At 37.5% G+C, this 282743-nt stretch overlaps 12 protein-coding genes and 11 long non-coding RNA genes across 33 annotated transcripts; 11 read left to right on the top strand and 12 right to left on the bottom strand.

Moving 5' to 3' along the window:
* Positions 1 to 5783: 5783 nt before the first annotated feature.
* Positions 5784 to 16308, top strand: LOC139971720 (enoyl-CoA delta isomerase 1, mitochondrial-like). Of its 2 annotated transcripts, none has more exons than XM_071978437.1 (8): positions 5784 to 6038; positions 7891 to 8027; positions 10371 to 10501; positions 11106 to 11252; positions 13513 to 13608; positions 14030 to 14111; positions 14450 to 14566; positions 15337 to 16308. In XM_071978437.1, the coding sequence occupies exons 2-8, from the start codon at positions 7895 to 7897 to the stop codon at positions 15501 to 15503; spliced, it is 873 nt and encodes a 290-aa protein (XP_071834538.1). In that variant the 5' UTR covers positions 5784 to 6038; positions 7891 to 7894; the 3' UTR covers positions 15504 to 16308. The 2 variants fall into 2 exon arrangements, with proteins under 2 accessions (XP_071834538.1, XP_071834539.1); XM_071978438.1 differs by lacking the exon at positions 5784 to 6038 and adding an exon at positions 6989 to 7300.
* A 1655-nt stretch (positions 16309 to 17963) lies between these two features.
* Positions 17964 to 26037, bottom strand: LOC139971721 (uncharacterized). The gene is made up of 7 exons (XM_071978439.1): positions 25882 to 26037; positions 24958 to 25030; positions 23835 to 23928; positions 22533 to 22661; positions 21749 to 21809; positions 20716 to 20843; positions 17964 to 19471 (listed from the first exon to the last, which is right to left on the bottom strand). Exons 1-7 carry the CDS (start codon positions 25921 to 25923, stop codon positions 19282 to 19284), a joined length of 717 nt encoding a protein of 238 aa, XP_071834540.1. The 5' UTR covers positions 25924 to 26037; the 3' UTR covers positions 17964 to 19281.
* Positions 26038 to 30563: 4526 nt separating this feature from the next.
* Positions 30564 to 59716, top strand: LOC139971723 (arginine kinase). Its single transcript, XM_071978440.1, has 8 exons — positions 30564 to 30722; positions 50413 to 50619; positions 52422 to 52526; positions 54250 to 54417; positions 54945 to 55116; positions 56270 to 56393; positions 57380 to 57572; positions 58444 to 59716. The coding sequence occupies exons 1-8, from the start codon at positions 30623 to 30625 to the stop codon at positions 58614 to 58616; spliced, it is 1242 nt and encodes a 413-aa protein (XP_071834541.1). The 5' UTR covers positions 30564 to 30622; the 3' UTR covers positions 58617 to 59716.
* LOC139971722 (uncharacterized) lies at positions 32939 to 35252 on the bottom strand. The gene is made up of 2 exons (XR_011794455.1): positions 34925 to 35252; positions 32939 to 34460 (listed from the first exon to the last, which is right to left on the bottom strand). It is a non-coding gene; the product is annotated as an uncharacterized lncRNA (long non-coding RNA).
* LOC139971724 (uncharacterized) lies at positions 59328 to 62499 on the bottom strand. The gene is made up of 2 exons (XR_011794456.1): positions 62167 to 62499; positions 59328 to 60979 (listed from the first exon to the last, which is right to left on the bottom strand). It is a non-coding gene; the product is annotated as an uncharacterized lncRNA (long non-coding RNA).
* A 2554-nt stretch (positions 62500 to 65053) lies between these two features.
* On the bottom strand, positions 65054 to 73415 carry LOC139970802 (uncharacterized). The gene is made up of 3 exons (XM_071976811.1): positions 73251 to 73415; positions 68171 to 68269; positions 65054 to 66625 (listed from the first exon to the last, which is right to left on the bottom strand). Exons 2-3 carry the CDS (start codon positions 68221 to 68223, stop codon positions 66091 to 66093), a joined length of 588 nt encoding a protein of 195 aa, XP_071832912.1. The 5' UTR covers positions 68224 to 68269; positions 73251 to 73415; the 3' UTR covers positions 65054 to 66090.
* Positions 73416 to 74728: 1313 nt separating this feature from the next.
* Positions 74729 to 76700, top strand: LOC139971734 (uncharacterized). The gene is made up of 3 exons (XR_011794465.1): positions 74729 to 74860; positions 75036 to 75315; positions 76569 to 76700. It is a non-coding gene; the product is annotated as an uncharacterized lncRNA (long non-coding RNA).
* A 634-nt stretch (positions 76701 to 77334) lies between these two features.
* LOC139971726 (uncharacterized) lies at positions 77335 to 86344 on the top strand. 4 transcript variants are annotated; one of them, XM_071978447.1, is made up of 9 exons: positions 77335 to 77812; positions 79259 to 79547; positions 80100 to 80327; positions 81194 to 81749; positions 82356 to 82572; positions 82899 to 83140; positions 83888 to 83949; positions 84701 to 84849; positions 85204 to 86344. In XM_071978447.1, the coding sequence occupies exons 4-9, from the start codon at positions 81261 to 81263 to the stop codon at positions 85356 to 85358; spliced, it is 1314 nt and encodes a 437-aa protein (XP_071834548.1). In that variant the 5' UTR covers positions 77335 to 77812; positions 79259 to 79547; positions 80100 to 80327; positions 81194 to 81260; the 3' UTR covers positions 85359 to 86344. The 4 variants fall into 4 exon arrangements, with proteins under 4 accessions (XP_071834548.1, XP_071834546.1, XP_071834545.1 ...); XM_071978445.1 differs by having other exon boundaries at positions 77336 to 77812; positions 82899 to 83156; positions 83778 to 83949; positions 85204 to 86340; XM_071978444.1 differs by having other exon boundaries at positions 77336 to 77812; positions 82899 to 83156; positions 83772 to 83949; positions 85204 to 86339.
* A 190-nt stretch (positions 86345 to 86534) lies between these two features.
* Positions 86535 to 87997, bottom strand: LOC139971727 (uncharacterized). 2 transcript variants are annotated; one of them, XM_071978448.1, is made up of 2 exons: positions 87683 to 87997; positions 86535 to 86827 (listed from the first exon to the last, which is right to left on the bottom strand). In XM_071978448.1, the coding sequence occupies exons 1-2, from the start codon at positions 87985 to 87987 to the stop codon at positions 86599 to 86601; spliced, it is 534 nt and encodes a 177-aa protein (XP_071834549.1). In that variant the 5' UTR covers positions 87988 to 87997; the 3' UTR covers positions 86535 to 86598. The 2 variants fall into 2 exon arrangements, with proteins under 2 accessions (XP_071834549.1, XP_071834550.1); XM_071978449.1 differs by having other exon boundaries at positions 87484 to 87997.
* A 1345-nt stretch (positions 87998 to 89342) lies between these two features.
* Positions 89343 to 101816, top strand: LOC139971725 (uncharacterized). 2 transcript variants are annotated; one of them, XM_071978443.1, is made up of 9 exons: positions 89343 to 89504; positions 93831 to 93910; positions 94550 to 94751; positions 94978 to 95089; positions 95711 to 95955; positions 96498 to 96674; positions 97766 to 97980; positions 100154 to 100313; positions 100696 to 101816. In XM_071978443.1, the coding sequence occupies exons 1-9, from the start codon at positions 89387 to 89389 to the stop codon at positions 100833 to 100835; spliced, it is 1449 nt and encodes a 482-aa protein (XP_071834544.1). In that variant the 5' UTR covers positions 89343 to 89386; the 3' UTR covers positions 100836 to 101816. The 2 variants fall into 2 exon arrangements, with proteins under 2 accessions (XP_071834544.1, XP_071834543.1); XM_071978442.1 differs by having other exon boundaries at positions 89376 to 89504; positions 92275 to 93910.
* Positions 101817 to 114101: 12285 nt separating this feature from the next.
* LOC139971728 (uncharacterized) lies at positions 114102 to 126305 on the bottom strand. The gene is made up of 4 exons (XR_011794457.1): positions 126216 to 126305; positions 119151 to 119217; positions 117838 to 118006; positions 114102 to 116434 (listed from the first exon to the last, which is right to left on the bottom strand). It is a non-coding gene; the product is annotated as an uncharacterized lncRNA (long non-coding RNA).
* LOC139970411 (uncharacterized) lies at positions 119998 to 122242 on the bottom strand. Its single transcript, XM_071976060.1, has 2 exons — positions 121770 to 122242; positions 119998 to 121031 (listed from the first exon to the last, which is right to left on the bottom strand). Exon 2 carries the CDS (start codon positions 120988 to 120990, stop codon positions 119998 to 120000), a length of 993 nt encoding a protein of 330 aa, XP_071832161.1. The 5' UTR covers positions 120991 to 121031; positions 121770 to 122242.
* Positions 126306 to 149026: 22721 nt separating the features above from the next.
* On the top strand, positions 149027 to 162054 carry LOC139971733 (uncharacterized). Of its 2 annotated transcripts, none has more exons than XR_011794463.1 (4): positions 149027 to 149127; positions 160520 to 160690; positions 161517 to 161588; positions 161959 to 162054. It is a non-coding gene; the product is annotated as an uncharacterized lncRNA (long non-coding RNA). The 2 variants fall into 2 exon arrangements; XR_011794464.1 differs by having other exon boundaries at positions 149027 to 149110.
* Positions 154068 to 156285, top strand: LOC139971731 (uncharacterized). Its single transcript, XR_011794461.1, has 2 exons — positions 154068 to 154709; positions 155572 to 156285. It is a non-coding gene; the product is annotated as an uncharacterized lncRNA (long non-coding RNA).
* LOC139971735 (uncharacterized) lies at positions 156462 to 157834 on the bottom strand. Its single transcript, XR_011794466.1, has 2 exons — positions 157726 to 157834; positions 156462 to 157298 (listed from the first exon to the last, which is right to left on the bottom strand). It is a non-coding gene; the product is annotated as an uncharacterized lncRNA (long non-coding RNA).
* Positions 162055 to 167567: 5513 nt separating the features above from the next.
* LOC139971730 (uncharacterized) lies at positions 167568 to 172382 on the top strand. The gene is made up of 3 exons (XR_011794460.1): positions 167568 to 167949; positions 170374 to 170445; positions 170814 to 172382. It is a non-coding gene; the product is annotated as an uncharacterized lncRNA (long non-coding RNA).
* A 1802-nt stretch (positions 172383 to 174184) lies between these two features.
* On the top strand, positions 174185 to 180180 carry LOC139971732 (uncharacterized). Its single transcript, XR_011794462.1, has 4 exons — positions 174185 to 174856; positions 175532 to 175622; positions 178125 to 178196; positions 178583 to 180180. It is a non-coding gene; the product is annotated as an uncharacterized lncRNA (long non-coding RNA).
* A 5605-nt stretch (positions 180181 to 185785) lies between these two features.
* Positions 185786 to 191944, top strand: LOC139972092 (uncharacterized). Its single transcript, XR_011794581.1, has 4 exons — positions 185786 to 185967; positions 188907 to 189028; positions 190318 to 190389; positions 190688 to 191944. It is a non-coding gene; the product is annotated as an uncharacterized lncRNA (long non-coding RNA).
* Positions 191945 to 193153: 1209 nt separating this feature from the next.
* LOC139971736 (serine/threonine-protein phosphatase 2A regulatory subunit B'' subunit gamma-like) lies at positions 193154 to 211360 on the bottom strand. Its single transcript, XM_071978451.1, has 11 exons — positions 211191 to 211360; positions 209034 to 209170; positions 205288 to 205337; positions 204590 to 204757; positions 201305 to 201473; positions 200546 to 200678; positions 199634 to 199765; positions 198268 to 198404; positions 196818 to 196955; positions 196220 to 196347; positions 193154 to 194416 (listed from the first exon to the last, which is right to left on the bottom strand). The coding sequence occupies exons 1-11, from the start codon at positions 211258 to 211260 to the stop codon at positions 194287 to 194289; spliced, it is 1392 nt and encodes a 463-aa protein (XP_071834552.1). The 5' UTR covers positions 211261 to 211360; the 3' UTR covers positions 193154 to 194286.
* Positions 211361 to 217079: 5719 nt separating this feature from the next.
* Positions 217080 to 219856, bottom strand: LOC139970591 (zinc finger MYM-type protein 1-like). The gene is made up of 2 exons (XM_071976397.1): positions 219803 to 219856; positions 217080 to 218624 (listed from the first exon to the last, which is right to left on the bottom strand). Exons 1-2 carry the CDS (start codon positions 219854 to 219856, stop codon positions 217080 to 217082), a joined length of 1599 nt encoding a protein of 532 aa, XP_071832498.1.
* A 12830-nt stretch (positions 219857 to 232686) lies between these two features.
* LOC139971742 (protein O-linked-mannose beta-1,4-N-acetylglucosaminyltransferase 2-like) lies at positions 232687 to 262420 on the bottom strand. The gene is made up of 2 exons (XM_071978462.1): positions 261684 to 262420; positions 232687 to 234221 (listed from the first exon to the last, which is right to left on the bottom strand). Exon 2 carries the CDS (start codon positions 234209 to 234211, stop codon positions 233261 to 233263), a length of 951 nt encoding a protein of 316 aa, XP_071834563.1. The 5' UTR covers positions 234212 to 234221; positions 261684 to 262420; the 3' UTR covers positions 232687 to 233260.
* LOC139971745 (uncharacterized) lies at positions 237616 to 249324 on the top strand. The gene is made up of 4 exons (XR_011794469.1): positions 237616 to 238055; positions 238881 to 239050; positions 239717 to 239874; positions 241203 to 249324. It is a non-coding gene; the product is annotated as an uncharacterized lncRNA (long non-coding RNA).
* Positions 246115 to 260099, bottom strand: LOC139971744 (uncharacterized). Of its 4 annotated transcripts, XM_071978469.1 has the most exons (4): positions 256938 to 257225; positions 253642 to 253731; positions 252415 to 252498; positions 246115 to 251753 (listed from the first exon to the last, which is right to left on the bottom strand). In XM_071978469.1, exons 3-4 carry the CDS (start codon positions 252496 to 252498, stop codon positions 251502 to 251504), a joined length of 336 nt encoding a protein of 111 aa, XP_071834570.1. In that variant the 5' UTR covers positions 253642 to 253731; positions 256938 to 257225; the 3' UTR covers positions 246115 to 251501. The 4 variants fall into 4 exon arrangements, 3 of the variants coding, with proteins under 3 accessions (XP_071834570.1, XP_071834571.1, XP_071834569.1); XR_011794468.1 differs by lacking the exons at positions 253642 to 253731; positions 256938 to 257225 and adding an exon at positions 260076 to 260099; XM_071978470.1 differs by lacking the exon at positions 253642 to 253731 and having other exon boundaries at positions 256913 to 257225.
* Positions 262421 to 282743: the final 20323 nt, after the last annotated feature.

Here is a 282743-nt window from a genome sequence, read left to right on the forward strand (position 1 = left end):
AATTATGTTAACGGCATGATTATGGATTGATGCATGGAAATGACTTTATGAATTAGTCAATTAGCAATAGTCAATTAGATGGAAACCAAATTCATCTTTTGAGTGTTCGTGCATATTGCCATGTCATAGTACCTGGAGATTATTTGATAAACATACAGGATGGGAAAGTATTCCTTTGTATTTAGAAAGTGAACTTTTACATTGCTTTGGATGCAACCAATGAAGGGGGTGACACATAAAAAATCTCCATCCCTCTTCTCCCTTCCCATAATTAACCCATGCAGAATATGACCGGAGCCATGCCGCCAGGAATGTTCAAATACTGTTTTTTCACACTGGTGTGATACACCGATGAACATTGTTTTTATCCTCCCCCGTCCCTTCGTCATCCGCTTGCAACCTACCTTATCAATCGATCGATCAATCATTCATAAATGCCTATACCAACTTTCTGTATACTGGACCAGTCTCGAATGCGATTCGAGACTGGTCGAGTGTATAGAGAGGAGAATTGCTTCAGGATCGAAATGTTAGACAAACACTGGTTTGTTGCCGTGGCAATCATGAAGTCATAATTAAAAGAAATGAAGACATGGTGTGCATTACCATGAGTATATGCAAATATGTTTATGGGGAAAGAAATGTTTCAAATTGCAAAAGAATACTGTACAGTATATATATAGCCTACTTGCAATTAGTTACAGCAGTAGTACTGTATATGTTTTCACATACACCGAGTCTCAATACACACTGTACGTTCTTCTTAAATCATCCAGCTAAATACTTCGAGTAACATGAATGACTTAGGGATTAATTTTGAGCTAGAGTCAATGTCAGCAACCTTATCGAGGTGCTTCAACGAAGAACCGAAGCGTAAAGCGTCCAATGTTGACACTATATAACAAAAGAAACCTTGTCGCTAAGCTTAGCGGACCTCGGCTATCGCCTCGGTCCGCTCAGCCTCCTCGATGACGTCATCATCGGTCTCAAATCAAATTTAAGACCGGTTCCCCTCGTATTTATCCCCTAATAAATGATAACTGATGACAGACAAATTAAAATAACTTGAACTGGATACAATCATCATGGCACTCATGTGACTTTCTGAGAGGTAAAATGGATAGATATAGATTTTGGTGGCACATGATACAATGCATGCCTGTAGCCAGCGTTCAAAGGGAGGGGGGGGGGGTGGGGACCAATAGTTGACTGAAAACCGTCTTGGAGATGGGTCTCCTTTGTGAAATGTACGTTTTGGTATGTGGACTTATAACATGGTGCTATCATTTCCGTCCTTTAACTACATTTGTGCAGTACTATGGTTTTCATTTTGTAGAGTGTGTTATTAAATGTAGGCCATATATGGAAGAAACTTATCCCCCTCCCCCCCCATATCCCCTTCCCGGAACAGCTTATCAATCCAGTATTACGACTGTTCACGATCACCGTTATCGTTGCAAAAGTTACTTGAGTCCAGCCTGCAGGTACAATCAGGAGAAATAGGTTCAAAGAAAACACTTAAAGGCATTGAAGACTCGCCCCAAACCGAGTGCGGCCATCTGAAAAAAAAGTTAACTTTCTGTTGCTTACAAGTGACGTTTTGTTCGCGTCGCTACATAATGCAGACATTAATGAAACGTGATACCTTGTTATATTTAGCTGGACCTGAGATGTCCATCGCTGTATCGTTTGTATACTGTGCTGTGGGTATTGACCGCAGCTGTAAGTACTGACTGTACACCAGTGTCTAATTACCGACGGTAGCAAGCTGTGTGTGTATTTTCTGGGATTGATGGTGGTGTTTATCACTTCTGTTACACCTCATTCGAAACTAGGTCAAATTACCTGCATTAGACGTTTCTTTTTGCGTGAGTCTTCACACCCTTTAAGCATAGAGCAATGCACGTTCAATGAATGATTCTAAGACCTAAACAATGTTAAGGGTATTAATCCTTCTCAATAGATACATCTATATATATATATATATATATATATATATATATATATATATATATATATATATATATATATATATATATATATATATAATATATATATATATTTATATATATATATATATATATATATATATATATATATTTATATATATATATATATATATATATATATATATATATATATATATATATATATATATATATATATACATACATACATAAAGATGTATCTGGTTATATGGCATGTCCTCAGCACTCTGCACATGAGTTTAGTATATATATATATATATATATATATATATATATATATATAAATATATATATATATATATATTTATATATATATATATATATATATTTATATATATATATATATATATATATATATATATATATACATACATACATACATACATACATACATACATACATACATACATACATACATACATAAAGATGTATCTGGTTATATGGCATGTCCTCAGCACTCTGCACATGAGTTTAGTATTAAGTTTTCCATAAGTAGGGCTATTAGGCCTACTTAAAAGTGCTAATAAAAGTCACTGCTGTTACTTAAAGGAGCAACAATTCATGCATAAATAATTAGGCTAGGTTATCGAAGTAACCAGTTCACTGCCGTTCACCTTAGAACCATGAAAATATTACACCATAGTCAGGCGCGTATCCAGGATTTTCTAACCCGGGGGGCGCGAATTACTATCTAAGCGGAGCGCCACCATCGGTTGGCGCGGAGCGTACAAGAAAATTTCTGGTTTTGATACCCCCCAGATCACCGGAAATGGCACTTCTCGGGCTTGAAAATGAGCAACCAGATGTACACTTTTGCCTGAGAACCAAGTATTTCCCATTTTTCCCTTCCATCCATAACCTTTTTGAAGATTGTCAACAGTCACACATCATGTTCGACCTGATTGCATGTCCTATGGATCATTGCTTTTGTAGGTGATTCTATACGTCACGGCCCACAATATCCGAAAGCCCCACTTTTGAAGGTTTTAAGCCCATTATTTGTTGAGAATTTGAAAATTCACATTTCTCGTGAACAAAATCACTTGAAAACATACCCATAATGTTGCACAAAATTCAATCTATGGACAACCAATATAGAAAAACCTCCTTGAACCCCTAACAGACAGGTCAAAATTGCACGAGTAGAGGAAAGTATGATGAAGAATGTTGGTGAGGAAAATTCAGACAGAGTTAATTTATTGGTGTAGAAATATTAAAACCTCTTTATAATGGCTTTTATAAAACTTGGTTGAAGGAAATGAAAAATAGCAGATATTTCCGAAACCGAACACTACACACATAGGCGTAGGTCCCGCAGGAGGCGGGGGCTCCCCCCCCCCCCCCGCAACCAAATTTTTCCCATTTTTTCGGGCACCTACTGAAAGAAAAATAAATAGCAATGAATAGCTTAAAAATGATCTCCTTGGTAATTAAAATAAAGTTGTAAGCTTGGCCGACAGTACTATACTGTAAAAGAGAGTTTTGACATAAATGGATCTGTATGCTTTTTCTCCATCTACAAACTACATAAAACATTTGGTTGTTTACATTAGCATCCGGCGGTATACTGCGCAACTTTCACGGACCGTAAGGTACACGATACCATGCAATGTAATGACCGATGCTTGCTGATATGATATTGGCATCTATATGTTGAACGCGCGCTTCGCGCGCGAAAAATTTTGGTTATATTTTACGGGCAAGTCATTACAGCCCCCAAATCCAATTGGGCTCCTACGCCTTTGACTACACACATAGACAGTTTTTGAGGCTGTTAATCGTGGAACATGCATTTCAATGCTCACTGATATGATATTATATCTGCTCTTTGCTTTACAAATTCGAACAGGCGTGTAGCGAGTAATTGCCAAGGGAGGGGCGAAGCCTGTAGGCAAACTATCTAAGCGAAGCGCCACCATAAGTTGGCGCGAAGCGTACAATAAAAATTTTGGCCGACAATGCCTCCCAGATCGCTGGAAATGACACTTCCCAGGCCTTGTAAGTTGCATCTAAGCATTGTCTATTTTGAAATTACTAGCTATGTCATAAAGAAAATTTGCTCGGGGGGGGGGGGCGGTCACCCCCTTCCCGAAATGCGTCATGTTCCCCGACGACTCGGTCGAGTTCAAGACCAGTGCACAGTTGGTTCCATATAGCACAATTGTACAATTGTTTTAGCCGTCCATACACACACACGCGTTATGATAGACCATATATAGTACTTATATAGATACATTAGTGAGAGAGGAAAAATGGAAACGTCAAAAATGGAGTTGTCGATGTAAGGGGTAGGGTGAGGCGCACACCCCCTCCGTAATCCTTGATCTGTCACTGGCTACCCTGTGTATATAATAGGGATCAGCGCTTTAACTATGACTGTTCCTCTTTCTCTTCCCGAGGTCTTGGCTTTCTTCTACTCCCTCCTTTTCTCCTTTTTCTCTCTTTTTTCTTTTTCTTTTCCCTTCCTTCCTTTCCTCCTTTTCTTTTTCCCCCCTCCCTTTCCCTTTTTTCTTCTCTTTTTTTCTCTCCTCTTTTCCTTACCCGGGGGGCGCGCGCCCCCAACGCCCCCCCCCCTGGATACGCACCTGATAGTAAGTACATCATTTTGAAGTGACGTTATTTCTTTATCGGAAATACATAATCAGATATCAGATAGTTCGATATTCAAGTTCAAGATCTTATAATAAATAAATATATCTCACCTTAAGTTGTCCACAAATCCAGATAGGGCCTATACTAGCTAGATCATATATACATATATAATATCCTACAATATCATTTATATATAAATATCTAACTGTCACGTTATATAGAGACATATATCCCAGGATCTCAAAGGCATCAAAAGGTCGTCAGTATTGCGTGCGGTTTTAGAAAGTCAAAAATTGTTGATTCAAGTCAAACTTCAACAAGCATTTTAATGCCACTCTTTTCTAATTGAACCCTGCTCGATGTCTGAAAATCATTCGGAGAGCAAGAACTTCCATGAGAGTACTTTAGAAAGCTCTTAGCAAATTTCAGCTTTCTAATAGCAAATTTGTTACAAAACCGTTATGACCTTTTAATGGTCAGTTCTGATTCTTGAATAGTCATCGTCTGATGAGAACAATAATTTGTCGCGTCGTGACTTCAGTCAAAAACAGCGTATGGAAACTGTTAAATATATCCCTCTACAATTTTGAGGTTACAGTTCTTTCCCTCTTTTACTTTTGTGTTTTCTCTTTTTTGTCGGAAATGCTTTCACACATATGAATTGACATACACGGATCAATCACAGAATGTATAAATATCTGTGAGATCAATCTACTGATTCCAGGTCACAGAATGTATTTTTGTGTTCCAGGACAGCATATAGACTCCTATAAGAGTCTATATCAGTCCGCCCGAATGTTCGGGAAAAGTCCCAAAGCAGTAGGAGAACATCACTTTTGATATGTTATCAATCAGGATCTCTTTTTTGTGTGGCTTGCATGTTGAAGAGCATGAATAGAATTAGTAAATGAATAGAAGTACATGTCGTGCAAAACTTGGGTCCATTGAGGGCGTTAAGACCACTTCAGGCCTCCCAGGAGCGGCGTACGGTTTCCTACTGAGTAAAGAGGTCTATTTACAAATAACGAAACTTCAGGCTCTGATAGAAAAGAAATCTACATGGATATGATACGGAAAATTAATGATGCTATGAACTTGTCAGCTATCCAGTGATAGGTAGTGGTTATAAGCTTTAAGTCTTAACTACTTTTGTGTTTTAGTGTGTAAGTCAATGGGGCTTTTAACAGGCGTATGCTACCAGCAATCAGTAGCAGACGATTCCCGACCACTGATCTACACAGTGTTCCCGACCCTTCCAAGTCAGTAACCGGTAATTGTTTATGACAACCTGGTAACCGTGTTCAAATTTTCGATTTGCTGACTCGAGTGTTGTTAGGAATTCAATTTTTCATCTGTGTTGCCTTTGAAGAAATATTCATAAATAGAAAGGCACAAGCGAGTTGACTTCGACATAACCATACAAGAGCTCTATCGTGACTACGTTAGAAGTCAACACTGGTAAGGCTCTCAGTAGGCAGTATAATGTAGGCTAGGCCTAAGTTAACTTCAGAAATTGAGGTTCACACACTGTCTACTAGTACTATAACTAGTAGTAGTATCACATTGCTTCTGGAGGCGCAGTCGTAATCACTTGTCAACCCTCACGGCGACTGAGCATTCGCCCCAGAATGGAACTAGTAAATTTTGTCATTTTTATGATAACTCCAACATCACTTCAACTGCACATTGTTCTGAATTGAAACTTTCTTCTGTAACCGCAATTGAGCCCCCATCCCAAAGCAATATTTTCATGAAATGATGGCTGTTGATAGGCTCTACCCATAGGCGTAGGAGCCTAATTTGATTTGGGGGGGCTGTAACGACTTGCCTGAAAAAATATAACCAAATTTTTCGCGCGCTCCGCGGGTTCAACATGTTAATGTGCATATCATATAGGCATTCATCGGTTATTACATCACATGCCACTAACCGATGAATACTATATGATATGCACATTATGATGTTGAATGCGTGGGAGCTCGCGAAAAATTTTGGTTATATTTTCCGTGTTATTACCCTTCCATATTGGTTTTAATTATTGGGGAAGTCGTTACAATAGTAACGATAATAACAATATCAGTTTAACTATTGAAAAACACATTGCAAATTACTTTTCTTTCAGTAGGTGCCGGAAAAATTCTCAGCATATTGCCCGAATTTTCACACAAAAAATTGAAAACACACTGCAAATTTTTCTTCTTTCAGTAGGTGCCCGAAAATTTCTCAGCATATTGCCCGAATTTTCACCAAAAAAATTGAAAAACACAACTGCAAATTTTTCTTCTTTCAGTAGGTGCCCGAAAAATTCTCAGCATATTGCTCGAATTTTCACCAAAAATTTTGGTTGGGGGGCTGCAGCCCCCCCAGCCCCCCCGCCTCCTACGCCTATGGCTCTACCACCTCTGACACTACGCCTACAGAACACTTAACATTGTGTCGTTCTCATAATTAAAGCAAGGATTAATGTACTCGGTTCACCGTGACTAAGCTGCCACATTTCCAGAAAGGTGTTTTCCCACAGTGGCGGGTGGGATTGTGAGTTAACCCATATTGAATAAGCCTACTCCAAGTTATACTGGAATGTAACACTGGGATTCAATTTATTATGCTAACTCTGTGATGTGAAGGAGGCCAGCTTGACTTCTAGGCAAGAGGCATACAGTAGTTAGGGAAGTAACCGCAGAATCCCCCACAGCCATAAAGCATTACGTTGTAGCAAGGTAAGCAGTCGCTGAAAATAAGGCACACTTTCACAGTGACATTAATTGCTAATGTGTCAATCTGAACATGTATAAAATCGCAATATATACAAGTATTTTTTGCATTAACATAAGGTTAGTATTATAAAATAAAATTTCGGTCCAGACTCCAAGCGGAATTTAGAAAAAAGAAGCGAGGGAGTCCTCTTTCAAAGGTAGTTCCTTGTGTGGCAAAATTGGTTCAGTGATGGTGGTGATGAGCAACACTATATCAGAATCTAACACAGTATTTACTTCAAAAACATGCAAGTCCAAAGGGATATCTAGTGTTGCTTAGCCGGCTCCATGGTCTGAAAGTGTGCAACAAGTTTGCCCCATTTTCTAGTTGCTGGGTATTCTGCAATTGTTCTGGTAATAGACTAGGCCTTCTTGTACAAATGGTACAATATTAATGCCACAATTGCCTTGCAATAAGCCATAGCACTACCCACAATCTGACAAGTTGTGGGTGATAATGGTGATTTATCAATAAAACCTTTCATTATACACCAAGAATACTAAAACAGCTATTGATGACATATTGTGTACTTTCATATAATTTTATTTCAAAGCAAAATGTCTGGCATTCTGGGTAGACTGAGGTTACTAAGGACTTCATCAGGAAGTATCTGGCCTGCACAGACTTGTCGATATCTCGCAGCAGAGAGAACCAACCATGTTTCAGTTACAATGGACCCAGACTTTGATGGTAATTAATATTCATGCTTATAAATTACAAAGTCTTTTGCATATTGTGGAGCTGTGAGTTTCAAGTTGTTAAGTCAGGCATGAATGTCAGATTGTGTGTCTACTCGTTTAATAATTCTAAGCTTATGTGAGCGATAAAGCAAGAATAATGTAGCCCTTCATTGTTTAACATTCCTTTTCATCAGCAGCATACATGTGCTTAACTGATATAGATCAATTAACATAATAATAATAATAAAGGCTTAAATAAGCACAACTACTACAGAAAACTGTGTGCACTGCTGTGCTGGAAAACAACTAAATAAATCTCAAAGTAACGATACAAAAGTTAAACCTGGTCGAGATTCTGGCTGAAATCAGAACCATTGACAAATAGGTAGTGTTTTAATTGCCTCTTAAAAGTAGCAGCATTTTGGATTTCTTTAAGGCTGTCAGGAAGCTTATTCCACAATTTAGGTCCAGCCTTGGCAAACGAGCGATACCCATACGAGGATTTAACTCGAGGCTCTATCAATAATGTATTTCTGCTACGGTCAGAGGTTACCAATATATCATGGATATATTTAGGACCCAGTCCTCTAACAGGCTTAAACACAATCAAAATTATTTTAAAGTACACCCTCTCCTTGATTTTAAGCCAATGAAGATCATGGAATAGATCAGTCACATGATCATATCTACTTTTAACATATATTAATCTTGCAGCAAAATTTTGAACAGATTGGAGTTGATCATATAAATGTTGGCTGATACCAAAATAAAGTGAGTTACAATAATCAATATGCGAAATAACCATGGATTGGACAATAATGCTTAACTCAGACTTAGTAAGATAAAACCGCATTTTAGAAATATTTCTTAGATTCTTAAAGCACCTGGTTTTAAGTGAACATATTTGATGCCGAAATGACATGGTATCGTCAAAATGAACACCAAGGTTACAAACAATTTGGTCAAAACGTACACAATCAACAGAGTTAAGAATAACACCCTTGATGTGAATCAGTTTTAGTATAGGAGGGGGACCAAATACAATTAGTTGGGTCTTGCCAGGGTTGAGTTGCAAATAATATTTGCGCATCCAACGTTGGATACAACGATTGCAGAGAGTCAACCAGAACTGATCCTTGATTATGGTGCCTGAAGTGTTTATAAACCTGGTGATCATCTGCAAAACCATGAATATTAAAACCCATTCTAGAAACTTCAGCGTAAATTGAAAGAATATAGATTTTAAATAAATCCAAACCCAAAGCAGATCCCTGTGGCACACCAAACTTAATAGTAATCTGATCAGAAGTACAGCCCCCTATTCTAACTCTTTGAGATCTGCACACAATAAAACTTTTAAACCAGTTAAGGACAATACCAGTAATATCAATATCATTAGATTATACAGACAAAGGTACATTTTGGTCAATGGTGTCAAAAGCCGAGCTTAAGTCAAGGAGTACCAGCACAGTGGCATGTCCACTGTCACTGGCAACTAATATGTCATGAGTTACTCTCAAAGGGAGGGTTTCGGAACTGTGGTATTTTTTGTAAGCAGATTGCCTGGAAATATTGAGGCTTTTAGAATGCATGTGAGTATTCAATCGTTTAAGGACAACTCTTTCAATCAATTTACCCAAAAAAGATAGATTGGAGATCGGTCTATAATTTTTTAAATTGTTATGATCTAAGCCATTCCCTTTGATGACAGGAGAAATATCTGCAAGTTTTAGACCATCCATGCTGCCAGTGATGAGAGACAAATTAACGAGATGACATATGCAAGGAAGAAGAAAATCAATATTACTTTGTAGGAGATCTCTCGGAAGTATGTCACTAGGGGAGCATTTAATTCCAGTATCATTAATTATCTCCCTTAACTCATCAATACTGGTAGGTTCAAACTGAGATAAGACAACTCCACGATAAGCAGTAGCAAGCTGTTCAGAATCTCTATCAATGTCCTGAAAATTGGAACGTATTTGTGCTATTTTTTCGTTAAAATACTTATTAAAGTCATTTGTAAGAGTTTGTAGAGAAACAGTAGGTGGAAGGATATTGGTTTGATTTTTATCAAGGAAATTATGCACAAATTTGTAAAGGGCTGTTAATATATAAAGTTAAAAAAATTAAGATGCTCCTTACAAAACTGTTTTAAGATTTTATTTTCATTTTTAAATACTTCTTACTGAATGTTTGAATATGACTATTGCAAGTGTGAAGCAAAACTTAATTAGAAAATTCATCACAACATAGTGTACAAGTTTAGCAATCTTTTGATATTAACCATTGTATAGATATTATTGCTGTTTTTTTTCTTCCTTTTTTCTTTTCTTTACAACTAATTGTATAGGATCAGTTGCAATTGTCAAATTGCAGAAGAAACCAGTCAACTCTTTATGCTCAAATCATCTGCAAGAAATCACCAAAACCATCACTGGCTTAGAGAACAATGAGAGAGTTAGAGCAATGATAATCACATCTGTGAGTATATCAAATTCTGTGCCCCAAGGACAGCTTCAGGACTGTTAATTCATTCAATGCATGGTGTTCAGAAAAGACCTGACTACACTGGAATGTAACTGAAAATACTCTCATCCAGTCCCCCCATCCAGGCGCATAGCCAAGGGGGGGGGCCAAAGGGGCAGCCGCCCCCCCATGAGCATATTTTTTTTGTATGTTTTGTCGATGTCGCTAGTAATTTCAAAAGAGAAAATGCTAAGATGCAACTTACAAGGCCTAGGAAGTGCCATTTCCAGCGATCTGGGAGGCATTTTCAGCCAAAATGTTCTTGTACGTTTCGCGCCAACTCATGGTGGCGCTACGCAGATAGTTTGCAATGCCGTATCTACGGCTCTGATAGTTTGCATACAGTTTCACCCCTCCCTTGGCAAATTCCTCGCTACGCGCCTGCCCCCATCCCATCTGCATGGGCCTCTCCCCTCCCTCTCCATTAATAAATGTTTTTATGCAAAAGGATCCTGAGCTCAAATGTGATTGAGGTTTGAGACCTTCCAAAGTCACTACTGTGGAAGTAAATGTATTAAATGCTTGCGTATGAAGAACATTTTTTCTTTATTCTTTTCAGGCTTTTCCTGGCGTCTTTTGTGCAGGTTTGGACTTGATGTCAATGTACCAAAGAACTGACGATGAAATATACACATTCTGGCATCATTTCCAAGATATGGTTCTAAAGAACTATACTACACCCCTTATCACTATTGCTGCCATTAATGTAAGTCAATGTGTATCTGTATTATTTTACCAAATTTATATAGCGCTCTCTTCATGCTTAAGCATGTTCAAGAGCGCTTTATAATGACAACAAAATAACAAAACCCTTAAAATATGAATATGATGAATAAATTTGACACAGCTTAAATATTAATATAAAAAATATAGAGGTTTTTTGTACAGTTTGTACAATATAGAGTCTGTACAGTTTCAATAATAAGTGGTGTCTAAGTGCATAGTCATTAACCCTCTCATTCATGCTAGTTCAAAATCAAAATGAATATGTGGTGATTGAACAAGAAATAATGGGAACGGTCATTGATAATAATGTAGTATCAGCAACATATAGACAAAAAGTAACTCTTCCCTTATATAAACTAAATCAAATAGTATACTGCTTGAGAAGCAACGCTGTTATTTCACAGCAGTCAGTTTTCTGATTGTTTTTTTACTTAAATACATTACATAAACTTTTTTCTGCTGCTGTCAAGGATGTGTATCAAATGAAAACTGGTGTGTGATCCCTGATTACAGGGTACACATGTTACCTTGGCTTTGTGAGAAACCTACGTTGTAAGAGAATATACAAGCTGAAAACATAACATAAACGATGAAATATGAATAACTTTTTTAATGTGCCTTATCTTTTCCATAACCTTCCAATACATAAAAGCACAGGTAAACAACAAGAACAACCCAAATACCCAATGTAATGAACGGATAACCATAGTCTCATAATCTGAAAACCAACAAACTTTCACCAGACAAAGACACGCTACTATGGTGACCGTGTGAAAGGTCACCATAAGGGTGAATGCTAAAAATCAGTAACCTATACAGCTTGTCAATTTCTACTACAACTACTGTTGGGACTGTGTGTCACCCAAGGAAAGAAATGGTTATAAAGATCGCTACCAATTAAAGACTGGATATCCCTGTTGGAAACACAGGACTAAGTCTTGTAATCCTGAGGCCACTGGTTATACAATCCTGTTCGAATATGAAAATGTTTAGCTTTCTTCAAATTGTATCTATTAGTAAAATTGGAAAACCTTAGATGTGATTGCTGTAATAAATGCTAATTAAATGCAAGCCTTCATAAAGTCTGCTGTGGTAAACAGCTTGAAGTCCTTTTGATCCTGTCGATCCTGAAGTCCTTGAAATTCTGTTGACATGCTTTATGTTTGGCACTTTAAAGTTCTGAATTGCTCTGCTTTTCTAAATTATTTTCTTGTCTCAATATTAGTTAAATGTAAATTGCAATGTGAAGCTAACCATTTTAATCAGTTTGTTGGTGTTCAATGTTTAATTAGTAGAGCCATGCCTTTGTACAATTATTTTAAATGTCTCTGATATTTGTTTTTAGTCAATGTCAACTCAAACCTTTATTAGTAATATATGTTGGAGCTCTCAGGTTTAATCCCTTCAGGCAAGCGCAAATTGCACTGACCCGACTGCAACCTGACGGGACTCTCCCCGACTACTCATCGGGAATTAGTTGGAGAGAATCAGTGTCACTTAGTAGTATCGACGTCTGATCGTAGGTAAGCCGCACATTAGCCTGACCCGACGGACCAGTTTAATCTCCTGTCCATCAGTCCATATATGGGGGCCACCATTTTGAATTTCTGCAGCCGTCATCTGATTTCACGAAACTTACTCATTGGCCATCCATTAGAATCAGATAGGAGTCGCGTTGGTGACAGCCACAAAATGCCACAACCCAACTAAACTGTGACACGACAGCCCCTGATGTCACAACGAATATCAAACATACTTGATATGCCCGATATGCAAACTGCACCAACTCGACAGATTTTTTGCTGTGGTCGTGTTGCAGTCGGGGCTGCAATTTGCATCTGCCTTTAGCTCATCCAAATATTCTCTGGTTGATCTTCAGAAATCTAGATTGCTCTACTTTGGTAATTGTTTATTAATTTTTTTCTCTGAGAATAATTTATTTAAATGGCCGTAGCAAAAGAACTAGTACGTCAGTTTCTTTGTGATTTTCTTAGTAAGCTATTTTCATTTTTTGGAACTGTTCAAGTATTTCTTCCTGTACATTCTTTAGAAAGAAAATGTTGTAATCAAATGTAAATTAATTATTAAGATTGTTAATTTGAATAACAAAGTTTGAGGAGGTATCAAAAAAGTAACATCCATTTTGGGACACCATTAGTGTTTGTGTGTGAACTTGGTCCTGAAAATGTTGGTATAAATCTGTAATATTTCTAATGCATTGTTAATGTAATTTTCTGCAGGGTCACTGTGTGGCTGGAGGATGTACCATTGCATTTGGAACCGACTATCGGGTAATGTGCGAGGATCATCTCACAGGATTAAATGAAGCTAGATTGGTGAGAAATCATTAATCAACTGCCAAGAAATAACAAGTTGTGGAACTTTCTCTGTGATTATTGCATTGTTTGTAACATATATACTTTCCACAATGAGTATCTTACAAACATTTTCTTATATCAAGGTTTTGTGGTCCACATACAGAAAGTGATGTATCCTTATATATAGTTATATGATATTAAAGGTCTTGTGGTCCACATATAGCAAGTGATGTATCCTTATATAGTTATATGATAGTTAAGGTCTTGTGGGCCACACACAACAAGTGATGTATCCTTATATATAGTTCCCATCCATCAACATTGTTAGATGCATTTGCCTATTATCTTATTCATTGACATTCAGAGCTAATGTTATCTTTTTTAAATAGGACACTATACTGTGCAATAAGTGTGTAACGTAAACCTTCTTTGTTTTCAGGGCTTACCCATCCCATTTTATTTGAAGAACATGACACAGAATTTAATTGGCAAGAGACAAGCAGAGAAGATGTTTCTGTTAGGTACGCTTAAAAGAGTTTTTGCTTCTTGTTATGTCAAAACTGGGGCATTGATTTCAGTCCATTAACGTTGTGTTTAACAAATTAAGATTACAATGCAGGTTTGTACCTCGATTATAAAACAATTTTTTTGTCACCAGCTGTTAGTTTAGCTTTGTTCAGATTTAGTTTAGATAATATTGCATTGAGGACTCAATTATGTGCAAGTCTGTATTGATGTAAAGGTTCATATAAAGCAGGAAAAGAAAACAAAGATGTTTTGGTTTTAAAAGAGTCTGGAATCGTTACAATCATGTATAGTAAAGACATATAAATCTTGAACTTTACCTTTCCAACTCCAGCACAGTTTGTCAAATCTGACAAAGCACTGAAACTTGGATTAGTTGATGAGGTTGTTCCAATGGACCAAGTTATGACAGCAGCCAAGAAGCAAGTCACCAAATTTCTAGAAATACCAGGTAACTGAATAATTTACTTTCCTTGAATAAAAGGAATGTTTATCTCCCAAAAATATTTGTGAAACATATTTGTGAATGTCAGATGATCTCTCCTGTTAAGCTTTTCCACTGGTCAGAGCGTTGTTGCTGTGCAAAGATATCTGCTTTTTCCTGCCATGTAATCTGCAGAGGGAAAGGACGTCTAACTTTCCCCTCACCCCTCAAAGTTATTCTTTTTCTCGTTGAAAATTTTCTATATATTTGTAGCCTATGGTGTGTTAGCTCAGTGGAGTGTTAGCTCAGTGTTTAACGCCGGTGCCTTTCAATCATAAGGTCCCCGGTTCGAGTCACTCCCAGATTAATGTATGTCGTCCAGTTACAGAGTTGTTGACAATTAACGTTAAATATGAATGTAAGAGACTGACCTCGGTCAGCTTGCGGCTTTGATAAGCCAATGAGGCTTCTTCGCGAGTTCCTGCTTGCAGGAGGATCTAATATACATACATACATACATAGATATGGTCTCATTTTTGCACATAACTGACTGAGCATCCAGAAACCCTCAAAGGGAGAGAAGACCACCTTCAAATGGTTTCCTTCCTACACAGTACATATCTTAGCCCCTTTCTTAAACCCTGTGGATACTACTTCCCAAACCCCCTCCCCCAGAAGACAAGTGAGGCAGTGATCAATTAGATACAATTTACATATGATATTTTTTACTTAAAAGTTACTGAAAATAACCATAATAAATAACACTGTATGGATTTGTTTTTCTGTTGATCATTCAGATGTTGGACGGTCAATAGTTAAGGAAGGATTACGAAAAGCGGATATCGAAGAATTCAACGAGAAGAGAGAAAGCGATGCTCGATTCTATGCCAGCTTAAATAGCAGCCGTAAAATCCAGGCACTTTTCAAGGAAAATTTAGAAAACCTCAAGAAGAAAAAGAAGTAATATGTAGCGCTCTATTGTATAACTGTGATCAGAAATCAACTATTTGCCAAGAAATTTAGATAAAGAATATATTATGTATTTATAAAGATAACTCGCAGAGATTAAGATCATGTCACTAAAGTTGTATACAATTGAGAAGTTTGTTAGAACAGCAAAGTGAATGCTGATATTATACCACACTTTTAAACTGTATTTTCCATGATGGCCTACACCCAAGATCCACCAGCACCCTTTCACTCCTTTGAGGTACCGTGTTAAGGTGGGAAGGGGTTAGAGTAATGCGAACAAAGCTGAAGAAGTGAAACTGAGATAGGTAACCTGGTGGCTTCCAAACTGAGACAAAATGAATCAGAATGAGTATTGTTTAAGTCATTAACCTACTAGACTCACCATTCCCTCCCCTCCCTTCAAATCTCATTCTCACTTGGTAATATTTGTTTGGTTGGGGGAGGGGTATGTGGAGAGGGGTGAGCGGATGGTTGGGCAGTACATAGACAGGCTCTTTGTACCCTGCTTCAAAATTTGTAGATATTACATTAATTAGGTCTTATGGTAATATTCACTCAAAGTTACCATTTCCATGAGTTTGAAATTCCAACGCAGCATTACAGAACTTATCTATACAGTAATCAAATAGTCATCGTGGTAATATTATAATGATCATGTTTTATGTAATAGTTGTAAAATGATATAAAAAAATGTAAACGGGTGAATGTTTATATCAAGATTGATTCATACAGTTCAACTACATATCACTGCAACTTTACTGAAATACACAATGTGGAAGTTTTTGACCAAATATTGATCCAATGTTTTGCTGTTTCTCTCCTTGTAGTGATGGTTTCTTACCTAAGTCAGTCACAAACATTGTGAGCATCAACTCAGTATCTTTAACATAACTTTGAGAAAGGTAAAGTGATTTACTAAATTAACAGACATTTTCATGAAAATATAGGTAATATCAATCCTCCTACTTCATATCTCCCTATTGTGAATATTCTTGGTATGCACCTGCAATCGCCTAAATTTGTTGAATATTTCTGCCAGAAAGTTATGAATGAGTGAGTGAGAATCTGTACATGACTCTGTAGTCCACATGTGCTGGTACATCAATGCCTTACAATTGATAGATATTAGCAGTATGTAATGCACACACAAGCTGACTGGTTGAAGTATTCTGCAAAATTGAATATACATAATTTTAATTCATATTCCTAACATGCCTCATTTCTCTTCACAACAACATATTCAAGGGTGGACAATTTTGTTTGCAAAGTATGAAACAAATGTCGTGGTACTAATAAGAAGAAAAAAATGAAGAAAATGTTGACATTTCTTTCATTAAGTCTCTCTGAGTAGGGGACAAAAAATGTTTATGTTATTCTTACACCTGCTATTTGTCTCTCACTAACCATTGAACTATGAACAACAAGTCAAAACTGAGTAGTAAAGTGATTAATTTAAAATCGTATTCCTGACTTTAAAAAATTTGGGGATTTTTTTTTACAATATCTTTGCAGCATGCATCCTACACTCCTTCACATCCTACCTCCAAATAGATAGAGCACCTTTAAGCAAAATATGAACTCATCTTGATTGCACTCGGATTGAAAATATTTATGGTGGATTTGATAATGGACCAAAAGCAATCACAAAGAAAACTTGAAATTCTAGATTTTAGGTCCTTCTAGATCAAGACCGTTCCTTAATGAAAATATTATGTAACCCACCAAGGAAAAGCTTACTTTTGTAAAGTCACACTTTTGTTTAAGAGACATATAAATCCAGAATACTCTCTTCAACCTGTTTTGACAATCTCCATTATTTTGAGTGTGTAAGGTGTTGCTTGGTATCTTTGAAGACTGGTTCCAAATGTAAACATTACCTATAACTTTTAAAGAGACTTTTCTGTAGTGACAATATATTTAGGGCATATCCCAGTAGCAGATGTTGATTAGGCAAAAGTTGTTGCTAACTTTTCTGCATGAACAAGTTCAGATAGCAACATTTTCATTCCTAAAATATCAGGGTAAAATTGATGAATGTAGTCTGGTAACAGCAGAGCAAGTGATATTATCATGACTATTGAACTTATAAATGTCTGTGTGTTTCTTAATAAGGTGTAAATTCTATTTCAAGAGGGATCATGGCAATATTCTACTTGGTAGCAAACTGAAGTCATTTAGCCAGTTCAGAGAAAACTTTCACATTAAATGCATCACATTATTTAACAAAAGATGGTGCTCTTTGAAGAAAACTTTGTCCCGATAGCATCACAGACTATCAATGTTCAGAGGCAAACTGATTGACTTGGGGCACAGAGGCCAAGGATTAGTTGGGCCCCCATAGGAATACCCCTTTAATACCCCTCTACATATTCATTTTGACCAGACTTCAGAGTTTAACAGTTTTTTTTATATCATATGTGCGAACAACGGTAAAGCAAAAAAGACATAAAACTTTGCTTGAAATTATTAATTTGTTCAGAATATGAATGAGAAAGTTTGTAATCCAGAAAAGTGATTAAACAAGTTAAGAATATTTAAAATTAAAAAGTTGATGAGCAGCTATCCCTCCAAACCAAAATACATAATACAAAATATAAATGCTAACTCTAGTCATATCTTCAACTGTCTCCTTTCAATTGTGAAGTATGTTCTTTTCACAAACATTGCACTTCCTGCTTTATGATTTTTTTCTTCTTCAAAACTAAATCATTCAGAGAATAATGTGGTGAGGTGTTCAATACAACATAACAAAAGCAAATGTCAGTGCAGATAAACTGAAATCGGTTTGTAGTCATGGTACCGAGGTCTGAGTCAACGAGTTTACTTTCACACTAATGACATTTCTAGGATTCCTACACTCATAACAAATAAGTAATCCTATCAACATGATAATAGCAATTCCAGTAATCCCTGTGCTTCTGAACCTTTGTAATTATGATAATCCTTAATGAAAGGTGGCTTAATAATTCAAAATTCACTCACAGATAAAACTATGCTAAATTGCTCACAGAATCATCTTTCAAATTGGAATATTCAAATGAGTGATCATTACATTCATTCAATAAATAACTCCTGCCTCTGTAATTCTCCAAACATAAGCAAACTTGAAGTAAAGTGATCTACAGAATCTGCGTATCGATAGTACTTCCATATCAGCTACCGCGTAACAACTTCCCAACTGGGTAACCACCGCTGGGTTCAATAAATGTAACAATAAACATGTTTCTATTTACAGTGTTCAGGTATAAAGATTGAGATCAGAAATTACATTTTATATCATTGCTGTTTCCTTAGGCTCCCTTTTAATTCCAAAAAAAATGTATTACTTTCCTTAAAAACAGGTACTCTGTTTATTTGAACCCTACATATTTTTGTTCTTAAGTGGCTCTGTATAAAATCCATGTTAAGAAGCTGGTCAAACACCAGGAAGACACTGTCCAATGTGATTTGCAAAAGGTACAAAATGCAAGCTATGCCATGTTTCATATCCTCATTTACCCAATTGACTATCCTTCATTCCGACATTCTTCAATTCTTGATTGAATTTTGTGCATCAGGTGGTTTACTTTACTCTCCAAAGTTTTTTGGAAGTAAACTTGCAAATCAATGTTGTCTTATCATTCTCTTCAGCTAAAAATCAAATAACTATACACTTGTTTGATTTCGGAAATGGATTGGGGAGAAGGTGGGGGGGGGGGGAGTAGTGGTGTCAATTCCTTACTCCACCGGTTACTTGATGTGCTGATCCCATTTCAAACAGCAGATCAAAGTCATGTGTCATAATCTTCATCATCTTCCAGTGTTTGTTCTGTAGATACTTTTCTCGGTGTGTACTGGCCCATTGGTACGGGGCAGCTGAAATTCATATGTGCACTTTTTGAGGGATTCATTGTCTTGAGGTCAACATATGAGGGTCCTGGTTGGTCAGCTTCATGTGTCTGTTCTTCTCTTGATGAAGACCTGGTCAAGAAAGAAATAAATGAATCATAAAATCTCTTATCTTCTATAATTAACAGAGCCTTGTTAAAAAGTCTTGGAGAAAAATCCACTACTGTTTACTGGAATGTCAGCAAATTATGCAAATACTTTTGCTCTCTGGATCACCCTCAACCCATCATTAATATTCACATTAAAGGGTGTGAAGACTCTCGCAAAAAGAAACGTCTAATGCCGGTAATCTGACCTAGTTTCGAATGAGGTGTAACAGAAGTAAACACCACCATCGATCCCAGAAAATACACACACAGCTATACCGTCGGTAATAAGACAGCTTCAGCTACGGTCATTACCCACAGCACAGTACACAAACGATACAGCAATGGACATCTCAGGTCCAGCTAAAGATAACAAGGTATCACGTTTCATTACTGTCTGCATTTTGTAGCGACACGAACAAAACGTCACTTGCATGCAACAGAAAGTTAACAGTTTTCAGATGGCTGCAGGCGGTTTGGGGCGAGTCTTCAATGGCTTTAACTATATAGCCCTCAATCTTACTAGTAGTCTAGAGATATAGGTGACATTATAAGGTTTCAATTCAATTAAAGGCGATACCGTAGATTGCATGAATTGAACCACTAATAATACAGAGTGACACAACTGTTCCCAGACTACTAAGGACTATATGCCATTACCTTTCAACACAACAAAAAAGTTCTGAAAATTTCCAGTTTCTTTGGAAATGCACGATCTCAAAAATAAGCATGATCTTTGGTTTTTTGTTATTTCCATACGAAATAATTCAACTGGAATGATCTGGATCAAACTTCCCTTGAACCTAGAAATGGTGTCATCATGATCCTATCTTGCCCCCAAAATAATTAAATCTAGCCCATTTGGGACAAACCTACCTACACCCTGTTTAATAGTCCTGTAACCTCCACAATTAGAATTCTAATCAAACATATTTTAAATACTAAAAACAAAATAAAAATACTCTAAGCCATTTCAAGGCATATTTAATCATATGTTCTACCCTGTTTTTATAATTTTTGAGGTCACAGAATGATTTGAATCAAACACCTACACAACTGGATTAAAACTCCTGCTCTATTGAATTAAAGATTTTACATCTTTTCGAAGGTTTATATGTAAAAACATTCTTCGCTCTGATTATGCTTTGTCTTTAGACAAATAAAATAATTGCTAATAATTCTTTTTTTCGAATACCATTTTACATTTGGTTTTCAATTTCATATGCTCACCCTTCAGTAAAATTGCTGTTATACGACTGACTTCCAGAAGGACTGACTGTTGTGCGACTCCCTGAACTATTTTCATCATACAAATCTTCCTCCTCCTCATCTCCATCCTCCTCATTCTCAGAAGATTCCTGAAAATACAGAGAAAAATCACTTAATATCACATATAGACAGGAATTTTTTTGTACTTTTATCACCAAATAGCAAATACCTACGGAAGACTAATGCAGCCATGGCCCAAAAAAAAAAACACAGATAAATATTGAAGGAAAAAAATGAAAACGAAAAAAAAAAATGTTAAACGAAAAAAAAAAATTTTACTACGAAAAACAACATTTTTACAACGAAAAAAAAAAAATTGTTTTTCGTTTTAAACGTTTTGTTTTTCATAGTAAAAATTTTGTTTTTCGTAGTAAAAATTTTGTTTTTCGTAGTAAAAATTTTGTTTTCATTTTAAAAATTTTGTTTTCATTTTAAAAATTTTGTTTTTCGTAGTAAAAATTTTGTTTTTCGTAGTTAAAATTTTGTCTTGTATATATATCTGTGTTTTTCGTTTTGTTTTTGTCATGGCCGCATTAGTCTTCCGTAAATACCTTCGGATGGAGTTGTAAACTTGTTTCATTGAAACTTATTGGGAAAGGATGTACTTTAGAAGGAGATATTGAGTTGGATCTGATATTTAAACAAGTGCTATTCACTACATAAATCCTTTTAAAATATAAGAAAAAGAAATTGGAATTTTTTAATTTTCCAATCTGCTTTGTATGTGTCATTAATACTGATTTAACAACTATCTGGGTGATGAAATGTTGTGACTAAAAAAAGAAAAGAATAAAAAATAATTCACTAGTTAACTTCCACTTGGTCACAAATCTAGGACGGTGGGTTTGAGCTTGATAAATTGTCAAGTTTTAGTAAATGCTTGGTTAGGTTTGCTAAAGTTTTTTGACAAACAAATTCATTGACAAACAAATTCAAGGAACAGTTTCAAGCTTCTTCGTATCTGTGAGTAATAAAAGAAGGCAGCCCATCTTACCTCGTCTGAAAATGAATTTGAATGCGATGCTTTCGTTTTCCTCTTCTTTCCTCTGCCTGCTCTGTGTTTGTTTGTTTGTTGACAAAAGAATATGAGACCATCATTAGTTTAAAATATGGTAGGAGATAATCAACATTTACAAATTACAACCAACTCTCGCATCATCTGTAAATGAAATAGACTTTTTCAAAAAGACAGTTTTCCAGTCTTATGTCCCACTTCATTTTGGTGAGAAATCTCTGATGCATATATCAGACCTCCCAGCTGCTCTTCGACATAAAAAAAATCTTTTTTAGGGTTTTAAAGGTTTCCCTGTGAGGTCTGATATGTTTATGAGAAGTTTGTTATGTAGAGATGGTAAGATGAAAACAAAAACAACCCCACAGATAATATCTTAAAGATGACAGCACTTGTTCTCTTTCCGAAATTAGAGAGATGAAATATGGGTAATTCACTAAGTACCTTATAATATATATAGGACGGAATACATTCCTTTCTGACAAATTGTAAGACAATTTTTATCTTAGAACAAACATCATCATGTGACAAGAATGATTACAGTACTATTGACAAAAAATGAGCAATGAAACAATTATTGGATGGTTTCGAAACAGTTTTCTGCAGTGGTGATATTGATGAATTCTGGAGGGTTAAAGCAACAGTCTTTGTTTTCCAATACTATTTGTTAACCTATAAACCAGTCTAGTATGGGTGCAATGCAAAATGGAGGCAAACTTTCTAGTGGATTCGAATAGGATATAACAAAATACCAGATAAACCATACTTTTTTTGTCGTGTACTCTGTCCTGAGTTAGATGAAGTGCTGTTGTCTTTTGTATTCTGTAAGTCTGGAATATCTACAACCAGGTCTTTCAGAAAGTCAAATACTTTCTCTCTGTGAATGCATTGCTTTCTGTAGGAAAGTAAAATGAAGAAAGAATTGAAGATCAGAATTGAACGCCAGGAAACGATAAATAAAAGCAAATGAGATATTAATAACAAAAATCACTTCTTATAACGTTCTTTTAAAGGGTAAGAAGGAAAACCAGGGCAGTGCTTTGGAAAAGCCTAATTGAAAAGGAACTGTGTGACATCACCTTTATACAACTACAAAAAAAGTAGTATTGGTTAGAACTCAAAACGATTAAAACTATGAGAAAGTTAAAAGCATAGATCAACCCTCTCAATGTAATTTCTACATTTAACCAGGACTCAGGACAAGCAGTAATGTTTACAAGGTCTTGTTTGATTTTCAATTCTTTGCACATGGCCTCCAGTGTGATATTCATCGGTTGAATAAAATTTCAGTATCAATTGTACCTTCAAACAAAGTACAAAAGAGGTTATCATAAAAACCAAATCCTGTCAGAATTATTTTCAATAATGCATACTAAATTTAGATGAAATTCTGATTCAAAACAACCAGTATATTCATCAAATTTTCAGTTATACTTTGTCAACATGGGATCAAGAAAGAGGTGTTTGGTCCTGTTTGAAGCATGTGCAAATGAATAAAACAATTGAATGGAACATAAAAGTAAAACTATTTCTATGTAAAAGTCTGGAATGATTGATGACACTGCACTCCTGTTCAGAAAGGGGGGGGGAGTTAAAGAAGAGCTTGAAATCAGTTCTAACATGTGCAATATTGTCATAAAGGGGGAGTGAAGGAAGAGCTTGAAATCAGTTCTAATGTGTGCGACATTGTCAGAAAGGGGAAGTGAAGGAAGAGCTTGAAATCAGTTCTAACATGTGCCACATTGTCAGAAAGGGGGAGTGAAGGAAGAGCTTGAAATCAGTTCTAACATGTGCCACATTGTCAGAAAGGGGAAGTGAAGGAAGAGCTTGAAATCAGTTCTAACATGTGCCACATTGTCAGAAAGGGGAAGTGAAGGAAGAGCTTGAAATCAGTTCTAACATGTGCCACATTGTCAGAAAGGGGAAGTGAAGGAAGAGCTTGAAATCAGTTCTAACATGTGCCACATTGTCAGAAAGGGGAAGTGAAGGAAGAGCTTGAAATCAGTTCTAACATGTGCCACATTGTCAGAAAGGGGGAGTGAAGGAAGAGCTTGAAATCAGTTCTTACATGTGCGACGTTGTTAGGGTCTTTGCATTCTTCTCCAAGGTCTGTCGAGAGGCTTTGACTAATAAATCCTGAATAAAGTGCTCCAGAGCTTTCGCTGTAATATAATTTAGGAAATATGTGTGATGCTGCAAATGACTTGTATTAGTAAAAGAAAGAAACGAAAGGAAAAATATACACTGTAATACCTAAGCTACAAAGCAAATGGTTTACATTTAATTCATATCATTATATCATATATTTCACTTTAGTAAATAGTACAATGCACTATGCTGTGAAGTGTGGTCACCTGACCTGAAAATAATTCAGTTTACAGCAGCTGGTTCTATAAATGGCATCACCCATCAATGACTACATTCGCTACCCCAAATAGTACATAAAGTAGCCTGGCCATGGTAGCATCTGCTATGAGAATGTTATTGGCCTAGAGTATGCTAAGTATTAGTGGTTGTCTTGAACAGCAGAGGGATGGATACAGTATGTTGTGACACTATCTTTTACTCAAGTGCATTGGAATGCAAAGTCAGAGATGAACATTATGCTACAAACTTGAATTAATGCTGAATGGCAAATCAAACCACAGGCAACATTGGTTTCTCAGTGCCCAAAATATTTTACATTTTGAATATTGGTGTCTTTTACTTGATATTACAATCCTATATAACAATGCAGTCAAGTAAAAAATGTTTGTTTTGACTAATAAAAGAACCATGACATAAGGTTTAGACAACAACACTTTCAACAATACATTCATATGGATCCATAATGTACAGTAGTTGTGATAGTGTTACGTTCTTTTGGCAAACCCAGCTAATGCCACAAGGGCTGGACATCTTAAGTTGAGCAATTGCAAATTGTTTGATTTGCAACTATTACACAGATAAGGGTACATAAAAAACTGTGCATTTGCCACCGAATGCAAAACACTGAAATAAATCCATTCATTTCATTAATGCTGCTCTTTTAAATGTGCATGTATTATGATGTTTATAATATTTTGAATCTATATGGCATCCATTCATTAGCTGTCAAGTTTATTTTGATCCTGTATGATACATCTGAGAAAATCCTTGAGGTACAAATTTATCCTTTTTGGATACATTTGTTGATTCAAAATAGAGGATACAAATTAAAACTGGGACAGCTGCAGCAACTTTCCCAACTTCTTCATCGGTCTGCATAATCTTTTTTATACGTGCCTGTTGAGAAACAAAAGACAAGACAGCGGATGTAATGATAGCAATGGTCAAGAGACCTGTAAATTGTGAAGTCTTCTTTTAAAAATGGGTGTTCACACTGGACTGCTTCTGAAGTCATGTGGGCAGCCACTCCAGAGGTGCTGTCAAATGAACCATGCCAAATTAGGTTTCACAATAGGCCTGTATCATGATCAAGGGTATCCATTGTTTGACAATTCAAGCATTTTCTTAGTTTTTTTCTAACATGGATATGGTCTCAAATAAGCTTCTGTAAGGCTTCCTGATCCTTAGGTCTCTAAAACTAAAAACTGATGTACCGAAATGCTGTAGTATAGCATACAGTAGGAACTTCATGAAAACAGTAGCCACAACAGTAGGACTTGACGTTTTAATGGTGCCTACCTACCCTGCAGCTGGAGGGATAAGGTGGTGGGCCCACAGTATTTGCCCAGCTATGGAATTTATATAGGTGATGTGCCCTCAGCCACACGAATAAGGTACGTACGCCTAGCCTAGGCCTATTAAAATAGTAGTAAGTATTAGTAATTTGCAGTCACTGTTTCAAGGAAGCCGAACGAATAAGGCATTTTCTCTCTCTAATCGCCTGGCTACCTGATGGATGATTACGTATGTTATGCTATCCGCCTGGCAGACGATATATATCAATGGCGTTTTTTTTTAGTACACATTGTGCTAACAATAATATGAAACTTGAATCAATATAACTTTGTGAAACTAGACCACATGATGTAGGTGGCCAACCAGGAACATGAACAGTTATACGGATGGGTTTTGGAAAGTATATATGCATGTCTATTTAAAACAACGAACTGCAAGAAAATCCAACTAACCGGAGGGAAACGAGCATTAAATTTCTTTTTCTTATTCGGCATGGTAGGTTTGGGAAGGATTAAAATCACATAAAAGTTGCTTTTACAAACGGTAGTACTTGCGTGACGTCCGTTATCAATAGAAATGGTAGTACAAAACTAAGATTGCTCCCTTATCAACTGGATACTCCAAATTCTGGGACTGAGTAGCTGTGTAGATCTGTTGTGAGGCAACATATTTTATCGTCCCGGTTATGCCAACAATTTTTAAAATCTATAAGCCTACTTTATGGACCATTAAATAACTATCCGACATCTCAGAACGTTAACAGATAGATTGTCTTACACTTTTTCTTGGTGTTGGATTACGTATTGTTCAATGACGTTCGTAGTGTTTAAATATTCATATTATGGGCGAGGTTAATTGGAATCCCAACGGAAAATATCTTGAAGAAAAACAAAGTTGAAAGTTGCAATTTTTTCGACTTTTATGCCACCATTTGAAGTAAGATTTAAATAGAAAATCTAGTTATGTATGTCGTAATAGCATAGTGGAGTCAGTGAGGTTGAGAAATATCATACAAAAGGACGCAAAATGCTGCTTTAAACATTTGTCTATAAAAATCCAGAAAACTATCAAACTACAAGGCTAAAAACATACGTGCCACCATAATGTGTACACAAGCTTCACAAGAAAGCCACATGTAGGCCATCGAGTAGGTTGCTCTTCATAAACTTGTCGGTGCCCCTCCAACTCAGAATTTCTGGGCCCGGCCTGGTTACACCATCGACAATGTCGCCAGCCATCCAAATGTCACCACAAAACGTTATACAAGCAGGGAAAGAATCAACACATGTAAATACCTATCGGAATATGCAGCTTATACTTGCAAGATTACAAAGGCTTTGCCAAAATGACTGACAATTGTCAATCCATGACAAACCTCAAGCCAAATAACCCTTTCTGTCAAGAGCCGTTAATTGATCAAATGAAAACAAGTAAAAACTCTCTTTGAAAAACCTTGACATTAGCCATATACAGAAGGGGAAAAAAGCATATACTTCCTGGTAAATAAACCCATTGGTTCTGACATAACCTTCACACCATAAACACCCATTGAATTTTAATCAAATGCAAGAATACTTTGGAATCTCAAATCCTTAGGAACACATTCGATTATGACATTGAAAGGGACAAGTTAATCTCCCTATAGTTACAAGAGGTTTTAGCTTTTGATCCTGGTTTTGACCTTAAGTACGTAAGTCCTGTGTTGGAGTAAACAAAAAACAATCAAAACAATCGGAAATCTCATAATCAAGTTAATAGGAATCTAAATATTCCCATTACTGGTAAAAAATAAAAGATGAAAAAATTATAGAAACTAGGTAAATAAGAATTCACAATATCACCCAAATGTTACAACTTAACTAGTAGAGGGCGTTAACCTGAAATATACACATAACATTGTTGTGCAACCAATAGGTGTCATGCCGCTATTAATTGCTCCATTAACTTCCTCACTTTCAGAGACTCAGTAGAGCATAAATAGAAGTTTCAACTGACATGTCCTATCCACCATATATATGATACCTAATCGCTTGAATTATCATTACACTTACAATTTTAACCACAATGATTGCTTAGATTCTTAACTAAAAAGAGGTGAAAGTTAAGCACAGTAATTCCAAACCCGTGTGTCATCTCAACAGTTGCGGAATCTCTCTGAGCATCGAAAATAATAATGATATCTGTAAAAGGGTAATTCATATAAAGTCATCTATTAAAGGACTTTTCCAGACAATGGTTAACCTTGCGGGCGTTTAAACACTATACTCTAAATGTGGTACAACAATAGTTGAGAAATCCCAACCGCGAGGTTATCGGGACGTGAACTGGGTGCATTATGTTCAATGTTATCAAGATATGAGTGAAGATACTGTATCTCTCAAACCAAACTGATGTATTTACTCATATTACACTTTGTCTATAGACACATACAGTCTTTGTTTATCGCCGGTATATATAGGCATTGTTTTATCCAGTTAAGTTTCCTTCAATTATACACCATAAAAACATCATACATATCTATTTTTAGAGGTCACGTAGGCAATCAAACGAGTTTCTATTCGTGTTTAACGCCGTCTAGTGACTTTTTAAGCAGCTGTTTGCATCCCACTATGGTAGTTGGCTTAGTAACGTTATGACAAAGACGTCGTATAACCGGATTGTGACTGATCAAAGGAACGGGAAAATCCAATATATATATATATATATATATATATATATATTTACCAAACTAACGTTAGTTCATTAACTTTCAGTTTTCATATAAAGCGAGAGGCCCGGGTTCGAATCCCGGTGGAGGCTGAAAGTTTTTTCACTGTTCCGGATTTTTCAACTCACTACGATTTCTTTAAACACATCAATCATAGAAGGCCTGCACAGTGAACTTGTGTAAAGACTTCGAACTAGCATTCACTGGAGAAATAGCGCTTATATAAGTTTGTCAAATATATTGTTTATTTACCGACAGCCCGTTGTATATTTGCTTGACTTTGCACAAGGAAATCTAATTATCGTAGACTGTGAATGTTCATTCACATCCTGTTTTGTCAAAAGTTTCTCAGTTTTTAGTCAGATTAATGAAATATCTTTAGGGGATGATGAAAATGAAAAGTTCAATTTCTGTCTAGAAAAGAATCGTCTTTGGCATGTACTGTTGAGATTCATACAAAATGAAATGATACGAAAGTAAATGAAAGAATACGTTCTTTAGACGTTTTGAACCATGATGTGACATGTTTTTTTTTTTGAATAGCCTACAGTACAAGAAAATGAAAATATGTAAGTTGACAATCCGTTCAACTTTAATGGCAGCACTGTTAAAAAGCAGCAGATTATGCGAAAGGTATGTAGACCGACAGTGCTGTCCAAGCAGTCATATGAAATTATATGATGAATAGACTTATACCCCCCCCCCCCCCAATCCTACCTATTTCCCGGGCACGCTCGGCCTCCTTTTCAATTGTACACAGAAACATGATGTTATGCTATTTATCACAAACATGTTATAACTCCCTCCTTTCATTCCCAACCACCTACCCCTCGACCCCCTACCCCTCGACCCCATACCCCTCAACCCCTACCCCTCAACCCCCTACCCCTCAACCCCTCTACCCCCTACCACTCAACCCCTACCCCTCGACAGAAACAAGCCACTGCGCCCCTTAACAATGTCGCTATAATTCAAGAGGAGGCAAGTATTACAATGCCTCTGTCCCCTTTGCTAATGATATGTGCTTGCGTAGAGGTATACGACCCTCGCCCAATTGATACATATGTGTTTTTACCAACCGAGGCGTATTCAACTTGGCTTGTAATTACCGAAGAGGTGTATCGTGACTGAGATCCTAACCGGCCCTGCAAGCTACAAGGTAACCGTAACAAGCCTTAAGCCCGCGCATCATTTACAAAGGAGGACTAATGACATATGTTACAGTGAGAGTAGTGAGCCTAATTGATGAGATTCCCACCCCCCCCCCACACACCCACCTCAATCCCCACGCATCCAACCTTTAGAAAAAGCAGGTCGAGGCGAAGGACGGGACCAAGGATGAGGTGCAATTATGTGAATTAAGGAACTCCTTAAACTTCAATAATTCATATTCGTATGTAACAGAAGAAACATGTTGCTCTCCTTCGACTTTGAGACTCGCCCCCGCATAAACTTCAAGACATGCATTGGATGATGTTATCAGACAATAATTAATACGATCCTCGAATCTATCGTGCAGTGGTGGTAATTTAAAATTAATTGGTATTTGACCCAACATAGATAGGTGATCTAGGTCGTGGTATGTTTGAAAGTTTATAAAACTAGATTCATGGAGGTTGATATAAGATTGCAGGTGGAAAACAGTCAGGATGCTCAATTATATGATGCAGAAATAATGTATTCATTGTTTTAGCATCATGTATATGTGTGTTGTCCTTAAGCCGTGTGCAATGTTTTTTAAACTATGGGAATTGAAAAACGAAACAACTATAGGCTATACATGAATCGAATTGAAGTAAAACTGAAGCATATTGTGGTAATTTTAACTTTTTAAACATCGTTTTCCCAAACGGGAGACTTACAGCTGACCATTTCACACTACCTGCAGACCTAGCATTACAACTGGAGAATGTCGTTTAGGTCGTTTCTGCATAGGCTATAGACTACAAAATATATATTTATTTATGTAGCGCCCCAGTGACTGCATCAACAACCGTGCGCTATGAAAGCTGTACCGCAGTAGACTACTGAAGTGTTAGCATGCCGTGATATACTAAGATCGCTGTTGATTCGTTGAATGAAAGCAGGTTCATTAACTTCAAAAGTTTCATCGTACAGCCAGAAGAGTAAACTGTACGGTATCAGGCTATGTCTGTGCGCTACAGAGAATCTGTGAGACAGATGTCGCATAGCAGAAGAACTGCAGTCGGTGTTAAATTTCCTTTCTCTCTCGAACGAAGACAATGACGATGTCTATGCAATAAACATGAACGAACATAAATGTCAGGCCACGGTAGGCTCTACTGGAGGATGGAAAGACAAGATAAAAATTCTAGCTATTCTTAACTGGCTTTGCCTAGCAAGATGAATAGACAGCTAATCAATGATGACTGATTACGTCACTCAAGCGAGACATCGTTATTGGATGACAAAATGTCACGTGATCAGGCGTTACCTGGGAAAGCTAAGTAAGGTTTTGTGTTGGGATGATTGGCATTCTTCACTGCTGCAGTGGTGCTTCACTCGAGATCGCGTCCGGAACAATTCTACTCTCCCTTATTTTCAAACATTTCAGGGCACTTTCAGGTATGTGAAATCAAGTTTTTTTTTATATTTGTAAATTGTTTAAGAGTATACTGCTACTATATTTAAAACAACGATTGTGTTTTATTTATATCTTTTCTTTTCATGTATGATTTGCTTTACTAATATATGTTTCGTCGAGGCCGTCGCCCCATATATGTTGTTCTAAAATTCATTATATATCACAGGTTAGATTAACATCGTTTCTTGAAGTAATTATATACCACTTAATATACTGAAGGTTCTCCCACGCTTAAGTAACCTGGCCTGGGAAATACTTTGAATAATTTTTCAAGAGGTGTATTTTTAAAGCCAAATGTATATTAACCAGGCGTGTTAGCTAACATACTGGGGCCTGTAATAAATACAATCGCTTCGCTAAGTCTAGTTTATTTCTGCGATTTACTATGCTTCAGTCGTTTCTATGGACAGGCGTCTATACTTATGTAATACTACTAACTTTACTATCGCAAACGGTCTATAGGTTTCCGCGTACATCAATCATATAGAAATATGGTTAGTATACAGAAGGAAAAACCATTTTTATATCATTTTTTCTTTGGAAAGTTGATTTCTTTTGGTGTTTACTACACGCAACCTACCCTCGGACTACAGTATAGCAACAGCTGTATAGACCATTATTTAAGGTTATAGTTAAGTCTCAAGTAGACTGAGAACACGCTACAACTTCTTGTATCGAAGAGTTGTTAATGAACGGAAAGGAAATACCTGTGTCCATTGTGCTAAATTGCAAATGGATTAAGAATGCACTAGAAAACTATATGAAGGATTCGAACAGCCATTCAGGTTTCTGTGCTAAGCTTCTAGTTTTCTCGTGGTAATTACTGAGAAGCAGAATCCTGATCCTCGTATTTCTAATGAAATCAAGACTAAACTAACGCGGTAATTAAAAAAAAAATCCCTATCGTAGAAGAGGTTAACCATAAGGCAGTGGCGTAACCAGACTTTTTTTATCGGGAGGGGGGGGAGAGAAAGAGTTCGAGTGGGGTGGGGAAATATAACCACATGTGCTCTGTTCTCATACTGTTGACAGAACACATACATCGTTCACATTTTGTCTACAAAAGCCTATGTATTTCTTTATAATTGGATGATTCATTTTTCAGTAAACTTTCTCATTTGGCAAATCAAGTTTAGAATTTGGATAACTTAAAAAAATCAATAGAGAATTCCCGTCAATCACGGATTTTGTAAGTTTCGTCAAAATTGTTGTTCTCCAAATAATGTCATTTTTTGGGTGTGGGGGGGGGGTATGGGGGAAGACATTTGACCGAGGGCTCCTGACCCCTGACACCGCTGGTTACGCCACTGCCATAATGGGTGGTGCCTCTAGGGGATAGGACAAGTGGAATATTTTGTCCACCGCTTCCCCCACCCACCCCTTTAAATGAAATTTCCACGTTCCAATATAGAAGCAGGAAGATTTACAAATCGTTGACATATACTGACAATAATTTACTAGTCTATCTCAAAATTTGTACTGATTTGCAGTTAATATAAGTTCTGGAAATAATAGAAATTGAACAGCTTCAGATTCCGATTCCCCCTCCCCCTTGACCCCCAGCAGGGGTCCTATGGCACGACCACTGATCTGTACACTAACTGGATTGGAGCAACAGGCCTACTCTGTGAAGTCACCGGAAGTTACTGTCCGCCATGTTTGTTCACCCAAGAAGAGCGATACGGTTCACTGATTTTGTATGCTAGCGATATTTGAACGTTGATTTAATGAGTGTTTTCTTGTAGACAGAAAGTATCCAAGACAAGAGAAGGGGCGCTGATATTAGGTGTGTGTCACTGAGGTGGTGGGGGGGGGGAGGTGGTCGGGAGACGTGCCCCCGTACTCAATATTAGATTGATTTTTTTATTGCGGTTAATTGACTAAGTAAAATGAGGGTTGCAAAAGCAGATCAATATGGACAACTCAAAAGCCTTTCCGAATATATTCTTGGTCGAAAGCAACATTGAGGGGTTGGTGTGGCGGGAGGGGGGAGGTGGGGGGACTCAAAAATTCGAAGTTTTCAAACAGTTGTAGTCTAAGAGCAATCTCGTGAGTCATAAACTGTGGTATTTCATGTTTATGCTGTAATGCTATTGTCTTTACTGGTTGGGTGCTTGCAGTTTCAGCTTCACCCTTAAATGATTACAAATAGAGAACCGACAAGGTAAACTATGAAAGCACATAATGGAAACAAATATCCTTTTCTTTAAATATATTCAGTTAAAGTGACACAGTTGTAAGAATATTGATTGTAGTGACTTGTTAGCACTTACAAAGTCCAACAAGAACTTCATTTCCAGAAAATTTAAAATCATTACACTCGGGACCCTGGAAGTCAATGCAATGTTTCTGGTGGTTAAAATTTATAAAAAGAAATATAAGTAAATCAGCAAGAACTTCACATATAAAAGAATATTATAAAAATATTGTTAAGAAATGTATAATGGTAAGAACTCCACATTTCATAATCTGAAAACATTACAGTATGGGCAGAGGAAGTCAGTGCAATGCTTCTGGTGGTTAAAATTTATAAAAATAAATAAAAGTAAATCAGCAAGAACTTCACATATAAAAGAATATTATAAAAATATTGTTAAGAAATGTATAATGGTAAGAACTCCACATTTCATAATCTGAAAACATTACAGTATGGGCAGAGGAAGTCAGTGCAATGCTTCTGGTGGTTAAAATTTATAAAAAGAAATAAAAGTAAATCAGCAAGAACTTCACATATAAAAGAATATTATAAAAATATTGTTAAGAAATGTATAATGGTAAGAACTCCACATTTCATAATCTGAAAACATTACAGTATGGGCAGAGGAAGTCAGTGCAATGCTTCTGGTGGTTAAAATTTATAAAAATAAATAAAAGTAAATCAGCAAGAACTTCACATATAAAAGAATATTATAAAAATATTGTTAAGAAATGTATAATGGTAAGAACTTCACATTTCATAATCTTAAAACATTACAGTATGGGCAGAGGAAGTCAGTGCAATGCTTCTGGTGGTTAAAAATGTCATGAAACTTTCCAAAAAGACTATAAAGGTAAGGTCCTTATGTATAAAAAGTAAAACGATACATAGGGTGGAACCTGCAAATCCATGAAATGCTTCTAGTGCTTGCAAATTATCATTTAACCTATACAAAAACAAATTCCGGCAAGAACTTAACACCAAACAATATGAAATCACGAGATGTTTTGCCACTAGAGGTCAGAGAAATGTTTCCATATTGTTTAAAAACATAATGAAACTTAAACTTCTTCTTCATTAACTGTATGATTGGATGGCAGAACTGTGATAATTATGATGGCAACAGAGCCTAAAAAGTACTGACAAATCTTTACTATAAGTTCTATCATTTTTACACTTGGAATGTTCAGCCACATCCCCCATGTTCCCCCATGTGTGATTACTGCCATGTCTTTCTGCTTATATTGCTCTCATGAAACTTTCTCTATGGTCTCTTATGCCCTTGAACATGTCTCTTGACATAAAAAGAATGAAAAGATAAATAGTTTCAACCCAGTATGCATGAAAATGTATGTGATGTCGGGTATTTTGCACTTTAGCTTTCTAGGAGACTCCATTATAGCATATGTAGGATCTCCAGGGGTACTCCATGTTCACTGCACTCCGCATTTGGTAATTCATGTTTTGTACATGGGATTGGGCTGGATCGTCTTGCAGATGGTGGTTTACGAGTTGGAGTAATCTGCAAATTACATAAACAAAACATCGAAATTTTTAATATAAATATAAAATTCATCTGTAGAAACGAAATAATTTCACCTGTAGGCAGCAGATCAATTGAATTGTAACCTGTCCTTAGTAATACTCATTCATAAAAGGAGAGGCTTCAAATTTCCAAATAAGTCAAGCTTAGGCTTGTGCCTTGAGTTAGGCAACAACTCTCTGTTTTCAAAACTGAGTTAGGTGGTAAGCCTATGTATACCCTTTCAATTATTAAGCTACACATAACTCCTTATGTATTCAGTACGTCACGCAGTGTACTGAAAACTGTACTTTGATGCAAGTAGACCCAAATATGTCGAAAAGCTAATGTTACTTATCATGTAACTTATTTCTTTCGCGAAACACGTCCATATTCTCGCCAGTGCATACAACGTAGTACAAAAGACTAACTAGAATTCATCCCAAGTAATCGGCATAGCCTACCTGTGAAAGGTTAACCCCTTTTCTCGTTTTCCACGAACATCCCGGTTTGTGCATCCATAGGCTGAACAGGCATTCTTTTCAAAACATCAGATATTAAACGAGTGAGGTAAAGTTACTAAACGAGTGAGGTAAAGTTATTTCTTTTAGGATAATGCGAAGTGCTGACTGCCGATTCCGTACCTAGCTACAACAGAACAAGAAATGTTTGGCGTCTTTTTGGGTGATTCAAGATGGCCGCAAACCCACTTCCGGTAGCTTCACAGGGAATAGACCAGCTAGCGCTCAGAAGCGGCGAGCCGCCAATCCAGTTAGTGTACAGATCAGTGGGCACGACTCTGGAATGAATCCCCTAAAGTCTCATTTGCTGTACCCCTCCCCTTCCACTTCAAAATGTCTTGTGATGCAAATGCCCATCGAAGGATCATGACAATGCTTTGTTCACGGCAACCGGTGAGGGGAGGGTTCGTCTGAAAGTCGAATATATTGTCTATTTATAGTCTGTGCGTGATATTTCACATGTGAAACACATATACATGTGTGCACCCGTTGCTCGTTGCTAACAACGAGGTAAATGAATCTGGAGAAACTATCACACAGTAAATACGGGCGTACGCGCGTACCATGTATGGAGGGTCATGTGATGTGTTCCAGGGTGGTACTAATATACTACTCTCCCTATTACGCATGATTATTTCACCCAACTAGTACGTAAATGTGTTTGCGTGCTTAGAGCAGCAGACGACACCCGTTACCTAGCAATAACCGTGCCTGTAGCCTAACGTGATAGCTATATTCCCGTCGAGCAGCATTAGGCTCTGTTCCATGGAGAATTCCGTGGTTGCACTGAACTAAACATTTCCCATTTCTACATTAACTTATAGCGTGTATTAAAACGTTAGGCCATATGAGACAAAGCGTGCCCTAGAGCTGTATTAATAAGTAAGATTATGTAGAAAGCCTGCCTTCATTCAAGAGAATAAGGTTGAACGTTAGCATATTAGCACTATTTCGTAGGCCTGAAGTACCAGTACCTTCTTATGCCGTTATTTCCCATGTCCGAACCGACCAATCTTTCACGAAGTCACTAACACTGTTCTCGAACTGCTACAGAGAAATATCAGTATAGTACCACCCTGGAACACATCACATGACCCTCCATACATGGTACGCGCGCACGCAATTGACATGAATCCTCCAGATTCATTTACCTCGTTGGTTGCTAAGCGATTTATGGGACGCCGCCTACATTGTATATTCTATCCTAAAATTGTTTTCGGTAATCTAACATTTTCAAAGAAAAAATATGTATATTTCGAGATCAATAAGTACCCTTCTTCATGCTGGTCCTACATTTTTTTCTTTGAGCTTTAGAAATATGTGTTGTAAAAGGAACACGACTTTTCATTGCTTCCACCTTTAACACACTATCACACACTAGTTTCGTGTTGCTGTTTGTAGTTGTGACACTGACACGTATCTCTTATCTATGAAAATAGCATTGAGAGTGACGTCATCCCCACCTTCTCATACCTACCTATCTAAGTTCACTTATACTCATATGAAAAAAAACCTGAACACGTTATGCCCATCACTACAGTACCTTTCTGTGCTCTTATCATTATTTTAAGTGTGTACTATGTAGGCTTATAACGCAACTTTAAAGATCTTCTTCAGTAAAGTTTATCCAAAATGTTAAGCTGAAATGATAGTTTATGGCCCCCATAATGAACTTTTGACAAACAAATATCCATGACACCATCAAAGTCTGGGTAACATGGTTGATTATCTGAGAATATTTCTGAAAAGTTGGAGCAATATTATAACATGATGAATTGTAGGCACAATACTGATAGAATTTATATAATTTACTAGCTCTCAACGAGCAAACATACTGCATGCTTGCTGTGGTTTTGTGTATCGTAGCTACCAAAGAGACCTGTACAAACAAGATTTGAAAAAGTAAATACTTTTATTGAAAATTGCGGTTCCAAGGTGTACTCATTGTCTATATATAGCAACTAGTGATGTAAAGGCACCATCTTCTCCATCTTTGTATATATATTTGCGTAAAGCTTTGACTATAATTGGTTTAATTTTTATTATTATTATTTTTTGGGAAGATATTGAAATTGGTCGGTTGATTTTGATTGGTTGTAATTCAAATGACGATTTGCTATTCCTTTAGGAGATGCTTATCCTCCCTTTTTATGGGGTTCATACTTCAATGATAGAAAAGAAAGGGCTTCCCATTGTTTTACAGGATTACTGAACACATTAGCCATCTTCATGGTACTCATGATAATATTTCACATATGCTGTAGCGGGGTAGATAGACATGACAAATTTCGCGGAACTGGATAAAGCACCTTAATTGCACTTTAGGAGGTTTGAGACTTACAGACCAGCCATTTGTCATTTGCCACAAAATTCCGGTGTATTTTTAAATGATATCATTTGTCTTATTCATATTGGCGAAGTGCAGGTAAATGGCGGAACCCAAGTCATATTTGAAATCAATGGTCTGTGGGATCATTTGAATGTAACTATAGGCAACCGGGTAAACAATAGAAGTCTCGTCTTTTGCTCGGGATCCAGTATCAAGTGTGCTACCAGTGGCTTTAACCCATAGCTTATCATGCAGTTAGGCCTACATATATGTGCAACCATGGAGGTAAAACATTGACAAATCCATGGCTGGAGGGGAAGGGGAGTGGCGATAGCACTAATAGCTATAAACCCGTAGGACCAACCATAGAGGTAAATTGGACCAACTTACATCAGTGAAAGATATATATTATATTGTACTCTTAAATACCCTGAGCTCTCTGAGACGAATCTTCTACTTTCCCCTACACAGTAGGCCTACCACACTGTCCTCCTTCAGTGTTTCCACTTTAAATATTAAAAGCACTCTTGACGTTTAACTAGACTGCCAAACAGAAACAAAGGCGTTGCTAACATGTCACAACGATCATATATCTGGAAGGTTGCTATTATACTACTTAGGTTTGTATAAATTGTATATGTTTTTCATAAACACGAACTATTGACTTTTATGGTGCCGTTTTCGTAATTGTAGACTAACCATCCGGCATCTTCCATGATATAGCGGCTTATATGTCAAGACCTCATACAAATTGGCGCCAATGATATGCCTATATACTAGTATAGTAGGTGGCGAATGAATCCTTGGAAGCCGTATCTGAGATATGTTTGTGTGAGAGATGTGGTATAGAGACATGATTGTGTTTGATACCTACATTTCGATCTACATCATTAGAATTTCGATGAGAAGCATACCCCTTCCCCATGCACGTAGGCTCAGAAATTTAGCTATATAGCGTTGTTGTTTTGTTTTTGCCGTGTATATACAGTTTGTACCTTTTGAAATATTTCCACACTAAAGTACATCTTTGCCATGTGAATATACCTCAATTATATCGCTGTTATTTTAAATACACTATAGAGAAGAGGAATAGTCTGGTGTTTGGAGGGGGAGGAGGTTGGGGAGGGGTCCGGTCCATTGATTACGTGACGACAGTTCTGAACACCAAACTTGTCAGGTTCCAAATCAAATCGGTTGCAAGTGTGTATATACCAAGATATGAACGTGCATACGAGACGCAACAGTACACGAACTGACCAAGCGTCATCGGGGTTATAGGAGTCACTGGTTGCTACAACAATCCTTGGTAACAAAGGTTTGGATAAGCTCTTCAAATTTCAGATCAATAATGTCCAGCTCACAGAATGGACGCACCGATACGTTAGGTTGTATCCATCTTGAATAGACATGGTGACTTGTATAAGAACCTATTGTTTGGTTTCTCTGTCTTATTGTTTACAAAGAACATCCATTCTTCAATGACCAGTTTACCAAGGGTTAATTGAAGTCTGATGGTGTAACATATAGAACCAACTATAAGGTAAATTTTATGTGCAGCGATGAACGGTACTACAGAGATTGCTTATCGGTCCTTTAGCAAGTGCAGTCAGGTTTATTAACAATGTGCCGATATTAAGACGGTAGGAAGCACAAACCTAAAAGGATTACATATGTATGTTGCCGTTAGGGATTCAAAGTCATCTCACATGATGGTTTCAAGATTAATTTGACAGCATCATTTAGCCAAGCATACTAAGTGCTAAGTGATTAAAATCGTTGTAAGGACAATCGTTATTTTTCTTTAAAATACATGAGATCAAGTTATTCATGTGTATATAGGGAGAGAGCGACTGTTCATGAGATAATGGCCTGGAATTCACATGACTTTAATATGAACAATGAAAAATGTTGAATAATGTATTAATACATATGTATACGCAACACATGCCACTGATAGACTACCAAGCCATTTGGAAACTGACAATCAAAGCCGGGAATGGGATTGCAATTGCTGATATATAGTTTACCGTTTCATGGCTCAAGGGGTCGGGATTCACCTTCCTCCACACTCCACAGTAGTTTGATCATATATGCTTAATGCTTTAGCTACTGTAGATGGATTATGGGATCCTCTCTGGACAGTTTAGCCTACACAGGATTATTGATCAAGGTCTGTATCGGAGCGCGCTCATTTTGAATATCTAGCCTTTTTGGTGAACAAAAATATCAATTTTTCTGCCCAAAGGTTCATTATAGGGTCAATATATACTATCACAGAATACATTTTTTGGCGTTTCCTCCTTCTGCCTACAAGTAAAGCGAAGCAAAACCTATACTGTTGTGTATACATATGTTGGCGTCATGGCAAAATTTGAGTAAGCAAGGCATATACAATCAGATAATAGTCATGTTAAGAGAGAACTCTCTTGAAACAGACAACTCAAACAAATGAGAAATTAATTAATAATTACTGCATTATGCATAAAACTGTTAATAGAAACCCTAGTGTTTATATGCATTCTCGTATGTATACATGTTTAAAACAAAAAACGTAATTTGAAATTTCTATCCCTGTGAAAATTAACATAACGGAGATGAAGCCTTTCCCGTTCCCTGTCATTCAGTCGTGAATGAAGTCAGCTCAAATATCCAAAGGGAAGCGTATAACGACTCGGTCGTGCCTTTGCCGAGGTAATGAAACTCAACCTATAGACGAACTCGCAGAAAGACAAAACTGGGGGAAATGGAGATACACCGTAGTAGTAAGACTATAATACGAAGAATTTTGATTTATACATCCTAAACCTCGGTTTTTTTTTATGAGACGCTGCAGAGCGTACTGGGAGATGCGCTCATCTTACGAATGATAAGATGAAGTACAGCCAACAGATACTGCCTACACCGCTATAGTAATTAAAGGAGCAGAGATGTAAATATTTAAACTGATACAAGCGAAGCTGACTTTTTTAATTTTCTTGAAAGCATAACATTTTCTAAGACTTGAAACGGGACTGTGAACTGGATTTATATTATCGCCGAAGGAATGACATCTCAAGGTGTTTAATTCTCAAGACAGGGAGAGGGAGGAAGAGAGTAAGACGTGGAGAGAGAAAAAAAAAGGAGAGAGTGTGTGTTTCAGTGTAAGGAAATAACTATAGAGGCACACAGGGAGGTTCAAAACAGCAGTCTATTATACTACTCTAGCATAAACCGTATTTGCCCGTACTCATAACTGGCCTTGATGTTGTATTCGGAGAGGAGGGGGAGGGGCATTTTGGAAATGTTGAAAAACTACCGTACTATGTATTGTGCAAGGTATAGTACTCTTGTGTAGAGCTTTATAACTGTTTGAGTATTGTTCATATATATATTACTGTTGGGCTCTTACTATATATATATACAAGTCTTCCTGATAAACACATGCTCATGTGCTATTGTATATAGGACTGTCTAATAGTTAGACAGTTTCTTTCATTTGGCAAACCTGTTGACATTTAAACTATATGAAATTACTTGGTTGCCCTTTTATCCAATTTGACCCTAAAACTATAACCTATTCTGAATCAGAACAATGACCAGGAAACATGTTTGATTAACCAGATTAATGAACTACTAGGCGGAACTTGACTCAACACGAAGAAAAAGTTGTTAAAGGGGTCAAATATGTCTGTTGAACCATATGTGTGTGTGTCTGCCTGTCTCTCTGTCACAACAAGGAACTGTTTGTGAAGAAACCTTTTACAGCAATTTTAAAAACATAATAAAAATACTTTACTTGCATTAAATTCACATAAATTGGAAATATTTAGACATGTACCCTTTACACACACACATGCACACACAAACAAGAAACCGACAACTTTTGCCAGTACTATTGTCAAAGGCGAAAAGCCCCTTTAAGAGTAATTAACTTTCGCGCGAACCTTGACAAGCGAGAGCGGAAAGCAGAGGTGATGGACTTGGGGGGGAAATATTCACATTTTGTTTTTGTGCCGCAATGATGAGAATTGGAAATCATAAGATTTCGTTTCCTCGACGTACAGTCTTTCATGTTCAAGTACACCGTTGAGTACACCGTAATCATAATAACAGCTTGTGAACTTCTGCCCAAAGCTGTCCCTCGTCTTAATAAGATGAACTATCTTCATTCCATAGTCATCCGGTGACGGAAATTACCATTCGTGAAATATTTTACGTCTTTTACAACAACGATAACTCCGAGCTTTGTTTGGATTTTTCCACTTAGGATCGAGAAAAATGGCGCAAAATTTGTTGATTTAAAATAGCCGGAGGTTGAAATTTGGTTTAATGATGGCAAATGATGGACAGTTGTTGACGGATTCGTATATTGCTGAAATTGCATTAATTTCGCTCGCTATGAGATGGCAGTTCATAGTTTGTGTAGTGCGTATAGCTAGCCTATTTACTGTAGGCCCACAGTATATATTGAATCTTCACTCATAACAACGCGACATATACATGTAGTATCATTTAGTCTACAAGCCATGTAGGCTTAAAATATGACAAAGGTACAAATAAATTTTGATATGTTGCAGAATGTTAAAACCCAGTTGTATATATGAGCTTAGGTTGTATTTCTATAAACCTGTTTTAATTTCTTTTTTTCTTCTGAGAAGGGGCCCTTTAAACAACCTATGTACACCAGTTAAAGTGATTGGACTCTATAGTGTTATAAACAAACCATTAGATCAGTTCCTCAGATGCAACACAAAACTAAATGAAACGCATAACAATCTATGGCCTCAAATGACATATCAGTTTACAACACTTCACGAATTGGGTAAGGAAAAATAGTGTTGAATGTCATGCAAATGTATCCTGTTGTTTATATAAAGTTCAAAGAATATGTTTTGGTTGAGTTATAAGAACTTACGGCTGATTGACATTAAAATTTAGGCCTTCACGAGACATGCTGGTAGCACTTTTCTTTGTTTCCTTTTTCGCTTTTATTTACATGGTTGCAAAATTTCTACCTCGTCATAAAAACAAATACTTGTACGATACGCTGAAGTTTAAACACGAAACTTGAATCTCGGCATAACATTTGATCAGTAGGCCTACCAACTGTATGCTTTGCTTTCAATGGCAGACTGCAACTCGTTAGCTATGGGCTTACACTGTATCCTTAATCTTATCCAAACTATGGGTTATCAGTATACATATTTCTCTATCTATATAGAAACACTCAGTAATATCTCTTACTGTCATTTATCATTTAATGAACACAGATATTTGGAACGAACATACGTTCTATAAGCAGAATGGAAATAGGTGTTCTTTGGGGGAAATGTAATCTTACTGCTGTACAAAGACTATTATGGAACTGAACAATGTGACCAGACTTAGGCAACACTCTCCGGCCGAATGCAACCTTGCCACAAGATGATCTTCACGCAATATCCTGAAATGAAATGAGGAAGTACTTTTTATGGGGGTTTTACAATGGATGCGGTACGATATAGTTTACAGTGAAACCTCACCTCTGCTAAACTATACGGTAACATACATAACAGTGTATCTATAAAAAGATACACTACTAGTATAGCTACAAAAGGAGTTACACTGAAGCTACTAACAATGTCTCTTGTATATATCATACCTTCTAATTAGAACCGATACATTATAGAATGTTTACGTTCGATCAGTCAAATCTTTATAAAATCAGGAGAAACCTTAGACTGTGAAGATAAAGAAATTGAGGCCATTCAATATTCTTATGTTTTGCAACCTTCAACGAAATTTTCATAGTTATTCTATATAGTTATAAATAAGATGCTGCGTTTCATTGAATGCGTTGAATTAAACACATGTAAGGCAACAAGGTTAGATCCTTTAAAAACCAATGAATGGAGACGCCATTCAAACGACTTTGGGGGGGGGGGGGAGTGGGGGGAGGGTGAGGGGCAGACGCAATGGGAGCACGGAGATTTATTTGGGTGTGGGTTTGGATTGGGTAATACTATTACCCGTGGATACCGATGTTCCAGACAGCAAATCAAGTACGATAGAGGATAGAGCGCGTGTCGTGTTTGAATAATGCTCCATCTACTAGCATCAACACTACAACAAAAAGAAAATATTTTCGTGAGACACAGGCTTGTTTAAAGTTTATTTCAGTTTACCGTAATACGACTCCTATACCGGATGCATAAACGCTGTAGTCCGTCGACATATCGTGTAGCCGCGCCGAGCATAATGAGCATTTTGATTTCTCGCAAACACAGACGGTATATAGAGCATGTAATCCGCCGCATCGCGATAAGCCGTTAACGTATACAAATATGACGTCATGCTATCAGTCTCCAAACTATAGGCCTACCACAATATGTTCCATTCAGTTCCCTCACATATGTGTGTATGTCACTAAAAGAAACCGGCAAATTCATAGACGTAAAACTACTTTGGGGTTTGGGTGGGTGGGAGATTGCAATTCTGTTATAAAAAAATGACACTCCTCATAATTAAGGAATGAATCCCTCCCCTTTTCCGCCCCCCCCCCCTAAACCCTCCAAACATCACCAAATACCCATCTTACTCTCAATTTTAAAAGTAACTGTGTCGATATAGTATTTTAGATCCTCTCTCCATAGAAGTTATTGCGCAAATTTCATAGTTGTAGCGGTTAGCAGGCTGCCGCGTACAAGAAAAAAAGGGGTTCTTAAGTTGTTAAAAAATAGGACTTTGGCTTTGTCTGATATATTAAACAGTGGATTTATAACACATCTCAAATAAAATTATGAAAGCATATTAGCATATATATCCTTTGCTCAAAACAATTGCATAGGCCTAATTGATGTGCAGAATATTTATTATGGGAATCAAACCAGACGATAATCACTTGAACAACGTATCCCAGGTTGCTGTTGACTTTTGATTACATTGTCAAGTGACTGAGCGTGACATTCTGCACGTAGACCACGAAACTATATCTTAATGAATGGAAAGTCACTGCTCATTGTATGTATGCTTAGTTATACCTGTTTCTAAGAAGATCGGTTAATGATTAAGTCAACTCTTTTATGTTTTGTTGGTTTATGATAACCATAGTGTCCGGGGTGAAAAGTCTACAGGCCTACATATCACGTAGGCTACACAATTTCACAACTCAGACACAGACAACACCTTCTCAGTATTCGCGAAATTCACTCTTGCTACGTTCGAACTTTACTCCATAAATTTACCCAATGATCGTGTGTCAATAGGTCACGCCGAGTACAGTGAGGAAGTGACGGTTGCTAGGAGATGCTAAACAAGTTGCTATGGTACCCGTCGTGCAATGGGTCCTGTATAAATATTAGGATAGAATACCACTGTGTTCGTATTCGATGGTAGAAAAAAACTGGAATGATTGCTGAAGTAGTAAATAGCAAGATCTCCAATTGCCGAAATGTAGCCTATACGTAAGCAAACTGAATGACAGAGGTAAATGTCAAGCTGGAGCACACTTGCAAGCAAAGATAATTGTGCTAAGGCAACCTCCCGAATGCATGGTGTAAACTGCTTAATAGGCCACACATAAATAATGCGCTGAATGCATGGGAGTGAAGGTCTCCATGTATCGGTTCACAATAATTAATACTATAATACCAGTGATGTTTAGCGAGTCGAATTGCGTGAATTTTCTATAAATTGTACCCCATCAAAGTCATAGTCCATCCCTAAGATATACGTAGCCTTATAGCTTTCGCTGTGGCTATATAAAAAACATGCATTGTTGAATAACTAGTCCGACATTCACTTCCATTTTTGATAAGGAAGCTTTTTCATTTTGGAACAAACGAATAGCCTCGTACATAAACTTATCAGGAGTATAATAACGTAACGACATTCTGATTGGAATAAAAAAATATAAACAATTGTATCTGCCAGAAAATGCGGACTTATAGAAAGTTATAGTATGTGGATATTAATTTGTCATAGCCTGGTCGACTCATATTTTGAAAGCTCTAGTCTCTTCATTATGTTTGATATTTATATATTCAAAGCTGGTCGCTTGAAGTAACTTGCAGTGATAACGATATGCCCCCCCAAAAAAACAATACCCCCCCAAAAAAGGTCTCTTGTCAATGAACTGGTGTAAAGCGTTTGAAGTTCCTTTCGAAATAAATTTTCGCCTAGAAGGAAACTTGCTCTTACTCTATATTGCTGGAGCTATCTATATCAAGTTAATGTGTTATTTTTATATTCTTTACAGTTCGAGAATAAATGTAAAGAAAAACCCACCGTCACCATAAATGAGCGTACCACGTTCAAAAGTGGTTCGTGTTGTAACCATGGAGACCACTTGCCACAAATTTCTATGCATTACCCGATTCTCAGTAATTCCACCACATATACAAAAAGGAAGTAATAAGCAGGCCTAATAAACATATCACGCGGATTATTGTCCCTATCTATTATTCCATAAAAAAAGCGGGGAGCCCCCGTATGCAGCTTACCGTACTGACGACACTTAAACAGTGATTTTGCTTCGACGCGAAATGAATTTATTTTTTCAATTAAATTATGTCATAAATTATCGTAGGATTTTGTTGATTTTATGTTCAGAACTGTATGCTCATCAAACTGCTACAGGCATATCTAATCGCGATCCATATACAATGATGTGTTGAAAGAAACTCTGTCTAGCTAAAGAGTATAAGATGGCTTACACTTTGATGTCATATATATTTAGGCTGTTTAGTGTCTTCTAGGTTTTACAGTGATGTTCGAATTCACACGGAGTCCCCATATTATAGCCCATCCATACTTTATAATATACTGTGGTAAATAAATAATTAAACAAAATTAAATAAAAAATAAAAAAAACGATTTTATTGCAAAATTTGTCGCAAAAAATACGAAGCATCATTACGACCATATATATAGATCATCGACATAGCGTTCTTATACCTGGCCCATGTGTCGCCATAGTTGACCCTGTGTATCGCCATACGTGGCCCTATTGAGTCGCCATTCTTGACCCTATGTGTCACCATACTTTGCAGATGTTAACTCTTAGACTTAGTCTTTGTATTTAGAATTGTCATTGCCACTATAACATGTTTCGCTGTAAGTTATAAACGTTGGATCATGCTGTTCCAACTTTCCCGCATTGAAACTATACCGCATATCAAATTGACTTCGTTGCCTCGGCAACCACACATCTGCAATCATGTGACGTCACAGTTCGATACCCAATCGTTACGTGGTGAGTTATTTAGTGGTCAACGACCTGTTCGAAACGCTCATATCCGTCAAGAGAGCAGAGGAGATGAGGCCGCTTAAAACCCGCTGAAATATCTTCAAACATGCACACCGTATTTCAATTCCTACTTATTTCATCTTGAATGAGGGAAGGATTCCTTCAGGCAACAAATTATACATTTTACTTTTCAAAAACCCAGTGGCGCTATGGGATCGAGGATGATGTGTATCTACACTGGATAAATTATTTTTAAGGATTTGAAGACACATTCGAAAATGTGCAAATGGGGGTGCCTGGAATGTACTGTTATACCGACAAATCTCCCTCAGTCGTACAACGACGAGAGCACCTGCGTCTCTCATCAGTAATTTATTCAACTTTGCAGTTTCCAGTTTAGATAACAGGAGTTTTAACAATTGCATGAAGTTGTTCAAATTAAATACATCCATTAGCTAACCATGATAAGTAGCGTTAAATCTTGTACGAAACAACTAATTCGTGGAAACGGCTTAGTATATAATTATATCAAATGAGAGTCAGTTTATAGAGAATGAGGTGAGTAGGGGAATATAATATCTGTTGATAGCATTGGGTATACTAAATCATTGAATCTAACCAATTCTTAGGGAACGCCAAAAAGGCTCACCGTATATGTCAATGTTCTAATTGATGTCAATGTGAATTGATTTATGGCTGATGTAATCGTGTACATTTCTGCTGTGAAATGACATGTGCATGATGTTCATTAAAATGTATCAGTTTGCATAATAAATAAACGTCAGATGCTCAGAGCACATTCGCACTTGGTGAACCTCGCTTTGGCACGCATTCGAAAGGTTCCACAAATGCGAGGATACCCTACAAGGTTTGTACAGGTGCACATTAATAACACTATATATGCTTAATTTGTTCCCGTCTGTTGCGAACGTGACACCTTACCAAACAGCAACATCTGGTTAAATCTGGTGACCCTTTTGGCGTTCCATGAACTGAAACCCGATCGACGTCTGATTTATTCCAGCAAGAGTCTAAGTGTGCAAGGTCATACGTAGGTCAACTTAGGCGTACCACTTACTGAAAATTCTGACATACCATTCTATATTCGTATTTGCTAATGCTGAAGTATATAATGGAGATGATTAGGCCAGACGAATGTTAGAAAGAGAATCACTTGAATTCATGTTGATTAAATTGTCATTGGGATGGATTTAGTACGGTACGTCAGGGAAAAAGATGAATATGAAGTCAGCATTTTCGTCAGTGCCATAAACGATTTTACCTTTGCACATGCGCAGTCATTATATAAATGGCATACCAAACAAATATTTTTTGTTTTCACCTGTAAATACCACTCTCGACCCCGTCATCTTTTCTAAAGTACTGTTAATTCCTTCTCCTCCAAATAAGCTCTATTGTCCCATTTTTGTTCTTTGCGCCATACTCCCCACGTTATACCGATGATAATGATAGCAACTTAGATCAAGTTTCTCCGAAATCGGTCCGTTTTATTTCTCTGAACTTCCTTTTCATTCCTATAAAATTTACTATACGATGGATGTGGTGAAGTAATATTCACCAGGACCATATTATATAGCCTATACCTGCATCACAATGGCCCAAATCAAACAATTGTGCCATTGTAACAAATATACCATTTAAATTTCGCATATTATAGGAACTGAAGATTCGAATATGGATGAGTATTTTAGAACAACATTAACTATGCTGTAAACCTCTTCTATTCTTGTCTGAAGAGGGGGAGAGGAGCTTAGGAGTTAAAAAATATGTTTGAAATAAAGGGAGGAAACATTAGAACCATTCTCGAAGAATCCTCCCTATTTCTTCACACCCATTCTCCGTTATACCTATTAATAAAACAATCCAGAACTCCACAGTGTGGACCATGCATATTGGCTCATATGTAACTGTTTCATTCATAAGTATCATATGTAGTCTGAACCAGAGATGAACTTTGTATGCCCATTTTCGTACATACTGTTTAGGCTATACTGTATCTAGAGTGCACATTTGTTATGCAGCAAATTTAGATAGAGGTGTAGGCAGGCCTACTACATATTATTCCGTCGTCTAGCATTTAGGCGACGGGATGTTTTCATATAGTTCATTACCTTGCATTCCCATGATACCAGCGTATTTATTGGCTTACAGTTTCTTATCTCGTCCTTGGCATTTCAGCTCCTCTCTATATTGGATGAGAGAAAATTGTTAAGCGGCTTTTAACCAAAGCTTATATAACCTATTGAATTCGCGTGCAGGATTTAGCAATTCGATTTCTTTCAAGCAGAAACTAAACGCATGCATACCTTATAAGGATATACTGGATGAATAAAGAAGAAAGTAAACTGTATAAGCTTCTATATACATTTATGTATGAGGGTATTATGTTTCATACTTCAGTCTGTATCAAACAGTTACGAGGGCCTGACGCTTTGATCTCATAGCAGAATTGAAAGACGAACTAAGTGTATATATAAAATCATAAATAATATAATTATGTACACACTTTTAAAGCGTACGACTGTTATATTTTATAAGTTAGGCAGAAGCAGATCTGTTAGTGCACGATGTATGTACGTATGTCTGAGTATATGGGGAAACTGCAGCATTGTGTATGGTTGAACGAGAGAGAACTGTAATGGAAAAGACTGCAGTCAAATGATAGGCTATAAGGATAGCCACCCCGTCTAATTAATCCAACTGTCATGAGATAACGAAAGCGCGCCAGGAATGTCTATCGTCATATCTGCTGGCCAAAAATGGATGTGACTTCTCCTACACTGCACTTTGATGACTGTGCGTCGCCTAGACGATATGAATGATGATAGATTACTTTGTAGTACTATGGTTATCTTGCCACACGGGACTTCTATGATCACGTGACCCACGGGGATAACATTATCATTTATAGACCTAGTTCGATGCTTCCCTGCTGTTGCCTGAGGGTCACGGCGATGATAGATAAACAAAGTGAGGGACATCATCCATCATAAAGGTTCATCAAAAAATAAATTATATTATGATGAAATGCTCTAGAAGTCATGACAATAACTAAAGATGAATCTAACATAATATTCCATAGCTTGTTTAGACATGTATGCCACAATGTTGACTATTTCTTACATGCTTTATGCATATTTCGCACGTTCTATACATTTTTTCGTTAAAACTGAGCTATCTTCATAAGATAAGACTGGTTTTTTGTAGACTAGAATATGAATTCAGTGTCAAATGCAATAGCGATTGGCCCCTCAATCTGGATGCAGATTTGCTGAAGTGTAAAGGAAACGCCTGACTTGTCGCTGTCACAGAAATTGGAAATTACAAAGCTATATATATCTAACTAATCAGGAAAAAGAAAAGTGAATTCATATATAAAAGGCTAACTTTTTATAGACTTTATGTCTGTTGAAACTTGTTCCGATAGACAACGAATTGTTACATCAATTAACGGTTAACATGGTAATGACACATGTATATATTCTAGGTATAGGTCATTGGGCTCCTGTGACTGATGACGTAATATGTCAGAGGTCATTAATGAAAACGATCTTCTGTTACTATAATATGCACATGACAAAACATAAAATACAATAAACTAGGCCATGTGAACAATGACTTCAATGGTTATATATTATTAATTTACCTAAAATGTCAAATGTCATTGAAGTTTAAAGTTTATAGAAGACGTTTATCCACCTATAAGCCTGTACTTCAAACTCGGTAGGTGTATAAGACAATGTGGCTACAGGTTGGTGAGATTTTTGTATGAGATCTGCAACAGCATGGATTGCCTATATCTTGCTAACATTTTTAACCACTTGTTATCGTCATTATTGTTATTAATAATTTTCGTTTGTAAATTTTCTTTTGCAGCCATTTATCCAAAATATCCGGTGTTAATCATGGCAAACTTAAACCAGAAGAAATACCCTGCCAAGGATGACTTTCCAAATTTTGAAGGGCATAAGAGTTTGCTCTCAAAGTACCTGACAGCAGACATGTATGCAAAGCTTCGAGATGTTGCAACCCCGAGTGGCTACACTCTGGACAGAGCCATACAGAACGGTGTCGATAACCCCGGTACGTAACTACGTATATACAGACATTACATGATGGTTAAATTGTAAGTTCTCACACGTACACGTGGGTTGTGTGTGACAATATCAATACTATAGATTCACGATATTGGCCACCTTGATTCATACTGTTAGACGTGAAGGTTAAGGTTAACGGAATATCTATACATCTCCCCTGTACTTGTCAAAGAGAAAACATCAGAAGAAAGCATGAGATGCTTCTTTCAAAAACAACATCTTCTTTGTTTTCTGTTTGTGACATGTATTTTTGTGCTTGGAAGTCGCTATACGGGAGAACAAGAAATGTTGCAGCTGCTGGCTATTATTCCCGATAGGGCGTTCCTTGGGCGTTCCTTGCATGTAGTTATATGAAACACAAAACGGGCAATAATCTCTTGATATAAAATAAATGTAACCTACCAATCCCTCGATCTATTAATCCTTTTAACACCCCATATATATAGGGTTGTAGCCTTGATTAAAATATGTAACTAATTCCCGTATATAACGATGTTTTACTTGCTGCACCATAAACGATAGTGTACCAGTATGTTGCGATCAAATGGGACACATGAATAAGTAGGCCTATATACATTACAGTTGTAACGATGTAAACCGATGTAATGTTACAGCCCCATAATGTATTATTGTACAGCGGAAGTTGACAGGGCAGCCTTATTGTATACTAGACTCGTCTCGAACTGAATGACTTAAACTCCAATTCACCGTATCTTGTTACAATCTTCTTTATATACTGAAATATTTCACTAAAGATTTCTTCAGTTCGATAGTTAACTTCAAATCTCGTGGCTAGAACGATGACGTGTGTTGACATGTCGTATGTTGTATTTTCCGGCTATGGTGACTGACCTATACACAAAACTTGTCAGCAATAGTGGCTTAGTACAAACAGTTTGAACCACCGTGATACGTCCAGGATGGTAGAATGCAATTACATTGGGCAATTAAGTACTCTATTAATGATGATATGATGGGTACCAGCCTGAAATTACACATGGGATGCCATGTCACAATATAATTAATTAACCCGTAGATACAAATATTTTTTGCGCTATATCTCAGCAACATTTACGTTGTTATCCAACCGGTGAAAATAATGAACGTCCCGCAACACGTCATATATTGATTGCATTAGTTGTCAGTTCTTTTCGGAATCCTTGAACGTATATTACACTCTGATGTAGCCAAAACTATAGGACTTGACTCGGACTCGCGGTGAGTGTACACTAACTATAGCTCGACTATATACCTCCCTGAAAATGCCATATTCAATGTAGTAAAGGTCATTGTGTTATTTGTGTATTATTTATTCCCTATTTATACGAAACATGTTATGTGTAATAATTATGGCACAAAGATAAACTTCCATTCAACAAAGTATTTTCCATATATTGTTATAAAATAGAAGATTTTTATGAAAGGAATACCACCCCTCCCACCCTGGTGTTGTTTATTATATAGTTATAGTGTTGTTGTGTAAAGTTTTGTTCAATCTTCTCTGATCGCTGATGGAGTTGATGATATAGCGAAAGCAAACTTGGCGTACTTTTTCTGTTTTGAATAATTCAAACATATCCTAATGTATATAGATGCAGGCTGTAAGTACATACATGCATATATGCATAAATCTGTAAACCAAAAGACTTATTAGCTGATGATATAGAGGTTTACATGGCGAATTTGAGATATCTATACTAATTTACATGACACAACGTACGTATAATCGAATGACTATTTTCAAATTTGATAGTTATTTTACCAACTTATATTTTTTCTTCTTCTAAGATTTCCATTTGGGTCTTCTTGCCGGCGATGAAGAAACTTACACTGTGTTTGCTGATCTATTTGATCCGGTCATCGAAGAATACCATAATGGCTTCAAGAAAACAGGTATTTATTACATGTTTGGTCAGTCATTGAATATATATATAGAAAATATCAAAAATGCGAGAAATTTAAATATAGAAATTACGACTTATGTTTATATGTTTTATAGACCTAATAAGTTTTCGTCTAAATATGATGCATCAAAATGCACCAGTTGACGTTGTAAAATGTCTGACCACCCTATCCCATGGCCACACCCCTTGTATCTAAACTTGTTGACCCGCCCTGGACATGTGTTTTGTAGTGTTACTTTATATACGAATTCATAATAGGCGAAAGAAACACAACTCATATACATTATCTATTTACATATTGAATGTGGTAATCATTTGACAATCTCTGAGGTGTTCAAGTGACAACATGATCGCACGCAGACACACAGACACACGCAGAACGAGGTATAGTTGTCACATAAATCTTGTAACTTTACAACCAAGAGATCTTTGCTTTGTTTCACTATTTAAATAATCTATAAATGACATGGCATATATTAAAGTTTCGTGATATTAAATGGGTTCGGTGTACGCGTCCATTGCTTGTTGCCTTCATTGTTGATAACATGGATGACAACACTTTACTTGACATACACTTTTGTAAGTCCGCATTGACTCGCGGTAAACAACTGAAAGAAATGTCTTTTACAATGATAGTATTGTCTCAACAACCCCCGGTCCACAATGCCGACGGCAATATACAACCTGCATAAATATTTCGAAATCATATATGGTTAATTAGTCAGTATTGTACTGGTTCCATACTTAAACCTCTATTAAATCAATAAGTTAATTGCATCAGCAATCAAAACACAATGAGCTCTCACGAATGCAGAATGTACATTACGAATATTAAGAATCGTAGCTGAAAGATGCTTTGAGGTAGTTAATTGGTTTCTCAATAAGAACCCTATAACTGTGGAAGCGTTAAGGTGTCGTCCAAATATTCAGATCTTGTTTAATAATATTTTATTATATATATTATATATAGGCCTATTATATATATATATATATTAAATATTTGAATATATATATTATATTTGAATATTATAGTAGCAATTTTTCTACAACATGATTAATTGTTTAGTTAATATATTAACAGTTTGCTATAAAATGACAGATTCCTTTAATCTAATACGTGATGAATTGCCAAAAAACAGCTGTAGAAACAGATCTTATACAGAAACAGATAATAATTTCTAGGCTAATAAGATTGCCTGAATGAGAGAAGTACGGCATAACTTTGATTACAATATATACATTTTGACAATTCACGACATAAGTAGTTGTCAATAGTGAATAAATATATATTAGGAAAAAATTGTAGCTAAATTTAGACATGCTTACGTATATAAAACATGTTGCAGGCATGAAAACCATTTAAAACAAGATAATAAACTATGTAATGTAATGCAATGTCGACGAACTGCACGAACACAGTAAAACGTGATTTTTTAATCGTTTATTTTCAAATAAACATCTTACCCAAATGGATTGACATGAGATGCTATGTATTGGTTTATTCTTAAGCTGAAAAAGGAAAATATATTAGTGATTGAGCAATGAAACCTAAGATCCATTGAAGGAGACGTGGAGGAGGGGGGGGGGGGGGTGCCGAGTTTCATTACGTATTTTTTTGTTGGTTAGGGTGAAAATATGCATGAATAATTAATACGATGTATATTCAATACTTAAAACTGTCGTTTTCTTCTTTTCCTCGCTTATTTTCATAGATAACCATAAGACCGACTTGGATGCTTCTAAGATCCTTGATGATGTCCTCGATCCTGCTTACGTCATCAGCTCCAGGGTACGAACGGGACGTAACATCCGGGGTATGGCTCTCTCCCCTCACGTGTGTAGAAGTGAGAGAAGGGCAATCGAAAAGATGGTCTCCGAAGGTAAGGCATGATGCCTTTCTCGTGTGTATAGTTACAGTCTCTCTAATGTCGTTGTTGTTGCTGTGGTTACACCAGCTATAGTGTGGATGCCCTATATAAAAGGATAATATCTCCCTCAAATGTAGAAGGATGATATGTCCCTCATATATGATGCTATGTCCCTCATATATGATGCTATGTCCCTCATATATAGAAGGATGATATGTCCCTCATATATAGAAGGATGATATGTCCCTCATATATGATGATATGTCCCTCATATATGATGCTATGTCCCTCATATATAGAAGGATGATATGTCCCTCATATATAGAAGGATGATATGTCCCTCATATATAGAAGGATGATATGTCCCTCATATATGATGCTATGTCCCTCATATATGATGCTATGTCCCTCATATATAGAAGGATGATATGTCCCTCATATATAGAAGGATGATATATCCCTCATATATGATACTACGTTCAATACATGGAACTATATGATAATGATTCTATTTCTCTACTATTGTTAATCCTCACCAGCTCTGAATTCTCTCGCTGCTGATCTCAAGGGTAAATATTACTCCCTGATGAAGATGGACGAGAAGACGCAGCAGCAATTAATTGATGACCATTTCCTCTTCGATCGACCTGTGTCCCGTCACTTTACTAGCGGTGGTATGGCTAGGGACTTCCCCGATGGTAGAGGTATCTGGTAAGTTTACCAATCCCATCATTCACCTTACATCAATGTCTGTAATAGTTTCTTTTGTTTTCTAGGGGTCCAGTTCCCCTGCAGTAGGTGTTGCTCTCTTGACCACCATGGGTTCTGCATATCCATTGAGCTTTCATCACCTTGCTAACAGATGAAAACTGACTCATTTCTTTAAAAGACATGTCACCGAAGATAAAGTATGTGCCAGTATGATGAAAACCAAACATTTCCATCCACATTCAACCACATAGCATGCAGGCCCGTATATACACTGTAAAATCCAATGTGTTCATTCAATTCAATCTGATTTCCAAGTTATTTTAATTTAATTTAGATAATTTTTCCCAACTAGCAAATTGTATGTATGGGTTGCAAGAAATTATTGCAAAGAACTACTAGACGTGACAGGTTATGACAATAGATTAAGACTTGTTGAATAAACAAAAACTTTGAAGTCTGCCACACACATTCTTTCATTTCATTTCATTTATTTGTTTTTTCTCAATATACGGTACATTGTATGTCATACAAACGTTTACAGATATGAAATTGAGTATAAAGAGAAAGGAAGTGATCTAAAAACCTGAAAGGCTTATCGAGTAGAGCCACTCCCTAAAGAAGGAAAATAATTAAGTTATCAGAGTTAACGATATAAACAAACAAAGATTTCTAAAAAGTAATATGGATCAATAATCACTTATGTAAACCTCGCTTAATTGACTTTTAAAGGAACGTGGTGACTGAGAATCGTTTTGTATATGATCATGATGATTAAGTAGATAATTCCAGCAAGTGTTTGCCCGATAACGTATACTCTGTTTACCCAGGTTACTATGGGGAAAAAGTCTATGTATGTGACCAGCCTGTCTTGTATTATAATCATGGATTTCCCTATTAACAGTGAATACATTTTTACATGTGGGCGGATTATACCCATTAATAGAGCGATAAGCGAATGTAGCAAGATGAACTTTCACAAGGTCCGGTAATTTCAGTAGCTTAAGTGAGGCAAATAATTTACTAGTATGATCGTTATAGTCGGCAGAAGATATATGTCGAATAGCCCTTTTCTTCTTCAGTTTTAATTACCCAAACGGTTCTAGTATGAGTAACTAACCGGTGACTATTTATTTTCGGGCTGCTTATTTCACAGGCATAATGACAAGAAGAACTTCCTTGTATGGATTAATGAAGAGGACCACACTCGTATCATTTCTATGCAGATGGGAGGAAACATGAAGGAAGTCTTCGAACGGTTCACTCGTGGCCTTACAGAGGTACCTCTTCCAGTCCTCTCCCTCAATTATTGCGCTTCTTTCCCACCCCCGCTGCTCCATCTTTCCTTTCAATACGTAATGCCATGTCTATACACCTCTTTCTGATTGACGTGTTTTAATTATTCAAAAAGAACTATTAACCTTATTCTGCTCTAACCTGTCTCCTAAACGTACGCGCTCCGAACGGGACTAGCATGAGAACTGTTGACATTCTTGCACTGCGCCCCCTTTATGGACTCTCTTAGTTTAACGCCCTCTTTTTCTTTCGAAGCTACCATTAAGAAGGACTTACACGCATGTGTGACAGAGAGAGAGAGTTATAAAATAAATTGGATGTTTCTACATAAATTGTCAATGGCTGTGCTTTGAATTTACTGGCAATATCAAGTTTAAATTGGTTATGGTTAATGCTTATGGCATGTACACAAAAATTACGTATGTATAGTTAATAATGTAAGGGTAACTGTTCGCAGCACTACAGATACCAAATGTGCAGTAAGGTACCTGTTAACAGATATAACAATCGATCCGTGCGAATAGTATACTTGTGTTACAATCTAAGTTAATGTGTTCAATGATAAGCTGTGGCGACGAACTACCTCTCAGCAGTCTGTCATCCTCTTTGCTTCGGTTGTCCTTTTTTTCTTCTTCTTTTCTTTTCTCGTTATGTCTTTCTCTATTGTGATACCATCAGTTCTGCTTACATGAGGATGATTGGTTCCACGACAGCTGGCAAAATTGTGCATTAGTCCTACATTGTATATGTTTTATCATTAATGGAATGTCTTTGGAGATTTTCTAGATTACTATCCCTCTGTTTGCAAAGGAACATTGTCCGTTATACGAAGAAAGGATACCCCCTTCCCTCCCCCACCTACAATGTCTTATGTTGAAATTTCTTTACCAGAGTTGTGTAAAATTACCATGGGATTCTCTCTCTTTGTTTTTAGTATTGATTGTTTATGATTATTTTTTTTTATTTTCAGGTCGAGAAACATATTAAAGATAAAACCGGCAAAGAGTTTATGAAGAACGATCATCTTGGATTTGTTCTGACTTGCCCATCCAACCTAGGTACCGGAGTAAGGTGTAGTGTACACGCCAAGCTACCACACATGGCCAAGGACAAGAGATTTGAAGAAATTTGCACCAAGATGCGACTGCAGAAGAGAGGAACAAGTATGAACATTTTCTAATTTTCTGGAAAAATCGTTCCAAAGAACGATTTAGAATTGATAATTAGAAAGATACAAAAATATTGGTTACGGCCCTGATTGTGATAACGGAAAGCAAAACTCCTTTTTTTTTTTGGCGCTTCGGCGTCTCATAATGTTTGATTTACATGAGAAAACCGCACAATCCCCGACAGAAGGATATAATAAAGAGCTAGACCGCGCATAAAGCACAGTTCGTTTTCTTACGTTAGCCCCGAAGAAACATGCCGATTTAATTAACTCAAAGGTAGAGTTCGGTTTCGCATTTGAAGGAAGAATACCGCATCAGTAAAGTTTTACGACCTAAATCGAGCATAATTTGAGCTCTTGAGATACTGAAAAATCAGTAATTAGGAATTGGAATCATTTTAAATGTTCGTGAACCTAGGTTTGATGTAATCAGCAGACCACTACAGAGTGAGAACTAAATGTCATATAACAGGTGCAGTGGGAATGCGTGAACGATTAGTATGCGAAATATATATATACTTTTTTCCATTACTTCCAATAGATTGTTTCAAAGACTAATAACATTTGATAGACCGAGATTTCAAAATGAGTTTTCTTTTAAGATCTATCATTTGGCAATGATTTTTCTAAATGAAAAACAAGACAAAACAGAAGATTTTTTTGGTAGAAGAAATAAGGTCACAGAGCATCACGTAAGAATTTAGTCATGAAAGCATTGCGTTACATAAACATCTGACCTATTGTTTGATTTATTAAAAGTGATCGTTACAAAATAAACAGGTAAAATCTCAACGTCCATGAATGTATCTTCAAATGTTGAAAAACCACCTCCTCACATATTGCTCTCATCTTCCTTTCTCTCACAGGCGGTGAATTCACCGAGAGTGTCGGCGGTGTCTACGATATCTCAAACTTGGATCGTCTCGGAAGTTCAGAGGTCGAACAGGTCAATTGCGTCATCAAGGGTGTCAAGGTTCTCATCGAAATGGAGAAGAAACTTGAAAAGGGAGAATCCATCGATGACCTTGTCCCCAAGTAAACGGCTTGAGACAAGTCTAAACTTGATCAAGTCATTTAACTTGCCTTTTGATACTTCCATGAGGACTCTTTTACCTACATTGTGAAAGCTGTAAACCCATGGAATGTACCGTAGCTAATTGGTGACTTGTTTATCTTTGTCATAGCTGTCTCAGCTATGTGAAACGCTAGTATTTATGTTTAATCATATCTTTGTGGGTGTGTCTTAGCTTGAAGTGATGTCCTTATCCTGCACCGTCAATGTGATGTGAAACGACCCGTCCCATTGTACTCAATTAATATCAATTAATATCAGATTATATTTAAGTCAAATTGAGAGACACAAATCCCTTCATTATACAGTAATTTAATAAAACACTATATAGGCCAACTAAACTTTCAACTATATGGTATCAAAGCGCGTGCATTTGTCATTCACATTATTACTGAGAAAAATTCTAAGGAAGGCCAATCAAAACCAGCGATACCTTTCTAAAAGATTCATATAGATAGAGTATGGGGTACCCTTTTCCAGTAAACTCATATATAACAACAACAAAATATATGATATAAAAACATAGCGATTATGGTGTTTACAAGGTTTATGAATACTTTACCTCAGTATTCCAGATGTTATTAAAGATATTTGTCTCTATAAAATGCAAAAAACAAAATATTATTGACTGTATAGATAGTAACATTTTATGAAATTAATAGACATTATTTAAATGGATGAATTGTATAGAGTACTCAGATATCTTTCATTATTCAATTGCGTTTACTTTCAAAATTCTTGTCTTCGGTGATAAATTTAACGAATCTAAAATCATTAGTCAGTGAATAATACATATCTGAATATGTAAACATAAATCAATCCAGTCTCCCGTTACCAATCACAGCACCAAAAATGTAATTGCCCACCAAATTTTGATGTGCCTTTTAGTTTTAATTACATATTTAACCTTCCATAATAGTTTAATGTCTATTGTTTGGCCATCTAATAATACTGAATGAATATATTTGTGTGGATTTTTTTTTCTCGTTTTCCAAGCAATAGTAGTTTTCTATGACATTGAAACAGTGTATAACAAAGAGAGTACAAATAAACCAAGTGCAAACATACCGTTATATTTCTCCCCGTTTGTAGAATTTTTCGTTACTTTGTACTTTATACATTTTCGTTTGATAATAGAAAGAAGAACAACGCCTGATCGAGAAGTGACAATTATTTTTAAATTTCATTCAGGCTATACAAACTCTTCAGTCTTCACCAAACGAAATTCTTATCGTTACTCTGACAAACCGTCCCTCGTTATGTCAAATCTCAGTGTATATGGAGCGCCATCTATCTCAACGATTCTCATCCCGCCCATTGATCCAATATATCCAGTGTATGAAGCGAAATTTACTTCAACAATTATCATCCCGTGCCTTAATCCAATATAGACAGTCAGTATATGGAGTGCAATCTATTACGACAATTCTCATCACGCGTGCTTTGATGACACACACTCTTTCTCTCGCTATCAAACACGAAATAAACAGCCTCTATTGCTAGATCAATGGCATATCAAAGGGGTAGCCTGCCTGTGTGAGAATGGTTGAAATTGTTTTAAAGATGAATCTTACTTCTCCCCCAGCAGCGCCCTCCCCGCTCCACCTCGTGTGCTCCTCTCTGGATTCACTACTGTACTTTGTTTTCATTAAGGTCAGAAGTGTTGAAAAATAAACATCGCTACGTAAACTAGAACGACCTACCACACTTTCATAGCAGACTTACCAATATAGTCTAGCCTATTTTATTATATATAAGGAATCTGGACTGATTCCTTGTTAACCAGAGTTTCGTGCTGGTATTATTCCACAAACAGGTCAAATTAAGAAGGTTGACATTGTATATGTATATCAATATGTATATTAACCAGTTGAGTACTGAACTTATAAAATATGAAATAAGAGGAACTTATTGTTTCGAAGAAAGAGTTTACCACGTAAAATTAAGCTGTGCAGCAAAGAGTGTTTCATTGGTAAACTCAGAGTAGTTTGCTTCCCCAATGTTAGAAGGAGAGTCACCATGCCTTATCCCCATGGAAACATGGATTCATTCGAACAGCTTATTGCGTAACGATCCGTTCAAGTGACGCTCCCCTCATGTTGAAAGTGACCGTTTGCTTCAGCAATTAAGGCAAATTTCCTTGTGCGGCTTTTTATTGTCTCCTATCGATCTATATTAAACGTGCTCTATACACTTAATACTCCGTCATCACACTTGATGTTCCTTCCCATCTGCTGTCGTCAGCAAGAGGAGAGTGGTCTTATTGTGATGGTCATTTGCGTATGATGGCTGGAGCGTCAGCCAGGCTAGAACACTATAGTGTTTCTTACCTGATCGCTTGCGAGTCACTTCGCCCAACAACCATTTCGCCCAACTGCCATTTCGCCCAACCAGCCTGGTCATTTCGCCCAACCGCGTTGGTCATTTCGCCCAACCAGCATGGTCAGTTCGCCCAACCGTGTTGGTCATTTCGCCCAACCGTGTTGGTCATTTCGCCCAACCTTATTTTTACTAATATTCAGTCAGAATAATATTACTTTTTCTATTCCACCAGTTCAATTTGATTTATTTTGGGTAAGGTTACTTCGTAATAGGTAAATAAAGTGAGGTCCGCTCGATATCGATCGGAGTCTGAGCAGTTATTTCGGGTATAATGGGAGGATTACACTACTTTAGGCGTTTACGCATACAATGGAAGTTATATTATTATACAAAGGGGAATCGGTGTGGAATAATATAACCGTTTCTATTTCACTAGTTCAATTTGATTTATTTTGGGTTATATTATTGGTAGTTATATTATCTAGTTTTACATAGTGTTAATCTAATGTTATACAAACACAGGGGAATCGGTCTTCATAAAAACCTATCAAACCTAACCCCTAAAATACTGGTCCATTCTACTGACTAACAATTCCGGAACGTTAAGTGAAAAACAATATATATATATAAAACCCGTCCGTAATATTTATCAATGTAACCACATATGTAATCACATATGTAGGCCTAATCAATTTACACGACTTCAAGTTTCCTTAATACTCGGTTCGTATCCCGTAACGTTAACAATTCCCGACCGTTTACTATCAAACCTATCAAACCTAACCCCTAAAACACTGATCCATCCTCAAGATTCCTTAATATTCGGTTCGTATTCTGTAACGTTTCCTTACTAAAGTTATACAAAGAAAAGGACTTCAAGTTTCCTTAATATTCCTTAATATTCGAACGTTTACTATCAAACCTAACCCCCAACACACTGATCGGTCCTCAAGTTTCCTTAATATTCGGTTCGTATCCTGTAACTTTAACAATTCCCGAACGTTTACTTTTCAAGTATCATATTTAATCAAGGTTGGGCGAAATGACCAGGCTGGTTGGGCGAAATGACCAGGCTGGTTGGGCGAAATGACCAGGCTGGTTGGGCGAAATGACCAGGCTGGTTGGGCGAAATGGTAAGGTTGGGCGAAATGGCAGTTGGGCGAAATGGTTGTTGGGCGAAGTGTCCTGCTTCCACCTGATCCACCCACGGAACAAAACAGAACACAGCCCTCCCCCCCCCCCCCTCCAAAAAAGAAGAAAAATGGAAAATACGGCACTCCTTACACATAACGTTAACATACTGTAACGGATGAAAGCTCGGTGACTGTGGGAACCATTGCAACTTTCCCGCGATTTCTTAGCAGTATTCAAATGAGCTACCTGATGGACTCACAGCCGACACGGGGAAGGAACATATTAATTTTACATCATGTTGTAAGCTCAATAAGTGGAGATTCACTGAATGGACTCTTAAGAGTCCCTTTCCTATCGTGCTTTATAATTGATGATTAATTACAACTAAATTACAACTAAATCAGATGTTGCATTACAGCTTTCCCATCATGCATCATTTCCAATTATATATAATGGCATCACGTGACTGAGAGTTCACGTGTTATATAAAGATCCAAGACAGGCTTGTTCTGGGTTTCTTCCTCGAGTCGATCAGTTAAACTAATCGCCTCCTATAATATCAGATTGACATTAAAAGTTTCAAGATTTTTTTTATATAGCTTCAAGCATCCTGGTGAAAATTGCGAGCGAATTCCATCATAGCGTAATCGAATTATTGATAATTGTAGCATAAGTGTCCTGAATAAAGCAAACAATGTTAGGTACATTGTTATAGTTACACACTGGCAGTAAAATGATTTGGTTTTCTTTATTTTTAACTAGTCTTGTTTTGACCTATAATTGGATAGGGGTCGAACGTTACCTCAGGGATATAAAATTAACAATCTACAAATGACTGCAGTGTGGTTATACTGAGATATATCCTTAGTTATGAAGTCGAAGATTGCATGTAAATTTTATAGAAAAACATAAAACAAATTTGAAATATAATTAGTATCATTCTATGACATCACACCTGTTTGCTTCAAGTTCATTTCGGTACAAAACGTGTCAACTTTAAATGTTGTTATCTCGAAAAAGGTACGTAGGCAAAAGAAACTTCACGAGGATGCTTGGATTATGTTCCTCTGTCATCAATCAGAAATGTTACCTGGACTATCCCTTAATTAAACAAATTAATACTCACCTACGTGAGGTGCTTTTTATGGTGGCGGTAGTCATAAACTGAATTCATGCTGGCACCATACCTGTTTAAGCAGACTTCTCCTCATCACGTATTGCATGAGAGATGCAACAAAGCATGGACAACTGATCTCTACACTAACTTCTAGTTTCTAGATGGAAATAAACTCAATTTTTGTAACCCTGCGAGCCACCTACAATTTTAATATTTGCCCTTCCCAATACTAGATACCGGTACATGTAGTTTGTGCATGGATGGTGTAGCCTCGTCCAGTTATGAAATTCTTTCCCCCAATTTGAAGTGAATTTAGAAGAAATGCTTAACATTTTTCTTGAAATTAAAAGGCCCTATCCATGGAGGAAGGGATGCCCCTCAAGTTCCTAGGCCGACATATCCCATAGACTTTGTATTGCATTGCACTTGCAGCGTCTGTCGCTGTACAGACGACCCATTCCATATCTTTTCCTGCACGGAAAATAGGCATATTTACCATTTTAGTCTGGCAAAACACATATTTCACAGGGGTTCAAATGTTCAACTTCACTTCCTTGATCAATAAGAATTGTTTTTGCGACATTCACTTCCCTTCCTTGGCCTCTCTTCGCATCACCTTCTCGGCCACCGACCGACATAGCAACGTATGAACTGTATGTGCGCGGTGATGTTTTGAATATCCCAACATGGCCGCTGAGTCACTTCCGGCTGCTTCACACACGGAGCCGCGCAGCCTATCCAGTTAGTGTAGAGATCAGTGGCATGGACAGCCTATTCTATAAATTGGACAGCCTTTCAGAAGTTTTTGTTACAGGTGGCATACTCCTATTAGAGTCTATATCAATCCGCTCGATTGTTCTCCTTCAGGAAAAGTGCCAAAAAGCAGCGGGAGAACATCTTTTGTGACCTGTTTTCAATCATAATCTAGTTTTTTTGTGGCTTGCATGTTGAAGAGCATGAATGGGATTATATGTGGTGAGAAAATTGGGTCAATTGAGGCAATTTTAGATCCCTTTAGGCCTCCCAGGAGCAGCGTAGGAAATTTGTTTAACACTGAGTGAAGAGGTTTGTTTACAAGTGACGAAAACTTCCAGACCACATTACTTTTGTGATTTAGTGTGTAAGTCAATGGGGCTTTTAATGGGCGTATGCTACCTACAGGCAACTCGTCTTTGTCTTAATGAAACATTCCATGTTACTTTGGAATATATCAAATATGAACATGTTCAAGATATTAAGGATCCAAATGGTCTTTCTGATTCCACCAAACAATTACCTTTTTAATTTCAATCAAGTATCCGACTATGTACTATTTTTTTTTTATAAATCCATTTGTTTTACTAGAAGCAGAAAAATTTAGTTTTTAACAAAATTGAAACGATGTTGCACGTTCTTTGCTATTAAAGGTTTAATACATTAAGTTCCTATTGTTTATTTGTATATTTATTGATAATCGTTAAGCAGGGAATAGTAACTGATTCGTGTTTTGTTTAACGTTTTCAATATGTCAATTATTGTATATTTCTGTTAGTGTTTAACTACATCAACATTGCAAATATAGAGATGGATCACAAATCTCTTTAATTGTGCCTTACAGTGATCGACGGATAAGTAATTAATTTCATCTCGTAAGCAATTAAACTTACAACAAGCGATACAGATAAGTTGGCATTCCATTGTCGGATAAGTCTTTCAATAAAATGACACGCAACACAGAAAGAAAAAAAAAATTTTTCAGCAATTTTTTCTCAGTTTTTTACTACATCATCTGACACAGTATGAAGGAGAAGAAAAAAAAAATTGTAACACTTTAAGAATGTCACGCTTGATAAAGCATGGGCTACAAAAAAACCCAAAACAACTTGATTCCCTCTCACACCTTACATCAAGGTTGTAACCATGTGATCATGACGGGTGAAACATAAACGTATATAGACTTCGTGAACAAGGGCGTAGGAACCGGAGGGCTGGGGCGCCAGCCCCCCAGTGAAAAATATGGGGGGGGGGAAGTATCATTCCGCCCCCGCGATCCGCAAGTCAGAAAACCCCTTTTTCATTTCCAAATGAGAAAAAAATCTCATTTGGAGCACCAAATTGCATCTAAGGCCACGTGAAAATGCAAAATTATTTACAAAATGGAGTGGTTGTTGAAGTGTGCTATATTGCACCACATTGCATCTGAGGCCACCTGGAAATGCAAAAAATTCCAAAGGAGGGGCACCCCCTCCCCTTAGACCCCTCCCCCAGGCCGGCCTTCAGTCCCCACTCAAAAGTACCTTCCTACGCCACTGTTCGAGAAGTATACCGAGTCTCATCACAAGGGAAGAGATAGTGTACATGATCTTGGTAAAAGGTTGGTGCAGCGATCTAGTTTGTTTCTTAATTGTTACTGTCTACAACCGTTAACGTCAATAATCATGTATCTAGATATATCTAGAGCATATATATATGGTCAATTATTAGTGTTTATTATTGTAACACGGCTGATCATGATTGCTCGTAACATTTAATTTACTGGAAGATGAAGTACATGTTCGTATTGGCTATCTGAGCTTGGCTCAATGGTTATACAGGACTCCATTGCATTATCACGATGTCTAATGTATACAAAATGGTCAGTAATACAGAGAACTATTTTCAGTGAAAGGACATTGGAACTTGAAATCAATACACCACTATACAGACGGTATGAATTGTATTAACTTACACTTGTGTAAGTAAAACCTCTAATATTATGTGACCTTAATTTTACACCTAAGAAAGTTACAATTGTAATCTATTTTTGTATAAGAGTTTTAAACTTGAATTTCTACATTACAACCAATCTAGTGAAATGCAGACGATCTTTTTTTTTAAAGGTTTGAACTATTAACAAAAATGAGCTAATAAGATGAGAGTAAGACACATTTGTACAGCCCAGAAGTAGGTTTTCACAAACCGATTTGAGGTTCCTGAAGAACTTGTCTTTGCTTCTTGTGCAATTGCTGCTTGATCTACTTCTGTCTGTGAAGGCTTAATGTCATTCCCATTTTCATCATTCCAGATGCTACCGTACTTAGCTCTCATTACACCACCATTGATATTGACAATGAAACTGATATCCCCCTTTTGTTGGATATTTTGCCATATGTACCCCTGAGAGAGACACCAGATGGAGACATAAACATCACTGCCATCAGGGGAAATTCCAACAAAGTCCAATGGTAAGACTTTGGCAAACCCTGCTGTTATAAAGTTCCCGTACGTCGACTTAATCGTGGCACTAGCAGACACGTATCCGACCCCGACACCGATGGACATCTCCTGAGATGTTAGTTCCTTCACATCTACCTTCACGTATATGGGTTCGAAGTAACCATTAGCCACATGAGTTGTAGAATATCCCATTGCCGATATTACGGCTCTGAGTAGAATAGAAGAATTATGATATTGAAAATTAGAATATAAAGATCGTGAATAACACTCTTTTTGACAGCTTCAGGTTACTAATGGAAGTGTTAAAGATAGAACAAGCCACTACAAAGTTCGCCTTAAACATATAGAACGATACACTTTAGAGGACTAAAGTTTCGATCCTAGCAGGATCTATACTAATAATGAAGAAACAAATTATGAGTTACGGCACAACAATTAAAGAGAAATGACCTTCTTACGGACCTTCTTCTCGGAGTGTTGCATTCGTGGAGCGTGACCTCAAAGTCTGATTACGTATTAAATTGTGATGGTTTAAACCAGGGTTTCCCTAACTTTATCCCCCACGAACCCCCTGTGGATGTCAGAGTTTTCCAAGAACCCCCAACTTTTCGAGACACGATCTGAGTCATTATTATACTATAATACGCATAACAGTGCTTCCTAAAAGATCAAGTTCATAGTCTAATATTGTGGAGTTTGTCGATAGGTACGACTTGTGTACATTACTAAATGACATGATATATCAGATTTGAGTTCAATAAAAAGTATTCTAGTTTTGACTTTCAGAAACGTCTCACGTACCCCCTGGGATGGATTCACGCACCCCCTGGGGATTGATGCACCAGTTAGGGATCCCCTGGTTAAACTATTGGGAGGGAGCGGGGGTTGTGTAGCACACTGGCGTGTTATAAATAGTCACGCAATAATGACGATGTACTTTTCTGTCAACATTTTGCAACAATACGCAATGATCGAGCTAATGAAAATTCAAACAAAAATATTGCATGTCTCGTCTGTGTTTACAAAAAAAGTCAAAACTTAACCTTTTTTTCGGACGCATGCACCGGAAGATGTATTTTTGCCAAAGCACATGCCCAAAGATTCGACATGATGCATTCTTTGCCAGTGCGACTATCACTACAATTCCCAAGTACCGATAGGACTGTGAGGTTTGGTACGGTATCGTGACGGTAAAAGACTATAACTTATGGGAAGTTCGTTACAGAGAGATAATTTGAACAATTTGAAGAATAAAAAAGTGACTAAAGTGGTCAATTTTGAAACATAGCTTTAATGCACATGGGATGATCATTAAGAGATATGGCAACTGATTTTTTGGGCTAATATACATTCACATGACGCTAAATAATCAGAAAGTTGCACCACATCAGAGGTAACTAGCAGCGTGGGTATTCATGGTGTGGTTACATGTGGTATGGTGCTAAGCCCATTATTGCCTCTTCTGGATATAAATATATATATATATGTATGTATATATATATATGTATGTATATATATATATATATGTATGTATGTATATATATATATACATATATATATATATATATATATATATATATATATATATATATATATATATATATATATATATATATATATATATATATATATATATATATATATATATGGTATAGGAATGCCTTGCGCTGTGGCTTTATTGCGGTAGTCGTCAATAAAGCTCTTACATACGTTTGAACACTGCGTATTGCAGATTGATTTACCTCATACTTACCCGCATAATATTATAACATGAATAACATGCATGATGCAAACGTCGGTGGACATGCAGATTACTGGAACCAATAATACGTCAACCAGTGGGAGGTTTTATCTAAAGAAAGAGATATATAACAGACTGTATAGTTGCATTGAGAGAGACTATAAAACAGTGGCGTAGGAAGGTACTTTTGAGTGGGGGGCTGAAGACTGATAGCCGGCCTGGGGGAGGGGTCTAAGGGGAGGGGGTGTCCCCCTCCTCTTTGGAATTTTTTGCATTTCCAGGTGGCCTCAGATGCAAGTTGGTGCAATATAGCACACTTCAACACCCACTCCATTTTGTAAACTTAATTTTGTATTTTCACCTGGCCTTAGATGCAATTTGGTGCTCCAAATGAGATTTTTTTTCTCATTTGGAAATGAAAAAGGGGTTTTCTGACTTGCGAAGCGGGGGGGCGGAATGATACTTCCGCCCCTCCACTTTTTTCACTGGGGGGCTGGCGCCCCCCAGCCCCCCGGTTCCTACGCCCTTGCTATAAAACGTAGCCTGCCTAAATATCCTAGAGTGGTCCTAAAGGGACATGCGAGGTATAGACGAAGCATGTCGATGTAACTTGATAACACGTTCAAGATGCGATATTCGTCAAGTTGACAAGTTATGTTAAGCGATAAATTCTTTGTTGAGATCCTGAGATGCGCGGGACTTGACAACACGCCAAAAATATGTTTCTTGTCGAGTTAACGAATTTGTCATGTTGTGGTGTTATACTAACATGCTAAGTCTATATAACACGACTGCCCCTATACAGAACCACGGCACTATATAGAGTAACCAACCGACTGTATAAGAGTAACTGTCATGTCATATAATGTTTTCAATTTACCGATTACAAAGAAAACATGCCAATTCCTGGTGATTGTTTCTTTTTATTGTTGTTATTGTTGTTGTTATGTCCTTCATACAGTATGGAAATATATCGTTTAACCTGTGACCTGAACGCGTGGAGTCGCACACCAAGGTCCAAGTATGCAAGTATAGTGGACAGATGTTTTAAATGTATGGCAAAGCTATTGTTGTCACAAACAATATATCATAATATTCATGTCACAGTTGGGACAATGCTTGTAAAGCGCACGTTTATGCCAAGCTTCAAAGCACTCGTACTAACAGTATGAACAGTTCCTCAGATAAAGGTTAGGAAATGCATGTCCATTCTCAAATCGGTGGCAAGTTGGTCTCAGAATAGGAGCCAATTTGGACATAAGAGTACTAAAATCCCTCCCTCCCTCTGAATTTCCCAAGTTTGGGTAATATCAGGTAAGCAAAATTCTAAAGCTTCCGGTTGCTCCGCTATCTCTAATTTCTATTTCAGGCTGTTGATTTCCTTTAAAGTCGCAACAAGAGAACACGGAATTTCTCCAAATTCAGATATACATACCCAAAAAAAATTGAGCTCCTCAGTCGCACATATAATGTTTTTGCTTAACCTCTTTATGCATGACCAAGAATTTTTGTTAAATACTTCCTGGAGTTTGCCCTCTGAATCCTCATTAGGGCCCCGAGAGGCACTCCAATCTCCAGAGAAGTTTTTAGAATAATTCCTCTTTCCGATTTGTAATATGCTGCAACGACTTTAACCTACCCGATGTACTCCTAATGAAGGTGTACAAGTGTAAATAAGAGACAAATTGACACTTTCCTTAATACATTTTTTCAAGCTAGTATCGAAATTGATCTAGACCCCTCTCTTAAAAAAAAACGGATTTATGCTCCTGCAGGGTACTATCCATATTCCCAAAAATTACAAAACGTCCATAATCATTACCTAAAAGCTTTATACAACACCTAATTATATTCGGCCATTTGATTAGTCAATTGCTCGTCGATTGCATGCAAAATCCGCTCTATTGCACGCTATGATGATAGAACCATGCGTTATACTTTTTTTGATAGCACTTTGAGAGCAGAGAAGCCTGTCTGTTCAAAACAATCTGTTGCATGAGTGCATTTTACATCCAATTATATCCAAATTTGAAGGTGCTGTATAAAACAAATAATGAATGGTTTCCATTCGTGCAATAGTGCAAATATTTCATTCGTTGAAAGATGTAATTTGTTCCATTCAACGAGGCGCAGCCAAGTTGAATGGAACATTCCATCTTTCAACTCATGAAATATTTGCACTATTGCACTCATAACCATTTATTATTTGTATAATAGTACTGAAACTTTAAGGGAATTGAAGTCAGACAAAAATTGTAAAAGGTGTTCTTTCTCCCTAACTGCAGTATACCATTTTTAAGTTAGCCTAATATGAGAATATTGAAATCATGAAATGTGGACTCAATTCATTCTTTAAAAAAGAAAGTTTAGTTTTCATTGTCTATAGAATGCGATGCTACTGATACAAAGCGTTATTAACATTTCAATTTCGAATGTTTAATTATATAAAATGATATACATTACATGCATGTACCTCGCTTAGTGCGCCACTACTTGGAAGGGTGTTCCTCATTCGGAAATAAATTTTCCACAAAATATTATAATTACTAATAGGCCCACCTCTGTATGACTGCTGTCATAAATGGTAGGGGAGATGGAGACGGCAGCTATCAGTATTTTATAAGATGGGCAGTCATGACAAGGAGGCCTTAAAACAATGCTGTTTGAAGAAAATATTGCAGTCAAAAAGTAAGTTTCCTGAGGCTGCCGGAATCATGGGATATATAGAGAATGTTGGCAACCTTTCTCGCGACGTTATCATAATGTGTCGAAATATTCAGGCAAGAGTCAGAAACGATTCTGGCTTGAATCGGAAACGATTTAGGCAAGAACCGGGAATGATTCGGGTGAGAATCTGGAACTTATTTCGGGCAAGAATCGAAGATAATTCTGGGAAGCGACCGTGATTTGAAACCTTCTGAATATATTTTTTTAAATTTTAAATTGAATTTAACATTTTGTCACGAGGATGCCCAAATCTTTCAACAACTTTGGCCCGAATTTTAGTCCCCTGAAATTTTGTAGGCACAGTCTGCCCATGCGACCCCCCTCCCCCACCGCCTCGTAAGGCTTACTTAGGGGGAACTCACACTGATGATTGGATGTTTTGAGCAGCTTGCTTAATTTGAATTTACTGTTTGATTTCACCATCGAAGGTCAGAACTCATTGGGTTTACATAAGATGGCTACTTTCACAATGAATGACAACATCAATTTAAGACGCCCATTTGAAATGAAAGAGAAATGACATACGAGTATGTCATAATCATCATGTTACATTTTCGTTCATTTATTTTCTATATAATACTATAGAGAAATTATTCCTTTCTAGAATGTCGATGGGAGATGACGACATAGATATTGCATATATGCAGTAAACATGAAAAGTTGAAATGGACATGCGAGGTCAGCGCAATTATTCCGTATAACTCTTGTCCTGCTATTTGTTCATGCTATCATATTAACATCATTTAAAAGCCGTGCTCGAAAAACGAGAGTGCTATTGGAAATATAAGCTGTCTTTATAGTCAAACTTACGATCTAAAAATGTAATACGTAACACCATTCCTGAACTGAATCCATAAAGCTTTCTAAAATGTTTAAGGCCAAAAGTTGAGCAAAATGTGAAGAGAAGGTTTATAAAACTTTTGATCGGGTGTTAGCTTTACTATTATATTAGTATGAATTATCGCCAATATAAGTTTACAACTTCACGTGGTTTACCGATTTCTTCATGTTGCTAAGTTCTTAATGGTAATTCTACCTTACTTGAGAATGGATGCATCCCATTTATACACGTTTGCGTGACAGGCTGTTCTTCCTTGCAACTTTCTGCTCTTTCTTTATAAAACACTTATTGCATTACCATGGTTTAGTTATTTTGCGTAGCACTTTGCTGTTCAATAATAGGATTCAAATTTGATTCATTCCTTTCATTTTGATAAAAATCGGTTTATCTCGAGCAAGCATTCGTAGTCGGGCCCAAACCCTAAAATTATCTTCCTGGTAACATTTAGTACACTAGGGCACTTTTTTGAGTTGATTTTGATCAAGTTTTTGATGTTGGTTATTAACACCAAATCGCTCATTAGCACGACTACCCACCCAACTTTCTTTTTGAAAAAGTGAAGTAAAAGTCCAAACGTTTGAAAAGTTCTGAAAAATATTAACTGTGGTAGTTTTCCTTAATTAAGAAGTGATGACAAGTGGAACAATCACAGACGAGTGTCTTATTGTGACTAAGTGAAATCTTAATTTTAGTAATGTTTGGAAAAATTACAAACCGAACTCTATATTGCTTTAAAGCTTTAGTATTAACCTTAAGCAATGTTGTTTATTAATAACCGTCTAACAATGACATGATGCCTTCCCTTTTCACTTGTACTTTAACTATAATAATTATTGTTGTTAATAATGTTTCAGTTGTATTTCAACATGCTCAGACCCCCTGCCATGTAATTGGATAAACTAATGAGCTAACTCCTGCAGCAAGTGATCATTTTGACTTTATTTATTATTTTAGTTTCAGGACGCCGTCCTATTTTTCTCTCTTTTATTAGTGTTATTGTTTCTCATTTTTCACCATCTTTCTGTTTACTCCTGTGATTCTTTGGAAGGTAAGATTCATGCTAGCAAGCTAATATGAGCCTCTTTTTGAGTTCCTTCTTTCTCTATATTTATAAACATCTCTTGAATCGAATTGAATACCGGTGGTTGAAACGAAACGAGAATTTCGTTTGGATTCTCTGTCCATAATTTTTACATCTACCTGCAGCATATTGGCCAACATCAAAACCACTTGAATGAATGAATTTCTGTTATATATTTTTTTATTATCAAGATGACTTATCTCGGAAAACTTTTTGCGTTGCATTATCGTATTTAAAAGTATTTGCAATAAAAATGTTTGTTATCATTCCGTACAAATGTTCTATGTGAGACATTCACTAACAAACTTCAGTTTTTCGTACTTATATACCATTCTATGTCCCCTCTTTGAACGTTAAAACAAAGTTTTCCCTGTCTGCGCTACTATTACCACAGGGAATTGGTAAAGATTGTGGTAAAAGGTAACTTCAATGTAACTACTTACCCAAGCGATGGTTTTGTGCTGGAATACGAATTCACCTCTGTATCTTGGTCTGCCTATACACGTCTACTCTGCGATAAGGCTAATCTCGATCTGTTCGTAGCAAAGGTCCTGCTTGATTTAAACTTCCTGTCAATTCCTAAACGAAACTCGCCTTCAAATGCAAACATACAATGAGTACACAATCGCTAGAGAAAAGAGAAATGCATGTATACATGCATTTCTACTTTTGCACAATTACCACTAAACATTAGTATTACAGTGTGCATTTGGTAAGCTTATTAATATTCATTAGTTTGATTATATTTTGCCGCACAGTAAATGCTGCGTACTAAGTTTATCCCTAATAGAAATCATAAGACACACCCTAAATCAACGAGGGGCGTTGTCATATCGGTTCTATCTAGTTCCGTGAAACTTGACATGTTGCTGTCTCTGAAATCACTGAGAATTCCTTTGAGAAATCAGGCTGACGGAAATGTCTAGGAAAACTATACAAGAATATTCCCTTTACACATAGCTAGTGTGACATATTCGAGCTAACATATGGTTTTACCACACGTAGATACTATATTGTACCAACTAAATGTCGCACAGCGTTTGTTGGACAACATAACACATGTCTATAGTGATCAACCAATCAGAGAGTTTCATTGACGTATTTAAATAACACGAGTAAGTTTTGAGCGTCAGTAAAACCAGACATGGAATATACTGGACGTATACCTGAAATTCCTAGTTGTATTTACAATTTTCTAGTGGTATAACGGTTTATTTTTGAAAGTATCGAACATATTTTCACAACTAGCAAATAGATTGAGATATCTTACAGCCCTTTAAAAAGTCTTGGAGATCTGTAAGCAGTATAGATCACGCGCATTAGGACCCAGAGCCATATTTAGAAATACGGCTTTGCTAGGACACAGCACAGTAGATAGAGAAACGGCTCTGCTAGGACCCAGATGTGTAGATAGAGAGAGATGCTGTAGGAACTACAAGAGCAGAAGAATTGTAAATATGCATTGCACCTTATCTCACTAGATAGTCCTTTATACAAATTTGCAAGTTTACATATTCTCTCCTGTCCGGGTCATTCGGTGAAATTATGTAGCCTATCAGTTGATTTATAGTTGGATAAAAACATTGCTGATGCAGATACTATAAGGTTGCGTGGGCTGGATTTATTGGGGGTGGGGGTGGGGAGAGGGGGTTGCAGACCTCCTCGAGAGCTGCAAGTAATTCCTGCACTGACCGTATGCGATCCACGGACCGCACTTGGCCCAGCTGTGTACTAGAGGGATTTGGTGATCTGATTTAGAACTGATCCACTCCCTCTGATATGTGGTCAATACTGGTCTACTGCCCTCTCTTTTCGTGCCATCTCCCAGAGCCAAGTATCAACTGATTAGGCCAGGATCGTTGCCCGTAAATAGTGGGTTGTACTGATGCTCTCACGTATTTTTATTTTAACAACTAGTTAGCAATGGTCCTTAACAGTTAATGACTATGACAGTTTCAGTTGTGATTATGATAAGCTAGGAAGGTATATAGGTAACAGATAAGCAATGCAGTTTATGCTTTTATAGTGTAAAACACTAATGGAAAAGAAAGAGGTGATGCTTTGAAATGCAACCAGCTTCTTTAAAAAAAAAAACATTCGTTTCTAATACAGAAGTTTTGCCTAACTTCCTCAAACAATGGAGGCAAATGACACCATTTAAAGTGAATTCATTATACACCAAGCAAAGCTTTATATTTATTTGAAGTCCTTTTGTTTCTCCGGAACAGGCAACAAAGAGGGAATTAAGTCCAAGTACTCTCTTTCCCCGATTGGTTCCCTCGGACATGGGCAAGAGTACGCTACTTTGCCGTCTCCCCGGACAGCGAAATCATCAACAGTTCCAAGTCTCAGTCCCTGACGCCTCCATCCAGTCCTGCCACTCTGACTAGCGTCGCCGTTTCAGGCCCTCGGCCCCCATCCACCCCACCGTTGTGTGGTCCATGAAAGGGGGAGACCAGAGAAATCCTCCCAGCAAAGAGAAACCATTTCAATCCACGAAGAGAAAAGGTGAGCCCTGATTTATCTGGTGATGTAGTTAACGGGGAGGGAGAGTCAATGGGGTGGGGGAAGGGGCTGGGGGTTATGTAGAAGGTGTGGGGAGGAGTGGGGGGGCTATGTAGAAGGTGTGGGGGAGGAGTTGGGGGGCTATGTAGAAGGTGTGGGGGAGGAGTTTGGGGCTTTTTAGAAGGTGTGGGGGAGGAGTTGGGGGCTTTGTAGAAGGTGTGGGGGAGGAGTTGGGGCTATGTAGAAGGTGTGGGAGGAGTTCGGGGGCTTTGTAGAAGTTTTGATGGCTAGGCAATATATTGCAGGTTTGGATTTTTGTGCTGGACAGTCGTAGTATATGCCATGTCATGGCTGTTGCCGAATGTAGCTCAGCGTATGATAGTTGCAATATCACATTATGTTTAATATGCATGGTAGGATATGCTACCTATGGTTTCATATCATATCACATCATGTCATATCATATGCAGGTACATAGCCAGGTTTTGTAGATATTTGCCTCTCCTCAGCTCATGCTGGAAGCCCCTTAGCAACAGCGGGCCTGGGCACTCTGTCGGAAGGGTGGGAGGAGAGGGGAGGGGAGGTGGAGCATTTGTCTAGCCCTGCAGATTACAGACAATTTTTTGGGGGTGTTTGAAGGTTATTCCATCCAAAATAACCAGAACAAAGCTCACTTACGTGCCTGTCATATATTATGAATATTTAAGTTACTGGCAGGATTGCATGGTTGTCTTTGGCATATGATTGGTTTTGCTCTGTATTGTACGATTCAATGTATATTCCATCTTGTTATGGGCATTACTGTACAATGTAAGATCGGAGGGGTGTTACATATTGTTATTCAACATTAGTATATGTAGTGCGATATCTTATTTCAATCTGGTTTAGCAAAAGATTGAAAAGAGAAAGAAAAAATGGGCCCGCATTTTGTGTTAACTGGGTATTGCAAGCTGACGTTAAAGACCCACATTACACACTACTCAATCTAGGGACAGTGACACCTTGGTTGTGTCAGGCCCTTTGCATCCCCCAATGTTTCTCTCCGGCCCATGTAGAAAATTAATCTGCAAATCCCGTGCTTCAGAGGGAATGAAGTAATAATCGATAGCATGTCAGAGTAATTGTGCTCGAGTTGATCGATTGGGAAGTGCACGAATATAAAATATTTAAAAAAAAAATTATACATAAAAATAACCTTAAAACCAAGCTGAATGAAGTATCATTTTTCATTTTCTTTGAATGATTCCTTTCTGAAGATAAGCCCAAGGCTGCTGAAACTCCATCCTTCCTCAGGCCAGAGCGTCGTCAAGAGGAGGATAACCAGATACCTCAGGTCATCGAGGCCTATTGCTTCAGCAACGGCAAGAGAAATACCATAATACACAATGCAAGTAAGTCGGTTCAAAAAATAACATTCAAACTGCTCAGCAAAAGTATATCTCAAATACCGCAGCAGCGCTATGGCAAGTTTTGAAAATATTCGGGAAAATCATTTATTAAAAAGTAGTCTGACACATTTGGACCATACGTTGAAATTTTTGCAGTGCAGAAGACTTACAGGTTCTTAAATCTGTGGGAACGGCAAGTCTTGTGCAGCAGCCCCCCCCCCCCCCCCCGTAAAAAACTATTTCCCTGTACGATGATTTTGCAGAAAATGTTCATATAATAATAAATAATAATAATAAATACTACTTATAAAGCGCCTCCCAAAAATCTCGAAGCGCTGTACAGTGAAAAGAAAGTCAAAAACAGATAAACCAGGCTAAGAAACCAAAAGATGCAAACTCAAAAAGATGAATGATAGTGATTTTTCAGCATCGACGAAAAAATACGATTTTATTCAAGAGTATTCAAGAGTATTCTAGTTGGTTTCCATTTTACACATGTGAAAATTCAAGTCAATCCGATGTTGGGAAAGGCTTAAAAAAAATTCCTAAACTCGTTGATTTTTTAAACAAAAATTGGGCTTTTCGCGAGAAGCGATTTGATGATCACGTGATCTACAGTGACATGTGACGTCATTTTGATGATAACAAAGTGAAGTGTACTTCAGCAGTGTGCACTTTGTGCGTAAGTTTAGTTGCAACCTACTCTATATTGGACTCGACAAACAACCTAAACCACCAGCAAAATGCCAAGAAATTGCGTTGTAGGGGGATGCAACAGAACGAATGTGGACTCCACAATAAGTTTTTTCAATTTTCCAAGCGGAAAAAGTAGAGAGAGATATCGGAAACTCTGGATACGATTTGTGCGGAGCACCAGGAAAGACTTCATCGCACCAGGAGTTTCTCATGGCAAGAATGTGAAAGTTTGTTCTGCCCACTTCACAGAAGATGATTGGGACCCTAAATATTTGATGCAGAAAAAGTTAAATGTGTCAGGAAAATTCAGACCGCTGTTAAAGAGCACTGCAGTGCCAACAAAGCTGGCGAAGAAAAACACGGGTTCGCCTATGAAGAAAAGACGTCGTTTTTCCATCATGAGAGCTCGCCACAAGGTAGGTTGAACTGCGTGTAGCCTAGAACGTTATGCCGTTTGTACAACCGTGGCATACTTTCCTTTGCAGCAGCCAATGTTGAGAAACTGTCGCTTTTCACGACTCGATTATCAGCCTAGGCTAGCCCAGGCCTATACTTAGACCACTAATACTGCCACAGCTAGTAGTTGGCCTATAGTAGTAATAGTACAGCGGTGCAGTGTATTTTGAGTTTGGTAGAGTTCCCGTTAGTTCTCGGAACCGTTAGCTTCCTCCACTGGAAAACGTTTCCTCCCCTAGAAACGTTACTTTCCCTAAATCATTTTTAGTAAACTTACGATTTTCAAGGGAGGAAAGTTTCGTTTTTTTCAGGGGAGGAAGCTGATGAGGGCATATTGGCTAGGCTATGTGGAAAGAATAAATGTAGAAGGCCTAAATGAAATGACCGTAGGCCTAGTGTAGGAAGTTAGTGTTCATTCAGGTCACAATAAGTAAGGCCTTCCTAGCTGGTTTTTAAAAGAATTGACTGAACCGACTGAACTACCCAGGCTAATCCATAATACCTGCAACTACTGTATGATTTCTATCATTACCAACTACTACCCTTTCCACATAGCCTAGCATACTGTAGATGCCTTCCTTGGTTCCTCCCCTAAATATGTTACTTTCTTTCCTAAATCTTTCACAATAAATACTACAGTTTCTTCATTTAGTTCTAGCCTACTAAAAGTACAAAATAAAAAAGGTGTGCCAAGGACAAAGTACTGTAACACTGACATTGTGTGTTACAGTTAAATCCTGACACTGTGTTTGTTGTTGTCTTGAGTTGTCGTGAAATCGGCTAAGTATCATCCGGATGCTGGGAAGAGTTAATGAATGGCCCTGTATTCTATAATTGTACCAATTAGTGTGACCGTGTTTGTTGCAGATATATAAGGAATGGTGACGGCATGATCATACAGTTTCAGTTTGCTCTAAGTATTCTTCACTTTGTGTTAGAATGAATGATAACAAATTGTTTGCCTTCATTTTACAATGAATGATGTCAGTATACATACAAAAACAATATATTCTGATATAAAAACCTCCAAACTAGGTCCATGCAATACCTCAATGGCTAGGCATGCAAATCCCCAAATATGAAACAAAATGAAAATAGCAAAGTGGTTTTTGAAAAAAAAAAAATTGTATACCAAATTGAAATTTTGAAGAGGGTGTAATTTTGACTGAAAAACTTTTTCAAAACAAGATTCATAGTGTGCCGTAGTTGAAAAAAAGCATAAACAGGCCTTTGGCAGTATTATTTGCTAATTTGGAGCAGAAAACTACATGCATAGATTATAACACATCATCATACACTAACTACTGTGAGAGAAAAATGCTTGAGATTTTAGTTTCACAAAAAGCAATATTGCTGTTAATAAATTGTTTTAATAGACATATTTGTCTTCTTCTTCTGGGATGCAGGAAGTGTCTGGTATAATAGACAAGCAGTCAAACCCGACACCATCTCAATTGTCAACAGTGGCAAATGCTGCAGAAGTGCTGAGGAGTTTTGCACAGAAGATCAAAGTGTTAGAGGAAGGGGAGAGAGTGCAAGCTTCTGATCTTCTCAGCAAGGCTGGGTTTTCCTCGACTGTGAAGGTCAATGATGAAAAAACCAACCAGGGTACACAAGTGATGATGGAACCTGTAAGGAAGCACCACAGGTCCAAGGGTGTTGCTGCTAAAAGCACTTACTGGGGAACAAATAAAGGTACAGTATAAGTCATAAGCATAATAAACATTGCGAGTTAAATAATTTTCATTGAAATTTCTTTCTCTAACCAGCTGTTTTCTTCACCTTAACCAACATGATATGTTTATTTGTTGGAACAACAAACAGACTGGGTAATCAAAGACTGTGTTATCACCTATCCTTAGATAAACTATGTCAGACTGAGCAAACAATTGCACTCTCCAATTATCAAAGACTTACATTGCTATACAGTAAGCTCTGCATGCTTTTGTTGTCACCTCACAGAGATGTGGTTTATACTTCAATGTTTGCTTTGTGTGGTAAATTAAATGAAGTAACACAGACTATTACAATAAGCTTTGCTTGCCCTTCCTATTTCCAGGAGAAGAAAAATCCTCACTTTCTCTAAGTAAACAAAAGAAAATGTGACTGATTCCATTGTTCAAATGTCTTGCATATCAAAACAAGTAGCAAAATGGCTTGCTTGCTTGCAAGTAGCTTGCTGGTCCAGTGTGCATAAAAAAAATCTGTAAAATAAAGTAATGAGTGCATTTATAATTTTATCTACAGGCACTCAAACTAGGAGATGCCACACCATCTCAATGAAGGAGGCATGGACCCAATGTGGTACGGATTGGGAAGCCACAGAAGCCAACCTTCCAGACAAGGGACTCTCGCCAAGACTGTCTGATGAGTCTGCAGTGGACATGTGTGATGACCCAACCAATGACCCAGATTACCAGCCTACAGAGCAAGGTGATGGCATTTGCAGCACATGACATGAACCTATACCACCATGTAAGATTTATTATATTGCATTCTGGGAATGTGAAATTTAAAAAAAAATCTTTTTCTTCTAAAATTTCATTGAACTATGAAAAATGTTCTATGTGTCAACATATTGCTATTTGAGGCCCCTAAACTCTGGAACACTCTCCCCAGTCACATTAGGAATGTTCCTACGGTACCATAGACAATTTTAAAAGTATCTTAAAAACTCACCTATTCACGTGCTACTCTCAGTGGGCCATGTAATTTTTTTTTCGTGTGTGTGTGACGCCTTGGCTTGTAAACACGATATTTCAAGAGGTGAAAGTTGGTTGCACTTCAAACTTGGTATGTGGGTAGCTCTTAGTAAGTAGATGATCCTTAATTTTTTCATGGAGGTCATTGGAGGTCAAAGTCTGAAAACCTTGTAAACACGATATATAGAGGAATGAAATCTGGTTGAACTTCAAACTTGGTACATGGGTAGCCCTTAGTAGATAGTCCCTAATGGTTTTCATGGAGGTAAAGGTCATTTGAGGTCAACAGAGGTCAAAGTCTGAAAACCTCGCTAAAAATGTGCTAATTGTGTTTCTTCTTGAAAAAGGTTATTGTGAATGAGGTGATATCCACATAGGGGAGTGTATATTTCTTAATCATAAGGATAGTTGGCCACCAAGGATTAAGTGAACTTCATGCAGGCCTGATCTGATCTGCTATAAATTGACTTTGCTCTCAAAGTGAGCAATGTTTTGTTAGTGAAATTTCTCACGTTTCTCAGATTCATGAAAGTGATTTTATCAAATTGGCAGGCAAAACATCACTTACTATTTAATTCAGTAATCTTTATAAATTTACGTTAATGATAAATATGCCATTTTTCTTCATTTTCCCATCAGAGACGATGTTGATGAACTCACCCCACCGCATATTGAAGCAAAATATCTTGTGTTCGAGTCGTCCCTGATGGGTTTATTTAACTTATGCCCAGAGTGCCAAGGGGGAATCCCAAGGGAGGATCAGCCACATCAGAGAAGCTTAATAGTAATTAATCATGTTTGCCAGAACTACCCACAGCCTTGTGGATTCAGTAGAAAATGGTATAGCCAACCATTCATTGGCAACATACCTGCTGGTAATATTTTGTTGTCAGCTTCCATTCTTTTTTCTGGTGCATCCCCAAAGAAGGTTATTCAGGTTATGAAAGGAGTAAATGTTGCTACAATTGCATATTCCTCCTTCATTGTCCACCAACGCCTCTACCTTCAACCTGCAATTGTCAACACATGGGAGCGTATGCAGTTAAAAATGGTTGAAGACTTGAAGGAGAGTGAGGAGAAGCTGGTCATAGGAGGGGATGCACGGAATGACAGCCCGGGGCATACCGCCAAGTATGGATCATATACTTTCTTGGAGCAGAATCTCAACAAAGTCATCCATGTTGAACTAGTCCAGGTGAATTTCAGAAATTTGTGTGTATTTTTCCTTGCCTCATACCAATGATATTTAAACTTGTACAACTTGCATGAACTTCATCCTTAATAGGTAGATACCCTTTGCTTAATTCTTGGCTGGCATTTCTTTTAGAGAGGTCAAAGGTTATTTTAGTTCACCTGTGATGAAAAACTGAAAACCCTAAAAAGTGAGCTAACGCAAGAATTAAATAAATGTCATGCAGTGTTTTATGCAGCCAGACCCCACCCCCCTTATTGAGTGTTTGTCTCCTATTGTTTGTGGTAGATGTCAAGTCATTTAGGGTCAGCTGAAATTGCTATATGAAACCAGCATGCTCACCTTCAATGAACGGTTTGGTTGATATGCATTTCATTGTAAACCCTCAATAAGAAAGGCAACATGGTCAGATCTTTAAATTTTGCACGAATAGGCCTTTACAGATCAAATCTAGTAAAGGGTGTATCATCTCCACACTCTCCAATGCTCTTAAGTAGGCAAGGAATCACTAACCCCCATGGCTTTCTGGTCTATCATACAGTCTGTTTTAATGATGGTAAAATGTTTTTCATTGACTTATTTATTTGTTTGTTTATTTATTTATTAAAGGAAATATGTTATATTTTGCAGAAAAACGAGGTTGCTAATAGCTACCAAATGGAGCTAGAAGCTTTAAAGAGAGGGATTGCCTGGCTACAGACGATGGAGTTGGAGATGGGAACCATCATCACAGATTGTCATATGCAAGTGACTGCATGGATCAGAGAAGAACTGACCAAAAAGGAAGACATCAAACATTACTTTGATGTATGGCACATTTCCAAAGGTACATCATTTCACATAAGTATTCTTTGATGACTTGTTCACATTTTCATATCCTATACAGAAATCATAAGTAATGTACCTTTGTTACACTGGTACATCAATATCCAGTCAAGCATATTGACTGTGGATATGTTTCATGAACTTGCATATTTTTTTTTTTGGGGGGGGGGAGGATTTTTAATATTGAACTTAAGCCTTACTGAAATCATGACAGTTTTAAATGTCTTTTTATGTCTATATTGTATTTTTTTAATGTAATTTTTTTCAGCTGTTTTGTAAAGCATATGTACAATAGTGATTACATATATCTTTTACAAACAATTACAGGTATAAAAAAGAAACTCAGAGCGGCTGCAGCTAAGAAGGACTGTGGACTCATCAACGATTGGACCAAAAGCATAACCAATCATCTGTATTGGTGTGCCAGTTCCTCCCCGGATGGAGATGGAGGTGTTATGGCCGCAAAGTGGGCTTCTGTAGTGAACCACATTATGAACATCCATGTCCATGAGAACCCACTGTTTCCTGTTTGTAGCCATCCTCGCCTTGATGCAGAGGGAAGATTAAAGGTATGGGTTCAGAATGGTAAGTTCTGTTAATGTCAGTGAGCAATATGATCCTCTACATGTTGAATGAATACATCAAATGCTATTTATTTAAAATTTGTCAGAGGGAGTTGGTGTGGAGGAGTGGAACAAGCCTTCATGAATTAAATATAAAGCACTTTCAATTCAGTTGATCTGTAAATTGATTAGTTGTTGGGCTACATTCTATATTCTATATCCTTCATATGGCTATTGTTACTGTTTGAATACATGTTTGGTACATATTTTCAATATTTTTGTGCATTGCCTTTGTTATGTAAAATTTATGTCTGCATTATGCTGGGAAATTAATTGATTTGTAAAATTATGACACTGATCTGGCATGAAATATTTTGTTTAAAACGTTTTGATCTTTGACCCCAACAAAAACAGTGGGCTGTAGAAGCTTGGAGAGATTTCTTGTTGAGTTTACTGATGTTTTACATTGCTTACAAAAAGTCTATTAGTGTGCATTTTATATTACTGTTCAGAACGTCAGAATCATACCCCAAAAAATGCTGATGGTAGATTATTGAAGCAGCTATGTCATTATTTCATTCTTATCGATAAAGGCAGTAAGAGGTTATGTACTTTAAATCATCTTTTGTTTACCCAGTTTTAGACTCTAAGGTTGCAGAAGAATTAATAAGAATTCTGCAGTCTGCGTCTGTGATGCGAGGGGTGAAGAAGATGTCACCAATTCATCAAACTTCTTCTGTTGAAAATTTTCACATGGTTATTAACCACTTTTCACCAAAGATGATGGCTTACAGTTATCAAAGTATGCTGTGTAGGTATGTACATTTTCCAATAACAGCTTTTGAAAACATCAGTCTGCCAAATGTATGGAAAAAGTCTGAAAGTAGTTTTGTTCATCAGCATCAGCATATGTACTTTTATGAGTTCATTGATGTTTGCTATACAGCTTCATTTACACTAATAGTATTTGAAAAATTCATAACATTGCTTAAATATTCACTTGACATGGAACCATGTGCATTATTATGTCAGCATTAACAGTATAACCAGTCGTTAGATTTTTTGCTTATTGATTCCTTGCAAAAGGCAACAGGAATCAATGCAGTCAAGTCCTGTGTGTGTGTTTGTGACCCTTGTAAACACAATATCTTTAAAAGTAGAAATAGCCCTAATTTCAAACTTGGTATTTCGGTAGCCATAGTTAAGTAAATGTTCCCCATTTTTTTCCTGAAGGGAACAGGTCATTTTATGTCAACAGAGATCAAATATTGATAACTTACTAAACATGATATCTCAAGTTGAAAAAGTTGCCTGAACTTCAAATTTCATCGATACCCTTGATGAGTTGATGATCCCTATTGTTTTTTGTAAAGGTCAAAGGTTAATTTAAGTCAATAGAGGACAAAGTTGGATAACCTTGTAAACACAATATTTCAAGAAGGGAAAGTTGCTTGCACATCAAATATAATATTTGACCCTTAATGAGTAAATGATTTTTTTGCTGGCAAGGAATGGCAACACAGATGTGTTTTCTTCTTTCATTAAGTGTTTTATGTTCTCTTGCAGATTCTATCTAGAATCCATGTATTATAATGAGAATGCTGGACGGGACCAAAGGACAAAGACGAATGGAACGAAGCGATGGAAAATAAGTTTCCCAAAAAGCAAAGGTGGAGATTATGTACTCCAGAAAGTGTTGGATAATCCGACTCATGGTAAGTTTCCACTCAAACTAAATCATATTAAATGGGAGTGCCATGGTAAATTAAAACCAATCTCACTGTTGTTTTTGTTGTTGTCGTTGTTAACTGTGCCATCGATAGCAATGAAGCTTACTAGGTACTATATGCTAGTATGTATCGGGGTTACTGCATTTTTACACGGTAGTTTTTGAAATTGTAACATACATAATCCTACTTCTGCAGCTGGTGTTTGCTTTTATCTTGATGAAATTTAAAGGAGATGGCACAAAAGTGTGCTGTTCTATCTAAATTGAATATTTATTTTAATATTATCATATAAGAGAAATGACTTTTTATCTCACTTGCTTTACCTCTCTCTTCACACAGAATATGTTAACAATCTTCTCATGACAAAGTTGGCCTTGGCAGGGAACAAAGACCAAAGACAGATGACACCTGCATTATGCATTGCACCTCCACCTCTGGCAGTGTCAGCATCTCCTTTCAGCAATAGAGGAAGCGCTTCAACGACAGCAGACTAGATTTGCTTCTACTTAATGTATTGTTCAACCAATAACCAGGGTGGTTTGAGGCATGAGAATAAGCCATTGTCATTTGTTTCCCTTAGTAGTTATGGTTGAAATCCTCTGTGAATCTTTCACACTATAGATCACTCTATTTGCAAGATATTAGATCCTAAATAATTGTAAGATTATAGCATTTTGTCACCAATTTTTCTACAGTTTTTTTTTTTTTTAAATATTGGCTAGTTCTGTTGCAACTTATGATTCTATCACATGGTATATGTATTTGAATGTGGTATAATGCTGACAAAATCATTAGAAGTAAACCCTTAGTAGTGCTTTAAAGAACTGGGTCAGTCACTGTTGCACAATCAATGAAAACTTAGAAAACTAGTTGATATAAAAGAATTTTATTTTTGATCTCATACATACAACAGTCCAAGTTAAAAGATCAAATATATAAGTTTTGCCTGTATGAAAAAGTTTGGTAGCAATGAACATATGTTTTTCCTAACAATTATTTTGAAATCAAAACTTAAATCAATCCAAAAGTGGAAGATGGAATCCTCTTCTCTCTTGTCCTTGTTGTGGAGGATAAGCCCGAACAATTGCGCCAACCACGCATCAAGGTAGTGGACTTCTGTTGTTATGGCCAAGGATCCCCCAATTCCACCTGACTACCTGGCGATATGCAGTATATCTGTAGCGGCTGGAAAAAAATTGGCTTTATATCGCCATTACAGTTTTAAGTTCAGAAATGCTACACAACAGACAAATTTATTGGCATAGACTCCTAAAAACCTATGTTACAATGTATTAGCCTAGACAACTATGTATACAATATTTTGGCTGGAATCTTTATTGGAAAAAATTTCAAGGTAGTTTCAGTAGTTTTGGAGATTAGAGAAAATGCAAAAGGAGAGTTGGGATGTATCGCCCCTCTGAAACACGAAGCAAAGATTGGAGTCTGAGGCTACAAACAAAGTAGCAATGATATATTCCTTTTTTTGGGTGAGGGGGGGGGGGTATCCATCTGTGTCTGATGGCTGAACCTAATAAAATATAGCCAAAGAATGTGTTTTTAAGTTAAGCATTTTGTTTTGAACTATCTTGGAAAGAGATGAATAGATTACCTTTTTATGTTTTTCTTTTCATATCAACAATTAACTTGTTTTTGTTGCAGAATATTTATTTATTTGTCCATGTTTTCATTGATTTCAGTTTTAATCTTTAATATAAAAAAAAGCCAGAGCATCCCTTACCCCTGCTGATCTCTTGTCATCTGTCTCCTATCTCTATTGCAATAGCCAATGTAGGCAACTCTCAACACAAAAGGGCAAAGTACAATCCTGTCAAATGCTTCGTGCTGTGTGATACAAGCATCAGGGGTATCTGTCTGTTGCATGGTATCCAAAATTGGTTGATATTCTCGACAGCAAATGCTTTCTGTCACTGTTTGCATCAAAGTACAGTTACCGCATTGGCACCTAAGAAAGACATAAATGATTTACTTCTTGTGTTGGACGAGAGGTCCATAGTGCTCACACATTGCTACCCCCAAAAATGATGTAAATAAAAAACTATTTATTTAGGCAGTCACTTGTTAGTATGTGATTAATCACCCCTTTTACAGAAGCATACCTTTTAATTGAAGAGTAATTATCATCAAATTATACAACAATTTAATGCAAAAGTAACACTTTTAATACAAGACATGGAAACTTAAGCTGCACAACCAAGAAATGCCTGCGGGGGTGGGGGTGGTGGAGGGGTGAAAGAAGAGATGGGTTTTTAATATATTAACTAAAATATGTTGTGTTTGCGTTGAAAATTGCCCGGAGGGGGGGGGGGGGTCCCCGACAGGCCACTTTCATAGTATGTTACCTTTGATGTGTTAACTATTTTAATGATGTGGAGTAAATTTAGAACAAAGATCTGAACCATTTTTACAATGAAAGCAATCGTCAATAAACATCAACATTTGTAAACTTATATCCAGGAAACTCCGCGAATCCCTTTTCGAAACCAAGTTTAGGCTTATGGTCATATAATTTAGCAGTACTTTCAGGTGAACTTCGATAACGAGGAATGTTCTGAAATACATACAGTAGGCCTATTAAAGTTGTGTTTTACATGTACTTACCAATCGTTGAGTTGAAAAAGGATTGCAGTTAGGATAGCACCTATAGTAACTATGTTCAAACGTATTGTTTGCATACGGTCTTGAATACCATTTTGAAAGGCAATTCAGAGTAGTGCAGCAAAAATGATAAGCCACTGAATTCATTAAAGCCATTCTAAAATTGTTATATACGACCCGGAAGTATAAAATTGAAACGAACCAATCAAGAACTTGGAGACGTTCCTGGATTGCCGGATTAACTGCAGCTGGTTCGTCTCTGGGAGGAGCTCCTTCTGGAAGAAGTGGCTCAAATAAATATGGATTTGCTCCCTTTTGAGGCACATGAGCTTCGTCTGCATCGTCTCCAACTCCGTCAAGTTCAATGTCATCATTTTCGTTTTCTGATTCATGCTCCGAAGATGATGAAGAATCGCTGAAGGGTGAATCTACGCATTCCAATTCAATGTAGCCACCAGCTGGTTCTTCTTCGACTTCAACCTCGGATTCGGATATGTTGGAGGCCATGTTTAGCGCAGTAGGCAGGGACGTAGCTAAGGCCTGATGATTGGGGGGGGGGGGGTGTAGTGGCTGAAATTCCAACTGGATGGGTTTTGGAGCCAGAAAATTCCGACTGCTGCCTTGTACCCCCCCCCCCCCCCCACCACCGCACTAATCGTCAACGATACGGTCAGTGTCAGTCAGACACCCCATCTTTCGCGACTGCACTTATGTTCCGATTTTTTCGATACATTTGTACCTTATGGGGCAAAGTTTTTGCTTATGTTGATGGCACTTTTAAGCTTCCATAGATTAGCATTGGCGTTTTAATTGTATACCATAGAGACAATATATATCCTAACGACGTAGCCTGAAAGAGGGAACACATTTTGCGATTGTTACGGGGGAGGGGTCTAAGAGGAGGGGTGTCCCCCCCCTCTTTGAGATATTTTTGAACAATTGAAGGTCCTTAGATGCGATCTGGTGCAATTTGTTGCCAGTTTCATCGTTATCATATGATATCATATTATCAGCAGATTTTGTTTTCCTGCATATCTGGCTATATTACAAAATATGAAAGTTTATATTGTCCATCAGTTAAGTTCGTCAAATGTATTAAAGTCCAGACATTGGACTATAAACAAGAATCATCCTACTGGAAAAATTGTAAAAGAGTACTATGTTTGTCTTTCTGATATATTATGTAAAAGAACATGTAAAAGAATTCAAACAGGAAACAAAATCTGCTGATAATATGATATCCGTGATCAGGGGCGTAGCCAGTATGTAGCACTGTAGGCCCGGGCCTAGACTTTTTTTGGCCAAGTTATCTTTTTTAAAAACACCCATACTTCAAATCCATAAGCTTGCTGGACGAGTTTAAGAGTCCAGACAGGAATAACTATTGAAATGAACGTAGCAAAGAATATGGCTAAATTAGGTGACCTAGTCTTCTAATTTAGGCTGTCATCTATCGCATGCCGTTTCATTCAACACTCTACCCGCCGAAAAAGTCTAGAATCCGATCTTGTCAGTTTTTTTAACATCTAGTTAAGAACCCGTTCACGCAGATAATATTTCAGTTGAGAAAACAGTTGAGAAATTTGCATCAGATGGCAATCGTCGGATAGCTCTCGCCTTCTCTAATATTAGGCTAACTTAAACATTTACAGTTGTATCAAAGACAATTACTGGCTATAGTTGTATCAAAGACATTTCTGGCCTATCTATACCCAGTAAGCAAAATCCCGCGGGCCGCCGGTGGCCATAGGCGGCTCATTAGCGGCCATAGCGGCCGCGGCCAGCCGGCAGAGGACCACTGATGGACCGCTGAGGGTTGTATACATCGGGGCAATGCTTTGAAAATTGCATCATGGGTAACTGCCATGATTGGCGCCAAGATTGTACTTTTTAGTTTTTCGTTGTAATGCGCAGACAGACTGGCAGATATAGGCGCTACCGTACTGTTGTACGTGAAGGCAGTGAAGAATCGCTCGTATTTCGCGTTCACGTAAAAAGCACTCTCCGTCTTGACAAAACAAAAGGTATATGTGACCAAATAAACGTAATTATAGTAGTCTAAAAACTATTTTTGTCAACATTTATTAGTTGCTAGAAACGTAAGCTGGCATTTAGAAGAAATAAATAATGTCATTCGCTTTGAGCCTTGGTAAGCGTAACGTTAGGCTAGGTTAGGCCCCTACTCCATAGGTTGCACATAACGTAGGCTATGCACATCCAGTGCACTATTTTGGCTAAAGTCAACAGGCCTAGCATTTAGTGTGCGGTGACGGTTTACGTAGCCTATGTGTTAGTCGCCAAGTGTATGTAGTTTGTAGCCTAGTATAGGCCTAACATGTTTTGTTTTTTTAAGGTTTAAATTATAAGGCGTAGGCCTACCTACTATATTATGTTTCGTTGTGACTATTCCTACGAAAATTTTAGCATGAATAGGCCTAGGCCCAAAGTGTTATTTCAAAAACCTGAGACCTAGCCTATGTTTAATTTTGTATTGCACACAATGACACAAACGTATATATATAAATTGCATGTGCACTAAAGTTTGTTCTTACACTGTCAGAAAACTCCTGACAAAATAGAGCATGCAATTTAAATTTATATGATTTAACTAGCCTAGAGCCAAAAATTTAGACAACGTCAAAAGCGAATGTTGCCAATTTGATTGCAAATGCTTCTTGGATAAAATAGTAATATTAATAATGGATGGTTTTAGCAAGGGAAAAAACTTTTCATGGAATAAGCAAGGATTAGATAAAGCTACAGTACATAATCTGTCCAGCTCTCCTTACTAATGAGCACATGCTAGTATGCAGCTGGGCTCGAAATTAACGGTCGTCTGCTGGTCCCTGACAAGTGATTTTGGCTGGGACAATCATTATTTATTTTCTGGTTGTCAGCGGCACAACCACTTGCCTACCTACGCACTTACGCTAACAAACAACAAGCCTAAAAAACATACACAGGGCTCGACATTAACGATTGCCCGGGGCAAGTAAAACACACGACTGAGCAAGCTCTCTCTTATTCTCAATTGCCCGAATGGGCAAGTGGTAACTCCGTTTGAAAAAAGGAACGATACATTACGAAACATTGAATCAACATCGACAGCAATCAAAAATATTCACACTGCATATATAGCAGCGCCCCTCGAATGTACATTAATTTTATTCTTATAAATGCAAGTGGTAGTGATATGTGTTGTAACGATTTGTGAACCACTTAACGCATGCTTTATCACAAATTATGTATAACAACAAACAATGGCTGTTAACGCTTAGCGAGACCAAATATCATCATTCGCGAAATTGTGTATAGCATCCGTATATTTTGCAATAATAAAATTTTAGCACAATACTTTCGGATGTGATAGAGAATCGCGGTAAGTAACGAATCAGAATCAGTGGCAGAGCGTCCATACAGTCGGGGGGGGCGGGGCGGATGCCCCCCCTGACGGACTCAAATGGACTGCTGGCGCCCTTTTCAGCTTTTTACTACTTTTCACTTATTCGCGATCGATTATTGACTTTTTTATTGCGCTCTCATCTACCTATTGACATTTGTCACATTTTGTTGGTGTAATTTTCTGACAAAATGGCGATGACACCTATTTATTCTTCATTTATCTGCAAATTAGCAAGGCCCGGGAAGGGTCATTTCCTGCTATCTAGGGAGTATCTTTACTCAAAAAATGTGTGTACGCTCTGCGTCAACCTGTGGTGGCGCTCCGCTTAGTGCCAAAAGCGACCATTCTCGCCCCCTCTGACCAATACCCCTAGCTCCGCCACTGATCAGAATGGTCGATCTATATCTAACATGGGCACACACACATGTTTGCAACACTTGATTATGCTACAAAATCTGTGATTGGCTGGTGAAAACAGATATATTTTGTAGGCCCAGCAAATAATATTGACACATAAACTGGCAATTTTTGGTGCTTAAAAAAAAATATACCAAAATGCTAAACATATATTGTTGGTTGTACACAAAACTTGGTACATTTAGTGGCAACAATTTTGAAGGTCATATGGAGGTCATTTAAGGTCAAATTTATAAACATTGTTGGATCTACATGAAACTTGGTACATATAGGTAACATTTAGTGGCAAAAATTTTGATGGTCATATGGAGGTCATTTGAGGTCAAATTTCTAAAAATTATTGGATCTACATGAAACTTGGTATATATAAGTAACATTTAGTGGCAAAAATTGTGATGGTCATATGGAGGTCATTTGAGGTCAAATTTCTAAACATTGTTGGATCTACATGAAACTTGGTACATATATGGTAACATTTAGTGGCGAAAATTTGGATGGTCATATGGAGGTCAAATTACTGAACATTGTTGGATGTGTCATAATCAGGGATGTATTAGTCTTACGTATTTATACGGAAATCCATTTTTTTTTAATTCCAATAAAGTTCCACAAAATTGAACGAATATCAAATACACAACGTGGCAAAACATGCCTGGCCCGTTGCAGCAAGCTAACTTCAATTTTCACTCATCGATCAACCAAAATACCATTTCCTGTTACACATCGCATTGCACTGTACAACATTGTGCCATGTGAACATCGTTGCGTACGTGCGAACTTCAAATCGCCATAGCTCATTTCTGTCCTTGAAAAACCTTGCCTAATTCACGTTGATTGGACTGCTAATTAATATCTTCGTAACTGCTGGTGCTCGACATAAGTTTCAAATTAACGCTTGTGATATTTTGAATAGTTTTCCGGGTTTTTTTTGGGGCTGCACTTACATCCCTGCATAATCTATTTTTTACTTATAGATTGTCTAACATGGATATCTGTCTAAGCAATCGACAAAAGCGCAGACGGATTGTAGCCGAAGTTAATCGCCACATCAATAGCTTGACAGAGTCAGTTCATATTGATGTGGAAACAGATGTACCCATTGAACCAGATATATATCAACAGCATAACTTGGAATATGATTCATGTGCCGCCCACCCCAGTCCAGTGTCTGAGCAAGCGCACCTACCACCTGTTGCTCATAACTTGCATGGGGAACAGGAACATGTTCAATGTAATGATTCAGGATCAGACGTTGAGCATGAAGTACATGTACCAGCATCGGACCAGAGTTCCGATCATTCTGATGATCACTTGGCACCACCATTTCATTCTTCATCAGCATCTAGTGACTCCAACAATGAAACCGATTTGAAGGAGGAGTTAGTTCAGTGGGCAAACAATCATAACATTACACACACTGCAATAACTGATTTATTAAAGGTCCTTAAAAAATACCACCCAGAGTTACCTAAGCAGCCCAGAACACTCTTAGACACAAGTACCACTTATACAACTGTGTCTCTTTCTGGAGGACAATATTATCACTTTGGGGTGAAAGCAGGAGTAGTGGCCAAGCTACCTCAAATGGCCAATGTTGCAGAGTATCAGGAACTAACGATTCAGGTTAATATTGATGGTCTTCCTCTATTCAAGAGCTCGAATGCTCAATTCTGGCCAATATTGGGCATGCTAACAAATTGTGACTTGAAAAAACCCTTTCTTATCGGCCTTTTTTATGGTCTAACAAAACCAGACGACCTTCATTTTCTGGATGAGTTTGTTGCAGAAGCAAAGAAATTACAAAGTGATGGGTTCATGTATAATGAACAACACCTAACTATCAAAATATCAGCAATAGTTTGTGATACTCCGGCCCGTGCACTCATCAAAAATATAAAGGGACACAGTGGGTATTATGGCTGTGATAAATGTATCCAACGTGGACTTTGGCTAGAGAAAGTCACATTTCCTCAAACCAATGCAAATCTGCGGACCAATGCTTCTTTCATTGCCATGACGAATAAAGAACATCACCTGGGTCCAACCCCACTCTCTGAATTAAACATTGGAATGATTACTGCATTTCCTGCAGATTATATGCATCTTGTTTGTTTGGGTGTTATGAGACGTTTATTAAAATTTTGGACAAAGGGTCCACTGAGAACAAGGTTAGGACCAAGAGTTGTTAAGGCAATATCAGTCAAATGTCTAGGGCTCCGCACCTACATCCCTTCTGAATTTGCACGGAAACCAAGAGATTTAAAAGACATTGATCGATGGAAGGCCACTGAATTTAGAGAGTTTCTACTGTATACTGGCCCAGTTGCTTTGCTTGGTAGTTTATGTGATGAGTTGTACCACAATTTCATGCTTCTCTCCATAGCTATGCTCCTTTTACTCAATCCAAGGTATTGCTTACATTATTGTCAGTATGCTCATGAACTATTGGTTTTATTTGTGCAACATTATGGACAGTTATACGGTCAAGATATGATCACATATAATGTACATGGACTGGTCCATCTTTCAGATGAGGTAAAGCGGTTTGGTTCACTGGATAACATCTCATGTTTTCCATTTGAGAACTACTTAGGACAACTGAAGAGAAAGGTGAGAAAGCCGTCATCACCATTAGAGCAAGTAATTCGCCGTATCTCTGAGCAAAGCCAGTCACATGAAACATCTGTCAAACCATTTGCACTAAGAAAGCCACATTGTGGAGGCCCTATACCAAGGGAAGTCTTAGTGTCTAGCGAATACAAGGAACTTCAGACAAATAAATATACATTGAACATTGCAGCAGGTAACAACTGTGTACAAATTGGTAGCCACATTGCACTTGTTCGTAACTTTTGCACAATAGACCAGAATGACTATGTTGTGTATGAGCGATTTGCACGTAGGGAGGATTTCTTCCAGTATCCATTGCCATCAAGCCATATTGGAGTTTACAAAGTGTCACACTTGTGCAGTATACTTGAACATACACTTGTAAGAGACATACTGAAAAAGTATGTCATGCTTCCTCATGGAAATGCATATATAGCTATTCCTCTTCTTCATTGTTGAACATTAGATGACGGTTCTCTACTGTGAATGCTGTGCACCTACTGCAGGATGTTTGAATAAAAACTAATTAGCACAGTACTGTAAAGGGCAGGAATTGTAACTTCATATACACTCTGAAAGTTTCCATTGGATTTGTAATGGACCTTTACCATACTATGGTTTTTTGTTGATCCCTTCTAGTACAGTATGACGTCATATGCAATTGTAATCTTTACTGGACAAGGTGAAGTGGCATTAGTACCAGAAGTATGGTGTATTGGGACAGACCTCTGCTATTGGCCACCATATAAGACGATGCTTAGATTCGAAAAGGCAGTTCACTCTTGTCAGCCACCTTCCGAACAGTGGAGCAAGCATAAGATCCGGATTTTGTCAACTACCGGTGAGTAAACCTTAACGACAATACTATATGAACTTCATTTAAGCAAGTTGTCAAGCATGTTAAAGTAACCAACTCATCGTATCATCTGGGTGCTAAGTTGCTAACTATCCTCATAAGAGTGTACACGCCGCCCCCCCCCCCCCTAAAAAAATGATGATAATAATAAATTGTAAGTAGTTTGATCTAGTATCTTAAAAGTGTGGCTCTTTTGATTATCATGTTACAGATTCCTACGAGAAGGCATGCAGGCTGGTTAGAAAAGCAGAAGACACCTCAGATATACAAACAGATGCCAATGATAACCCAGCAAACCCACCATGCAGAAAGCGGAAAAGAAGGTATTGGAATTTTTTATTCCAATCCAAAGGGAAATGTAATACATGCATTCATACCAGTGTGCATGTGTATATATGTGTGATGCTTTGGTTGTGACATGATAGCTCAACCGTGCCTGATCAGGTCAAGATCATAAAAAGGCAGGCTAGTTACCTTTTTGCAATTTACAGCCAATTAAGTAGCTTGGGGCTCCTTACAGTGTGTACAGAACATTTTGATATGTTTGCCCGCTTCGTGTGTAGTGCTGTTTCTTTCTGGTGGTATTGTCGTCAGATGTCATTTGTGCCAAATGTTACATAGTTCACTTTGTAATGATGAATGAAGCTCAAAGAATATATTGTTAAGATATGATTTTACAGAATAAAAATCATAATTTATCAAACTAAACTATGAATATATTTTTAAACTTTGAATCACTCAAAATATAGGTTTAGAAGCAGCTTGAAAGGACTGGAAATTATCATGCACAGTATAGTGCGCAAAATGTTCCTCACTCAATATGCACCTACTATTAGTGGCACTTTGTTAGATAATGTCAAGTTACCTTTAAGAAAAGCATTGGCCTATTGGAACAGCATATATGTAATGTACATGTATACATTTTCGGAATTTATATTTTTCAGGAGCCGGTACATTTCAGACTCGGATGAATCTGACGACACTGTCCCAAATGAATTTGCTGAACCATCTTCACCACCACCTTGCCCAAGTCCATCGTTGCTTTCTCTACCATTACTACCTATAGTTCCACCCGCCTTGCCTCCTACCTCAGACACCAGATCTGTTTCACTGCCATTACCAAGCCACACACCATCTGGGACGACTATCTCCAGTCCAGATAATGACCGGGTACCATCAACTGTAGCTGGTATGTGTGATGATTATTGGTTCCTTGCTTTAGCAAAAGGAACCTATGTAGTCAAGTTGGCGTGTGTGTGTATGTGTGTGTCTGTGATTCCTGACCTTAGGTATGCTCTAACTCAATATGGGAAAGGTGCATGAAAGCCATACTTTTTCCTATAGATCCGCCATAGTAAGAAGGTGTGCCCTGTTGTTTTTGGTGCTCGCAAGGTTCACCTAAGGTCAGGTATCATGAGTTATGGTCAAGAAACCAAAAACGTGAACAATACACTAAGTCCCAGTGCCAAACATGGTTGATGCTTTTGGACAAGTTGTGAACCGGGTATTGGAATATTTTCAAACTTAACGGTCATGTGAACCAAGGTTACCAAAGTTCAATTAATGGTAAAAAACTAGTATTTTTTATTTTTACAATTTCTACACCATTTTAAGATCTCAAAGATACCTTCCGATCAAATATGTCACAGTGTTTAATTTTATTAAACCCCAAAAATAATTGCTTTTTCAATACTTAAAATAGGTTATGCATGATTTGCATTCAATCCATAGGTTCAACCCTGCCTCCAGCCATCTCATATTCTGTGGCAAGAAGATGGCCAGTAAACAGCACACCATCTAGGACAACTATCTCCAGACCATCAAACTCCTCTAACATTGATGCGGTACAATCCACCTCTAATTTATCTCCAGTTGGGCATATGTCTACATCAGGCACCAATGTATCTGGTAGGTGTGATTACTGTATATAGCTCAAGGAAACAAATTTTTCAAACACTCATGAAGCTCAACAGTGCAATTGTTTGCTGTTGGACTGGTGCTATTAATGTTTTCATACCAAATAAAGGCCTAGAAAACAGATCCTCCTAATGTGCATAAAGAGGCAAAAAATTATGTCTGGGTGGTACTGCACTTCTCATTCCTATATGTTCAAAGTGCAAGGCTAGGCAATCTGTTCTTCCGAAAAAGTACATGTACAGGTTAAAAAAAATCGACTTCATGCACAGTGAAGTCTGAATTCTGCTGTACTGCTGGTAGTACCATAATGTTTTCATACAAAATATAGGTTAATCAACGGTCAGCGTGGGTTTATCTTTAGGCAATGCCCAATTCAGGGGTAAGTGGATCGCTTGCATTAACCCCCGATCGTTCGTTTTCCTATAGATAAACCCACTTTGACCGTTGATTAACCCCTAATTATACAATGTTAATGACAAAACAAGCTCTGTATATGTGTAAGGCAGTATATATCCCTCCCTGATCAACCCTCTTGCTTTGAATTTAATCAAACTGACACAAAAATAAATATTAATAATATAACAAAATGCTTACTCAAATCAATAAATATAAGTGCCACATATAAATTTCCCCAAATATTTGGTTGATATGTAGACTATATTATATGGTATTTTATGTACTTCAAATAAAAATTATGCTCTCCAAATAAAACTTCACTGGAGTATTTTTTGTTGGCTTGATTAAACTCAAAGCAATAGGCAGGGAGGCATGTATATTATATATGTATAGTGAAATAGATTGTTTAGTATGGTTTAGGTATATTCTTCGAAGAAAATTTTAAGTTAGTCCGTTCCATATATATATATATATATATATGTATATATATATATATATGTCTGTATATATATGTATGGGTGTATGAATGTATGTATATATATATTTTATATATTATATACAGTATATCATGGACTACCCTTTTAACAATCACATTAAATGCAGTATGTCATGTCAATTCCAAACATGTCAGTATCATGGATTACTCAGCAAATTTGAATTATATTACATATTTAATTCATTTCCAGTTGCAGAAAGATCTATTATTAGGTTGTTGATAGAACTAAAGGCTGAAATGAAGGAGCTGAAGACAAAAGTAAATCACATCCTTCAATCTCATCAAACAGAGCAGCAAGACGCTGAATCGATTGCAGAAGATTTGTCACTGCCATTGACCACTCGTGAAGAACTACAGTGCCTGGAAGAACGTTTAAAGACTGATAAATCTGTCCAGAAACAGTTGGTATGTTAAAAAAAAAAAATTGGTTGTGAAGGCGGCCGTTTGTATGTGTGGATCATGGGTAGTAGATGTTGTTTTTGGTGTGGATTGCATAAGTGTTATTGAGGGTGCGGGCCTAATATAAGCAAGAGCCCCAGGACACTGTGGTTCCTTGCGTAAGGGTATATGACAATACACATAATATTATCATAGTAAAATTGGGCTCAAATAGTCCCAAGTAATTGTGGCCCCACATGTACCCATAAAGTAGCCAACACTATAGCCAACACTTTTGTGATCACAAATTGTCATCGGATTTTTGATCGGAAGGCACTTTTGAGAGCTGAATATGGCGTCGAAAATGTAAGAAATATAAGGTCACCTACAAGCGGGTCAACAGATATGATAACATTGGTGACATCAGATCACATGACCGTTAAGTTTGAAAATGTTCCACCATCCCATACACAACTTGTCCCAAAATATCAATCGTGTCAGACCTTGGCACTGGGAGTTAGTGCTTAATGTCTAAAAATTAACCTTGAAATTGTATAAATTCACACACAAAGGTCACCCGGGGGTCAACCAAATGACATTTTTGATTGGTGAGACCTGAATATAGCATAAAAACTGTAAAAATTCAAACATTTTTTTCTTCACCCATTTTCTCCCCCCAAAAATACTAGTTTCTTAACATTAATTGACCTTTGGTGACCTCGGAGCACATGACCGTTAGGTGTGAAAATATTCCCCTATACCCTTTGCAACTTGTCCCAATATATCAATTGTGTCGCACAATGGCACTGGGAGTTACTACAGTTTTAATATTTTGGGTTTTTGGACCATAACTGACCTTTGGTGACTATTGTGGGCACCAAAAACAATAGGGCACACCTTCTCCATATGGCAGATCTATAGTCATAGTTTGGCCTCAATCCAACTTTCCCTTATTGAGATACCCAAGCAAGTGTCACAGACGCACCCACACACACACAGACACACACGCCAAGTTGATCGCATAGGTTCCTTTTGCTAAAGCAAGGAACCAAAAATGTTACTTTGCTTCATATTTGGAACAAAGGTGTATATTGGTAGCATGTATCATCATTTACTCATTATTTGTGAGTGGGATGTTGCCAGATAGAAATAGGGTCTATCTTCCCAATCTTTGCCAATCCTTCTGCCAAAACAAATATCACTATTCCCCTTATATAATATCAATATTTTCCAGCAAAATGTACACAAAGTTTGTAATTTTAGAGCATCATGGCTGTATTGTTATCTGATCACACACCTTTTCGAAATGTTGGACTCTGTCCATGATATTTGCAAAGTGGTGCAAATATTGGTGCATTGTATAAATATCAGTAATGAAGGTCTCCAGACCGGTCTTGACACCTTGGTTTCAGACCCGGAGTTCTGGAAAACTTTGTCGGTCTCTGTAGCAATGCTTACCCCTTGTGAAATCCAAATTAGGGGAAGTTAGTAAAAACAGTTACTAAATATTTTTTCATATTAAATTTGTTCAGTTATTATTGGTTACATTTTTCACTCTATGCATTGATAAAACAATAGGCAAGTGGCATTTGACAACATTGTCATCAATGATAGAGTTTGAGTGACATTGGCTGTTACAAAACTGTAAACTGGGAGGATACTGAAATTGTCACCAGTCAACACTATGAAAGCCATCTTAAGTAGTTTTGGACTTCACGGACTGGACTGTTGATACTCAATGGTTGCAAAATATACTGGTCACAGGAATTGTCCAAAAACTTATTTATATTTAGTTAATTGTATAACTGATGGCTGATGCTAAAGAAGTTGTTTTGTGGAGCATGAAGTAATAAAGTAAGGTGTAACCAAAGTCATTTTGAATTTTGTTTCATTTTCTACATACAATGTGTATGTAAGCCTAAGGTCTAGTCCTCTGTCTAGGAACTTGTCGGTCTTGGTCTTGAATTTCCAGTCCTGGTTTCGGTCTTGGTCTCGCTACCCTCTGACATCGGTCTCGGGCTTGTCTCTGATCTGCTGGTCTTAACTACAGCAATGAAAGATATATGTGCTAGGAATGATTTCATTCAGATCTGAACCATTGCTTGTTTTCGCATAGAAGTACCCTTTCAGAAAAATACTTTATGGTAAAGTACCTTGATCTACATGTATATAGTCAATTATAATTTATCTCTTATTTCAGCTTTGCATACTGTCAACTGTAGGTGGGCGGAACCTAAGAGAAGTCATCAAGAGGATGCTGCATGAACTCATGTCTAATGATGTCGCCATCAACTTGAATTGGACTGGACAGGGGGAAAAAATGGCTTTTAAAGAACTGGCACTGCGACCCATTCTAGAAAGTAAGTTAGTAATTTCCGATACCATCATTGTTGAAAATCAGATGCTGTCATTTGCCTGGCTACATGGTAATATTTGAGATCAACAACCCCCCCCCCCTCCCCACACGTTAACTGACATAACCATTACACAATATAACTGCCCCAGAAACATGTTTAATTAGAACACACAATGATTGTTGTGTTTATACCTAATAACCATTTTGGTGGGGTCTCAGTAACACATACTGTGATCTGTATATATTTGCATAGGTGATATTACATGTTTTTGGCATGGTTATTACATGTTTTTGCATGAATGGTGCAGTGGGGCTTGTCATATTTGTATGTTTTAAACATGGTTAGCATATAAAGATATAGTACTACGTATTATTCTCATGTACAGAGGCTGTTCGGCGAAATAATTCAACTTTGACCTGCACAGGATGTGAAATTAAGAGGGAGATCTGCCACTACTTAAAAGGAGCTCCAGATCGTGATGGAGGCCGACAGGCAAGGAGGAACCTAAATCATGCTGAGCAGTAGGGAAATTGTGAGGAAAAATTGTAGGAAAAAGTAGGGTTAACACAAGATAAATTGGATGTCGGGTGGTGAAATGCCTATAGTCAATTATATCACTTTCTTTAACTTTATATGTACATCAATTGAGGCAATCATATTTGGTTTTGTTTATGATGGCCAGGTAACCTACAGGTTAGCATGTTTGCAACAGTGCTGGATTCGAGTCCCCTCCTTCCGAGTCCGAGTCACTGGTGACTGAGTCCGAGTTACGTTATGTGAAAAACATAAATTACGAATGAAAAAAATCACATGCGAAGTACTATCGTTTTTACCCTATTTTATTGAAGTGTGGTTGTAAGGAAAAAAAAATACAATACATGCTCATTGCATTTAAGTGTTTCCATCATTATTGAAGATAGACTGGCTCGATGCAGCCTCATAATTATTCCTCCGTGACTCGAGCCGGTCTCGTGCGATTATCGAGCCGAGTCCGAGACGGAGTCCGAGTCATTGCTTCTCGAAATCCGAGTCGCGAGTCTGGCAAAGCGTGACTCAAGACCGGTCGAGTCGTCCAGCACATATTTAATTACTGTAAATATATTGAACAACTGGTAGATATGCTCCATGATTATTACATGGACCTCATTGTTTTTGTTGTCCATGTGGGCGGAGCTTGTAATCATATAATATTCTTAAAATGTCAACATTTTGTTCAAATTTATGTCTGATCACCTTCATACTTGGTAGGTTGGTATTGCCACATGAAAATGAAATTTCATTTATATTCATGTATGTCTGATCAGCTTCAGTTTGGGTTTAGTTGTCTGGCAATAAGTACAATACAGGTATATTAAAATAAAAAATTCTGACTTTAATTATTTCATAAATTCTCATCAGCATCGGAACCACTAAACCTTTGGGTTTTCTGGTTCTTGAAATGTATCATCAATAAAAACAGATTCTTCGAGGACAAAATATTTTTCAAAAATATTACTGGTATGAAAAGCATGAAAAAAAAAGCATTTTCAAGCACACAGAAGAATTGCACCTGTTTCCAGATGCTTCAAAAGTTCTCAACAATGTGCATTGGGACTTTCACCATTAAGTGTAGTTTTCCTCTTCCTTTATCAGAAAATATGTTAATTGGACTATTCTTCTAAGGCAATATGTAATTGTAGTTTAACATGAAAAGACGTGGTGGTCGAGTATTTCTGAACATGCTGTATGCCACTGATCAGACCATGTGATAATTATTCACATTTAACTGTTCACTTTGACTGATTGAATTGTTCACCTCGAAATGGTAGTTTTACTGATGCTTCTAATAAATTTCATGAAAATATTTTCCTTTTTTTTATCATTTTATTACCTGATTAATAGTATAATTATGATTTCATCAATGATAACCCCATAACTTAAAGCCCCAAACTCAGTGTTGCTGTGACAATTTAGTGCATGGTCGCATGAGCGAACCAGCAGTAGAAAATCAGCAAGCTAGCTACCCCAAGGACACAATATAGTGGCTGGCCACCATCGGACTACCTCCGAAGGACCATCAGCAAATGGCCACCGGCGGACCGCTGGGTAGCCTTCAATGGACCATCAGCGGATGGCCGCCGGCGGACCGCCAGTGGGCCGCCTACGGACCATCAGCTGAAGGCCGCCAGCGGACCGTCGGCGAGCCACCGGACATTTCGCCGGGGGTCCGCCGACGGCTAGCCGCCGGTGGCCCGCCGATGTGGCCGGCGGCGGACCGCTGAAGGACCGACCAAAATTTCCTGACTGGGTATATGTATCTACAAGTATCAGCAGTTGAAAAGTAAGACTACTCTGTACATGTACTTTGCTAATTTTAAATACCGAACGATTATGTAGTATTGAATTACGTACTATTTTAACTCGTTTGTTTTTTTTGGGTTTAAAAGTGATATTGAATGAGGTGTCTCAAGTTAGCAAGAGGCCATGGAACCAGAATGAACAATCGGGAAGGGCCGTTTCCGGCCATCTGGGGGGTTTGTAAAACCAAAAATTTTCTTGTACGCTCCGCGCCAACCGATGGTGGCGCTCCGCTCAGATAGTCGTCAGAGCCGTATATAGAGAGAGTTTGGCCAACCATGTAACCGATTTGGATTGGTCGAGAGGGAAAACGCCCACACAGGGAGGTAAAATAGGTCCACTTGAAAACTTTATAGCAGGCGACACGCATACTCACAGTGTATAGACTATCGTTTGTGTACACGAAAAAAGTACGAAATTATGAAAGAAATGGTGCTGGGGATGCTGCAATCGGTCAGAACATGGATATTGTTGTTTGATTTTCCGACTGACCATAAAAGAAGAGGATTTTATTGGAAGTAGAAAGAACAAGATGCAGATCTAATGAAAAAAAGTCTGTGTAGCCTAGGCCGATACTATAGGCCCTAGTGTAATACGAGTAATGTACAAGCAATGCGAGAATTTTACGTCCAGACTGGTTTTTGTAATTACATTCATGGCTATTCTCTGTCGTTTTACGATCCACAAATTCGATTTCATTATGCCAGCTCTCCTAATCATAGGCATGGCAGTTTCAGTCGCACATATAGTTATCCTAATTCCTAGTTATTGTATGCCTAGGCTATGCCTAGCCTAAAAAAGTATCACTTTTAGTTTAATGTAAAAGGGTGGGCTAGCCTCAAGGCATCACGTAAAGCCCTAATCCTTAGTTAAGCCCGAAGCATAAGTTAAGCCTGGGCTTATTTAGACCTGGACCATTCTTGCTATTACTACAACTGTTATAGCACATTACATAATATAGCACAGTATAAGGCCCAATTAAACTAGGCCTAAGGAAAACAAAGTAGCCTAGGTAGCCTAAACTAGTTAGGCTAGGTCTATACTCATTGGCAACTTGTGGGTTGTGTACACAATCAGGCCTAATTATATAGACCCTTATAGTATGCCATAAACAAGTGCCCAAATGGTTAAATGATCTTGGTTTGTGTTAATTGTCAGCATTGGCCTAGCCTTTTTAGGCTAACATGAATTCAGCCTAATTTTTTCTTCTTCAAAAGTATAGCCTAGGCCTTGGTTTAATTTGGATGCAGTCAACTATCATTTATCAAAGTAGCAGGGGCCTAGGCTACATTTCAAAGACCACTAGGCCAAGGCTAATTATGGTACTGGTAGCCTAGCCTTAGTCATGCTTATTGCAAAGACTACCCTACACTCTTGTCTTGGTCACTGAATTATCTTAAGAGCCCTGTCACCACATGTTGATAAAGAAATGTTCAAACTATTGCGTAGGCCTAGCTTAGGCAATGCACGGTTTCGTTTGACTGTTTTAAAGGAAGCCTTGAAAATTTAGTGTTAACTGGTATTTCATTAATAAGCAAAACTGTCTGTGCATTCCAACGGAGTGCAAATTAAGAGGGGGGGGGGGGATGCAGTATGATACACCTTTCAAGTTTTAACACATTATAAATGCACTTATGCCAGAAAGTCATTGCATCAGTAACTCCTTATTCCCTTAATTGACACCCACATTGACGATTGAAGTTAAAAAAAATCTTTTTAAATTATCTTTAGACAGTAAATTTTAACTCCCTGAATTTCAGGACTTTTTTTACAAATCAAAGGTGGCATGTGCTCTGAAGAAAAACTCCTAACATAAAAAGCCACAGTTAGCAGACTGTGATAAAGACGAACCTGGTGAGTGACTACTAGACTGAAATCCAGTTCCTGCAACCACAGCAATAAAGTCTTTGTTTTAATCAATGCACTTGTGTGTTTGAAACTTTCAAATGGACACTCAATGGCAGTTGGTTAAGATATAAGGTTTTACCTTCATCATGGAGAGTTGAAGGGAATCTGCCTCATCATCTGAATAATGGACTCAAGGATAGCAACAAATCATGATGGGATAATGATTTTGAGCAAGTAAATATCTGGCAATTTGAAAGTTTGTATTATTTTTTTACATATTATTTAAGCTGTTTAGCTCACACACAAGCAAATGATCAAGTGACAACAACCGATGCAGTATATTTAAAGGTATTGAAGACTTGCCCTAAACCGCATGCCACGCTCTGAAAAAGTTTACTTTCCGTTGCTTGCAAGTGAAGTTTTTTTGTGTCGCTACAAAATGCAGACAGTAATGAACCTGATACCTTGTTATCTTTTATCTAGACCTGAGATGTCCACGCTGCTATGTGCACTGTGTTGTGGTCATTGACCGTGATGTTTGTATTGACTGTACACTAATGTCTATTTACAGATGGTAGCAAGCTGTGTGTGTATTTTCTGGGATCAATGGTGGTGTCTAACACTTCTGTTACACCGCATTCGAAACTAGGTCAGATAACCGGCATGAGATGTTTCTTTGTGCGGGAGTCTTCACACCCTTTAAGGAGAAGTATTTATATCCCATTAATAGAGAAAGAATTATGTTTCAATTGGTAGCATGCAACTTAAAATTTTGCAAACATTAGATACAATCAAACAATAACAAGGTTCATTTACAAGGTAATCTACTGCCCTTTATTTCACATTAGTCTGTCACATCAGAAGGTCACAGCTTTCAATAATTATACAAACTCCCTTGATGGGTGCTTCGTTAGATTCCTGCAATTTTCAAGTTTATCAATGTAATAAGTTCTGAATGTGGCAATGTGGAGAAGCTTTGGGATAATCTGTGGATAAGACTGCCAGACTATCAACAAGATTCCACATCCATGCAACTCCAACTGCTTCCTTCACCTCCTTGCAGATGTACCACATGTCCAAAAAAAAGTCAGCATTGGTTAATGTAATTAAAATCTGGCTTCCTCCTGAGCTGGCAAATACACATGAATTGTCAAGTACAGAGGTCAATGTGAAACCACTGAAAGATCTTCTCAGCTTTTAAGAAAACAAAGACTTGAAGCCAAATTGACAGAGGCCACACTGATACCATTCCACTCTCATAAGATGAAGGTATCACACACACTTCATTTTGCTTCTGCGATGCAGTGCCTGGTAGACTGTGAGGGTCACCCAATGGATGTTTTAACAACTGCCTGGTTTATAGAGCTCTGCAACAGATAATTCATCCTGATGTCTAGTCGTCATCCTGTCATGGCCTTGAGCAAGTTGAACCCACTTCAACACAAAGCAGCTATTGAATTCTTGTCTAGGTACTGTCAAATCCACATCACCATCATTGCTGGTTCCAGCTACGCCGACCATAATAAAAGAGTACAATGAGGGTTTTTTAATTCACCCAACAGAGCTTGCATTCCAGTACCTTTGGGCAGCTGAAAAGATATTCAGAAATTGTTATATGAGTGTGTTTGTATGCATGCATATGTGTGATTTTCTTGCTTTACAGAACAGCTCCATTTTGATAAGCTATGTAACGTGGAAACCTGCCAATCATATGTTTGAAATAGGACAGGCTGAAACGATTCTTAAATGAAAAGCTTAACAACTTCTTGCACTTTTATACATCACCGTTCAGGTAAGGCCAGTAAGGGCAGTATGAAGAATAAGTAACAATTAATAATTATCATTATGGCCATTTGCTGTCTGCATAATAACAAACTGAATGATGTCATCAGCCCTGTGCTCAGTTGACAACACTGACAAGTAGGCACACTATGTCAATGTGATCCATGAAACCTTATTAAGGACATGACCGTATAGTATATATGTTAATGGAAAATACATAAGCTACAACATACACCAGTATTCAGCTGTTGCAGGTTTTTTTTTTCTCGACAGACCCATTCAATCTGTTGCACCTACTATAGCCTAGTACTACATTCCTGAGAAATTAACACCACAATATCAGTCTTAGGTTTGCCCACAGACTCCCAACTATTGCTAACTCCTACACTCAAGCATATAGTTTAGTAGAAAAAAAAAACCAGGAGAGACATTCAAGTCCCCATTAAGGACCCTAAGGCTATATGAGAGGAATAAAACCGAGGACATCAAATGTCATACCCAATTACAATGCTTAATGTACTCATCCAAAGTATTCTTAAACCCATTCACACTACTTGCAATTCAACCTCAGGCAAACCATTCCATCCATTCACAACCCTTGTATAAGTTGTATTAGACTTTAGAGAAAAAGTTATGCCGAATATTAATCCTAATACAATGACCTCTGGTACAACTACTTTTGGCAAACCTGAAAAGATCAATGAAGCATAAATTGTCATTTTATGTGTAGGCCTACTTTATTTAATTGAAGGATCTATTAATGTAGGCCTGATGCTATAGTTGTGCGTCTGTAATCTAGCCTAGCCAGGACTGTGATCTGTGCTTTTCGTTTGTATGACTAAAGAAGGACTAGTAGTATGAGGCGTAAAATAAAACAAGTGTAATGACAGGTTTTCAGCTAGTTTTCTATGCATTTCAGGTGTGAAGATAAACGTAAATGTCATTAACTAACGCATACTCTAATTCATTACCTGATATCCATTTTGTTCCTCGTATGCCTGTCAAAATCTGACATTCTGAGTCGCTTCGTTTGTTCGCAACGAGCACAGTGTGCAAAGCTGCTATATATTGTGTGTGGTGTTTTTCGTGTTTCGCGCAACTGGTAACGACAACTGGACCTATTTTGATGCCCATGGTTTGCGTGTGACGTCACAAATCGCCAGTTGGCCAAACTCTCTCTATATACGGCTCTGATAGTCGTCAGAGCCGTATATAGAGAGAGTTTGGCCAACCATGTAACCGATTTGGATTGGTCGAGAGGGAAAACGCCCACACAGGGTGGTAAAATAGGTCCACTTGAAAACTTTTTAGCAGGCGACACGCATACTCACAGTGTATAGACTATCGTTTGTGTACACGAAAAAAGTACGAAATTATGAAAGAAATGGTGCTGGGGATGCTGCAATCGGTCAGAACATGGATATTGTTGTTTGATTTTCCGACTGACCATAAAAGAAGAGGAATTTTTTGGAATTAGAAAGAACAAGATGGATATCTAATGAAAAAAAGTCTGTGTAGCCTAGGCCCATACTAGCCATAGGCCCTAGTGTAATACGAGTAATGTACAAGCAATGCGAGAATTTTACGTTCAGACTGGTTTCTGTAATTACATGCATGGCTATTCTCTCTCGTTTTACGATCCACAAATTCGATTTCATTATGCCAGCTCTTCTAATCATAGGCATGGCAGTTTCAGTCGCACATATAGTTATCCTAATTCCTAGTTATTGTATGCCTAGGCTATGCCTAGCCTAAAAAAGTATCACTTTTAGTTTAATGTAAAAGGGTGCGCTAGCCTCTAGGCATCACGTAAAGCCCTAATCCTTAGTTAAGCCCGAAGCATAAGTTAAGCCTGGGCTTAGTTAGACCTGGACCATTCTTGCTATTACTACAACTGTTATAGCACATTACATAATATGGCACAGTATAAGGCCCAATTAAACTAGGTCTATGGAAAACAAAGTAGCCTAGGCCTAAACTAGTTAGGCTAGGTCTATACTCATTGGCAACTTGTGGGTTGTGTACACATACAGGCCTAATTATATAGACCCTTTTAGTATGCCATAAACAAGTGCCCAAATGGTTAAATGATCTTGGTTTGTGTTAATTGTCAGCATTGGCCTAGCCTTTTTAGGATAACATGAATTCAGCCTAATTTTTTCTTCTTCAAAAGTATAGCCTAGGCCTTGGTTTAATTTGGATGCAGTCAACTATCATTTATCAAAGTTGCATCAGTACCTCCTTATTCCCTTAATTGACACCCACATTGACGATTGAAGTTAAAAAAAAATCTTTTTAAATTATCTTTAGACAGTAAATTTTAACTCCCTGAATTCAGGACTTTTTTTACAAATCAAAGGTGACATGTGCTCTGAAGAAAAACTCCTAACATAAAAAGCCACAGTTTGCAGACTGATAAAGACAAACCTGGTGAGTGACTACTAGACTGAAATCCAGTTCCTGCAACCACAGCAATAAAGTCTTTGTTTTAATCAATGCACTTGTGTGTTTGAAACTTTCAAATGGACACTCAATGGCAGTTGGTTAAGATATAAGGTTTTACCTTCATCATGGAGAGTTGAAGGGAATCTGCCTCATCATCTGAATAATGGACTCAAGGATAGCAACACATCATGATTGGATAATGATTTTGAGCAAGTAAATATCTGGCAATTTGAAAGTTTGTATTATTTTTTTACATATTATTTAAGCTGTTTAGCTCACATCCAAGCAAATGATCAAGTGACAACAACCGATGCAGTATATTTAAAGGTATTGAAGACTTGCCCTAAACCGCATGCCGCACTCTGAAAAAGTTTACTTTCCGTTGCTTGCAAGTGAAGTTTTTTTTGTGTCGCTACAAAGTGCAGACTGTAATGAAACCTGATACCTTGTTATCTTTTATCTAGACCTGAGATGTCCACGCTGCTATGTGCACTGTGTTGTGGGTATTGACTGTGATGTTTGTATTGACTGTACACTAATGTCTATTTACAGATGGTAGCAAGCTGTGTGTGTATTTTCTGGGATCAATGGTGGTGTCTAACACTTCTGTTACACCGCATTCGAAACTAGGTCAGATAACCGGCATGAGACGTTTCTTTGTGCGCGAGTCTTCACACCCTTTAAGGAGAAGTATTTATATCCCATTAATAGAGAAAGAATTATGTTTCAATTGGTAGCATGCAACTTAAAATTTTGCAAACATTAGATACAATCAAACAATAACAAGGTTCATTTACAAGGTAATCTACTGCCCTTTATTTCACATTAGTCTGTCACATCAGAAGGTCACAGCTTTCAATAATTATTCAAACAAATTCCCTTGATGGGTGCTTCGTTAGATTGCTGCAATTTTCAAGTTTATCAATGTAATAAGTTCTGAATGTGGCAATGTGGAGAAGCTTTGGGATAATCTGTGAATAAGACTGCCAGACTATCAACAAGATTCCACATCCATGCAACTCCAACTGCTTCCTTCACCTCCTTGCAGATGTACCACATGTCCAAAAAAAAGTCAGCATTGGTTAATGTAATTAAAATCTGGCTTCCTCCTGAGCTGGCAAATACACATGAATTGTCAAGTACAGAGGTCAGTGTGAAACCACTGAAAGATCTTCTCAGCTTTCAAGAAAACAAAGACTTGAAGCCAAATTGACAGAGGCCACACTGATACCATTCCACTCTCATAAGATGAAGGTATCACACACACTTCATTTTGCTTCTGCGATGCAGTGCCTGGTAGACTGTGAGGGTCACCCAATGGATGTTTTAACAACTGCCTGGTTTATAGAGCTCTGCAACAGATAATTCATCCTAATGTCTAGTCGTCATCCTGTCATGGCCTTGAGCAAGTTGAACCCACTTCAACACAAAGCAGCTATTGAATTCTTGTCTAGGTACTGTCAAATCCACATCACCATCATTGCTGGTTCCAGCTACGCTGACCATGATAAAAGAGTACAATGAGGGTTTTTTAATTCACCCAACAGAGCTTGCATTCCAGTACCTTTGGGCAGCTGAAAAGATATTCAGAAATTGTTATATATGAGTGTGTTTGTATGCATGGCATGCATATGTGTGATTTTCTTGCTTTACAGAACAGCTCCATTTTGATAAGCTATGTAACGTGGAAACCTGCCAATCATATGTTTGAAATAGGACAGGCTGAAACGATTCTTAAATGGAAAGCTTAACGACTTCTTGCATTTTTATACATCACTGTTTAGGTAAGGCCAGTAAGGGCAGTATGAAGAATAAGTAACAATTAATAATTATCATTATGGCCATTTGCTGTCTGCATAATAACAAACTGAATGATGTCATCAGCCCTGTGCTCAGTTGACAACACTGACAAGTACAGTAGGCACACTACAGTATGTCAGTGTGATCCATGAAACCTTATTAAGGACATGACCTTATAGTATATATGTTAATGGAAAATACATAAGCTACAACATACACCAGTCTTCAGTTGTTGCAGGTTTTTTTTTTCTCGACAGACCCATTCAATCTGTTGCACCTACTATAGCCTAGTACTACATTCCTGAGAAATTAACACCACAATATCAGTCTTAGGTTTGCCCACAGACTCCCGAGTCCCAACAATTGCTAACTCCTACACTCAAGTATATAGTTTAGTTTAGTAGAAAAAAAGACCAGGAGAGACATTCAAGTCCCCATTAAGGACCCTAAGGCTATATGAGAGGAATAAAACCGAGGCCATCAAATGTCATACCCAATTACAATGCTTAATGTACTCATCCAAAGTATTCTTAAACCCATTCACACTACTTGCAATTCAACCTTCTCAGGCAAACCATTCCATCCATTCACAACCCTTGTATAAGTTGTATTAGACTTTAGAGAAAAAGTTATGCCGAATATTAATCCTACTATGTAACTTCTGGAGTTTAATACAATGACCTCTGGTACAACTACTTTTTGGCAAACCTGAAAAGATCAGTGAAGCATAAATTGTCATTTTATGTGTAGGCCTACTTAATTTAATTGAAGGATCTATTAATGTAGGCCTGATGCTATAGTTGTGCGTCTGTAATCTAGCCTAGCCAGGACTGTGATGTGTGCTTTTCGTTTGTGTGACTAAAGTAGGACTACTGTAGTAGTATGAGGCGTAAAATAAAACAAGTGTAATGACAGGTTTTCAGCTAGTTTTCTATGCATTTCAGGTGTGAAGATAAACGTAAATGTCATTAACTAACGCATACTCTAATTCATTACCTGATATCCATTTTGTTCCTCGTATGCCTGTCAAAATCTGACATTCTGAGTCGCTTCGTTTGTTCGCAACGAGCACAGTGTGCAAAGCTGCTATATATTGTGTGTGGTGTTTTTCGTGTTTCGCGCAACTGGTAACGACAACTGGACCTATTTTGATGCCCATGGTTTGCGTGTGACGTCACAAATCGCCAGTTGGCCAAACTCTCTCTATATACGGCTCTGATAGTCGTGCCTACAATTTTGAAAATCCATATCAGTCGCAAAAAGTGCTCCCCCCCTTTCAAATTCCTGGCTACGTCGCTGTTATCGCAGTGTATTAGCAGTATAATAACAACAGTTTTTAAACATATTTTTCGACACTGAAAGGGGGGAGCAGTCGCTCCCCTGCTCCCCCTGGCTACGTCCCTGTATATCCTGAACTTACTTGAAGCAAGCGAACAGGGTCGACCCACCCAATAGCAAAATTAATACATAAATTATCCGAATTGAAGCTGGCGAACGTTGTATTTTTTTTTAGAGTATTCAAAATCATACGAAGTTTTGTATGGTAGAGTATAAGGATCGCGAGATACAATTTCTCAATGTGACGAGGAAAACGTGGTAAATATGACTGATTAAAGGTCAATTTTGATCGAAAATTTTATGTCACTCACAAATTACAAGAACATATGAAAATAAAAGTGCGACAGTCAGAAAAATTAGAGTGCGACAGTCGGAAATTCCGAATTGAAGCTGGCGACAGTCGGAAATTCCGACAGTCGGAAATTCCGACTGTCGCACTCAAATTTTCCAACTATCGTAATTTTTACCAAGATTGGGGGGGGGGTGAGACACCCCCCACACCCCCCCTCTAGCGACGTCCCTGGCAGTAGGCCTACCTCAATGTGCGTCAATGAATCAACGAATTTTAAGGCCGACTTTGAAACTCATGCGATAAAGTCAGCACTAACGCTGTAATAAACATGGGCCTAAGCCGGAAATGGGACAATAGCCCCTCATCGAATTTTTAACTTAAACATAAACGTAACATTGAAAGGGAAGAGAGGAGATTTGATACACTGCTTGAAACATTTAAAAAGGTGTTATTGTTCCTGCTTTTTCTTGTCGTTTTAGTGAAGCCGACTGCCCCAATGTAAATTACGGAATAATCGGTCATAGAGCCATCTCGGGCCCAATTGAAATTTGCGTGTGGCAAGGTCACTAAAGTAAAAAAAGTTTGAAAGATTGATGATTTTATGCCGCATTATTTATATATATCCCGATAAATGCAACAGTAAGTGTTGGAACTGGAAGACATGTCAGACGTGAACAACCTAATGACTCTATGTGAGGAGAGAATCAACGTGCAAACTTCAATTGGGGCATGGACGTCGCTTAGGCAGTTTTTTGGGGCAGAGATGTGTTCATACCCTCCAAACCACTTTAAATGTAATACGAATAGGAAATGTGTGTATGCTCGAGCGAAACAAAACATCGTGTGAGTATTACTTACGGTACACTGTTAAAAAAATTTCTGTAAATTAACAGAAAACGATTGGAAAAAAAGTTTCCAATCGTTTCCTGTTATTTTTACAGACAATCTGTAAAAAGGAATTAACTGGAAAATAATGTTTTCTTTTTACATAGTTTTCCAGTTAAAATTTTTACAAGAATAATCTGTTAAATAGAATAACATAAAAATTATGTTTTATTTAGCATTTTTCTCATGTATATTTAACTGAATTCTTCTGATAAAATTACAATTTATTCCTGTTTGTTTACAGACAGTTTTATTGTGTTTTACTACCAAATTCTGTCTTTTTACAAGTTTTCGATGTTAATTTACCAAATCGTCTGATAAAATTACAATTTTTGTCTGTTTTTTTACAGACGGTTTTACTTCCAAATTCTGTCTTTTTACAAGTTTTCGATGTTAATTTACCAAATCGTCTGATAAAATTACAATTTTTGTCTGTTTTTTTACAGACGGTTTTACTTCCAAATTCTGTCTTTTTACAAGTTTTCGATGTTAATTTACCAAATCGTCTGATAAAATTACAATTTTTGTCTGTTTTTTTACAGACGGTTTTACTTCCAAATTCTGTCTTTTTACAAGTTTTCGATGTTAATTTACCAAATCGTCTGATAAAATTACAATTTTTGTCTGTTTTTTTACAGACGATTTTACTTCTAAATTCTGTCTTTTTACAAGTTTTCGATGTTAATTTACCAAATCGTCTGATAAAATTACAATTTTTGTCTGTTTTTTTACAGACGGTTTTACTCCTAAATTCTGTCTTTTTTACAGGATTTTGATGTTAATCGTTCAGTCAATTTGCTTAAATCTTCTGATAAAATTCAAATTTATGTTTTTTTTACAGACGCTTTTAACGTGTTTGTCTACCAAATCTGTCCTTTAACAATTTTTTTATGTGAATTATTAATGGTTTATCAATTCCATAAAAAAGAAACATAAGTGTGAAAATTTGATATTGACAATTAAAATAAATTGATGGGTTTTATCTGTCTTAGTTTACGGCAAGGTTTCTTCAAAAAGAAAGTACATACTTAAGGAATACGCCAAAAATATCCGGTAGAAGTACGTTGAAATGCTCATGTTTATTTTCACCCTTTATTTACACAACTTCTTCATTCATCTTGGAGTGAGGTCTTCCCCAAAAACATGCACATACAAAGGTGCTTTTAACCTATCACTTTTCACCACTTTACTAAAACTAAAAGCTTCTTAAGTAGATACTAGAAACACAAAAACTCAATTATAAAACAACAAGTAGAGAACTTAAACTTCAACACTGAAACAATAATTCTACTTTTCAAGATTTGAGAAAAGACTGGTGACTGATATCACAAACTTCAGGCCAAGGCAATTACAAACCAGTTACAAAAGTCTGTATAGGAACAATAAGAGATACAGGTTTTGCAACTGTTCTCAAGAGGTGGTAAGATCACCTTACACCAAAAGCAATACATTGAAAGCTATTTCATTTGTTGCTATCTTTGGTTAGGGCCAATTAAGTTGCCCAAAAAAACCACAAACTATGTGACCCTTAATTTTACAAACTGACTGCAATTATATACTTTCTAAATGGCATATACTGCAAAAAGCTCTTCACCGAATATTAAGCTAAAGTAAGATTTTTCATACAATAATATCCTTGTAATGTATTTATAATCATATACTATATTATGTCAGCCTCCTCACAGTATTAAAAATTCTCCATAGAGTTGGTCAAGGCATGTGGCTTATGACCAACTATTCAAGAACAAGTATATGATCATCTTCTGTAAATCAGTTTCAAACATTATTTTTCAACCCATGGACGACAAACACCCTGGACAAACACCCTGAAACTATCCCAAAGTGGGCATTTCAAATGGAAAACAATCATTAGCCAAAACCTTATTACATGGTAGGCTTAAGGGTTAATTGAGCTTCAAACTTTCTAATTATTATTACACAACTTTCAAACATTTTCATATAAAGCTGAGCCATGATATCATGAACATGCAATCATTTCTGCAATGCAAATGTCAAAATGGAAACTAAAAACACAGAACTTAGTAAATCAACAAGGAAGTAACTTAAAGTCCAAAACTGAAACAGTAAACCTCTTTTTCAATGTTGAAAAAATTGGTGCATGCCAATATAAACTTCAGGCCCTGTCAATTCCAAACCAGATGTCTATGAATACCAAGACTAAAATATAAATTCCAGCCAGAAATGGATATTCTCACAAGTACATTAATAATTATTTGATGGAGTATTTCACTGGGGTAGGGGATGTAGAAAGGGAAAACTTGGTCTTAATGCATAGGCAGTGCAATTCCTATAGACCCTACACTACACACAGTAATAGACAAGCATACGTTAGTATAGTTTTGTGGCACTACACACTGTAATCACACTTTTTTTTAAATGAAGTAGTTTAAATAATATCACATAGTATAAACTCACCACTGAAAACGAAAAATGGCAAACATTTCACCATTTAAGGAATGGTTCAATGTGCATGAGCACTGGTATTAAAATGAACCCATTGTCCTTGTAAACATTTATACTTATTAGAAAGTTTCCTTTCGTGGCTACTGCCTTAATGCATGCTATGATCAGGAAATCCACTGGATGAAATTTTTCTTCAATTGAATAGCACTCTAGGAAGAGGATAGAAGGGGGCACAAATTTGCAGTCAATTCTTTGGGCAATTTGAAATGTAAGGTCATAGAAGGTGTCACATTTACTATCAAAAGTGAACTTTTAGCAGGTAGGTGTAACAATATAGTGTTAGTAATAGAACCTCATATTAATCAATACTTTATATGTCTGAATAACATGCCAACATGAATGAATAGAATTCCATAAACAAACTCTACAGTCTCATCTCCTGCTTGCTTCAAGTCCACCTTAGGTAGAAAATGTGATGCAAAGCCCATGAAAATGCATATTTTCAGTTCTCTTTAATTATCTAAAACAAAATTTCATCTGAAACCATTCTGCTTTAGAGGCACAGAATATGGAGATTGGTGTGCAGATTATTTCATGTCTGTGTACTCAGTACTGATCGTAGTTCATAAAAACATCATCCACCTGAACGTTCCTTACATATAAGCTGAATGTCTATATATATGAAGGAAACACTAAGAGTGGCTAAAGGCGACATTGAGGTTCCAGCCAGAAGTAACCATCTTAACTTGATTTTGAATGAGTTGAATAAAAACAAAAAACAAACGTTTCTAAATGGTTCCTGTAGTAACTAAACTCGAAATAAGTCCACTGATCACCATACTACACTGTTTGATGTTTTTATTGCTTTGTTGACTCATCCTTGATATGTCCCAAAAGAGACAACACTTTGGGATTTATGGCTGAGGATTTCCTACTTTTTCCTGATGTGGGTGGGTTGATTCCAACAAAGCACCTGCCAAAAAAAAAATGAGTTGATTTTTGTTACTTTTGGTGGGAATTAATATTTTCATCGTTGACCTTGACACTTGACCAGTAGAAAACCATGTCTTTAAAACATGATACTTCTGAAAATTTGTTGCACATTAATTATTCACTTCACTGTTTCAGGTATAAATTAAATGGCTACTCACACTGCTTTCATATTAGTTTGTATTTATAATTATGAAAGTCATAATGATTGTGGTCAAAACATTTTGAAGCATATTTCCTTATTCACAATTCTTTTATTACTTTTTTTTTGAGAACAGTTGTTGTTTATAACAGTCAATTCCACAAGAACACTGTCCATGAAATCAATTTGGAATGTACAGTTTGAAGGATTAAAGCCTGGGTCCCATCTATACAATTCTACAAGCAGTAAATTTTAAACAAAGTCCGACGATGAAACACACAGGGATGAGACTGAGCCGGGGAAAAAAATCTGAAATTTATCTATCGCCGCCCTGGAGGAGGGGTTTAAGGGGAGGGGGTGTCCCCCTCCCCTTTAGAAATTTTTTGTCAGGTAAGGAGGGCTTAGATGCAAAATGGTGGACTCTAGATGGAATCTATCACATCACGTAACTCGCCAAAAAAAGTGTGGAATTTCTGCTTGTATAATTTATCCATTAGCTTTTTTGAACCAAAAAAAGGCTTTTTTGCTTGCTTTGTGCTACTTGATTCCACCACTGGTCAAATTCGGTGTTCCTTCCCTTCACAGTCCAGCATGTCGGCAAAAAAATAAATAAATAAATAAAATAAAAAAATAATAAAAAACGCGAATTACGAGAAAAAACGCGAAAATGAAAGAAAAAAAAAACCGGAAATCCGCGTTTCCGCGGAAGAGTCTCATGCCTGAACACAAGAATCAACTTCAAAATCGACAAAATGCAGGTGGATTGTAGTTGAAAGGAAATAGGACACTGATCTTCTTGGAGCAACGATCAGGATCGACTTTTTCAACCGTGCATTTTGTTGCAAGTTTAATCCCAATGTTGATGGGACTAGGGCTCTACAAATAATGTCACTGCATAAATATTCTACGATCTTCAAATTAATGATGCTGTTACTATTTAACACTAAACACCTACTGCAGCAGTTCATCTAAACTGAGGTAAATAATTGTTAAGTTAGACTATGACCAAATTTCATGTAACAGTACCTTCAATGGTATTCTAAGTTGGGATCATGATCTCTCTAGACAGACAAATTATGACTTACTTGTGTAACTACTCAACTGAATTTTACACTGGTTCAAGTCTTTCCCAAGTGTTGGTAGAAAACACACTATACAAGGAAAACACTACCATGAGTTACAACTCCAATCCCAGCTATAACCACTACTGTACAAATATTCATTCATATTCTATTAACACTTACCTCTGGATGAACTCCAATGTCACACAGCTGTCTGCAGGATACTGAATGTTTAAAACATAGTATGTGGCAAAGAGGTAGGCAAGGGCACTCTGAAAATCAGCAATAAGATGATTGACAACTACCTTGTCAACTGCGATCATATACTTCCGCCCGGCCAACAGTTTGGTTCCTGTGATATCAATATTCAAACAAAGATAAAAATGTCAATCCGAGTTTCACTTTGTCATTATTTTCCGAAATTGAATTTTTTTAGTGCTGTTACGGACTAAGAATATGTTTCCATTCTTTTACTGAAGGATTATCATGTAACATTCTCAAGAGTAGTAACTTTTTTAGGGACCTTAAAAAAGGTATGTCCATTAAACACTTAACTTAGAAACTGCAATGACAAGATCAAAAGTGAATTGCAAGCAGAACCCACTGATTTTTCACTGAATGATGCAAAGCCTAAATCAGTGGACAACCCCTCCCCCACATTGGAAGAAAAAAATTCTCTGCCCTGCCTCTGTAAGAATAGGTATCACACCAAACAAGAGCATTGGTCATCTATCTATTGCCTTGCATCTTGGATTCTATGCAAACCTTATGCATAACTTGAAAGGCCAAATGCAATTACCCCATTCTGACTACAAACCCTCTATACTAATTCATAAATATGTACACGTCATTCTTTTAATCTCAAAACAATGTTTCTGTTACATTTTTACCTTTACTACTGGACATTAACGTTCTGAACCAACCTGAATGAGAGATTTGAAGGATTTAGCTGATGCTTCCAAGTAAGAGTTGGATGATTGCTTATGCCATTACACCAAACTGAGTCAAAATTACTGCCGCCAGACTGATCCCTAAATTTTGACAATGGTTTGTGGCATATTTAGAGCCACTTCCCATCATAGCCAGAAGATGTAACTTCAATAATTGAATCTTCTCTTTCATCTAAATATCACATTATACTAAATCTTGGCAAACTGCTTCTCAGTATCTAACAAGTATCTACCACACTGAAAGCTAGTACATTTGTTCCCATGTCACATTTAGAACACTTTTGATAAGTATATACCTCTATTGCACAATTTGGAAAGGAAGACTTTGCATTTGAATTAAGAAACAGGAATTCCTACTATAGTCTGAGCCTAGCAAGGGATCAATGGTAGGAAAAGACAGGCTTGGTAAAACAATCAGTAGTATTCAAACAAAATGTTGAGCAGGATCCAAGGGATACTTTAAATCTGATGTGCTTAAATATTGTTGATGAAAATAACAAAGCTCTGTAAACAGAAACACCCGAAATGTACATTCAAGAAGCTTACCCGAAACAACAATACAGGGTGATGGAGAGTTCAAGCCAGAAACAGCCTCCTGATCACTGCTTGTCTCCTGGGAAAGTAAAATATGTGCAACTTGTATTTTAAAACCTGAAACTTATACAAAGTTGTCTGGTGGCAGAAATTGGATAACAATTTGATCTGGGCCCCATTCTACAAAGAGTAACCCACAATCTTAGATTTGATTCATAGTCTGTGTTTAACTTTAAATCACACTCAAGACAAAGAAAAACTCTGTATGGAACAGGGCCCTAGTTAGGATATTATATAGCAGTTATATATATATATATATATATATATATATAGCAGTTAATTGTCACCTTAGTGTAGGTCAAAGTTCACTTCAGTAGCCATCATGATGGCAGTCTACATGACTACTCATTACTAAATAATGTTTAATTATTGGCCATATACAGCACACAATTTGACCAAGTCTGTATAAACACACTTAAAAGAACACATGTGGCATTACACCTCGAGTACACACATTGCTTTTGGCATGATCTAAGAACATATTCTGCACCTGTGGCATAGTCAGGTTGTTGTCATTGGGCTGATCTGCAACTCTATGTAAGGTGTCCTGAAAGGCTGATCAACATAACACTACAGAGACTATAACAATGTGACACTGAAATTGTACTTAAAATCCCAACTTTGCCATCCCTTGCTTAAAATTAGGCTTTCAACTAATCTATGGTTAGTTCAACTTTACCAGGGTGAAATTGCAACTTTTTACTGTAGTCTTCAACCTTATCTTGCTATAATATTTGCCAAGTAATTTACCAGCATGACAACCTTTGCAAATAAATGAAATAGAAAAAAAAATATCAGTTCACTTTATAGAAATACTCACCTTTGAGAGGTACAACAGGGTATCTACTTTCTCCCCAAAGTAGCAAGTAAGTAGCCAGATTAATCCAGGCATATCAGGAGTAAGATCGTTTGTTTCTGCTCTGGCAACTTCTATGGCATCAAAAACATCTTTTAAAGCTGGCTTTTTGGTAGCAACTTTCCTCAAATAGTGCATAACAGACTGACCTTTGGTATCTAAAGATTTAGAAAGAGTAGGCATCAGTTCAATACCAACCAATTCATGAAAGTGGCTCATCATACCAATGCTTTCCAGGAGAAATGGGTATTCTTCTATTATCCCTATGAGGGTTATGCTGTTTGTATTGATCATTGTGCGGATAGTGAAATACAACAGTTTCATGTTCATCTGAATGATGTCTTCATCCCACTTATCTTCATTTTCATACATTTCCTTTAGTTCAAGGGTTCTCCTTTTTTGAGATGTTTCGTCTTCCCTCTCTGGCAACCCTTTTGGTTGCCAGTTCTGACAACCATAAGAGTCTCGTTTTTTTGCTCGCTTAGGCTTCTGTTCTGAAGACTCATCATCTGATGTGCTGGTCAATGAAGACGTTCCTGGCAGATATGTTTCAGTCCGCCTAAGGTTGTTGATTCTGTTTTCCATTTGCTTAAGTACAGATTCAAAGCCATCTCCAATAACTTCACCGCCTATGTCATCTCTAAAGCTTGCTGGGTAAGAATCAACAATTGTTTTTGAAATAATGGCAAGATTCTTACGGCCCGGATTGCGATTTTTCTTCATGATGTCATCACATATTATTCGTATCATTTCCCTTCTGTCTCTTGGTGATGGCCTTGTACATTTCTTTAATGAATCACTTAAGTTCTTAGGCATTTTGTTCCACTGGACTGTAAAAGTTTCCACCCAGTGCTTCTTTAGTGAGGTAGGAGTTCCTGGACTTGAGCTGGATGACTCTGAAGAAGCAACTGATCCGACTAGTTGAAAATCTTCCATTCCCAACTCCAGTTGGTGATTTAGTTCACTTGGGGTAGTATCTGGCGAAAAAAGGAAAAATTGAACATCAGGGCCTTGTTTCACAAAGAGTTATGCTCAGTCAAGTTTGATATGTAGAACATAAGTTAGCAATAAATCAAACTAAGACTGAGCGTAACTCTTCATGAAATGGGGCGAGGACTACCTCTAAAACTAACAGAAATGTTTTCAATGAATAAAAACATTAAATTTCCAAGAAATATGTAAGAACTAGTGTAGCCTCTTGTTGCCACATGTGTACATAACCAGTCTTACAATGATATGAAAGCATTAGCTACAAGCCAACAAACTTGCATTTCCTCATTTCTCTAAACAACTGCAATTGAAATCGATACAGAATACAAGTGTACAGTATGCCATTGGCAAAACGAAAACACTGTCTATCTGAAAACAGGGATGAGAATGTGTGGACATAAAAGCACTGGAATGTTTAGTAATTACAAATTTAGAGTCTTGTACATATTTACACTGCAAAGTTTCTGTTAAGCAACTGTCCATGAATGATTACCTCAACTAAGCAGATAAACTTGCAAGATTACATGTAGGCTGTTCAAGCATGATCTAGTCACAAACTCTTATTTCAGAACTGTAATGACTTTTTGTACTGATTTTTTTGTCCTTTTGGTAAACACGATAGTTTCCAGGTCACATATTGCCTCCTCACTCTGCAAGTACTGTGCTGTGCACACTAAATTGGCCTACTACAAGTAATGTACAAAATACTGGAGTCTGGACGATACAGTACCTTCAACCCTTGTAGACCAAGCTTTCAAAAGCTTTCTCCGCTGAATTGGTTTCAAATTGTGGAGATCCTCTTCTGTAACATACTTTAAATCTGCAACACTTTCAACTCCTGCTCTTATGAGCAGTTCTAGCACCTCCTTAATCTTGTAGGTGGGCAGTAGTGGAAAGACATCACTCACAGCACTCTCAATTGGACCAAGAAGAACAGTATCATCTGAAGATGTATCTGACAGTTCCAGTTTGAATCAACACAAACCACTCTGCCAACAGCAAGAAACATATAGCTGACTGATTTTGTTAATGTGAACGTCTGTCACTATTGAGTTGACACCTCAAACTGACAAATACTACTATACTATTTTTACACAATGGCTCAAGCAATAAATAATGACCACTGCATTGACCATTCCTTTACTATAGCTCAGATTACTTTGTTTTCCTGCACTATCAAGAATGTAGATCTTTGTTCAAGGAAAGATATCTACTCAGTACATTATAAAGCCTGAATAAATATGTATTAAATAGCAAATGCAGTCCCAAAATTTGAATTTGTGGACTATGACAGGCCAAGTGAGGAGTGAGTGTTCACTCACATGAAAACAGAACTAAATGAATAAATTGTTGAATTGAGGCTAGGTGCAACATTTCTGTTGTGAATCATCCAAATGCTCTAAAATTTCTCAGAGAAGCACCAGCATTGATATTTGATAGGTTTATTTGATGTTTGAAGCATTGTTGGGGAAACTGCATATATGCCTTACATGCAATAAACATACACAACTTAAAACGATATATGCTGAATGTACGGTATTAGACCCTGTGTAAACATGTGACATATTGAACACATGAGGCAAGGTAAATGCATGCACATACATCCATAACATGGCCAAGTACCATCATCATTGTTGAGAAAGTCATGAGTGGAAACAATTATGCTTCAGTGGAAGCAGGAGTCTTCCTTGAACTGGATAAGCTGACAATGGATAATAGTCACAAAGTTCTGAAACCTTCAGACAGTCTATATCATTTGATGGTTGCAGCAAGTACACACCTAGTTCCTCAAGAAGGGTAGCATTATGCAGTTTAACAACAAGAAATGCATCATTGTTACATAAAAGAGTCAACAGAATACAGCCAAATTGCAAGACTGAATCTGTACATTTGCATGCCACAAACAAACCTGCACTGTACTGAGTACCATAGACCTTTAATTTGTTACTCACTGTGGCTGAATCAACCTGTAACTTTTTTGAATGCAGGGAAGCCCTAATTTCAGGACTAAAAATCTCAGGATTTAGTTGCTCACCTTTTTCAATGAAATTTTTTTCAGGAAACATACTCCCTGCACTATTATATGCCTGCAGCTGCTGATGTCTTTCTGACAACGTATGTGTTACATTAACAAAGTTATGGCAATTCCTAGCACACCGTTTGAAGTAAGAGTGTTTGCTTTCAAACCTCAGTGTCCACACTCTGATTAAAGGGCCAAACTTAACTGTCAACTCTGGATAATGACAAAGAAAGTGATGTTTTGGTCTAAGCTTCACCTCAGGAAAGATTTGTTTTCTTTCCTCATGGTACTCTTCTATTAACACCTTCAGATAAACAATTTCATCCCATGATATTTGAGGAGCACAAACAAGCTGAACAATCTCTCTTAAACGCAGAAATTGTTTCCAAACATTGTCAGATTTATCCAAAATTTGCTGGCCCACCAAAATTGGGAGAAGTTTAAGCAAACACCAGTTCTCAACTGCATTTCCACCAAGTCTGCTTTTATTTGAATTTATCTGAGCAGGCTTGTTATTGATGTCACTACCAGTGAACTTAAACAGTTCTAACTTTCTGTTTAAGTCTTGGTACGTAAACCAATGTCTCTGATTAACCCAGTAATCGATATAGAGTTTCAAATCATAATCCACTACCCCTTCAAAAAGGTCATGGCCCAAGCAAGGTGGCAGGCCAGGATTACAGACATGGAAATAATTTAAATTATTGAAGAGGGAGTTAAATTTAATACCCTCAAAGCTATCTTCACCAGACTGTTGGAGATGTTCTACACATCTGTCATATTCGGTGGGACTTCTGCACTTTCCCAGAGCATATGGCTCACCTGACTGAAATTCAGCTGAACTCAGTAAGCAATACCTACAATAATGTTTAGATGAAAAGCTTTCAACAAATCCGCCAATAGTGTGTGAGCCTAAATTATCTCCTAGTATGCATGCCAATGAACCTTTCCGAATTTGCCCACCTTTGACCTGTACACCAGTTTCTTCTAGTAATTTCAAGTCTCTTAATAGCCTTTTAAATACTTTTTCTTGTCCATACTTCTTGAAATCAACCTCTCTACAAAGAAGTGCAAGTTGCAATGACTCTACCTGGGACCTATACTGAGGAGGAATGTTTCCCAGAGTGAAATACACAGCCAATATTTTATGTTTCTTTTTGGCAGATCCAAGTGGATTCACTACTTCAAAGGCATCTTGGAATAAAATAACCGACAATGCACTTTCCTCACTTCCAAGAAGTGTATTTTCTTTGAAAATTTTCCCATCTGTTATATCTGTAAACACTGGTAGCTGCATGTTGTTGGCTCTCCTGTCTGATTTTATTGGAATCAAGTCATTATCAATGAGAACTTTAATTGTCTGCAAGATGGGAACATAATGACAGTAATGCATTTTTCCTGAAATATCCCTCCCAAGGGGAACAGCTTCTGGGGAAACAAAATTCAGTGACTTAAAGTACTCTTTTCTACTATGTTTTGAGCGCAGTTCTCCCTTCTTACTGTCCAAAGCAACATCCCACTCATTTCCCAAGTTAAGGTCATCTAATAATGAATGAATACGGTCATTACAAATGTTTTCGGCCCTTAATTTTGCTGTAAGCCTAACTTTAAGAGATTCTAGGCAAATGTCATGTATGTTTCTTAGTTCCTCTACAATAATTTGTACGGTTGATTCTGGGACTAATTGTTTCCCTTGCAGCTTAAGTAGAAATAATGCAAAACTTTTCAAAAATTCCCCTTTTGACTGATCAGAATTACTCTCAACTTCTATGACATTGTCATGTTCAGTTTCCCCAAATTCCATATCCAAACTTTCTTCTGCAGTAGTGGGCTTATTAGCATTGCCAGTTTCTACATCACAAATATTTGCTGTTTCTGAAATTACAGCATCAAATCTGAAACTTTTGTGAGCATTTTTCACACGTTTTGCACACCAATTTCTGTGGCAACGAGACAAATGAACACAAAATGTTGCCTTTTTGTGGTACCTTCTCTTGCATGAAACATACGGGCATTCAACTGTCTGACCATTATTCATGTGACTTTTGAGATGACTTAAAAATGCATGCAAATCAGAGCATTCTTTCTTACAGTATGCAATAGCACACTTCAGTGGTACATTAACTGAATGAAATCTGTTTGACTGCTCTACATGTCTCTGGTTACGATGCTTCCTTGTTATATGAACTTTCAGTGCTGTAAAAGTTGAAAATATGTATCTGCATCCTTGAAAACAGCACCGAAATTGAGAATTGGCTTGATTTCTATGGCGCCGTCCATGAGCCACATACTCACTCACTGAACGTGTTGTTACCTTGCAAATGTTGCAAAGTCCAACAAACATTTTTAGTCTCACGACGTACAGAACTATGAGAATACGAGTAGGAAAACGCTGCCAATTTGGAAAAGTTTGAATAACCTACTTATAAACCCACACCAATTTCATTTGCACTAATTTCGGTTGTTAAAGCTACAGTGAATTTACACAATTTTTATATGTTTGAAGTTGAACATGTACTGAGTACAGCTACAGTACAAGATATAGGAAAGCTCTTGCCTACTTGCTTCTTTTTGTACACATGATTTTGTCTAGATGCATAATCAATGCAAATGGTTGTATCAAAATGATTGACAGACTGTGGTACTGGTAGTGTGGACAGGTTCAGTCCAACTCATACTGGTTCTCACACAGTAAAACTACTGTAGCATTACTGTTAGGCCCTAAGCTTTGTTGGGTATCATAAGTTTTCAAAGCTAATGAGTAATGTTGGCTTAAACTTAATCAACAATTCGGTTAAAAGTAGCCTATTAATATTAATAGCCTAGGCTACAGCCGCACAGGCAATAGCAAAACCTAAGTTTTTAAATTGTATATGGGCCAAGCCTATAGGCCTAGGCCTAGGCTATTATTTTATTTCATCAATATCGCTCCGGACTAAGACCACAGTTAGCCACTGATGCCTAACGTTATGCTAGGCCCTTCGCTATTCGGCCTAGCCTATAACTATAAAGCATCCGTTATACAAAAACATTTAACAGATTTTCCGAAACGGCAAGAAAAAGCCTTCTAAGAATTTGTTATTGATGAATAGTCAATGTTTCTACCAACTTATTTGCTAACAAAACTTGAATGAATTTCCACTACACCCACCTCAGTCGAATATTGAAAAATTCTCCTGCGTCATCAGTGAAAAGGCAGCAAGTGTTGTGTACTGCATGCTGGACGCAAGCAGTAGTAGTATGTACGTACGTACGTGGTCGGAGTTCGGTGCGCTGTTGTATTGTACGTATAACTGAAAAAGTTTCTTGTGCACTGATACGTCAGGCCGTGGACTGTTATTTTGGCGGGAAACGTTAATATGCATATGTTACACTCGTGAACCCAGGTGGAAACCGTGACCTTAGGTCACCGAGCCATTGCGAAATCACTGGACTGCATTAGGTGTGCCATACACGCTGTACGTTGTTTTCCACTCCAATGCAACCCTTAACAACATCAATCTGTCTCACCCACATGCTCGCTGTATCACGAAATCGATCGGCATTTACTCAAATTTAAATTATTTGAAATAAAAATGCCCAAATTAAATAGATTTTTTTCCGTCTATTTAGTGCGCATTCAATGCCAATTGAAGACAGTTAATAATGATCACAATTTTATTAAACCCCAGAGCTTCCGTGCATGGGCATCGCCCAAAGGTCCCGAAAACACATTGACTAACCTAGGGCCCGAAGCGGGTCCCTGGACCACACACCCGAGATGAGCGCATCCCATATATTGTTCAGTCAGATTGTGCTTGAAGAAACATACGATGAATTGGTCTATAAAAGGACCCTATAGTGTTGCTAATTGAAACACTAGATATTTGTTTATTCCGTAAAAATGAAAAGTTTCTGTTTAAAAACATTTTTTTGTCGTAGTAAATACAAATTGATGGTAAAAAAAACAGTGCGATCATGTTATTGCAATAAAACAGATATAAGTTGTAAAATAACAGGATTTTTCAACTGTTACTTTAATTTACAGTTACTTCTGTAAAAATATTAATGATTGCAGTCAAATTTTGTTAAAAAAATAGAAAATAATTGTTTTCTAAATAAACAGAAAATATATGTTATATTACATTTTGTTTTTGTAGCAATACAAACTGTTTGTAAAAATACAGTAATTTTTGGTTAATGGGAAAAAACCGGAAATTTATGTTAAAAAAGTCTGTAAACTGACAGATATTTTTAACAGTGTAGCGCACACTGTCACTTACGTTTGCACAGTGTGAAAGTACCGTTTGCGGACCTACGTGAAGTTGGGCTAGAATACGATTCCTCCTGAAGCCCAAACCACGAGGCATGCATGTGAATAAACGCAATAGGCATTGCATGTAGTGAGAAAATTTTTCGAGCTAGACTAACTACTCGATTGAGTTCAAATGCGGTTGTATTTCAAGCTCAATGAAACCTTTCTGTTGGATTTAATGACGCACGGAACAAGGAACGTTTACGTTTTACAGTAGGCCTAGGTGCATACAAGGGAATCTACTTTGTTTAGAACTTGGATTTTCTTTCGGATGTTATACTAATCTACGTTTGAGACTATCATCACTATTGTTATTGTGCCAGTTTGACTGGTAAGTGAGCACATTCATACATCACTCTGTATAAAACCCGCCAAAAACGTGATCTTGAGATTTACGTTACTTTGGGTCAGCTTGCGAGTAACCTCTTCAGATACTGGGAAATCGTTGCGAAATCGCCGCAAATTTCGTAAAAAAAACAACTTGTAAACACGTGGTGAAGGAATCAAGAAACACCATGATATTCATTATCTATTTATGTCTTGAACATTACGCCGGAAAATAACAGTTATGCTGACACGAAATGCACGCACAGCACCGTACTGAACAGTTCACAACAGAAAAGATAATCACAGTGACGTCATTCACTGACCTGAGGGCTGTTCAAGGTCGTTGCAGTGTTTGCAAATTCCTAAATTACGGAGACGAAAAAACGACGTTATAATTCCCTTTTTTATAACTTTCCGGTGTGCTATTTGGAAAATTAAAAAAATGTGTTGCTTGGTAACATATGAACTACATTATATATGAAAATGAGAGATTTTTTTTCTGTCACTATCGTTCTATTTTAACCTTGTGGTAGTTTAATCCTCCATAGATCTAACAGGGCAAAGTCAAACTAACTGCCTATTTTATCCAACTTTCTCTTCTTGTTAAAAACAGATTTTAATATTACTCTTAGTTGAACCAGTTAAATATAATAATTGAAATCGTAATGAGTTGAAAAATCCAGAACAGTGAATAAACCTTCCAGCCTCCACCGGGATTCGAACCCGGGCCTCACACTTTATATGCGGACACCCTAACCACTAGGCTATGGACGCTGATTGTAGAGGTTCGAAACCGGTAAGGAAGGTCGTAATGCCCCTGTGGGCATTTGTCACCTGTATCGAACAATACTTGTTCTGTTTTGGTGACATATTTGCCTTACTCTACAGATCAAACATGATTCTAACCAACTCTAAGTCATTTGTGATTCCTAAAGCCGGATCTCGAAAAAGATACTTGAAACAGAATTGGACAGTGAAATGGTGGTAAGCGACAAAGGCAAAATGAATATATATATAATTGGAAATATATATATATATATATTCTCATCAAACATAACCTGTCCTTAGAACTGTTGGACTTTTAGAGACTACAAATTTACAGCAGCCTTTGAAGTCTTTCCATCATCTTTTAACCTTCATAACAATGTGATAGGACAATTTGGTATTTATTTCATTCTCTTTGAGCTTGAGTCTAGGGAGACTTCCAAAACTTGTGTGTCTAAACTGAGCAGTCAATGCCGACTAAAGATATTGTAATAGATTGTGAAAGTAATCAAATACTAAACATGACAAAAGCAACTTTCAATATTAAATTACGTATATCTGCAAAGAGCTGTTTACAGTTTGCTTAGATTAAAGTTAAACATGTAAGAGCAGTGCCTACTTTCCATCCCCTAAACCTTTCACTTCCCATTAACCCTTCCCTTCCCCTAAACCCTCCCCCTTCGCCTTCCCCTAAACCCTCGCCTTCCCCTAAACCCTTCCCCTAATCCCTTCCCCTAATCCCTTCCCTAAACCCTTCCCCTAAACCCTTCCCCTTAAATTCTTCCCCTAAACCCTTCCCCTAAACCCTTCCCCTAAACCCTTCCCCTAAACCCTTCCCCTAAATCTTTCCCCTAATCCCTTCCCCTAATCCCTTCCCCTAAATCCTTCCCCTAATCCCTTCTCCTAATCCCTTCCCCTAAACCCTTCCCTAAACCCATAAACCCTTCTCCTAAATCCTTCCCCTAATCCCTTCCCCTAATCCCTTCCCCTAAACCCTTCCCTAAACCCCTAAACCCTTCTCCTAAACCCTTCCCTTAAACCCTTCCCCTAAACCCTTCCCCTAAACTCTTCCCCTAATCCCTTCCCCTAATCACTTCCCCTAAACCCTTCCCCTAAAGTTAACCCTTCCCCTAAACCCTTCCTCTAAACCCTTTCCCTAAACCCTTCCCCTTAACCCTGCCCCTAAACCCTTCCCCTTAACCCTTCCCCTAATCCCTTCCCCTAATCCCTTCCCCAAACTCTTTCCCCTGATCCCTCCTCTTTCCCCTAATCCATTCCCTCTCCCTACCAGTGGCGGAACGTCCATACAGTCGGGGGGTGGCGTATCCCCCCCCCCCCTGACGGACTCAAATGGACTGCTGGCGCCCTTTTCAGCTCTTTACCCCTTTTTACTTATTCGCGATTATTGACTTTGTATTGCGCTCTCATCTACCTATTGACATTTGTCACATTTTGTTGGTGTAATTTGGCGATGACACCTATTTATTTATTTATCTGCAAATTAGCCAGGCCCGGAAAGGGTCATTTCCGGCGATCTAGGGAGTATCTTTACTCAAAAAATTTGTGTACGCTACGCGTCAACCTGTGGTGGCGCTCCGCTTAGATAGTGTCGAAAGTGCCCCTACAGACCATTCTCGCCCCTTCTGACCAATACCCCTAGCTCTGCCACTGCTTCCTGCCTTTTTTTCTTGAGGGGTGGTTTTGCTAAGAAAAGAAGGAAAAACAAATGAATCAAAAAGAAACTTCAAGGACCTATATTGCTGACCTGAGACTTACCAAACATGAACAGATATGCTACTTCGCATACTATCCATTGTATAAAACAAAATCCCATTTGATGTCAGGTTTAATTGGATAATATCAGTAAACTTCTGGTTTATCATCAGATAACAGGTTTTCAGGACCAAAGTGGAGTATGTCACTTCATGTTAGTTTACATTTCAAGTCTTAGATTTTCAAGGCTGCTCTGTTGTTTTACTCGGGCAAATTTAATTAAGGAAATTAACTTGATTGGTTCTCGAAGTTCTCTATTGCTCAAAATCAGAAGCCGTCAGTCCCCCTTAAAATTCCCACCAGAGTCCATGTTGAGAGTTATGCATGGTACATTTTTTGTGCCTTCAGCCTGTTTTAGATTCAGCTGTTTCATTGTCCTTTTTGCAACCTTGTTATTTAACCCTGTCCTATGTTTTCTGTTTCGATGGCGTGACAATAGAAAAGGAAAATAAATCTAGTGGGTGTCATTGTTTGCCTAAATGTTCTGCATAATTAAAGAGTAGTTATAAACAACAGCAGGCAGCAATGATTATATCACTTTCGATGTCAGATTGCAAACTAATCTCATGCAGTCGCCAAGAGACAACGATACAGTGCTTGATAAAGCTTGGATCAGGAGTTTATATGTTACTTCCGTCGAAATGTTTATTTGTGTTATTTCAATCCCGTTAAAATTATAGCACTTGTTAGTGTTCCTTTATCTTACCCTTTAGATCAAGTTTGATGGAGCTAAATTTCATCCTACCACCCTGTTTGATGTTAATGGGTGGGTGTTGGAGGCGTGAGAGGGAGAGAGGGGGGGGGGAGGAATCTAAAGTCAAACCTGTGACCACGTGACTGCAGAATTGTGAACTTTGACATTTGTTTTGGAAAATCACATATATTCCTATATATACCCAGGTAACATTATGACAATGTCTTTAGTTAGGTATGGATGTTGGCCTGAACATCATTCAGCCTGAAAATATGTTACATTGGAACCTTGACACCGTTTAAATCATTTTGTGGACAAAGAAAACGTTGGATCAGTTTAGACCATGCACATACAACATTTTCACAAGCTAACACTTTGTCAGATTGCCATGTTTTAGCCACCAGTGATATACTTCATGAAGGTGTGTAGGGCTCACTATACTCATGAAAATGTGTCCTATTCTCTGACTCACACAAACACACACAGACAGCCCCCAAATTTATTCAAACTCCATTTAGCATTGACTGATGCTGCATTCTGGTGTAATCACTACAGAGTGGTTACATGACAAATGATGTGACTGTTACGGAATACCTGTTAATATGGTACACCCATGCACATAGCAATGGGAATGTTGAAACCAGGCAGAAGAAACTTCAGAGGGTTGCCTTATGAAAATATTTATAACACGAACAATGACAATATTCCTTTTTTTGTATCAGATGAAACTGTTAAACAGCATGTAAAGTGCACTCTTCTCGTTGTAACCACAACGATCTCTTAGTTGGATTGAGAGCTATTTACTATTTTTAAACATTACGTGTAATTATTAATTGGTTTGGCCTGAATGACACAAAATTACAACCCATCACAAAAAATACAGCTTTACCTGAAATCCACTTCTGTGGGTTCTGTTTTAGTACTATTTCTCTCCCATGTTACACTCTGTGTTTGATATGATCGCGACCTATGGATCCATTTGCCCCTCATTTCATTCATGTATCACATGCCCAGCAGCCCAGGTTGCTTTAAAAGTGCAAAAGACTCTCATTCATTCCAGTGCTCGAGGAAGGTACATTTTCATAGCCTAATCTATCCAAACGAAAAATGGCAATTGATTGCTTTTTGCGTGTATATCAGCCAGCTCTTGTGAATGTCAAAAGATATTATACTCCTACTTCTTTCCATTGTGGTGAGCTTTTGTTCTGCGACATCATGCAATTTTTATCAATTTCATTTGCTACTTTTGCAAGCTCGATAGTCGGCATTGACGTTGGCTGAACATTAAAAGAGTTCTTTTTCATTTCCTTTCGTGTATCAATGCTTTCTTTTCAGGCATTAGAAAGTGATAATGCTTTTGTTTATCGCAGATCTAGTGTTGCGGCTAATGTTTATTTATACTTTTATTGAGACACTCCTTGTGAATATCATAAAAAATAAATAATAAACTAACATAAAAAAGGCAGAGCTTTTGAGAGCAAGACTTCAGGAGATGGTTGCTACCTATTTTTAAAATTTTTTTTTATGTTAAGTTCAAACCTATTACAGCCATAAATATACAAGGAAGGAACATGGTTATCTATACGCTTTGTTTTTACGTGATGAATAGTTTTTGACGAATCATACTTAATGGCTTGAACGAAAGGGTTTTGGTCATGAATTCAAAGATATGAATAATCATAATTTCAAAGATATGAATAATCATGGTTGGGTGGCATTGATGAAATCATTAAGTTGGGATGTTTGGATTGAAAGAAAGTTGAGGAATGGCAATAAACGACAATGTTAATAGAGTTTCTAGAACTCTGACCTTTCTGATAAAATGGGTAACTGCATTGTTTGGTACGAAAATTTGTATTAATTTATTTCTTACTAATGTCGGGGGAAGCGGACCCGATGGGGAGGGGGAGGACCACTATATAGAGGGGAGGAGGGTGCATGTCCATGTTGAAACTTGTCTCAATTTAAAACATACTTACAATTAAAAGACATCACAGACGTCCTGAGAAGTTTGTCATGTTCAGTTTTCTTGAAAATCAACTTCTTAGAAAGTAATACCACAGAAAAGGAAAAGAATAAGTTCCCCATGTTGGGGTTTATAGTTGCACTCTCAATACTTTTATAGGTTTGGTAGTACCCAAGTAGAGTGCAGTATTCAATAAAGGAAGCAGATATGAAATAGTGTCTTATACAAAGTCATCGGTACATAACCTAAAAATATGTTGGAAAGCAAACCCAACGGCTTTAGCCACACTGAGGCATTGTAATTTTTCTTATTGAACGACCCTTAAAAGGATTGTCTGGTGGCCCAAAGAAGTTACCTTAAAAAATAGTAAATAATTTTCCAAACATGTTGTAAAAGTATGAGAACGCTAATGTTGCGTTTGACAGAGAAACGATTTTTTAATCGTTATGGATAGACATTTCAAATATGATTTGAACAGTACAATACGTGACGTCAGCTCTGCCATAGCAGATTGCGTCATAACCCACCCTCCGCACGCGTAATTTTTTTTCCTAGGAGGGTTAGGGGTAATTATCATATATAGGCGTATCCAAACCCTCGCGCATGCGTGTTACCCATAGACACGCGTTACTCATCGCTCGCTGTAATACACATGTGTGGGCCGGGTGTACGTGGGCATTATGTACGCTGTACAACGCAATAGATCTCCGCTGTACAGTTTTACAATGCAGTTTGCCTTTTTGGCCAAGGATTACCAAGTGAGAATTGAATAAAATAAGTGAAAGAAATACAAATTAAAGCGCGATCAAATCGTCACCCTCAATATCATCACATAATTATTTTTCATTTGTACAATTAAACAATGATGCAAAGCAGATAAAGTACCGAATGACTGATAGTTCATAAAAGCAGGCTTAAGTTTGTATGTAGGCCTACTATATCAGTATCATGTACATGTTACACTTTACCGTAACATTAAAGTTTACCGTGAAGCTAGAAATACATGTAATGTAGGCTAGCAGATTAACATTAACCAAATCATTAAATTAATGTCAGTCGCGCACAATGATGACGACAGATGAAATCCGTACATTGTGTCTAAAATCTGGGTGAGAGAATTACTTTAGTAAATGCAATTGTATCGAGTAACTTTACATCTAGGGCGAGATTCCAGCTGAAGATTGGCGCAAGGATTGTCAGTCGAACAGGTCTCCATTGTTGCACGAACACATATACGTATATATGTGTGCAAAACGTGAATCGCGTCGCACACACTGTATGCACGACTACTACTACTAGCTATAAACTTTGTACGAGTAACACGCAAGCGCGAGGGTTTGGATACGCCTATATATGATAATTACCCCTAACCCTCCTAGGAAAAAAAAATTACGCCCTCCGCACAGTACCTATAGGGTAATCACAACAAAAACAGCGTTTGTATACAGATAAATTTCTTCCTTAATTTCCGGTGAAATTTCTTAAAAATTAGATATGTTTTCAAAAACTCCTTAAGCCGCCATGTACTTGAGCGGTGGTTCCGTGGTCTTTGAGTAACAGAAGGTAAATTTTAACAGCAGACTCTGAGTTGTTCAGGCTATACATCGCGCTATCCAGCTCTAACGCGAAAAATGTTCGCATGTAGGCTGTACTCAAACGTTGACAATCGGACAGTTCTGCGAAGCCTAAGCTTCTCAGTGCTATATTCTGCTCTGACAACGATTCGATCAATTTCTTCAATAATTTCCGGTGAAATTTCTTATAAATTAGATATGATTTAAAAAACTCCTTAAGCCGCGATATATGTAGTAGATCGGTGGTTTCGTGGTCTTTGTGGAACACAAGATAAGTTTTAACAGCAGGCTCTTCGTTGTTTATACATCGCGGTATCCAGCTCCAGCGCGAAGAATGTTCGCGTGTATAGGCTACTCCTAACGTTTACAATCGGACAGTTCTGCGATGACATCGATCCCGCCAAGTTTCATCTTTCGGTTTAACGAATACTTTACAAGGTTCCTTTTACTGTTAATTTGATCCGTGAATTTTATTTCAGCGAGTTCGAAGAACAGTTAATGAACTGTGGTTTGAGTGTGAGTGTACTATGTGTAACGCTATACCAGTACACCAACCGAGCATCGTAGTATATACGTTCGCGAGTATGTACGTTATATATATGAGGCAATTCAATGTGCTTACACGTGAGTTAATTTGCTGCGGAATTGGGAGTGCTAACTTCAAGTCGCCTGTTTTGCCTATCTGCAAGCACTACGTCAAACACCATATTGAAGCGTTCGAACAAACGGTACTTTTGGTGAGAAACTGGTGAATTTGAAAACCAGATTTCTACAAGAAGAAAATGTCGAATGGGGACAATTTTTACATGGTTAGAAAGAGAAAAATGATAACTACAAGGACAATGTATCAAAATCTTCCACCAGACAATTCCTTTAATATTTGAACTAAAAAGTACTGTTGAAGATTGTTAAATTATAAAATCATGCTGGTTACCTTCAAATTCTAATTAGCCACAGGTAACGAGAATTTCATAAATGTTGCAGAGACAGGTAAGTTTGCTGCAAATAAATCTCAAAGGCAGCTAATATTTGTTTTTTTCATTTCTCTTAAATTTCTTGAAGGAATTCAATAATTGTTTTCTCCGTGGAAGCAGTGAGAATCTCTCTGATAATTAGAAAATTCAATTGCTATCAGTTTTTTTTTGGGGGGGGGGGGGAGGGGGGACATTACAGAGACGAACTATAGAGTACCATATCCGGTGGTGGACAGTGGATATTTTAATTTAGCAAGAAAGGAATACATTTTAATGAAAAATGATGTTTACTTATAGGTTACTGGGGTCTAAAAAGTAACAGACTTTGATTCCTTGCCAGAGGCAGAAGGGATCTATGTAGCGGTAATGGCGTGCATGCGTGTGTGTATGTGACACTTGCTTGTTAACACGGCAACTCAAAAATTTCATGGGAGATTAACTTCATAATTGGTATGTGGATCCTTCGTATTGAGTACAAGAACTCTATTGTTGTTTTGTGAAATTCAATGTTCATTTGGGGTCAATAGAGGTCAAAGTCTGAAAACTTTGTAAATGATAACTCAAAGAGTCCATCTTTGTCGAACTTATGATCGATCCACATATCCGGCTTGGTCAAATGTCAAACGAGATCAACAGGTGTCAAAGTCTGAAAACCTTTTATACATGATAACTCCAAAATTAAAGCTACAATTAATCTGTGAAATCTCTCAAGGCTATAATTTTCTTTCGTTGAACATAGTTCGGTCAAATTCAGTTCAGTTTAGTTTTGTAAAGGGGCTCTTTAGATCTTCAACAAAACATGCAGTCTTCCAGGAATGAAATCTGCTTCAAAGAGTTGATAGTCTTGTTTTAAGCACACTCAAGCAGGCCCTAATCATGTGTCACCCTCTGAGCATCAAGGGGTCAACAGTTACGTCATATGGGGGGGGGGGAGGGGCATTGGCTCAAGAGGTCAACAAGTTATCTGAAATAGTGTCAAAATTGGCCATATGCTCTGTGACGTATACTAGATGACTTTTGCTTTGGCAGTATTAGTTGTGAAAATATTTCAAAGTGTTTAAATCTTGTCATGTAGAGCTCTCATTCAACAATTATTAAAGGGATGGCTGTAGGAGAGCAGCTCAAAAATTGTGTAAAAAAAAGGTCCTTTTATTGATACATCTATGTGTCTATATATCACATAGGAAGACTGTTTGATCTAAACATTTGGAATAAAAATTCTATACTTTAAAATTCTTACCAGTGGATTTATAAATGGTTGATGCCCACAAGGGAAATGTTACAAATGAAGAGCTGGAAATTTCTGATCTTTTTCTGGTTCTCACTTAAGTCTTGGACAAATTTAACTTACTTATTATTCAGATAGTTATGTGGAATTTTGAGCAAATTGTACGGCAAGGAATCACAAAACCAACTGGCTTTCTGCTTGTGGAAAAGTTTATGATACTTCCTTTCAGTTAGCTTGCTTTCATATCTTGGAAATGCTGCTAATTTACAACGAATCATCTAATTAACTCTACTGCAAATTCTCTCTATTTTTAATTCATGTTTGTTTTCTTACATGGACAGATATTTTATGCTTGGTACATAGGACAAGAGGGTGTCAAAGCCCTTGAACTATCTTGTGTGAAGCAAATATTAAAAGGCCTCTGTTCTTTCGAAAGGCATTGCAGCCATCTAAATCAGCATGAAAGGGTGGGTGGGCGTGGGGAGTGGTGGCAAGATGGGGGGGGGAGGACGGGAGGGGGTTTGATAAATGGGCAATGATTATAACAGATAATAAATAAACTCTGTTACGATGTAATGTGAAGCAAAAAAGGACAAATTAAACATTTGTGTCACTTGGAAACTGGATCTCTTTCACTGAATATTCAAATGATGGCAAATTTTACCGGACAAGAAACAAGACTTCTCCTTAAACCTACAATAACAAAAACAACATTAACAACAACAGTAAACAATAAAAATATTATTTCCCACATAATGCTGAAGGAGGTTAGAATTGGGAGAAAAAAAACTTTATTATTCATGCCCTACCCTTTGGGAGCCCCAGTATCTCTGCAGATTTCAATCTTTCAGTATTTTAAGTTTTAATATAAATGTTATAGAAGACAAAGTCATGGCTTGATATCCAGTTTAGCCATATCTTGAACCAAATGATCTTCGAGTTTGTTTAGGTTTCATCGTTCTGTACGTAAAATTGTACAAAAACAAAATGGTTGTTGATTGATTGACGTCTGTGAAATTTCATTTTATTCATTCGTTCAGGTTTGCAGAAACAAAAATCGTTCTGATTTTTTGTATGTAGAAAAATAACAGAAATTTATGGGAATTAACTTGAAACTTAAGATACGTTCTTGTTTTACTAAAAAAGAAAAACATAATTCTATTCAAAGCTTTCAAGTTGTTTTGTATCATATGGCTCCCCATATCTGCTGAACCGGGCATATTAAAAAAGCCCCAGCCCAAATATTCAGTTCGATTCGATAAGGTCAAGGTTAGGTTGCGTTCTCAGTACATCGTGGGTTGGAAATTGTAAATTGGTATGTTTGTCTGTTTTACTCATGGGTAGCGCATGCTGTTTCTATACATTCTTTTCTGTTCATTACTTTTTCCCCCTTTTTTCTGTTTTTGTTCCTCTCTTGTGGCGCAGCTAACCCCCCTGACACCGGGCCGCGATTTTTTTCCCAAACAGGTTTGCAATTACGGAGTTTTCCGCCAATCAGATTGCTCGTGACGTCAGAATCAATAATGGGCATCGCTTCAAAGTTCGAAGACATGCACTGAGTTACACACTGACACTTAATTAAGTCTAGTTACGGGGTTTCCCATCAAACGCCCTAACTTTAATTTTAATGCTTGAATCACATGTTGACCTTACTCATGATACATACGCTACATTCTATTGGGTTCGTGTTTACGTTATTCAAGATTTGTGAGCCGTTCTACTGCAATCGGAATTCGTTTCGTGGACTGGGTAGGCCTACACTAAAATCAACTTCACTTGTCTTGAATGAATATACGCAAACAGTTTAGTGTACAGTATGATATTTTCGCGTCACTGCACTGTGTACACAGTTATAATACATATAGGCCACCAGCGCATGTGTGATGTACCCTGCACGAACATTTCACTGTGCGTTGTTATCGATTAATGCCTTCACAGAAAACTTCAATCAAAGTAGATGATCATACCATACTAGTGTGCGCATTATGTCTAAACCAATTCCAAACACATCTACAACGAAAAGCTTCGGGTAATTTTGAACGGGCATATCTTCGTTGCGACGAATGGATGCAGACACTTTGGTTACCTGGAAGTGAAGGTTTCTATCGTGATGACGTAACTTTTCCGACCAATCACGAGCGCCTATTTACACGCAATTGCAAACCTGTTTGGGAAAAAAAAATCGCCACCGGGCCTCATGTATACCTTGCCGAGGAAGAGAAGATTATTGTGGAAGAAACTAGGGGCAATCAAACTGTTGTAGAAGAGTTCCACTCAAATCCCAATTCTGGCTTATGTGTGCCTTTTTTTTGCTTTCCTTTTTGTTTACCACTCTCTTAGTCTGGGGTTGCAAAAGAGAAACGAAAAAAAAGTGGGAATTATTAACTCAGTTTTTTTTAACCCACTCTCTCGCATGGACTACATCTGTGTGCAAAGTTTGCTCAATGGGAAATGTAAAGCAAACATTAATGCTCCAATTTGTGGTGACGCTTTTCTTTAACATTGAAAGAACATTTTTTTTTTGTCGTGACATTGCTCTCTCTCACCCATTAAAAGAACTTCCCTCACTCGCCATGACGTCAGTTTAATATGCACGATGTTTAGAATTGTTACGATTTATTCAGAGGTTAATAACGATTGCATTATATTCTGACTTCAGCAAACCCTTATACTCTTTTGCTTTATTCATTTCGAGTAACATATCTACGATATTAAAATGCTATTCGACAGGATATACTATAAGTGTAATCCCAATACAATGTATTTTCACAATCATGTTACGCTTCAAATTATGAACTTTATTTGGTAGACTCTCATGTTGAGTTTAAATCTCTGGAGGGTATAAAAAAAGTCTGATCAGTAACTGTATTTCTACTTTTGGTTGGTGGCATGGGGAGCATTATTACTGGGGTTACTACTGTTGCTGTTTAATCACTACATAAATATCTAGTGGTGCATTAGAAAATGACAGGCAGGCAAGGGGTTGGATGTTTATAGCAGATGTGCACCCTTCAATGGAATAAATTCAATCGACACTTGATCAATCAACTATGCCATAATATATTCAATAGGTATGATGACCAAAAATTCCAGCTGTATATGGTCAGGGGTGGGAAGCACTGGCGTAGGAAGGTATTTTTTCAGGGGGCTGATGCATGATGGATTGTAATAAAATGAATTTGTAATAAAATGTTCTCATATTTCCTGATTTACTTTACTCATCTTGCGTGCAGTTGCCAGGCGTGTACGTGCTATGCGTGATATGCATGAACTTACGGAGTAGCGGCGATGGTGTATGTACTAGGTCAGTATGTATGCCTGACCTACCGTACATGAACTAAACGAAGGAGTTCTGTACACACTGTAGCGTATAAGCTAGCACAACCTAAACATGCAGCACATTGGTCTGGACGAGGTTCGATCCTGACTTATTTTGACGGTATGCTCGAACGCTAGCGAATTTCCGGCGGAGATAGTGATTCCCAATAATCGCAGTACTAAACAGTCTGAACAATGGTGAAAGACTACGTTCTGAATTACAGTAAATAGTTCAAAAATGAAAGGGCTTTTAACCCTTGACGACTGGGGGTGGGGGAAGCTTCCTACGCCATTGGGGGAAAGGTGTGGAATGGTGTAGAAGGAAGGAAGGGGTAGGAGGGTTGGAAGAAATATTGTTGGTGGGGGAGGAAATGTATATACACGAACATCAAAACTGCTTTACACTCTTAAACTGTCTGTTCAAATATGATCAGAAACTTGTCAAATGTGAACAGTTTGCCTGATCATAGTGGTACCGAACAGATTCGGTTCAAACTGATCAGAATATTTTATTAAAAAACAATGACCAGGAATCTGATCAAGTAATGCAAATAACCAGTTTCTGTGAAACATGGGATCTGATCAGATTCTATTCAAATTTATAAGAATCTGATCAAATAGTGGATGCAATGAATTTGATAAAACAAATTATTTAATCCTCAAAACAAGACATATGACTGTATTTATGTTGAGAAAGGAGTAATTCATGACTCAACAAAACAAATTCAAAACAGGGAAACAATTCTTTTTCTTCTTGGTTTATTTTCTCTCCATTAATGTTGCAAGAAACAAACGTTAAAAGAAATGAAATACATTAACTACATACCCCACAGAAAAAGTTAAACAATATTTACATGTTTGCTATTGTCACCATACATTTTCATTGACATTACTGTCCCCTCGTGTGACTCGAGTTCTTAATGCAGATCATCCCCTCCATTCAACACTGTTATAACTTTTTTTCTGCAAAGTCAATATCAGTAATATGTACAGTATATAAAAGGGGAAATATATTACGTTTGCGCTTTATTTGTATATGTTCATTATTCAATGGTAGTTTTCTGGTGAAGGTAATTAATTCAACATGTATTACAAGTTTCACTTGTTGAAACTGCTTTGAATGGTCAAGTTTTTTATGGAACAAACTTGTTGAAATGACCGCATGTCCACCAGCAAAAGAAATGTAACACAATTAAACCCATGCATGGAGACTGAACCCTCACTCCCATTCAGCGCATTATTTATGTGTGGTCTATAATGAAGCAGTTAAAAACATGCATACGGGAGGTTGCCTTAGCACAATCATCTTTGCTTACAAGTGTGCTCCAGCTTGAATGCTCAGTAGACAGTAAAGAGTTCGTGTTTTGAACGAGCCTTTTTTTTTTTTTAGAAGTAATAATAAGAGAAATTGTGGGAAGGCGGAAGTGGAGGTATAAGGCTGCCCCTGCCCTGGCTGGAGTTCTTCTAAGAGAGGGAGCATTCAGAACCCTCCCGGTGGCTGTGCTATATAGCTCACAAGCACTCTAGCCACCGGGTTCCTAGTTCTTTATAGGGCTTAGGGGCCACCAGCCCCAATCCCCCTCTGCTAAGGCCGAGGCCTCCTTCCAGGGTACTGATTGATTTTGTTTGACTTAAGCTTAGAGTGGGTAGTAGAGATTATATCATCAAGGAGTAGATTTTTTATTAGAGGGTCAAGAATTAAGTTATTTTTGAGAAGTTTGGTGTTAAAATTTTTGATATTAATATTAGTACTGGATGTTTTGCCAATTTTGAAAAAGTTGTTTATTGAAAGTAAACCTTGGGGTTTTGAGGCAGATACGGTAGGCAGAGTTATGTGTGTGATTTATTTATTTATTTTAATTCGGAGAGCTAATAAAGGCGAAACTGCCATACAAAAGAATAGGTTTGATTTTGGCGTGATAGATATTTAGGAGAGTTTCGACTCTTAGTATGTTCGTATTACTTCATATTCCTAGGGTCTTAACTGAGGGTTCTCCATGCTATCCCCGCAACTTTATTTATATGAGTTTTATGTTTTAGTTCTTTATCAGTTGTTACGCCTAGGAAGATAGCTTTGCTATTAGTTATTGTATTATTTAAGAGGTTGATTGTCTTGGGTTTTATTTTGTTTCTACTAAACGAGTGTTCGATAATTATGAATTTACTCTTAATTAGATTTAGTTTTATTCGCCATTGGTATAACACCACTCTTCCATCATATAAATTAAGTTTTGTAGATGCATTTGTGACTGTTTTACAAGTGTTCCACATGGCTATATCGTCGGCGAACTGGCTAATTTTGGTATTACTGACTTTATTGGTAGGTATGTCGTTTACATATAAAGAGTACAGTAGAGGACTTAGTACTGAGCCTTGGGGAGTGCCAGCTTCTAGAATCAAAGGACACTGTGGTATTCTACCATACTATTTATACAGGACCAATTGCACGACGGGTACCATCTCCTGGCAGCCGTCACTTCCTCACTGTACCCTGCGTGTCCTATTTACATAAGATCATTGGGGTAAATTTATGAGTTATTGGTTAATTTATGAGTTATGAAAACGTGTAGCCTACGTCATGAAGGCCTATTGGCTTTGACCCCAGACACTATGGTTATCATTAACCAACACAACAGTTGAATTATCATTACCCTGGTGGAAATCCAGTTGAACTTTTGAACTGGGTTCAACTGGAATTTTCTATATAGAAATTGGCCCAAATTTGAACTAGGTTGAAATGGTGAACTGGGGTTCCCAACTGGTTCAACTATGTTTTGCTGGGTTAAACTGGGTGAACTATGAGTAAGGGTGTTAGCCACTGAAAATAAATGTTTGTTCTTGATCAGAGAAGTTTGGGTTTGGTGTGATGAACAAGCACAGAGCAAGACACATAAAAAATGGAAAACTCAACTGGATTGGATCAAAAGAAATTATAATTATGAATAACAAACAATAAACAACTGATCTGGGCCCAGTCAAAGAATAAAAAAAAAACAACTAACAGTCGTGAGGTGCGCACCCAAAATATAAGGAAATACACTTAATATAAAAGTCTGTTCTGGTGAGTTGGCCTGCTGGTGACATCAAGTATTCTAAGACCTCAGATCTTCCACGACATCAGATATTCTACGACATCAGTATAGTTGAACCCAATAAATGGTATTATGAATGTCCGATCCCAACAAAACAGTATCCTTTAATCTATAAGCAATAGTGTCCCAGGGTATCCTTTCAGTAAAATAATGTCAATATCCTTTGTGGTAAAATAATGTCCTTTATAAGTGATGGTGTCCCGGAATATCCTTTATTGCAAAATAGTATCCTTTATAGTAAATAGTATCCTTTAAAATAAATAGTGTCCCAGACTGTCAGATGAATATCACAACTTCCATAGAATAATACGGACTACAGTAACTTGAACTATGTAAATTAAGGTTTAAAACCATATCCAACAATTCAAACTATCTTTCCCTTTCTTTTACAACTGCCTTGCTCAGATACTCATATCCAACTGCATCACTCCATATACCCTCACAAAACTCCTTTGTTCCTAAAATATATATACACACAGACCCCATTTCCTGTGAGAGCTAATTTCCAGGAAGAACAAGAGAGTTGCCTAGCAACCCAGAAGAGAGAGAGGTGTTAATCCACCCTTTTGCTGCCACAAGACAACATACAAATATACTGTACAAATGTATAGCCCTCTGTACAGTGAGCACTGCACAGTGCACTAATAAACAAGTAAAACTATGGTACAAAAAAAAAACTTTGTATAAGAGCTGACCATCTTACATAATGTTTAACTGCTTATATTTTTAAAAAGGTTGAACTGGGATTCTCAACTGGTGTTATCTACACAATATAACACCACACTATAAAAAGTGTTTCTTTGTTTTTACAGTAGATCTATACTGTACAAATGAAGCCTCACTTGAAATTAGATTGATAGTTTAATGTTCATAATGTTCAGTGAAGGGCATCCTCACATTTGTAGCATATAGGTGTATGCTGTATACTTCAATAATAACTTTCGAAAAGTATGTTATTATGCCAATAGGACACTTCATGTTTGAAACAACAATCAAGGCAATTGCGTAAATTTTGAAATATCTGTGAGCCTCTTTTGTTTGAGACACCTTAAGAAACTGCCATTATGTTTGCTAGTTGACGATAGCTTTCCTAAAATCACGCGGCTAAATATAGGTGTTAACTTGAGTATAACTAGGTTAGGCCCCTATAAGCTAGGCAACTATAACGTTAGGATATGTCTAACGTTAATAAATGTACCAAGTAGTATACCTAGTACTAGTAGGGAACCGGTTTGTTAGGCCTAGCCTATACTATAGTCCTAGGCCAGTATATATATATATATATATATACAGTTTAAGTTCCATTCAAATATTAATGATAAAGAGCACGTTTACAATCAATTTTAACGTTAGTGTGTGTCAATAATATAAAGATACTGCAATATCACAAAGGAGGGAACTTAGCCGCGGTAAAAATTTGAAACTGCTGAGAAGCTTCTGTTGGCGTAAGTGGTTTGCGGTTTCGGAATTTATAAATTTAGCGCTAAAGCAAGACAAATGTCAAAGTTCAAATTTAGCCGGATCATACCATTTTGCACTAGGGATGCATTTTGCCTACCAATTGTTCAAATCGCAAAACATAGTATGACATAATTTGTTCAAATTTATCAAATAGTAAATATATCATATTTGTAATCATTGCGGTACAAAAGTTTAATCGTTTAATCATAACTGTGATAAATATGACAAAGATTGATTTTACACCCCTCATAAATTTAGCATTTTCAATATATTACGATACGGCTACTGCTTAAAAACTTACATGATAATATTCTCGATTATTACGCCTAAAATAAAAGCAGTCAACATAGCCCAAAGTTCCAAACCCAGTTGGCCAGTGTGAAACTAGTTCAACCCCAACAGGGCAAGTTCACCAGTCAACACAGTCCAAACCCAGTTGGGCCAGTGTGAAACCTAGTTCAACCCCAACAGGGCAAGTTCACCAGTCAACACAGTCCAAACCCAGTTGGGCCAGTGTGAAACCTAGTTCAACCCCAACAGGGCAAGTTCACCAGTCAGCATACTTCAAACCCAGTTGGGCTAGTGCAAAAACCAGTGAAACCTAGTTGAAGCCCAGCTGGATCAGTTCAAACATAGTTCAAATTCAGTTGAGCCTGAACAAACCCAGTTGAACATTGTGTAAACCAAGTTTAACCTAGCTCATACACAGCATAGTCCAGTTGGAACCAAGTAAGACCCAGTTAAACACAATTAAAAACCAATGAAACATAGTAGGCCCTAGTAGAACCTAGTTAATTTTTTTTAACTGGGTTCTACTGGAATTTCTACCAGGGTAAGGATAATCTTAGTGACACGTAAAGTTAGCATACAGCAACGAGCAGTCTGTGACTTTCCATTTAAAAAGGAAGTTTCGTGGTCTACGTGCAGAATGTCACGCTCAATCACTTGATAATGTAATCAAAAGTCAACAGCAACCTGGGATACCTTGTTCAAGTGACTATCGTCTGGTTTGATTCCCATAATAAATGATCTGCACATCAATTAGGCCTATGAAATGGTTTTGAGCATAGGTTATATGCCTTCATATTTTTCTTTGAAATGTGTTATAAATCCACTGCTCAATATATCTGATAAAGCCATAGCCCTTGGTTTTTCTTATAACATCTTAGTAATCTCCCTTTTTCTTGTACACGGCAGCCGGCTAACGGCTCAAAAATGGCATTTGTGATAACTTCTATGGATAGAGACGATCTAAAATACTACATTGACACGGTTACTTTGGAATTGAGGCTAAAAATGGGTATTTGATGATGTTGGGGGGGGGGGGGGATCGAGGGGTTCATTCCTTAATTATGGTAAGGGTCAATATTTTAACAGATTAATTACAATCCCCCTCCCACCCACACCCCAAAGTGGTTATACGTCTATGAATTTGCCGGTTTCTTTTAGTTACATAAACTCATGTGAGCAGTGGCGTAGCAAGCGGGGGGGGGGGGCAGGGGCGGGAGCCCCACCTACAGTTGAAACGCTCGCCCCCCATTTGCCCTCCACCCCAAATGGAATTATTGTCTGAGAAAAAAAAATGAATGCACACTAAATATGTTGCTGGGCCTATGTGCATATTCCCATGGTTTTTATGCAATTTTTATTCTTTACCTTTTACCTAATTCTCTATCTGCGAAATTGGGTGGCCAAAATAAAAATCCCTTCTATGGGAACATTGCCTTGAAAAAGAATTTCACCCAAGCAGCAGCGCAAAAAACCCCACTGTCTCTGTATTGTCAAATGTGGAAACGGGTTGGCAATTTAATTAAACGGTCTCCGCGTAACTGTAAGTTCATTATAAGAAACTATAGTCATTTAACTTGAAGTATTCACATGAAAGAAGTTAATCGTCCTTTTAAAATTACGCAAATAAGGAAAGGTTGTGAGTCTGTGATTCAACTGAGCGAGCGTCAGGTATATAGTATGGGCATAAGCAGCATGTGCATACAGTACGTTAGGCGATACGTATACGGTATAGGTAGACATATAGGCTAGGCGTATATGAAAATAATACTGAGGGAGACTGCATAGGCTGTATAATGTTGCTATAGCGTAGGCCTACGGTATCACCGCCAATAAATGTGGATTATATTATGTTACACTGCCCTTAGTAAACCAGTTACTACAGTAGACTAGTTTGACTAAAGTGAAGTTAGGCCAAACTGTGTACAGTAAAGATGTTGATGAATGTCACCAAATTGTTTAGCCGGCTTATAATACCTTTTATGTTTGCATTTTGGAGTTGGAACTTTTGCTTCGCTCGAATATCAGTGTCTATGTCATTCCCACTGAGCTACGTATCAAACAATTTTAATTTTGTACAGGAAGTTCTGAGGTGCGGAGTTGCAGTATATATATCACCATACTAGTAATTGGTATAAATACTAAATAGTAAATAGGACTAATCATGGCGTCATCGAGTAGGCTGAGCAGACCTGGGCTATCCCCTTGGTCAGCTGCCTTCTTTAGCTAATGTAAATTTATTAATTTTTTATTCCTTGTTGAAGGCATCTACAGTAGGCCTATGCGTTGGTGATGGCGTGTTTGACGCCTTGGCTTGCAAACATGATATCTCAAGAACTAAAACTTGCTGGTACTTTAAACTTGGTATACAGTAGGTAGCCCTTTGTAAGTAGACAGTCCCTCTTGTTTTTCATGAAGATCAAAGGTCAATAATGGTCAAAGTCTGATAACCTTGTAATCACGGTATCTCAAGAAGTAAAAGTTGCTGGAACATCATACTTGATAAACGGTAGCCCTTGATGAGTAGACAGTACTTGTTTAAATGGAGAAAATTGAAAACTTGTGAATATGATATCTAAAGAAGTGAAAACTGCTGGAACTTCAAACTTGGTATGTAGGTACAGTAGCCCTTAGTGAGTAGACAGTCCTTAATTTTTTCATGGAGGTCAAATGTCATTTGAGGTCAACAGAGTCAAAGTCAGAAAACCTTCTAAACACGATATCTCAAGAACTAGAAGTTGCTTGAACTGCCTATGTAAGCAGACCTTAGTGATTAGACAGTCCCTATTGTTCTTAATGATGGTCAAATGTCATTTGAGGTCTACAGAGTCAAAGTCTGAAAACCTTGTCAACATGATATCTCAAGAACTAAAAGTTGCTTGAACTTCAAATTTAGTTCTTCTGTAGGAAGCCTTTGGTGAGTAGACAGTCCCTATTGCATTTCATAGAGGTCAACGGTCATTTGAGTTCAACAGAGTTAACAAACCTAAAAACCCTATGTAAACACCATATCTCCAGAAGCAAAAGTTGATTGAAATTTAAACATGTATGTAAGTAGCTTTATAAAAGTGGATAATAGCATATACTTTTTCAGGAAGGTCACAGGTCATTTTAGGTTAGCATAGATCAAAAGTCTGGAAAACCTTATAAACGTGATATCTCAAGAAGTTATTGAGGTTAATAATTCCAGGTTTTTCATAGAGGTCATAGGTCATTTGTCTAAGTATGAAGGGCTGCAGCTACTGTAGTATATGCATTGATCAGTGCAAGACCAATGCACATCTGGTCAGCAATGGTAAAGTTTGAAAATCTTGTATCCAATTTTTCTTTTTATACTTTCTTGTTTTTAAACATTCCAAATTTTTCATAGTAATGCATGCTGGTGACCTACCAGTGCCAGCAGGAATGAAAAGCACTTGAAAGGGTTGGGGCAATCACTTCAGTGAATTTGTATCAAATGACTCACTATCTGTAGTTTGCATTAAGTGATTCATTTTTTGAGGATGGTTATTCCATATCACGTCACAGAGGCTGTTGCTCTGCCATTTAAAGACAAAAAGACCTAAACAAATTTCTGAGTAGAACATCATGTAAAATAATCACACAGGTCTTGTATTGTAAGCTCATTTGCCATTGATATGTCATCACAGAGTGGAAATGATTGAGCTGTACACACTGTCTCATAATCCCGGGTGTTCAGAATTTACTTCTAAAAATCATTCCTCTGCGGTTTTGCAAAATTTAATGATCGTATTCGGTCAGAACATCGAGAAAAATAGTTTAACATTCCATGCAGCGCCTAAAAAGGCATTTGCCGAAAATAAAAAACTAATACCTTTTATTAGCAATGCACACTAACATGACCTAGATTGACCCTTACATCTCTCAAATACAGAACCACCCTATAGGGGACCAAGATCCTTTGGTGTTATTTCAGGTTATAGAGGTTAAGCACTATTTTCGGAAAATTGTCCACTGCCATATAACCAACAGAAGGGAAACTTTAACAGTTTTAATCAACAGATTATGTAATTGGAATTTTGTCAAACATTCAAATGAAATTACGCTTTTTGCTCAGTTGGTATATAGGGGTACTATTCCAGAAATGTTATCATCACTGCACAAAAACCATTCATCCAAGTTTTTACCTTTTCTGGTATGACCTTCTCAGGCTATGCAATATTTTATATAATTTCTGTTTCATTTTACACTTTATCAACCAGCATCCTGATGGCGTCTGGGAGAAAACGTATTAGAAGCACTGAAGGTATAAGAAGGCATCTGAAATAGAGGTATACCTCTACCACAGGTGTGACTCTTATCAAACTAACAAATTTAGCTACTTCCTGAAACACTTACAGGATGTGCATTCATCTGAGCCTGGCTTTACTGTAAGATGTGGCATTGCCAATTGTGAAAAAACCTACACAAAACTTAACTCCTACCTCTGTCACATAAGCAGGGTCCATGGGTATGCACACGTACCAGATGAAGTACACTATGTAGGTGATGTGGTAAATACCATTGTCAATACTGTTGATGCACAGCCAGTGCCAAATGAGGATATCAGTGAAGCAATATCTGATACAAGCGATGAAACTATTCAGCGTAATCTAGCCATCATGATTCTAATATGGTGTGAGAAGTATCAATTGCTAAAAAATGTCCTAATAATCTCCTAGAAAATGTAAATTATATATTTTTTTTTTTGGCTTTTTTTCTGCTTCATAGCTTACGAGATCTGACCTTCGGTTTTTCTTCTTCTGCCCAAATATATGTTAACTGCATACATCAAATTCGTAACATGACACGAGTGTTTCGAAGGGAAAAAAACATAACATATAGTGACGTCAGCTTCGTTAGAGGCATGGAATTCAAAATATACTCCCTTCAAGGATCTCATGAATTATGATTATACCTTGAAGGAACGCGCTCGAACAAAATGAACTGAATCATCCACGAAGAAAACAAGGGAGGGAAAAATAGCATGAATATCGCTTAGCAATATGTTTGCATGTTTCTTGGCCGTGTAGTTGTCTTAATGGGAAGGTGGGCGATAGGATGGGTGGGTAGTTGGGAGTAGATGGATGGGTGGAGGTGTTAAGGTTAGGCGTTGTGAGGGCGTTGTGGTCAAGTGGTTAAGGCAGTGGACTTGTGATCTAAGGATTACAGGTTCGAGCCCTGGCCAGATCATTGCGTTGTGTCCTTGGGCAAGGCGCTATATCTCCATTGCCTCTCTTCACCCAGGTCTATAAATGGAGACTTGCGCGGTAACTTGTAAATATATTTGCGTCCGCCGATTATATAGAAATGAAATGTTTTTGCACCAAGCTCTTTCCTGTTATTTCATGCCTGCTGATACTAACAGGTATGAATGTCTGAATGTTTAGATAAACATCTTTTCAGTACAAATGAAACTCGTTCATGTGATATTCTTTTACTTATGTCGTCAATTTCAATAGAATATGTCATTCTGCTGTATCCATGGTCTCAAAACGACATACTCGTTAGGGATAAAATGGTGGATAACTTGTGAAAGTTGAGGACCAACCCGCTAGGCATGAACAGACGATACGAAGAGGTATTCTAACTTGTCTTTATTTTTGTGTTTTTTGGTCAACTTTGGTCCTTAGCTCAATAATGGAGGATAACCAAAGAACGTACGGCAGTACGGCCAGTACCAACGAAGAGGGAAGTCTCGCTTATAGTCAGGGGCGTATCCAGGATTTTCTTACCCTGGGGCGGGAATTACTATCTAAGCGGAGCGCTACCATTGGTTGGCGCGGAGCGTACAAGAAAATTTCTGGTTTTGATATCCCCCAGATCACCGGAAATGGCACTCGGACTCGAAAATGACCAACCAGATGTACAATTTTGCCTGAGAACCGAGTATTTCCTTTTAGTTTTCCTTTTCCACCCATAACCTTTATGAAGATTGTCACAAGTCACACATCATGTTCGACCTCATCGCATCTCCTGTGGGTCATTGCTTATGTAGGTGATTCTACGTCGCGGCCCACAATACCCGTCAGTCCCAATTTTTAAGGTTTTAAGCCCATTATTGTTCAGAATTTGAAAATTCCCTTTTCTCGTGAAATAAATTCACTTCAACACATAGCCATAATGTTGCACAAAATTTCATATATGGACAACCAATATAGAGAAAACTCCTTTAACCCCTAGCAGACCTGTCAATATTGCATGAATAGAGGTAAGTATGTTTAAGAATGCTGGTCAGGGGATTTGCGAAAATTCAGACACAGTTAATTTATAGCTGCATGGACGCAGATCAGTCTTGTACAATGGTGGGGCCCCTTCTATCTAAGCGGAGCGCGACCATTGGTTCGCGTGTAGCGTACAAACATTTTTTGGCAAATATTCCTCGCAGATCGCCGGAAATAACCCAATGATGCTCCCAAACCTTTTTAAGTTTTAGACCTCATGGCTTAGAAATTTAGTTTTGGAAAATACATGGGCGTCTGCAGAAAAAAATCAGGGGACAAATAATCCAAGTAGACTTTTGTATATACGATGGGTCTGGGATCCTCTCCCAGAAAACAATTATAGATCGCCGCAAATGCGAGTTCCGTCCTATATTTAACAACTGTGGATAAATATAATGAAATGAGAATTGGACGTGAAGCTATCTCAAATTGGCAACACACAGTGTGAGTTGTTAACGATTTTTTTGTTCGCACTCAGTCCGTTTTGCTGACCACAATTTACCAGTCTCGTGCATAGAGTATGTTTCACATGATTGAATGTGTAAATACTTCACGTCACGCCTAACAGTGTCAATAGTAATAATTATCGTCTTTTAGAGCATGTCATTTGCACAATGCTGGATCAAACTGCGCCAAAGTTCAATACACTGGAATTTTAAAGGCAACGTTTGGTCAAGACAACTTGGTGGTGGAACGGTATATCATGTCCCCGCCACTGAAAAAGTTTGTGGGGACGCGTCCCGCTGTCCCCGCCAGGATCTGCGCCCATGTATTGGTGCACAAATATTAAAACCTATCATAACGGCTATTATAAAACTTCGTTGAAGGAAATTAAAAAATACCAGATATTTCCGAAACCGACCACTACACACGTAGACAGTTTGGAGGCTGTTTCTCCTGGAACGCCATTTTCATGCTCACTGATATGATTTGATATCTGCTGCTTGCTTTACAAATTCGAATAATTGAAATGAGACTGAAATAAATACGGTAAGTTTTATTTGTTTGTTGGCAATGCCCCACATTCTTTTCATTTCATTTCTTGGGATTTTTCGGGCCTGATCTTGGGAAATTGCAAAATCGGGAGTGGTCACAATCCGTGTAGGTCAGTGCACGACATCTAGACGTCACTAAACCAGGGAGTTGTTATGGAACAACTCCCTTCTAAAACACAACCCGATCACTTGCTATCGATGAAGTGGTGTGTTGCCGGATTTTGTCAAAGTCTTGGTACTACGGGCGAAGGTCATTAATTAAGCTTCGTAACTCATCGGGAAGCGATTAGAGGGGTTGGCTTAGGGTTGTGGGGCGCGCGTTTTCATGCAAATGGGAACAATCTCAAGAAGTGATAGGTGCGTCCGCCCCCCCCCCCCCCACGGCAATGATACGCCCTTGGATCCACTGCATGATATTCACAGGAAATGTGCTCAATTCTCAAATCGCATCTGGATTCATTGTATGAGTTACGTACTAGGTTTGGGGTAACAATTAACATTCAAGTCGGGGTGTATAACATTTTATCTCTGGATGGCAGTGTTGCATAGACATATGTCTAGTGCAGTTCGTATATAGATCCTGATCCAATACCGAAATGCGTCATGGTCCCCGACGAGTCGGTCGAGTTCAAGACCAGCCACAGTTGGTTTTAAAGCACAATTGTACAACTGCTTAAGGCGTCCACACATAATATATATATATATATATATATATATATATATATATATATATATATATATATATATATATATATATATATATATATATATATATATATATATATATATATATATATATGTGGTTAGGGTGTCCGCGTACAGAGCGGAAGGCCCGTGGTTCGAATCCCGGTGGAGGCTGAAAGTTTTTTCACTGTTCTGGATTTTCCAACTCATTACTCATTATATATATTCATTTGCCTTTGTCGTTTACCTCCATTGCATTAACATAAAGTCTGTTCAAAGTATCTCTTTTGAGATCCGGCTTTAGGAATCACAAATGATTTCGAGTTGATTAGCATCATGTTTGATCTCTAGAGTAAGGCAAAATATGTCACCAAAAACAGAACCAAAAACCGTGCAACAAAAACATGGAATCTTCTAATGAACGATTTAAAGAGTAAAAAGTCAGTCACATCCTTTAAGAAGTGGTTTTGTAAGGAAATAATAGCTAGTTACTGACTAAAACTAAATTATACCTGTATGTAATTACTATATATATATATTGAACATTTAATTTGTATTTATATCTATGTATGTATTCATACACATGTATATATTTTGTTTTTTCTTTTCTTTTCTTTCTTCAGGGAGTCTTCCACATTGTTAAGCTTTTAAGCTTTATGGAAGACTTCCTCCTCTTTGTACTTTTGTGGCAAACAAATAAATAAATAAAAACAGAACTAGTATTGTTCGATACAGGTGACAAACGCCTACAGTGGAATTACGATCTTCCTTACCGGTTTCGAACCTCTGGACATACAATCAGCGTACATAGCCTAGTGGTTAGGGTGTCCGCGTACAGAGCGGAAGGCCCGTGGTTCGAATCCCGGTGGAGTCTGAAAGTTTTTTTACTGTTCTGGATTTTCCAACTCATTACGATTTTCATTTATATATATATATATATATATATATATATATTTATTAGTAAGAGGAAAAACGGAATCGTCACAAATGGAGTTGTTGGTTGAAGGGGTAGGCTGAGGCGCACGCCCCTTCCGAAATCATCGATCCGTCACTGGCTACCCTGTGTATATAATAGGGATCAGCGCTGTAATTATGTCACTGTTCCTCTTTCTCTTCCCGGTGTCTTGGTGTTTTTCTTCTGCTCCCTCCTTTTCTTCTTTTCTCCTTTTCTCTTTTTTATCTCTTTTTTCTTTTTCTTTACTTTTCTCTTCCTTCCTCCTCTTCCCCCCTCTTTTTCCCCTTTTTTCTTCTCCCTTTTCTCTCCTCTTGTTCTTACCCGGTGGGGGGGGGGGGGGGGGGTGCGCGCCGCCAACGCCTCCCTGGATACGCGCCTGATAGTAAAGGTAAGTTTAAAGCAGCATTTTGCGTTTGTCCAGAATTTTTCCGTGTCTATCGAGTTTTCATCATAATACGATCACAAAAGACAAAACTAAGACTTTCTCATACTTTTTCCCCCACATCGAACGTTAATTAGCAAGTAATTAAGGATATTATATGATTCTGAGAATTGTGTCTCCCAGACACAATCGACATTAGTATTTATCACATGCAGCTCTACAAACCGCCTATTCAAATTCAACCAATCAGTGAAGAGATGTTTATGTATGACTTGGAGCTTAAAATAGACTCAGTCATTGGCATGGTAATCCCTCAGCGTCTTTACCGTGAGTAAAGTGTACACGCACGTAAGCCTACTGTACGTAGTACTTAGCAAAGTATTTAGTGTCGTATAATTGCTACATGCACACAATACTATAACCTGGTGACGAAGTGACAAAAGAATAAAACAATGGAGAAGCGCTCAAATGGGAAATATAAATTTTTGAAGAACCTAACTTCACCTGAAAAGAGAAAATGGCGGAAAGCCCAGAAGAAAAAGTGTCACGACACCGTGTCCCTTTCGGGAATCAATGGGAAAGATGGAGCGAAGTGAAGAGGAATTTACATCTGAAGAGTGATTCAGAAGTCACTCGACTTCTACTCGACAGGTAAGCAAAGGATAGAATTGTTCGTTACAATTTTTGTTTACATGATTTAACGTTACTTCTCATTATCGGTGAGAGAAACTGAGACCGAACCTCTGCCTCCACTATTATTACTACAGTATCTAGTTTAGCCTAGGCCAGTATAGGGGCCTATACTAAGTCTATAGTACTACTAGTAGTATAGTGTACTTAGCCTATTATTTACTAGCACAACCAAGGCCAGTTAGGCTAAACGCTCTTACTTTTCTTACTCTTTCTTCACAGTCATAGTCTAATCAAATTGCAACAAGTTTTTGTTCTTGATACAGTGCTAACTAACGTTCACGCCCGACGCATAGATACTTTACACTAGACTTTACAAGGCATGGGCTATGATGGCAGTGATTGCATATGCAGTAGCCGAAATCACGAGGCCTACGTTCTGGCGGTTCCCGTTAGTTTCATGCCCTAAATAATGTTTGTTTCATCCCCTAAAAACGTTTCTTACCTCTGTACCTCCTCAATCATGGGGAGGAAATTATCGTTTTTCCATGGAGGAAGCTGATGAAAGCATATTGGCTAGGCTATGTGGAAAGAATAAATTTAGTAGGCCTAGGGCCTAAGTGGAATAACTGTAGGGATTTCTTTTCATTTCTACCTTTTCTACAAATATCTCTTCCCATATAGCCTAGCCAATTTGCCTCCCTTGGAAAATGTTTCTTTGATTGAAATCGTTATTTTCTCTCCTAAATCAAAAATTACAGTTACTTCAGTACCTAACTCTTTCTACGTAGCCTAGCCAAATGTCTTCTTGCTTGAATTCCTCCCCTGAGAAACAGTACTTTCCTCCCTGAGTGATAGTTTATTTTTGTGATTCTACTTTCAGGTTTACAAGGAATTTCTCAAAGTCTGCAGGCAGATGGACCTGTGTTCCTGTTATGGAAAAGAATAGTTACAAGTACATTCCGCAACTGATGAAGGACATATTTAGACGGAGGCTTGATGATGACAATTCTCAACTAGGACGTGTTGTCGTGTTGTTCTTGCTGAGGATGACCCAAGGCACATCTCTGGTACAATTCGCCTGAGCCAACCTCCATCAGTTTTACAGCTTCTTGCAAGCCATCATAGCAGAATATGGGACCAAGTTCTACTGTTGTAATGAGTCAAATCTATAAGTCTTCCTTGCATCAGCAAGTGATATCATTTTTTTTTGGGTGGGGGGGGGGGTGGGATGGAGTTGTTGCACAGCTTGTTGCAAGCCATCAGAGCATCATGGGGCCTAGTTCTACTTTGTAATAAGTCAAATCTATTAATCTTCCTCGCTTCAGCAAGTAATATTATTTGGGGGTGGGGGGAGGTTGGAGTGATTGCAACCTGCATGTCTCCTACAACTTTGCAGTAATTTAAAAAGTGGTAGGGGTGGGGGGCTTCTTTTCTCATAGTCATCAGTCATGCCAATTGATCTAAAACATAATGCATGTACTAGTTTGGAATCAGGTTTGGACTCGAAGAACTATTCCTTTTTTTCAATTTTTGTTGTTGTAAAGATCAGCAGACTTATTCTAAGCACATTCATCAATAAAAAATGAACACTTAATTGAACTTGTTATGTGTATTGAAGCTTATTAATGTCCATGTTTCAGAATAAATTAGCACATTAAATTGGAAGATTTTTCAGATTGAAGTAAGAACAGCAGTGAAAGAAACTGTGTGTTTATTCAAAGCCCTGAATGGTAAAGTTAAGGAACACAGAAAAATTGAGAAAAACCATGATCACGTCTTTCACAAAAAGAAAATGTAATACTAATAACATGTCTATAATCTTAGATGATAGTGAAAACAAGTCTATATTTGGCAAGGAATACAACTGATCAAGAAATAAAGAACTGAATACAAGTGAATGATTAAGTCAAGGAAATAGAGAATATCTTTGACCCTAGATCACTTTGACCTATGGAAAACAATAGCAATCAATTACTCTCCAGGGGCTACATATGTAACAGTTAACCAACTTCTCTTCTTGAGATATGGCATTAGCACTAATGGCCATAAGCATAACAATGGGATTATCTACCCACCGAGTGTTATTAACATTTGCCATGAAACCAACTTTCACTTCTTGGGATATGAACTATTGTCCTCAAAATGACCTTCATGGTTAACAAAATGTTTTACCTTCTAACCAAGGGCCAACTATATAGCTAGTTTGAAGTTCAAACAACTTTCACTTCTTGATATTGTTTATAAGTTTTCAAGAGTTGAACATCTCTTGACCTAAAATGACCTTTAACCTCCAGGAAAAATAATAGGGTTCATCTACTTACCAAGTGCTATCTACATAGCAAGTTGGATGTCAAACCAACTAGCACTTCTTGAGATACTGTTTTTACACAGATTTCAAATGCTGACCTCAAATGACCTTTAAACTCGATGCAAAACAATAAGGATCATCTACTCTTCAAAGACTACCTATATACAAAGTTTGAATTCAAGCAACTTTTACTTCTTGAGATGTTGAGTGTACATAAATCAAAAGAGTGCCGGATGGGTTTCAAGCAGTTGCATTACCAGTTGTCGAGGCTGTTGAACATCTACATTACCAACCATTGCCTAAGAAGAAAAGTGAAGAAAAAAGAGTATCATTTATTTTGCTTAAGTAATAATATCATTGCTTTTGATGATAGACAGCACTTATTGATTGTGTTGCTTTGGGTGTTTAATATACATGTGATATAAGAAGATAGACATAAAATATATTGTTTGAACACTACACCAAGTACTACGAAGTGCTCTGTTTTTCAAAACGTGCTTTCAGACAAACAGTATTTTGCTTCCAAAAAGGATTAGCAAATATAACCCTTTGATAATTGATGTCATTTAAAAATAACTATTTTCAGTATGACAATCTAGCCAGCTACTTATGTTGCTAGTATTCTTTAATTGAGCAAGCCATTCTGTTATTACTCTGAGTTTAACTGTTTAAAGAATTACCAGCTGTTACTTTGCAGATCCCACAATTTTGCATATTGAAACGTACCCTTATATTTCCCATTCACTCCTTTTGGCGTTCTTCTACCTGCCTCCTAGCTGCAGCTGCTGTTAGCCGGGTTGTCCCGTTGTCTGGTGTTACCCAGGAGCTAACCTCTACTCTACTTCTGCCAGCCCTCCTTGGTGTTTCATCACCAGATGGTTGCTAAGAAGGTAGCAAAAGGTTTCAAATTATAACCATGTCTTTGGATCCGCTGCTAAAATGTATTGCTCTCATTTACTGGTGACATATGACTAGATGCTATTTATCACTTTCATGGAATGGTTGTACACTTTACTATAAAATTTATAGAACAGCAGACATTGCATGTTGCCCTAGGTTTCAGTTTCCCGACCTGTTAGTTCCTCCCCTGAAAATTTTAGTTTCCTCTACTAAATACGTTACTTTCCTCCCCTACATCAAGGTAGTAAAGTATCGCATTCAGGTTAGGAAACTAATATGCTTGTTGAATGAAACTTAAAAAAAAGGTTACTTACTACACTCACACATAATGATAAAAATCGCCTAAATCATCAATTGCAATTACTACAGTTTTGCAAAGCACTTGCTACAAAGCACTACTTAAATCTCCACATGGCCTAGCCAGTATGCCTTATTGCATTCCCTTATGAGAAACGTTACTTTCATCTCCTGAAAAACGTTATTTTCTCCCATGTTGTAAGAGGAAAAAGCTAACGTTTTTCAAGAGATCCGGGAAAAGAGGCCCCCATTGCGATACACTCGTAGCTACATTGCTTTTAGTGCAAAATTCACAGCGTGTACATAACGTTATTCAGGCCTAACCAGTGTAAGTCACACACTAATAGGTCTGATTGTACTACAGTAACTAGCCTATGTAACACCGAGTACAGTGATACAATATCGTTCTAGAGAATGTTACGTACCGATCGAGTTCTTGCTGGTTCAATGACTTTCTCTCTTGTGTATCCTTGCTACAAAGCTGGTTTTATTTTCGCGGAGCGACGAATTTTCTTGGGTTTTTAGGGCATCGTATGCAATGAGATATGCCGTAAGTGTCCCTTCGCGCAATACGTACATCTCCTCAGCTGATTTTTGTTTACTGTTTACCTTGCTATTCAAAGTACCTTTTTCGTTATACATATTCACAAGGTTCCTTTATGTGGGAGGAGTCTATCGAAGTCAAAGATTCAAAATACGAAAACCAGAAAATGTCATATTTTTGCACTTTTCGGGAATAGTTTGAGTTGAAACTTTACAGTTAGCTTAGTTTACGTCATTGGTATAGTATCGGATATAGTATATAGTATTGGAAAACCTCGAGAATCAACGCAAAATGCTGCTTTAAAACCTGTGAGCATTGCAGTACTCGAGTGGTTCGCTTCAACTAAAGCTGAACAGGAAAAGAATATGAATCATTGTGTCTATAGTGATGTATATATACTTACCGCTAAGAACATAGGCTATATACGTGAGCATAACAATTGATGCCGATTTATTATTAGGTTGTTTCATTAATGTCTCAACAACACAAATTGTATACCCAAAATGTTGAAACATGTCTTGTATTTGTTTGTATCAAGAGAAAAGACTGTTGAAAAGAAATTTCCACTCTTACAATATAAGATTAAGTGATATCAAGGGACAGAGAGAATGGGCCCAGAGAGAACCACTCTATACTTACATAGAACAATGCGCAGGACGGGCAAGAACGTAAGCCACTCAAGGGTAAAGCTTTTATTGAGGACCCGCATATGCTACCCCGGTCAGTGCAAGAATGTGAGCCGATCTTTTTCGTGAGCCGCCCAATGAGGATCCCTGCTATAGATCTATAAAACACTTTTTTAAAAGAGCTATAAAAGCATAGAGCCTAATTTGCATATTAAACTTGAAGCTTAACAGTATTGTCAATTGTGGTCACGTAATCATTATATAAACTGATTGTTTCATTGCGTGCTGGCCAGTAACACCACGTTCAACCCCATTGTCAAGACAGACAATGGAATAACAAAAAAATGGTGAAAACGATCGTTTGTGACCCTGATGAGTTTACTCTATGTTAAAGGTCGCAATGAAACCCAATCAGGAACAATTCCTTTCCTGATTTATACGCACAAATAAACATATGCACCCTATATTTATGTTGATAACCCCCATTGTTCCTTTTTATACTTCACAAACATCGTCATGGCATTATATGATGTTATTGAATAAAATGACCTCATCATTTTCAAATCAAACGGAAAATGAGAGCCTATAGGTTTAAAGAGCTCGTAAATTAAAACACGGTTTGTGTTATATGGCATTGTACGGTATGTACACGGTATGTGCTATATGGCATTGTACGATATGTACAAGGTACTTGCAATATGGCATTGCACGTTATGTACAAGGTATGTGCTTAAATCGTACTCTCACTGTTCATGTGTACAATCACAGTTATTAACGCTGTACTGTATGGCTGAATAGATAAATCTCAGAAAGTGACGGTGTCTTTAACCGTGGTGACATTGAATTTTTGTTGTAATCACTTTCCGTTTTGATATCGTTTTTCCGCTTACAAACAGTGAAACGATGCTAATGGCGTTTGAAAGAGAAAACATATTGTACATAACTGCATGTGTGAAAGATATGACAGGATACTAACCCTTGTGTTTTTTTTTATGTAACTTCTCCGTTACCACCTCATCGGTAGGAATAAAAAACTTCACAGACTTCAGAGTTAATTTCTTCACCAATTTAAATTATACAGAGTGAAATAAACCCATAAGGTGTGTTAATAATTGAATAGACCATTCCTTTCCTCATTTATTTTTTTTCGTAGAATTACGAGGCTTGCAAATTTCTCAGTTGTTTGCAATATCTACAGACATGCAGTCACTCTTTGATAAAAGTGTAATTTCATTGGCTGAGTATTCTAATCTGTTAATGGATCACCATGAGTGAGCAGTCATCTCCATCGACGGGACAGATCCAGGAATTTATGAAGGAGGAGGTATAACCCTAGCTGGGGTAATTGAAGCCGACTGGGACTCCCCCCCCCCCACCCCAAAGAATTTGTATGCTGCGAGGTTGAAAACGGGTGGGGTATAAATCATCGCATATACTCCTGGAATTGCGCGGGTTCAGCATTATGGTCATCGTCCTTGTCATCACCAATACCATCACTGTTACCCTCATAGTTTGACATAAATAATAAACCCATGAAGAGGAAGTCCAGAAAGAAAATGACGAAAGCAGCCTGTCGAAAGGGTGAAAGAGAAGGGTTAAGGGAAGGGGAGCCAAACTTCTAAAGTCTTCTTTTGATCTGATAAGATAAAAAGAATGACCTCTTCCAACCACCTTTAAACACGACAATATCATGAAAATGCCGACAAAAATGAAATAATAATAATAATACAAATCCTAATAATAATAATAATCAAAATCATAACAATAATCATAATAATCATAAAGTCCATCAGCTGAACTACGCAGAAGGAAACAGCTATCAGCAATTCTCAGATAGCAGTTTATGAGATTTTTGAGTTTATAATTTCATAAAACTACCCTCTATAGACCACTTTGTGCAATACCGAAATCGGTGTGGTAAAATTTAGGGAGCCCACTAGTGCCCCTGCCCCACCCTGGCAAAACCTATCCACTTCAATGGGTACATCATCCCATACACGGGCACTTTTAAACACTATCGATGCGTCACAGTTGGAATACATAAAGGGACTATTTAACGGTCATGTAACTAAATATACTAATTTACCAAACGCAATTCACATTTGCATATTAATCTCATTGTTAAATATTTCGTCCCATTTCGTCTACAGTTACTGAATAAAATAAGCGAAACATTGTACGTCGAGTAAATCGTGAGAAAACTGAATCAATCCATCGTGGCGGTGAGTTACACACACGGAGGCAAATATAATTAACTTTTCCAATAAATTCAGAGGGGGGGGGGCAAAGGTCGACCTACCCCCCATTCCACTGCCCCACCATTCCACCTTCCGCCTCAGTTACGTACAGGGAAGGCAATTAATGTAGAGATTGAGAACCTGTGTGGTGTTACAAATTTCGTGTGATGTTTCACGTTTTTTACTTAGTACTTTGTTTTCACGCAAAGGACAAGAGAGATATTTTCCAACCGAAAAACATAATTCGATTGTTGTTCATTAAAATCTCTGAAAATTGAATGAGATGCCTTTTATTTGTTTATCATTTTATTTAAACAATGACATTTGTTTTTTATTCTTTTCTTTTTATATACAGAGATTCTTACTGAGCAAACCGACGAAGCTTTTCCTCTAGTCAACGATACAAGTAGAAATCGTTCATGGAGGAGACTTGGCTGTTGCTGTTGTTGTTTTTGAAATAATTTTGCAGAAATTCGATTGGACTGATGCAGCCTTATATTTAGTACCCTTTATAACTCTTATTGTATTATCTCTTATTGTATTATGTGCAAATTGGGAAACAAGGAACAAGTTTTCTTTTGAGACAAAATGAGGTGAAATCATGCTCGTTGCTAATGTAGGAATCTTTCGAATTAGAGTTTATTTCTTGCTAATATCTTTACAATTTTTTTTCTATTCGAAATTACAGCTATGTTCTGGCCTATAACTTAGTTCAATATTTCCATAAGGATAGAAAGCAAACAGAAGCTCATGTTGATTGCATCACTTTAGTCTTCTGTTTATTAATGCCTCATTAGCTAGCAAATTTGTTTTTATTAGCATCTGTTGCTTGGTTGATGACATGAGAGCAATGTCATCTGCAAAATCTGCAAAATCTGCAAAATCAAATACTGATAAACCTGACTGAAATTTATTCAGATTGCAAGCTTATAACCAAACACAAACTTTGACGTCGCTATGCCAAAATGACCTCACGGCATGTCCCTCCACTTCGATTTCGGTAAGGCAGCATTATGAAGCGCCCTCTATTTATGCTGGCGTCACACTGTCCCCAAGTTGACATCAGATGGACACACGATAAAGAAAATGTTCAAATTTGGCTCTGATCGTAAAAACATCGGGCCATTCGTGAGGGCATCTTAAGCCATCGTATGACCGCCGGTGGAGTTTTTCAGGCTCCGGCAGCAACTTCGTGAGTGGTGGCAAAATTTTTGGCATGCCAAAAAATTGCCCGAAGACCTTGCGAAGGTTCGTTTTCGTGTTGAATTCGTGTGTCCATTTTGCCCTTCGTAAGGCCATCGTGAGGGCATCTTATCAAATCGTGTCATCTTCGTTTTTAATTCGTATGATCATCGGTGCCATCGGGCATTTTCGCCTCACGAAGACAATACGAAGGAAACAAGAAGCTGCCGATTGTCTTATGAAGGTAACACGAATACGTGAAGCCCTCGCAATGCCGTCGAGTAACCATCATATTATAATACGATGATATCGAGATGGGACCACGGTGTCGGCGAAGACAGCCGAATTTGTGAACCTCAAGCGTTTCCCAGGTGTCATGGTAACGTGGACATATAAAGGCCAGCCTCAAAGAATCTTCCACGGACAGTCCTAAGCAACTCTACAGAGTAGAGGCGTGTGTAACTCCCAAAGCTACAATCACAATCACAACTAACCACAATTCAGTTCCTGCAGAATGGCATACTTTGGTGATGAGACAACCAGGAAAAAGAAAGCAGCAGCATTGCTTCTTTTGATGTACCTCAGAAAACATGATGAGCACTTCTTACAGGCCCAGCACCTCCTCTTACAATAAGAAAGCATTATTTGATTTCACTTTGTCATTTCTTGCTATTTGCCTTTCTAGCATTCGATAATGTACTTATCAATACGTCGTCGTGTAGCCATCGTGTGGCCTTCGTGTGGCATTCGTGTGTCCTGCGGGTAAACTACTTAAATAGAAATGCACATCTTCGTGTTGCCTTCGTGTGTGGTTCGGGTGCCATCGTGTGACCTTCTGTAGGCATCGTACTTGCTTCGGCTGTTGATTGGCGACAGTGTGACGCCTGCATTAACAAATTCTGTTTCAATGATTCGAGTGCGTTTAAGGCCCGGTCACACTACAGCGATATTTTATCGGAATACGGTCCGATTTTTCTGATTTTAGGCAGAAGAGTGAGGTTTGTGGTAGTGAATGTAATGAATGCAGTGGAATATTCGAATACCTTCTCCAAATCTGAGGGGTTCTGGAACGGACTACATTCTGAAGGGACGTCACATCGATAAACGATAAAAATCGGAAGAGAAATCGGATAGCTATCCGATAAAAGGAAATGGAGTCCATATCAAAAGTTAGGGGAGGGCTATTCCACATCGGAATGGCTCAACAGATAGCAAATCAGGTCCTTTATCACTGTGGCTAGAAGACCCGAACGAAAAACTGGCTGTTTCGATTCCTCCGGGAAAATCGGATAGTATTCCGATAAAAAATCGGTATAGTGTACAAGGTGACTTCTGCGGCTCTCTATTACAGGTGGATAAAATTGCTTTTTTCGATGCCTCTGTATTGAACATATAGCCCAAAAACCGGATTTAGTGTTTAAATAGTTAAATAAATAATAAAAAAGTTTTTTTTAAATGTATAAGAAACAAGCATTCATAATTTTCCTTCATTTAGTTTATGCATGGTTTCATTGTCACGTGACGATATTTTTTGTGGCTCCTCTCATATTGCACTTTGCATAACAATATTGCAATTCCCCCTTCCCGAACGAATAAGGGGAAATATCTGACTAACTGTAGTTTAGTTTGCTGAATTACATGAGAAATTCAGTTTGAGTACGCTTCCATATATATATATATCATGAGAAGTTGGACGATGTTGAAATCACTATTATGCATGGAAAATCAAACAATTTGCCCACCGAGTATATTAGAAAACAGCCAACGGGGTAGGCCAAGAAAACTTAGAAGCTACCCAGCAGGTAAAGCATTCTTATTTACTTTGTTGAGATCACTAAATAGCATAACTGACCCGTAAAAGCTAATTTAATAGAACTTAAATTAAATTAATGAGTCACAAAACCCAGCACATTATGATGTGATGGCGACATTCACAATCTGATAATCACGTCCGTTTCATTTTTACTTAACCTGCGAATACATGATCAAAAGTAAATAAAAATAAAATGAAAAACGATTCTACAGAAGTTCAGCTAAGCCTTATAATGTATAAGATAATGTATAAGATAAATCGGCATATTTAGCTCCTTTGCTTTTGTTCTTGTCTTTTTTTCTGCTGAATTATCCACGAAAGGAAGAAAGAAGGGAAACACATCATGAATATCGCTTAGCAATATGTCTGCATGTTTCTTTTGTCGTCTTGTAGTTTTCTTATTGGGAAGGTGGGCGATAGGGTGGGGTGGGTGGGAGTGTATGGGTAGGTGGGTGCAGGTGTTAATGTCGCTACTTTAGTCTCCATATATAGCTATTTGTGGACTAAGTATAAACAAATACAAATCAATTGTTTTGACGCATTGTAAGCACGGGCATTCTACACTTACTATTATAGCAAATGACTGAAGTTAGTGAATTTCTCGGAAGAACATATACGGAAGACAAAATAATATTGATTCCGTTTCATATAGAAACATGTTCTCTATCTATGCTTGTTTGTTGTACTTTGTGCGCTATTTTGAGAAATAAGCCCCATTTTAAGGCTGCAGCCTTCAAAGTAGGATTTTTTGGAAAGCAGGTGGTTATTTCGTGCTTCCTTATAGCATAAACCCATGGACAACAGAGGGAAATTGTAACCGTGTGATCATGATGATGTTACGTCAAGTGAGTAGGCTATATCTCAAGGCCCTTGGAAAGAGAAATATATATTGCTCAGGATCTTAGCCACAATGACAGAGCAACATGGTCAATACTTTTTTTTAAAGAAAATGACCCAAGATGGAGAGCCTGGGCACGAGAACCAAACTACTGATCCACACTCAACCCCAGTCCCCATTGCACCGAGAGTGGCTGTCACTGTTTGGTCATCGTCAGATGAGTATCACGCGAGTCATTTAGAAAGGGAACAAATACTATTCATGATCTAAGCCAAAAGGCCAAGAAGCAACTGGTCGGTCTGTATCTCCTAACTTTTTAGAAGATTTAGTATTGTAAGTATTCGTTACAGAATGGAGAGTAAACGTGCATTAACGATGAGTTCACATGCTATAGGCCTATACAGGGGCGTAGCGAGCGGGGGGTGTGGGGGGTGTCACACCCCCCCCAATAATTTGGTCGCTGTCGGCAAATTTTGGGTCTGTCGGCAAAAGGAGAAAAGGTGAAGAGAGCGGAAGGGGAAGAAAGAAGGAAAGCTGAATAGAGAAAAGGAGAACGGGAGCTTCTTCCGTGCCAAATTTGACTTAAAATATGCACCAGATTGCATCTAAGACGTTTCAAAACTAAAAATTTTCCAAAGGGGAGGGGTAGACCCCCTATACCCTTAGACCCCTCCCCCATTTCAGTCACCACTTCCAGATCCGTCGGCAAATCAAATTTGACTTAAGATATGCACCAGATTGCATCTAAGGACGTTTCAAAACTAAAAATTTTCCAAAGGGGAAGGGGACACCCCCTCCCCTTAGACCCCTCCCCCATTTCAGTCACCACTTCCAGATCCGTCGGCAAATCAAATTTGACTTAAAATATACACCAGATTGCATTTAAGGACGTTTCAAAACTAAAAATTTTCCAAAGGGGAGGGGGACACCCCCTCCCCTTAGACCCCTCCCCCATTTCAGTCACCACTTCCAGATCCGTCGGCAAATCAAATTTGACTTAAAATATACACCAGATTGCATTTAAGGACGTTTCAAAACTAAAAATTTTCCAAAGGGGAGGGGACACCCCCTCCCCTTAGACCCCTCCCCCATTTCAGTCACCACTTCCAGATCCGTCGGCAAATCAAATTCTCCACACCCCCCCAACAAAAAAAACTTCGCTACGCCCCTGGGCCTATAACGTTTCAAACAAGTCCTTTTATGCTGGGCACAGAACAATGTAATATGTGAAAACGTATAGTGCCACAATAATAGTACATTAAAGTTTCACCTTAGTTTACTTTTTAACTGACGAGTTGTTCACTTTAAACCGAGTTATGTGTTTCGTCTTGGTTCTGTTAAACTAATTAAATTTTTGAACTATATCACTTTAAGTAAGTCTTCATACATTAGGAATGATGCACGTATTATTCTGGCAGGAATTCGTTATGTTGGCTTTTCTTTCTGGGTTTACTTGTACAGTTGATTTATTTATTATTATTTAATTTTTTGGCCAATAATGTTTTGACGCACTTATAGTAGAATGGCCCTTTTATAGACAACCTACGCGTAAATGGAAAGGTAAACGGGTAGTTCTCACCGAGCCGGGCTACAAAATGCAAATTGAATAGCAGAGAGGAAACTTTAATACAAATCCCTTATACGTTCGTTTCAGGATCGATGGCTTCCATTTATAACATTAAAACGAGCTCATTTATGTGAAACCTTCCCTCTTTGAATTAGGCTAAGTACTACCCCCCCCCCCAAAAAAAAAAGTTTTCCAATTCTTCCCTTACTAAATGTAAACACCCCCGCAACCCCTTGTAAACGTTTTACCCACGACAGGTGATATAGGTGAGGAGGGGGGGGGGGCATGGAATCCCCTCCCCGTATGAATGCCGTTAGTTAAGTTTGTGTACCGTAATTGTTATCATTTTGCGACGAAAACTTGAAGGACGGGTCTGTGGTGCTGCAAAATGTGGGAATGATACCTAATAAAAGTTACTTGTTTCCAAGCACCAAGTATTGTATACAGCAGTATAGTGTACAACTTGGCCTATATAAGCAAGTCATATGACAAGGCAGGAAATACCAAGTGCACGTGACTTTGATGATATAGAAATGTAATGTTTTTGCAACAAGCTCTAATTTCTTTCCGGACTTTCTTATTATTTCATGCCTGCTGATACTAACAGGTATGAATGTCTGAATCTTTATAACATCTTTTCCGGTACAAATGAAACTCGAAGTTCATGTGATATTCTTTTACTTATGTCGTCAATTTCATTAGAATATGTCATTCTACTGTATACATGGTCTCAAACCAACATACTTTTTAGGGATCAAATGGTGGTGAAAGTTGAGGACCAACCAGCTAGGTGTATGAACAGACGATACGAAGAGGTATTCTAACTTGTCTTTGTTTTGTGTTTTTCGCTAACGTCCAATCCTTAGCTCATTAATGGAGAATAACCAAAGAACGTACGGTACTACGGCCAGTACTGACGAAGAGGGAAGTCTCGCTTATAGTAAAGGTAAGTTTAATACATGTGAGTATTGCAGTACTCGAGTGGGTTCAACCAAAGCTGAACAGGAATAGAATATGAATCATTGTGCCTATGTGATGTATATATACTCACCGCTAAGAACATAGGCTATATATACTTGAGCATAACAATTTGATGCCGATATATTGTTTGGTTGTTTCATTAATGTCTCAACAACACAAATTGTATACCCAAAATGTTGAAACATGTTTTGTATTTGTTTGTATTGAGAGAAAAGACTGTTGAAAAGAAATTTCAGCTCATAAAATATGAAATCAAGGGTTATCAAGTATTTTTTTTTATTTCTAAGAGGGACAGAGAGAAACATGGGCCAGCGAGACTTAAATTACTCTATACTTACATAGAACAATAAGATGCGCAAGAACGTATAAGCCACTCAAGAGTAAAGCTTTAAGGACCCGCATATAGGCTACCCGGTTAGTGCAAGAATGTGAGCCGATCTTTTTCATGGGCCGCCCAATGTGAACCCTTGCATGCTATACATCTATAAAACAATTTTATGACAGAGTAATAAAAGCATAGAGCCTAATTTGCATATTAAACTTGAAACTTAACAGTATTGTCAATTGTGGTCACTGATTTATACGCACAGATCAACCTATGCACCTTATATACTTGTGTTGATTTCCCCCATTGATCCTTTTTATACTTAACAAACATCGTCATGGCATTATATGATGTTATTTTATAAAAATGACCTCATCATTTTCAAATCAAAACGGAAAATGAGAGCCTATAGGTTTAAAGAGCTCGTATATTACAACACGGTATATGTGCTATATGCCATTGTACGGTATATACAAGGTATGTGCTATATGCCATTGTTTATATGGCATTGTACGGTATGTACAAGGTATGTGCTATATGGCATTGTACGGTATGTACAAGGTATGTGATAAGTGTCATTGTACGGTATGTACAAGTTATGTGCTATATGGCATTGTACGGTATGTACAAGGTACGTGCTTAAATCGTAGTCCCACTGTACATGTGTACAATCACAGTTATTACGCTGTACTGTATGGCTGAGTAGATAAATCTCAGAAAGTGACGGTGTCTTTAACCATATTGACAGTGAATTTACGTTGTAATCACTTCCGTTTTGATTTCGTTTTGCCGCTTAAAAACAGTGAAACGATGTTAATGGCATATGAAGGAGAAATCATACTGTACATAACTGAATGTGTGAAAGATCTGACAGGATACTAACCCGTGTGTTTGATTTATGTAACTTCTACGTTACCACCTCATCATTCGGTAAAAAAAACTTCCCAGACTTCAGAGCTCAGTTTCTTAACCAATTTAAATTCTAAAGCGTGAGATAAAAAACCCATAAGGTCGGTGTGATAACAATTTAACAGACCGTTCTTTTTCTCGGTTAATTTTTTTTTCGTAGAATTACGAGGCTTTCAAATTTTTCAGTAGTTTGCAATATATATATATATACAGACATGACGCCACTCTTTGATATACGTGTAATTTCATGGCTGAGAGTTCTAATCTGTTCATGGAACACCATGAGTGTGCAGTCATCTTCATAGACGGGACAGAGCCAGGAATTTATAAAGGAGGAGGAATAACCGACTGGGACTCCCCACCCCCAAGAATTTTTATGTTGTGAGGTTGAAAACGGTAGGGGTGTAAATCATCGCATACTCCTGGAATCGCGCGGGTTCAGCATTATGGTCATCACCCTTGTCATCATCAATACCATCACTGTTACCCTCATAGTTTGACATGAATAACAAACCCATGAAGAGGAAATTCAGAAAGAAAATGACGAAAGCAGCCTGTCGAAAGGGTGAAAGAGAAGGGTTAAGGGAAGAGGAGCGGTGAAACTTCTAAGTCTTCTTTTGATCTGATAAGATAAAAGAATGACCTCTTTCAACCACCTTTAAACACGACAATATCATGAAAATGCCGACACAAATGAAATAATAATAATAATAATAATACAAATCCTAATAATAATAATAATCAAAATCGCAATAATCATAATTATCATAATAATCATAAAGTCCATCAGGTGAACTACGCAGAAGGAAACAGCTATGAGCAATTCTCAGATAGCAGTTTATGAGATTTTTGAGTTTATAATTTCATAAAACTACCCTCTATACACCACTTTGTGCAATACCCGAAATCGGTGTGGTAAAATTTAGGGAGCCCACTAGTATGAGACGCACTTTCCTCTACCGTGCCCCTGCCCTACCCTTGGAAAACCTATCCACTTCAATGGGTACATTATCCCATACACAGGCACTTTTAAACACTATCGATGCGTCACAGTTAGAATACATATAGGGACTATTTAACGGACATGTTACCAAACGCAATTCATATTTACATATTGAACTAATTATTACATATTTCGTCCCATTTCGTCTACAGTTACTGAAGAAAATATGCGAAACGTTGTACGTCGAGTAAATCGTGAGAAAACTGAATCAATCAATCGTGGCGGTAAGTTACGCACACGGAGGCAACTATAGTTAATTTTTCCAATAAAACCAGAGGGGGGGGCAAAAGGTCGGCATGCCCCCCATTCCACTGCCCCACCATTCCACCCTCCGCCCCAGTTACGTACATGGAAGAAAATTTATGAAGAGAACCTGTGTGGTGTTACAAATTTCGTGTGGTATTTCACATTTTTTAGTTAATAAATTTTGTATTTTCACGCAAAGGACAAGAGAGATATTTTCCAACCAAAAGACAAAAATCGATTTGTTGTTCAGTAAAATCTCTGAAAATTGAATGAGATGCCTTTTTTTGTTTATCATTTAATTTAAACATTGACGTGTGTTTTTTATTTCTTTTCGTTTAATATACAGAGATTCTTACTGAGCAAACCAACGAAGCTTTTCCTCTAGTCAAAGATACAAGTAGAAATCGTTCATGGAGTAGATTTGGCTGTTGCTGTTGTTTTTGAAAAAAAATGGAGTTGCATGGAAATAATGGAGTTGAATGTCATTTAAGGATACTTGAGATTTTACGTCAGTATCCACCCTGTACATATCGGGCATATGTTAGAAAAGGGCTGGCAACCTTGGTGACGTAAAATAGCCGCGTGTCGAAATTGTCTATAACACCTAATGGTTTTTTGCATAAGTGTCAAGATACTTAATTGAGATATAAATCCTGGAACAAATTCCTAGTCTCTATTGAAACTGGCACAATTTAAGGCGTGAGTCTGTATGGTTCTCGTCTGGTCGTTACTTGCTTTTACGTAAACGTTTGTACTAAGTGACAATATTCTATGATCTGGCCTATAACTTAGTTCAGTATTTTTATAAGGATATAAAACCAACACAAGCTTATGTTGATTGTAGATGACATTCACAGGCTTACATCAAGTCTTCTCTTTTCGATGAGTGCTCAAGGAAGTCAACCACCCCTGCTCCCAGGACCGACAATTAACGTCCCCATCTGACGGACAAGAGGGTACCTCGGCATTTGACTACTTTCGGAAATATAGGAGAAGGTGAATACACACTACGGTGAACGAATTTGTCATGCAATACTGCATTAAATTCAACTCTGAAAATGTTAGTACTTAAATCAAGTACAACCGGTATGTTAGACCATTTGTTTCCTATACCTTACCCTTTGTTGCGGTAAGAGACTCTAGGGATACAGTATCTTTAATTCCGGTCCTTACACAGAATATTGGGTACAAATACTTTTCTTTATAGAATTAATATCAAAGATTCACCTTCTTTCACTTTTTGTAACTCGTTTACTGAAACATTAGAACATCTGTTCTGGGTTTGTCCTACAATAAATGCGTTCGGGAATTTTTTTTTTTAAGTCTTCTTACTAAAGAACGTTTCGATGTTAATTTAGAAAATGTTAAGTTTGGATATATTGAGGATATTTTGCACCTTATTAATATCCTTGTACTCCATGCAAAACACTTTATTTTCAACTGTAGTTAATTTTTTTTTTAAATAATTGTTTAACAACTTGGGAATTTAATGGAGGTTTAGGAACAATTTAAACAGAGTACATTTGATTTTATATCAAAGGATTTCGATAGGTTTCGTTCCTACAAAATAAAAATAAAAAGGAGACATTACAGTTACATAAAATGCGAATGCAGTATTCAGACATATTCAATAAAGATGTATATGTATATGATATGCTGTCTTCTTGCAGTGATTTCAATTCATCATTATGTTTGAGGAAATAATATCAATTCAGATCGATTTTTTATATTCCTTGTAGTTTTAATTATATATGTACCCTTCCGTAATAGTTTAATGTCTATATTGTATGTACAACATTGAATGAATATTTGTGTCGAATGATTGTTTATACCGTTTTTAAGTCATGGTAGCTTTCTGTATCTTGAAATAATGTATAAAAAAGGGAGTTCAAATAAAGCAAGTGCCAACATAGCATGATCGCACTGATTCTACTTCTGTTAACTTACGTGACTGTGTACGCATATGTTTCTTTTGATAGCGGTAAATACTGATAATCTCTCATCTGTCTTCTTCTTGCCTAGAGGCAAATAAGGACTCAACAGAGCGTCTCCATTCGTCTCGGTCGGCAGCTGCAGGCCTCATTCCAGAATCGCCGCACCAGCTCCCTCTCTCTTTGTCTACTGTCCTGCGCCATGTTGTTTTTGGTCGCCCTCTCTTTCTCCTGCCCTCTGGTGCCAAAGTCATGCTGATGTTGCTGTCGTTGTTAGGGTTTGGGCGCAAATATATGCCCAATGAATATCCATTCTGCTTTTCTTAATTTCGATGCTTAGTGGTCCCATTTTTGCTCTCTTTAGCAGTTCATTTGTGCTGACCCGTTCTTGCCATCTTATCCCTAGCACTCTCCTGAGGCATTTGTTATGAAATATATTCATTTTCCAGGTCTTGCATCCATATAGTAGGACCGGTAGTACCAGTGTTTTGTATAGCCTTATTTTTGTTCTTCTACAGATGCTTTTGGAGACCTAAATCTTTTGTAGACGTATTAGTGCACCCCTGGCTTTCCCAATTCTGTTGGCAATGTCTTCCATTCCGCCACCATCTTTTGTCATTGTCGCACCCAAGTATACAATTCTGTCCACCTTTTGTAACTCTTCCTGACCAATATAAATACGTTCCTGGTTTCTAGTGTTTATACGCATCACACTGGTCTTCTGTTTATTAATGTCAAGATCCACTCTGCTCGCCTCATCAGCTAGCAATTTTTTTTTTATTTGCATATGTTGCTTGGTTGATGACATGAGAGCAATGTCATCTGCAAAATCTGCAAAATCAAATACTGATAATACTGACTGAGTTTTATTCAGATTATAAGCTTATCAGCAAACACAAACTTTGACGTCGCTATGCCAAAATGACCTCACTGTAAGTCCCTCGACTTCGCTGTCGGTAAGGCAGCATTATGAAGCGCCCTCTATTTAACACATTCTGTTTCAATGATTCGAGTTTGTTTACAAGGCGACTTTTGCGGCTCTCAATTACAAGTGGATAAAGCTGCTTTTTTCGATGCCTCTGTAATGAACATATAGCAAAACAACCCTGGATTTAGTGTCTAAATAGTTAAATAAATCATAAAAAAAGTCCTTTATAAAATGTATAAGAAACAAGCATTCACCGGTAAATAATTTGCCTTCATTTAGTTTATACATGGTTTCATTGTCACGTGACGATATTTTATGTGGCTCCACTCATATTGCACTTTGCATAACAATATTGCAATGCCCCCTTTCCGAACGAATAGGGGGAAATACATTTGGGATTATGAAACCTCTTTGGGTGAATTTGTTTGACCAATTGGTCTATGACAGACGTCCATCAATACGATGTTTGCATTCCTCTTTACTGTTGGTGTCGTCCCTCTTGTTGTTATCCCCACATGGTGGCGTGATGGCGGGCTTTTGAGGAGTGTTACCCCAAGAATCGGAATCAGATGATGTGATTTCCAAACGATGTATGAAGATCATAAAGAGAGTGACCAAGGAAATATATCACACACTATAACTGTGTCTCCATATATACATACATATAGTTATAAATATATATATCTATATATATCTATATCTATATCTATATATATATATATATATATATATATATATATATATATCATGAGCAGTTGAACGATGTTGAAATCACTATTTTGTATGGAAAATCAAGCAATTCGCCCACCCAGTATATTCAAATATAGCCAATGGATGGCCCAAAAAAATTAAAGCTACCCATCCCGTAAATCATAGTTATTCACTGAGATTACTGAATTGCATATCTGACCCGTAAAAGCTCATTTAATAGAACTTAAATTAAATTAATGAGTCACAAAACTTAGCTCACTGTGATGTGATGGCGACATTCACAATCATACAATCACGTCCGTTTCATTTTAGCGAATACATGATAAAAACTAAATAAAAATAACTAAAAGAACGATTTTACAGATATGAGGCTAAGCCTAATATTGTAGTACATTGTATAAAACAAATCGGAAAATTTTTCTCCTTGGTTTTTGTGTTTTTATTGTGTTTTTTGTTTCTGCTTCCTTTTTTTGTACTGAATTATCCACGAAAACTAAAGAAGGAAAAAACAAATGTTTTTGCACCAAGCTCTAATTTCTTTCCGGACTTTCTTATTATTTCATGCCTGAGGATACTAACAGGTATGAATGTCTGAATGTTTAGATAACATCTTTCCTGTACAGATGAAGCTCGTTTATGTGATATTCTTTTAATTAAGTCGTCAATTTCATGAAAAGACGATACGACGAGCTATTCTTACTGGTTTTTGTTTTGTTTTGGCTAACGTATTATCCTTAGCTCAATAATGGAGAATAAGCAAAAAACGTACGGCAGTACGGCCAGTAACTGACGAAGAGGGAAGTCTCGCTTATAGTAAAGGTAAGTTCAATGCCTGTGAGTATTGCAGTACTCGAGTGGTTCGCTTAAACCAAAGCTGAACAGTAAAAGAATATGTATCCTTGTACCTACATGTGATGTATATATACTCACCGCTAAGAACATAGGCTATATATTCGTAAGCGTAACAATCGATGCGGATTTGTTGATAAGTTGTTTCACTAATAATCTCAACAACACAATTGTATACCCAAAATATTGAAACATGTCTAGTATTTGTTTTTATCGAGAGAAAACACTGTTGAAAAGAAATTTCAGCTCATAAAATAAAAAATGAAGGGTTATGAAGTAATATTTTTCTACGAGGGACAGAGAGAAACATGGGCCAGAGAGACTTAAATTACTTTATACTTACATAGAACAATGCACAGGATAGGCAAGAACGTAAGCCACTCAAGAGTAAAGGACCAGCATATAGGCTACCCCGGTTAGTGCAAGAATGTGAGCCGATCTTCTTCACGGGCCGCCCAATGAGGATCCCTGCTATAGATCTATAAAACACATTTATAACAGAGTTATAAAAGCATAGAGCCTAATTTGCATATTAAACTTGAAGCCTAACAGTTTTGTTAATTGTGGTCACGTAATCATTGTACTAGCTGATTGTATCATTGCGTGTTGGCCAGTAAAATTACATTCAACCCCATTAAAACTCAGGTGGCGGTGAAGACAGACAATGGAATTACACAAAATGGTGAAAACGATTGTTTGTGACCCTGAAGAGTTTAAAGAGCTCATATATTACATGGTATGTGCTATATGCCATTGTACGGTATGTACAAGGTATATGCTTAAATCGTATAATCTCATAGTACATGTGTACAATCACAGTTATTTACGCTGTACTGTATGGCTGAGTAGATCAATCTCAGAAAGTGACGGTGTCTTTAAATTAACCATGCTGACAGTGAATTCAAGTTGTAATCACTTCCTTTTTGAAAGATACAATAAAAAAAAATAGCAATCCGCAAACCATTTGTTTCGTGAAGAAACATTTAAACGTAACATCCATTTGGATGCTTCGATTTGCAAATTGATCAGAAAATATTTGTCATTGACATGACCCTTTAACCTCGCAGTGGTTTGGTGCCAATCCTGTTCTATCCCAAGAATTTCTTTGCTCTTCTTAACCTTAAGTTTGTTTATAATTTCCCGGCCAGTTTTTTGGTTTTCATTTACTGACATAATTTCTATTGAAATGGAAAGTGCATATCCATAAATTTGTTTTTGTGAATTGGTTGGACATGCATTGCTTAATAGTGTGACATGGTTTATTATATTGCATATGTTTATAATGCAAACAGTGAAAGTAAGGACTAGTACTAACAGTGCTTGAATTCCACACGTTCCACCATGTTGCAAATATGTTGGTGCTTCATTGCATTGCATCGCATTTATCCATTCTCGTAAAGTACTACTTCACATGAAAATTTTTGGTCACATGGTGTGAATACTATTAATGCGATACCATTTCTAGAATGTTATAGTTTTGCTGTTTACAATGAATAATGTTACTTGTGATGTAATTATTTCTCGCAAACTTTGTTTTCATGTAGCTATGTTTTGCTCTCATAGACATTTTCCCAAATTGACACGAACCGAAGAAGTAAAAAAAATTGAAAATGAACATTCCTTTTCATATTTATGAGTGTGACTCAATTCAGATTTAATAGCTAGTTAAGCTAAAATGGAAATCACTTTGCATCCGAGTGTGGGGAGTATAGCAGTTGTACTAGTAAGAGTACTGTAACACTGAATAACATCAAGATAGCACCGTATGGAATTCCAGTCAGATGCGGGTTGTCACGGTCACGCCTGTTCTATCCATGAAATGAGATACTTTGGGTGAGAAATTTATACATAGTGGACTGATTTTCAATACAATGCTGTTATAAAGTATGAAATCTTTGTTTGATAAACAAGCATTGAATACATGGTCAATTGTTTGAAAAATAACTATATAATACTGGTTGCCTCCTGAAAAATGGGCTTTATGGTTTAAGTGAGAAGAGAAACCCATGCAGTCATGATGGCGTGTGTGTGTTTGTGATACCTTGCTTGTAAACACTATATCTCAAGAAAGGTAACTTCGATGAACCTAATACTTTGTATGTGGATGCCCCATATTGAAAGGAAGAAACCAATATATTGGTTTAGGTTCTGGTGGAGGTCAAAGGTCATCTGGGGTTCCCAGCGGTTAAACACTAAAAATATTGTAAACACTATAAAGATAAAAAGCATGGATTCTTTCTAATGCATTTTGCATTATGTGTAAATAAGGTATGTCAGTGCAGAAGATATTTGAAGACAAGCATTTAAAAATATCATATCTATAAAAATATGAAGTGATGAAATCAGCAGTTTTCCCTCCAAGGCTCTGAAATGTATTGGTTTCATTTGTAAAGAGAATTGACAAAATTTTCTCTTGCCTAATAATAATAATAATAATAATAATGATAGTGATGATGATGAGGATAGTGATAATGATAATAATAATAAAATCCATCAACTGAACTACGCAGAAGGAAACAGCTATAAGCAATTCTCAGATAGCAGTTTATGAGACTTTTGAGTTTATAAATCAATAAAACCACCATCTATACACCACTTCGGGCAATACCGAAATCTGTGTGGTGGAAATTAAGGTGCCCACTATAGAAAGAGAAGCACCTTCCCCTACCGTTCCCCCTGCCCCACCCTCGTAAAACCTATCCACTTCAATGCGTACATTATCCCATACACTGGCATTTTTAAACACTATCGATGCGTCACAGTTAGAATACATATAGGCAGTGGCGTATATAGGAAGGTACTTTTGAGTGGGGGGCTGAAGACTGATGGCCGGCCTGGGGGAGGAATCTAATTCCCCTTTGGAATTTTTAGCATTTCCAGGTGTCCTCAGATGCAATTTGGGGCAATATAGCACACTTCAACACCCACTCCATTTTGTAAACTTTATTTTGTATTTTTACCTGGCAGCAATTTGGTGCTCCAAATGAGATTTTGTTCTCATTTGGAAATGAAAAAGGGGTTTTCTGACTTGCGGAGCGGGGGGGGGGGCGGAATGATACTTCCGCCCCTCCACATTTTTCACTGGGGGGCTGGCGCCCCCCCCAGCCCCCCGGTTCCTACGCCCTTGCATATAGGGTCTATTTAACGGTCATATAACTTAATATATTAATTTACCAAACGCAACTCACATTTGCATATACAACTCACTGTAACAAATTTCGTCCCATTTCGTCTACAGTTACTGAAGAAAAAGTGCGAAACATTATTCGTGGAGTAAATCGTGAGGAAACTGAATCAATCAATCGTGGTGGTAAGTTACGCACACGGAGACAAATTAAGTTTTCCAATGAAACCGGAGGGGGGGGCAAAGGCCGACCTAGCCCCCCATCCGACTGACTGCCCCACCATTCCACCCTCCGCCTCAGTTACGGAAAGGGAAGTCAATTTATGTGGAGATTGAAAAACTGTGTGTTGTTCCCAATTTTGTGTGATATTTCACGTTTTTGACTTAATATTTGTGTTTTTACACAAACGACAAAAGAGAGATTTTCCAATTTTTCCAACCCCCCCAAAAAAATCGATTTGTTGTTCATTAAAATCTCTAAAAATTGCATGAATGAGATTCCTTTTAATTGTATATAATTTTATTGAAACATTGAAGTTTGTTTTTTATTTCTTTTCTTTTCTTTTCTACAGAGCAACTTACTGAGCAAACCGACGAAGCTTTTCTTCTAGTCAAGGATAAAACTAGAAATAGTTCACTTAACTGTTGCTGTTGTTTTTGAAATAATGGAGTTGAATGGAAATAATGGAGTTGAATGTAATTTAACGATACTTGAGATTTTACTTCAGTATCCACCCTGTACAGGTCGGGCTTATGTTAGAAAAGAGCTGGCAACCTTGGTGACGTTAAATAACCTCGTGTCAAAATTGTCTTTAACACCTAATGGTTTCTTGCATAATTGTCAAGACATTTAATTGAGATTTACATCCTGCAACAAACTCCTGGTCTATCTTGAAACTGGAACAAGTTAAGGTGTGTGTGTCTATATGGTTCTTGTCTGGTCGTTACTTGCTTTTACGTAAACGTTTGTACTAAGTGACAATATTCTATGATCTGGCCTATAACTTAGTTCAGTATTTCAATAATGATATAGAAAACAAACAGAAGCTCATGTTGATTGTAGATGACATTCACAGGCTTACATCAAGTCCTCTCTTTTCGATGAGTGCTCAGGGAAGTCAACCACCCCTGCTCCCAGGACCGACAATCAACGTCCCCATCTTACGGACAAGAGAGTACCATTTGAATACTTTCGAAAATACAGGTGAATATACACATATGGTGAACGGATTTGTCATGCAATACTGCAGTAAATTCAACTCTGAAAATGTTAGTCCTTAAATCAAGTACAACCAGTAAGTTAGACCATTTGTTTCCTATACCTTACCCTTTGTTGCGGTAAAAGACTCTAGGGATACAGTATCTTCAATTCCGGTCCTTACTCAGAATATTGGGTACAAATACTTTTCTTTATCGAAATATTATCAAAGATTCACTTTCTTTCACTTTTTGTAACTCGGTTACTGAAACCTTAGAACATCTTTTCTTGCTTTGTCCTACAGTAAATGCGTTCTGGAAAAAGATTTTTAAGTCTTCGTACTAAAGAACATTTTGTTGTTAGTTTACATCACTAAAGAACATTTCGATGTTAGTTTACAACATGTATAAGTTTGGATATATTGAGGATATTATGCACATTATTAATATCCTTTTACTCCATGCAAAACACTTTATTTTCAACTGTAGATAAAAAAAATTAAATAATTATTTAACAATTTGGGAATTTAATGAAGGTTTAGGAACAATTTAAACAGGGTACATTTCCTTTTATATCAAAGGATTGATAGCTTTCGTTCCTACAAAGCAAATGAAAAGGATACATAACAGTTACATAATATGCAAATGCAATATTCAGACCTATTTAATAAAGAAGAATAAATATTTTATATGCTGTATTCTTACAGCGATTTCAATTCAATATTATGCTTCAGAAAATAACATCAATTCAGATGGTTTTGTGATGTTCCTTGTAGTTTTAGTTACATATGTATGATCCGTAACAGTTTAATGCTTATATTGTATGAAAACATTGACTGAATATTTGTGTCGAATGATTTTTTATACCGTTTTTAAGTAATTGTAGCTTTCTTTATCTTGAAATATTGTATAAAAAGAGAGTTCAAATAAAGCAAGTGCCAATAAAGCATGATCGCCTGATTCTACTTCTGTTAACTTACTTGTTTACATTTGACTACTTTCGGAAATACAGGGGAAGGTGGATACACACCATGGTGAACGAATTTGTCATGCAATACTGCAGTAAATTCAACTGTAAAAATGCCGCATTAGGGCAGCAGTCGCCCTTACAGCGGAGTTGCATTTCCAGCCCGACCTTAAGCGGGGCAAGTCGGGTTGGGCTTATCTCGAGCTTCAGCTTTCCTTAAACCACTTATCTTATACCTATCAAACGGACCAACGACCATGCGGTTTACTCTGTCATGGCTAGTGTGCCAGCTATATGCATATGGAGTGAGCAGTTATCTTCGTTGACGGGACGGATCCAGGATTTTATAAAAGAGGAGGTATAACCCTACCTGGGGTAATTGAAGCCGACTGGGACTCCCTCCCCCCACCCCAAAGAATATATATGTTGTGAGGTTGAAAACGGTAGGGGTGTAAATCATCGCATACTCCAGGAATCGCTAGGGTTCAGCATTATGGTCATCGTTCTTGTCATCACCAATACCATCACTGTTACCCTCATGGTCTGACATGAACCCTAGAGAGGAAATTCAGAAAGAAAATGACATTATCAGCCTGTCGAAAGGGTGAAAGAGAAGGGTTAAGGGAAGGGGAGCCAAACTTCTAAAGTCTTCTTTTGATCTGACAAGATAAGAGACCACCTTTTAACACGACAATACCATGAAAGTGCCGACAAGAAAAAGAAAAATCAATGTATACCATGACATAAAAAAAATCATTTCTTTATCAATAGTGCAAGGAATCTCTTAGCAGTTTAATTTCTTTGTGCTTTTTGTAATTAATAAGTCTATGCATTTTAACACTCAAGAAAAAGAAGGCTTATGTTTGACAGTATCATAATTTGGAACGTTTTTATTGATTCTACACAGGTAAATATAGCCTAATACTTGGCGTAAACAATCGTGAGGCTATACCATATCATTTTGTTCTCATAATCATAACCAAAACACACATGTTCGTACTCGACCGCAACCGTTTTGAATTAACTATTTCGAGATATGTTTTATTCCAACTGCGCTGCAACGCCAGAAAAGGTGGTCTAGGGTTTGACTTAACTCGCCACAATAAGTGCAACTTGGGTTATTTATAATTTTAAGTTTACTAAGGAAAATGCTTGTAGCAATGATACGATGGATAAACTTGTACTGAAAGTTTCTTATTTTAGTATCTAGAATCTTTACAAGAAACAAACATCCTACACCAGTTTAAAGAGGTGCCTTTGAATCATTATCCCATGTTAAACATCAACGTGGTTGCTCAATACGACGGCTGTTAAATTTACTATAAGCATGTTGGCAAATCTTAGTAGTATACAACACAATTGCGCTAGCATAACCTACTGACTAGATGGTTGCCTAGGTAACTGTAATGAATACCTAGATGGTACCCGCGTATGTGGGATAGAATCTCAGTCAGCTTTGTAAAAGCAAAGCTTGGACAGCTAGCATCATTATAAGTAGCATACAAATTTTCGTAGAACGTCCGCACAACGTTCAGAATTGCATCGAGATCGGTAAACTCGATTCCCATTGCCATCGACTAAAATGTTAATTGACTTAGGCTCGCTATTTCGCTTCTCTAAATTTAGGAAGTACTGTGTATTCCGCTCACCTTTTTCAGCCCATCTCGCTCTATAGAGAGGAAAATAATACCGTCAATTCAATAATAATAATAATAATAATAATAATAATAATAAAAAATAATAATAAAAAATAATAACAAAAATAATAATAAAAATAATAACAACAATAATAATAATAATAAATATAATAATAATAATAATAACAACAATAATAATAACAACAATAATAATAATAATAATAATAAATATAATAATAATAATAACAACAATAATAATAAATAATAAATAATAATAATAATAATAATAATAATAACCATTAACTGAACTATACGCAGAAGGAAACAGCTGTAAGCAATTCTCAGATAGCAGTTTAGGAGAGTTTTGAGTTTATAAATTCAATCAAACTACCATCTATAGAACACTTTGTGCAATACCGAAATGTGTGTGGTTGAACTGAAGGAGCCGACTCGTAAGAGACGAACCTTCCCCTACCATGCCCCTGCCCAACCATTGCAAAACCTATTCACTTCAGTGGATACATTATCCCATACACAGGCACTATCGATGCGTCACATTTAGAATACATATAGGGTCTATTTAACGGTAATGTAACTAAATATATTAATTTACCAAACGCAATTCACATTTGTATATTAAACTCATTGTTACATATTTCGTCCCATTTCGTCTACAGTTAACTGAAGAAAATGTGCGAAACGTTGTTCGTCGAGTAAATCGTGAGGAAACTGAATCAATCAATCGTGGCGGTAAGTTACACACACGGAGGCAACTATTATTAATTTTTCCAATAAAACCAGAGGGGGGGGGGCAAAGGTCGACATATCCCCCACCCACTGCCCCACCATTCCACCCTCCGCCTCAGTTACGTACAGGGAAGGGAATTTATGTAGAGATTGAGAACCTGTGTAGTGTTACAAATTTTGTGTGATATTTCACGTTTTTGACTTAATATTTGTGTTTTCACGCAAAGGACAAGAGAGATATTTTCCAACCAAAAAACAAAAATCGATTTCTTGTTCATTAAAATCTCTGAAAATTGAATGAGATGCCTTTTTTTGTTTATCATTTTATTTAAACATTGACATTTGTTATTTATTTCTTTTCTTTTCATATACAGAGATTCTTACTGAGCAAACCAACGAAGCTTTTCCTCTAGTCAACGATTCAAGTAGAAATCGTTCATGGAGGAGACTTGTCTGTTGCTGCTGTTGTTTTTGAAATAATGGAGTTGAATGGAAATAATGGAGTTGAAAGTAATTTAACTACACTTGAGATTTTACTTCAGTATCCACCCTATACAGATCGGGCATATGTTAGAAAAGAGCTGGCATCCTTGGTGAGGTAAAATAAACTCGTGTCGAAATTGTCTTTATTATCTAATGATGTTGCATAAGTGCCAAGACATTTAAGTGAGATTTAAATCCTGGAACCAACTCCTGGTCTCTCCTGAAACTGGCACAATTTAAGGCGTGTGTCTTTATGGTTCTCGCCTGGTCGTTACTTGCTTTTACGTAAACGTTTGTACTAAGTGACAATATTCTATGATCTGGCCTATAACTTAGTTCAGTATTTCCATAAGGATAGAAAACAAACAGAATTAAGCTCATGTTGATTGTAGATGACATTCACAGGCTTATATCAAGTCTTCTCCTTTCGATGAGTGCTCAAGGAAGTCAACCACCCCTGCTCCCAGGACCGACAATTAACGTCCCCATCTGACGGACAAGAGGGTACCATTTGATACTTTCGGAAATACAGGAGAAGGTTAATACACACTACGGTGAACGAATTTGTCATGCAATACTGCATTAAATTCAACTCTGAAAATGTTAGTACTCAAATCAAGTACAACCGGTATGTTTGAACATTTGTTTTCTATAACTTACTCTTTGTTGCGGTAAGAGACTCTAAGGATACAGTATCTTCAATTCCGGTCCCTACACAGAATATTGGGTACAAATACTTTTCTTTATCGAAATATTATCAAAGATTCACCTTCTTGCACTTTTTGTAACTCGGTTACTGAAACCTTAGAACATCTTTTCTGGGTTTGTCCCACAGTAAATGCGTTCTGGAAAAAGATTCTTAAGTCTTCTTACTAAAGAACATTTCGATGTTAGTTTACAATATGTTAAGTTTGGATATCTTGAGGATATTACGCACCTATTAATTTCATTTTACTCCATGCAGCAAAACACTTTATTTTCAACTGTAAACAAGAAAGCAAAACACCCGGTGCTTCTGTTGTCTTCACAAGTTTCTCTTTTCTTTAGTAGTCAAGTAGAACAATAAGTTTAATCATTTCTTAAATGATTTAAATCATTTAAGAAATGATTACATATATCCATTCATGAGGGGTGGAGTGATGGTGTTGGGTCCATGGTTGATTGGTTGAGCATTGCGTGGGGTTGGGTGTTGGGCCATTCTCAAATTTATTTCGGATTATATGAAAAAAATCAACACACTCAAAACAGTGTCATCTTTTTAGATTTATGTAAGATATATTCATTAAATTGTGTGTTACTTATTATGTTCTAATTTTGTAGATGTATTTCTATTGTAATACAGAAAGAAACTTTAATTTTATTGGTGCGATTGGATCTTTATTACAGTTATTGTATTTAGTTATAATTTGTTTCTTACATAAGATTCGATGAATGAATTAACTTGAAGATGAAGCTTAAAACTATATGATGTGGGTAGTGGCGTATGAAGGTAATTTTGAGTGGGGGCTGAAGACTGATGGCCGGCCTGGGGGAGGGGTCTAAGGGGACGGGGTGTCCCCCTCCCCTTTGGAATTTTTTTTTGCATTTTCAGGTGGCCTCAGATGCAATTTGGTGCAATATAGCACCCTTAAACACCCACTCCATTTTGTAAATAATTTTGCATTTTCACCTGGCCTTAGATGCAATTTGGTGCTCCAAATGAGATTTTTTTTCTCATTTGGAAATGAAAAAGGGTTTTTCTGACCTGCGAAGCGGGGGGGGGGGGAATCATACTTCCGCCCCACCATATTTTTCACACAGCCCCCCGGTTCCTACGCCCTTGATGTGGGGAATTAAAGTTAGCGAACACGTCCATTCGTCGGTTATCTCTGTAAACGCTATGGGCCTTAGATGAGACTGATGTGTGTTAGTTCAAGAAGAAAAAAAATTGAGTTCTCGTTATAAACAACGTTTGATGTTTTCAAGATATCCGATTTTGGAAATATGTTAAAAGGCTGGAATGCTCCTTTAGAGAGAGGCTTCTGAGATGATGACGTCGGTTCCTCAACCCAAACATTCTCTTTTAACTTCATATAACCAAAGAGAGCACCATTGGATGTAGTCCTGTTCAAGACCCTGGCATTCTGCTGTTACTGTTTTAATCAGTATGAGTGCACCCTCACATCCTCTGTCGAAACCCAGTTTGAAGGCTAATTCCCATGACAAGCTAATTTGTTGAAGGGCGCCCCCAGTTGATGTGCAATCCGACGATACTTATGTATAGAACGATCGCCTTGAATATATATACGGGGTTCGAATACCGGCTATGAGGTTTTTTTTCACTGTTCTGGTAAAAATTACGGAAGTTCAGAAATCAGAAAATTTCCTCTTTCACGCCCGGTGAATTCATCCTTCCGGGAGTCATCAGGCGAAGGTATGAATCGAACCCCGGACCTTCGTGCCGTCACAGACCTAAAGTATGAATCGAACCCCGGATCTCCGTTTCCCAGACCTAAGTCGGTACCATTACTAATGACTTTGTATAACTGTCAATGAGAGCGTTTTACGCACGTGTTATGATTGTACAGAGTGCACCGCTTGTGCATTTGTTTCCGACAATGTCACACGGAATTCCCAGGCTTGTAAGAGGGGAAATAAGTTCATTGCTTTTAAGTTACGAGCGTTTCGAGTATTTTTTGTTAGAACAAATACTTCTCCCAGTCCAAAGGTACAAATGTTAGAAAAGCGTTTACCTGTTTTCTGGTTATATACCCCTGTTTGTTGATTTCCTGTTGCTGACTATGGCCATTCACAGACACGGCAGTTCCATACTAACATTTACAAGAATATGATTCGTATGAGCCTATATGATATATAGGTGAACGAGTGTGAGAATTTGCCTTATATATAGGTGATCATCAAATGTAGAGTAAGTGTGGTGGGACAGGTAAGTGAACACCTTTCATATTAATATTGTTAATATGTACATGTTCAATGTTAGGCCGAAAATAATGACGTAGCGAGTTTGTATATTTGCCTTACTTCTTATAGCATTTAAACATATGGACTACACCTGTTGCTTCTTATAATAGTAGTTCCAAAGCCAACAGTCAATCACAGAAAAGTTTGTACTTATTATATCATCTTGTTATTGATAAAGAAACCAGATGGGTCGATGTATATTATCAATCATAAGTTTTCGTTCCTACCCCCCCCCCCCCCCGGACACATTAAAAATAACTAAAGGGTATAGTTGACAAGTAATACGCACTGCGTTGCTCTATAATGGATCTCAACATTTGAAACAGTGTGAACTTCTGGTTGATGCATTTTGCTTAATTTATTGACCTAAGTTATTCATAAGAATTATGACCCTTATATATATAAGCCTATAACCTCACACACTGCCACGAGCATTGGTGTGCATGTTTTCCTTCTTCCTTTGTAGTGTATATTTATGTACTAGTCATTTTATGACCAAAACTTAATTGATTGGTCTTGATGACGAAAAACAGTTTGGAAATATCGATAAAAGGGAAACTACAGAATTAGGTATTGTACAGAATTGTGCAACTTGGCCTAGAAACAATCACATGACTTAACAAAGCAGCTGTAAAAACTGCACGTCACTTGCTGATATACAGAAATGGAATACTGATTTACTGTGCTGTAATGTCGTTACGTATACTTTCTTATCGTTTACAGTTGTGTAAGATAACATGTTGGCCTACTTTTAAGAAAATCAGTTGAAGATCCAGACAACTAATACACACTGCTTGTAAATCCTTGTTTTTTTCTTCTTCTTTTTTTTAAACCGGTGACAAATATCGCAATTGTTCTCGGTGAATATTCTTTAAAGATTTCTTTAGAGTTATTATCGATCCAACACGATGTTGCATGATTCCATTCTGTTGCAGACTGCCTTTCTGCTTACAATAATTGGATGAGACAATTTACTACAATTGTTACTGACTGTTTGATTGTTCTTTAATTTTCTATTCCGGTGTGACAATGTAAAGTCTCACCCTCAGTGTGTATCGGGGGGGGGGGGGGGGTGGCACGAAGCTTTTTCCCAAACAGGTTTGCAATTAGTGTAAACAGCTCATGATTGTTGGAAAAGTAATGGGATCACCGTTAAAAGCTTCAGTTGTTACCAAAATGTTGAGTGTACGGTATAATGTACGGTAATGTTATGTACGGTGTTTATTCAATTGTTTTATATATATTTACTTCAATGCAGATACATATCATTCAGCAGAAATGTTGTGTTAATTAAGCCTTGCTTATTCGCGTACCATTGTCCACATTTTGGACAGGAAAATCCAGGCTAACTAGAGGCCTAATCACAATTCAATGACGTACTGTACCGATTCAAAACTATTGCTGCTGTCATGTTTTGTTGAGGATATTCATTCAAGACAAAACTTAATGTGTTCATCTCAACACCATGTTTCAGTGACTCCAATGAATGCAATGAATATTTTGACATTTTATGACATATGCACCTTATCATTTTTCTGATTCAGTCCAACTTCCAAGCGATGGTTTTTATTGATGCTGACGTCGCGAGCAATGATTGGCCGCAAACTTCGTTATTGCAAATTCTGTACAAGAACGCTTAACGGACAGGGGGAAATAATCTTCTTCACAACAACCCAACAGTGTGATTTTGATGTGATGACTATGCATAGCGTGTGCAGTGCACATGCACTTAATTCCTACAAAACACCAAATAGCGTACGGCAACGACACAGTTGCAGCATTTCTTGTGTACTAATAAGCCAATGACTTTGATCAACATCTAGATTTAGAAATATGGATAAGTATTGAACTTAACGTAGTCGAAACAAGGTACAAACTATCAATGGCTCAAAGCAAGGGTTCTCTATGGTAATTTACGAGCAGTTTCATTGAGAGTTAAAATGGTAACTGATACATTTTAATGGAGGGGGGGATTCTAAATCCCCCCCCCCCCCCGATGGAGGATTTAGGTAAAGGTGTGAACCTTTATGGAAGGATTTGAGAAGGAAGGGTCCTGAAATATTGCAAACAGCAATGTAAGAATTGGAACACAACTGCGGGTTTACCACCCTCTCTTGTGTTTTCATTCTCTCAGTGTTACTCAGGTGGACCTCATTCATAGTGCAAGTCTGCCTCGGAATGCACGTCTGAGTTTTAAAATTTGCAGAGGGTGGGGAAGGGGAATGCAGCCCTACGCGGTACTCGGCTTCAATTACCCTATGGCAGCACCTCATCTTTATAGATACTTCATTCGCATCTAGAACTCCCTTAAATATTCAGGCGACTGTCATCATGTTTCAGTCGGTGGAAATTTTGGGTTTATCATTATTTATTAGCACAACTGCTTCGCAATACACTTTTGGGCGAGGGCGGGGAGGGAGTGGGGAGGGCAGGCGGCCGGGGGTGGCAGATCAACCAATCTCGTTCATAGGAGCCGGTTTAAATGAACCCAGGATAGTTATTTCGCCCCTGGCCCTTGAAATGTTCAGCTCTCAACCTCAATAAGTCGGGTGTAATTTTTAGTTTTCCCCGTCCCCCACCATTGAATCTCATGCGCGCCACTGGGAAGGGGGAGGGGGATGGGTAGGTTTGGTAATATTTAGTACATTTTTATAAATCCCCCTTATATATCACCTTATTGTAGTCTCCATAAATGCATGGTACATTCATGAGCGAAAATGAATAGATTTTTGTTTGTATCAACTATATACCCCGTTTCTCGAGGCTGTAGCGCCTCCCGATCCTTCCTCCCAACCCCTCCCCCAACCCCTCTCATATTGTAGACAGCACTGGATGTTGTTATTTCTAGAATGAGTCATTTACCCTGCGACGAGATAACAAATTAACTTCTTTTTGTTTGTTAAGAAGGAAGAAGTTAAGCTATATACGTTTGAGAAAAACAGACATGGCCAGTGGTCACGGAAGCTATGGCAGTATACCCTCTTCGGACAATACTGACAAGGAAAGAACTCTCGCTAAGTACGGAGGTAAGCTCAAAGTAATGATTGTGATGAGTGGTTCAATTTAGCCAAAGTTAAAGGAAAAGTGGAGATAAAAATTAATTTATGTCGATATTAATGAAAGAAGAACATAAACTAAGCATCCTGGTGAAATTGAAATGTTATTCCTACATTGTCTGTTAGAGATTATAAAAGTAGAAATTGTCAGAGTTTGTACCATAAGTACATGCTGATAGGATTTTATTATTTATTAATTTCCCTTTATTGTTTTGATCTTGGATTGAATGCTGGTTTCAAACTTGCGTTCGTGTATGTCAATGTATTAATACCACAATAACTATTGTGTTCAAAAATGTTAATGCATCCCTTTTCGAAGAACAATTTTGATAAAGATTTTAAAGACACTTAAAAAACACATTTTTCAATGTGCATTTGTGATTGCGCACACTAAGTGCTTCAAGTTTGCTTTCGGTACAAAACATGTCAATTTCAAATGTTGATTTCATGAAAACGATGCATAAGAATTTGGTTCAAGTTTAGACACGAATCCTAGAATACTCTTTCAAAAGTCAAACATAATATTTCTCTGGTTACTATTGCTTCAATCTTTTATTAGTAAAGTGTTTCAATATATTGTTAGTTCGTTTCATTAATGTTACAAATACTATCTCAATCAACAAATCAATTAGTTTTCAAACCAAGCATCACCTCATCGACTATATAAAATCTCTTCAACCATTTATAACAAATGTATATAGGTCTTGCCTAATGTGCCTCCAGGTGTAACCTTATATATATATATATCTATATCTATATATTGAGTTGCTTGAAACTGGTATAAGTCCACGGAAATTGACTTCTACCGATTCAATTCGACAAATCATCGATTTAAACTGGTATGATGTCGATTTAAATTTACATATCATCGATTTATTTTACGTATCATCAGTAACTTGGAAAACGCTTATTCTAACAAAGTGGCCTTTGACGTCATATTTCACGGTGGTACTCTCCACCACAAGCATCAGTTCAGTGCCTCAATGGGGTGTGAGGTGGGCAGCAATTTGGTATAACATTCTTGCACAAATTGTCGATAAAATGCATTTTCTCATTCCCAGCAAATTACATTCAATTTAGAGATGAAATTAAAAAAAAAAAAACATAACCATATTTTTCACTAATTCCTCAAGTTATATACACATATAACACTTGTTGGCGTTGATGAATAAAGTAATATTCTACAGCTAGTGTGTTAGTCAATCGCAATTCACAAATTGGACTTACACTGAATTTGGTATCTTTTGACCGTAATTTAGACACTGTAAGGAAAGTGCGACAGCTTATAAACGATCGAACACGTGAAGTAAATGACGATATCGAGCGTGCTGGTAAGTGTTACTTATGTTGTCCTAGTAGTAAGTTTTATTCAACTACTCCTTTTTTTCTCATTATTATTTATTTGGTCGCCTAGCAACCAGTCGCCACAAATTTTTCTCTGAGAAAATGTACGTATTTCAAATCTCGCATCTCTTAGCTTTTCCCTGATATATAGTTTTATGTTGTAGTAATCTGGTTTATTCAACCCTTGTAACTATGGACCGCATGGTTCCATGCACTTTTTGTATAAAATAATGTGGGGCTCAAGAGAACTGAAAGGTGAACATTTTCTTCTCTTCATATATATAGATAATTTAGAAGCGCAAACTGATGCATGCTTTAAAAAGGGTGTCAGTGTGCAAGTTGAAGAAGATGTTCCTATCGTTTCCCGTATAGCTAATGAAGGCTCATGGAAGAGGTATTGCTGTTGTTTGTGTTGGAAACGTAGAGTTACAGGTTAAAATACACCAAGGTTCTAATCTGCAGGCTAGATAGCGGAGAGGGGGATCCCCCTCGAGGGGTGTATAACGCTAACTGCTAGAGAAAGAAAGAGCAATCTAAGAGATAGAACTGAAACAATTGTCATTCAGCCTCTAAAGACGATCCTGCTAGGATCGAAACGTGAGGCCCACTTACGTTTACACAAGAATTAAATTGAGGAGAATTTTTTTTTTAGGACAGTAATGAACTTTGGTAATTTTCAATGCTGGTAAATTCATAACCTGGGATGAGGTCTTTAATATAGGGGTCTTTTAATAAGTTTTTATTATAGAGTTTGTTATGTAGATAGTTGAAATAAGTAAACAGTCTGTTGCACCATTTCTCCAAGTGGATTACGGATTTTTGGATATGTTTTACGATAAGTTTAGGGGTTGCTTAACTTGGAGGCCAATACTGATGACCTATTAAGATAGCTGAAGTGACCAGACAATATTTAATTATATGTATATATTTAATCCTGGTGAGATTTCGTGCCTCTCTTTACAAAAGAGGGGGAGGGGGACATTCACATTTTGTTCTTTAGACTTGTCAAATTTTCTTTTCATTTAGATTGACTTAAACTTAATAAGATTTTTGATAATGCCCAAATTTTGCGTACAACAAGTGACATAATATTGAGATGAAAAAGTTTCTGGGTGATGAAATATTGATTATCCGATGAAATAATTTTTTGTTTATATTGTTTATTGTTAATATGTAAGTTAATATTAAATTATATTCCTATATCAATGAAATATCAGATGATCTTCAAATAAGTTAAGACATCTTAAATATAGAAGTTAACTTAAGATCATGAACTGAATACGAGATATTTTATTGTCAGAGGGAATATAAATATATTGAATTAAGATGTTTTGAACCGATTCAACCGGAATTACAGTTGTTATTAATTTTAATTGCGATGTTTGACTCTTAGCTTGGAGAAATATAATGTATATAATTAGAGTTATTGTGTTCTCATCGTTCACGTTTTAATTGTTATTCATTATGTAACTAATGTTTCACTTTTATTATATAAATACAGATACATATATAAAGAAAGAAATATGCAATTTTGAATATACTTTTCAATATAATAGTCTATTTGTGTGTAATAATTATTGTTTCTTTTTAGAAGAGTCTGTCATTGCCAAACCTCATCAATTTGAAATCTGAATCAACTTAATTAGTATAATGTGGATTCTTACGGACACGCTCACTGTCATTCGGTCTAAATACAACATGTATGGCTAGCCCCCAAAAGAGTTTGCGTTAAAGGGGAGCATGTATTATGCAGTGAGGATAATAATCCTATACCTGTAAGTTGAACAGACGTCCACAATTTCCCGAGGGCAGTCCCTGAATTTCATGTACCGCCCGGATTGAGTGTTCAAGAATTGTCCCCAGATTTAATTTATAATCGGATTAAAGGTTTCCACAGAATTCTTCTCCTGTACCCGGATCATAAAAAATGTACCCGAACTGTTGAACTTCCCCGAAAATTCTAAACTTCCTTTCTGTGGCTTTCCGTTCGTTGAATCAGAATGAATGAAGTGGTAATTGCGGTCAAGTAAAAGCTTAAATTTGAATTTACTAAGTGAATTCTAAGATATCCCAGTACATTTACGTACTTTTGCCTTGTATTTTTAATTGTGGGCAAATAGGTTTTTGGGAGGTACTACACATACATTAACATTTGAATATCATCCTTATGACATAGCCGACCACAACTTGGATGCCATCAAAAGTCCACCTATAGTCCCTTCCCCATCCCAACTCACCCCACTCACACAACTCTCCTCAGCTCACATTATGGTAGAGAAAGCAAATCAAGATATTAAATCTCAATCTAATATTCTTGCTTCCCTCCAAATCATTTCTGGACACGAGGAATGTTAAAGATGAAAATTCAATTTCTCAGTGATGGGCAAAATGCTTTGCTGAAGTTCGCACATGACATTTACATGAATTTTCTTGCCTATCTGGGAGTAGAAATTTAAATCCTCAGTTGAGTTTAAGGAAATATGTGATGGAAGAGAGACAAAAATATTCTGGCAGCGCTGATTTGTCTACAAGTATGTTTGATGCCGCTGAAAAAAATATATATATATTGCCACATTTATTCTTTCGTGGCATGTTTTTCGGCAATACTACTTCCTTGTAAATATCTAAAAGAAATAAATCTAATAAAATATGCATTGGTTTACTGTTTCCACACTGCATGGATAAATACAGGATATTAACAAAGCAATCGTATAAAGAAAAAAACGGGATCACAAAATACAACTTTCACAATTTGTATTTTGCTATGTTTATTTACATTTGACATCTGTACAAATTCATTTTATAATAACAGATACTTAAGTAGTAAAATGTATGTCTTTTTAATTCACATATTTAATAAACGCCATCCCACTAAAATAAAAGCAGATATGGTGATTCAGAAACAAATGTAATGAAACGCCTATACCCAGACAGTAAGATATGACTCAACCAATAAATGGAAACATTACCCACATAGAAGACAGGCATTGCTTCAAAATCGTGTATCTTAGATTTTTGTTGAGCCCTATCCAAAACGACTAGATATTTAAAGTTAAATCCATCAAAGCAGCCACCCCGCCCCCTCCCCCTCATGATATCACCAGACAACAGAGAAGAGATTAAGGTTGATCTTAAACATCTCACCCCAAGATACTTTGTTTTCCTTACAGCATTGCATAGCCTACACATTTACTACAGGAAAGTATTGAATATCAGACTATTAATAACAGGAGTTAGGACAAGAATCAATCTCAGCTATATAATTTCTCTCTTGCTTTATTAATTCTAGTGAATAATTGATATTAATCATGTTGCTTAAATTCAACTGCATCATCTGAGAAGTATCTCCAACCATGGAGGTAAAAACAGATGGTTTTTACTTAGTGGCCTACTTATATTGAGTCTGTCGATTGACGCTACCTCATGGGAATAGCAAGTGCCGGGTAAAATGCTGAGTGCATGCGTACAGTATTTTGTGCTAGATGAGCGGTGAGGACGAAACTGATCTTGCAGGCTAAAATGAAATATCAATTTGTGCCCAATTCCGAGGGAATAGACATGATTCAAAGATGTACCTGCTCCCATATGAAACAATAACAATTGGATATATCTGTGTTTACCTCCATGCTCCAACTAATGGGCACCAATGAGAAAAAAAGAAACACTCCTTCATCTTCCAGCCAGGTAACTTGACAACCCAACTTGACAATTTTTTTAAATGTAACTAGCTAAAATCAGCAAACATCAGTCAGCAAAAATTCTATGTGATCACAGGCTTTCATAGTCACATACATTGATGGAGTCTTCACTGAATTCTTAAACTGAAAGGCCATTTTCTTTCTGCTTCACTTTGTTATATAGTTCCTTCCAAAAGAGGTACAACATCAGAATTCACTGTTGTCATCCTGTACAACTTCCGAGCTGTTATTCTCCGCCATGAACACTTCTCTGTTCTCGTAAGTCCAGAATCCATTCAAGTCAATCAGAATACTGACCACCGTTTCTCCATGGTTACTAGAAAAGGAAGTTTATTAACCAAAACAATTAAACAAATGATTGAAAATGATTAAATGATGATTAAAAAGAATGTCTGAATATTTACATCTCTGTGAATACAATGACAACGTTTGTCTTTAGAATAGTCTATGTATATATAATTATTGTAATTTTTTTTTTTTGGTCAAGAAAAATGTGTTTGGTCTTCGATGGGTTATAACTGAGTTGCATATACGACACACCAACCAGTGTATCTTTAATGATCTTCTGAGGAAAATGTAAAAGTTACACTACCTGGTGGTTACTAACAAACGACGCTGATGACAATAAGTTTAACTTGATGCATGTGGCAAGAAACTTGAGAGTAAGTGAAAGAAATTATCACCATTTCTGAATTCTCCATTTCAACAATACCAATATCAATAAATTATGAAAGAAACAGTAATTTGGTTTCCTCTGATAATACTTTGTAGTAATATTTTAGATTATTTTTGAGCCAATTGCTCATACAGAAGGCCGATCATTAACTTTTCTGTATTGCACAAAAAATTCATGAAAATGTTTTGTTTTGGTATGCAAAATTTCACATATTTTGAATGTGAAAATAAACATACCTTTATATTAACAGGGGTCAAAAGGGGCAAACAGAATCTTACTAGAAAAGAACTAAACCAAATATTGGCCAATGATGGGAAGAATTGATAGTAAACCAGTCAAACTAACAGGTATAGGTCTTCATTATGGTAGATTCAGAAGGAAGCAGGAATGGTCATTGACAAAGAAACTGACCATCAGAGGAGCTTTGCTAAAATACTATCAACTTGGTTAGGTTGAGAGATATTACACTAAACTTGCTGGGCAGAGACAGGTAAGGAAGACGAGAGTAAGTACAAATTCTAAGGCATGGAATAATGTTCAAGGCAACATTGTAATTTTTTTCTTTCTGAAGTAACAACCCACGAAACACACTTTAGGTTTATTTCATTCCACAAAGACAACTCTAAACCAACAGATGTAATCATGTCTGACAACTGATGAGGTATAAACTGATGTAATCATGTCTGATAACTGATGTCTGATAACTGATGAGGTATAAACTGATGTAATCATGTCTGATAACTGATGTCTGATAACCGATGAGGTATAACCGGATGTCATCATGTCTGATAACCGATGAGGTAAAACCTGATGTAACCAGGTCTGATAACCGATGAGGTATAACCGGATGTCATCATGTCTGATAACCGATGAGGTAAAACCTGATGTAACCAGGTCTGAAAACTGATGAGGTATAACCGGATGTAATCAGGTCTGATAACTGATGAGGTATAACCGGATGTAATCATGTCTGATAACTGATGAGGTAAAACCTGATGTAATCATGTCTGATACCTGATGAGGTATAACCTGATGTTATCATGTCTGATAACTGATGAGGTATAACCGGATGTAATCATGTCTGATAACCGATGAGGTATAACCGGATGTAATCAGGTCTGATAACCGATGAAGTATAACTGGATGTAATCATATCTGATAACCGATGAGGTATAACCTGATGTAATCATGTCTGATAACCGATGAGGTAAAACCTGATGTAATCATGTCTGATAACCGATGAGGTATAACCGGATGTAATCAGGTCTGATAACCGATGAAGTATAACTGGATGTAATCATATCTGATAACCGATGAGGAAAAACCTGATGTAATCATGTCTGATAACTGATGAGGTATAACCGGATGTAATCATGTCTGATAACCGATGAGGTATAACCTGATGTAATCATGTTTGACAACCCCCCATGATAAATAACCAACCTTTGGATTAGGTCTTGTAAGGTGATGTGGAGAGGGTCCGAGGGTCTGACCATGTCAAATATTTCATCTTTCACATCAGCGAAGGATACCGGCTCCTGTCCGTGCTGCTGCATTTGAACTTGGATGGCCTTGTATTGAAAATGATAGAAAGTAATCATTCTGAAAAAAGTTAGGACTTACAACTGTGACAAATGCAAAGTACATATTTGGCAAAATGAGCATTTACAGATTTTCTCTCACTTCCTATTAATTTGATACAAAAAATTGTTCCCATGGCCATGTGCAATTAAATCAGTTCAGAAAAAAAATTAACCTTGTTATTTTCCTTTGAATTTACTAATTTTGAATACTAATGGAAGTGGTTACGATTCCTTGTGTACATCAAAACCCTCATACATCCTATAAATCTAGCCGAGGTCCTGGCACACTGCCCGGTAGTTATTTTGAGCCACTTTGAGTGCTCTTAAGGTCTTGGCAGTGGAACAAAATTGGAACTGTTAATTTGCATATCACCCTTAATTGTTATTAAGTGAAAACTCCGTTGTCGGAGATATTAATTCCAACTAGCACATTTTTTGGGAGAGTTTAAATGACTTACTCTAAAAAAGAAGTTGAGTGCAAAGACATTAAGGTAGCCTCTCTTCTGGACGTCCAGCAGACGGAAGAAATATTGGAGAGATTGTGGCTCCTTCCTGTTCTCCATGGCAAGAACAAAGTCAAGGTAGGTCTTGTAATCCTAAGAGGAGAACCGAGAAGCAAAGAATCAACGTACAGATGCTGGTTGTGATAAAGTAAAATAAAATAAGATCGCCTTATTCCGCCTCTCAACAGAGTCAGCCAATTTAATGAGATGAGTACATATGTGGTTTTCACACAGTACACACTAAGAAAAGCTTACTTAGATATAATTAGCAGAAATTAGATTTAGCAGTTAATGATAACAACAACTTCAGACCAAATTTTTTTTGTGCAAAGTAGACCAGGAGAGGCATTATATTTGCTATGAGAGTATATTATATGCATAGTCTAAGTGTAGAGTTTGTTTTGAAATGTGACAGAATTTTTCTAGGTACTAAACACTTATTGTGATATTTTGTGAAGAAAAAGCATTCCATACGTGTCCCTGTCTATTGTGTGTTTTTTTGATTCCTTATACTTGCCCCAACCCCTTCCCTTGCCCACAAACAAGAAGAGACCAATTGATAGTTACTGCCAGTCACAAATGACTGCTCCATGAACATGTAAAGTTTGTCTGACTCTGTAGGTACAGTAGTCATCGCATAACTAGAAGAATACAACTTCACAGACAAATGAGACACAGGGACAAGGATTGGAAACAGAAACAGCTTTGAGATGAGATTCATCACTTGGCAGACTCTAGTTCTGAAGATTAAAACACTGAGTAAGACCTTTAAACGAGACACAACACACACTTCCATCTTTAACTAATATGATAGAGACCTTTGTGTTAACAACTCCCTCCACCAGCTGAGATAATTCTTGCTTTATTTGGAAGGTTCCCTAGTATTAAGGTTATAAGCCTGGATTGCTATCTTTATGTAAATCTGTGATGTCATAGCACCACAAGGCACTGAAACCTTTTACTCCTCTTTATTCCTCCATCCATGTTTTCAATAAAATAACATTCACAGTGTTGACGAAAGCAAAGCCGACACGCGGTCACATAAAGAGCTTCCATATTTTAGATTTAACATTTGCAAATCCCATCTCTATGATGCTAAGTAGATGCCACAAAAAAAAAAAGAAGAGAAAACCATAAAATGCCTTTAAAAATATGTGGCTGGATGATGTCATATTTAGACTTGTTTAAGTCTTCAGCCTTGTTTTGGAACAATAAGCTTGTAATATCGCACTCCCCACTGGTAAAATAAAGTTTCTCCTAGCTGTTTTGAGATGATATTCATCTATATCTCTCCCCAATGATACAATGAAGTTTCTCTTAGTTGTTTTTGGTTGTTCATCAGGTTTATTGGAGTTCCGTGTCTTCTTAATCTTAATCCCACCCTTGCAATAACTACAAGTTTTACCATTTCACCGTCGTATGTGAGGCATTCCTGGAAAACTCGATCCAGAAACACGTCCGTCAGTGTGTTGGTGCCGTACTTTGATAATTCTTCCTTGCTGAGCATACCATTGTGATCCTTGTCAAGATTTAGATATTGACCTGTAAAGAATACATCAAAAAGGGAGAAGTTGCACAACTTTACGGTGATACACTCTAAGATGATCACAATTTTCTATATTAATCAAACAGTATAGAGGCTAACTGACTTCTCTCTACAAGAAGTCCTGCTAAGATCCAAACATCAGCCCCTCGTACTTACTTATATATTTACCTATGACAGGCATTTTACAATTTGTTAAGTGTTTTTCTCTTTCTTGATATATATCATATTCTCAGTATGAACTGGAAAGAACATAAATGTTACAGCATTGTAATAAATGATGGTATTGCAGTACTTTGTAATAATACTGATACACCTTGTACACGTTACACCATTTCAAACTCTATGACATCCTTCCAGCATTTTCCAATTGTATACATAGCATATTGTGGTGCTTTGCACTGGCCATTCAAATCTGGATTCAAGTCTGAGACGTGTAATGTATTGAAGGCAATCCGACTTCTGTTTAGTTTCACCTTTGGCCTTGATTCATTCCAAAAACATGCAACTTGAACATTTGCAGTGTCTGGTTATTTCAGGACAAAAAAATGAAACACATTTTCTACTGTACAGGCTAGACTTCCATCTAGGTTTCAAGTAACCACCCAGTTTGGGACAATGTTTTCTATACTGTAGTGTCATGTCCCGCTTCAGAGCACTCGTATTGTCAGTATGAGCAGTATGAATATAACGCTTTCTATCAGATCAAGGTTAGGAACTGTTTACACTGTCAATACCAGTGCTTTGAGAGCATGATATTAATGTGCGGTGTAGAGAGGTATTAGCATTAGGAAATTGTCCCAATTGGCTGAAGTAACCAGCAGGGTCACGAATATTCAACAGCATCAGATCACTCAAAGCAAGTCTTACTTTTGAAGTGTAATGGTACCTTTTGGTGTGGTTGATGGGAAAGTCTGTGTCATTGTGTGCAAATTATATTAGATTTTGCTAATTCATAGCAAAAGAGTGAATAAAATTGTTGCTAATAAGTAATGTGATTGTGGTGTACCTGCCAGCACAGAAAGGCATGTTTATTGTTGTCATGTTACTTTGCTTTGCGCATTTTTATGAAAGGTCGTTATCATATGATGAGCTCAGAAGTCTTGCCTTGTATAACTTTAGGCATGTCACAATGCACAACAAGTTCTCTTTAGACTTGCTTACACATCGTCAATGGGTATTTTTGGTTTTTAATATTTCAGTGTATAATCTAAGGACTTTGTCATACCATAGACCCTCAGAGCAGAGGGTGCAGAGAACCAGTTGGATTCCTGTGCATCTTTGGGAAGTTCTTCATCCCTCAGTTCTAAGAGATCATCGAGAAAGCTGCACGCTAAAATGTCCTGAATCTTGATTTTACCTGAAAATGAAACAAAACAAATGAAACAATTAACGGCTCAATTCATTGTTTAACAACATAAATTTGTTTTTATTGTTATCTGGAATAATCACATCTCCAACCGGTCACAAAGAAACGAGAAGATATGAAAGAATTCTCATCCACAGAGATATGGCAAGTTACATGTTCCTTGCTAGTGTAGACATTCATAGAAATCAGAGTTTCAAGATAGTTTCAAGTAGCAATCTGGTTTTTTGCTAAGCTTGTGTCTGCTTGGGCAACATTTTGAATTTTTGATCTCTTTTCTTTTACTGCACTGGATCAAATTGGCAGACTCATGTTGGTAGACACATGCTGAAAAAAACTGTTGCAGCAGACACTGATGAATGTAGCATGTCAGCTCCCATTTTGAATCATTATGATATAAATGATCTCCTCAAAATCAACACCCTCTGTATCACCGATGCACTCTAATACTTTTGTCCCTTGCCCAGCGTCCTCTCATCCCAAACACGTTCCACTCTTAATAATAATATTTGCTTTTTATAGAGCGCTTTATACCAGCGATAGGTCTCAAAGCGCTTTTCAGACGTTATATTACCCCTGGTCAATGATAACCTGTCCCAGAGACAATCCCTCCAGTCAGCAGCATTTATATACTGCGCCCAATGACAAGTTACCTCACAGATACCCATTTAACCCCTGGGGGAGAGAGGCCAATTGGCCACCACGCTCTCGCATCCATCTCTATCAAAAACAAAATTATGAAAGAAAAGACAGCCATCTTTTTGGATACTGTACCTGTTCTCATGGGATCGAGGAAAAAGAAGAACTTCCTCACGGCAGTGCAGACGTAGAAGGAATAGAAAGATTTCTCCAAACCGTCCAGCTGTGGCAGGGTTGGAATCAGCTCCAGAATGTAATTTTCGAGATCCTGCAAAAGAAACGAGAATACTGAAAACAATCTGCAACAAATGAAAATCACTATTTAATATCTAAAAAGTCATTGACTGTGCACATAACATCTCACGCCATTTAAATACAGCTCAAACTATATATCGCAGCTCCGCTTTCTGTTCAGGCGGATGCTCCAAATCTTGATAACCTATATTTACTGGTTGAAACTAAACATTCACACTTAGTCTAGCCTTAGTGTAGGTACAGACTTACAGTAGTATGACTTACACAATAAACTGATTATGGCTTTCTTTTGTATGCCAGTACTATTACTAGTGATTGGAACGAAGCAAAATTATACAGATGCACTATAAGCAAACTTAAAGCAGCATCAATGTGACATAAGATAGGAAGACACAAAATCGTCAAGCAGTTTTTCGTAGACTCATTTTAACGGAAGAATATTTTTCGATGAAGGCAGTAACTGCTAAGGAGGGACGAGACATTCACTTAAATATGTTCAAACCAGACTGTGTTTAAAAATGTGTGAAACAACAATTTGGAAATTTGGGAAGCAAAACTTCTACTGACATACTTACGTATACTGAACCAACTGTGAATGGTTTGATTACCCTAATTTGGAACGTCTTTTACAAAACTTACTGATTCCTTGAGGTACCCTTTGCCGTCAACATCGTAGAGACTGAGACCGATTCTAGTTTGGTGGAGCCAAACTTTCCTCATCACGTAGTTGAAGAAATGCATGATGGATATCCTCCCATAGGGGTCGTTTTGTAGGAGCTTTGAGAAGACTGTCGCTGAAAAGAATGGTCTGAAGAAAAGAAAAAAACACTGAAGCATTTATCTTGAAAGGTTAAAGAAAATAAAACAAAACACATATTGGTTTGATTGTAAATCGTTTTTGTAAGTAAGGAAGGCAGACAGCTTTAAAGCAGAATTCTGTGTTTTGTTGCCGTTTTCCACTTTTTTGACAAGTCCATCAAGTTTTTTACATTTATCAATCACAAAACAGCAAACTAAGATATAAGCCAAGTTTTTTCCCTGCCAAAAGTGTTAATTGGCGAGTAATTAGGACATTTGTAGATAATGACAAAAGTGTCTTCCGACAAATTACACATTTAATATTAATCGCATACAGTTCCCAAACCCACAAGTTTGAATTCAACCAATCAGAGATGCAGGTTTAGTTATGAGCCGTTGCTTCAAATAGATTCCAAATGTCGAGTTGGTAACTTGGTACAACCAGCGAGCTGGACTCTAACAGCTCCCTGGTACAACTGCCATAGACAATCTACACAAATCAAGCATGGTGTTGTATTACGTTTTGGCCAATGACGTTCATAGCTTTTAAATATTCATATTATGGGCGAGGTTTATTTGAATCCCAATGGAAAATATCTTCGAGAAAAATAAAGTTGAAAGTTGTAAATTTTTCGACTTTTACGCCACCATTTGAAGTAAGATTTGAATAAATAAGCTAGTTATGTATGTTGTTATGGCATCGTGGAATCAGTGAGGTTGAGAAAAACCATAGAAAAGGATGCAAAATGCTGCTTTAATACTATAACCAAAGAAAAAAAGAAAAATATTCCTCTTTGAGATTAGATGGATATCCCAAACAAAGATTGTTGAAATTTCTGTTGTTTGTAGGACCAAATGAATACAGCACTTCTTCGCACACAACGATAATTAGTGATAGATCATTAAATATCATTCAATTTTCACAAACTTATCATTTCAAGACATGTTTGTTACATATTTCAGGAGACACAAACCCATAATATCATCTTTACCTTAATGTCAAAGAAATGAAAAAAATAAAAAATCTCTCCCAAACAGCTAAGGAATATCTTGCATGGACCTAGTTTAAAGGTCATGTCTTGAGGTTGTCATTTTGAAGAAAAAAATTCTGAAATGTTCTCTTTGTTTTCTCACTTCATATTTTTAAAGTAGAATGTTATCAGTGTTTGACACTGAAACCAAGGCCAGTACTAGGTCATATTTACAAAATTCAACACTTTAGATTCAGCATACAGTGCAAAATTGACATAAACAATAAAATAAATAAAGAGAAATTGATGTACATGTGACTGGATGATGTCATAATTAGATTTGAATGTAGAGTAACATTATATCACCCTGTGATCTGTGATATCTTCTAAAAGAAATAAGATGGGGCATTCCTGACATTTCATAGAAGTTGTTAAGCATACTTTTCTCTTTCATACAGACAAATGATGAAGGTTGGAGTTGTACTATCTCCTTAAATTACATGCAAGCTCATGCAATTCATTTCATCTCTGGGAATTGGATGATCATGGTTTTTTTTTTTTGACAATGATTGAAATGCTAAGCTCCCTGGAAGATATATCTTATATCAAAATTTATTGCTGACTGACTTGAAATAACCTTATTTGGACCCAGTTACAAGACGAGTGTTAGCTCAGTGGTTAACGCCGGTGCCTTTCAATCATAAGGTCCCCGGTTCGAGTCACTCTCAGATTAACGTATGTCGTCCAGTTACAGAGTTGTTGACAATTGACAATTCATAATTACGGACGTTAAATATGAATGTAAGAGACTGACTTCGGTCAGCTTGCGGCTGATAAGCCAATGAGGCTTCTTCGCAAGTTCCTGCTTGCAGGAGGATCTAAAATACATACATACTAGTGTTTGCACGGGTTATCCGGGTACCCGGGAACCCGCCCGACGCAATACTACCCGGTTCCTAATTTATTACCCGAATCCTACGCAAAGTGTGATTTAAAAAAAAAAAATTTCAAACCTACGGTTAGGCAGATTTCCCATTGACTTATTGTGGTGTTAGGCTAATATATGTGGTCGACGATAACAGCATTAACGAAGGTACCCGCCCGACGCGATACTACCCGGTTCCTAATTTATAACTCGAATCCTACGCAAAGTGTGATTTAAAAAAAAAATGCAAACCGATGGTTAGGCAGATTTCCCATTGACTTAGTGTGGTGTTAGGCTACCATGTGGTTGAAGATAACAGCAATAACGAAAGTATTCCATGGATATCTTATAACTGCGTCACAATTTCAGCTAATAAAAAATGGCTATGCTAGATTACCCCATTGACTTAGTGTGGTGTTAGGCAACCATGTGGTCGAACGTAACAGCAATAATGAATGTTTTCCATGGATATCTTATAACTGCGTCACAATTTCAGCGAATAAACAGATGGTTAGGCTTAGCTAGATTTCTCATGCATTGACTTAGTGTGGTGTTAGGCTACTATGTGGAAGAAATTATTATTTATTCATTCGTTTATTTCATAGAAGGAAAGGCTGATAAGGAATTTTACGACATGTTTATGGATTATAGACGGGATAACTAAAAAATAATAATCGAAAGTGGCTTTTTACTTATCGTGTATTCCAAATGCGATCAAATTGCGCGAATCGCGTAATCTCGCGGCTAATGCGAACCCTGGGCCTGCATAATAGATAGTAGTAGTAGTAACAACTGAGCTAAAGGGATATTTTATGGTCTGATCCAATAGACGTGGAGAGCAAGCATAAGCAGCGGCGGCAGTGCGATCTTAACAACATTACTACTAATTAGTAGCATGGAGGTAAAACAGAGTAATGTTAATTATATTAAGTAATTAACAAGTTTATGACAGAAAAAAAGCAAAAAGAAATTATTGAGGAAGGTTTTATACCTTACCTTACACATACGTTTTTGAGCATGAAAACATTGTCAGTAAAGAATATAATTCATTTACTATAGCATCCAATATGTAATTTCTTGAAAATCGTGATACACGAGGGTAAACAATTTTTTTCCCGGGTACCCGGATACCCGACGGGTGACGGCTCTCGGGTACCCGGTTCCCGATTTTTGGACCCGTGTAAACACTAATACATACATACATACATACAATAGCCAGAATATACTTACTTGCATTTTGTTCCTGATGCTGCTGCCACCTTCAAGAAGTCTTCATAGTTGATCATTTGGTCTTCACCGACTAAAGGTGGTGTGTGGTGTTTGTCTAATAGATACCAGAGGTTTTGCAGTTCTTCATTATCAAGCAGCTCTCTGCTTCTTCTCTGCAAAAACACAGCCCTGTGTGGAAGACAAAATTGACCTGCATAGAATTCAATGGGTTCAACAACAACAACAAAAATCAAGATTGAGACCTGTAAAATGAAGTGCAGATTGGAAGATTTGAATTGTATCAAACTCTGACAAGCTGTTTTCCTTACCATATAAATTCACTGCAGTTATGGTGGCATACATTTAGCTGAAAGTTGGCTACAAGTTTTGTTTACATCACAAATGTGGACATCAAGGCCAACAAGCTACAGTATGTTCATACAGTAATAGAACATGCAGATAAGCAAGGCATCGCATTATGTTAGCACCATTACTATATTCAGGAAAAAAAGTTCTTATTAAGAAAAGAAATTTTCAGCTATTATTCTTGTGCTATGTTTCTGTATCTATTTTTCAGAACTTAAATACACTTGAAGAAACCCAGCTGTTTTACAGTAAGTACCCTGAATTATATAAGCATGCTCGACTTACTGAAAGGTTCATATTACAAATATAATACTCTTTTAGCTTTGACGAAAAAAGAAGATCATGCGTCTTACCTTGATTCCTCTCTCAATTTCTGTAATAGGACTTCATCTTCTCCCGGAAGCTGCAAGAGCAAAGGTTCACTAGTCAATAATTTAATCTGTAATGAATAAACTGAACAGCTGGTACAGGTAACGTAACTTTAAGGCTGGTACAGGTAGCATAACTGAACGGCTGGTACAGGTAACCTAACCTAATAGCTGTTACAGGTAACGTAACTGAACAGCTGGTACAGGTAACGTAACTGAACAGTGAACAGCTGGTACAGGTAATGTAACTGAACAGCTGGTACAGGTAACGTAACTGAACAGCTGGTACAGGTAACGTAACTGAACAGCTGGTACAGGTAACATTACTGAACAGCTGGTACAGGTAACGTAACTGAACAGCTGGTACAGGTTACGTAACTGAACAGCTGACAGTACGGGTAACCTAACCTAACAGCTGGTACAGGTAACATAACTGAATAGCTGGTAAAGGTAGCTTACGGTAACTGAACAGCTGGTACAGGTTACATAACTGAACAGCTGACCGTACGGGTAACCTAACCTAACAGCTGATACAGGTAACATAACTGAACAGCTGGTACAGGTAACATAACTGAACAGCTGGTACCACTTAACATAACTGAATAGCTGGTACAGGTAGCGTAACTGAACAGCTCTTACAGGTTAACATAACTGAACAGCTGGTACAGGTAACGTAACTGAACAGCTGGTACAGGTAGCGTAACTGAACAGCTGGTACAGGTAACGTAACCTAACAGCTGGTACAGGTAACATAACTGAACAGCTGGTACTGTACAGGTAATGTTACTGAACAGCTGGTACAGGTAACGTAGCTGAACAGCTGGTACAGGTATCGTAACTGAACAGCTGGTACAGGTAACGTAACTGAACAGCTGGTACAGGTAACCTAACTGAACAGCTGGTACAGGTAACGTAAATGAACAGCTGGTACAGGTAACGTAACTGAACAGCTGGTACAGGTAACGTAACTGAACAGCTGGTACAGGTAACGTAACTGAACAGCTGGTACAGGTAACGTAAGTGAACAGCTGGTACAGGTATCGTAACCAAACAGCTGGTACAGGTAACCTAACTGAACAGCTGGTACAGGTAACGTAAATGAACAGCTGGTACAGGTAACGTAACTGAACAGCTGGTTAGTGTTCAACCGATTAACCTAATCGGAATCGGAATCGGTACGAATATTGCATAATCGGAACATAATCGGAATCGGTAAAAATTACGTGGAATACCAGTTATGTGATACCGATTATTCAAAAACATATGGAAGGTGAAAATATCATTATTCAAAAACATATGGGAGTTGAAAATATCAACTGATGTATTAGGTTTGTTCTTTTACTACGAAATATTAAAATAAGATATCCTCTATACGTCTTTCACAGTGTATACTTTCATCAAATTAAGCTGCCAGGGTCGCCGATTTTGCTTCCCTCGTGGTTAGTGACTTCATATTTCTTGGCACAGTAAGCATAGCAGCAATACCAATTTCGCGAATTAACGAATGTGCTGGACAGGGTAGGAAATAAGCGGGGGCGATGGGCGATTCGCCCTCGCAAGTGCTAAAAAGACCTCCTTAAAGCACAATTACGAGTGCGAAAAAGAAAAAAGAAATATAAGAAAATCGCCCTCGTTATATCAGGTGTCTGTGTAAAATTAATTGTGACATGCGTTTGCTTTAGCTAGGAATTGCAGTTGCAGCGCGAATCGCGCAAACAGTTTTCACATCTCGCATCAAATTTGAAGCAGTGCGAGAGGGTCGCGCACAATCACCGGGAATTTCCCGTGGCAAATTACGGCCTGCACGAAGCAATTTCAGTACCAGCGAAAATAACCTAAAATCCTCACAAATCTCCGACCACATGGTAGCCTTACTTCACACTAAGTCAACTGCATGGAAATCTAACCTTGCCATCTGTTTATTCGCTCCAGTTGTGTCGCAAATAAAAAATAAAAATATCCACGGAAACTGCAATCTTCGACCACATGTTAGCCTAACAACCACACTAAGTCAATGGGAAATGTAGCCTAACCATCAGTTTGCAAAAAAAAAAAAAAAAAAAATGCGTAGCTTAGTTTACAACTTTCAATTTGCTGGAAATCGGCATTTGTTTGGAAGGTACTGTAAGTGATATGTCTTAAAGAGGGAATGTTATATTTTATATTGGAGTAGTTTCTAGTTGTTATTATTTCTTTACATCAATCTGGTATAACATTTTAGAGTAATTTTAAACAAGATACGATGATAAAATTTGCTTTTCAGTTTGATTGGCCTAAGCTTACATTTTCTAATTGAACCTGAATGGAGTTAAATAGGTAACGAATAGGTATGTTTAACTTCAAATTCGTAACATTTCTATTTGTCCTTAAACGGTATAATACTGAAAATAAGTACAAAATAATGTCGGAATGAAGGCAATATGTCATTAAAATTTACACTTTGGTAAAGATTGAAGATGGATGGTTTGTCTGAGATACTTTTTGAGATCGATATTTTGAGTAACTATTCTTAGCCCATTTCAAGCCATTAACAGGTGACATTCCCGTCGAGGTGGTTAGGCCATTCCCTTAGCACAGTGCTGACTAGGTAGGATGTCATATTTCCGTATTTTGGAAATTTAAAAAAAAAAAAAAACTTTTTTTTTTCTTTCCGAGAAACTCCAGAGGTAATTTGGTTTATACAAAATGATAGCCTACCTTAGAGCATTGTATAACAACGAAGCAAAAGGAAACAGGGGAAAATCACAACAATAATTGTTTCTGTCAAACTTTATTGCCGATTTCGTATAAACGGGATATTTTCTCATTTTCAAATAATCGGAATCGGAATCGGAATCGGTACGATTATGAAAAAAATAATCGGTAATCGGTATTTTCTGTTATGCATAATCGGTTGAACACTACAGCTGGTACAGGTAACGTAACTGAACAGCTGGTACAGGTAACGTAAATGAACAGCTGGTACAGGTAACGTAACTGAACAGCTGGTACAGGTAACGTAACTGAACAGCTGGTACAGGTAACATTAGTGAACAGCTGGTACAGGTATCGTAACCAAACAGCTGGTACAGGTTAACGTAACTGAACTAACTACAGGTAACGTAAGACCCAGCACAGGAGGGTACCCATAACTAATCACATGCAACTACGTGCACAATCCAGGTCATTTTTTCTAAATACTGTAAGATCTAAGAATTTAAGTTGTAATGTACAGTACAGCTAAACTTCTCCTTTGAACATATCTCAGTAGATTATAAGAAATAGATACTTCCTAGGTTAAAAGTTTTGGGTCACAAAATAATTAATATTTCATGCTACATGCAGCAGACCAATATCAAGCTAATACTTTATCGATTTCAAAAAAATACAGAACACTGGCTGGAAAATTGTTAATAAATATCATAATAACAATAAGAAGAAGAACAACAACAACAACATTAATAATAACAATAATGTTATGAAGAACAAAGAATACATGATTGAAAGTTCATTAATACACAGTGATCAATGCTTCACATCCTGACTGATTACCTAACTTCAAATTCTAGTTCAAGATCTGAATAGGTGTTGTATTTTCAGCTCACTACAGACATAGCATACACTTACTGTGTCATCAAATGTCACTTAGCTAATGCAGTGTCCACCATGATGTTCTTAGCCATTGGCTGGGAGGCAAACACCTGTGCTTCCTTACTAGATGCAATTGACCACTTTCTCCTTTTTCATCTTACCTTGTAATAAAACTTTGGTATGACACCGTAGCTTTGGTCGTTACCAGAAGTATCTGGTCGTTTCATCTCTACGTAACGTCTGGTAAATATTTCCATCTCCTTGGCCTTCTTGGTCTCTTCATCTTCTGTAGAAAATGCTGAAAACAATTTAATTCTGTGAACTACAATAGCACAAGAACTGATAGTTTGCACATTGCTATGGTTCAGCAGTATATAGTACAGCAGCTGCCTCTTTTCAAGGAAAAATGTCCTCATGGTCAAAGTAATTTAAAAGAAAAGCTTGTCACATGATGTATTTCTTTTTCTCAGCCCTTCTTCATGATGTAAAGTAGCCAAAAACTAGTTGTGGTCATTGCAGATGGTTTATAGTGAATTTTGATGCACATAAAGAATGATTTCTTCTCACAAAGGGGTTTGTACAAATGACAGGATTGTGCTACCATTTAAGTGTTGGTAATTCTAAAGAATCCACACATACTGTATTTTGATTTTTAAACCATTGCAATTGCAATGAAGATTGGAGCTCTCTGTGTTCATATTTCATCTTGATGAATCCTGTATGCAAAACTTCCGATTCAGGAATTATACATGATTTGTTCTGAATTATATAAATGACTAAAATGTTTGTGTACAACCGTATAGTTTCACAGTATAGCTCTTAAATACTAAATAGCCAGGTAAATTTGATAATTTTAATGTCTAAACCTATGCACAAGTCCAGGAGGACGGAATAATGCAGGATATACAGTAGGTACTGTACAAAGTTGATGTCAGTGAGTAAACTTGTATGAGTTGTATTTACACCTACTGTACTGTACTGTCAGCAACTACACAAATTCCATATTGTACAGTACAGTATTTCAATATATACGCATATCCTGGCTACTGTATATACACAAGAATGACAATGCTGGTTGAAATTTCTTAAAAAATCTATCAAAATCAAACTAAAGCAGAGCTGAAAATTAAGATTTATTATAGGAAGAAAACTGCAAAGCCTGCAAACTGATGGCAACACACCTAAAACATTTGCAAAGTTTTCCATGTTGTGTATTACGCTTCAAATTTAATACCCGATGGTTATTTATATAAGCAGAATCTAGTTATGAAAGATAATTTTGGTTCTGCATACAAGTGTTTCCATGTACAGTATGCCATAATCATAATGCAAGTATAGTCTAGGGCTAGGCAGTATTGCTAGTGCTATAGGCCAGAAGCAAGTTATATCTTGCCATTTTTCAAATATGCAGTTTCAGCTGCCAGGTATATAACATATTGCATTTTTGCCTCAAAGAGACACTACTTAAATTTACAGGTAGTAATGATATAGTTCAAAGAGAAGGTTTGAAGCTGGCATACCAAGCAGTTAGAATTTACATCATCAAAGCTTGGTGAACAAATTAACCATTTATTGACAGCCAAGTGCTCACTTACCATGCACCAGTTCATATATGAACTGCACATCAGGAAAATCATTGGTTAGTCTCTGTTAATAATAATAACTGTTATTTATATAGCGCAGGTATCCAGAGCACAAGGCAATGTTCAAATGCGCTCCCATAAAAAGGGTCTAACTGTGATATTTCTCAAAAAGGATAGTTTTTAACTGTTTTTTGGGGATCCGTCTTACTGGATGGAGAAATAGGTGCCTCTTGTTTGGCTATGAGATTGTTCCACAGTCGTGGGGCCATCACGGAGAAAGCTCGCCCGCCAGTTGAATATGATATCATATGGATTTGAGAAGGAACAAGCCGTTTTGACACAAAGCTCAGTTGGGCAGTTTTTATGTTAGGCCTAGGATGATTTACTGCCTAGTCTCATTCCTCATCCGATGAGGAATGAGACTAGGCAGTAAATCTGGCCAATTGTTGAATATGAAGTCTGGCTCTGAGATCAGAACGAAATTTCTGTGTCCGCGTTAGCGTTACGGAGTTATGGTAGCTAAGGCCATGTCAGCTTCAAACGGTCCCTTAATTACTGTAACTGTAAGGCAAACTTCAGGAACGCCTGTGGATAACCTATTTGAATGCTTCCCACTTGTAAGCAGTGTGTCTCTCTTGCACGTCGCACATCCCCTCCCTGTGTTGGTACAGTTAGGAAAGCCAAATCATTTAAGTGGTGTAAGGTATCCCTTTTAAATTATGCCACTAGACTTACCTTTTTCTTTTCCTTCATTGAAATTCTTCAGCATTTGCTTCAAGTCTTGTAGAGCACGGCTTTCTGCCATTCACAATAACCACGCTTAAGCAAAACTGACGTTTTTGTTGGAAGTACTTTGACAATTACGTTGGCTTTTGTCGGCTTTACGTAACCAGATACAATTAATAAATAATGGCCGTTGGGCCTGCTAGTCATGTTCCTTTCCAGTAATATCACATGGGCGGCCATAGGAGAATAAATATTTTTGAGGTAATGAGTTATCATCATAAGAAATTGCAGTATAATTGCACGGAATGTTGGCATATTATCTAAGTTGAAATATTATCTATCGGAAAACATACTCAGAACACTATACCAGACCCTGATTGTCCCGCATCTCACTTATTGTTCCATTATTTGGTCTGCTACATACAACACCAACCTTAACAATCTTATAATACTCCAAAAGGCAGCCATTCGCCACATAACACACTCAGCCCCACGTGAGCACACCAGACCCCTATTTAAGAAACTCAACTTACTAAAATTGCACGATCTCATTAATTGCATTATTTTCATTATTTTTATTGCATTATTTTCCTACGATTGCATTATTTTCCTACGAGACCTGGAATGGATTACTACCAGCTGCCTTTGACTATTTTTTAACCAGTAACAGAGAAGTACATAATCATAACACGAGGCATGCTAATCATGCCCACTATAATCTCTGCAATACCACCATTGGAACTTTAAGCCTACAAAACCGTGCAACAAAAACATGGAATCTTCTAACGAACGATTTAAAGAGTAAAAAATCAGTCGCATCCTTTAAGAAGTGGTTTTGTAAGGAAATAATAGCTAGTTACTGACTAAAAGTAAATTATACCTGTATATATTTACTATATATATATTGAACATTTAATTTGTACTTATATTTATGTATATGTATTTATACATATATATTTTTTTTTTCTTTTTCTTTTCTTCTCTTTCTTCACGGAGTCTTCCACATTGTTAAGCTTTTAAGCTTTATGGAAGACTTCCCCCACTTTGTACTTTTGTGGCAAAACAAATAAATAAATAAGTACGGTAGGTAGAATGATGTCATGCGACATTTACTGAAGCCGCTCTTCCAACTGGTGGCGCTTTGCTTGTATACGGCAAGAAAGTACCGGCGCGTAATACAAACACTACGTCTTTGACATAACTAAAGTGATAAAGTTGACATAAATTACTCGAAATAGAGTCATCGTGTGGCGCATTTGGGTGCCAAAATCGTCAAAAGTGTGGCAGTGGACTGCAGTCTCACAGGTAGGCCCAATTCTTAGGAAGCGATAGTCGAAGCAATTACATAGGAATCTAATTACTTTACTAGTGTCGTATGCTCAGCTGCTGTATTTTTATTCCCTGGAACCTGTATATAGTTAGTCTAGACACCTAGACCGACTACGGGTTCGAAATGACTAAAGCCTAATTACAAAACTTATCACCACTTCAGTTTACTTAAAACTGTATCCCTAACGATAGATACACAAGCCAGAATAACATTGGATGACGGTTATGATGTTCTGGTCTCATCACTAACAACTTAATACTGGGAAAATAGGCTTAGCCTAACTTAGGCCTATGTACGTAGCCTTGCCCTTGGTTTAACTTAAGTTAGCCCAGGCCATAACTTAAGCCTAGAATATTTCAGTCTATTAACATATCCAGAATTTAAAAATATTCAAACACTGTTAATTTGACAAAATGGCATAAGCAGTATAGGCCTAGCCAGTAATCTGAGTTTTGAGGTAGACCAAAGCCTACTCAGCCTAGCCAGGTATGTTCTAGAATCTAGACAATAACTCTACAGGCTATTTACCTAAATTTACCATGATTTTAAAGCTTAATGAGATATACACTGTCCATGTTCGGACGAAGCTTTTGCTAACATCTCATCCTTTGATGACTGTGACTGAATATAGACATGCATCAAACTTTATGCACTCTCACTTCCTAAGGTGGAATCTGTTAACCTGCATTAACTGCTACCCACTTTGCAACATTACCATTAAACTGAGCGGAACTGCATACACAAACTAACATTTCACAAAAGTAGGTTTGCGTGGGAAGGGGGAGGGGGTGCATTTCACGGCATTTTCTAGGGACAACTATGAGACTATCCGAGTGGAGCACTAAAATAATACAAGCAAGAAATATGTTTGCCTTAAAGCCTCTCAGATAACCGGAAATGACACTTTATTGACATTAAAAGTTGCATTAAACACTCCCCTTGCCCGAGTCACAAAAATGTTTTAAAAGTTGGTTCTGAAGTCAGAAGTATAGTAATTTCCATTCTGATCGCCTTAGCATGTCTCTATTGTGAAAAGTGCACCTACTATCACCGAAACAAACGGGGTAAAATCAAATTCAATTTCAAAGCCGAATGCACAATGTATGTATGAAGACGTACAAATGATCGGCTTCTGCCGTACAACGCAAAGCGCCCTCGCTTTTTCAAGGCTTCATTGCTTAAACACACGGCGATACACTGTGTCAGCATTCTTCCTTGCTCAAATTCTATGGTTAAAAACAATTGTCCTTTTTTTGGGGGGGTGGGGCATGGGGTGGGGGTTCCATGCACTATAGAGTGGAAATTACTGTTTCAACAAATTCTGACATGGTGCCTTTATCTCCCTTACATGGCACCTGGTCCTACCCTAAACAAATTGCCACAAGGAGGATCTTTAAACTATCCTGGAGGCTTGATCAAGCCATGCCGACATGGTTTCTGAACAATAAATGCAGATATTTGTAAGATATATGTTTTCACAGAACACAGACGTAAATGATTATGGAATAATTTTGTTAAGCCAAATGTTGTTTTTAGTTTCTCAAATCTGATTTACGATTTGTTATCTGGCGCGGCTCAGGCATGATCCTAGTTGTTTGTCTGCGTGATAGGATGAGTTATAAGCCTGTTTTTTTTTATAAACACCGCCTGTTGAAATTGTAATTGTGCATGCACTTTGTGCTTGTATTTTCTAAAACGTATTTTCTTTTATATTCTATTACACATTTCGAAAAATTTTTCACTTTAAACCATGTGCAAATATTTATAGTCCTTCATATTCGAGAAAATAAAATAACAGAACATGAAAAAAAGCTTCTGTGTCATAAATATACCTACCATACAGTACGTAGTCTGACTTCATTAATTATTATACAACACCTAATTGCCTCTGGTCATTTGATTGGTAAATTGCTCGTTGATTGCATGCAAAATCCGCTCTATTCCACTCTATGAAATAGAACCATGTGTTATACTTTTTTTGGTAGCACTTTTTCAATGGTAAGAGAGCAGAGAAACCTGTCTGTTCAAAACAATCTGTTGCATGAGTACATTTTACCCATCTTAATATAATATGTTGTATAAAACAAATAATGAATGGTTTCCATTCGTGTAATAGTGCAAATATTTCATTCGTTGAAAGATGGTATGTTCCATTCAACTCGGCTGCGCCTCGTTGAATGGAACATTCCATCTTTCAACTCATGAAATGATTGCACTATTGCACTCATAACCATTCATTATTTGTATACTAGCCAATACGGGGTACGGTGAGCGCATACGCTATATGCATATATAACAGTCATATCCACGCCATCTTCCCGTATACCAGTATAAATTAACGTGTAGCAACTTTCTAAAAATCGTAATAAGTATAAATGCATATTTGTCGCTTTGCTGTAAAAGCTATACTCATGGACAGTGTGGCCTCGATTTGGGTAACCACGTTTCCAAGTTTTGTGTTATATGTATGTTTTACTGATTTTTGATATCTATTTTTTGTTCAATATTCCTACTATCATTTCATGTGATTTAGTTTATCCAAACTAGAGAATGTGATATTATCATTAAATAATATGGAAAAGCGTTATTATTTCTCAAATATAAATAATATTTACTCCGCCGTGAGTTCTTTAAGCTCCGTTAAGTACCTTTGGGGGAATCCATGAGGTTTTCCCCAAACTGCGAGAAATCTTTGAGCCATGAGATATAAGGTAAACTTTTTATTTGTAGATATCGAGTGGGATATTTCTAAATTTTATCTCAGGATTTCGGGTTGTACTTTATCTCGAAAAATTCCGACTTTTTATCTCGAACTGTTCGCTCGAAGTTATGATCTTTTATCTCTACGTTCGACTTCTAGCTCTTGTTAATTTTCCAATGTTCCTTCTGTGCCAAGATATACAATAAAAAGGAGGTGATTTTTGCACCGTCTTGCAACGTTCTCAGCAAGGCTATTTCATTTACCACAGGCGCGGCGGAACGGGAAAATTATTGGGGGGGGGGGGGCTAATGTGTCGAGACTATCTAAGCGGGTTTTTTTCAAACCCCCAGATGGCCGGAAACGGCACTTCCCGAGTGTTTTATGCTGCGAATACCTAGCCCTAAAATATGGGTCTCAAGCCTGCAATTTCTCAGATTGCACGAGAAAGTCTGTAAAAACATTGTAATTTGTATATTCGATGGTGTTTTAAGAGTGTAGCTATTACTCGTAGTGTACTCGCAAAGACGTTTTTGAGTGTAGTAAGGGCAGTGGCGGAGCTAGGGGTATTGGTCGGGGGTGGGGGCAAGAATGGTCTGCAGGGCGCTTTCGACACTATCTAAGCGGAGCGCCACCATAGGTTGGCGCGGAGCGTACAGAAAATTTTTGAGTAAAGATACTCTATAGATTGCAGGAAATGACCCTTTCCGAGCCTTGCTAATTTGCAGATATAAACAGAGAATAAATAGGTGTCGTCGCCATTTTGTCGGAAAATTACACCAACAGAATATGACAAACAGGCCCGTCGGAAGGTATTTGAAAGTGGTACGGTATTTTTGTTGACCGGTTCGATTTACTATCTAAGCGGAGCGCCACCATCGGTTGGCGCGGAGCGTACAAGAAAATTTTTGAATCTTCTAACCGCCCAGATGGCTGGAAATGGCACTTGCGGGGCAAAATTTGGCCACGATGTTGTACACTTTCCTCCTGCGAACTCAGTATTTTTTCATTTATAACTACATGAACTGAAGAATCCCATCTTTAGTCATGGATGTTCTACCTTCTCGCGCCCATGTCCTTCACAGCTGCACCGGAAGAGCATATAGCACTTTAAACTTACAAAGTGTATGCAGGGCGGTATAGCTACTAGCTAGGGTCTTATAGTAGGGGTATGAATGGTAGAAATTCCGACGGGCTGGAGGTCTTTTCCAACTTAGTGGCGGGACGGCCGCACCGTCGTTACGCCAGTAAAAATAAATGAAAGGTTCAGAACTGCCTGTACTGTAATAGTTACAGTTTATCCGAATTTGATAATTTTGCTAGTTCTTATGAGTGTTACGATTATCTAAAATGATTCCTCAATTAGTCTACCTTCCTTTGAGGTTAGGGCCTCAAAAATGTTTTGTGGGTGAGCAAAGATTTCGCCGAGTGCGGTTAGTCTCTGTGAGGCTTTTGAAATTATGCAATAAACGTTAACAATGATTATTTCGTTACGGCGTTGGTGACAACCAACACCTGGGTGGAATCCTCTCCATACTGCAGTACTTTTTCCAATTTCCAAATTCCAAGCATTGTTCTTTCTGCAGTTGGGGCGCAGAATATAGGATATTACCCGATTGCCTGTAGCAATTCAGTTGTATAGGATGATCTACTGTATCCTTTGTTAGGGTTGAGGATTAGAGTTGTAGGGTCAGCAAATGTGAGCATTTTTCGTATAATTTAGCCCTCTTTCTTCCTGGAATTAATGCTCCTATAAGCTCCCGGTATCACAACGACTACTATACTGAAGAGCATGGGCTCCTGGGCATGGGCGCTGTTAAAAGGAGCACCGGCTATCGGTTAGTGTGCAGCGTTCTACTGCGAACTCAAATCAATGGAAAGTACCAAACACCGAGCGTCGATGGTCTTTGGCACTGGTAAATTCGTTGGCTGCATCAACTAGATTCAATCGATCCGCATAATCTTTGTGTACATGTAAGATCATAAGGTGGTTGAGTCGCTGCTGGGTCATTGTAGACCTTAAGTAACTCTTTACACGCTTCATAGCACTAAATGAGCGTTCACTTACTGCATTTGTCGCAGGCATCACTAAAATTAGTTTGACAAGCGTGCACACTTGTGAGAGGAGCTCACGATTACCGAAACTCAACCCTCGCATGTGGTCAACAACCTCTGGCAAAGTCCACTCTGATTGTTTGGCCGTAGCTTCCATGGTTTCCCCAAAGGTTTCTAGTTGGACTCTGAGCTCGCCCTTACGGAGATCCTCGCCGTAAAAGTCACATACGAATTTTAACAGTTCTTCGTCAACATGTTGTTGGTTACACGTTTTGAGAAGCAGCTGCTGTAGTTTTGAGTAGATTTTGTAACCCTCCTGATCAAATCTATCGCGGATGCAGTTGACAATGGTGTCAACTGCCTCCAGGTATATTCGCCTGAAGTAGTCCTCCACTGATTCTGGAGGCATGATATCCGCGGCCGAACCAGAAACTAATCTGGCTGGCACTTTCCTCTGCCGTTTTTGTTCAGGCTCATCTACGGCTAATTTTAAGGCTTCCGACGTGACATTGGTCCAAAACGACTGGAATTGGTCACGCTTTTTGGCAAGGATGGCGACAGTTTTACTGGCACATTCTTGACCCTCCGCCGCAGATATATCTTTTTTCTGGAGAGTTCTGCTGAGATTGTCACTGTGACTCAGAAGGAGGTGACCCAACTTGGCTCCGAAGAAGTAATCGAAACTCTTCATGTATGACAGGATCCCTCTTAAGCGCCCCTTTGTGTTTGCATCTTTTTCAATAGCTAAACACTCCTCGAAAACCTTTTGGAGCGTATCGTAGTTGTCTATGATACTTTCCAAAGCATCCGCCTTAACTGTCCATCTCGTTGGGCACATGGTACGTATGCCGATTGGTGCAGCTTCCTCAAGATTTGATTTGACTTCTTCAAATTTGCTGCCACGTCTCGGCGAATTCTTTATAAGTTTGGTAATTTCTTTTGTATTATCCAGCGCATCTCTCATTAGTGCGATATTCTTTATAGTGTCTGAGCACGCGAGATTGAGGGCGTGGCCGTAGCAGTGAGTGTATATGGCCCTTGGTTCCTCTATCATCAATTTAGTCGCAACCCCTGAATGTACACCTGACATTGCAGCCGCACCATCGTAACATTGGCCACGCACTTTTGACAATGACAGGTTCATCCTGAGCAGAGCGTCTTTTATTATGAGAACAAGCTGATCAGCTGTTGTCGTCGCAGTGGTATATAGGCCTATGAATTCCTCGTGAACCTCAAATGCGCCGTCAACCCAGCGCAAAGAGATAACAACTTGCTCCAAGTTTGACACGTCAGGTGTTTCGTCCACCATTAGAGTGTAGAAATCAGAAGACTGCACTTTGGATACAACTTCTCGCAGGACCTATGAAAGAACACAAGAAAGCACATAGTATTTTGTGATTTCAATTGGTTATCATAGGCGTAGGAGGCGGGGGAAGTGGGCTGGAGCACCCAAACCGAAATTTTCGTAACAATTCGTGCACTTTCATACAAAAATTCGCGCAGTGTGTTGTGCAAAACCGGGCAGTATGCTATGAAATTTCGTGTGGCTGCTCAAATAAATCGGGCAGACCACCATGACATAGTTCGGAAGGAAAGGGGGCGCTGAAATTAATTACGAAGTAGCTGGAATATACACATTTTATCTACCGTTACACAGTAATTCTTCCCCCTCGAGGTAATTCGATAACAAGATGAAACGCAAGAAAAGGGTCCTCAGAACTTCCGGGCAGCTACAAGCTCATGCCAACAGGCCGGGCCCAAATGAATGGCCCCTAAGCCTATGTTGGTTATTAATTGTGAGGTATATCGTTGTAAGGAGGGATGACACCGGTTAACTGGTTTTTGTTTGCCTATCGCTATTATTTCAGTAGGCCTCTAATTCGCATCTTTTTGTGGATACTTGTGACTCGGTCAGCATTTTCGAATAAGCAGCTAGCCGATTCATTACCACCTTGTGACAGTTCATGACACTTCAATGGTGACATAGGGTATTTGTGTATTCATAGAATGCAGTCGCCGTTTATACTAATATGACTTATTTCAAAAAGACACGATGGAATTCGATAAATCATTTCACGTGGAGTCAGTGGCGTAACAAGACCTCACGGTCCGGGGGAGGGGGGGGGGGCAAAATTCCCAAAACTTCCCGAAAATCTTCCGTCGATGGGGTGGCCTGTCCTATCGAAGACCGTATTTACCCTCTCCAGAAAACTGAGGACCTTTTCAAGCACACATTATGCGTCTATTTCCCGATTATCTCCCAGTTCCCTCTTCGCCCGCCCGCTTTTCTGCACCTTCAGTATTCTTTCTTCTGCGTTCCCGTTTCCGCTTTCTTCCTTCCCTCCCCGATTTTTTGCCTTCCCCTTCCCGTTGTAGCTCTTCGGGAGGGGCAGTCTTCCCCCCGGCCCCCACTGGTTACGCCACTGTGTGGAGTCATTATGGGTCACAGCCAATCAACGTCGAGTATATCGATGACGTCAAGAATATTTAATGAGAATGGGTGTAACCAATGACCGTAGTTAATTAGGATGAGGTCACATGGGTCATGACGTCATCGAAATACTCGACGCTGATTGGCGAATCGACCGCCATTTTGTCTCACACAGGCCTGGATCATGCCCCCAGTAGCCTACTTGAGAAGCTCACCCAAAATTTCTCGAATTGTTCAAAATTTCTCCAAAACACCTGTTATCAATCCGGATTCTATTCATTCCATTGTCATGATTGCCTATATTTTTTCCATGTGAGATGAAGATGACATTTAGGTCACAAAATCATTCGGAATTTGAGGCCACCCATACTGTCGTGTGCATGTCAATGCAACAGGAAGCCAAGGCCTAGCCTAGGCCTACTCTATGGTATTTCCCATGGAAACCTGATTTCAACCACGGCGACGGCATGCTTTCGGGACGCCGGGTCTAAATTCGAGACTGTATGAGTTTTGACCCTCCCCTGGACCGTACATATGATCGAATGAAAAATTATTTATTTACCATTTCCGTCACAGGATCAGAAGTCAGTGATGTAACGCAGAATCTTGTTCGAAGTATCACGAAAGTGCAGGTAGCCATTCCGCAATGTCTCTGAACTGAACTTTCTACAATTAGAGGGGGCTATACTGTTATGATATAGTGATGCCATCTCTTTGATGTTACCGAAACACTCCATCGAGACACCTTACAGGCCTCTTATGTATTTATCTAGGTCATGGATTCAGTTTTCCCACGAGAAGTTTTTAACTATCTTATTGAATCTTGGTACAGGGCCTTTTCCCAAAATAGATTCCATTATGTCTGTGGAACATTCGAGAAGGTTCTCTCACGTGGTATGGAAGTTTCCATAGAAAGGGGATGGACTTCCAAACTCCCAACCAATCAGGGCAGATCAGTGCCAGTGCACTTATTTTTATATCGTTAAGTTAATACAGGATGGTCAGGTTATTGGCTGCCTACTGATTGTGCGCAGAGGATTTTTATGGAAGTAAGGTATAAAAGAAAAAGGAGGTCAGAAATTTATCACTCCGTCAGCAAAGTTTATCACTTGGTCAGCAAATTTATCACTCCGCCGAAAGTTCATCACTCCTAATTGCTTAATTGACGGAGTCAAGTCAAGTCAAATCATTGTAATTTAGTTTTATTTGTAAAGAGAATCGACAGAGAAGAAATTATACCGAATCAATAATCAAATCCTATCTCGTCAACTTGTTTTTGTGTGAACTCATTGTTTTCGCCCGTTCGAGACATCTCCTGAAGAAGCATAAATACGGCATCAAGATATCCCAGTACCTTTCTATCGCGAGTCCCGATATAGTTTTACTATCGGAGGAAGCGGGCTCGTCACAATATTACATGGTGGAGATCGGTTGCTTTCTTCAGGAACAAAACGGAAACGGAACTTTTCATGACTTTCGTTCGTTACGATCAATAACGAACAGGAGGATTTTTTTGGCCCGAAGACCTAACGAGGAACACAACGTATGTTCACGACCTAGCCTAAGCCTGTACACCGGAACCACTGATCGTACACTAACGTTAATCAACCCAGCATGCACTTCGCGTTTGAACATTCGCGCAACTAGTACGTAGAATACTACAGCTCTAAACATCAGAACTGAACATTTTCGCGATCTAAGCCTGGACTCTACCCGATGCTAACGGCAAACGAATCTGAAGTTCTTACGAGATGTAGGCCTACCTGCTACTACCTACCTGCTACTACCTGCCGCTACTACTACTATACTACTACTAGCCGAGGGTCTTCAATCATCGTTTGCAGTTCCAGTACCAGTTCATAGTTAAACTTAAGGGTGAGTGAGATCATGCCAATTTGTATCCCAACCCCTATTTGAGATCAGAGTGTACCGATAAGCTATTTAAATCGTGTCCATGTATTGCATATTTGTTATTTGTATTTAATAACGGTCGATAGTGTGTTCAATTAAGTATATGCTCATGTTGTATACTCATAACTAGCCTAATTGTATTCAGCATAATGTCCGTCAGTAAACAGGAAACTTCGACCTCTGTTAATGTTATGCAGAAACATAGGCCCACTGATTTTTTGCCATCACAATTTCAGGGCGATGTAATTGATGCAGATTTAGCCGAAGCTCATTATTTGGGATTTGAAGATTATTTAGAGGTGCATAAATTGCCGTCCCAAACCACCCCTGAGGCTGTAGCGGAAGAATTTAATGAAATATGTCGCATATTTAAGCGAACACTTAAAGGCCAAGCCAGACTCTGGATTGAAAACAAAAATTTTTCAACTAGTGCTGATCTGCGCAAGCAATTCCTTGCTCGTTTCAGTCCAGGAACTTCTTCCTACGCTAAATCACAGGCATTTCACGCATTAAGCTATACGCCAGGTGATACAGCTCAAGCTCATTTGGCCAAAATTTCAAAAGCTGCAGCACAATTAAGCTATGGCGAGGACCAAATTAGAGATAAATTCATCTCGACCCTGCCTTTCCAATGCCGCTCAGCAGTGTTAATGTCTGCATCACCAAAAGCAACAATTGCAGATTTGGTCATGAAAGTCCAATGCTATTTTGACTTACAAATCCAAAGTCAACCCACAGCTTCTTCCGAACTATTTATGGCAATGCACGACAAAGCGTCTTCTGTTCAGACTCCTACTATTTCTGCATCTTCTGAGATACACGAGTTGTGTAATAAAATTCAGGAGTTAGAAACCAAGTTTGATCAGTCACGTAGGTCAGAATCGCAAGACAATCCAAAAGATATGAGGCAAAGATATAGTTCTCGTGATTCTCGTGGTCCTAGGACAGGTCAGAATAATAACAGGAGAAGGTTACCATATTTTAATCCTTCAGTCACATGTTACTACTGCCAAAATCGAGGTCATTTTGCACAATATTGTCAAATTCGCCTAAGCCATGAAATGGAGGCTAAGGTAAACAGAGTACCAACACAGAATTTTCAGTAGGGAGCACTTATGATTGCACTCATCATACAGTGACTCCAGACAAAGTACCAAGTAAAGGAAGATCGAAACGTAAAGCAAATAATATTTGGAAGAATAGTAATATTCCTAGTTCTAAATATACAGGGAACGACCGTAATGTGGATATTCAACTGGACACACGTAAATTTGTAAGAGGTACTTTACATGATGGTAAAGGAATTTCATTGTTGTTTGATAGTGGAGCGACACGCTCTATTATTTCTTCTTCTACAGTGCAAAGTTCAAAGTATTTATCCTCTATACAACCAGTCTCAGTTGATGTAGTAAACCTAAAGTTGGGTAATGGTCAGTTTATTCATGCGTATAGCACGATAACATTTCAGGTCAAAATTCAAGGTCATGAATTTCAGCTTTCTGCTTTAATTGCTGCAAACCTGACAGGTATTGACTTAATATTAGGTAGTCAAACTCTGAAGGAATTGAATGGATCTTTGGACTTTACCACAAACTGTTTTAGAATTAAACAAGCCAAAGTTTTCCTTAGGCCAGTGCAGAGATTTGTTATTTACCCAGGTCAGCAAAGATACATTACTGTACAGGGACGTCTTCCACTATATGCACGAAATGCAGATGTGGTTATTAAACCGTTTCCTTTAATATCTCGTATGTGTCCTTCACGAATGTTAGTGAAAATGCATAAAGGTAGAACAAAGATTCTACTAAGGAACATGGGTAATCAGAAATTTTGTCTGCATCCTTCTCGCACAGTGGCTCATTTAGATTTAGCAGATATCATTACGGTCACAGAAGACATACCTACTGATTCTCTAGATTTTCTCAATGTCATGAGAGACATCGAAAAACCGTCTCTTTTTCGAACCAATTCTAACTCTAAAGAGAATCGTGATGAAATTACACGATATAATTTACATCGTTATCCACATTTGACAGCCGATGATCCCCTGGTTTCCAAATCCGAACAGGAAATCATGAGAGAGAACATTAATTTGGAACAAAGTATTCTAAATGCTTCAGAAACAGAGAGCATATATGAATTTCTAGACTCACATAGAGATGCATTTTCTCTTTATGGTGAATTATCTCACTGTCCAAATTATGAGGCTGATATTACGCTTACTAATGACGAGCCATTTTACATACGTCCCTATAGACTTTCAGATGAGGACAAAGTCATTGTCGCCAGTGAGCTTGACAAATTAGTGCGATTAGGAATCTTAGCGGTAGGACATCAGTCTTATACTTCACCGGTTTTCCTCATTCCAAAGAAGGGAACAAAAGACAAAAGGGTTGTCACAGATTTTCGCTACTTGAACAGTAGAATAAAACGTCTCAATCACCCATTTCCATTACTGAATGAGACTATCCGTACCATAGGGTACTCTGGAGCCAAAATTTTGGGTGTTCTTGACTTGAAGTCTGCGTTCTTCTGTCTGCCACTTAGTGTTCATGCACAACAATATACAGGTATTGCTTCATTTCATGGAGGAAAGCATTATTATTATAAACGCTTACCACAGGGATTGAATTTATCTCCAGCGATCTTTCAGTCGCAAATTAATGATATTTTGGCAACGATCCCAAATTCAAATAAGTTCTGTATTGCTCATCATGACGATATTATTGTGTACAGTGCAGACAAACGATCTCACAAACAACACCTACAGGCAATTTTTAAGGTTTTAATGGACAATGGATTGAAAATCTCTCCGAAAAAGTGTAGCATTTTCCAAAATTCAGTCCGATATATGGGACATTTGCTCTCAATAACCCCAGAAGGTGAGGCTTGTATCCAACCTTTGCAAGACAGATGTGCAGCAATCAGGAACACACCTAAACCACACAATGTTAAGTCAGTAAGACGATTTGTAGGTGCAGTTAATTATGTGGCTTCATTTTTCCCAAATATTCAAGCACTATTGAGACCATTACATCATTTGAGTCGTAAGAGAAAGGTATTTAAATGGACAGAGGAACATCAGTGTGCATTTCAAAGTATTAAAGAGTTGTTGTGTAATCCACCTATATTGCATATGCCACAGAAATATGGTCGTTTTGTATTATATAGTGACACATCACGAGTAGCAACAGGATCATACCTGACACAAAGAGTTAATGGCAAAGAGAATATTATTGCATATTACTCTAAGATATTACCACCAGCATGTCAGAGGTATAGTGTAACTGAATTAGAAATGATGGGTCTATTTATTAATGTGACAGCATTCAAACATTTATTGCAAAATGTAGAATTTGAGGCATATGTTGATCACTCAGCCATTGTTGAATTGTTTAAGTCAAAACAAGAACCAGCAACTTCACGCTTACGTAAGCTTCTGTTCAAATTGTCAGAATATACATTTCAGGTTGGTTACAAAAAGGGCTCAGAATTGGTTTTGGCAGATTATTTGTCTAGAGCACCACAGGAATTTCACTCTGAAATAGATCAGGTTGCTCAAGAGGTCAGTTCTTATGAGGATTTTTCAACTCTACCTAAGGAGACATTTAATCCAATCATGACAAGGTCAATGGCAAGGTCAATGGGAGTCAAAGTTCCAGATTTATTTCCGAATAAAGTCACTAAGGAGTCCAAGCAGGATTCCCCAGCCAAAGTACAGTATCAACAAATAGAGTTAATAGGACATCCATTCCTAAGGCAACACATTCTAATGATCATGCTACACAGAGACCACAATCTGAGTCACAGAAGAGGACTACACCAGATGTTTCTAATGACAAGAGAGAAACATATATTGAAAGGCCTATTATTACTATGCCGAGTGAAAATCGACATACATATAGTCCTGACATATTAGTTGTGCCAAATTTTGCAAGTGTTTCTCAACCTTCAGAGCCAAGATTAGTGGATCAGAGTAGACATAGAGTGCAAGAGGTAATCAGAGAACCACCTCCAGAATTATTTGTTCAGCCAAAGCCAGTCATAACAAACATTGATAATTTGGTTACAGGGCACATTCCGAAACAAAAGGAATTGAATAAAGTCATGAAGGCAATTCAAGGAAAGCTCATCAAAAACTATGATCTGCCATTTGATGTAAAGGAGTTGCAAATTCAACAACAAACTTGTCCTTTCTACAAACCAATTTATGATTTTCTTGCACATGACATTATTCCAAGTAATGCTAAGCATGCTAGAACTGTTCGTTCTCAAGCAGAGGATTATTTGTTATGTAATAGTTTGTTATTCAGGATATTTTTGCATGAGACTAATGATGCTAAGATGACTCTTCAGTTAGTCGTACCTGAGACTATGGTAGAACGGATAATATCTCGATATCATGATGACTTGTTAAGTAATCATCAGGGTGTAATGCGTACATATTTGACCATTAGACAGCATTTCTATCTGCGTAATATGTTTCAACGCATCAGTAATTATATTCAGGCATGTCTCCGTTGTCAAGAATTCCGTAAGAAACCGGACAAATTGAGACAATATCATGCTCGCATTCCTGATTCTTATCGTCCTTTTGACAGACTTAGTCTGGATTTCAAGACTATGCCCACAACGGCTACAGGATTTAAACATTTGATGGTTGTTTGTGATGAGATCACTAGATTTGTTGTATGTGTTTCTCTTAAGACTCTTGATGCTGAAACAATATGTGAAGCATTATTGCAGAGGGTAGTTACAACCTTTGGTCCACCGTCTTGTATCATAAGTGATGCGGCGGCTTCTCTTACAGGAAAATTAGTGGAGCTCTTAAGTAAAGCTTTAGGCATTGAACAAAAGTTCATCAGTGTAAACAATCATGGAAGCTTACAGGTTGAAAGACACATTCAGACTCTTTCAAATTTCCTCAAAGTGAATTTAAATCAGTTTGGTACGGATTGGGTACGATTTGTCCCAACATCAGCCTATGCATATAACACATTTTCCTCTCCTCAGTTAGGTAGCTATAGCCCATTTGAACTTGCATTTGGACGTAAGCCACCAAATCTTACAAATTTATCATTTAATCCAATGGCAGGATTATCACAATCTCATGGAGAATATGCTGCATTGTTAAAGAAACGATTTGATCATTTGTCAAGGGTAATGTTAGTCTTACAAAAGAAGCAACAAGATGCTCAAAATGTTAAGATAAGTGCAAAACTGGACAAAGGTGCAATTTATTCAACGGGTCAATTAGTGTATCTGTATAAGCCAACGTCTTCCTCCTTGACTGCGAACTCTCGCAAAATTGCTGCAGAATGGTGTGGACCACTAGTAATCCGTCAAGTTTTGGATAGGACTCATTATTTGTTGGCCACTCTCAAAGGAGAAATTCTTAGTGATGTATTCAATTATAACAGACTTTAAACCATGTTTTGTAAGAGCATCTTCTGAAACTAAGAATATCACCAACATTCAGAAATTGCGAAATGTCTTGAAAACAAAGGGTTCATCAAGTGAAAAGGTTGCACGAATGCGAAATGTTTTGAGTAGTAACACTTCTAATGCAGAAAATGTTAATGTCATGCAAGATGCACATATTGAGTTTCATGATGAGTTTGGTAACATTTTGCCAGGGGTAACTTCAGATCACATCATGTGTCTTATGACCACTAAGCCAATGAATGTTGCATCCTTTTTAGAGAATAGAGCACATAATGAAGGATTAGCACTTCCATATCCTTCCATGAAAGATAGCATTTTAAGGCAAAAGAAAGTTTTTGCAAATGCTCCACAAGGAGACATGAAAGTCCAACGTGCTCGATACAAATTGGGTGAATTACAGGTTCTGGTCACCTATCAGACACCATGTTTTCCAACAGGCTTTAAGAGTCATGATTTTTGGTGGGATGTAGGAAAATATTCCAACACAGGGGAAATAATGAATTTTCTCCATGAAAAGGGATTGAACATTACAGGCAGTCCAGGCAGGATGTTGCAAACATTATATGGTTAATATGTATAACTGCATATTGCTTTAAGTTCAGATGAACAGGTGTTTTACCCACGATTGTATGAATGGAATGCGTTATGGCAATTACCTGCATACCTATTAAGTGGAAGTCATTGTACTGTATGGTGTAACAATATAAGCTTTATTGTTAAAACCACCACCAAGTGACCTAGTTTCATCTTTTATGACAAATGTGTAATGAGTATAGTATACCTTATTTCTCCTTATGAATTCGTTCAAACGTTTACCCGGCAATTAGAACATATCCGGAATATTAGCAACATGGGTTTTCATATATTGAGAAGTATTTTAAGGATATTTACATTGCATCATTGATGTTATATATTGAAGGCTATTCAGAGACAGCATTGGTGATATGCAACTTTTGCTTACAGCAACAGTTATCGAAGCAAATGAAAGTATAGATCTTTTGAGGAACTTATGTATATATTTTCTTTTCCTCAAATATTCATGCAAAAGTAAATTTCATCATGAAGTTGAAAAGTCAAGATGTTAAGTATTATGTAAATTTGAAGAAAGATTTGTTGATGTCATAGTCTATGGGGTCTCTTTTATGGTATCGAATATCTAGTACTTTGGTACTTTGCTAGATCAATTCAGAGTGCATACCTAGGGTCACCATGCTATCGAGTCACATTTTGTTGATTTTCTTGAAGTGAATGTATATGATTCACAAGGTTTCAAAGCAGTTTTGAAACTACTGTATGCCTTCATTTAAAGAGGAGGTACTTTGTAAATGAGTTTGTAATATTTTAAGGTTCTTTTTTTAATGTACGAATTTTTTATGGAACGCTAAGGTGTTCTATTCAGTTAAAAGATAACTAAGTCTAGTATTCTCTGATCTCTCCCCAAATCACGGCATGATTTCACTTTTGATATAAATGTATTATGGATGTATGAAATGCAAAAATGTATTTTGTAAGAGATACTGCATACTTTGCTGTGTCATGTAACTTTCAGATATCTTAATGATATTTTTTTTTAGATTACATCATATGATGTCATCAATATTGAAGAGGTACACAATATTTTCGTGGAGATAGTGTCAATGTATATACCAATATGATCATTTTAATATTTCGTAACCAAGATGTTAACCTTCAAGATATATGAAGACCATTTATTGAAGTCAATGAATATTAATGAATGTGCTTACAGTACTCTACCTTATTGAGATAATGATAAGTTAAAGCAGTATGATGTTAAAATTTTGGAGTATCCAAAAATTTTAAAAGATTGAGGGGGATGTTATGATATAGTGATGCCATCTCTTTGATGTTACCGAAACACTCCATCGAGACACCTTACAGGCCTCTTATGTATTTATCTAGGTCATGGATTCAGTTTTCCCACGAGAAGTTTTTAACTATCTTATTGAATCTTGGTACAGGGCCTTTTCCCAAAATAGATTCCATTATGTCTGTGGAACATTCGAGAAGGTTCTCTCACGTGGTATGGAAGTTTCCATAGAAAGGGGATGGACTTCCAAACTCCCAACCAATCAGGGCAGATCAGTGCCAGTGCACTTATTTTTATATCGTTAAGTTAATACAGGATGGTCAGGTTATTGGCTGCCTACTGATTGTGCGCAGAGGATTTTTATGGAAGTAAGGTATAAAAGAAAAAGGAGGTCAGAAATTTATCACTCCGTCAGCAAAGTTTATCACTTGGTCAGCAAATTTATCACTCCGCCGAAAGTTCATCACTCCTAATTGCTTAATTGACGGAGTCAAGTCAAGTCAAATCATTGTAATTTAGTTTTATTTGTAAAGAGAATCGACAGAGAAGAAATTATACCGAATCAATAATCAAATCCTATCTCGTCAACTTGTTTTTGTGTGAACTCATTGTTTTCGCCCGTTCGAGACATCTCCTGAAGAAGCATAAATACGGCATCAAGATATCCCAGTACCTTTCTATCGCGAGTCCCGATATAGTTTTACTATCGGAGGAAGCGGGCTCGTCACAATATTACAATACATCAATCGGATGATGATTTGATGGCGTTTCATTTTACGATCCTGGAGAGGTATTACTCTAACACTTTGCGTTGAGTTGCCGGTGTAGCGCAGCGTGGGGACACGCCCTATACATTGTACGTTGCCCTAATTATCCGGACGGTATTTACTGTTACACTGCTCAACTAAGTAAAACATCTCCGGGTTTGACACCTTCTTAGGGAAATGGGGGGAATTCGGGGGTTTGGGGAAATTCGGTGCGACTCGAATCGTAGGCCCCTATCGCCCCAGTTACAACTTGAGATTCGTTGAATAATTCGTGCCGGCTCATCCGGGGCTCATCGCATCATAGGACACAATAATGGTACAGAGGGTCGGCTTTGGTCATGAAGACTCGTGCATTTTATTGATTCGAACTGTATTGTAATTAATTTCATGTAACTGTCTTGAGCGCCTTTGAACAACTTTTGTTGATTTTGGCGCTATATAAATATTTTCTGATTGATTGATTGATTGAACTGTATTTTCTAACTCCCTCACCTATTTTCTTCTCCCCCTCTCTCTTTGTTTTTTAGCTGAAAAGTGGTACGGTAAATACCGTACCTACCGTAGCGGGTGCGACGGGCCTGATGACAAATGTCAATAGGTAGATGAGAGCGCAATAAAATAGTCAATAATCGCGAATAAGTAAAAAGTAGTGAAAAGCTGAAAAGGGCGCCAGCAGTCCATTTGAGTCCGTCAGGGTGAGGGGGCATCCGCCCCCTGACTGTATGGACGCTCCGACACTGAGTAAGGGGATGTTTGAGAACTGGCTGAAATGAGGCAAGTCATTGTCCTAAGACGAAGTTGTGTTGCGCTTACCGGTACTCACACTCACGGCTTCCACTTTTCACGGGGCGTGAAGACGCGGTTGGAGTGACAATGTGGTCTATAGCCAGGGGACGGGCCGAGGTCCCCCAGCATTTACTAAAATTATTACACCTATATAGTATACGTGTGCATCGGACAGATAGACAAGTATGCATTGAAAAATGGGCAGATGCACGTTTCGGAGCCTTGGTAAATATTGGGGGGGGGGGGCTTATCATGCATTTGCCCCCTCAACTTTTTCATTGGGGGGTGAGCCCCCCCCAAGCCCCCCGGTTCCGCCGCCACAGATTTACCATCCAATATCTTTTAATCTGTTTGCAAGATACTGCAAGGATTATCTGATTGCCTGATCGTACTAGTTCTTTTGTTCATTCAAATGATCCAGTTCAATGATTCCATTCAACAAGAACTGGTAAACCCTGGTATAGCGCAAAACCGTAATATTGAAAAGCTCTATAGGGACTGTCGCTTACTTTTTTTTCATATTCGCATATGGCAATGGCAAAGCAATTTAATATATATATATATATATATATATATATATATATATATATATATATATATATATATATATATATAAAGATATAGCCTATATATATATGACTAAAGGATTATGTGATTGCATGAAGGCACTATTTCGTTTGTCCTTCACATGATCCAGCTCAATGATTCCATGCAATAAGAAGGGAAACGCCGGTGAAGCGTAAAACCGTAAACTTGAAAAGCACGATAGGGACTGTCGCTTACTTTTTTTTCATTCGCTTATGGCAATGGCAAAGCAATGGTAAAGTAATGAGTTGGAAAATCCAGAACAGTGAAAACACTTCCAGCCTCTACCGGGATTCGAACCCGGGCCTCCCGCTTTATATGCGGACACACTAACCACTAGGCTATTGACGCTGATTGCATGTCCAGAGGTTCGAAACCGGTAAGGAAGGTCGTAATTCCACTGTAGGCGTTTGAATATATATATTTGAATATAAATATAAATATATATATATATATTTATATATTTAATGTAACCCCGACATTAACCCCTCGTTTGGTTGACTCTTCCAACCAGGTTCTACCGTAGCTACCATGGTACGGCTTCAGTCTGTCTGAATGAACCACCTTAGGTTTTGACTTTGCACTCTTCCGTTTACGATAGGTGACATCCCACCGTTGCCACCAATGTAGCACTTTCCTCTGTGAGTAGCGCCGGCCAGCCAATTCAGGGTACTTGGCCTAATATGTAGTATTGCAATTGACCAGAGAAAGAAAAATGAACACAAAATAAATCCAGAGAGGCTATTGTATTTTAACACAGATATATTGAAAAAAAAAATTCTTACAGTTAGGTTGAGTTGTACTAGATGTGTTGTACAAACTTGAGGCTATACGTGGCACTGAAGCCTACCATCAAGAATGTTTCTTCCAACAGCAACCACAACAGCTGCCCTGTGCCTCTCATGGGGTAATGCATTTTATATAAATCCCTTAACAATACGTGGAAATACAACATGTATACAAATGATGAACTTTACCTTACAACTTAGCTTAAGATATAATACACAAATGCTACAGTGCATTCCTACCATCCCCAAACAATTGTACTTATTTACAGAGATAAATGTGATCACATGAGTATCCCTAGAAAATATCACATGTGTTACATCACAATCCCAGGATAAACCACATACCACATGCCGATCCATAGGAGCAGCCCCAAAAGCCATATTCTGCCATGCAACAATTACAACTGGTTTACTTAATGTCAGGAGAGATAACCCCATATAAATCCAAAGGGGTTTAAACTACCACAATGGTCCACACCGTTCACACAGAACTCCCAATGCTCCACAACTTTATAAATATATATATATATATATATATATATATATATATATATATACATACATATATATATATATATATATACATATATATATATATATATATATATATATATATATATATATATATAGAATATATAGAATTCGATATTCCATCAGGAATAAATACAATATGCCGCATAAATACACAGTAATTAACAATATCAGAATATTACTCTCATGATACTAATAAAGTGGTAATTTATGTGACATTGATTATTAATATGATGATGCCATAAAGCAGAGAGTTGCAGTTCATATAAACATTACACTTAATTACACTACATCTTTGTAAACACTATAAAGGCAAAATAATTTTTCATATGGGGGAAGGGTGGGTGGGAATGGGCTTTGTAATAATTCCAGTTCATGTATTTTGTGCTTTAATATATTTTATTCAGATGATATTAAAAACTCATCATTTTATCTAACTACTTAGATTAACGTAATTGAGCCATTCTTCTTTTCAGTTTTTATTCTTAAACATTGTATTACATTTGTACAGATATTATAAATCGGAAGTTTACTTTTTAAGTCTTTTGATTTAAAAAGTGATGAGGAGGTACCTCATCACTATTAATAATCCTATTAATCCTCATGACTCAGATAGATAATCTCCTCGTGGTATTCAGTTTTCTTCTTAAACCTATATATTATATTTGCACAGATTTTTTAAGTCTTTTGACTAAATACAAATGAATTAGCATATTTTTTTAATGTCAGGTATATCTACTTCGATGTTCTGATTATGATTAAATCTAAGCACTGGATCATTACAGCAGGGATGAGGAGGTACCTCATCACTATTAATGATCCTCTCTTGATCCTCTTGACTCAGATGAATAATCCCTCCGTGTTATTCAGTTTTTCTTCTTAAACGTATATATAACATTTGTACAGATATTATAAATCGAAAGTTTATTTTTTAAGTCTTTTGAATAAATGCGAATGATTTAGTATATTTACAATGTCAGGTATATCTACTTCGGTGTCCTGATTAAGTCTAAATCTAAACTCTGGATCATAACAGCAGAGATGAGGAGGTACCTCATCACTATTAATAATCCTCTCTCGATCCTCTTGACTCAGATGGGTAATCCCCCCCTTGTATTCATCATTTTTGGGGAAAGTTACAGTTCTAGACCTGTTCATATTTCTCCACGATAAATACTCGAGATCTCTACCCGACAATACACTCAACGTGTTATAAGGTGTGTATGCCTCTGGTCTTAGAGCAAATGGGAATAATTCTAAAATCAATGATGATGTGGGTAGAAACATACTCAGGATCATGAGGGCACCATGGACGCCTATCATAAATTTAGCACAGCTGATCAATTTGATTAGATCCTTTACTGAGTTATCTTCTAAACTGATTAGGACCACATCCAACTTAAAAGTCTTGGAGATCACTTCGACTAATTCATCTTCATTCAAAACTCTTCGACTTCTTTTCCGGCTTATTAAAACGCCATATTTGTCTTCTTCGAGATTGCATTTCTCTTGAATATTCAAACGTTTCTTCATGTAATTTGTAAAGTTGTCAATATGAACTGAAGTTAAATTTGAGTCAGGAATAGGGCCTTCTGGTTCGTCTCCAATGCCATACTGGTACCAGATTGTATCCCTTGATAAACCTACCATTGCGTCTTCGAAACAAGTCAGAGAATTGGACGGTTCCAGGAGAAATTCATAATCCGATATAACCTGGTTTTTGGAGAGCAATTGATATAGTTGATTTTCTTTAGTGATACCCTGATCTGGTACTGCTTCCATCAAGATCAGGGTCCTAGTCGGATCTGTCTGCATACCATCCAGACGGGTCATGGTCTCGAAAGAAGGTAACAAGTCATCGTGGATCACGTGCATGAGGTTGGACCTCACAAACGGAGAAAAGAAAAGGTATTTTCCTCGATAATAGTTCTTGAACAGATGATGTTCGGATCTAAAGATCCCTGATGGACTATTATAATATCTAAATTCATATTGGTTGTTCAGTACCGTGGAAATTAGTAAAATGTTATTGTCTGGCGTTATCAAAATAGGGTCAAGTGGAGACGACAAATCCTCTCGAAGCAACAGATATTTCCTAAAATAATGGGAAAAACACAAATTCCGAAAACTACAAACTCTATTCTTAGTGGACGAATTCGCGTTAGTGCACCAATTTACACTACCAAACGGTACATCCGGGACATTTCGCTCTACAGGCGATGTCATTGCAGAAATCGGTGTTTTCCAATACCATCGTGAGTCCAACGTGCATTGGTAGATGAAAGAAATAATTAACAAGGATGCAGCGGATAGAATTACAACTTTAGACATTTTCGATATCGCCTCCCTTAGATGAGTAAGTGTATCTTACACTATCTACATGTATAGATATAACTTGTCTTCTAGCTCCCCGATATGAGAGCAATTACACACGAATAGACCAAATGATTTTATTTGATAGACTCACTGACGGACACAGTCGAAGAAGTGATTACTGACGCAGTTAGTTACCTTGTATCATCTAGTTAATTATTTAATGGTATAGTGATCCTCCGTTTACTATAATAGGCAGCCATTTCCAGTTCAATGATGAAGAAATAACACCATTGTCACTGCAGATTATACTTGCTTTTTGGTCAGTTGGAATTTCCACCGTCGCATTTTTTTATTGTAAAAGAAATAAATATTGACCCATATAAAAATGCATTTAATCCAAGAGTTCAACTGATGCTTGGATGAGCTTATATAGATGAAAACACGGTGTTGTTATTTCCATCGTTTTAACGACGTTTATGTACTATACGACTTTGTGCGCATTTATACTAAAATATAAGCCATTTGTATAGGAAAAGTTTGGGGAGAGGAGGGGAAGAGGCACGTGTTTCAATGCTCCCATATACTATCGTACTGTTTGTTTTAACTATAAGTATTTACAAATGCATAATAATACGTGTGGGTTGGTATATGTAGGAATCTCATATCTCGGTGACCCAATGGAAATATGATTTTATACCAGTACCAAACGATGCAGAAAGTTTGAAAAGTGAAAGTTTCAAACATATCCAAGAACGAGTTCTATGCTCTGTATGGCTTCTTCATTAGAAGCAAATCACGTGTTAAAAACAAGTAGCCTATCCAGTGTTGTAATTATCTATCGTACCTATTTTCCTTTGCCATTTTTTTTTGGCCGTGCCCGTTCAGTCCCCGAAAATTCCTGTGGGAGGGGCACTTTTCCCGAGGCTGCTCCCCTCCGAGTACGGCACTGCCCCCACCCCCCTCAATCAAGTGACCGCTGTTGTCCCTGCATTGATTCACTGTGTCGCTTTATCACCATTTTTTTTTTATTGCCGATTCTTATGTTCACACTATGCTGTGTTAGAGAAGCAGGGTGTCGGGTATTTTCCTTGTTGCTTTGTCTACACAAAAGCATTTTACGCAATTGTACCATCAATTCGGAGATATTTGTTCTGAACACTGGAAAGATATATCATACACATATACCGCAACGTAATGCAAGTTTTCAACACTGTTACTCACATACATACGTGAATAACACAAGCTCTGGATTCATAAGTATTTTTTATCGAGATAAAGTGGAAGATGCCAATCTGATGACCTTTTAGTCAAGAACTTTCACTGGCTTGGCGTACCAACTTCCTCGACCAAATTAATTAAATATATCGTGCAGCCGAAACATTCATGACTTAATTTAATAGGTTATAAAATAATGCTGAAAGAATTCAAAATTCTATTAATATTTAAATAAGTACAGTGCATCATGAATTTGTAGATGGAAGTGGAATTACAGTTATTATAATATCGTTTCAGCTATTTTTGAATTCTTAACGATAAGCCATTTTGTCATTTTAGTACATCTTTTTCATTAAAGAGGGGGTGAAATGGAAAGATTTATATAAATCATTGTTTTCTATGCACTCGTAGCTTTCCCAATGATACCCAAGTTGTGTCAAACGCATCCTTGAGGAATAAACGAACAAAAATTCGAGGGTAATAAAACTTTTTTTTAAATTGTTGTATATATATATATACGATAATGCGGCGTGACGTCAGTCGCGGAACTTAGCTCACTTCCGGGACGCTATGTTCACATTCTTTAGAACACACAACATTACACTGATGCAGTGCTCAGAAGTAATTGAGATTTGGAGTTTTGTTTTAACGTAAATTGATCTCGTAACTGTTAAATATGCCAAGCAAATGTATGGTTGCGAGGTTGCTCCACCACAAGTAAAGACGTATTTCACCTGCACGCTTTTCCAAAAGATTACAGAAATCGAAGAATTTGGAGACGACTCGTTCAAAACACTACACATACACAACGTTACGAGTGCCTGTGGGCCTATACTGTTGCCAAATTACTTGTTATGACCATACCCTAGGCCTCCTTGATGCAGTAAATTACGATTTTTTTGGTATTGGTTACCTAATATTTTGCACAAAACTTAAAGCCAGTTGGTTTTAGAACAATTAATACTAGATCTGCAATTTTTCTTTTGTGGTAAAACTGGCGTTGATTTTTATGATTTTACGTAACAGTTGGATGACACAATTACAAGGGATAGCTTGTTGTACAACGTCTATTAGTTGCAACGTCTATTAGCTAGGAAGACCCCATGCATACTAGTACTAAAGGGTTGCACTTGCACTGTACAGAATTTCACATTTTCCTTGCACTGTAAGTAACAAAATTCTAGAAGCTTCGCTATGAAGTTAAGTAGCAGGATCATCGACATTCGAGATGATTTATATCATATTATGGTCTTAATAACGGTATTTTTTTATGCTCAACCGACTAGTTTCTGCGGGGACTTTGATCGGCCGCGACGCGTCTCGGCCATAGGGATCGTTTTACAACTCTTCTGCAAGGGACTCAATTGATAGGACAAAACACCGATATCTTCATCACCCTCGAAAACTATTTCCCCCTCTTCTTCCTCAAGAAAATAATTTTCGTCGAAGCTTACGAATGTTCTGAGAGGTGAAGGCCCATATCCTCGGAATCGTAAGATTCGGGAGAAAACTTTCAGTTAATGAGGAGAGTGTTGTAGTTACCTGTACGTAGTAAACTGTATGTCGCCTTAACAGTAAAAATCGGGGGGCCGGTGTAGCAGTACAAACTGTCGCAAATATTCCATATTCAGTATAAACTGTCCCAGTCCCACTGGGACAGTTTATACTGAATTTACCAGTACATTTAGTCTCCCGGACCTTTTGTACAAGGCCAGTTGGTACAGACTGTCTCCCAGGACAGTTTATGTTATGATGAAACGAGGGGGGACATTATTTGTTGGTCGCATATTTGGTTGTAAATTGTGTCCCCCTGAACACTACGTCCGCATTAGCATGTACGTTCGAGTAGCAAAAATTTAATTAGTAATGGACTCTGGCAGTATCCGTATTATTAGCAAACTGTCGTATTTCGGCTTCCGTATATTTAGCAGTAAACTCGTGCGACAACTAAAAATGGAAAAGCTAACAGAAAACGTGAGACAAATTGCAGATATTCTAAGAGATGAGAGCTATCCAAGTGGGTTTACAAGAATAAAACAGAGAAGGATCTTACGGAGACAAAGTCAGTCTTTCAGACTGGCTGAAAATGGAACTCTTGCATACCGAAAATAAAGGAAAGTTTTGCTATCTAGGGCTTCTCAACTCGCCCAAATCGAGGCAGCTCATACTGACTAGTGACATCTATAAGGTAATGTCTGTAACTTACAGTATAGGATACACAATATGGTATTGGTTGTTAAATGGCGAACGGCCATTCCACAGTTAAACATTAACCAGGCCTCTAGGACCGATTGGTGCACAAATCATGATATTCTTTTACCACGTTTGGTTATAGTTGTAAAAACTCATTCGCAAAAGTCAAGCAATTGCTTATGCAACATTATAATCAGTTGTATGCTTGAGCAAAGTTGTAAGTGCATGAACAAAGTTGTTAGGGCCTATTTCTTTTCGTTTTGTTTACCCAATTGTCTTAACAAATTTTTGTGAAAATTATTATAAATTTCTACCCTTTATCGCCCTGCCTATCATAAAAGATAACAACAGATCACTAACGCTTACAGAGCTAGTCTGGTTTGCATGCATGGGACACTATAAAATGCTATTATTGGACTATAGCATATAGCCTAGCCTACTTCTAGAGGAAAGTGGCACTAATACTGTACATAACAAATTCACGTTCATTAATTTTGGTTGGTAAGAACAGATATTGAAGGCCTGATAGTACTTTTTTAGGTGTGGCATATTCTCTACATGCCAAACCTCACTGCAGAAGAAAACTCCTTAAATATCTATAGACCCAAATAGTGGCCATGCAATATGTACAATAATGGGAATATTCCATTTCAACCACCGATATAGAGTTGTAATTCAATTTTAAGGCACTTCAGCTAGAACTACCAATCCTGCAGCCCATATATTTGTGTGTGTTTGTTTGTTGTTTTTTTTTGGGGGGGGGGGATGGGCAAAAAAACATGATATCTCCTTGATCATGAATTTTCTTATCTCTTTGAAGGTGTTCATCTTTGCATAGATAAACCAGACAACAGACTATGTCTAGATTCTATTGGAAAACTATCAACGTTGATGTAACAAGTTATGTTCAACAGGATGTCAAAGCGTCATTGTCCTGTAGACCTACGAACAAGTCTCCATAGCATTCCTGTAACTGGATTATGGAAACAGGTAAATTCTCAATCTGTTTTAATTGCACAAGATGTCCACAGTATGCAGTGAAGGTTTAGTATAGTTAATGTCACTCTTTCTGGACAAATTCAACATTTACAAGTTTAAAGGTAGTCTGTATTGGCCCTAAATTTTGGCCACTTTAATTGCTAAAAGTTTTCAAAAAGTACTTTCCAAGGGGTAATAACCCTTTAAATTGTGCTCAGACATTCTAAATGATGACACGAGATATTGAATGTCCCAGTGAGGTAAATTTCCTCCAGGGAAATAAACATACTTAAAGAATTTTGTCCATAGTGAAAATTTGGCATATTTAAGGCCTATACAGCATACCGTTAAGCCACACTCTGGCCTAACTGCAGAGCAACCATCAATATAGGAATATAATTGCAAGTTGCAAAAAGTGGCGTATCATTTTTCTGGTTTAGTGGTTGAAGAGATTGTAAATATATGGTACAGTATGGTGTAAGTTACATTTTCATGTTTGCAAGGTAAAAATAATTGGCCTAAATCCACCAACACCCTGTTTCGATCAGATATCCCACTGTTTTTATCTAGATCTCTGTACAGAATGAAGCAATGGAATAGAACAACAGTCAAGGCAAAGCATGCAACTTGTAATTGTTTTTGAAATTAGCACCTAAATGCTGTCTTCTTTCTTAACAGGTTGGTGTAGATCTTATTGGTCCTCTACCAGTGACAGCTGCCAAGCGACTGTACATCATAACACTGTCTGACTTCTATTCAAAGTGGCCTGAGACTAAGGCAGTGCCTGAAAAGACTGCAGCATCAACTTCTTATTGCATTACTGATGTGATGATGAGGTAAGCATGTCTTAAAAAGTGAATAATTTTCTGTAGTTAGTTCCATTATGAATGGCATCATATCTGTTATTTGTACCATGCAAATAACTTGTAGTGCATGGCAGAATGCTGCGTTTGAGTATAAATTATTTCCAAATAGGTATTAAGCATACAGAAAGATCACGAAGGTAGGTGAGAACAGAGAAAGTGTACTGTAAATCTTTGCAGGTTAAGTCCCCATTAACAAGTTTATATGTACATAGTTTTTGTTCCTATATTTACTTGCAAAGTTTCCACCTCTGGTTCTTAAGTAGCATATAGCCTGACAATTGTCGTCATTTGATTTACATCCCCAAAAAGTGATTTTGGCTGGACATGTTTCACTGCAGCAGACACAGTTTATTTGTTCAAACAAATGATGAGTAAATAATTAAGACCACATTCCACAGCTAGACACCACCTATTGTGTGTTGTTTTTCAAAAAGGTGTTGGACAGTTTGATATTGTAACCACAGGGAACTTTTCTGTTTAGAAAGTGTGAACTTATTACCACTTGGCTGTTTTGACAGGAATTTCGACAAGATAAGAGAGATAATGTATCAACTGAGTTTTGGTACCATTTCTCTGTTAGGTCCGTTGTGGAAAATTGCTAAATGTGTTTGTGTGTGGTGGGGGATATTTCCTGAAACCTGGGAGAGGGACCCCTTTTTCTTTGGCAAAATAAGGCAATGTTTAGGTCTCTTGATGCAAAATGATGTATAATAGTACATTTTACTATAATAATGGTAAGCTAGCATTATTTGTTTTTGCATTTGCCATTTGGGTCATACAGAGGGTGTTTTGAACCCCCCATGGATCCTGATTCAGGACAATTAATGTTTGATCGGCATTAAACAGTCATACCATGCACACATACATCAATAGAGCACCAAAAGGCATCAAATTTCTGTTGTATCCTAGCTTACTCTAATTTGATAAATTTCTGATATTAAATTTAATTAATATGCCCCAAAGTTGTATTGGCTCATGTGGTTAAAACTTTTCAGGTTTGGTAGTGAACTATACAATATAGCGCCAAAATTATGACATGCAATCTCCAATTAATAAAATGGAGCCAGTAATCCCATAAACATGTAGGTGTCACAATAAAAGATCATCAAATTAACTCAATGTCTAAGCATAGTTCAGTTGTACACTATACAGTCTACACTTAACCAATATGGTGAATGTTAATTATCTTTGTAGTGGAGCTTACACATAACTTTTCAAGATGATAATTTATTTTATATATGACTTACAGTGTGGTATTCACTACTCATAATATTGCTTTCAACTTTTATTTTGCACAGATTTGGTTGTACTGATATCTCATCCCAGACCACCAATGGAGGGAGTATGTATGAGGTTAACAGAAGACATGTCTAGACGATTTTCTTAGCAGTTAACTTGTTACCGACAATAATCTTGTCTTTCACTCTAACATATGAGAGAAAATTGCGTCAGCTGCTATACGTTTAAGCAAAGACAGGCCATTGACTTTTCACTGCCAGTCGTAGTCGAAGGGATGTGACGCTCGAAATTCTTTATCACCTCATTACTTCATTAAATAACAAATAAGAAGGCGTGTTTCTTGGTTCTGGAAGTTGTGTTCAAGATAAGTTCTCATAGTAAAACATATAACCGACCATATTCTTCTTCCTGTTGTAACTTTTGCTGTTATGGATTTCTGTGTAAGTCTTAACGAAAAACCCATTGGATATATGAGATTCAGCTATTTTATTTGTAATTAACAATCAAGATTAAATTTTTGACGGTATCAAGTTGCACATTAAAGCATTATATAGGTAATCCTACTGTTTGTGGAAAGCAGTTAAAGGGGGGGAATTCTAATAGGGAAACTTCTGCATGGTTTTATTGAGGTCTTTACCAAACTCTAAAGAGGATGTTCTTCATGTGGATTATGAGAGTTTCAAGTACATATTGTTTGAAGAAGAGTGACAGTAGTATATCATTCTAATCAAGCAATACCTCCCTGCTTGAAGGATGCTCTAGAAAGCATGGATTATCTTTAGTTGCATCAGAGCTACAAAGGGAGAGTCATCATTCCAGTTAAATTTCCCCATGCAGGGGGTAGGAAGTGAGGGTGGGCACACAACATCAGAGGGACATTTTCTCATTCCACAACCACCACTCGATATGCTATAAACCGATACACACCGGCCATATCACTTAAATATGATGTATGATGTGTTAGTATGTTATCAATACTATTTATTGAGATTGTTAATTGTTAAACGTGCTATAAAAAGATATGGGATGCCATTTAAAAATAGCATGTACAGACAGTGCCCCCCCCCCCAGGCTCCTACCTCCCAGATCCCATGTATAATCATTTTTCACTCTTTGTCCAGTCTGATATAGATTCAGAATATTGTGTTTGTGCATGACTATCATCCAATTTCATGTTTTGATTTTTACTATATTAACTTTCTTTTAACAAACTTTTCTCTACAAGAATGACATATTTAAAGTGTGAGAAACATGATGAGACAAAAAATCTAGCATATTGCATCCTGCTCTGTCCTATTTGCTTTATTCTTTCCCTTGTTTGGCTTTGTTTTGTTTCCTGTATGTTTGCAGCTCTTTTGAAGAGGGTATCGTTCTAATATATCTTTTCTAATTTGAACCACTTTTGTCCAATAAGAAACATTCATAATAAGAAACAACGAACCTTTATCACTGGAATTGCCTGGAATGCCATTTGTCTATACAAATGAAAATTTGCTTCACGCATGGCCATCACAACGGGGCAGGGGGTGGGGGAATGGCCCTCCACCTTGTTGAGAGGGAGAAAACCTTGACGATTGAGTGACAAAAATAAGGAAGGGTAAAAAAGTAAACAATAAAGTAGTAATGAAAGTCAATAAATAGGTGTCAAGCCCATACGGAGAGGGTTGGGGCAGTGTTGACATGTTCAAGGTCAGAGAAGTATCTAGTCCAGCTACTTCATGGTTGTTATTAGCAAACAAAAATATTTTGGAACTCATCACAGATAGGTCACAGACTTAAGAAGACCCCTCCCCAGGACACAAATTCGATAACTTACCATCCCAACTCCCCCCCCCCTTATCCGTAACTTGAAAACACCCTCGGTTCCCGTCCTATAATGAGCTTTACGCACGGATGAAATTTCATATTGCCATGGCAACTCTCGTAGACCCATGAAGTACAGTTACCATACTTGCCAAAACTTACCCACTGTGTGTTAGGGAAATACGGCAACAATGAAGTTTGGACTCCTAAAGTTCGTAATATTTTACCTCTGCAATTATCATTTTTTGTTGTAGCTGTTGCATTCCCTATCCCGTACCCGCCCTCCGTTGGGAGGGGGGGGGGAGTTGGGTTTATACTATCCCTCCCTCTGTAAAGATGACTATGAACGCAATGTAGTTGCCGAATACAACATGCAACATATACGGAGGATGAAATAGCAGCAATCACAACAAAAACATGATTAACATCTTCTACAGATGGAAGACTTGTTTCTTTTTCTTCTTTTTTTTTTTCCCTTCTATTTTTTGTTTTGCAGCAACGCACAACGTCTCATTTATTGCCTGTAACATTTAACTCTGATGTATGCATCTGCTCTAATTATTGATATAATGAACTCAATTGCCATTTGAATGTCGAAATGCTTAAATTTTATGCGGGACAAAAGATGCTATGAAGTATTTGCGGACATTCTGTACCAGGACATTTCGTCCGGTGGGACTATATTTGCTGTGAGGGTGGGACACAATTTTCAGCAGATAATGTCCGACCGGACTAAATATGCTGGTACAAAGTGTCCGCGGAGACACTTTGTACAGGGGGACACTCTGTACTGTCACACCGGCTTTGGTTGAAATGGTCTCTTTACTGACGTCATATGAACTGCGGTGAGAAGCTTTGAGTTTTTTTCAAGAGAGTCTGCTCGGGAGGTCTCTAGGGAATACTTTGACGGCGAATGTCTGGCTTTTGCAGCTGCATTTACTCGAAGTAGTGAATGGGTGGTGTTGTTGTAATGCAGATAAACCATTCTAATTTCTAAGACATGAAAACCCACCATTTCATCTCCTCTTTAATATTTCTCAGTTGTGAAATATTTGCCACTTTTTGTTTGTTTGTTTTTAACAAAAGTCACCTTAGATAAAGCCTGATCCATTTTCGACCCGAGTCTGCTGACATCTATTGGATATCACGAGTCCCCTGCATGGAGAGGGAGAAGGTGATGGATATGATCAGGTCGGTGAGTAATCTAATAGGCCTATACACTTGTTTACAGATGATCATGTGTTACCAGATATCGTGATCACTTTGCGGCTTTGACCTAAATATGGAGAGAAAGGTTTTAAGGAAAGAAGTTCAGCCACCAGAATATCTTTTTACTGTAAATACAGAGTTGTGTACGTAACAAAACTAACAGCATAAACACCAAAATGCGACAAGTTTACAGTTTTCTGTTTTTTTTAAGCCCCTTTAATAAAAATACATGCTCGCATTCATTGATCAAACACAGAAACTTTCTGAGCGGTAATAGTATAGGAGACCAAATTAGTTTACACATAATCTTAGACATTGGAAGCGTTGCATTAACATTCACTCTATAAGTTACATACATATTGATAACACAATCAATCTTATCTTCGATTTGTGTGTCGTTTGTAAGTGTCTCTGAGCTGGTTACAATGGGTACGCTACATGCAGTGTCCGAAAGCCAAATCATAAAATATGAAACGTTAAATATTTGAAGTTTCCTTTACTGACTGACATTTGCATCACAAATTTTGTCTCTTAAGAAAATAATTTAAATAAAATTTTCATATTTCCATCGAGGTAGAGGTTGATAACTACACTCTGAAAACAACCCGGTGAAAATATCTTGGTTAAAAATTTGCTCACATTATCCTGGATATTGTCGATGTTAGTTAACATAATCCAGGTTACTCCGGTAAACCTGATCTTAACATTATAACTCAGGGCTCTATTTCATAAAAGTTACTTAGGAATGTTCCTAAATTAATGTACCTAAATAACTTAGGAAGCATTCGGAAGAAATCATTCCTATCTTAGGAAGAAAGAATCTTCCTAAGATGTGAACGATTTTGATGTATTTATTGAAAAACTCCTATCATTCATGTCAGTGGACAAGTGCGCAAGATTGCTTCTTGGATAAGGTCAACTTTGCTGATGTTGAAGAGCACACCGCAGGCAGAGATGATATCACCCATTGAATCTGCCAGAGGTAGAGGAACTTGTTCTTCATCTGGCCACTGAGACGCTCAATAAGAGCTCTGGTACCTATGTAAGCCCTATCACAGTAGAGATCATAAATCAGGGATTAACATCAATCACATTCTGGTGTGGAAATGGAATATATATTATATACAGGTGGACATTGCAAAGATCTACTAGCAATTAAACTATTTTACCTGGTCAGAGTAAGATTTTGTTTAACTTATAAAATATTTTCTAACAAATGTGACCGGCTTCTGTTAGGTGTAGAAATAAATAACTCTGCTTTCATTTTCTTGTGTCATTTTGTTTTGGCAGAAAATAGAAGTGACCTAGCTGCTGAGGCTAGTTCTGTATTGTAATTAGAGAGTTCCGGTTTAACGTCATTCAGGCTAAATGGTGCAGACAGTATCGAGCGATTATTGTGATCATAGCTAGCCTATTAGATAAACTACAGCTCCACACAAATTGAGCAACGAAAACAGTTTTTTTTACAACAAAGACATGCTTAATTTGGCCTTATATTAAACTACAACTCATGTCATCAAGTTAAAAGTTCCACACAAAATTAAGTTGCAAGGCTATTGAAACCAGGTACAAGTTATGCGTGTAGAGGCCAATTGACGTCACTGGAACCATTGCAGTAACCATATTGTCTTACTTCCATACACTTCCTCCTTTTACAGTGTTAAAAACTATTGATTTATCTTCTCAAAGGATTAGTCACTTACACTCCGCCAAGTGTGGAAGCACTCTTCAACTTTATATTAGAGGAATTTTGTTGAGATAGTGAAACTCAGTTAAATTAAAGTGCATGTATCTTCAAAATTTCAAAACAGAAAAGCCAAATCAGGGGACTGTACAACATATAATTATACATTTTTCTAAGCATATCATATAGTCTATATTGTAGATGACAAGTCTCTAATTTCTATAGTTTTATTTCTCCGTGGTACATGTGAGTCTTACATGTCTAAATTTGTTTCATCTCAATGTAAGTACAGCTAACATGTGTGTTCATGTCATTGAATTACAATTACAGATAGAGCAAGACTTTGATTATTTGCAACAAGGGCTTTCTGTATCAGAAAGGGATGATTTGGCAGAACAGATAATCACTATGCAGATCATGTGTATTCCGCATGACCAGAAGTATTTGTTACAGGTGTCTAAGAAAATAGATGGATAATCCAAAGGTGAGTTCATATGCTTCATGCAGTAGCAGCATCTTACCATTTTACAATGACTACCTTCCACAGTATAAATGCTCCTCATCATATGTGATTTCTATATTCCTTCTACCTTCTGATACATTATCCAAAACATTGATTGTTACAACAACAACAAAACTAAACCTCACTAGTTTTGGTATTAACAGGCAATGACACTTAACTGTCTCCGTGTTGTTGAGATGCAAACACAACTGAAAACAGTGAACAAGTGTAATTCCTAACCAAGGAATTTGTCGGTAGAATTACGCTTCTTTACTTCGTGAATTTAGGAAGGAGAGGTGATGGATGTAACCAGAGGAGGGTCAATGGGGTGAAGTTCTAAAATGTTGCCAGTTAATAGGTCTGCTAGGTAAATGGAAAGTTACAATAGAAGCAATGAGACATGTAAGAGATGAGCGCAGTACATTCCAAAACTATCAGGAAGCCTGAAATATGTCCACAATTAGAGGGTCTTTCAAGCTGCTTTCCTGTTTCTAAACCAAAAAAGTGGATTGAATTGTAAACAAAGAGTGTGACCATGGCCTTCAGTAAGTGTCAGTCCTTGTTAAAGTTGTAGTCTCAGAGCAGTGAGATACATAAGTGATCTCGGAAGTGGGGGTAGGGGTGGTGGGAAGGGTTGGGGGAAGAATCTTCAGTGAATGTTAGTTTACTGTATCAAATTTACAGCAATTTCACAAATCTTTTCTTGCAGATAAAATGAAGAACTTGGCATTTTCTGTTCTCATTCTGTTGTTTCTAGGGAAAGTAAACATCGAAGGATGCATAACACTGCACGCACTATTGCAATCTACTTGCAATCATTCATAGACGATAGATGTAAACCAAGTAAGTTTTATTGTTGAGCTTAATGTTTAATTTATATGGAATTACATAAGCTGATAGCCCACTGATTATTGGTAAAAGTGGAACCAGTTTGAATATGTTAGGAAATTGAACAATTAATTAACTGGGGTGTCAGCCTAAAGTCACAGGACTTTGCAAAGCGAAAACAAACTTGTCTAAAATGAAGAGAAATCGCTTTGACAGAGATCTTTCAGTGCTCCTACTTTCATGTACCATAAAATTTTGAACCGATACCATACGCTTTTGTTTTTTAAGTGGTTCAAATAACACTATTGCCTAATTTTGCTCCAAGCCACTATCGTGTACTGCACTTTTACACATTTAACCTTCGCCTATTATGAAAGTTCATGAATACAGGCTGTGTACTGAAGTCGCCATTTTCTTGTTTGTCGGAAAAGATCAAAGGAAAACCACTGTGAAGAATCGTGATCCTTTATTGGCTGCCAACACAGCCCGTTACTGCACTTGCTAAAAAAGACAGTCTAATGCAATTCGTATGCCTTTCTACAACCGGAACTGATGAAAAAAAAATCAAAAATATTTGGTACAAACTCTAGTAGACTGAAACAAATTTCATCCTAGTTCATTAACACACTATTTAATACTGTAATTGTTTCATTCCTTTCCTAGATTGGTACAAACATCCTGGAAAAATATCATATAAAAAATATCCTGGAGGAGCTAGTGAACAATTGAGAGATGCTGCTAAGTAATACAGCTTTGCAGTAGTAGAAGCATATTTCTTGCTTAGACGATGCACATCAGGAATGTGATTGAAGCTGTTTATGAGAAGAAAATGTTTGCAATCCATCTCTCTGTCCACAATTGCAAAAAACCTGCTTCTACAAATTCAATGAAAATTTGGACAGAGATAATCGACCTGTGATGAAGAGACATAAAGAGGTGATCAGGAATTGTATGTGAAAGGTCATAGGGGTCAGTTTAGTTAATTCTTTGGAATTGCTTCATCGTCCACGAACAGACATGTGGATGTATATTCAAACGTGATCATAATTATTGTCAAGTATGAAGATGGTCATTCGGGGTCGGAGTTTATGTTCATGTTTAAGGACACTTTGATCTATTCTTTAACTGTTAGTTCAAAATCTTTTCAAATTAATCTTTCTTGTGATTATTATATAAGCTACAATTACAACTTTGTATTTGAGTTAAAATAGTTTGCACAATAATGTGAGGTGAAAGGAGGAGCTAATGATTAAACCATTAATGGTTTCGTTGGTAACCTAAAAATTGTCTTGTAGAGTCTTGCTATATAGATTTAATAGTTAATGGTGAAAGTTGTTCGGTTTACCAGTGCCAAGTGGTAACATATTTTGGTAATTTATTTCAGTATATAAATTAAGTACCAATAATTAAATTAAAAATATAAATTTGGTAATAAGTCATCCTTATTAACAACAATGTTAACATAAATCTGTTAAAACCTTCCTATCTAGTTTAAAGAAAAGTTACTGCTATATGGTTGGCTTTTGTCGTAACATAAGGTTATTAAAAGAGAGGCTTTGATCAAGTTGTTTTTTAAGAGACAGGTTAAGGTTTCATTTGCCCTAGTACAATCATAGCTCGTGTCCTATAATTAAGTCAACTTTTGTTCAATTCTTTTTCAATAGTAAAAACAAGTGATATTGTTTCCTTGTGCAAAGTGCTGAACAAGGTCTTGGTATTTCCTGTTATACTTCACAGTTAGTGACGTCGAGCAATCAGAGCTTCGGCATGTGACGATGGTAATGTGAAACATATGTCCTAAAAATGTTGACTTCAGTATTGAAGTTCTTATAGAAATTCATGGTATAAATATTTGAGGAAAATTTAACTATTTTGCGAATATTCATTTACTCAAAATTCAAAAGTAAGGAGATACAAATAAACTTTCAGTAATTAATGATGTTGTTTTATAATTTATGTAATGCCTTTCCATAATTAGAATGCATTGCAACTTTAGTCGAGGATACGGTGGTGTTCCCAATAATATTAATAAGGAAAGTGGTGATTTAACTAGGAATGAGGTGGTAACTTCTTTGATATTAACCAGGATAGTAGTCACATCATTCAGGAAATGTGTAATATAACTAGGAAAGAGGTGGAATGTTTTATAATATTAGCCTACAGGATAGCATTGGCACCAGCCAGGAAATGTTGGTTAATTTAACCAGGAAAGAGGTGGAATACGTTTGATATAAACCAGGATAGCAGTCACATCAACCAGGAAATGTTGGTTAATTTAACCAGGAATGAGGTGAATACCCATGATATTAACCAGGAGAGTGGTAAAATCTAACCAGGAAATTTAACCAGGATTTTTTGGTTATTTCTACCTGGATTTTTTTAAAATCTCATTCACCAGGAAACCTGGTGAAAACAACCAGGATATGGAGGGTAGCATATAAACGCAGCTCCTGGTGAAAATTTCACCAGCTTGTTTTTAGAGTGTACATGTAAACGGTTACATTGGACCATAAATTGGAATTTTCAAGCTATGTAATTAATGACTGGTAGTGAAAACAGATTAGGTATTTGGAATTGTGCATTACCTTTTGCCCGTTATATATATATATATATATATATATATATATATATATATATATATATATATATATATATATATATATATATATATATATATATATATAACAAAGAGAAAAAGGGGAAAAAATGATACATTTATTTCAAACTTTATTGCTTAAAACGTTAAATCTGTAGCAATATATTTCGAGCGTTATCGCAGCTCTTCTTCAGTTGCAGGAATGATATGAAAATATGAAAGAAACTAGACCTTATTCGGATTTAACTTCGCATTTACTCATTTTATACTCATAAAAGGGAGATCCTTGTTGAGCCCATTATTGTGTGTATTGAGGCATATACTTTGTTTTCAATTCCCGTTTGCTTTTTTCCTACTTGAAGAAGCCATAGAGAATAACAAATTTCAGGTCAGATTATTGAACCGAAGCCTGAACTTAGTGCTGGTTTCACCAATATAGGTGACCTGGGGGCACTTGGAACAATAAAGAAGGTAGATGACACAAGTTGGCTGAGTCAAAACCAAATCTACCAGTTCTCAGAGTGGTACCTGAGGCCCGGTGGAGGAAAGCGGGAGAGGGGTCGTGGTGAGGGCACACCATGCATCTCGGTTTGTTACAAGTGATGTTTCCATTATCAGGCTCATCACTAGGTGGGGAGGGTAGTTCGAACCAGCATTGATCTGTTATTACGTGGTTGTCTATAGGCTATTACAGGGGAACCTTAAAATGTTCAGCTATTATGGGGTCGGAACCTAGAGTACCCCATGCTTGCTTGATTTCATTGAAGAAGGGGCGAAGGGAGGGGTGGTACGTGACAACGAGGGGTAGTCTGTCGGAATCAGGGTTGTTTCGATAAGTCAGCAGAATATATCGTTTTAAGGACAGAACCTTTTGAGGTGGTAGTTCAGTAGTCGGTACGGGTATGCCCTATTGAGGAAAAAATTAAGAAGTTCAACGGTCTCATTGAGAACAGTTTGATCACGTGAGTAGATACGCCGGTATCTGAGTAACTGGCTGTAAACAATGGAATTTTTGGTGTGGCGGGGATGAAAACTGTTGAAGTGGAGATAAGAGTGCCTATCAGTTGGTTTGGCATACACCGATGTCTCTAATTTGTGTTCTTACAATTGTGACTTGTATATTGAGGAAGGGGATTTGCTTCGTAGACCGTTCAGTGGTAAACAGTGATAAATTCGTTAAAATCATTGGCAAACGTGAACAAGTTGTTCAGTTCTTGTTCGCCTTTATCCCATAACATAAAAATATCATCAATGTAACGTGCATAGACACATGGTTTGTAAGGAGATGAAAGAAAGTATTTCTTGTTCCAAGCAATGCATAAAAATATTGGCATATGAGGGGGCATTTGGGTTCCCATGGCAGTGGGAATATATATATATATATATATATATTTATATATATATATAATTATATATAAATATATAATTATATATATATATATAATTATATATAATATAATAATAATATATAATATATATAATTGCTGATAGTTCAATCACCAATAACGACACGCCTCTTTGCAATAAATGTGGAATGCAATTCTACATATATTAAGTAAAATGGTAAAACACTACACTACATAAATGGAACACCAGGCTTTTCTGTAAGATTCTCGCAACTTTAAGCAAACTACTGCAGGACCAGATCTTAGTTATCTTATCTATAGCTGCTTTCCGGGTTATCCAATCATGTTTTAAGATACATGTGTTGATCGAGATGCGAGATTTCTGAATTTCTATCGGTTGCCTTGCCTTAAAATTACCGCCAAGTCACCTCTATCAGACTTCTCAAAGGCGTCAATTAATACTTTCTTGGTGGCATTCTCTCCGTTCTTCCGTTTCCATGCCATAAGCGCCTGAAATGCAGTTTCTCTAACTCCTCCCATCGGCCCAGCATTATCTGCTTTAATAGTAAATACTTCCTGATTTGACAATCCTAGGTTTTTGGTTACAATATTGAAACTATCGGCAATTTCAGGTGCCAGAATCTGAAGATAAATAATAATAATTAGAATAGTAATAATTAGAATAGTAATAATTAGAATAGTAATAATTAGAATAGTTATAATTAGAATAGCAATAATTAGAATAGTCATAATTAGAATAGTCATAATTAGAATAGTAATAATTAGAATAGTAGTAATTAGAATATATAATTATATATATATATATATATAGAATAGTAGTAATTAGAATAGTCATAATTAGAAGAAGAAAAAGAAGAAGGGCTTTATCATCATCAAAAACAATAACGAAAATGACAACTATGACGATGACGACGTTGGCGACAATGACGGCGATGACGATAACGACAAGATGACGAAGACGATAAAGACGACGATGATGATTAGAGGTAAACAAAGATTTCTTCGGTAAACCCTAATTTTTCAACTCCCAACTGTACATCTTTAAGTGGATCGCTTCAGGGTTGAGTTAATTTCCTTCCCCTCTTACCCTCCCAGAGACACGGTAATATATCATTTGCATTCATTGTCATAACTGTCCATTTTTATTTCATTACAATATCATTATTTCACGTTTTATTTCTCTCAGTTTTTGGTTCTTTCCAAAGAGAGCGAAAAGAGATATGGATATTTATTTTGGACTACCACAACAGATGTTTGCTTTCCTTTCCTTCTATTTTCTAACCTGAAGGTCTTTTTCGTCGACTACTTCATCGAGACCATCCAGCAGATCAGGTTTCTGTTCAACCGCACAGTCTTGGCTCGCCATCTGTATGATTGTAATAGTACATGATAAACATGCAGTAGCAGTATAGACCAAAATATCATCGTAGGTCTCCTTATAGGCCTATACTCTACATTTGTAATGTTGCACAATATCATTCACACTGCAAGTATTTTCAAGTCCATATAATATTAATAATAACCACAACAATAACCATAATATATAGCGCAGAATCCGACAAAACTTGTTCAATGCCCTTTACATGATTGATGACGAAAAGAAAATATCTAATAACAATGTGAAAAAAGATGAGTTCAAAGACGATGCTTAAACCGATCAAGTGAGTCCAGATATTTTTTATTTACTGGATTTTTTTCCACCAGCGGGGGAGGGGTTGGTGCAGCATGTGAAAGCTACGATCTCCGATCGTTTTCAGTCGAGACACTGAAACATTAAGCTGGTTAAAATATTGCGATTTAGATGGCCTCCAAGTCAGATTTACAATATTTAATCAACCTAGTAGGCATGGGATCGAGACAACAGTGTTTAGATACAAGTCCTAATATAATACACAACTTCTACCAATAATTTACAGAATGTTGAAAGAATCTCATTGTAGTCAGGCGCGTAGTGAGGAATTTCACAAGGGAGGGGCGAACCTGTAGGCAAATTATTAGAGCCTTAGATTCGGCATTGGAACCTATCTAAGCGTAGCGCCACCATTAGTTGGCGCGAAGGGTGCATGAAAATTTTGGACGGAAATTGCTGGAAATTGCACTTCCCAGGCATCTAAGCATTCATTTTCTAGTTTGAAATTACTAGCGATATCATAAAAACGTACAAAAAAATATGCTCAAGGGGGGGTGGGCGGTCTCCCCCTTCGCCCCCTGGCTACGCGCCTGGTTGTAGTAGTGTCAAGCAGTGTAGGATGGTCGTTCGTAGGCAAGACATGATGCTTGCTCAAATGTCTTCAATTTTCTCACTTAAAATATTTGCAAATTTGTCTGGTAATTCATTACGAGTTCAACCGGTTAGCCGTCGCTTGGTTTAAGCTCAGAAGAAAACGGCGATTTTCCGCGTAGCAAGCAATCTTCGTGAATCACATGATTCCCGGAAAGTCGCCGTTTTTTCAATATAAACCAAGCGAGGGCTAACTAAGTTGAACTCTTAATGTGTGGTAATAGTTACGTTGATTGGTAAACACGACGGGGATAGAGATCAATCTCCTCTAACTTCACTGTTTACAATTAAAACGGCGTTTGGTTGTTTTCAGCAATTCTGTTCGGAGAAAAAGACTAACTGGATTCAAACATCAATGGAGAAACTTTTCTACATTGGTCTAGTAAATTTCTTTGTCGACGGTTACTATTGACTTACTGTACTTTATCTCGAGATTTCTTCAGATTGTCTGTTTAGTCACTATTTTATCCGTTAGCAATGGTGCAGGGGAGGGGAGGGAGAGGAGAGGGGAGAGGGAAGGAAGGGAGGGGAAGGGAAGACGGAGTGGTGCGAAACAAGCTTACGGAGCATGATTATCCAAAACGTTAATAAGTGTATTGTTATAGTCATTAATACTGCTATCAATGTCACCATCACAAGATGGATTATCCAAATGAAAACTGACATCATCACAGGTAAGAAATGTATCGTGTGTAGTGCACACATTCAGGAAACGATGAAATTCGGTCTGAAATAATGATAAAGTGAAACCGGAGGAGGGCAGTAAATAGAAAACAGTTTGAAAAGAACATCCTGCACTCATCCGTCGATATCGCAGTAGCTCAGACTTACTGGAGACAGGCTTTCCCATAATTGGTATGAAACCAACACACTGAGAAACACATCCCATCAGTAATGATCAGCCAATCGTTCGTACCAGCTTCCATAACAACAACAAGACATTCGAAATTTCAGGTCTTGTATTAAAGTCCTCAATCGATATCACATTAGCGCAGTGAAACCGTTTCTCCGTGAATGAGGAGGGCGGTAAATAGAAAACAGTTGCAAAAGAACATCCTGCACTCATCGATATCGCAGTAGCTCAGACTTATTGTAGACCGGCTTTCCCTGAATTGGCATAGAAACCAACACACTGAGAAACACATCCCATCAGTTATGATCAGCCAATCGTTGATACCATGCAGCTTCCATAACAGCAACAAGACATTCGAATTTTCAGTTTTTTTATTACGAGTCCTCAATCGATATCGCAGTACCCCAGACTTACTGTAGACATTATGCTTTCCCTGAACTGGCATAGAAACCAACAAACTGAGAAATATGATCAGCCAACCGTTCGTACCAGCGTCCATAGCAACAGCACCGCATCTCGTGAAGCAGTTACACAGATACCGATTCGCGAAAAAGGATTCAGTAGTAAAAATAACACATTTTCCATAATAAACGATAACAGATCTAGAAAATGTCCAAATTGTACGGTAAGTAAACACAATATCACAGGACGTAAGAAACACAATACACATAAGTAGAGTGAAAATGGAATGTAGGTGTAGCCATCAGAAATATGACAAAAGGCAGCCTGCACAATTATCACCTGTGGGGCAGCTAAAACAGCTATCACCCTCCCCACCCCTCCCCCTACCCCCCCCCCCCCCCGCCGAATGCACACATACGTTTCGTACTAGGATACACTCTACAGTGTTGCTAGATCATTCAGGCTTACCTCATATTCTTTGAACTATCTAAGGAAATACACACTACAGAGGAAATAGCCGTATACTTAAAATGTAGCAAGATTACTATAGGTTCTCATTTACTTGGCTATTACGCACAAACAAAACTTATCAATTCCAATGTGAAAGAGAACCTGCAATACTTACGGCGCTTCCTTTCTATGCCACTAATTATATACAAACTCAGAATTGTGAATATTTCGTTTACCGTTTAAGTGGCAAGCTATAGGAGTAGAATCTTGTAGTGACATTTGCTTTCTGTGCAGAATTTAACTGCGAACATGTGCCAGTTTCACAATCTGTACAAGCTTATATTTGGTGCTGCCAGTGGTGTATGCATTGTATTAGGAAGCTGCTACGAATCCCTTTATGCTTCGATAGTATATACGTCTTCATCTCCCCTGGTAGTGCAGATCTATAGTATACATCTTTAGTTGAGCCAATAGTTCAGTTCACTATTATATTTTCAAAGGGTTAAAGGAACCCGACAGGAGCTCATTTAAAATCCTATCCATAATGTTTGTGGATGATCTCCGTCATATCTGAAGCGTCCCATTTTCGATCGGTGTGCATGAAAGCGAGGTAGTCGTACAAATGTTGCTCTCCTTCATCTTCCTGGGAACGCAACCTAGTGTCCCCATTCGACCTAGTCCTATGCGGGGCTTCCCAGTGGTACATGGATTGAATAAGGAAGCTGACACGAATCCCTTGTAATTCGATATTATATGTTGTCATCTTCTTTGCTTGTCAAGATTTATGCTTCCTCAGTGTATGTTAAGTGCTTCCCAATCGGGAATAAGGAAGCTAACATGAGCTCACTTGAAACCCTATCCATGTGATGATTGTGGATGGCCTCTGGCCTATACGAAGCGTCTCCTTTTCGATCAGTGTTCAGCGAATAGCGAGCAAGTAGTGTAACAGGGGGGTAGGAGCCGGAGGGGGGGGGCACTGGGGGCAAACTATCTAAGCGTAGCGCCACCACGAGTTGGCGCGAAGCGTACAAGAAAATTTTGGCCGAAAATGCCTTCCAGATCGCTATTTCCAATATAGCAAATGTGCCCTACTGGCAAATAAAATGTGCCCCTTTGGTGAAGAACTGTCTTTTGGATATCTTAAGCCTTTGTTAATTTTAATATATTATTTTAATTATATATTTTTAGTCTGTACATGCTATTCTTAAAATGGCATCCCCATATCTATTTGTAGCACGGTTAACAATAAGCAATCTCGATATAAAAGCATTGATAGCATACTAACACATCATATACATTTAAGTGATATGGCCGGTGTTTATCGGTTTATAGCATAACGAGTGGTGGTTGTGGATTGAGAAAGTGCCCCTCTGATGTTGTGCCCCCACTTTTTGGAAGCTTCCTGCCCCCCCATTCATACTCATGGAATCAGCACGTAGCGTCCCTATCCGACATATCTGCAACACTGAAGGAGGTGAAAAAATCCAATTCATCATCACCGCCGTGCTATCGTGGTGCTAAAAGTTGTTTTGAAACCATTGAAAGAACAGAACTCTAATAACAGTTCGCAAACCGAAAATCACTAATTCTATGCGAGAGTCCGCTCAGCAACACCGCATAGCACCAATTGTGGTTCCTAGTGTAGTTTTGACAGGGAGCGGACACTGTAACCTTCACACTCATAACCCCTCCACCCTGCACAATATTTATACGTAGCTTCGAAAGAATGACGTGACTTGTACACACCATTTCAGTCTGACAAGTCATACCAAACTAAGAAAACACATAGCCTACCGTTTAAAATATAAGTTGAACTTACACTAATTGTTCCGGGATCGTCGTCTAGATATGTCTACCCGTCTGATTGTGTATCCAATCACTAAATTTGTCTTGCAAACTCTCACAAAACAATCCTGTCTATCACGTAACAAAGTCTCAGTTGTTCACTTCCTGCTGCAAAAGTGCTCAATACATAGACGTATAGAGCAAGTACATAATATAGTAAACGTATATGGTAACCTACATCATGTTGTTACTCGAGTTTCACACATCTGCGGCTATCATCAGACAACAATACATAACGTGTAGGCCTATGTGAAAATAATATGTATATGAGCAGGGGCGTATCCTGGATTTTCTAAAACGGGGGGCGCGAATTACTATCTAAGCGGAGCGCCACCTTCGGTTGGCGCGCAGCGTACAAGAAAATTTCTGGTTTTGATACCCCCCAGATCACCGGAAATGACACTTCTCGGGCTTGAAAATGACCAACCAGATGTACACATTTGCATGAGAACCAAGTATTTCCCAATAGTTATTTCCCCATCCATAACCTTTTTGAAGATTGTCACCAGTTACACATCATGTTCGACCTCATCGCATCTCCTGCATGTGGATCATTGCTTTTTGTAGGTGATTCTACGTCGCGGCCCACAATACCCGACAGCCAATGTTGCAAAAATTTCATCTTTAGACAACCAATATAAAAAACCTCCTTGAACCCCTAACAGACTGGTCAAAATTGCACGAGTAAAGGGAAGTATGATGAAGAATGTTGGTCAGGAAATTTTCGAAAATTCAGACACAGTTAATTTATTGGTGTACAAATATTGAAACCTCCTATAACGGCTATTATAAAACTTCGTTGAAGGAAATGAAAAGAAAAACCAGATATTCCCGAAACCGAACACTACACACATAGGTCAAGGAGGCGGGTGGGGGGGGGGGGGTGCAGTGGCGGAGCTAGGGGTATTGGTCAGAGGGGCAAGAATGGACTGTAGGGGCGCTTTCAACACTATCTAAGCGGAGCGCCACTACAGGTTGGCGCGGAGCGTACAGAATTTGTTGAGTAAAGATACTCCCTAGATCGCCGTAAATGACCCTTTACGGGCCTTTCTAATTTGCAGATAAACGAAGAATAAATAGCCGTTAGAGCATTTTGACAGAAAATTACACCAACAAAATGTAACAAATTTCAATAGGTATAGAGAGCGCAATAAAAAAGTCAATAATCGCGAATAAGTAAAAAGTGGTAAAAAGCTGAAAAGGACGCCAGCAGTCCATTTGAGTCCGTAGGGGGGGGGATTCGCCCCCTGACTATATGGACGCTCCGCCACTGGGGGGGGGGGCTAACGAAATATTTCTTTCTGAAAATTCGAGCAATATGCTGAGAATTTTTCGGCCATTACTAATGTAAAAGAGAGTTTTGACGTAATTGGACCTCCATGCTTTTTCTCCATCTACACAGGACAATTCGTTGTTTATATGAGCATCCCGCGGTATACCGCGCAACTTTCAGTGGCCGTACGGTACATGATGGCATGCGATGTAATAACCGATGCTTGCTTATATGATATTGCCATTAACATGTTGGTTATATTTTTCGGGCAAAGTCGTTACAGCTCCCCAAATCAAATTGGGCTCCTTCGCCTTCGACTACACACAAAGACACTTTTGAGGCTGTTGATCCTGGAACGCCATTTTCATGCTCACTGATATGATGTGATATCTGCTGTTTGCTTTACAAATTCGAACAGGCGCGTAGCGAATAATTTGCCAAGGGAGGGGCGAAGCATGTAGGCAAACTATCTAAGCGTAGCGCCACCACGAGTTGGCGCGAAGCGTACAAGAAAATTTTGGCCGAAAATGCCTTCCAGATCGCTGGAAATGACACTTCCATTGCCTTCTATGTTGCATCTAAGCATTTTCTATTTCGAATTTATTAGAGATATCATAAAAAAAATATGCTCGGGGGGAGGGGGGCGGCGGTCGCCCCATTCCCGAAATGAGTCATGTTCCCCGACGACTCGGTCGAGTTCGAGACCAGCCACAGTTGGTTTCATAGCACAATTGTTTAAGGCGTCCATACATACACACGCGTTATGATAGACCATACATAGTATATATATATATATATATAGATACATTAGTGAGAGAGGAAAAATGGAAACGTCAAAAATGGAGTTGTCGGTGTAAGGGGTAGGGTGAGGCACACGCCCATTCCGAAATCCTCGATCCGTCACTTGCTACCCGGCCATGTGTATATAATAGGGTTCAGCGCTGTAATGATGTCACTGTTCCTCTTTCTCTTCCCGGTGTCTTGGCGTTTATCTTCTACTACCTCCTTTTCTCCTTTTTCTCTCCTTCTTTTTCTTTTCCCTTCCTTCCTCTCCTCCTCCTCTTTTTCCCCTCTTTTTTCCTTTTTTCTTCTCTTTTTTTTTCTTTCCTCTTTTTCTTACCCGGGGGGCGCGCGCCCCCAACGCCCCCCTGGATACGCGCCTGATGAGTATATACATGTATGTAAATGAAAAGTGTGTTGTCAATATGAATGGACTTTAGACTTAAACAAATGTTTACCAGATATAGTAACTATAGAGATAAGTGTTCAACGTATCGTGATTGAGCGTGCAGCTGGATCATTTGTATAACAAAAGAATGTCAGGCAATCTCATCATTAATGTTTGGTATCATATACCTTATAATCCATCGAATTATCGACTTTCTCCCTTACAATTTCTCTAATAACAGGAGAAACATCAACACAACGTATCACCTGAGAAAATTGGAAGTCAAAACAAATAAGTCCAAAATTGGAAGGTATGAAAAGAGCTCAATATTGAAAGTAGATGGTCCAATCTGCTATGTCTCATCTCTCAGAATTTACAATGCAAAGTTCCTCTGGAGAAGATTCCAAACTTCTTAAAACGAAGTAACTAATTAGAACAACTTATAAGTATATGGTGTAAAGTACATGCCCCCTCGGTGATTATCAAATACAGACTGTGGTAGATTTACTAAACGACTGCATTTAATCTATACACAAACATCATACGTTTATATTATTCATCCATATATTTATGTAATTTCATAAGATTTACTTACTCCCAGGTTACTGATACATACTAGTGTTAATTTCAGATATTGAATATAACAGACATATATACTCTCGTATACTCACGCGTATTGAATGTATTATTTATCTTGTCTTCTCTCTCCTGTACTGAAGCGGGAAAGCGACACATACAACACATTAGCTTATTTCAGTTATGATAGTGAAAAGTTCTGAAAAAAATACAGAATCGTCATGCACTGATAACGAAAAGTGTCTGGCAAAATTTCACTATCTCCAGTAACTTGTACATGGTATCAATAGCCTTGGAACTAATTTTGTGTGGAAATTTTAACTTGATAGCATGAGTTGTAGTTTAATATACGGCAAAATGAAGCATGTCTTTGTTGTACCAAAAACTACTTGTGCTGAGCTGTAGGTTCTCTCATAGCGAGGGCTCATTTTTAAGAAAATGTTAAGGATTGTTAGGTTGTACAATGAAAGCACTTAAACATTCTTAGTGAGTTGCCTGACGTGGTACTTCGCACAAATCGTATGCACTACAGTTACTGAATATATGCCCAGGGACTATTATATATGTTATAGTTACGTACGTCCTGCGATTTTCAAACGCTTGGGAGTTTTAAAACGGAGCGCCTTTCACGAGAGCCGTACGTAAGTATTTAGCCTTGTAGGTGAGTACCGTAACGTTAGGCTAAGCGGGCCATGTCTATCGGCCTTAGTGAGTAGTCTTACTTTCAACCAGGGACACAAAACCTGTTAGTTGCTCCCTCCTATATTTTGGGGTTAACAAATCCAAAGTACACTCAGTTACAGTTAGGCATATGTAAAACATAACAGTTTTTGAATGAATATCTTTATTTCCTTCAAAAACCACAAATTCTTCTCGAAAGAACCAAATCCCAATCCTTTGCACAGATGATTGAATTTGTTTGAAAACAAATAAATCATAACAATCAACGCAAAAAATTGTTAACAACGATTCCATTACAGAGATTTTTATGCTAAAAATAGTCAATGGTGGTTTCTAAATGTACTGTGATTTGCTTGGCTAATAGCCCCCTCATTGACTGGAAGCATTCTTGCATCTATTGTGTTCAATGAACACAAAGGGTGTTGTTTGTAACTTCATGGTAACTAGTCTACGGCATGCTTCGCGCTTCATAATTCGACAATAATTGTGTTGTTGTATACTAGTTACAGCTTTTATCATTTGATGTTTTTGTGCACAAGCCAGTGATTGTCAGGGGCGAATATAATAAGTATTGTGCGTTTCTGTATAAAGGTACCTTAAAGTGCATGTTTTCATCGAGTTCTGTAGGGATGCAAGGTTTTCTGAGCGGACGCAAACATTCTCAAGACGTGATAATTTTAAATATTCGCAAAAACAATGTGTGAAGAGTTATAGACATTTTATGTTTTAGACACTGTTCCTGATTAATCATGTAGGTTTGAGAGAATTCTCTGGTATTAAAAAACTATTTCTGTAATCGTTTCCGATCCTTGCCAGAAAGAGAGGATCAGCCCATGGTTTACAGCATGAACATTGCAGCAAAATAAACTAACATGTTCACTTGTTGCTTTGTTTTTATATAAAAATGGTACATAAATTTGAATGGCAAATCTTCTGTAGTTAAGCATATCATTATTTTGCTATGTAGATATTTTACTTCTGCTTGACAGTATTCAGTTGAATTACATTTAAACAGTGCTTACCATCCCAGGGCCAAGTAAACTGAAGTCAACAGTTTTTTTTCATGTAGTTCGCAATGGTATGGAAGGTTCAAGGTTGCGTTTTATGTACTGTACTCTGTCATGGCTGTTAGCTCCTCTTGGGACAAATCTTCTTTTCTGCCAAAACAAAATGAAAAATAACAGCAGAAAAAAGTTATTTATTTCTGCACCAAACAGAAGCTGGTTACATTTGTTAGAAAATATTTTAAAAGTAAAACAATATTAATTCCAAAAGTCTTTATTTGAGTTTTGTACCATGTTTAAATACTTACCAGCTTATATATATGTACTTTTGTAAACATTCCTCTTTTAAGTAGATGTATGATAAGGCAGTGACATCTCCAATGAAAACTGTAAATGTGTCCCTTTATTAATGTTCCAAAAATGCCATAAGGAGTCCCTGCTATGTGCAGTTCAGTTTATTGAGATTAACACCAATTTAATGATCTGCTGTGCCTAGAAACATAGATATATAATCTTCCTAACTAACAGTGCTCCGACACCTACTTTTGGGGAGTATAATCGTAGTATAAGAACAGCATGAATGGTAATAACCTAACAATTCATATTCATGTCTGTTTTATATTGCAAGGAGTAAGGAGTGCAAAGCTGTGACCTAGTTATGTGGAGTTCATTTTACATTTCACATGTGGATAAAACTTACACGTGACTAGGGCTAGACTATACCTATATCATCGCATGGATAGGCTTAGCCTTATTACCTTACATTAAGCCAAAAACTGTTAGAGTTTTACATACCACTAACCCCCCCCCCCCTACCCTAAATCATTGATTGTTGGCCAATTATATTGACGTGAAGTCTAGATTAAGATTGACCATACACGAGTTTCATGTTTTTTTTTTATAATTGAAAAGTGTAAAATTTAAATGTCATTATTACTCAATCAATTTCACATTATCTATACATAAAATCTAATATAGCTTAATTGCCATAGCCTAGCCTTGGTAAGTTTTACACTAGGTTATTCTAGGCCACTACAATAAATGCATTACATGCAAAAGCTATATTTTCTTTTTTCAATGTCGTCAATCACTAGTAGCCTATAACCATTTCTCCGAACACGTAGACCACTAATGGTCTTAACCTAGTCTTTTTAAAAGCGAAGGCAAGCTACAGGGTCTAAAGAGTTCTGACCCAAGCGTAAAAAATGCTGTGTACAAATTTGTGGCTTTTGTTAGGTGTGCACTCAGAAGTTGCTATACACCACAATAACTCGCTTTCGATAGTAGTAGAAGCGCAATGATTTAGCAAAGGTCTAGGTCTTGTTAAGTAAGGGTATGACATACTGTAGGCATACAATTTCTTAGGTCTAGTCCTGAAGGCACTTATAATTTAGCTAGGCTATTCTATATCCCATAGTCAGTATAGTCAGTATTGCGAAGTTCGGAACACCAAGATGTACGGAGCTAAAGTTATTTTCTCTCCAAAATGACCCGTTTCAAGCAAGTACTGACATATTTGTCAATAAAAGGAAGTTATAGTTTTAGGATGTTTAATGCTTAGGTGTCCTAAACTTCGCAGTGTCCATGCTACAGTACTGTATATAAATTCCACATCAGGAAAAGGATCTGGCCTAACCTTGCCTGACAACGTAAGGGCTAACGTTAGGTTATACTTACAATATCGCGCGTAATGACTGTATCACAGAAATGACGAAATAGGCATAATCTCGGTATTTCACCTTTACCTTTAAACAAACACTCATTAAGGTCAACTAATACCCATTAATCTAGCATGAATTCGACTTCGTCATCTGCCATAATAAGATGGTTATTTGCAGATTTGTTGTATTTGACAGTAATGTCGGCTTGCGATTTTCATACGTTAGAAGCCGCCAGTTCGAACGTCTTGAGTCGCGACCAACAAACCAATCAGAGGCGAGGATTGCAAATAGCTAATAATCTATTTTAATTAATTTACCAGAGTTATGTTATGATCAGGTTTACAGCACTATATTTAACCAGGCGTAACCAGGATTATGTTAACTAACGTAGACAACATCAAAGATAATTTTAGCAAATTGATGACCAGGAAATTTTCACCAGGTTGTTTTTAGAGTATAGGAGAATTTAAGTGTTTAAATATCAAAGAAAAGAACAAAGTCAAACCATGAAATGGAACATATGTTAATCATTTGATGGAAGTATGGTTCCTATGACTGTGACATCCAGTGACATCAAGCTTGAATGGAAAACTTGATCTTAACTCTTTATATTACATGCACTGTTTTAACACCAGTGACCTGACAAGCACAAAATGCTCTACACTGCCTTTCTCTTGTGCATTTTATTTGGCCAGACATGTCATATACCACACTTTGCAAGAATTCTCATGCACCTATGCACTGATTTCGATATTCCAGGTTAAAGACATAGATTCTCTTGAAACAAACATTGTATATGTAATAAGGTTCAACTGAACTTGACTTTACTGAACTGAAGTAACAAAAACTTAACATATCACTCTGCTTTTCGCACCAGTGACTTCACCAGGCTGTAAACTCCCTTATCGTTGTGCACTTGGCCAGGCATGTCATAAACCACAATGTGTAAGAATTTCCCACCCACTTATGACCTAATTTTGACATTCCAGGTTAAAGATAGATATTTCCTTGAACAAACATCAGGAGATATGTTTAACTTAACATCTTTCGTTAAATTATCACAAAAGCCTGTTGTGGCGGGATCCGTGGAAAGAACGCGAAGCTGTTTACGATGAATGTATTTGTTTGCCAGGTAATGGTCCAAATGGATGCTCTCCTAGAGTATAAATTAAATTATAGTGAGGTACTATGATAGCCAATGTAGATGTAGGGATACAATCTGCCCATATTTTCAATGTCCTACAGTTGTTCATTGACAAAGACACCCCCCCCCCTGTCCCCCTTCAGCCAGACACAAATGCAATTAAGCTTCCTCTAGCTTGGAGTATATTGGAGGTTTTGTTTTATGGGGGAGTTACAATGGTGATTAAATATCAAAGGTTATGTGCATTGTGCAGGAGAGCATATACCTTCCCATTTACTGACTGGTCCTGGACCAGTTTGTCATTTATAGAGATTTATTCAATATCATCAAACGAAAACTTAAAAGCTATTTTTTAATATGATGTGTTACTGCAATATTCCATCCCATTACATTAGATATATGCACTGAAATGGAATCAGCCGATGCAAAAATTTCGCCTGAAGAAATCCAGACCTTAGAAGCGATCAGTGTCAAATTTACACTTTGGGAGATAATCGAAAGCAGCTTTAACAATTCAAGTGAACTTTTTGTTAATTTTGAAAATAATAACGTGCCCTCACAACTTGTGTTAACCCATCAGCTATATCAAGAGTGCTTCCAAGAATTTCTGGTAGTGTAGTTTATGCCTTAGGTAAGTAAAATTGGAAAACAAGTCTTTGGTTTATTTTTCCGAGAATCATATCCTAAACAACATAAAAATTGTCACCAATCTGTCGAAGCATATTGGTGAGGTACTAGCATGCCATTCAAACCATCTTGCCATTTTAAAAATATAAAAATTTTAGACACTGAAAATCCACAAAAGCAGAACACGCCTCCACACTGGACACTTTTTCTCCTTTAACCTTTCTTCTTTCAGAGAAAATAATAGGGAGAAGATAAATGACAGCATTTTTCTGATCCTAGAAATCCATAGTTCCACATATGCAAATATGAACACACAACCCCAATTGCAAGGCGTGTCAAAACTTTGTAGTTCTCTGATCTGGCATCATTATCACAATTCCATACTTAATAGTTTAGCATTGCACACAACAAACAACCATTTTTGGGGAACATTTTACTAGTTTGCACAGACATACGAAAATGTTGTTTGTTAAGCCAATTAAGAGACTGTTTAGAACTACCTTGTACCAATTTCCAACACCCAAACTAGCAACGTCATGGAGATAAAAAAGGAATGACATTAATAAAAATCATTTTAACTAATCATACACACGAGGGTAACAGCATTTTCATTTACCTACAGGAATCCTCATTGCTTTTGCCTTGGACTTTTTGTTCTTTATCAAGAAGAACCCACTTCGAAAACCACTGCTCATAAGTGTCCACTTTGAGTATAAGAGCTTTCCCGTGATGAATAAAGGACATCAAAGTCTTTCTCAGTATGTTAAGACAATAGTAACACCGAAAAAAAAGACTTAACATTTAAATGCAATATGAAAGGTAACTAATGGTACTTAAGTGCGTCCTCTCATAAAAAGGCGCTATAATGCCAAAAGCCATACATTATGCTAACGATCAGCAAAATTCTCTAGATGTCTCAAAGATTTTTCTGCCGCATGTGAGTATATTTGTAATATCATCCCTCCCTTACAACAAATAAACAGAGGCCCAGAAAGGTAACCTGGAGATAATATCCCTTCTTGATTGACATTCAAATTCAGTTAAGATTAATTTTGCCAATATCTCTCTTAATGCAATCAACGTTTTGGATTGGTGAAATCCAGCCATGTGGTGATACAAGGATTGGGGAATAGAACGAGACGATGGTTCAGGGGTGATATGTTTATACATTTAAAAGTTACTATTGCAGACTATTTGTGGGGTTTCAGTTCTTTTACACGTGATTAATCAAAACCATGCATAGTTAAATGCACCCAATGAATTTGTATTGATTTTGGGTGTATTTTCACTTTCTCGATAAAAGAAAGAGATTTATAGAGAAATGAAAGTCAAAGAAATGGAGAGAGACTGAGAAAGGAAGAAACTTTTACAGGCAGCCCCTTTACAAATCTACAACAATTAAAATTAATAAAAGCAAACTCTTATTATAGCCATAATTCGTAATAAAATCATGTTTAGTGATCTTTTAAGAGATATTTTTTTATCATTAACTATGGACTCTTGAAGGTTGTTTCTTGTAGGTTGTTGATTGTTGCTTGTTGCTTGCTGCTTGTTGTTTGGTTCTTGAATGGCTGTCTTGAAGGTTGTATCAAAAAAATATGCCTGTGTAAAATAAGAGTTCAATGAAAAATATTGATATATTTGTCAGTTTTGGGTTGTTGGTTGTTGTTGGTTGGTTCTTGAAGGTTGTCTTGAAGGTTGTTTCAAATAAATATGGCCTGTAGAAAGAAGAGTTCAATGGAAAATATTGATGTCAGATGTATCAATATGGAGCTTATAGGAATTTTTAGTGTTATGGCTGTGTGATTTTAGTGTAAAAAAGTGTAAAATTAGTCCTAAGTCACAAATCATGGGACGAGATCTGTTAACATATTGTTTATGAAATCAGCAGCTTGATACTTGAAATTTAGGTATGTAATAGTCTCATCATTCTTGGACTTAGCGTGTATGGAAATTCGGCTAAAATTTCTGGCATTTTATTTTACCACCATCATTTATCCAGTGTGGCTCCAATTCTACCGTTTCAATAATATACTGCTGGAGCTGCTCAGGATTGTTTTCCAGTGTGTGTATTTTTTTCAGCTTCTAAATCTTCTCGACTGGTTTCTCATGTCCTGTTTAAAAATACCCCAAACACACAACACTTCGCTAAAACCACTCACGGACAATGAAATGGGTTTCAGTCGTAAGAGTGAGCTCAATTATGGGACTGCAGACATAGTTCAACTCTGTTTCTGAAAATATGAATCTAAAATGTCTATGAACCAGGACTGAGAGTGGTCAGTATCAGCTAATGATTATTAGCAGGCTTTAAAAATCACAATGGTAAGTATTTGGTCTGCGTATGGTCAAACTTACTGAATGGAGACTCAAGGCTTTCAAGGAGAACCTGAACTGCAATATTTCATTTCATGGGGAAAATTGAATGAAAATATTTTCACACGTTCATTGCATTCTTGCATTGTAGAGAGGATAACAGAAGTTGGATGTGAAGAATTATGTAAATGTCCAATAAATAATACAGCTGACCTTTGTGTACCACCATTGATGTGGTAACAATCATATTTTTCCCGTTCAGAAGCAGCTTGAATTATGTCAATATTCCAATCAGAATCATGCACATCAAATTTATGGCAGTTTTCTATGCTCTCAGAGCTTCTGTGTGTGGTTTATTGTCTGTCCGATCTGCGTGACATTTCGGTAAATGGTGTTTGTATGATAAAATCATGGAAAGAAGTTACAAACAAAATTCACTTCCATCAATATAGATAGATATATAGATAGATTCTGTATTCAATCAATGAGCAATGAAATTACACATCGAAAATTAAAACATTCCTCAAGCTCCTTAGAATAGAAATAGAAATATAGAATAATAGAAAAATATGTGCAAATAATAATTTACAGGTTATTATAAAGTTTAACGGCAGATGGAAAGAAACTGGCGGTAAAACGCCTGTTCCCTCTAAAGGTACAGAGTCTGCGGTGCGATGGCAAGAAATTGAAATATGCATTGGCAGGGTGATCAGAATCGCTCAAAATGAGCTGCGTTCTACGAAGAGACCTGTCTATGTAGAGCGACTCCAGGGAAGAGAGATCAACGCCAATTATCTTTTCAGCTGACCTGACCAGATAATGATCTGCGAATATCATCTTGCGTGGCCCGGCCACGTCAGGATACTCTCGACTATTGCGCGATAGAAATTAGTAAGTATACATTGACTGAATCCATGCAATCTCAACTTCCGCAAAAAATAGAGACGTTTCCTAGCTTTCTTCAAGATTTCCGTACAGTTAACAGACCATGTGATATTATCGGTAATATGAGTACCAAGAAATCTAAAACTTGACACCTGCTCGACGATGTCTCCTCCGATACGTAGTGGTTGCATATCTGGCTTCTTCCTCCGAAAGTAAAACACCATCTCTTTAATCTTGGAAACATTAACGAGTAGGTTGTTCTCATTACACCAATGTACGAGGGATTCAACCTGTACACGGTAAGTCGACTCATCATTGTCCGATATGAGGCCAGTGAGGGTTGTATCATCAGCAAACATGGTCACGAGACAGTTCGGGCTGTATACCTTACAATCATACGTAAAAAGTGGATACAGTTTCGGTGAGAGAGGGCAACCCTGTGGTGTACCAGTACTCAATGTTAACACGGAAGAAACATAATTACCAATTCTAACAACCTGAGGACGATTCACAAGAAAATCTAAAATCCAATTACAAATAGAAACCGGGAGCTTGAGGTCATTGATTAGCTTAGAATGCAGTTTAAAGGAGATAATAGTATTAAAGCCGAGCTATAATCTACAAATAAAACTTTAGCATATGAATGCTTGTTCTCAAGATGCTGTAAAATTTCATGAATGTTAATAGATATTGCATCGTCCACACTTCTATTTGATCAATAGGCGAATTGGCAAGGGTCAAGGTCAGATGGCAATTTAGAGCATAAATACTTCAATACATGTTTCTCAAAAGATTTCATAATAACAGAAGTCAGTGCCACAGGTCTATAGTCCTTCAGACTGAAGCAGAATTGTTCTTAGGAACCGGGATAATGGTTGCTTCCTTCAAACTGTTAGGAACTGTTTGCAACCTCAACGACCAGTTATAGATGTCAGTGAAAACAGTCGCGAGTGGATCACTACAGCGCCTCAACAGTCTTGGGGGATACCAGCAGGACCGGGAGCTTTCCCTTTCTTTGGCCCCTTGAACGCTCGTCTCACATCGTGTTCAGCGATCTCAAATGGTGGCAGTACATCGTCGCATGGCTCGGGTACCGGGACACTGGTATTCTGGCGGTCAAATCTGGCGTAGAACTCATTCAGCTGGTCGGGCAATGTGACATCATCGGTGTCAGCGGTTTTCGCGGGACCTTTGTATTGTGTGATCAGGCTCAAGTTCGACCAGAGAGCTCTAGCGTCGCCCGATTCGAAATTCTCTTCAACCTTGTCCCGGTACGCCCTATAACTACATAGTGTGGAGGTGCTACTTTTATTTGTGTTCTTCTGTGAAGTGCTAGCATTATTTCACAACAATATCTATACATCTACTATAAGCTTACACCATTTGTTAGGCAAAACTTAACTTTTAATCAATTGACAGCTTGTTTGTTTAAAAAGCTAATTCGCACCCGCTAAGTTTTAGATCGTTGTATATTGTCCAGGTCGATTTTCTAATTTGCCTGATTTACATTTTAACTTGATGTTCTGTAATTTCTGTTGAAGCCAAATATGTACAAATACTTTGCGTTCTAATATCTACCCGCCGCACGCTCTCCAAAAGCTTTCCACACTTCACTGCTTCTAAGTTATTTCTGTTGGCCTACATTCCTGATATATTGTAAATTTAAACTTGAAACCGAAAAATCCTTTTACATTAGGTAACCATAGACAATGTGTCAACTATCATCACACCATTATCAACAAACCCCATAGCCTACATTGTGTAACGCAGCACCATTGAGCTTGGTCTAGTTAGCATTTGCATCATTCTCAGTGGGGTAGGTCTACACATGACACTTTTTCCCATGAAAACTTCATCGTGAATATTCGTCAATTACTACTTCTCTGGTTGTCGCTGCATCTTGGATATGAGCCACCCGACCCTGGTACTTTCACATCACTCAGTAATTTTGATTGGATATAAGATGATTAGATGATGATCATAGTGAAATAATTAGTGTTAATATACTCTGTGAGGAAATATAGTAGTCTGTTAGGAAATATAGTAGTCCCGTTGTATTTCTTTACCAATTTTATTTCTTGAGAATTTACCCTTAAAAACAATGAAAATGGCTGGATTACATATAAATTTAGAGACCATTAGATCAGTTCTTAACACTCAATGCAAACTTCAATGTAAAAATAAAAGACTTTTATGGCCCAGAATAATATATGTTTACAGTGTAATATAAGATTGACAAATGGTGTTGAATGTTATCCAATTGGACTATGTCGTTTATTAGTCTATGTGAAGATGTTTTTGAGGAGTTATTGAAACTAGTAAACGATTGGTTAACATTACATTTAGACACTCATGCACATGTACAGGAGCATAAACTGGGTTGCGTGGGAGTTGCCTTGGTCTAGCATAACATGCAGTTACAAATACTACGGGATATATGTTATCATTAATCCTACTTTGTTGGTCATTAATCTTCATAGAAATTTATGGGGCTTTCTTAAGTACAAATGAATGCCTTGACTTAAAGGGATGTAATGATTTAAAGATAATTTTGAAGGGTATTTTCACTGTTCAAAGTGTATCCATGTGAGTGAAATAACATTCTGGGAGAGAACGGTCATTTATAGTTCAAAATGGCGGCACCCATGTACAGTTAGTCAGACTCATTCCAGTTTTATATATTGAGGGGTTCTATTGGTAGTGGAATGTCGACTAGTATTATAATTGAAGTGTAGGCCTACCTTTGTTATCATTAATTACTTTGAAGTTACACTCATGTGTACTTTGAGTTAATATTCTCTTGCTCTTTAAAAGCATATATTTTATCAGTATTCGTGTATCCTATGCTGTTAAGGGAGACAAATTAGCTTTATGATTGCTGGTTTAGTCTTAAATGGATAAGTATGTTAATAGCTGAAATATTTACCTTCTTTAACCATCTTCAGTCGTCTGAAGTCATTGCACCATACATGTCATGTCAGATATGTATTACCCTCTAGAAGTTGCAACTTAAAGCAGTAAATGTTTGGTCGTTAAAGCAGTATATAGTAAATATTATTTTGTTTAGTATTAAGACGTGCTATAGGTTGTTTAGACATGCCAATGACGTTATTGTCCCAACCATACTTGTATTTTGAATATTATTCTGCGTTGGACACCACTGCTCGTTGAATTGTTAATATGTTATAATGATGTTTATTGCATGATTCCTTTTGGAATTGGTTTTAGGTGATGATAATATTGTTCCTATAGGATGTGTAAATATTGCATAGTTATTTTATTTTCCTCGTTAATGTTCTCTCTTCTTTACAGGCGGGCATTAAGTCCGGTGAATATTCACATCCACTGTCCTCATGGTTTGGATTTTGCTCTCTGTTTATTAGTTGCATGGTTAGATACATGGCGCCACCGAATAACAGTGATACAATATCGAAAAATTGATTCTTTGTGTATTTTGTGGACACATTTTTCCACACTGAAGAGCCAACGTTATCATCAACTTAACCTTAGAGGAACGTTTTTTAATTATATCATATTTTAAAAAGAATATTTTGAGGTTAGCAGCAGCTGTAGAAAAGTTATTTTCCTTAAAATCATTCAATTTTCTTGGACTGTTACCTCTAAATACTAATTGTTTTTCGTTCAAACCCATTCTTCATTTAAGGAATCAAGAGAGTACACGTAGATCTTTTTTTTTTTATTAATCTTTGCATGTTAATTTCAATGAAGTGACAGAATGGTTTCTAAAGTCAGACAACTACCTGCAAATGGTTCTCTATGTACGTATGCAAACCGCTTAGAAGAAACATCCTATGGTTAGCCGGAATGATAGATCGATATCAAATTTAGAGTGTACAAGAAACAAATAATTAAAGTATTAATGAAATTTATGTATTTCGAGTACACCAACCCCTCATATATCGGTTCATTCCTATCATGAATTTGACTTACTTAGATACGGCATCACGTGAAGATATACATAATTGCTGTCATAAAAGCATTTGTTCCATTTCGTGAGTAATAAAGTACAAAAAATGATGAAGGACATGTCTTGATCTACCACTCCCCCCCCCCTCCCTTCTCTATCTCTCTCCCAACCCAGTCGTGCAGCCTGAATGAAAAATATATATAAAACATTTCATTCAAAATTTCCCACAATTGTTTTTGCAATTTTAAAGTTACATTATATATGTTAAATGTGAAGAATCATGATGACTTCTTTTCAATTTATATTTCCTTCTAGTGTTTGCGCGACAGTCTGAAATCCCGCGTTTCTCAGTGCATTGATTAAGATCCTTTTCGTGGCTTGTAGCCCGTTCCTTCTTTGCCACCTGATGAGCATTTGTAATGCAGTCTCCTCGATACCTCCCCTGCCTGCTCCATAAAAATTTGCATCAATATTAGAAATTTCATGTTCTCCCAATCCGAGATTCCTCGCTACACTCCTCCAATCGTTGGCGATTCTAGGGGCAATATCCTGGCAAACATAAGAATCAAAGTTCGTCGTGTGTCTCCATGACGACCTTAACTGACATCCAAATACAGGAGTAATTAATGGCTTATGGGGCTGAAAACTATATTTCTTGTCAAAATGTACTGAACAATTTATTCTACAATCCGTAGTAGATGTATCACTAGGCCTTGATCGTTTGCAATACGGTACTATAGGCGAATAGAGTGCATCGCCGCTAACTGGTATGATCGACAGTATATTTGCTAGGTTACTTAGACATTTGAATACCACACAAAATCATGTTATTTATATTCATCACGAAAACCCGACATAAGTTTTAATTAAATAGACCGATAATTAGCAACTGATTAATGTATTCAATTAAAAAAGGAAATAACGATTTCTGTCGAAAAAACTAGTACATTGGCTAGAATCAATACCTTGATTTGTGTCAGGAAAATTTCCTCGTTAAAATTCTGCTTATACAGGAAACTTGGTCGAGTAACAAATGTTTTATTTGTATTAACTAACCTGTAGCTCATGTTCAGTGACTGGCTCTTCGAGAGCCTGTTCGAACATATCCTGATCCTCAGTGGCTTGGTTCACGTTTGCCATGTTTGGCCGTAAGCTGCAAATGACAAAGGTGAAGGTACAATAAAAATTATCATACTATATTTTATACAAATTATATTGTCAAAGTAACATGATTATCACAATAAGGCAACCTTGTAAATTTTGTGTTCACGAAACAGAACGCTTCGTAGTGAGTTACAAATGATTATTCCATATGTAACGTTCTATTGAACGGCTGGATCTCGAAAGGCATGAATAAAATAACTTTACTGAGGAATTGGGTGAGAAACAACCAATAGTTGGTTTTACCAAGTTGGAGCAAACCTAGCTCTGTGCATATACTCACAGAATTAATAATGAGTAGCAGAAAACTTGTTTGGAGCATAGGTGTTGTAGTGTCAGGCTAGTCAATCCTTCCTACTTAATTATCCATTGTTTCGAAAATTGCTTGCAGGATTCGTTTCGTTTATTTCATAATAATTTGGGTTTCGCTTCTAGTGAGTAGCCGAACGCCACCGTGGTGGTTTGGAGACAGTGGCACGTTTTTTTGTTTTTGTTTGTTTTGTTTTTTTGAGATTCGGACTGTTGAGGTGGTTTGCAATTGGTTGGCTAACCTTGTTGTATCAAGGGGGCCAGAGGTTTAAGATCAAATAACCAAAGACAGTAGTTTGGCCATTACGCGATACCCAAAATGACAACATGGCTAAATCAGTCAAGCCCTCGTAAGATACCAGACTCAAGTTAGGGCAAAGTTTTTGGGGACAAAGGTTACAGAAATTCTCTGTAACGACAAGGTTGATGGACTTCAAAATAGGTGGGAATGTTCTTTGATTGAGCCTCCGTGACTAATGAAATCATTTCGTCGAAAGTGAAAGGCCATTTAATCAAAAACAGCATTTTTACCATGACGTAAATATAATTAATACGGGCATTAAATATAATTAATACGGGTATTAAATAGAATTAATACGGGCATTACAAAGACCAATCATATCAGCAGGATTCTCACTTGTTCATCTGATCGCCAACCTACAACTTACGTTCACCGCACTATTTTGCAGTCTTGGAAAATCCCCCCCCCCCCTCCATAAAAATGGATCGTTTGCCTCTCATAATTCGTGCTCAACGTAACCTAAATGAAGCCCTAGATAGCATTACCATCATGAGTGAATTTGATTCACATTTTTCGGAAACGTAAGTTGAAAACAAACTTTCTTTAACCTAGGCTTCAAGTTTTAGAGGCTAAATTGATGTGATTTGCTACCGAGTACCAGTAGACAACATACTGGTAAAACATCGGAATGGGATTGAGGGTCAACATTTGTCAATAACCTACAAGTATCGTTCGCTTCTCGACGAAAATCATGCAAAAATTGTTCTTTGTCGTGCGTGCCATTGCGTTGTATGTTGTACCTTGCTTGCTAGCTACAACTGCACTGCTTTCACGCTGGGGGATTAACACTAGCTCAGAGCGTGGTAAAAAAAATCGCTGATGTGATTGGTCAATTTAATACCTGTATTAATTCTATTTAATGCGCGTATTAATTATATTTATTACCCGTATTAATTCTATGAAATGCCCGTATTAATTTTATTTAATACCCGTATTAATTCTATTTAATGCCCGTATTCATTCTATTTAATGCCCGTATTAGTTATATTTAATACCGGTTATAATTTTAATTCGTATCATGCATTATATCAGCAATTATTTCCCGTATGGCCTACCATATACGCGAGACCTTTGGCAAATTTTACAACAGCCGACAAAGAATTACGGAACCAGCCGATACTCATAGCTGGTACATGAACAGCAGTTACTGTACAAGCAATCAGCATCGGGTGACGGAACGTACTAACCAGATTGCAGAGAGAGAATCCAAGGTCGCATTTACTTGGAGACTTTAACAGAGACTGTATCAAATCTCTTGAAGGTCCAACATACTTTCACAAAGTCGATTTCATCGCATACCTTCAATCTAACTCTATATGATAGACTGTGTATTCGTCTAAGAAAGCTGTTATTAAGTCATACCGCCACCGCCAATAGGCTAGCTATACTGTCCATCAGTTCAGCATAACTGTTGTACCAAATTCACAGAAAAGGATCGTGGACGTACAAAAAACAGAAGGTGAAACCAGAGAGAGACCTGTCGAAGGAGCATATCAGTGAGGGCATCGTGGTCAAGTGGTTACGGCAGTGAACCTGTGATCTAAGGCTTGCAGGTTCGAGTCCTGGTCAGATCATTTATGTTTTGTCCTTGGACAAGGCATTTATCTCAATTGTCTCTCTTCACCCAGGTGTTTAAAAGGGGACATGTGATATAATGTGTCAGTCGGGCGCTCTTTAGCTGATGACATGTGGAAGGATTTGCTTCTTTGTTTGACAGGTTATCGATGACCATGGTAATGTTGTGATGCGCCTTGAGCACCGTTATAGCCTTATTAATCCTCAATATTATTATTATTATTATTATTATTATTATTATTGTTATTATTATTATTATTATTATTATTATTATTATTATTATTATTATTATTATTATTATTATTATTATTATTATTATTATTATTATTATTATTATTATTATTATTATTAAAAAAATAGCTCGGACATCCTTGATAAAGTGACTGAAGTAACCTCTGAACATATATAATTCGTCAGCGATTTATGTGTACCAAAGAGAGTAACATCCGTATCTGAAACAATGACACGGTTTCCAACAGATCAAAGAATAAAAGCTTTATTTCAGGAGAAGAAAATGGCAACTGATTCAAGAGACAAAACTAACATATACAGAGGGAAATCAACAAACCCATTCGCAAAAATAGAAGTGAACTATGCAGTGTGTGATTAGTTCGAAATCTAGTAATCTATGGGACTTCGCAAACATGAGAAGAAAGGTACAGTTTTTATTTTCAAATAAAACTCAGTGATCATTTCGGACAGTTCAATTCAGCAGTAATAAAAGACGCGATGCTACACTTCCCTGATCAATCGGGCGAATCTCCTGTTGTTAAAGAAGACGTTGTCAGGAGAAAATTTCAGATAGTGAGAAATGGTGTTTCATTGGGCTGTGAACAAGTTCCTTGGTTGGGTTTTTAAGTTTTGCTCCGATGAACTAGCAGGAATTTTACTCATATTTATTTTTAAAAGTTCAAACCAATGTCATTTGCATAGCCCCTGGAAAAATGATGTAACATCCCAAATACACAAGGTTTAAACTCCTTCCTCGCTTAATGAATTCAGACCTTCTAAAGTATCTTGCCAGCATAGGTTTTAACTATATGCACAAGATTTGATTACCATGTTCACCAATAGCACATTTAAATGTTATCTTTCTTGATTTTTCCAGTGCTTCAAAACTGTACTACCTAACAAGTTACTCTCGTGATTTACATACCTTGATAAAGATACCTCGTTTATGCACTGGCTGGCTGATTTCATGAAAGGGTGGTCAAGGCAAATAAAATTGTAAAAGGGTTTATTTGACAAATGTGAAATAATTGTTGGGGTCCCCGTAGAGTGTCATTATCACCACTGTTATTTTAATATAGCAATATTATTGTTCTGTCATCAAATACGCATACACCACTGTAATCTCCGGTAGAATATTTAAATCATCAAATTACGTGGATTAGGGTAATTAAGAATCTGCTGTATCTCACGTTGTCACTGTCCGTGATAAACATAATTTTATTACTACTGAATCCCCAAAAACCTAAAGATTTTTTTTTTGGAAATACTGATATCAAACATGAAATCAAAACAGAGAAATAAATCTACGCTGCAAACATCTTATGTTTGCGTTCAAATAAGTTAGCGCATACATCACCGGCTACAGTACTCCTGCATTAAACGGTTTCCCATGTTACATGTATTCTATTGAGACGACAATGTGGACCCTCCTATGTTTATAAAAGTAAGCTTTCCCAAGTTCCATGAAATGCTGCAGAGTCGGTAAATGTAGAAAATCATTTCGAATAATGTCCTATAGGCATTTAATTGTAAAACAACGTTACTAAAGTATGCTTATTTTTCCTTCGCTTTAGCAATATACTAACGTTAGACCGGTACATTATTAAAGCTGACGACCATGAGCCTAGGTTATTGAACAACAGGTCTCACTAATTAAATAGACATATTTTCAATTGTTCTAAGCGTTTAACAGCGCAATTTCAAGTCAGTTGTATTCATTTATGTTATATATGAACAAGGAGGTCGCCTTAGTTGGTCCAGCAACGGGCTATTGTTGAGATCCATTTTAAGGCATATGGAATGTTGGATACGAATATATAGTCGACACAGTGTGTTAAGGTATAGTCGCCCTCTTAATATACCAACATGTATCACAAAGGGCGTAGGAACCGGGGGGTGGGCTGGGCGGAGCCAGCCCGCCCCCAGTGAAAAATATGGAGGGGCGGAAGTATCATTCCGCCCCCCCCTCCCGCTTCGCAAGTCAGAAAACCCCTTTTTCATTTCCAAATGAGAAAAAAAATCTCATTTGGAGCACCAAATTGCATCTAAGGCCAGGTGAAAATGCAAAATTATATACAAAATGGAGTGAGTGGGTTGAAGTGTGCTATATTGCACCAAATTGCATCTGAGGCCACCTGGAAATTCCCAAAAATTCCAAAGGGGAGGGGGACACCGCCTCCCCTTAGACCCCTCCCCCAGGCCGGCCATCAGTCTTCAGCTCCCCCCCCCCTCAAAAGTACCTTCCTACGCCACTGTGTGTCACTCAAAGTTTACCTACTTCAACGGGTGAATCTCGAATTATGTAGGGATACTTGTCTATGCCATTCCGAACATAATGATTTGAAAAATAGTCTAGGGTGCATTTAAATGACATAAAAATTTCTACCATACAGGGGATTCCTATCATCTTAGGGCTGTTAAATAATTTTTACTATCTATTCAGGTTTTATGCTTTTAATTTCTTAGTTTTGTTTTTTGCTTCGTCTATGCTTCGATTCAGTGCATTTCATGTAAGCAAGTCTCTCTCACTTCAAATTTGTAGATGCATTCCTTGTTTGTATTCTACACACTTCTGTGGCAAAAATGTTAGACCAACATAGATGTGCTGATACAGTTTACTGTATGATCGTGAAAGAACAACTGTGTGATTCAGTGTGGACTTAGAGCTTGGCGTCTATTGTTGAGAAAAGGAAACAGTCAACAGACCCTTTTTTGGCCTTCCATTTATAATCTTAGGAGAATGAAAATACACTATTCTTTATTTCAATATTTACCGGTTTTCCCAGCTCCCCTAATTGACCTCGGAGCTGGAGTCATTCCTCCTGTGGTCAAGGTGACCGCAGATTAGTGCATAAGGAACTCTCTGACTTGCACAATAACCGAAATTTTATAGCTTGGTGGATTATTTTCTACTCAATGACCAAACTAGAAACCATGTGAACCATTTGTTCGCTGTAGGTCTACCTTATAAATTATAATGGGAAATGTTCAGTCCTCAAAATGCTGCGCAATTATGTAAATTAATTTAAAATTATTTATTGATGAAAACAGCTCGTCATCAATGTAGCACAGACAAGAGCCGCCATTTTGTTATAACGCGCCTTGGTTCTGCAACTTTGGTGAATGCATATTTCAATATGTTTGTCCCAAGGTACTTGTCTTTGGAAACTGCCAAAACATATTCTTTTGCAACTAATTTGAGGTTGACTCATTTTTGTGACAGACTGTGTGGACTAAAAACCTGGTTTGCAGCTCAAGTCTTAATGTGATGTTTTCACAGTAAGAAAAAAAAAGTTGTCGGTTTTACGTTAATCAATCCGTTCAATTTGCCTCCTCATAAACGAATAAAGTGACCTGTGTGATCATAACAATCATGGCATACAGATATATCATCAGACACAAGATGTAATCTAAAGATATTTTTAGTAACTCGACGTGAAATATCAGTTAATTACCAAGAAAGTATAAGAAAACTTACAACGATGGGCGTGTTCAGTGAAAGTCTGGACTCGACGATCTCACAGGTATAGTGTAGTGAATATAACTAGTCTGTCTGCGCGACTGTAAAAGATTACAGACTGTGAGTGTGACATTGGCCGTGAAGATATTTGCCAGCAACACATTTCATTTACGGAGCTTTTAAAGTGCCAACGATATATATTTTAGGTGAATTATCTTAATATTCGTGCACTACGATATTAAAATATTGGGACACGAGATGTTATATCTCAGTATCTATACGTTCATATGCTGAAGTATTTAGATACAAGATATTAACATCCTAATATTTGTACATTCAGATATTGAAATATTTATATACGATATCTTAATATATCAGTATCTGAACATTGAGAAATGTAACTGACCTGTATTGGTACATTGCGATGCGGATCATTCTGGTATGTTAACAACATCAGGTTTTGAAACAGTTGTATTATTCTTCAAGGTTAACTGACACTTTCAATTGTTAAAAAACAAATGCCCAGTTTTATTGATGTGTAGTAAGAATGGAAATGAATTAATAAGTGAGTGTGAGGATATGTTCCATAATCATGGCATATATGTAACTAGCTGAAAAAACAATGGGTGTGGTTATCTTTTACAACTGAACGTCTACACAACAGAAAACTGAAGAGAAGAAAATTAGTATTTAGATATCGTATCTAAATATTTCAATATCTTAATGTACAGATATTAGCATATTAAGATCTCGAATCTTAATATTTGAATACTTTAATGATCAGATATTGAGATACTAAGAAACCGTATCTAAATATTTCAATATCTTCATGAGCAGAAATTCTCATATTAAGATCAGGTATTTTAATATTTCGATATTTGATGTACAGGTATTACACTATTAAGATATCTTAATACTTCAATATCATATAAGAATGTTCAGATATTGAGATATAAAGATCTTCTATTTCAATATTTGAACTTCTCAACGTATAGATACTGAGATATTAACATCTCGTATCTCAATATTTTAATCTTAATGCACACATATTAAGATTGTTCACTTAAAATATATTAATATCTCGTTGTCAATATAAAAGCTCCGTAGTATTCTACCCAGTGTAAACACAGTTTATCAATTGTTACTAACTTGGATACAGAAAAAGAGTGCCAGTGCTACGAAAACGGCATTGATTCCTTGCGTTCTAAACATGTTAACCGTTATCTGACGAAATGTAACGCTGACTCTGTTTAATCTAGACATTCGCTTCTTCGCCTAGACCCATATCACTGAAAAAATAAGTATACTTACAACACATGAGGGATCCCATCCTCTACCGTATACTAACTGTGAGGGAATATCGTGTGCCCTCATAGTTTTGCCAAACCTCATCAAATTCTTCCAGCATAGCGATAATCTTTGATCCTCGCGCATAGTGATAACCTTCGACCTGAAACTGCTTCTTAGCATGTTGGTGTAACAAGAACAACCATCCCTATAAGCGAGTTCAGAGTTACGAGTGCGCATGCCCGATTCTCACTTGGGGTCAGGTCAACTGAGAATGAAATCCTCGGAAAACGTAAACAATTTTCATAACGATAATCGAACTAAGAATGGGTTATTGCGACATTCGGAATTTATTTCAAGTGCATATTTCGGTGAGTTTACGACCTAAAAACGTGTATAAGGGGAAAGGTAGGTAACACGGGAACCCCGTTACCGGGAAATTTTAGTCACTCGAGGGAAATTTTGGAGCAGAGATAAAAATAAATAAATAAAAAAAGCAGACAGCAAAAACATGAAGAGGGAGGAAGAAAGAAGGAAAGGGAAAAATGAAAAGAAATAAGACGTGTTCGACAATAAAACATCATAGGTGAACCATTAAATTAGCACATTAAACTCTATTATTACCGAGTTACCGTCAGTCACTATCTGCGGGTCAACATAGGCCTACGTGTACTACGTGACCTAGGCTACACCAAATATCGAACGTTACTTGGGCTCAGCATGTTACGGGACTTCAAAATTATTCTGAAATTTTCGTTATTTATTTTTCTTCAAACGATGATTGTGAAGGTTCCCATGTACAAAATCTTACCCTTATGCATTTCACCTCATTTTGTTATAATAATTATAACGATTTAATAAATTTTTAGCCAAAACCGCAGGGAGTATATCCAGTTTAAATCCATCTTCGCACAAGACTGTATATTATTATAGCCTAGGGTACGGTACTGGTACACACTGCTGTGCGGTACTTGAGAGTTGATGCTGTAATGAAATGGATTCGTTTATTAATGCGGGGGGTTCCACGATGTCATTTATAGTTATCTTTCGCCCTTTTTAATGTTTAAGATTTATTGTACGGAAGATTGATATTGTACGTATTGAAAGTATATTTTTTGGAGTAAACAATAGCCGATTAACGATAGAAATAAATCTGTACTATTCCTATGTATGTAGTTTATAATCCCGTGTTTACGTAGCCCCTATGATACATTCTTATTGTCTGAAGTTCCAAACACGTGGTGACGTGTTGATAGTTAAAACTTTTAATTGTGAACTTTTGAACTTGAAGGGGTTGCCCTATTCCAATATCATGGAATAGTGGGGAACTCCCAATTTCTTTTTGTGTACGGATTACTAGTTTAATCCATGTGCGAACGTGATAATCTAATATCTTACGTCGAGTATGAATGAAGGATGGTGTGGGTTGCTTTTTTCCACGGTTTGTGCTTTTCTTTTGGAAGTATATGTTAAAAAACACAGGCCCTTATTTAGCGTGTTATTCTTTTTATTTTTTATAACAGTGCGTGTAAGAGTGTACATACTGTAGCCTAGGCTATGCCTATTGAATTTATGACATTGACAGTCTCGTCACTAAGTGATTTGAACCATAGATGAAAGTTTAGGAAAATACCGGTTGTAGTTACGATACCGGGATTCATATTGCACCAAAAAGACTCATGTGCTACCGTGACATGGTTTAACACATATGTAATACGCTGGCAATCACTGTAAAAATGGGCCACCAAATCGCGTCATTTGGGTCTACAATTTTCAAAAAGCTGTAGCTTCTGAGGGGGCACCCCCCCCCCCCTCCCCCTACAATGCGTTCCGCGGCGGGAAATCCGACTTAGTCGGATTTATGTTTCAGGAAAAAAAAACATTTTTTTTGGCCGTGACTGCATAGTAGAGGCGTTGATATCTTGTAGTTGGTTTTTCATGTTAAGAAAAATTAGTTCTCTTCATTTTTATGCGTGATTTAAAATAAGCTTAGTCTTATTCTTGGCATAATCCTACTACTTATAGGGTGGGTTCAATTTGTTCAAACAGAAAAAAAGGATATTTACTTTATTTGGGAAGAACATTATAAAAATAATCAGCAGGTGGGGGAATTTCCAGGGGTTATTTCAAGGAATATTATTAATACGCTGCGATGGTGTACACTCTGCCTTTAGAAAGCACAACATTGACTCG

This window comes from Apostichopus japonicus, chromosome 8 (genome assembly GCF_037975245.1).
Source record: "Apostichopus japonicus isolate 1M-3 chromosome 8, ASM3797524v1, whole genome shotgun sequence".
In the NCBI taxonomy this organism is placed as follows: domain Eukaryota; kingdom Metazoa; phylum Echinodermata; class Holothuroidea; order Aspidochirotida; family Stichopodidae; genus Apostichopus; species Apostichopus japonicus.

Coding starts and splice junctions, on each gene's coding strand:
- LOC139970591 (XM_071976397.1), bottom strand. CDS start 219,856: ATGGCGGTCGATTCGCCAATCAGCGTCGAGTATTTCGATGACGTCATG. Junction 218,625..219,802: donor TCGATGACGTCATGACCCAT/GTGACCTCATCC, acceptor GTTCTTTCATAG/GTCCTGCGAGAAGTTGTATC.
- LOC139971726 (XM_071978444.1), top strand. CDS start 81,261: ATGGGTTTATTTAACTTATGCCCAGAGTGCCAAGGGGGAATCCCAAGG. Junction 83,157..83,771: donor AAAGGTATGGGTTCAGAATG/GTAAGTTCTGTT, acceptor TTGTTTACCCAG/TTTTAGACTCTAAGGTTGCA. Junction 83,950..84,700: donor TATCAAAGTATGCTGTGTAG/GTATGTACATTT, acceptor GTTCTCTTGCAG/ATTCTATCTAGAATCCATGT.
- LOC139971736 (XM_071978451.1), bottom strand. CDS start 211,260: ATGGCAGAAAGCCGTGCTCTACAAGACTTGAAGCAAATGCTGAAGAAT. Junction 209,171..211,190: donor CAATGAAGGAAAAGAAAAAG/GTAAGTCTAGTG, acceptor AATTGTTTTCAG/CATTTTCTACAGAAGATGAA. Junction 198,405..199,633: donor CTCTGCTCTGAGGGTCTATG/GTATGACAAAGT, acceptor TATTCTTTACAG/GTCAATATCTAAATCTTGAC.
- LOC139971744 (XM_071978469.1), bottom strand. CDS start 252,498: ATGGCGAGCCAAGACTGTGCGGTTGAACAGAAACCTGATCTGCTGGAT. Junction 251,754..252,414: donor TCGACGAAAAAGACCTTCAG/GTTAGAAAATAG, acceptor ATTTATCTTCAG/ATTCTGGCACCTGAAATTGC.
- LOC139971720 (XM_071978437.1), top strand. CDS start 7,895: ATGTCTGGCATTCTGGGTAGACTGAGGTTACTAAGGACTTCATCAGGA. Junction 10,502..11,105: donor GAGCAATGATAATCACATCT/GTGAGTATATCA, acceptor TATTCTTTTCAG/GCTTTTCCTGGCGTCTTTTG. Junction 14,567..15,336: donor CAAATTTCTAGAAATACCAG/GTAACTGAATAA, acceptor TTGATCATTCAG/ATGTTGGACGGTCAATAGTT.
- LOC139971727 (XM_071978448.1), bottom strand. CDS start 87,987: ATGGCCTCCAACATATCCGAATCCGAGGTTGAAGTCGAAGAAGAACCA. Junction 86,828..87,682: donor CGTCTCCAAGTTCTTGATTG/GTTCGTTTCAAT, acceptor TGTCTTTCTTAG/GTGCCAATGCGGTAACTGTA.
- LOC139970411 (XM_071976060.1), bottom strand. CDS start 120,990: ATGGAAGATTTTCAACTAGTCGGATCAGTTGCTTCTTCAGAGTCATCC.
- LOC139971721 (XM_071978439.1), bottom strand. CDS start 25,923: ATGCCGAATAAGAAAAAGAAATTTAATGCTCGTTTCCCTCCG. Junction 22,662..23,834: donor ACCCTAACAACGTCGCACAT/GTAAGAACTGAT, acceptor ACTTTCCTACAG/AAAGCAATGCATTCACAGAG. Junction 20,844..21,748: donor CAAATTCATTTTCAGACGAG/GTAAGATGGGCT, acceptor CTGTATTTTCAG/GAATCTTCTGAGAATGAGGA.
- LOC139971723 (XM_071978440.1), top strand. CDS start 30,623: ATGATTGGCATTCTTCACTGCTGCAGTGGTGCTTCACTCGAGATCGCG. Junction 54,418..54,944: donor CGAAAAGATGGTCTCCGAAG/GTAAGGCATGAT, acceptor AATCCTCACCAG/CTCTGAATTCTCTCGCTGCT. Junction 55,117..56,269: donor CCCGATGGTAGAGGTATCTG/GTAAGTTTACCA, acceptor CTTATTTCACAG/GCATAATGACAAGAAGAACT.
- LOC139971725 (XM_071978442.1), top strand. CDS start 92,285: ATGGATATCTGTCTAAGCAATCGACAAAAGCGCAGACGGATTGTAGCC. Junction 94,752..94,977: donor CCGGATTTTGTCAACTACCG/GTGAGTAAACCT, acceptor ATCATGTTACAG/ATTCCTACGAGAAGGCATGC. Junction 97,981..100,153: donor AATCTGTCCAGAAACAGTTG/GTATGTTAAAAA, acceptor CTCTTATTTCAG/CTTTGCATACTGTCAACTGT.
- LOC139971742 (XM_071978462.1), bottom strand. CDS start 234,211: ATGCACGTGATCCACGATGACTTGTTACCTTCTTTCGAGACCATGACC.
- LOC139970802 (XM_071976811.1), bottom strand. CDS start 68,223: ATGTCCACCGACGTTTGCATCATGCATGTTATTCATGTTATAATATTA. Junction 66,626..68,170: donor CATGTTATAATATTATGCGG/GTAAGTATGAGG, acceptor TATTCTACTCAG/AGCCGTAATATCGGCAATGG.